The sequence below is a fragment of the Schistocerca gregaria genome, chromosome X, assembly GCF_023897955.1.
Source record: "Schistocerca gregaria isolate iqSchGreg1 chromosome X, iqSchGreg1.2, whole genome shotgun sequence".
NCBI lineage: Eukaryota > Metazoa > Arthropoda > Insecta > Orthoptera > Acrididae > Schistocerca > Schistocerca gregaria.
Window position 1 is genome coordinate 803,768,990 of NC_064931.1, and position 288,358 is coordinate 804,057,347.

Here is a 288,358-nt window from a genome sequence, read left to right on the forward strand (position 1 = left end):
TTTGTAATATCTGTCCTACCTGCATCTTTAAATAGGTGTCACTCGCATATTGGTTGGCAGCTGGCATTCGAAGGACACAATTACTATGTTACTTGTTAGTCAGTTTGTTCATTGAGTCAGTTGACACCCAGTATTCATTTTGTAAAGCTCCACATCAGCAGTGTATACTTCAAACTATGTCAATACAGACCTTTGTATGAAACAATCATTTTGTGGAAACAGAGTCCTATTGCCACTGGTATGTAGGCTTCCTGATTTGGTAAATGACTCAGGTCAACACTAATCTACAGCTGATCATCATAATGAGTGATAATATTAATGTGTGAATGTGAAATCTAAGATGAAGGAAAAAATAAAAAATGTTTGCACTTCATTTAAAATATACTTCAATATCTTTTTCAACACTCATACATAGAAAATTACTGAGGAACACAGAAAACAAGTTGGTAAGGTAAGTTCCATTCATTTCCCTTGGAAGGAAAAGAGGAAACAGCGTTGCTTTCGCTGACAGGCACACACTCAGTTCTTGATTAGACTGTATGTTGTCACAAGCAAAGTTTATCCTGAATTTTATGTGCAGTGTGTTACTGTGAAACAAACATGTGACGTCTGGAGGCACCCTTCTTTGTCAATATTCCACTGCTGCTGCTGATGTTCCATGTGTGTATATATATAATGTCAAGTGCATAACTGACGAGTATGCATGTATTGCTGCATTGCATTTGTGCTGTTATGGCCTTTATTAAAGGAAAGGAGACTGCAAATCCTGGTACTGACAAATTGCTGATTGTTCTTTTGATAACACTGAAGGGGTTGCTGAGATAAATGCCCTGATCTGACAGAGCTATCATCAACACTTCACATAACTTTACTCATGAAATGCTATCAAGTTTTGGTATTGAATTTGTGACGTACAGCAGCATAGTCTGTAATTATGAACTGCATGCTATCATGTCTTCTCCCAATGCGTGCCAAATAATGGCAATGAAAACTTTTTTTGCCAGCAGGATTTGAACTGACTACCTCTGGTTTGAGTACAAAATGTATTAATGATCTGTACACTGAAGGGTGTTTAGTATGGTTTATATTACAGCATTTCATATAACAACAACTTTTGTCCATTGGTCCAGAGACTTTTGTGCTACAGAATGATTTGAATCTATTAAAAATGGTAGGCACCATGACCAAGAGCAACCACATGAAGACATTTACCAGTACAACACAGATCCACATTTGATTTAATCAAGATGAGGTGCAACATGAGCACATCTAAGCTACTCTCCTTCTGTAGAGATAGGCAGCATTCAAAATGCTGATAGGGTACAAGCAATACATTAGTCAGCAGTTCGGTACATGCTAACTTTAAACCGCAACATTTTGCATTAGTGTGACAGTTATACCTGTTACAGTATGGTCCAAAATAATATTGCCACCTACAAATTTTACTTAATGTATGTCAAAACAGCAACACAGAGGCTGTTTCAATAGTTTATTGAATTTTTTGTTTAAGGTGAAATTAAGTTGTATAGAACAAATTATATAAAATTAAAATTTTGTCCGCCTACCCCATGCCTATTTAAGAGCTTTAACTCTATCTATCATTGAACTGACAAATTTTCCACATGTACCAATTTCATGGTACCAGATGTGAGCAATTTTCTTAATGAACTCTATTCTACAGGTACAACATTTACTTAGTTTTTTAGACATAATTGGCCACAATACTCAGTAGGTTTCATGTCTGAACAATTTGGTGGTCACCATAACTGTTCATTAGCCAGATCTGCACGACACTCCTGGACAACCCTGGCACAGTGACTGCATTGTCATTTTCAAAAATGAAGACCCAGTTTTCTCCACTGAAATGATCTCCTGCGGTATTTAATAACTTATTTTGAAAGATATCACAGTAGTTTAACCCAGTAACTGAAGCTAGGTGAATCTTAGATCTTCCCACTCCTTTAGACACATTGCTCCCCACAGCATTATTCTTTCACTGAACTACTTCATTTCCACAACACAATCTTCCTTCCTTATTACTCTCCTGGCTCCACTCGCAGTTTCAAACCACTGTCATTGCCATACACACTAAATTTCTTCTCTTTCCCAGTCCTTGGATGAACTCTGTTGGTACAGATCGAGAAACCTTTTTCTTTTTTCAACATGCTTTTTTGTTAGGTGGGCTTCCTTTGCAGGTTTTTTCTTCGTAAGGCTGAGATCAAAAAGGCATCCTAAGACCACTTGATGGGAAGCTGAGACCCAGAACTCGTGCTCAATCATAATGGCAATCGGCCTTGAACTCAGTTTTCTTTCTTGGTGTGCTATCATTTTCATTGTCCAGCACAGTCTGGGACTGCAGATTTTCTTTGGATCACTTTTGTACCTCAGCTTCTCTTTCCAGTTTCAGCTTGTTTCTTCAATACATCTGTCACAGTTCTGTAGTCGACTAATAATTTCCTATCAACATCCCTATTCGAGAGTTCTTCAGCTTTGAGTCCCAAAATAATCCCTTGCTTCCTTGGAGAAATGTGTTTTCTCTTTCACATAACCTGTAAAATCAAATATTTGTATAGTTAACTAGAAAATGCTAAAGTTATGGTTATTTATGTTATTATAGTGCAACAGATAAATATAAAACTTTCTTGGTACTTACTGAATGATTTTTTTTGAAACAATTCTTAATAAATGCACAGGATTCTGTGTAGCAAATAATACAAAAGTGGAGGGAAGACAAACTAGAGATATCTGGTGGAGTGTAATGAAACTTCGAAGTACATAAGCGTCATCAAGTGCCAATTACTGTACCTAACTGATATGTACACTCCTGGAAATAGAAAAAAGAACACATTGACACCGGTGTGTCAGACCCACCATACTTGCTCCGGACACTGCGAGAGGGCTGTACAAGCAATGATCACACGCACGGCACAGCGGACACACCAGGAACCGCGGTGTTGGCCGTCGAATGGCGCTAGCTGCGCAGCATTTGTGCACCGCCGCCGTCAGTGTCAGCCAGTTTGCCGTGGCATACGGAGCTCCATCGCAGTCTTTAACACTGGTAGCATGCCGCGACAGCGTGGACGTGAACCGTATGTGCAGTTGACGGACTTTGAGCAAGGGCGTATAGTGGGCATGCGGGAGGCCGGGTGGACATACCGCCGAATTGCTCAACACGTGGGGCGTGTGGTCTCCACAGTACATCGATGTTGTCGCCAGTGGTCGGCGGAAGGTGCATGTGCCCGTCGACCTGGGACCGGACCGCAGCGACGCACGGATGCACGCCAAGACCGTAGGATCCTACGCAGTGCCGTAGGGGACCGCACCGCCACTTCCCAGCAAATTAGGGACACTGTTGCTCCTGGGGTATCGGCGAGGACCATTCGAAACCGTCTCCATGAAGCTGGGCTACAGTCCCGCACACCGTTAGGCCGTCTTCCGCTCACGCCCCAACATCGTGCAGCCCGCCTCCAGTGGTGTCGCGACAGGCGTGAATGGAGGGAGGAATGGAGACGTGTCGTCTTCAGCGATGAGAGTCGCTTCTGCCTTGGTGCCAATGATGGTCGTATGCGTGTTTGGCGCCGTGCAGGTGAGCGCCACAATCAGGACTGCATACGACCGAGGCACACAGGGCCAACACCCGGCATCATGGTGTGGGGAGCGATCTCCTACACTGGCCGTACACCTCTGGTGATCGTCGAGGGGACACTGAATAGTGCACGGTACATCCAAACCGTCGTCGAACCCATCGTTCTACCATTCCTAGACCGGCAAGGGAACTTGCTGTTTCAACAGGACAATGCACGTCCGCATGTATCCCGTGCCACCCAACGTGCTCTAGAAGGTGTAAGTCAACTACCCTGGCCAGCAAGATCTCCGGATCTGTCCCCCATTGAGCATGTTTGGGACTGGATGAAGCGTCGTCTCACGCGGTCTGCACGTCCAGCACGAACGCTGGTCCAACTGAGGCGCCAGGTGGAAATGGCATGGCAAGCCGTTCCACAGGACTACATCCAGCATCTCTACGATCGTCTCCATGGGAGAATAGCAGCCTGCATTGCTGCGAAAGGTGGATATACACTGTACTAGTGGCGACATTGTGCATGCTCTGTTGCCTGTGTCTATGTGCATGTGGTTCTGTCAGTGTGATCATGTGATGTATCTGACCCCAGGAATGTGTCAATAAAGTTTCCCCTTCCTGGGACAGTGAATTCACGGTGTTCTTATTTCAATTTCCAGGAGTGTATTTTATTTCAAACTTTCTCATACCAAATAAAAATAAAAAAAAATCACCGTTCTTACGGATATGTACTGTACAACATATTTTAAGTAATCACTCAAAGCTGGCATGAATGGAGACAACTTCTTAAGTTCATAAATATGCTAATGTAAAACAGTTAGCATCAAAAGTTCAAATGCTGAAGCAAGAAAGGTCAATAATAGATTAATTTAATGCAAGCTAAAGTACAGTCAAAGCGCTTACTGGGGATATTATTTTGGACCATACTGTATATTCGTTTACAGCATTTACACTATTTCCTGTTGAAGTGTTGTGTCTAATAGAATACACAATTAATTATACAGATATAGATTACTTCCGTGCAGTTACAGCTTATGCATGATGGGTGATTGTTTACTCCTATTTTTATGTTATATTTGTGTACTTCTGATGCAAGTAACACTGACCCATTCAATTTAAAGTATACATAAAATGGATGGAATCATGTTGAGCAGACCAATTGCTATGGTTTACCACATCACTTTATTGTATTTTGCACATAAATAAAGGATAACAAAATAAATCCAGAAGTTTTTCAAGAAGTTGGCTGTTGTCAAACAGCTTTGTTAACTCTAAACAATTACTAAAAATCTATGCACAATGTCGATTTTTAAACTAAAACTTATTTTCTTTTAATAATACTTTTTTTGTGAACTCAAGACATTGCAAAAGTTTCCACCAGAAATAAGTTTGTAGCTGTGGACACAGTGTCAAATCATGTCTACAATTTCTTACAGACACACTAATTTATACATTGTAAAGGGCAGCATGATGGCTGGAATCTTACCTGTACTGATATTTGATTTGCATTTCACTCTGCTGTTTGCTGCAAAGGCAGAATATCTGACATGTCACGAAAAACTAAGGGAAGGATGTGTGTTAAGTGTTGGTGCTTGGAAAAAAAGTATTCATATTTAAATAAGAAGATAAAAAATATATGTTCCCAGTGCAAACCAGTGACTGGCATAATTCAACACTGACCATTTTGCCAATGTATGTGAGTAATTATAACCTTCATCTTGAAGTTTATCTGACATGTCAAACATTACTCCCAAATACGATAAATGAAATGCAGCAATTGCACCAAAGCCTATGTTAATCAATATAACTGAAAGTCTCTTTTCTTTGTAGCGATGTGCACAATCTTTCCTACAAGGACGCACTAAAATACAGGCACCAAACACCGTAGCCAATTTCTGTCGTAACACGTATTCAGCATATGTATATGCTCCCAATGACAGTAGAACAGCTGCCAACTGAAAATTCAAGCCATGTAGCAAGGAACTTACAGCATATGTTGACAGAATAGCAGCAAAGCTTCCCAAGGGTTTCGTGGTACGGAACACATCTGCAAAAAGAAAATGTCAGATGAAATTTTAACCTTATGTACAGCAAGAAATATATGACTCCTAATTTATATTGTGAATCCAACATTATTTCCAAGTATTTTTTCCATATTGTATGTTTTCACATACATCTATTAAACTGACAAGTAAAACTGAATACCAGGGTTTGCAATTTCCAGTTACTTTCTGGTGCAATTAATGAGTTATTTTATGACAATCTAAAATATAGTTATACAGAGTTACCTATGGGAACAAATGATTTACAAATGAAGTATGTTGACTTATACGGAAAATCTTTTATTTACACAAAATCAAAGGTTAACATCTGTTTAATTACACATGGTCATTTACTAACAATTACATCATCCAAGTGTCAGCCATTCTCTTTAATACTATTTTTAACTCTTTGCCAGAAGTTACTCCTAACTAGGGCCAACAGGTGTTGGTCAATCAAACCCATCTCCTCTTTAATGACAGCATTTGACCCCATTAATTTTTTTTTAAACACAGACACACTCTTTTAAACAACCTCCCCCTCCCCATAAAAGAAAGGCTGATCATCTTGCCAGCCATGGCATGTCACCAAAGTGAGAAACGAGGTGTCCCAGGAAAGTATTCCTCACAACTGACATGGATGCATTTGCAGTATGCAATGTTGCAGCATTCTATTCAAAATAAACATTCCTTGTGTTTATCTGCCATATCCAGAATTCTGATAGAAAGAACATTTTTAACACATGTAGTAACATTTAGAGCTCATTGTGACTTTTACGCCACTGGCACAACACACAATCACATGTTGTTGGGAGTAGAGAGGTCTTTCATGAACTATGTAAGACTGTTGAGGGGCCCAAAAACAACTTTTAAGTGAAAATGTGGCTCACTGCTCATAAAAAAATACTCCATTTGAGTCGCCTTCAAAGATCACTTACATACACACAGCAAAGAAGACTCCCTATTGTAAGTCTGCTTTCTTTGATCTGCTGAATGACCAGCATTCTATATAAATGGAATTATAAACCCAAATACAACATTTTTCTTGCAGACTCATGGCTCATCTGTAGACAGTGTGAATGTTGCCATGCAGATTGACTCAGGCACCTGATGATTGCCTCCCTCACACCTGCGATGTTTTTTTAGGTGCCCTTACTTTTTTATCAGAACCAGGTAGCTTATTCTTAAGAATGTTTCCCATTGTTCTGAAAGCTGTAAGCGACTGTAGGATTGTATTCCATCTTTCAGCTGTGTGAATAAAATGGTGATGAAATAGCCATTGTGTTGAATCAACAGCCCCTGCATTTAGGACAAAGGTAACATATGTGAACATGTCATTCCCTATCAACTACTGTTCAATTGCTACTAAAATGGCGACCAGGCCTGAAATGAATGATGCACGCTCCCCCTCCTTTCCACCACCTACTGCGGCGTGCTAGCCTGCTTAAGAATGTCCAATGTTACTTAAGATTCTTTGTACTTCTGTTGCTTCTTTCAGTAAAACCATTATAGAATGAGTAGATGAAATACTGACCATTTAGATCATCTTTGAAAGGCCTCTGTAGTTTGAAACAATGTAGAGTTTGCAGATGAGAAAAACTATAGGTGCAGGGGAGGACATTATTACAATAATGAAATATCACACGTAGAAATGAAACAAACAAAAAAGACAACATTGTTATGGTGTAATGGCTTATAAATATTAATGTCAGAAGAAACAGTGAGAGACAAGGTAGAATGAGGTTGGGGGAAAAATTGGTCCTGGCATTGTTTGAGGAACCATCCTAGCATTTATTTAAGTAATTTATAAAAAGTGGAAAACCTAAAGCAGGTTGGTATAATGGGGATTTGAGCCTGTATCATTCCCAAGTTCAGTCTCTTAATCACTCAGCATGAAAATGAAACAAAGATTAACACAGACCACCATTCACCTTTACAATAATATGTAAATGTGACTGGTAGTTGCTCAGCACAACACAATTAATCTCTGGTCCATGGGCTTCTGATAATCACCAGTTTCTATGAATCGCCAGCTAGCACTTCCTACAGCCCATCTAACTTAGCCCTCAAGCTTGCTTATTTTCTTTCCCTACTGTCTTTGTCCCCGCCTATTTGTTTTCTGTACCTATTCTCCTCCCTAACTTTTGCTACTGTTTTCTGCCCCTGTTATATCCCTATCTTTTGCTAGTTTCAGATTTATCCAAGTACTTGTTTTTATCATGTTTCACCCCTTTCCCTTAAATGCCCAATAGATTTTCTGCCATCTTTCTCTCACCTTCTCTACTCTCCCGTCCCCCTCCTCCAACTTTGTTCTATTTATTGTGTGCAGACTACCTGTGCCTCATGTGCTTCTGGCAGCTGTATTTCCACCAACTTAACTGATTTTCCCTTCACTTAGTTGGTCTATGCAATATTCCAGCATCTTCTCCACGTACACCATGTCATCTTTTCTCCGCCTGCATACCTGAGTGGTCAATGTGGCAGAATGCCATGCGAGCAGACTTGTTCCTGGCTGGGTTGGAGATTTTGTCTGCTTGGGGACTGGATGTTGTGTTGTCTTCATCATATCATCTTCATCGACATGAAAAGTGGTGTCAACTAAAAAGACTTGCACCAGGTGACCTGTCTACCATACGGGAGGCCCTCACCACATGACATTTGATGCACCATTTGACCTGCTAACTGCAGTTACACTGCAACAATCTTTCTGCTCGAAAGATGAGTTGGCGTCTGAGAGATTACTGAACAGCTGCTTCATCTTTGTGATCTGTCCTCTTAATAAAAATGGGTAAATGGTTATTTACAAGCCCAGATTGAGTGGAAGATAAAGGTGCACGGCAAAGTAGAATGTGATGTTCGAATGTGACACAACTTTGGAGAAAACTATTTTCTCCTATAAGAAACAGTGATTAATGCACTTCTTTTTATTTTACACACAATCACAGGATGTGATTACCGATTTGTACCACAATACAATACAAGAGTGTAATTTTTTGAGAAAATGACAGACAGAATGTACAGTTTTTCCTGCTTATATCAAGTAGCAGCCTGTGAAGACGACATAGAAAAGGAAATTTTGGTCGACCACTGAAGTGGTATAAATGTGACCAGTGAGGATGAAGAAAGTGAACTTTCCTGTGAAAAAATCCAAAGCAAAATGTATGACATCACAAGTCTAGAATGCGTAGAAGATGGACCACTGAGTCGATAGGAATGTACAGGATGGTTTTTGCAAAAAGACTGAGTAACACAGGGCCCAACATATTGAATAAAAATACACCCTCATAAACCAGATTTTAGGCAGCCTTATCTAATACCACAGGTCATGAAAGAAGCTGTAGAAAAGGACTCACAGAAAATGCTGGCAATATAAGTGATAAAAAGAGCTCGGGGAAGATCAGTTTGGATTCCGTAGAAATATTGGAACACGTGAGGCAATACTGACATTGCGACTTATCTTAGAGGAGAGATTAAGGAAAGGCAAACCTACATTTTTGGCGTTTGTGGACTTCGAGAAGGCTTTTGACAATATTGACTGGAATACTCTCTTCCAAATTCTAAAGGTGGCAGGGGTAAAATACAGGGAGCGAAAGGCTATTTACAATATGTACAGAAACCAGATGGTTGTTATAAGAGTTGAGGGACAGGAAAGGGAAGCAGTGGTTGGGAAGGGAGTGAGACAGGGGCATAGCCTATCCCCAATGTTATTCAATCTGTATATTGAGCAAGCAGTAAAGGAAACAAAAGAAAAATTCGGAGTAGGTATTAATATCCATGGAGAAGAAATAAAAACTTTGAGGTTCACCAATGACATTGTAATTCTGTCAGAGACAGCAAAGGACTTGGAAGAGCAGTTGAACGGAATGGACAGTGTCTTGAAAGGAGGATATAAGATTAACATCAACAAAAGCAAAACGAGGATAATGGAATGTAGTCGAATTACATCGGGTGATGCTGAGGGAATTAGATTAGGAGACGAGACACTTAAAGTAGTAAAGGAGTTTTGCTATTTGGGGCGCAAAATAACAGATTATGGTTGAAGTAGGGAAGATATAAAACGTAGACTGGCAATGGCAAGGAAAGTGTTTCTGAAGAAGAGAAATTTGTTAACATCAAGTATAGATTTAAGTGTCAGGTTTCTGAAAGTATTTGTATGGAGTGTAGCCATGTATGGAAGTGAAACATGGACGATAAATAGTTTGGACAAGAAGAGAATAGAAGCGTTCGAAATGTGGTGCTACAGAAGAATGCTGAAGGTTAGATGGGTAGATCACATAACTAATGAGGAGGTATTGAATAGAATTGGGGAGAAGAGGAGCTTGTGGCACAACTTGACAAGAAGAAGGGACCGGTTGGTAGGACATGTTCTGAGGCATCAAAGGATCACAAATTTTGCATTGGAGGGCAGCACGGAGGGTAAAAATTGTAGAGGGAGACCAAGAGATGAATACACTAAGCAGATTCAGAAGGATGTAGGTTGCAGTAAGTACTGGGAAATGAAGAAACTTGCACAGGATACGGTAGCATGGAGAGCTGCATCAAACCAGTCTCAGGACTGAAGACAAAAACAACAACAACAACAACGTGTTTATAATTTTCAGGTGAATAAGAGGGGAGAAAACACTACTGAATCTGCATTTCGAACAAGCTACAGGGTCGCTCACATCATTGCGACGAGTGGCAAGCCATTTTCGGTGGGACCACTCGTAAAATCGTGCATGGTAGCAGTTGCAGAATGTTTGTTTCCAAGGGGGGTGCAGGCAATTGAAGGGGTTTGCCTGTCTAAGCAAACAATGTCTCGTCGAATCCTGGACATGGCAGCGGATTTATAGACACAGCTCAGGAAAAAGGCGGAGAGCTTTGTTGCATTTTCACTAGCGCTTGACAAAAGCACTGACATATTGGACTGTGCTCAGCTAGCAGTCTTTGTGCATGGTGTCGACGTGGAGCTGCAAGTAACTGAAGAACTCTTGGATGTGGTACCACTTTATTAAACCACAACAGGAAGTGACATTTTTGAAGCTGTCTGTGAATCAGTGGACAATATGAATTTGCCCTGGGATATGCTCCATTCTGTAGTGACAGACGGTGCACCACAAATGATTGGGCATCACCAAGGTTTTGCTTTTCGTTTGAGAAATAAACTCAGGGACGAATTCTGGAAAGACATTTTGACTCTTCATTGTTTTATTAAAGAAAGGGTTCAAATGGCTCTGAGAACTATGGAACTTAACATCTGAGGTCATCACTCCCCTTAGAACTTAGAATTACTTAAGCTTAGCTAACCTAAGGACATCACATACATCCATGCCCGAGGCACGATTCGAACCTGTCACCGCAGCAGTTGCGCGGTTCCGAACTGAAGCGCCTAAAGCCGCTCGGCCACCACGGCCAGCTTGTTTTATTCACCAAGAGGCACTCTGTGCTGAAACAGTAGAGCTAGGTGGCGTAATGAAAGATGTCGTAAAGTTTGTGCATTTTTTGCGGCGTCACTGTATGAATCATCGCCAATTCAAAGGATTCCTGAAAGATATGGAAGTGGAGTATGGTGATATACTTTATCACAGTACAGTTTGTTGGCTGAGTCGGGGAAAAGTTCTTGATGTTTTCTTTGCCATTCGTGAGGAAATATCCCTTTTTCTTGAAATGAAAGAGGAAGAAATGCATTGTCTGAAAGATATAAAATGGATATCAGACCTGGCGTTCCTAGCTGACGTAACTATGCATCTGAATAATTTAAATCTGTCATTGCAGGGCAAAGGGCAGCTAATCATTGACATGCACGACCAGATCAAAGCGTTCATGGAAAAGTTACGTTTATTTGAGAGGCATATGAGCAATGGACATTTAATGCCCTTCAATTGTCTTGCTTCTTTAAAACTACATGAAGGTACTACTTTCGGTGATTACCATGCAAAGTTAAAGCAGCTCATCACGTCATTTGAAACACGATTCCTAGACCTCACTAGTTTGGAAATGGAATTTAAGGTGTTCAGCACTCTTTTTCAGTTTCCCCCGATGACTTGTCATTGTCACTTCAATTGGAGATTATTGATCTGCAAAATTCAACTTTTTTGAAAGAGAGGTACTACAATACATTGGATTTGTCATGATAGTATCGTTTATTACATCAAAAAACATTTCCCAGGCTTCAGAACAATGCCGCTCAGATCATGTGCATATCTGGATCTACGTATTATTGTGAGCAGCTTTTCTCAGCAATGAAAAGAGTAAAAAGTAAGGAATGATCATTTCTTCAGGATGCAACAATGAAGGCCATCCTCCGCATTAACCCTGCGAACACTTTGACGCCTGATATTTCTGATCTTGTAATGGGAAAAAAAATGTCAAGCTACAGAAGCCCAAAAAATTTAGTATGCAGTTTCTTTTAAAACAGTTGTTTCTTATTTATTTCCTGTATATCGTATTTCCTGGTGTAGCATGTCACCACGTCTTAGCAGCTAAGAGTATGAGGTTGTCGATCTTTTAAGACGCAGCTGGCACATCAAAACGCTTGCCTTGCTGCCTGCCTCAGCCAGCCGTGCCACTTGAATGGTCACTGTGAGCGACACGGCTCCCTGGAGCAGGAAGCGCTCGTGGCTCACAACGGAGCTGACGAGCTGGAACAGCCTGATATACAGCAGTTTTAAATGAAGGACGATGTTATCAGTGCAGAATGAAGCCAGACTTAGTACTAGGGGAAGAATTGTTAAAGAAAATTATGACGTAAGTGGACAATGTTTCGATAGCCAACAAAACATGGGAGGAACACATGAAGACATTAGAAGAGAGATTCGAAAGATGGGCACTTGCAAGTGCAAGAGTTAATTTTCAAAAATCTGAGTTTCTGGAAGCAGGAGATACCATTCCTATGATATATTGTGGGGCCATAGGGGATTAGATCTGACCCAGACAAGGTGACTGCAATAAGAGAATTCCTGATACCAAAAAACATGAAACAATTAAGGAGTGGTACCTGGGATTTCTGTCATCACTTCACTGATGAAAAACCTTTGAATAGTGAGGCACTACATAGACTGTTAAAGAAAAAGAACGAGTGGTGTTGGCGGCAGAATGTACAACAGATTTTGGAAAAGCAAAAAAAAAAAAATTTGGGTGACAAACAAACATTGTCTCATCCAGATATGATGAAAACTTTCTACCTAGGTTGAGTGTCTTAGGAGTGTAACTGTCCCAAATGAAAGAAGAAGCTGGAAAGGAGGAGACAGAGACAATGACTTTTGGCAGTCGTGTGTTACATGCCCACAAGCAAAAATACTCCTTAATTCAAAAGGACACACTGGTGGTAGTGTTTGGTTTCACTAAGTTTAGACATTACCTTTCTGGGAGAAAGTTGATTGAGGTGACAGATCGTAAGTGCCTGTCATTTATGCAACTTAAGAAGTTAAGGCATTGTAGATAGACAAGGTGGATGCTTGCTCTTCAAGAGTTTCATTTTGATCTACAATATCTACATCTACATGTACATCCATACTCCGCAAGCCACCTGACGGTGTGTGGCGGAGGGTACCCTGAGTACCTCTATCAGTTCTCCCTTCTATTCCAGTCTCGTATTGTACGTGGAAAGAAGGATTGTCGGTATGCTTCTGTGTGGGCTCTAATCTCTCTGATTTTATCCTCATGGTCTCTTCGCGAGATATACGTAGGAGGGAGCAATATACTGCTTGACTCTTCGGTGAAGGTATTTTCTCGAAACTTTAACAAAAGCCCGTACCGAGCTACTGAGCGTCTCTCCTGCAAAGTCTTCCACTGGAGTTTATCTCCGTAACGCTTTCGCAATTACTAAATGATCCTGTAACGAAGCGCGCTGCTCTCCGTTGGATCTTCTCTATCTCTTCTATCAACCCTACCTGGTGCGGATCCCACACTGCTGAGCTGTATTCAAGCATTGGGCGAACCAACGTACTGTAACCTACTTCCTTTGTTGTCGGATTGCATTTCCTTAGGATTCTTCCAATGAATCTCAGTCTGGCATCTGCTTTACCGACGATCAACTTTATATGATCATTCCATTTTAAATCACTCCTAATGCGTACTCCCAGATAATTTATGGAATTAACTGCTTCCAGTTGCTGACCTGCCATTTTGTAGCTAAATGATAAGGGACCTATCTCTCTATGTATTCGCATCACATTACACGTGTCTACATTGAGATTCAATTGCCATTCCGTGCACCATGCGTCAATTCGCTGCAGATCCTCCTGCATTTCAGTACAATTTTCCATTGTTGCAACCTCTCGATACACCACAGCATCATCTGCAAAAAGCCTCAGTGAACTTCCGATGTCATCCACCAGGTCATTTATGTATATTGTAAATAGCAACGGTCCTATGACACTCCCCTGTGGCACACCTGAAATCACTCTTACTTCGGAAGACTTCTCTCCATTGATAATGACATGCTGCGTTCTGTTATCTAGGAACTCCTCAATCCAATCACACAATTGATCTGATAGTCCGTATGCTCTTACTTTGTTCATTAAATGACTGTGGGGAACTGTGTCAAATGCCTTGCGGAAGTCAAGAAACACTGCATCTACCTGTGAACCCGTGTCTAAGGCCCTCTGAGTCTCGTGGACGAATAGTGCGAGCTGGGTTTCACATGACCGTCTTTTTCGAAACCCATGCTGATTCCTACAGAGTAGATTTCTAGTCTCCAGAAAAGACAAATGTACTCGAACATAATACGTGTTCCAAAATTCTACAACTGATCGACGTTAGAGATATAGGTCTATAGTTCTGCACATCTGTTCGACGTCCCTTCTTGAAAACGGGGATGACCTGTGCCCTTTTCCAATCCTTTGGAACGCTTCGCTCTTCTAGATACCTGTTGTACACCGCTGCAAGAAGGGGGCAAGTTCCTTCGCGTACTCAGTGTAAAATCAAACTGGTATCCCACCAGGACCAGCGGCCTTTCCTCTTTTGAGCGATTTTAATTGTTTCTCTATCCCTCTGTCGTCTACTTCGATATCTACCATTTTGTCAACTGTGCGACAATCTAGAGAAGGAAGCACAGTGCAGTCTTCCTCTGTGAGACAGCTTTGGAAGAAGACATTTACTATTTCGGCCTTTAGTCTGTCATCCTCTGTTTCAGTACCATTTTGGTCACAGAGTGTCTGGACATTTTGTTTTGATCCACCTACCGCTTTGACATAGGACCAAAATTTCTTAGGATTTTCTGCCAAGTCAGTACATAGAACTTTACTTTCGAATTCATTGAAAGCCTCTCGCACAGCCCTCCTCACACTACATTTCACTTCGCGTAATTTTTGTTTGTCTGCAAGGCTTTGGCTATGTTTATGTTTGCTGTGAAGTTCCCTTTGCTTCCGCAGCAGTTTTCTAACTCGGTTGTTGTACCACGGTGGCTCTTTCCCATCTCTTACGATCTTGCTTGGCACATACTCATCTAACACATATTGTACCATGGTTTTGAACTTTGTCCACTGATCCTCAACACTATCTGCACTTGAGACAAAACTTTTGTGTTGAACCGTCAGGTACACTGTAATCTGCTTTTTGTCACTTTTACTAAACAGAAAAATCTTCCTACCTTTTTTAATATTTCTATTTACGGCTGAAATCATCGATGCAGTAACCGCTTTATGATCGCTGATTCCCTGTTCTGCATTAACTGATTCAAATAGTTCGGGTCTGTTTGTCACCAGAAGGTCTAATATGTTATCGCCACGAGTTGGTTTTCTGTTTAACTGCTCAAGGTAGTTTTCAGATAAAGCACTTAAAAATATTTCACTGGATTCTTTGTCCCTGCCACCCATTATGAACGTTTGAGTCTCCCAGTCTATATCCGGCAAATTAAAATCTCCACCCAGAACTATAACATGGTGGGGAAATCTACTCGAAATATTTTCCAAATTATTCTTCAGATGCTGAGCCACAACAGCTGCTGAGCCACAACAGCTGCTGAGCCACAACAGCTGCTGAGCCCGGGGGCCTATAGAGACATCCAATTACCATGTCTGAGCCTGCTTTAACCGTGACCTTCACCCAAATCATGACAGAAGAGCAACAAATGGTGCCAGATGTATTGTCATGTTTGCCATTAGGCCTCAAAAGTCAACAGCCATAGCTTTAGGATCAGCTGAAATTAGAGAGCAGTACCAGGAAAGGATACTGTGGACACTCAAAAATGCTAGAGAATCTGATAACATTGAATACCAGTAGGAAATAATTAAAGACACAGTGGAGACATCTGTAAATTAAATGCTAGGAAATGAAGAACGGCATGTGAGATCTCCATGGTTTGATGCTGAATGCAAAATGGTTGCAGAAGGAAAGACCAAGGCAAATAAGAGGACACTACAATAACAGTGTTCAGGCAGGATGGTAGGACACTATAAAGAAAAATGGAGGATTGAAAAGAGAACCCGCCAAAGAAGATAGAGTGGATGAAAGCAAATACTGAATAAATGGAGCTTCTGAGGAATAAGGAAGAGATAAGGAAATTCTATGGAAAAGTAAATAGAGCACAGAAAGCCTTCAATGGCACAACAAGTCTGACAAAAGATGAAGCAGGAAAAATTTTAAGTGAGGAGAAAGGCATGTGTGAGAGGTAGTGTCAAACACTTTGAAAAACTCCTCACCCCAGAATAACAACATCAAGAGATGAAACAGAAGTACACACAGAAAATGACTGGCAGCATAAATCCAACAAACCTACAAGAAATAACAGCTGCCATGAAGAAACTGAAAAGAACAAGGTGACAAAGAACAAGGTGACAAAGAACAAGGTGACAAAGAACAAGGTGACAAAGAACAAGGTGACAAAGAACAAGGTGACAAAGAACAAGGTGACAAAGAACAAGGTGACAAAGAACAAGGTGACAAAGAACAAGGTGACAAAGAACAAGGTGACAAAGAACAAGGTGACAAAGAACAAGGTGACAAAGAACAAGGTGACAAAGAACAAGGTGACAAAGAACAAGGTGACAAAGAACAAGGTGACAAAGAACAAGGTAGCAGAAACAGACTGTATCCCAGAAGAACTGCTTAAGCAAGGAGGCAATGAACTGGAACGGATCTTTCTACAGATGACTACTTTAGTATGGTCAGAGGAGAAAATACCACAGCGATGGAGAGATGGGATAATATGCCCCATATAAAAGAAGGGAGATCAGTTTGAATGTGATAAATATAGGTGAATCACAGTATTTAACTTGGGGTATAAAGTATTCTCGAACATAACATTCAACAATCTCCTCCCACTCATTCAGGGAGACATGGGGTTAAATCAACATTAATTTCTTCCAGGAAAGTCAACTGCATATCAGATCTATACTCTAAGGTGAATCCTAGAGAAAATTATCAGATTTGGAATCGGCATGCCTCACTTCTTTATAGACTTTAAACCTTCCTATGACAGTACCGTACCGACCGAGCGGATGGCAGAAGGGGAGGCGGCACGGCAATCATCATACACAGAGACATATAACACACGAACATCAAGCTCCCAGCATTTGAAAGACTAGAGGCTACGGCCGTCAGGGTCAAGTTCAACGGAGCCAACACCACACTGGTATTGATATACAATCCTCCTAAAAACATAGTAACATGCGATATCAGCACAGTACTCAACACAGCACCACGGATAATTGCCGCTGGAGACCTCAACGCAAAACACCCTGATTGGAACTCACGAATACGAACCTCTAACGGCAAGCAACTGTACGAACACGCACTAGGCCGAAACTACGTTATACTTGGACCGGACGTTCACACGTTCGTGCCTACACAGGCTCGACATAGGCCAGATATGTTAGACATAGCCCTCATAAAGGGCATCACGTGCACACTCAACCTTACAGTTGAAAAAGATCTGGACTCAGACCACATGCCTGTAATACTGCACATGGAAGGGACACTGCAGGACATCGAACCACACAGGATGCTTAACTACAAGCGTGCGAATTGGACACTGTTCAAGGAAACGCTTGATAGTCGCATTCCTGACACCCACGAAATTAACAACACGCAGCAAATCGATGAGGCTGTGGAGGCTCTCACAACTGCCGTCCAAGACGCAATGACTGATGCCATTCCATATACAACACCAAGACAACACTCAACAGCCCTGGGCCTTATCTCAATGAGGAACCGCCTCAGGAGATATTGGCAGCGTACCAGGCGCCCGTTCTATAAACTGTACGTCAACAGACTACAGGGCATAATATGGAATAAAATACAAACATTCAGAAACGAGCAATGGGGACAAAAACTCCCTGGGCTGGATACCACACGTCCTGGCGTGTGGCAATTAGCCAGACACTTCACCAGGGAGAAACATTACATTCCCACCTTACAAGGACCAGACGGCCCAGCCTACTCTGAGACGGAGAAGGCAGAGCATATGGCCACAACACTTGCAGCGTCTTTCATGCCGAATCTGGTTCCTTCAGACCCAGCATTCACACTTGAAACGGACCAGGAGGTTACACAACTTGTAGCCCAGCCCTCGCGCAACGAAATAAGACGTACTAGCAGAAATGAAATTACATGGGCTATCGAGCACACCAACGCTAGAAAAGCCCCTGGCCCTGCTGGCATTCAAATCCGTGTCCTCCAGGAGTTCACGGATAAAGCCGTAGAATACCTCACACACTTAACGAATGCCATCCTGACACACCAACACTTCCCTGACTTTTGGAAGGCGGCCAAGGTCCTGATGTTCAGGAAGCCAGGGAAAGACCGCTCCCTCCCACAAAATTACCGACCCATCAGTCTGCTGTGCTCGCTCAGCAAGATTGTTGAGAAGGTAATACTAAAACGTATCACTAGGCATTGCATCGCCAATGACACCCTAAAGCCGGAGCAATTCGGCTTCAGGAATCACCACTCGACAACACAACTACTCCTCCGCGTATTCGAACATATAACACATGGCTACAACATGAACAAAGCCACAGGGGCCGTGTTCCTAGACATCGAAAAGGCTTTCGATCGTCTCTGGCACAATGGACTCATACGCAAATTAAGCGAAGCTGGTTTCTCGGACGGACTCTTACGTCTCATACACTCGTATCTCACAAACAGATGTTTCAACACTAACGTGCAGGACAAACAATCAACACAACACGGTATACAAGCTGGAGTACCCCAAGGAAGCATTCTAGGGCCCATCTTGTTTAACCTGTACATTAATGACTTCCCAGCGACACAAAACACGACGTTAGCCGTCTACGCGGATGACACAGGCATCCTTGCGCAAGACTGGAAACCGTCGAACATCAATTCACGAATACAGACAGCACTCAGAACAGCTGAGCCTTGGTTGGAGAGATGGCGTATTAAAGTAAACGTCGGCAAGTGCGAAGCAGTTCTGTTCACACGCAGACCAAAACTAATGCGCAAACACCAACACTGTAGACCAATAACACTACATACATGCCCAATATGCTTCCAAGAGAAAGTCAGGTCCCTTGGTGTCTGGCTGGACCGGAAACTTACATGGGGGACCACATTGAATACGTTGCCAACTGAGTGCACGCGAGGCTCAAACAGCTCTACCCAATGCTCAACAGGGAAAGCACACTGAATAGGAGGGTGTCGAGATCCATATACATAACACTGATTAGACCTCTGATGACGTACGCAGCTCCCGTCTGGGGATATGCAGCTCCTACACGACTGTGCCGCCTGCAGATCATACAGAACAAGGTGCTACGAATCATTAGCAACGCTCCACGCTACACACGCACCGTGGATCTTCACCGTGAATACCGCCTTGATACCCTCAAGGAAGTATTCAAAAAACACGCCACACGACTATACAGGAACTCGAACAATCCTTTCATCCTCACTCTGGGAAACTACAATCACAACCACAGGTAGAAACACAAGCGGCCAAAGACACTGCTAGCTAGGGCATGGCCACCTGTGGTAAACTAACATACGCAAACAGTGACAAACGTCGGTAAGCCCCTGCATATCAGCAACACTGACTGGCAACTACCAGCTGCTACTAGAGCCGACCAACAGGCCACAGCAGGGACACCGACGAGCTCGCCCACAGGCGCACAAACAAGCTGCCAACATTCCCTCACACTGTGTCTCCGGTATATGACCTATCGGACACAAGATCGATAACAAACCTAACTGTTGCAGGTTGCTGACTCTGAACGAGGACTCCGTACCAGCACTCAGCACCAGCCGCCGAGCAGCACAACACCAAGGTATCGACAACCATGATACCCACTACTAACAAAGCCTATCATTGCACAACCTATCGCGGGCAGCAAGACAACCACTACTGAACTTACCACCCGACCTAACTATTGCAGAGGTTTTTTCCCCTTGGCTCTTGCCCTGGCACTTTTTTTTCCTCTGCCCTTAAAACCGCTACCCTTTGTCAGATTTCGACCAATCTATCTCCAGATGAGCGCGTATTAATGGTTAATCCTAACCAGACGTACGCAAACATCGCAGTACCCACATCCTGCGACACCTCACTTTAGTGAATACTAACCCTTATGCAGAGATGGCAGTAGACCTTTTGTGTTGGCCATCATGCCGAGGTGGGCGTGGAGGGGCTCCACCTCTTATTAAAATCCTATGACAGTATAGATAGAGAGCAATTACACCATGCCCTGGCTGCAATTCAGAATCCCTAGAAAATTAGTAAGGTTAGTGATAACGACAATGAGTGAGACATGAAGTAGCATAAGAATGGGAAGTATGTTGTCTGATACATTAAACATAAAAAATGGGGTACAGCAAGCAGATGTACTGGCCTGCCTCCTTTTCAATGTTGCCCTGGAGAAGGTAGTGAGGGAAGCAAACCCCTTTTCAGAAAAGCAACAAAATTCTACAAATCAGAGCATATACTTGCTAATACGGATGACATAGATATAGTGGCAACAACCCAAAAGGCAATGGAAGAGACATTCATCACACTTGAACAGGCTAGCAGTAACATGGGACTGAACAGTAACCAGCAGAAATCAAAACAAATGGCTGCCAGAAAAGCATGAAAGGAGAACATGCCAGCCTAATTAACAGTGGGAAACTATACCTTTGAGAGAGCTGAGCTGGGTTCAACATTCACCTCCTCAAATTGCACGTCCCACGAAATCAGAGACTGGTCGTAGCCAATCGAGCTTATTTTACTCTAACAACACTCATCATCATCATCAAGGCTCCTGATCTGCACCACCAAGTTACTCATCTACTAGACACTTTTCAATACCTGCGCTCGCATGTGCCTCCGAAAGCTGGAACCTAATAGCAACAAGACATGGAAAACCTGAGGGCATTAAATTTAAAAAAAAAAATTATTTGAAGAATTATCAGTTGAATTTTTGAAAGAGGAATATGGAGGAAAAGCTACAATCATCAGTTGTACAACATTTATAAAGACCCACCTATCAGAAGAGCAGTGAAATCATCCAGATTCAAGTGGCCTGGGCATGTAGCACGTGTGTATGATGCAGAAGTAGCCAAAATGGTATTACAAGGAAATATAGGATGACAAAGAGGGCACGATCAAATAAAAGTCAGATGGGAGTTGGGAGTCATTGATAATCTTCGTAAAATGGGTTATAGAAATGAGAGCTCTAGCAATGGATCGAGATAAATAGTGGAAAATGGTTGAAAACACCAAGGCTCACAATGAGCTATAAAGCCAAAGAAGAAGAAGAAATAGATTAGCCTGTGGATTGTGTTTCGAAATATATACACATCCTTCCATTTGCATGAAAGTAACTGAGAGTTTAATAAATTTTTCTCTTCTAGAAAACTGAATAACTTTAAATGTATATTGTACTAGTCATTGTTGCCCTCAGAATGTAAATCATTTCCAGCATTGTAATACTAGATATGACAGCCTGTAATGCACAAGACTGAAGCCTTTGCTTTCATACTAGACACACTTTTTATTTAAGTGCTTGTCTAGCACGAAAACTTTAGGGAAAATTAATAATGGCAGATTTAGTGAAAATATTGATAAATGTGTTTGTTTCTATGTACTTTCCTTTCAGATTTAAATTTAATACGTCCATAATTATGTGAATGCACTCACGAAAAGATATAATTTTACTACTTTTAGCATTGCATCATTATACTTAACAAATCTTGCTATAGATAATATTTTTGTAAAATTTCACATAGTATGCATGGATGAATGTAATGTGTGTGCATTAAAAAACTGTTAACAAGATTTCTTTCTTTGGGGTTATGAGGGTGCTATTGCCATTTACTGTCTTTCATTTCATGGTAATTTGTTATTTAAATCTTTAGGAATAGGTTTTCTACTTTCTCTCTTGTGGGTCTTTTTCAGAAATGGAGGGTGATATTTCTTTATTTCCAAAAATTCTTGCTTCTCATGGATTTTGAAAACATCTAGTTGGGGGACATAAGGATACAGATATCAATCCCATCCCTGGTGAACCGCATCTATCCTTATGTACCTTTGCTTCTGCAAGGTAGCATCGCTGATGGGGAAGACCCATCATGCGGTCGGGGTGATTTTGGTACCTGTAGATCTTCAGGTGGTTTGAGAAGCCATGCAGAAGGGATCATGTACAAGAAGTCTTTTTAATGTCATGGGAAAATAATTTGCAGAAATGATTGTATTTCATTACCCAGGAAATGACATTTAATTCAATTGCAAACATTAAGTACCTACCAGCAATGGCCAACTTAGACCAAGTGGTGTTTAGTGAATGACTGTGGTTGTAGAACAAGTGAGAACCGACACATAGGGACATCTTACTTGTGACTAAAATATAATAAATTGAGTATTTATTAAACCTGTGTTAACATCATTTAACCCTAGTTTTTTAAGACTGCACCAGCAGCTTCACAGTACCTGTCTTCTTACATTTAAATTTAGAAAATGGCTTGTTGGAGGTGTCAAGTGAAAGCTTTATAACGGGACCTAGAAACTGAGTTTGGGGGGGGGGGGGGGGGCAGAATTGTGATCAGAACACAGAAGCAACAGTCAGTGACCCATGTGCCAAGTGGACCAACAGCTGTTACGCATCACAGCCTTCCGCCTGACGAAATGAGGCAGCAAGTCACCAGGAAGTACTACAGCTCGACTCACTGCCAGTTACAACAGCTGGTCACTGCCTCTATTTGAAGTAATTCAGCGTGAAACACAAATACTGCCACCACCACAAAGTCAGTGGGGAGCAACAGCATTTAAGCCTGTCCAAACCAGCCTGTCAGCACTCTAACATCAGGGCAGTTAAGCCACAGTGAACCTGTGCACTATGCTGATGATGCAGCCACATCTACTGCCTCTGGGATAGGAACAGCTACCTACCATCTACGCATCTGGACACCATGACAGCTCTGCACTTTTGACACCGTGGCAGGAGTACGACATGGGGATCCACCACTCCTCCCTGGCCTTATGGGACATCAACAGAAGACCTCTGCACTCTGCTACTTGGGCATGACGTGTCCAGAAGTTCGCGTAGCAACCCCTGCTGCTGGCCACACCTTTGCTGACTGGTGAATCCAACAATTTGGCAATGCAGCAGCAGCAGCAGCAGCAGCGTGTGCAATTAGCAGCTGGGAAATGCCGTGACATTTACCTTGCCCACCACTCTTACTCGCACTTCCAAGCCAATGTTTGTAAACAAGCTGCAATAAAGAAGTTCTTGTAACTTCGACCAGACCTTTTTTGGCTGCAAACCTCATTTCTTCAGCAGAGAATCTCAGCCCACAACTAGCTATGCTGGAAATTTCACTGTAATCTACAGTGCAAGAGTCAACCACAGTTATAGAGGGAAAGCAGCCTAAGTGATGAAACTGATGTCATTTAGACATTACATACCAAGATATATTAATCCTAAAAGTGGTTACTGATGCTGTATATATACCATGTTAAATATTGCAAAATAGGAGATTTATTTTCCAACAGGATGTACACACTCAAGTGGGGTATGTCTTCCACAATCAACAGATTTCTCTCAAAAATGTGTATATTTGAAAAGCCACTAACTTATTTGTTGCTACCACTATAAAAAATCTGCTGTTTGTGCCTTCAGCAAACAGAAAAATGATACAGGAAATGTAATGTTTTTACAAGAGGAGAGGCTCCAATACACGAAAAAAAAGTTTTATTTTTTTCACAACTTCAAAGTGTAAGGTATAATGTGAAGGAAATACAACCTTAAAATTAAAGGAAAATAGAAAACAATGTTTAATCTAATGTGTATGAATTCTTTTATTATTTACAATACGTGAAACATATGGTTATAATGTAGGGCCCAGTTACGGTATTTTGAACAGGAAAACCACAAAATAATATCAATCTTACAGAATGGAGATTGGTAATTTTGTAATTTTTTTGTGTATTACACAGCTATATAAATGTACAGAAGAATAAAATACTCACAATTTTTCAGCCAATTGTGCATAGGAATGTTCCAGTACACGACGACTTGAACTAACGACCGAGGTACTTCAATAAACTGCGGTCTAGCTACTGGGAGGCTAAACAGTGGATCAGTTCGTTGGCCAAATCCACATAGAATAGCTGATGCTTCTGACAAGAAAGAAACAAAGTAATGACTCGACCTGAATGAGAGAGCATCACGATAAGCTGTCCACCACCTGCAACAGACACAAAATTTAATCAGTATTTGGAATGTATTTTATATTACTCTAAATGTGTTTACTACTTTGAGGAAAATGTCATGGTTTCCAAAGCAGTGACTATTCAGAAACTTTTGTGTTTACATTTACACACCTGACAAATACAGTTATTTCTGACATTTAATGCACCCAACATAAATCTGAACTTGCTGTGGGAACCTATGCAAACACACAACATTCTCGAAGGCAGCACATCCATATACCGTGCTATGAGCAATCCCATTAGCTGCTGAGCAAGTTTTGAACTCTGACTTTAGTTTTATGAACATTATCCACTTTCATGCTCACTCCTGGGTTCTGTCAGGTTGCTTATGCAGCAAAAACAACTAAACACTACATTCATTCACTGTTCATGGTAAATGCAGGAATTTGGTAGTTCCTACTTCTGTGTATTCTTATCAGTTTGATGGTGATAATATATTGACCAACATACACAATTATTAACATGATATTTATTGAAAAGTGGACCATGTACGTCTTTGTCCATCTTAATAATATTAATACAGATGCTATCACTGGTGATCACTTACTTTAGAAGTAAATAAACATACAGTGATTCTTTAAGTATTCTAAATGACTATCACTACTGTTGTCCACCTGCTACACAAAAAATATTAGTCCTTAACAACTATAAAGCAATTCCCTCATTTCAGTGACCTAAAAACGTTCTTTGATGTATTATTAACAAGAGTGGAGGGTCAACTAAAATCCTGCATAGGAGAGTATTGAGATGGATTCTGGAAGACACAAACAAATACTGAATGTCAAAAATACTCTCACACATAAAAATTTAAGAACTGCACCTCATATAGCAACATTTGTATAGTTTCAGAACTGCTATGATTTGGTAGACAGTTATTTCCTCTCCCAGAAACTAACTGAACTGAGCCTAGAGAATGAGACCTTGAACCTTGTGAAAGGAAAACTTACCAGAATGATGCCCAAAGTAAAATTCGGATGAGAACTGACTTCTAAATCAGAGGATATGTTAGACAACAAGATAGCCTATTCCCAGTTTTCTTCAAAAGCATGCTGAAGGAAATTATTTGTGAATTACAGCACAATCTGAGCATCCAGTGCACAAGAAACTACCTACCAACCCTCCTCCATCAAGAAACTAGCAACTAAAGTTAGGATGAAATTCTCATCAACAAGACAGAATTCATCATGAACATCAGAGAGACATTCAACACAATCCTATTCAGACTATGTACGAAGGACATTCAGTAATTAAAGAGAAAAATTGATATAGAAATGAAATAGTTTGTAGTAGTAGTTTTCTACTTTCATAACTGTAGGTTAGCATCACTGGTATCAGTTGAAAACAGCTGACAGATAAAAATTGTTTTATTTATGACCTCAATATTTTAATAATGGCATGTTCGCTTCAAGTCTGTACATTAGTTGAGAAACATTCAGTGATCTGGTTTTTTGCTTCTCGTAGGTAAAAAACTGGCTAAAATCTTTTCTACATCTACATGACTACTCTGCAATTCACATTTAAGTGCTTGGCAGAGGGTTCATCGAACCACAATCATACTATCTCTCTACTATTCCACTCCCGAACAGCGAGCGGGAAAAACGAACACCTAAACCTTTCTGTTCGAGCTCTGATTTCTCTTATTTTATTTTGATGATCATTCCTATCTATGTAGGTTGGGCTCAACAAAATATTTTCGCATTCGGAAGAGAAAGTTGGTGACTGAAATTTCGTAAAAAGGTCTCGCCGCGACGAAAAACGTCTATGCTGTAATGACTTCCATCCCAACTCGTGTATCATATCTGCCACACTCTCTCCCCTATAACGCGATAATACAAAACGAGCTGCCCTTCTTTGCACCCTCTCGATGTCCTCCGTCAATCCCACCTGGTAAGGATCCCACACCGCGCAGCAATATTCTAACAGAGGACGAACGAGTGTAGTGTAAGCTGTCTCTTTAGTGGACTTGTTGCATCTTCTAAGTGTCCTGCCAATAAAACGCAACCTTTGGCTCGCCTTCCCGACAATATTATCTATGTGGTCCTTCCAACTGAAGTTGTTCGTAATTTTAACACCCAGGTACTTAGTTGAATTGACAGCCTTGAGAATTGTACTATTTATCAAGTAATCGAATTCCAACGGATTTCTTTTGGAACTCATGTGGATCATCTCACACTTTTCGTTATTTAGCGTCAACTGCCACCTGACACACAATACAGCAATCTTTTCTAAATCGCTTTGCAGCTGATACTGGTCTTCGGATGACCTTACTAGACGGTAAATTACAGCATCACTTGCGAACAACCTAAGAGAACTGCTCAGATTGTCACCCAGGTCATTTATATAAATCACGAACAGTAGAGGTCCCAGGACGCTTCCCTGGGGAACACCTGATATCACTTCAGTTTTACTCGATGATTTGCCGTCTATTACTACGAACTGCGACCTTACTGACAGGAAATCACGAATCCAGTCCCACAACTGAGACAATACCCCATAGCTCCGCAGCTTGATTAGAAGTCGCTTGTGAGGAACGGTGTCAAAAGCTTTCCGGAAATCTAGAAATACGGAATCAACTTGAGATCCCCTGTCGATAGCGGCCATTACTTCGTGCGAATAAAGAGCTAGCTGCGTTGCACAAGAGCGATGTTTTCTGAAGCCATACTGATTACGTGTCAATAGATCGTTCCCTTCGAGGTGATTCATAATGTTTGAATACAGTATATGCTCCAAAACCCTACTGCAAACCGACGTCAATGATATAGGTCTGTAGTTAAATGGATTACTCCTACTACCCTTCTTGAACACTGGTGCGACCTGCGCAATTTTCCAATCTGTAGGTACAGATCTATCGGTGAGCGAGCGGTTGTATATGAGTGCTATGTAGGGAGCTATAGTATCAGCGTAATCTGAAAGGAACCTAATCGGTATACAATCTGGACCTGAAGACTTGCCCGTATCAAGCGATTTGAGTTGCTTCGCAACCCCTAAGGTATCTACTTCTAAGAAACTCATGCTAGCAGATGTTCGTGTTTCAAATTCTGGAATATTCCATTCGTCTTCCGTGGTGAAGGAATTTCGGAAAACTGCGTTTCTCATATGATTTTAGAGTATGGCAAAAGTTGTATGAACGGTGGAAAATTTTATAAGTGAGTGGAAGAGTTGAAAAACGGTTCAACCTCAGTTACTGATGAACAGTGTCCTGGCTGGCCAGTTGAAGTGTCAACTCCTTTGTTTGAAATCCACACTGATGATATTATTCGTAAAGACTGATGTGTTACAGTTGAACACATAGCAAAAACAATTGCAGTAAGTGTTGGCACAGTTTATAATGTTATCAGTAACAAGCTCAATAACAGCAAAACAAGTGCAATGTAGGTGCCAAAAGAGTTAACACAACAACACAAGGAAACAAGACTCAGAGTGTGTACAGACTTGAAAGAATGCCATGAAACATGGATTTACCATTTTGGAACCAGATGCCAAAAGACAAAGCATGGAATGGAAGCATACAAGGTCGCCCTGCCAAAAGAAATTCAGAATGCAGGCATCAGTCCAAGTCCAAGGTGAACACGGGCTGCCAAGTCCAAGGTGAACACGGGCTGCCAAGTCCAAGGTGAACACGGGCTGCCAAGTCCAAGGTGAACACGGGCTGCCAAGTCCAAGGTGAACACGGGCTGCCAAGTCCAAGGTGAACACGGGCTGCCAAGTCCAAGGTGAACACGGGCTGCCAAGTCCAAGGTGAACACGGGCTGCCAAGTCCAAGGTGAACACGGGCTGCCAAGTCCAAGGTGAACACGGGCTGCCAAGTCCAAGGTGAACACGGGCTGCCAAGTCCAAGGTGAACACGGGCTGCCAAGTCCAAGGTGAACACGGGCTGCCAAGTCCAAGGTGAACACGGGCTGCCAATGTGGTGCAGGGCTCACACCTATTGGGAAAGTGGCAGGTAGCACGAAGTTAAGCTGCCAGAGTAGAGGGACACACACACCATTCTGGCAGTCAAATGAGTCATCAAAGAAAGATGAATAGGATGGGTAGATGGGCATGCCAGACAACTGGCACGTGTATCCGCTGGTATGACAGTGATAATTTGGCAGCTTCTGCATAGGGAATCTCAACTGGGCTAGTGTAAAAGGTGCGAGTGGCCACACGGATTCCATGATGGTGGATTGTATTTGTACAGTGTATGATGGACGGACACACTGATGCATAACTTAAACACCAATAGTCTAGTTTCCAATGGACAAGGAATCAGTACAAACAGAAGGAGGGTGGTCCGATCCACTCCCCAGGAAGCAATGGTTAGGACAATGAGGGACCAGGTGTAGCGAGCGGCCAGTTAAGACACATGGGAGGACCAAGAAAGTTTTCTATCATGCATGAGCCCCAGGAATTTCATAGTTTCAGTGAGCAGAAGAGCAACAGGCCCAAGATGTAAAGACGGTGGGAGAAACCAATTGCGCCACCTGAAATTCAAACAAACAGTTTTTTCAGTGAAAAGCGAAAACTGTTGTTGATGCTCCACAAGTAAAGATAACAGAGACATCGCTTAAGGCAAGTCTGTGGAGAACTGCAATAGATCACACAATTATCAACAGAAAGGGAGCTAGTGATGCCTGGTGGGAGACAGGCCTCAATAGGGTTAATGGCTATAGCAAAGAGGACAATGCCCAGGGCAGAACCCTAAGGTAAACCATTTTCCTATACAAAGCTGTCCCACACAGATTTAAAAATTCCTGAAGCAAACGTATCAGGCGACCTCGGAAGCACTACATGTATAAGGTACGGAGGATACCATTCCTCCAAAAGGTGGTGTTGGCTTTCTCCAAGCCAAAAGACACAGCCACAGTCTGGTATTTCTGCAGAAAACCGTTCATGACATGGATTAACACAGTGATGAGATGGTCAACTGCAGACCAGTGTGATCGGGATCCGCACTGTGCAGTGGTTAGTAAATTGTGAGACTTGAACCACCATACCATCTGAGCATGAATCGTATGTTCCATCATGCTACAAACACAGCTGGTAAGAGAAATGGGGTGGTAGCAATAAGGAAGGCGTTTGTCCTTATCGGGCTCAGGTATGGGTCTGACAGTGGCTTCATGTCAGCATCTGGAAAACGTGCCTTCTGTCCACATGCAACTGTATGAAGGAGAAAGTGCTTGCCCACAAGAGAAAGGTGCTGCAACATCTTCATGTGAACAACATCCGGCCCTTGGTTGGGAGATGGGGATGAAGTGAGAGTATGATCTAGCTCCCTCCAGTACAGGCGGCACTGTGGCATTCATGATTCTGAGAGGAGAAGGGTATCATATGAGCCTCCTCCACTCGTTTCCGATGGAAGGAGGAAGGGTGATAGTGGTTAGAGATCAAAATCTCCCAAAAATAGCACCCTAAGGTGTTGGAGATAGCAATGGGCCCCACAATGATCTCATTTGCTACAGTTAGATCAGAAATTGGCCCACACAATGGAAGGAGGAGTGGAACTGCTAAAAGAACAAGTAAATGAAATCCAGCTAGCTTTTTTGCTGTCCCAAACAATGCGATGACACTGTGCACCCAACTTTTTATAACGAATACAGTTCGTCATCACAGAATGATGGTTAAAAATGCAGAGAGCATGTCTCTGCATGTGAATGGCATTGCAGCATGCCTCAGTCCACCAAGGGAGAGGGAAATGGCGTGGTAAAGGTGAAGTGTGAGGAATGGAATGTTCTGTGGCAGTAAGGATAACGTTCATAAGGTGTTCTACCTGGTCATCACAACTGGGGAAATGTTGTTCAGTGTGGATCGTCAGGGAGGAGTAAAGCCTCCAGTCAGCCTTAGAAAGCTTCCAGGTGGGTTTACACATACGTGGGGTAGGCATCAGCAAACAGATAGTGTACGGGCAATGGTCACTTGAGAATCTGTCGGAGAGAATGGACCACTTGAGATGATGGGCAAGCTGGGCAGTGCAGAACGAGAGGTCAAAATGGCAACAGATGTGCATGGACTTTGAAAGGAATGCGGGTGCTACAGTGTTACGGCAGATGAGATTGTGTTGATTGAGAAGGTCAGCCAAGAGGGCACCTGAAACAGCTTGCAGGTGGGGGGAGGGGCAGGGGGCAGGAAGGTCTAAATGGACTGGAAAGAAATGTGAGAGGTTGAAGCAGTCATGAAGATACAATTTGGTTTCCTGGAGGCAGAAAACAAGTGAATGCTGCGATTACAAGAGTCTCCTTAATTCCTCCTTGTTGGATCTAATGCTGCAAATTTCCATTGGAGGAGAGTCATGACAGTGAAAGGGGAGGAGGAGTCATGACAGTGAAAGGGGAGGAGGGAAAAAATGAAGGCTTGTCACCTCAGCAGCTGCCGAGTGCTAGCGTTTGAAGACTCACTGCTACAGAGCGCAGTTAAGGGTATTATGTGGCGGCACCATTGAAGAGGATTGCCGAATCGGCAAAGGAGAAGACCATTTGGCTTTGATTTCTTAAAGCGTATCTGGTTGACAGTGGAAGACTCAGATGTTTGTAGGCTGGGGGGATGTAAAAAGTCTTTGTGGGAGTATTCCTTCTGTCCTTTCCAGCTGGCCGGTTGAGTATCAGGTGATTTCGCCACTGGAAGCGAAGGTGTGGTGGCTTACTGCACAGGTGGATGATGATGATGATTATGATTATGATGATGATGAGGAGGAGGAGGAGGAGACGGGGATGCTACTGTGACACTGAGTGATTTTACAACTGCGGTGCTGAATTTGAGGTAGCAAGTCTGTGTTGTTGTGTTCTTCATGGAGCAAGGTGTAGAAGTGCCAGATGCTAAAATGGAGGACTTTTGACTAACCAATAATTTGTGACCAACAGGGTAAGGCACCTTTTCCTTCACCCGGAGCTCCTGGATGACCTTCTCATCAAGATACACAGGGCAGTCTCGGGATGTTACAGCAAGGAGGAGGAGGGGACAATAGCCTTCGTGAGCATCCCTACCACAAGTGACACATTTGCTCATGTTTTGACAGAACATTCGAGTAGGGTTGTAACATTGACACAGGTAGCAGCGTATTGGGTTTGGAATGCATTGTCACATCATAATGACTTCATAGATTGCTTTGATCTTTGATGGAAGCACTATCCTATCAAACATGAGAAAAAGTGTGTGTGTGTGTATGTAGGCACTAAGGTTACATCAACCTTTTTTATTACCTTGATCAGAGAGGTAAGTTTGGATTTCTTCCGTGGCCGGACCATCGAGCAGCCTAGTGTAAATAACACCACATGAATAATTCAGCATTCAATGTGCCTCAACATGAACAGCGGTGAAGCTGCAAGCAGTTGTTGGGGTTGAGAATCACAATTCATCTCCAAAAGCAAGGTGCCGTTACGTAAACGAGATCAAGATTTCACAAGGCTGGCAATTGCATCAACACTTTTCTGAATTACAAACGGATTAACTGTAGCAAAGCACTGACCTCCCTCAGTACGCGATACCACGAGGAACTGGGGTGCAGCTGGGAGAGTCTTGGAATCTTTAGCCACATTCCCTTTACGTAGACATAGACTGAGATAGTGATTGGATTAATGCGAGAAAAACTCCCATGATTGCCAGTGTCTCCAATGGCATGCTCCTCCCAATTGGGGGCCCCCTCAGGGCAGGGCTCACCCGCTTTAGGTGATTACTCACACCTCAGGTGACACCTCCTGAATTCCTGCAAGAGGGAACAACTGGCAATTTGAGTAGGTAACAGCTCAGGCAATCACCCCTCCCTGGACCAGGGAGAACAGGTGAACCCTACCTGTTGACCCGGGTCTGGGAATTACGTATTACCCAGGGACCTTTTACATAGCAGGCACATGGGCCGGCCTTCAGGTGCACACAGGGAGGAAGAAGAAACAAAGACGAACCTTAAACATCAAAGCAGAGGAAGGATAGGAGATGGAGAATGAAGAAAGAAAGAAAGAAACAGTGTGGGGACTGTTCTGATTTCAGACTACTGAAAATGCAGGACACATTCCGAAAAATATCCTTGTTTCACAAGGGAGGGGAAAAAGAATAGCAGAAGGATATAATGTAGCATGGAAGGAGAAAGAGGATGCAAAGGCTGGGGTCCCATGGTAGTCAAGCATGCACTCACCACACAGTGTCTAGCCCCTTGGGGGAGGGGGGGGGCGAAGGGAAGGGGGGGGGGAGGTATTTAAGTGTCTCCTTTCCTAATCCGATTGCCTCAGCATCACCTGATTTAATTTGACTACATTCCATTATCCTTGTTTTGCTTTTGTTGATGGATGTTCACCTTATATCCTCTTTCAAAACACTATCCATTCTGTTCAACTGCTCTTTGAAGTCCTTTGCTGTCTGTGACAGAATTGCAATGTGATCAGCAAACTTAAAAGTTTTTATTTCTTCTCCCTGAATTTTATTTCCTACTCCAAATTTTTCTTTGATTTCCGTTATTGCTTGTTCAATGTACAGATTAAATAACATGGGGAAAAGTTACAATCCTTTCTCATACCCTGCTAAGCCACTAGTTCTCTTTCGTGCCCCTTGACTCTTAACTGCCATCTGGTTTCTGTATAAGATGTAAATAACCATTTACTAATTTGTATTTTACTTCTGCTACCTTCATAATTTTAAAGAATTTATTCTATTCAACACTGTCAAAGGCTTTCTCAAAGGCTACAAATGTAGGTTTGCTTTTCTTAACCTATCTTCTGAGATATGTTGTAGAGTCAGTATTGTCTCCCATGTTCCAACATTTCTCCGGAATCCACACTGATCTTCCCTGAGGTCTGTTTCTACCAGTTTTCCCATTCTTCTGTAACAAACTTGTGTTAGTATCTTGCAACCATGGTTGCAAGGTAAAGCCCTTTACAGATCTGAATTTCTTCCCATCAAGCTATAGCCCCAATGGTGATGACCAAAAAGCCTCAGTTATGTGAAATAACTGATATACATCTATGTAATAGCAATCATGAAAAACTGTTACATTATAATGAGCAATTGGTGTACATACAATGTTTTAAGCAAGAGTTAAAACAAAAAATTAGTGATATTTACTTTGTGGAGACAGAAACATTCTAGAAAGAAAGCACATCCCCTCCATTTCTTTAGCACACAAGTATCACCTAAGAAACCTGAAGGTTGCTGCCCAAAGCATGTCAAGCCTTTTTTTAAAGCTGTTTTAAAATACTTTATTGGTGAAACAAACTCCTCTGCAGCATTTTTGTCATTACCAGACTCTTCTTCAACCTGTGCTGTTTTAGCTTTTCTGTAACGTCTTCTTGTTCTTTTGCACAAATTACACAGTTCCTTACTGAATCCAAGCATGGGAGTCTATCTGAGAAACATCCTGAAGTTGCCAAATGTCAAAAAGAATTTTCTGCAGCAGTCATGTCCACAGTTCTATCACCACCTTCAGAGTTTAGCAAGTGATTCCATGATAATTTAATTAAAAAAGAAAAATATGTTAGGGATTGAAAACCCTCAAAGTCAAGATTGCACACGAAATAATCTTTATTTGGTTGGATTACTAATTTCAGCAATCATCACAGCCATCTTCAGATCGCAGATATAAAACAGAATTTTCCTCATGTTAACAACACACAACAGCTTGCACAACTGCACATAATATTGTACCAGGATTCAAGAATATATACACAAATTAATTACAGAATATATACCATAAAACATTCTTTATTTGTGTTGGCATCATTATGGCTTCATACATATCATTGGATTTTTTCTTAAAATGACAATATCCATACATGAAATAGTTAAAATGACAACATATCCACACATGAAATAGTTAAAAACAGCTTTACATCATTTGTGACCACTGTAATTGAATGATGGTCATAAAACTGAAAATATACATTAACATAGAGAAGAGGCAATGAAAATAAAAGAACAATATTTGCACAAGGAACTATTCACTAAAACAACTAAATGTAAAAGGTATTGTCTTACCAAAGATGTTATACTGTTCAAACTTAGTAGCTGACACACTTAGTATTTACTTCATCTCATAACAGAGATCATTACATATATGAAGAAAAGCAACCTTCGGCATATACATTAGTATACACATGTACGGCCAGTACTGTAGCAAAATGGGACCAATGGCCACTAGATTTTGAAATAATGCTTTAGTTGAAGACCTCTAGATGACTTTAGCATCTGGTTATAGAACTTACATAAAAATAAATAACAGTTGACATCAATACAGCTTGTCTTATAGTTAAACCAACAGGACTTTCATGAGGACAAGAACTAGCATCATAAGAATCTGCTGATGCTATATAAACCAAGTGATGTAGTTTTATTTAATTCTTTATCATATTGATACTTCACAATGGATTGATTGTGATGGTAACAGGTTATAACAACAGATTATAGAATTATTACACTGAAAAGTGCATTAAATGTGTGATGAAAGAACAGCATTTTTAACACAGTATGCTTCATGTTTTCATAATAAACCATGGTTTAAGAAGCCTCAGTCACAAACATCATTATGAATTATAATGGACGTTGAAACAATGTCAGGCAATTTTTATGTTTTAGTGATGGTTCTAGGTAATAACAATAAATTATTGGATTTATTAAAATGAAGAAGTACAAAATGTATCACAATATAGGTAATATAAAGAGAGATTGTAAAAGAAAAAATAACAACCCTTAGGATCGTAGGATTTATTGTAATCTTACCCATTTTATGTAACATTGCTCAACATCCACTAACAGAAATATATGTATCAGTAACTAAGTTTGTGTCATACTCTTATCACATGTTTGGCATACCCACTCTTGTGAGAAAAACCTTACATAATCACACTTTATACAATTTCCAGCTCACATTTGTGCAATTTTGTCATTTGCTTTGGAAACTTTTCTTATAATTTCTTTCATTGAGTACACATGTAATAAAATTAAAAATATTTTGATATACTGGACAAAGCTGACAATCCATTGTAAAATATCGGTATGATAAAGTATTACATACAATTACATAGCCTTGGTTTATATAACATCAGAAGATTCCTGTCATGCTAGTTATTATCATTAAAGTCCTGTTGGTTTCACTGACAGACAAGGCTGTACTGATGTCAACTGTTTAATCTATACCACTATACAGGATGGTCCATTGACAGTGACCAGGGCAAATATCTCACGAAATAAGCATCAAACGAAAAAACTACAAAGAATGAAAGTCGTCTAGCTTGAAGGGGGAAACCAGATGGCACTATGGTTGGCCCGCTAGATGTCGCTGCCGTAGGTCGAACAGATATCAACTGTGTTTTTTTAGAAATAGAAACCCCCATTTTTTATTACATATTCATGTAGTATGTAAAGAAATATGAATGTTTTAGTTGGACCACTTTTTTCGCTTTGTGATAGGTGGCGAGGTAATGGTCATCAACATGCAAGTGTGTGGTATCATGTAACATTCCCACCAGTGCAGACGGTATTTGCTTCGTCATACATTACCCGTGTTAAAATGGACCGTTTACCAATAGCGGAAAATGTCGATATCATGTTGATGTATGGCTACTGTGATCAAATTGACCAACGGGCGTGTGCTATGTATCCTGGACGACATCATCCAAGTGTCCCGACCGTTCGCCAGATAGTTACATTATTTAAGAAAACAGGAAGTGTTCAGCCACATGTGGAACATCAACCACGACCCGCAACAAATGATGATGCCCAAGTAGGTGTTTTAGCTGCTGTCGTGGCTAATCCGCACTTCAGTAGCAGACAAATTGCGTGAGAATTGGGAATCTCAAAAATGTCGCTGTTGACAATGCTACATTAACATCGATTGCACCCATACCATATTTCTATGCAGCAGGAATTGCATGGCAACGACTTTGAACGTCGTGTACAGTTCTGCCACTGGGTACAAGGGAAATTACGAGACAATGACAGATTTAACGTCGTTTACCAACAGCAGTAACATAAACCGGCATAATATGCACTATTGGGCAACGGAAAATCCATGATGGCTAGGACAAGTGGAACATCAGCGACCTTGGCAGGTTAATGTATGGTGCGACATTATGGGAGGAAGGATAATTGGCCTCCATTTTATCGATGGCAATCTAAATGGTGCAATGTATGCTGATTTCCTACATAATGTTCTACCGATGTTACTACAAGATGTTTCACTGCATGACAGAATGGCAATGTACTTCCAACATGATGGTTGTCCGGCACATAGCTCGCGTGCGGCTGAAGCGGTACTGAATAGCATATTTCATGAGAGGTGGATTGGTCGTCGAAGCACCATACCATGGCCTGCACGTTCACTGGATTTCTTTATGTGGGGAAAGTTGAAGGATATTTGCTATCGTGATCCACCAACAATGCCTGACAACATGCGTAAGCGCATAGTCAATGCATATGCGAACATTACGGAAGGAAAACTACTCGCTGTTGAGAGGAATTTCGATACACGTATTGCTAAATGCATTGAGGTTGACGGACATCATTTTGAACATTTATTGCATTAATGTGGTATTTACAGGTAATCACACTGTAACAGCATGCGTTCTCAGAAATGCTAAGTTCACAAAGGTACATGTATCACATTGGAAAAACCGAAATAAAATGTTAAAACGTACCTACATTCTGTATTTTAATTTAAAAAACCTACGTGTTACCAACTGCTCGTCTAAAATTGTGAGCCATATGTTTTTGACTATTACAGCGCCATGTATCACAAAGCGAAAAAAGTGGTCCAACTAAAACATTGATATTTCTTTACGTACTAAACGAATATGTAATAAAAATGGGGGTTCCTATTTAAAAAAACAAAACATTTGACCTATGGTAGCGCCATATTGTGGGCCAACCATAGCGCCATCTGGTTTCCCCCTTCAAGCTAGACAAGTTTCGTTCTTTGTAGTTTTTTTGTTTGACACTTATTTTGTGAGATATTTGGCCTGGTCACAATCAATGGACTACCCTGTATATAAAGAAAAGTTTTAGTTTAACACGGTTACCAAAAATCTCAAAACATGCTTCCAAATTTGTATAAGACACCCTCATAAACACTCAGATGGACATATGGTACATATTTAAAAAATACACCCTAGTCCATCCCTATGCCACTCGCACCCCGAACCCCTGGCACAGGGATCATGCCCTTGCGGAAGACCCAGGTGCAAGACCTACCCAGTCCACCCACTCAGCACCTCCTACTCCAGTTCTGTCACAGGCTTACCCTACCCCATCAGAGGGTGGGCCCACAGCATTTTACTTTGGTATGGCAACCAACTAGCTGTCACCCAGAAACCACAGCCACAAACAAGGTTGACTAACCAATGGCAGTAGACAACAACATGTGAGATTTCAATGGCTGTTTCACAACCCATGCCATCTGGATCCTCCCCACCACCACCAGCTTTGCTGAGCTGTGCAGATGGGAGCTATCATTACAGCACATCCTTCACTCCCATAACCTCTGTGGCCTAAACCTAAGGTAACTCACTGCCCCCCTACTCCCCACCCAATTCTGCATGTGCATGTATACTCTTATTTAAAAATAAATACAGACAGAAAAAAAGAAGAAATATTGTTAGAAAAAATCTCGAAAAGTGCTGGACCAATTAAGTTAAACTTTTTCCATGATACACTAACATACTTTCCAATGGACATGTGCTACATATTTCATTAATATATGTGGTACACAATGTGGTACATAAATTTATAGATAACACACAGGGGACATATTGTTAGCAAAAAGCTCAAAACATTCTTGCCCAATTTATTTCAAATTTTTAAATGATGCTCTAATAAACGTTCAGACAGACACTGGCAGTGAATATATATGGGAAATTTTGCTAGCAAATATATCAAAAATGTCTTGACCATTTTACGTCAAACTGTTTCATGATACTCTACTAATATACAGACTGTCATGGGCTATATATTTTTTTAAACGATATTGTACAAATTTTCTGTTAAATCTGACTGTGAGAAAGAAAATGCTGTGCTGTGAAAATGTGCGCTTTGATTTTATTTCTCGCAGTTACAGTTTTAACTTAAATATCAGGGCCTTCAAACCATTAGACAAATTTCTTCTACCATTTATATTCTTTCTCCTTATACATAATTTTAAACAAAAATTGTATACAGAACAATGTGCTGTTCATCACAGTCAGTTTTATGAGGAAAGAGGAATGTTGTATATGTATCTTGTTCACTTATGATTGGAACAGTACAATGGAATCTAAATAAACTGAAGCTTTGCATTCCTACCCATTCAAAGATTAAAACTATGAGAAACACTATCACTGAAGCTACTACCCTCACAGATGCAGCATCTGGAGATGTCTCTCCTGTACCATTCATATTAGCAAGCCAATCAATATTCCCATTCAGTTTAAGTGATTTCATTTCTCAATTGAGATTTCATTTGCTTTAACAATAAACAAAGCTCAAGGCCAGAGAGAGGGACAAGGAAGTGATTCACAAAGAGAGGGGTTAGGAGGCAGATGAGATGGAGAGAGATCTGGGGTGGAGCAAGAGGTGGATAGTGAGAGGGGGGACAGGGGGGAGATCAACAAGGAGCAGAGGAGTGAGGGAGAAGAGGCGGGGTGAGAGAGGAGGAGGCAGGGAAAAGAGGAGAGAGGCAGGGTGAGGGAGGAGGGGGCAGGGAAAAGAGGAGAGAGGAGGGGTGAGGGAGGAGGGGGGAGGAAAAAGAGGAGAGAGGAGGGGGGAGGGAGGACGGGGGAGGAAAAAGAGGAGAGAGGAGGGGGGAGGGAGGACGGGGGAGGGAAAAGAGGAGAGTTGAGGGAGGGAGGAGGGGGGAGGGAAAAGAGGAGAGAGGAGGGAGGGTGGAGGGGGAGGGTGGTGGGAGGCGGGGGAGTGATGAGGGAGGAGGAAGGTGGGGGAGTGATGAGGGAGGAGGGAGGAGGGGGAGGGAGGGGGACGAAGGGGGAGGCAGGGGAAAGAAAGGGAGAAGAGGAGGGGTGAGGGAGAGGGAGAAGAGGAGGAGGGGGGAGAACAGGAGGAGGAGGAGGAGGAGGAGGAGGAGGAGGAGGAGGAGGAGGAGGAGGAGGAGGAGGAGGAGGAGGAGGAGGGGGGAGGGGGAGGAGGGGGAGGAGGGAGGGAGGGAGGAGGAGGAGGAGGGGGGGAGGGAGGGAGGAGGGAAGGGGAGGAGGGAGGGGAGGAGGGAGGGGGAGGAGGGGAAGAGGAGGGGAGGAGGGGGAGGGATAAGAGGAGGGGAGAGGGATAAGAGGAGGGGGGAGGGATAAGAGGAGGGGGGAGGGATAAGAGGAGGGGGGAGGGATAAGAGGAGGGGGGAGGGATAAGAGGAGGGGGAGGGATAAGAGGAGGGGGGAGGGATAAGAGGAGGGGGAGGGATAAGAGGAGGGGGAGGGATAAGTGGAGGGGGAGGGAGAAGAGGAGGGGAGAGGGATAAGAGGAGGGGGGAGGGATAAGAGGAGGGGGGAGGGATAAGAGGAGGGGGGAGGGATAAGAGGAGGGGGGAGGGATAAGAGGAGGGGGGAGGGATAAGAGGAGGGGGAGGGATAAGAGGAGGGGGAGGGAGAAGAGGAGGGAGGCGAACGGGTAGAAGAAGGGGGAGGGAGGCGGACGGGGAGAAGAAGGGGGGGAGGGAGGCGGACGGGGAGAAGAAGGGGGGGAGGGAGGCGGACGGGGAGAAGAAGGGGGGGAGGGAGGCGGACGGGGAGAAGAAGGGGGGGGAGGGAGGCGGACGGGGAGAAGAAGGGGGGGAGGGAGGCGGACGGGGAGAAGAAGGGGGGGAGGGAGGCGGACGGGGAGAAGAAGGGGGGGAGACGGACGGGGAGAAGAAGGGTGGGGAGACGGACGGGGAGAAGAAGGGTGGGGAGACGGACGGGGAGAAGAAGGGTGGGGAGACGGACGGGGAGAAGAAGGGGGGAGACGGACGGGGAGAAGAAGGGTGGGGAGACGGACGGGGAGAAGAAGGGGGGGAGACGGACGGGGAGAAGAAGGGGGGGGAGACGAACGGGGAGAAGAAGGGGGGGGAGACGAACGGGGAGAAGAAGGGGGGGGAGACGAACGGGGAGAAGAAGGGGGGGGGGGGAGACGAACGGGGAGAAGAAGGGGGGGGGGGAGACGAACGGGGAGAAGAAGGGGGGGAGACGAACGGGGAGAAGAAGGGGGGGGGAGACGAACGTGGAGAAGAAGGGGGGGGAGACGAACGGGGAGAAGAAGGGGGGGGGAGACGAACGGGGAGAAGAAGGGGGGAGACGAACGGGGAGAAGAAGGGGGGAGACGAACGGGGAGAAGAAGGGGGGAGACGAACGGGGAGAAGAAGGGGGGAGACGAACGGGGAGAAGAAGGGGGGAGACGAACGGGGAGAAGAAGGGGGGAGACGAACGGGGAGAAGAAGGGGGGGAGACGAACGGGGAGAAGAAGGGGGGAGAAGAAGGGGGGGAGACGAACGGGGAGAAGAAGGGGGGAGAAGAAGGGGGGGAGACGAACGGGGAGAAGAAGGGGGGGAGACGAACGGGGAGAAGAAGGGGGGGAGACGAACGGGGAGAAGAAGGGGGGGGAGACGAACGGGGAGAAGAAGGGGGGGGAGACGAACGGGGAGAAGAAGGGGGGGGAGACGAACGGGGAGAAGAAGGGGGGAGACGAACGGGGAGAAGAAGGGGGGAGATGAACGGGGAGAAGAAGGGGGGAGATGAACAGGGAGAAGAAGGGGGGAGATGAGCAAAGGGGAAGAAGGGGGGAGATGAGCAGGGAGAAGAAGGGGGGAGATGAGCAGGGAGAAGAAGGGGGGAGATGAGCAGGGAGAAGAAGGGGGGAGATGAACAGGGAGAAGAAGGGGGGAGATGAACAGGGAGAAGAAGGGGGGAGATGAACAGGGAGAAGAAGGGGGGAGATGAACAGGGAGAAGAAGGGGGGAGATGAACAGGGAGAAGAAGGGGGGAGATGAACAGGGAGAAGAAGGGGGGAGATGAACAGGGAGAAGAAGGGGGGAGATGAACAGGGAGAAGAAGGGGGGAGATGAACAGGGAGAAGAAGGGGGGAGATGAACAGGGAGAAGAAGGGGGGAGATGAACAGGGAGAAGAAGGGGGGAGATGAACAGGGAGAAGAAGGAGGAAATGAACAGGGAGAAGAAGGAGGAAATGAACAGGGAGTAGGAGAGTAGGATGTGTACACAATTCCCAAACATATTCAACAATTGTGAAGTATTGCAGGGTTCGTTAGTTTTAAATACATTATGTCTTGTTCCTCACACTGCTGTTAGATCATGTAGATTTTAATTAAGTCATGCAGCCAGCTGCTAACTCAATCTAGTGTGCCTTTGCCTCAAGCAACGTTTCAAAACCTAGTGGCTCTTGGTCCCATTTCGCTACAATACCAGTATCCTGTGTTTAAGCTGAATGTGGCATTTGTTGAATGCTGTAACGACATCAGCTGCTATACTCACGCGCACGAGTGTGTGCGCTCGCTTGCACACGCACAACACACACACACACACACACACATACACACAGTGTCCCATTTATCTTCACCCACCACCCTAAATAACTCTTGTCCAAATGAAAATTACAAAATATTTCAAGCAAATGTTGTTTAGCTATCAGGGGGCATCAATCAGCATGATTGCCTTCGTCGTAGCTTTGTTAAATACAAAGATACGAACAGTAGAATGACTTTTTTAAATGGTAACATGAAATTTGTTTCCGAGTGACAATTCGCCCTAAGTAGGGACTGACTGAAGCATCAGCTCATTCCACTGCAGTCTGTCACTTTTTATTTCTTTTATCTTGCCATTTTGCAACACCAATGTTTTGGTTGGTAGCAACTGATATGAAGTTTCCATTATCCAATTTTATAAGCTGAAAGACAAATACTCATTCTCTTTGGCACTGGGCCTGCCTGCAGATAATGGTTATCTTGGTTAGCTTGAGTAGGTTAGTTGTAGGGACATGGGCAAGGTGTGATGCATTGGAATGGTAGAACAACTTGACAACAGTTGAAATCTGGAGCATATAGGTACAAGCAAAGGGAGCAGTTCGTCTGAACACAGAAAGGCATGTAGCAAGACTGGGTATCAGAAAGAGGTATACTGAGAAAATAATACATCAGGATTGTGGTGGATGTGAAGTCACACAAAGAGGCAGACAAGATATAGTTGAGGTAAAGTGGAGTACAAAAATATCAGGGTAAGCAGGTGATTTCATACAGATGAGACAATGCCTGTGGGTGTGGATAGTTGTGATTGTGGCTGTTAAAAAATTTAGAAAAATTAGTGTTCAGTAGCACAAGCCAGATGGTAAAAGTTTTGAAGTAGCCACTGAAGTCAACAACATTGTATCTAGCAGGATGTTCCACGATTAGGCAATCGAGTCAGCCCTCAACCACATTTAGGATGAGACCATGAGTGAGATGATAGTTAATCTACAGCTATACTCACATACAAGGTAGTGGAATGGTTGTGGCAAAGTTGGTATATAGTGTGGCTACTTTCACAAGTAGCCCTGCCTCTGATGGGACAGGAAATGCCAGTAACATGACTAGAAAAGATTGTGTCAATGGGTGGATTTATTGGGCAAGGCTCAGACGTGTGTTTGTGTGTGGATACAATCAGTGGGGCGAGTGGGAGACAAAAACACATTCAACACAAGCTTGTCGAGTATCCAGACATCACTTTGTAAGGAAAGGGACTGCTTGTGGTGGTACTACCCTCATTATTTCACAATATGAGAAGAAGTAGCAAAGAAGTAAGTTCCTCCACTGTTCCAATTATAAGTCATGTTTAGGTCCAAGGTGTACAACTTTGCTTCTGCCGTTTTTCCCCAACATTTGAGGCTTTAGTGAAACAAATTGGCTACACGTTTATCATTCACAGTATTTTCCATTGATGGCCACTACCTTTTCCCATCTTTCGGGCAGTGTACGAATTCCACATTGAAAAAATTGTTCATCTTTTAAAGCGATCCATGAATCGATCCAATTTGTGACTTCATGAGATCGGAAGTGTTGGCCAACCAGGCAATGAGCCATTGATCTAAACAGGTGATAGAGGGAGCAATGTCTGGAGAACACGGTGGGTGGGGTAGGACTTCCCATTTTGATGTTTAAAAGTACGTTTTGACCTCTTTTGCTACGCCGGGCCGAGTGTTGGCCTGCTGCAAAATAACTTTATTGTGCCTCTCGCTGTATTGTGGCCATTTGCCTTTTAATGCTCTGCTCAAACGCATTAATTGCATTCAATAACGAGCACCTGAGATTGTTTCACTTGGTTTTAACACCTCATAGTACATAACACTACGCTGGTCCCACCAAATGCAGAACATGATCCTGGAGCCGTAGCTATACGGTTTGGCTATTGGCGTGGAAGCATGGCTGGAATATCCCCATGATTTTTTGCATTTAGGGTTATCGTAATGAACCCATCCTTTGTCCCTGGTCACAATGCGATGCAGAAATCCCTTTTGTTTTTGCCTCTGAAGCAACTGTTCACAAACACAAAAACACAGTTCAATGTCTCTTGGTTTCAGCTCACACAGAACCCCAGTTCCTTCTTTCTGAATCATGCTCATTACATGCTCATGTTTTGAAATGGCTTGCTGTGTCACTCCTGTGGATCATGCCAATTCTTCTAGAGTCTGATGCGAGTCTTCACTCAGCAATGTCTCCAATTCTGCATCTTCGAAAACATTCTCTCTTCCACCACTATGCTGGTCTACGACATTAAAATCACCATACTTGAAGCATTGAAACCACTCACGACATGTTCTTTCACTAATAGCATCCTTACCATACATACTTAAGAGCATTCGATGAGGCTCAGTTGCTGTTTTCTACATATTGCAACAAAACGGTAACACCTCCCGCAAATGATGAGAATTAGGTTCGTAAACTGACATTTTCAGTCAACAACTACTTTATGATGCAGAAACAAATCGACTAATGTTTGAATGAGGTTATGTTGACCGAGGTCCAAGCTAACTGCCTGACATCTGCAATCTGTTTCTTTCAACCGCTACTTACAGTTTTCACCACCTATCGGCAAACGGCGGAAGCAAAGTTGTACACCTTGTATTTTGTGATCCTTAGTGTAGGGTGAGTTAACTTTGTAGTGTAGCTTCATACCACCATAAACATTAGAGCTGCTTTATTTACTTGCATGATGTAACCACTGCAAAAAGTAAACAGCCTGTAGAGCTCCAGTTGAAGAGCAGGGAGGAGCTCAGCAACAGCATTAGTTTACAGCCTGTATACATGATTTGATTAGTAGTTTCTTTACATGGTTCATGTAGAATTGAACAGTATCTGTTTATGTATTTGCTATTTATGTTGATTTAAAAGTCTGCATATTTTGCAGTCATTAGTGTATAGAGTACTAACTTTTCAGTACAGATTTGTGCTAGTTTATATTAATTTTGTGTGCATCACGATTTTAGTAGTGTCAATTTGTTTCAACTGCAGCACCACAATCAGATATTTTTATCTCTTGTTGCAGTATTTTTATTCTTTCTTAATTGCCACTGCCTGATCTGGTAAGTAAATATTTCATGATTTTCACATTGTAGGAACTGTGTGTCATGTGCCGAGAGAAGGTTAATTAGAAGTTGCACTGGCCATGGCTGACACACTTCAGGCTGCTGCCCTAATCTACAATGATGCTGAGGCAGCAGTGACAAAAGCTGTAACACCTCTAATGTCACTGTAATCCCCTGGAAAAACAAATGCCACTTTATCTAACAATATGCATATATTGAAAAATTTATCCTCATTTGAGGTTGAGTGGTGACGTGTATCTGGGCAGAAGGCGACTGTGGGTCCTATCCACTTGGCTGTCCACTTCTGCCTTAGCAATACATATGAAATGTTGGCTTGCATTAAAACGCAAAATGTGAGTTGGCACAGCATGCATTGTCTCTTGGGCTAGTGACCAATTTTTTTGCAGAGAAGTCTGAGCAAGCACAGAAGGTGGGTATGTTGGTTATTGGGCCCCCAAAATTAGGCAAATAAGGAGCCCCTCAGGGAAACAGCATGCATGTCAGGATAGGATAATGTGTAGTTGGGACATTTATTGGGAGGTCTTGTCCAAGATATGGAGGCGGCTCTACAAACTACTACTGAATGAGCACCCGCAGGCAAGAGTAGCCAGAAGGTTCTCACATGCACAGAACATGTCCAATAGGCCTGCCTGTTACCCATGGGGCAGCACTGGAATAGACTGCTTTAGGCAGCTTGTGGGATTGGTGAACATATCTAGCACTGTACACACAGTACAAATGCAGTTCACTATTTGCAACGCTGTATCCAGAACTGATGGAGTTCCTTTGGGTTGCCAGCTGCTGTGGCCGAGCGGTTCTAGGAGTTTCAGTCTGGAACCGCTTGACCAGCTACGCGTCGCAGGTTCGAATCCTGCCTTGGGCATGGATGTGTGTGGTGTCATTCGGTTAGTTAGGTCTAGGTAGTTCGAAGTTCTAGGGGACTGATGACCTCAGATGTTAAGTCCCATAGTGCTCAGAGCCATTTGAACCATTTTTCCCCTGGGTTGGAGCTGAGTGGAAAGTCTAAAACACAGGCCCAGACAGTTATGTGACAATCTCTGAAGCAATTTCCTGGTCTCCGCTAATGGGTGCAGAACTGTAGACACATCATGCTCAGAGGAGGACTTTCATCCTTGCAGAACAGAAGGAAAAAATGTTAATGTGTTTTTAATAAACTGCTGGAGCATTCTTGGTAAAGGCACAAAATTAGTATCACTTATGAGAGATAATAATGCCCATGCAGTATTAGAACCAGAAAGTTGGCTGAAACTGAAAAGGAACAGCACTGAAATCCTGAATTCAGATTGGAATATATATTGCAAGGCTAGGCTAGATGCCAGTACAGAACTCAATAACAATTAGTCAAGTTATTACAAAATCCAAATGTGAAATAAACTAGTTGAAGGTGATCACTGAATATCAGTGAAACATAGTAATCAGATGCTTTTATAGACCCTGCGCTTCACGATCTGTAGTGGTGCAGCAGTTCACAGAAAAGTTGAACAATATCTCGAGTAAATTTCCCGATCCTGGTACTGTAATAGTAGGAGACTTCAATCTGTCAGTTATAGAATTGGGGAGTCAGTCTATTAAAATGGGTGCCAAAGAAAGGCAATTGTGAGAGGCTGTTCTGAATGCATTGTACAAATATTACTTTGAGCACATACGCATTGTCCTAGCCCTCTTAGTAACTAACAGACCCAAATTTTCCGAAACAGTTTAACGTGGAGAAAGGCATCAGTGTCATAAGGCTGTGATAGCATCAGTGACTACAGATGTTACAAGGAATCTAAGACAGGCACAAATAATATCCTTTCTTTGCAAAAGTGACTTGATAGAAACTACGGAGTATATGAGTAATCAACATCAAATATGCAGCTCTGAGGATGATGATGTGGAGCTCAAATGGATTAAATTGAAAAGCACTGCACAATATGTTTTAGACATGTACATGCTGAGCAAGGTTGTGAGGTATGGGAAAGATGCTCTGTAGTTCAACTGATGTGTTAGGAACCTGCTGCAAATGCAAAGAGAGTCTCATCTTTGATTTAGGTGAAGTCAAAGCCTGGCAGACAGACAAAACTCATACGATGCCATAATGAGTGCAAGAGAGAAATGTGAGAAGCATTCAAAGATATTTAATGTTAAATTTTGACAATCAAACTAAAATCCCTGGGACATTTTTGTACTGTGCGAAGTCACTAAGGAGTTTGAAATCATTTATTCAGTCATTCAGTTACATCAGCATCAACAGAACTTGATATTAAAGCCATTTTATGAAAATATGGTCAATATTTATACATATCTGGCCAAAGATTTATTTAGTTAATGTGTAGATACTACGTGCGAATTGGTGTGGGTGGAGGTTATACTTAACAGCCGAATTAAGTTAATAATTGGCTCCTTCTACCGACCCCCAGACTCCGATGATACAGTTGCGGAACAGTTCAGAGAAAGTTTGAGTCTCGTAACAAATAAATACCCCACTCATACGGTTATAGTTGGTGGGGACTTCAACCTACCCTCGGTATGTTGGCAAAAATACTTGTTCAAAACCGGTGGTAGGCAGAAAACGTCTTCCGAGATTGTCCTAAATGCTTTCTCCGAAAATTATTTCGAGCAGTTTGTCCACGAACCAACGCAAATTGTAAATGGTTGCGAAAACACACTTGACCTCTTAGCCACAAACAATCCAGAGCTGATAGAGAGCATCATGGCTGATACAGGGATTAGTGATCACAAGGTCATTGTAGCTAGGCTCAATACCATTTCTTCCAAATCCATCAGAAACAAATGCAAAATAATTTTATTTAAAAAAGCGCATAAAGTGTCACTAGAAGCCTTCCTAAAAGACAATTTCCATTCCTTCCGAACTGACTATGCGAATGTAGACGAGATGTGGCTCAAATTCAAAGATATAGTAGCAACAGCAATTGAGATATTCATACCTCATAAATTGGTAAGAGATGGAACGGATCCCCCGTGGTACACAAAAAAGGTCCAAACGCTGTTGCAGAGGCAACGGAAAAAGCATGCGAAGTTCAGAAGAATGCGAAATCCCGAAGATGGGCTAAAATTTACAGACGCGCGAAATTTGGCACGTACTTTGATGCGAGACGCCTTTAATAGGTTCCACAACGAAACATTGTCTCGAAATTTGGTAGAAAATCCAAAGAAATTCTGATCATATGTAAAGTACACAAGCGGCAAGATGCAGTCAATACCTTCGCTGCGCAGTGCCGATGGTACTGTTACCGACGACTGTGCCGCTAAAGCGGAGTTATTCAAGGCAGTTTTCCGAAATTCCTTCACCAGGGAAGACGAATGGAATATTCCAGAATTTGAAACACGAACATCTGCTAGCATGAGTTTCTTAGAAGTAGATACCTTAGGGGTTGTGAAGCAACTCAAATCGCTTGATACGGGCAAGTCTTCAGGTCCAGATTGTATACCGATTAGGTTCCTTTCAGATTACGCTGATACTATAGCTCCCTACTTAGCACTCATATACAACCGCTCGCTCACCGATAGATCTGTACCTACAGGTTGGAAAATTGCGCAGGTCGCACCAGTGTTCAAGAAAGGTAGTAGGAGTAATCCATTTAACTACAGACCTATATCATTGACGTCGGTTTGCAGTAGGGTTTTGGAGCATATACTGTATTCAAACATTATGAATCACCTCGAAGGGAACGATCTATTGACACGTAATCAGCATGGCTTCAGAAAACATCGCTCTTGTGCAACGCAGCTAGCTCTTTATTCGTACGAAGTAATGGCCGCTATCGACAGGGGATCTCAAGTTGATTCCATATTTCTAGATTTCTGGAAAGCTTTTGACACCGTTCCTCACAAGAGACTTCTAATCAAGCAGCGGAGCTATTGGGTATCGTCTCAGTTGTGCGACTCGATTCGTGATTTCCTGTCAGGAAGGTCGCAGTTCGTAGTAATAGACGGCAAATCATCGAGTAAAACTGAAGTGATATCAGGTGTTCCCCAGGGAAGTGTCCTGGGACCTCTGCTGTTCCTGATGTATATAAATGACCTAGGTGACAATCTGAGCAGTTCTCTTAGGTTGTTCGCAAGTGATGCTGTAATTTACCGTCTAGTAAGGTCATCCGAAGACCAGTATCAGTTGCAAAGCGATTTAGAAAAGATTGCTGTATGGTGTGTCAGGTGGCAGTTGACGCTAAATAACGAAAAGTGTGAGGTGATCCACATGAGTTCCAAAAGAAATCCGTTGGAATTAGAGTACTCAATAAATAGTAGAATTCTCAAGGCTGTCAATTCAACTAAGTACCTGGGTGTTAAAATTACGAACAACTTCAGCTGGAAAGACCACATAGATAATGTTGTGGGGAAGGCGAGCCAAAGGTTGCGTTTCATTGGCAAGACACTTAGAAGATGCAACAAGTCCACTAAAGAGACAGCTTACATTACACTCGATCGTCCTCTGTTAGAATATTGCTGTGCGGTGTTGGATCCTTACCAGGTGGGATTGACGGAGGACATCGAAAGGGTGCAAAAAAGGGCAGCTCGTTTTGTATTATCGCGTAATAGGGGAGAGAGTGTGGCAGATATGATACGCGGATTGGGATGGAAGTCATTACAGCAAAGACGTTTTCGGTCGCGGCGAGATCTGTTTACGAAATTTCAGTCACCAACTTTCTCTTCCGAATGCGAAAATATTTTGTTGAGCCCAACCTACATAGGTAGGAATGATCATCAAAATAAAATAAGAGAAATCAGAGCTCGAACAGAAAGGTTTAGGTGTTCGTTTTTCCCGCTCGCTGTTCGGGAGTGGAATAGTAGAGAGATAGTATGATTGTGGTTCGATGAACCCTCTGCCAAGCACTTAAATGTGAATTGCAGAGTAGTCATGTAGATGTAGATGTAGAATGCATTGACTAAGGTCCCTACAATTGGACACCATTTGTATATTTAAGTTGTTATTCTTTAAGTTTTTGAACATTACAGACTTGTTTTGTCATAATAATGTAACTTTTTATTTGCAAGACCATCAAGAACTACTACTGTGACAATATATGTGCTTCAATGGAAAATTTATTGTAATGGTGTCGACTTGATTATTTAAAATTGTTTAAGCACTGAGCAGTCCATATACTAGAAATGACAACCGAGACAAGTAAGGTCATTAATTTTTCAATTGAGAGGGCAGGGAGTGGGGGTGGATTATGAACCACTTGGCTCCATGTAAATGCTTCATCTGCAGTGACATGTTATACGGCAGGGTAGGATGGGTACTACTTGTCAAAGTGCAATTGGTGGGTTTAAAGACAAAGAGTATCTTATGGATTCAACAGCAAGACAGAGGTCAATATCGAGGAAGGTAGTTCATGGAGCTGTGTAGGAGCTACGATGGACTACTGTAGTACACAGCCCCAGAAGAAGTTGAAACAGCACAGCTCTAGTGTGTGCCTGTAGCAGTGTTGTGTATTATGTTGTAGGTTCTACATTAAAAAGGGAGCCCAAGTGTGGTCGGAATAAGGTGAGAGACTAAGCAGTGAGGTTTAGCTGCTGGCTCGGGTACCTGGGACAAATTCACAGCAGTGAAGCCCATAAGTCGGTGTGCCTGGCAGCTCCTGAAGGACTTTCATTGAGTAATGAGTGTGATGAAACTTGTTCCTTCAGAGACGGTGAGTATGCCACCCGTTTAGAGATAGTGGATGATGTCTCTTTTCATTGTTGTGAAGACGGCCCTACTTGTTAGTGTTCTACAGATGGAATGTGGGTAAGCTGAGGCTACGATTCCATTATCTTCATCCTCAATAATAAACTGTGAGATGCTGGCAATGAAGGAAATTCACCTTACTCCTCACACACAACTTACAGCATTTAATGCCTCTTCAATTACGACGCAAGCCAGTACTCATTAGTTCAAATGGCTCTGAGCACTATGGGACTTAACATCTGAGGTCATCAGTCCCCTAGAACTTAGAACTACTTAAACCTAACTAACCTAAGGACATCACACATCCATGCCCGAGGCAGGATTCGAACCTGTGACCGTAGCAGTCGCGCAGTTCCCGACTGAAGCGCCTAGAGCCGCTCGACCACGGCGGCCGGCTACTCACTATTCAAGAGCACCTAAATCACTGCCCATTCTAAAAATTGTCAATTTTTGGGAGGATAATACAATAATTTGAAAATAAATCTTTCATTCTGCAGAATAATGTGCAGAATTATGAAACTTCCCTTTACTCATTCAATTATTTACAATTTACAGATACACAGTTCTAGGGAATGAATTTATTTTTTGTCAAAGGAGAGTGTGCCAATTTGAAACTTCCTATCAGATTAAAACTCTGGGTCAGATCAAGACTCGAACCTGGGACCTTTGCCTTTTGCAGGTAAGTGCTCTACTGCTTAGATAGCTCAGTCATTAGAGCACTTGCCAGTGAAAGGTATAGGTCCCAGGTTCAAGCCCTGGTCTGGCATACAGTTTTAATCTACCAAGTTTCACATAGTGTGACATGAATTTCCATCTAAATCAACAGTCCAATAAGGTAATACCTAAAAGCAATTCCAACAGTCACTTTTGTAAACAAATATTGAACCAGTTGGACAAGGTGCCTCAAAGTTCCAAACTTGAGAAAATTTTATTATTTACATTTTACAAAGGACCACCTTTATCGGCCAATGCCTTTCCACTGTGTGAACTACTATCCAGTTCACACTAGCAAAGCCCGAATCGTCACCTGCAACACACCCTGCCAACTGAATCACTACACAGGATCACCTGACTTGTGAGATGGACGGCTCTCTAAAACAAGGACACAAAAACAGAGCTCTGTTCTGAGATGCAGCCAGAGCAGACACTGAAACAGCCTAGTCTTCTTTACCTTTTCACTTACGTTCTCCTCCGAGATGGGTCTGTGGTTACCTTCTCTCACCCCCACCCTGGCAATCCTCACCATGTAATGCCCATAAGAAAATAAACTGACACATTTTCTTTTTTCTGAATAAGAGTATATTATTTACGAGCCCACACCACTTTCAAATCCTAAGTACACTGCTGCACATCAAGTGGGTGTATACAGTTTAATTAGTCTTTTTGACATATCAGTTTGGTCATCCACCTGTACAATAAACCAAGTCTGGTTCTTTTTATAGTGGTCACAAATGTTGTGCACATATCTATAATTACTATTTAACTACAGGGCTATAAAAAATATCTTTAGAGTATGAACTAACACTTTCAGGTACTTTCTTTCTTTCAGGTGCAAAATTACTAAAGCACATAATACACAATGAGGATTTTACATATATCATTATTTAAAAAACAGAGACTATTTGCAATACCTCCACGCATCATCTGGAATGAACCAATGTGTCCAACATGTAGAGACAGTAAGAAAGAACAATGCCATTAGGACACTCACAGCAATTTTCCACAACCACTTAGCATTCTGCAAAGAAAAATGAAACACACATTGAAAATAATCTTTAAGACATTTAATACACAAATTATTAGGTGTGGGAAGATAAAGACCTCTGTAGTGAAACTAAAATCTAGCATGGACTGGAAAAAATATCTTGTACCTACCAGGAAGAGGCAGAAAAACACAAGAAGAAAGAGTCTTATGGAAACGATTTTACACAGAATTTTCTTTATCTGTCATACTGTGTGTGTGTGTGTGTGTGTGTGTGTGTGTGTGTGTGTGTGTGTGTGTGTGTGTGTGTGTGTGGGTGGTGGGGGGTGGGGCAAGAGAGAGAGAGAGAGAGAGAGAGAGAGAGAGAGAGAGAGAGAGAGAGAGGGGGAGAGAGAGAGAGAGAGAGAGAGAGAGAGGTGGGGGTCAGTTGGGGGGAATGGAACTATTAAGAGAATAAGTGGGATACAATAAAAATAAATAATATGTTAAAATTTTATTTTCTTCTTGAGTGATTTTTATCTTCTTGTGTCCCCAGAGGTAACTTTTAATTCCTTGAATACTCACTTTATTTGCAAAGCTTTCCTTTTATGTCAGATGAGGAAAGTATGGTTGTAAAAGGTAATACATGCCTCACCTTTTATTAATGCCTACGACTGCCCTCACCTGGTACATAGAGAGTCTTTGTATTGATTTTTATTTCAATTATTATATTGCACCCCCCCCCCCCCCCCCCCCTGATCCCCCATGAACCATGGACCTCCCTGAGGTGGGATAGGGTGGCTTGCATGGCTCAATAATGCAGACAGCCATACCTTAGATACAGCCACAACCAAGAGGTACGAGATGTTAGACACATATGTGGTCCCCAAAGCTGGGCAGTAGCCTTGTCAGTACTTGCAGCAGCAACAGTCATAATGAGGGTGTGATTTGGTCTTGTAACATAAACCATCATGGCCTTGCTACACTGGTTCTGCAAATGGGTGAAAGCAAGGTGAAACTAAAGCTGTTACTTTTCCCAAGGATAAGCAGCTTTACTGTATGTTTATATGATGATGGCATCCTCTTGGATAAAATCTTTCAGAGATGAAATAGTCTTCCATTTGCGTCTCCAGCAGGTGACTACAACCACCACAGTAAGTTATACGCCAACTACGTCTGCAGAGGAAGCGATTGATGGAGTGTATGATGAGGAAAAAGAAATTATTCAGATAGTTAAGAGAGGAAAATATTTAATTGTGATGGGAGGTGTGAATTCCATAGTAGGAAAAGGAAGAGAAGGAAAAATAGTATAGAATATAGACTGAGGGAAAGGAATGGAAGAGGAAGTTGCTTGGGAGTATTTTGCACACAGCATAATTTAATCATTGCTAACATTTATTGGTTTAAGAATCATGAAAATATGTTGTATGCGTGGAAGAGACCTGGAGACAGTGGAAGGTTTGAAACTGATTATATAATAGTAAGACAGAGATTTTGGGAGCAGATTTTGCACTGTAAGACATTGCCACAGGCAGATGTGGACTCTGTCCACAATTTATTGGTTATGAACTATAGATTGAAAACAAAGAATTTGCAAAAAGATACAGAGTTAAAGGGATGGGACTTGGGTAAGTTAATACAACCAGAGGTTCCTGGGAGTTTCAATGTGAGCATTAGGTAACAACTGATTGAAATAAGGGAAAAGAATATAGTAGAAGACAAACGCATATCTTCCACACATGGACTAGTGAACACAGCACAGACTCAAATAGGTAAAAAGACAAGGCAAAGAAGAAATCCTTGGATATCACAAGAGATACTGAATTAAATTGACAAAAGAAGAAAATATAAAAATGCGGCAAATGAAACAGACAAAAGGAAACACAAATGTCTAAAAAATGAGACTGACAGGAAGTGCAAAATGGCTAAGCAGGAAAGGCTAGAGGACACAAGCTAGGCTGTAGAAGCATGCGTAACTAGGGGATGATAGATACTAATTACAGGAAAATTAAAAAGATCAATGGAGAAAAGAGAAGCATCTAGATGAATATCAAGAGTTCAGATGGCAAGCCCATGTTAAACAGAGAAAGAAAAGTTAAAAGGTGGAAGAAATATACAGGGGTCTACAAAAGGGACACAAACTTTAAGGCAACATTATAGAAAGGGAAGAGGATGACGCTGATGGGAGGGGAGGTATGACACTGCAAGAAGAATCTGACAAAGCACGGAATGACCTAAGCTGATAAGGCCCCTGAAGTAGGTGATATACCCCAAATACTACTGACAGCCTATGGAGAGCCAGCCATGACAAAACTGTTTCACATGGTATGCAAGGTGTATGAAATAGGGGAAATACCCCCAGACCTCAAGAAGAATATAATAACTCCAGTTCCACAGAAAGCAGGTGATGACAGATGTGAATATTACCGAACTATCAGAGTAATGAGTCATGGTTGCAAAATGCTGACAGGAATTATTGACAGACGAACAGAAAAACAGATAAAAGCTCTTCTAGGAGACGGTGATTTTCTTCTTTTTTTTTTTGTGGTTTTAGGGCGCACAACTACAATGGTCATTAGCACCCTGACTAATTTAGGAATGTACCACGAGGCACAAGGTTAAAACAGCAACTAAAAGGGACAACACTATAAAAGGCGTATTAACAGGCAAAGGATTAAAAAACTACAGCATAATCAAACGTCCTTAGACAGGTGTGTCAAGTTGATAAAACGAAGAACGCGAGCAGCAGCTCCTGGGTCATCCGCTAAAATGGTATCCAGAGTACATGGCAGGCCAAGATCAAGACGCAGCGTAGGAAAATCCGGACAGGACGTTAAAATGTGGCGGACCGTCAGCAACTGCCAACATGGACAGAACGGCGCCGGCGCTGCCGTCAGCAGATGGCGATGGCTGAACTGGCGGTGTCCAATTCGTAGCCGGGCCAAAACGACCTCCTCCCGCCGAGAAGGACGTGAGGAGGACGTCCAAGCTGCAGGAAGAGGTTTCAAGGCCCGAAGCTTGTTGTCCCTAAGTGCAGCCCAATCGGCATGCCACAGCGATAAAATGTGCCGACAAATGACCGTGCTACAATCTGATGAAGGGACACAACAAGAAGACATCCGAGGCTGGAGGACAGCAGCCTTGGCCGCGGCATCTGCAGCTTCGTTCCCAGGGATACCGACATGGCCAGGAACCCACATAAAGCTAACTGGAGACCCGTCGTCCACCAGCTGCTGAAGAGAGTGTTGGATCCGGTGCACGAAAGGGTGAACCGGATACAGGTCACTGAGGCTCTGGATGGCGCTCAGAGAATCGGAGCAGATGACATAAGCAGAATGTCGGTGGCGGCAGACGTAAAGAACAGCCTGCTAGAGAGCAAAGAGCTCAGCTGTGAAGACCGAACAATGGCCATGTAGCCGGTATTTGAAACTTTGTGCCCCGACAATAAAAGAACACCCGAACCCGTCATTGGTCTTAGAGCCATCTGTATAAATGAAGGTCATATTAATGAACTTCGAATGAAGTTCGACAAAACGGAAGTGGTATACTGAACCGGGGGTAACCTCCTTTAGGAGCGAGCGTAGGTCAAGGTGAACGCAAACCTGAGCCTAGAGCCAAGGTGGCGTGTGGCTCTCGCCCACTCTAAAGGTTGCAGGGAGTGAAAAATCAAGGTGTTGAAGGAGGCGACGAAAGCGAACTCCAGGGGGTAGCAGGGCAGAGACATACAACATGTATTGACGGTCGAGAGAGTCGTCAAAAAAGGAATGATACGATGGGTGGTCGGGCATTGACAGAAGCCGACAGGCGTAACGACAAAGCAGTATATCGCGCCGGTAGGTGAGTGGCAATTCACCGGCTTCAGCATGAAGACTCTCGACGGGACTAGTATAAAACACTCCGATCGGAAGCCGTAAACCCCGATGTTGTATGGAGTTGAGGCAGCGTAAGATGGACGGCCGTGCAGAGGAGTATACAAAGCACCCATAATCCAGCTTGGAGCGGACGATCGACCAATATAGGTGAAGTAGAACGGTTCAATTCGCTCCCCACGACGTGCCACTGAGAACACGGAGGACATTTAGAGAACAGGTACAACGGGCAGCCAAATAGGACACATGTGGAGACCAACTAAGTTTCCTGTCAAATGTAAGACCTAAAAATTTTGTCGTCTCCATGAATGGGAGAGCAACGGGGCCGAGTCGTAAGAACGGTGGGAGAAACTCTTTGTAGCGCCAGAAGTTAATACAGACCATTTTCTCGGCAGAAAAACGGAAGCCATTGGCGACACTCCAGGAGTAAAGACGGTCAAGAGAACGCTGAAGACAGCGCTCCAGGAAACATGTACGCTGCGCGCTGCAATAGATGGTAAAATCGTTCACGAAAAGGGAGCCTGATACATCATCTGGGAGACAATCCATTATTTGATTGATCGCTATGGCGAAGAGAGCGACGCTCAAAACAGAGCCCTGTGGCACCCCATTTTCCTGGCGAAAGGTGTCTGACAGGACAGAACCCACACGTACCCTGAACTGTCGATCCATTAAAAAGGAACGAATAAAAAGAGGGAGGCGACCGCGAAAGCCCCATGTATGCATGGAGGGTGGGCATTCTCCACACCAACAGGTGTCGTAAGCCTTCTCCAAATCAAAGAACACAGCCGCGGTCAGGCGCTTCCGCAAGAAGTTATTCATAATGAAGGTCGACAAGGTAACCAGATGGTCAACAGCAGAGCGGCGCCTACGAAATCCACATTGTACATTGATAAGTAGGCATCGAGATTCGAGCAGCCAAACCAAACGAGGGGCATTGTAGTTTTCACAATTCGAGGAGTGGAAATTAGGTGGCCGAGCCTCCTCTGCCTGTTTTCGGGGGAGGAAGGCAGGGGGGTAATGAGTGGAGCTCGAAACCTCTGCGAAAAAGCGGCCGAAGGCATTGGAGACATCCTCAGGGGCCACAAGGACGTCATTCGCGACTGTCAAGCCAGAAACTGGTGAGTGGACCTTAGTGCCAGATAGCCGGCTCAGGCTACCCCAGACAACAAAAGAAGGAGTAAAACTGTTGAAGGTGCTTGTGAAAGCAGCCCAGCTGGCTTTCTTGCTTTCTTTAAAAATACGACGACACTGCGCACGTAATCGTTTATAATTGATACAATTCGCCACTGTAGGATGGCGTTTAAAGGTGCGTAAAGCACGTCGACGAGCGCGTAAGGCGTCTCTACATGCTGCGGTCCACCAGGGGACCGGTACGCGGCGTGGAGAAGAAGTAGTGTGAGGGATGGAATATTCAGCAGCAGTGAGAATGACTTCCGTGAGGTGTGGGGCCTGACTATCGCAGCTTGTGAAGGTTTGATCCTGAAAGGTCGCCCTGGAAGTGAAGAGCCCCCAGTCTGCTTTGGAGATGTTCCAACTAGTTGAGCACGGAGAGGGGGTATGATGCAGGAGATGGATAACAAACGGGAAGTGGTCGCTCGAATATGTATCAGAAAGCGAATACCACTCAAACCGGCATGCAAGTTGGGTAGTACATACAGAGAGGTCTAAATGGGAATAGGTGTGAGAGGTGTCTGAAAGGAAAGTAGGGGCGCCAGTATTGAGGCAGACAAAATTGAGCTGGTTGAAAACGTCTGCTAACAGGGAGCCCCTCGGACAGGATGCTGGAGAGCCCCAAAGAGGATGGTGAGCATTGAAGTCCCCAGTTAACAAAAATGGTGCAGGGAGCTGAGCAATAATTTGCAGCATGTCTGCCCTGGTAACGGCAGACGACGATGGAGTGTAAATGGTACAGATGGAAAATGTAAAAGTGGGGAGAGTAATGTGGAAGGCAACTGCTTGCAGGCCAGTGTGCAATGTGATGGGATCATAGTAGATATCATCCCGGACCAGCAACATAACCCCTCCATGAGCCGGAATACCTGCCACAGGGGGTAAGTCAAAACGCTCAGAGGTGTAGTGTGCCAAGGCAATTTGATCGCATGGGCGTAGCTTCGTTTCCTGGAGGGCTACGACGAGCAGACGGTGCGAGCGGAGCAGCAATTTCAAGTCCTCTCGGTTGGAACAAATGCTGCGAATATTCCAGTGAATAAGTACCATCGTGAGAAGAAGAAGATGCAAGAAGGGGTCATCTCGAAGGCCGCTGAGGGCCCGGGTTCGAGCACTGCCACCGCTAGCAGGAGGCGGACAGTCATCGTCCATTTGTTCTATAGGTTCATCGGCCATCTTGTGAAGATGGCTGGGAGGGGAAGCTTCCTCCGCTGGTGAACGGCCAGATGTCCGGCTACCAGCGGTGCGGCCAGGCGATACGGATGACGGCCTGGGGCGGCAACCGCTGGAGAAATGCGCAGTGGCGGGGAAGGAGAACTGTGCTTCCTATGAGCCTTCTTGGAAGGTTGTTTTGTGGAAGGATTGGTCGATGGCTGAGGGTTCGAGGTACGTAGAAGGTCTGCATGAGACGGTTCCTTCTTGAAGGCCCGTGCTTCTGACTTCTGGGTCTTCGTCCTGGCAGAAGTTGATAAAGGTGCTTGTGTCGGAGGGGCGACGGGAGGAAGAGGAGACGTCGACCGGGCGATCTTAGCATTGGCCGAACGGACGACCGTAGTGCTGAAGGTCAGATCGCATGCCTGCGTCGCCACCTCCTTGGTAGTTCGAGGAGAGGCGAGGACAGTACTGTATGTCCCCGCTGGGAGCAACGTGGGCTTCCTACTAGCGAATAGCTTGCGAGCAGCCGAGGTGGAGACTTTCTCTTTGACCCGAATTTCTTGGATACAGCGTTCTTCCTTGTAGATGGGACAGTCGCGGGAGGACGCTGCATGGTCACCGTGACAGTTCACACAATGAGGAGCCGGAGGTGGACAGTCACCCTCATGGGCATCCCTGCCACAAGTCACACATGTAGCCGCATTGGAACAAGACTGGCGAGTGCGATTAAAACGCTGACACTGGTAGCAGCGCATAGGTGTCGGGACATAGGGGCGAACAGAAATAACCTCGTAGCCCGCTTTGATGCACGACAGCAGCAAAACACTTTCAAAGGTCAAGAAAAGTGTCCGGGTCGGTACATGGACAGCCGTCACGCCCTGCTCAGCGAGGAAAGACTGAATCTCCTCGTCAGTCAATCCGTCGAGTGATCTAGTACATACCACACCACGAGACGAATTCAAAGTGCGGTGAGCCTCCACCTGGACAGGGAACGTGTACAGGAGTGTGACCCGAAGCAGTTTTTGTGCCTGAAAGGTGCTCTCAGTTTCTAGTAAGAAGGTACCATTATGCAACCTGGTACAAGACTTGACAGATCCGGCTATGGCATCTACGCCCTTCTGGATAACGAAAGGGTTGACAGAGGAAAAATCCTTTCCGTCCTCAGATCGAGAAACTACGAGGAACTGTGGGGCAGGCGGTAGTACTTTTGTCACTGGTGGCTGGTCAAGTTTCCGTTTGTGGGCAGAAGTCGAGAGAGAAGGAGAAGAAGAAGAAGAAGAAGAAGAAGAAGAAGAAGAAGAGAAATCCATTGCGGAAGAATCCATGATTGCCAGGGTCTCCGATGGCGCGCTGCTTCCTTGTGGGGACCCTCTCAGGGGGCACTCCCGCCTTAGGTGATTGTTCACACCTCAGGTCACACCTCCCGAGAAACGGACGGAGGGACCAATCGGCATGGTCGGAAGGTGTCAGCTCAGGCAATCACCCCTCCCTGGGCCTGGCCTTTACCAGGGGGTATGTGCGTGCCTTACTTGTCTACCCAGGGTGGGGAATTACGCGTTACCCCCGTCACCAGCTACGCGTGCGAACGCGTGGGTCGGCCTTCAGGCACGCACAGGGAGGAAGGAAGAAGAGGAAAGAGAAAGGAGAGAGGGAAAGAAAGGACAGACTGTCTCAAACGCCGAAGCGGAGACCAGAGAAGGAGAAGAAGGCAAGGAGAAGAAGGCAAGGAGAAGAAGGCAAGGAGAAGAGTAAGTAAGTCAGTGAGATGGAGAAAAACAAAAAAAGGAACCAACCAAAGGAAGGAAGAAACCAGAAGAAGTGAAAAACCAAAATGAACGCAAATATAGGTCGTGAATCCGTCCGTCTCCAGACGCAGGCGCTAACTACCCCCTTGAGGGGGAGGGACTCCTTTTAGTCGCCTCTTACAACAGGCAGGAATACCGCGGGTCTATTCTAACCCCCGAACCTGCAGGGGGGATTTTCGTTTCTGGAAACTGTAGGAACATGCAAGGCAATTATAACCCTATGGCATATCTTAAAAGATAGGTTAAGGAAAGGCAAACACATATTTATAGCATTTGAAGGCTTTGAGAAAGCTTTTGACACTGTTGAGTGGAATACGTTCTTTGAAATTCTGAAGGCAGCAGGAGTAACATAAAAGTTAGTGGATGCTTATTTACATCTTGTACAGAAACCAGATGGAAGTTATAAGAGTCAATGGGCATGGGAACAGCAGCTGAATGGAATGGGCAGCGTCTTGAAAGCACGATATAATATGAACAGCAACAAAAGCAAGACAAGGGTAATGGAATGTAGTTGAATTAGATCATGCAATAATGAGGGAATTAAGGTGACACACTAAAAGTAGTAGATGAATTTTGGTATTTGGACACTACAATAACTTACGGTAGCTGAAGCAGATTTGTGTGTGAGGAAGTCTTTTCTGAATGTATCTGTCTGGAATGTAGCCTCGTATGGAAGTGAAACGTGGATGATAAACAGCTCAGGCACTGGAACAGAAGATTTTGAAATGTGGTGCAATAGAAGAATACTGAAGATGATTAATGAGTACTGAATAGAATTGTGCAAAAAAGAAATTTTTGGCACAACTTGACTAAAAGAAGGGACCAGCTGATAGGATACATTCTGAGACACTAAGGAATTTAGTATTGGGGGAAGTGTGTTGGGGGGAGGGGGTTCAAAAATGGCTCTGAGCACTATGGGACTTAACAGCTGTGGTCATCAGTCCCCTAGAACTTAGAACTACTAAAACCTAACTAACCTAAGGACATCACACACATCCATGCCCGAGGCAGGATTCGAACCTGCGACTGTAGCAGTCACACGGTTCCGGATTGCGCGCCTAGAACCGCGAGACCACCACGGCTGGCGGGGGGAGGGGGGGATTGCAGAGTTAGACCATAGCTTGAATATGGTAAACAGGTTCAAATAGATGTAGTTTGCAGTAGTTATCTGGAGATGAAGAAGCTCACACAGGATAGAGTAGTGTGGAGACCTACATCAAACCACTCTTGGACTGAATGCAACAACAATAACAATAACAACAACATAGTGTACCAGGAACATTATAACTGACAACAGAACACAAATGAAAAAAGAGTTCTGAACCTAAGACAAATAAGTGGGCAGGCTACTCAGCTAACAAGCAGAGATGGCCTGGAAGAGAGAGTGTGACAGACCAGTGACAGGCATAAAGTTGGTAGCTAAATCTGTGAGCTGAATGGCAGGCAACTACAAGGAGCCAGGATGTTTCTGCCTGCCACATGAAAAGATCTGCAGTCATGCTATTTCCAGAGCACTTGTTAAGATGAACTTATTGCAGCTTAGAAGCTGACTGTATGGTAAAAATCAATAAAATTTTAACGTTTTACAATAAATAAATAAAAGCTGCAGCAGATTTTAATTACAATGGATTACACAAATGTGCCAGAATGAATAATCAATCCTTCTCTCTCTCTCTCTCTCTCTCTCTCTCTCTCTCTCTCTCTCTCTCCCCCCCCCCCCCCCCCCCCCCACACACACACACACACACGTACACACGTATGAATGCAGCATTATGTAGCCCTATCCAATTGCATTATGTATCTCATGATATTTCACAGTATATTACTCAGTGAAAGCAGGTGTGTGTCGTCGGTATCTGCAGTGCGTATCCAAAGACACCCATGCCTCTTTAAGACCAAATTTTGGTACCGAGGATTAATTAGTCTCTGAACATCAGCCAGCCAGGGATTTGAATCATCATCCTCCTCAGTATGAATTTGAGTCCTGTCTCTTACCACTGTGCCACCTTGGAAAGATGGGATTTACACATTGTGGCCCACATCTTGACTAGAAATGGAAATGGACAGGGAAATGGGGAAATTGGCTCGGCTGATAGCAGAATCTGAAATGGGGAGGGGGGGGGGGAGGTCTCATGGGAGTACCCTCACAGTGAGGGCAGCGCCTTTGTTAGTGTAGATTCAAGAGTCAGGGAATCTGTTATATTATAAAATACTGTGTAAGTGTGTGATCTCCTCCCAGATCCCTGGGTCAATTTCAACCAAACCTGACACAGAAACAGCAGGCTTGACAAGTATCAGCACTGTGGAGTTTATAACCTCCTAGCCTCAACAGGAGCGGATATATGGGCAAAAACTTCTTTCTTTCTTTCTTTTTCCAGTCCCTGGTGTACTGGTTGCCCTGCACGACAGGCATGTTGTGTGGGAACAGTACTGGCCAGCCAAATTAACCTGCTTTGCAAGAAAGCCTACATGTCACGGGCAAAGAATGATTTTCCGTGTCCCAACAAGTATTAGTCTCTTTATCTGAACTGTACTGAAGGACTACACATGATAAGGTGCATCGCTGGGGACGGGTCGAGATGGATAGAGGAGATGATGGACAGAGTGAGGGGGAGGAAGAAACGGGCAGAGAAAGGGAAGATGCACAAGGAATGTGGAAGGTGTACAGGGGTTGCTGGTTGAAAAGGAAAAAGGGGGGAGGCAGAGTGGAAAGAGAGGGGTGAAGGAGGAAATGGTCAGAGAGAGAGAAGGTGGAAGAAATGGACAAAGAGAGAGGGAGGAGGAAATAGATAGAGGTGCGAGGATGAGGTGGATGGACATAGGGTGGAAGAGGTGGATAGAAAGAGACTGAGGAAGAAATGTGTTCACTATATGTGTCGAATGCGTAATCAAGCAAGGCCACAAGGAAGAGGCTAGTTAGCAGTAATAGAAGAAATTCTGAGAAGTGGAGGTTAATACTGCACCAAAACATTAGATATCATATAAAAGATAGTTCTGATAATTTTGCCACTTAAATTACTGTGATAGTCATAATATATCGACCTCTGGATGGTAATTTTCAACTGTTCATGAAACAAACTGATTTGTTATCAAGATTTTTTAGCTTTTAAACAAACAAGGCACTACAAGTGGATAATCAAATTTTATACCTCTTCTAGCACCATATTAGTGCCCTCTGACACTAAATACAGGAATAATCTAACACCAGTAATGGCTTTGGCAAGCAGGATTATGGCAACTAATAACACTGCTATTTGTTAAATGTTTGAAGAATAGTCCACATTACTAAGTAATCTTGTAAATCCTATGGTCAATTCTTTTACAAATCATTGTTCTTAACTGATGATGTTCATCACAATTATACTTGATATGAAAACTAAAAAATGGAAAATGATAACAGTAACAAAACAAAAAGAAACTGAGGAAATGAAGAAGTATTTCTGATTTACAGACTGGAAAATCACATATGTTGTATGTGCATGGTATAAAAGAAAAATATATTGTCTGTAACATAGTAAAGAACTTGCTTTGAAAACTGTTGCCCTAAACAAAATAACTTGTGTTGGTAGAAGAAATTCTCCTAAACTCTGGGTTACAAATGACATGAGAAAATCAAGGAATACTGGTGATAAAGATAAATTAAATTTCAAATTGGACAATTAACTTTTATGCAATGTCATTACAACACAAAGACGTATATCTTTCAAGAAAATGTATGTTTCTTTGGCAAAATGTTAAGAAATATGTAGAATATAGTAAAAATTAGACAATGAGGAAATTTCTCAGAAGGTAAATAATAACCATATGAAAAGTTGCTCATAAACTGGAAACAGTTTATTAAAAAATTTAAGTCAGTAGTTAATAATTTACATTTGAACAGTTGCTTAGTGAAGAATTCCAAAACAAGTCAGAGAGAGAGAGAGACAGAGAGAGAGAGAGAGAGAGAGAGAGAGAGAGAGAGAGAGAGAGGTGGGGGTCAGTTGGGGGGAATGGAAATATTAAGAGAATAAATGGGATACAAGAGGGGAGAGTGAGGGGGGAGGGAGGTGGGAGAGTGAGGGAAATTGCACGGCACTGCCGGGTTCACTAGGGTGTTTTAAACTTAGAAGTACATTTTTTAACTATGTTGATATTATATCATGACCAGCGAATTCTTTAATTTGTTAAGATGTTATGGTGTACATCACTTCTGTAAGTGTAATGAGGCTCACATACACTGAAGCACCAAAGAAACTGGTATAGACATGCATATTCAAATACAGAGAGATGTAAACAGGCAGAATACAGCACTGCTGTTGACAATAAGCATCTGGCACAGTTGTCCGATCAGTTACTGCTGCTACAATGGTAGGTTACCAAAATGGTGTTATAGTTGGCGCACGAGCAATGGGACACACAATCTCCGAGGTAGTGATGAAGTGGGGATTTTCCCAAACAGCCATTTCACAAGTGTATCGGGAATATCAGAAATCCAAATCCAATGAATGATCAAATCTCCAACATCCCTACAGCCGGAAAAAGATCTTGCAAGAACGTGACCAACGACAACTGAAGAGAATCATTCAACATGACACAAGTGCAATCCTTGTGCAAATTGCAGCAAATTTCAATGCTGGGCCATCAACAAGTGTCAGAATGCGAACCATTCAACAAAACATCATCATTGATATGGGCTTTCGGAGCCGAAGGTCCACTTGTGTACCGTGTACCATTGATGATTGCACGATAGAAAGCTTTATGCCTTGCCTGGGTGTCAACACCGCCATTGGACTGTTGATGACTAGAAATATGTTGCCTGGTTGGATGAGTCCCATTTCAAATTGTATCAAACAGATGGATGTGTATGGGTATGGTGACAACCTCATGAACCCATGGACCCTGTATGTCAGCAGGAGACTGTTCAAGCTGGTGGAGGCTCTGTAATGGTGTGGCGTGTGGGCAGTTGGAGTGATATGGGACCCCTGATACATCTAGATATGATTCTGACAGGTGAAATGTATGTAAGCATCCTGTCTGATCACCTGCATCCATTCATGTCCTTTGTACATTCCGACGAACTTGGGCAATTCCAGCAGGACAATGTGACACCTCACATGTCCAGAATTGCTACAGAGTGGCTCCATGAACACTCTCCTGATTTAGGTTGGTTGGGTGTGGGATTGAAAGGACCAGACTGCTAAGGTCATCGGTCCCTTGTTCCACGATAAAATCACACGAAATAAAAACTGTCAGTCGTTAAAAACGGAGAACTGAGAGAAGGGACGACACAATACAAGAAAGGCAGACAAAGACCAGACAAAGACCAGACAAACGGAACTAAAATCGCACCGAGTGTGAAGGTGGTTGGCCGACCATGAAAATAAGGAAAAGCCAACCACCAAATGACATTAAAACCCACAGTTTAAAACCACAGGCCAAAGGCCCAAGTCAATACAGGAAATAAAAGGACAAACACTCAAATCATACGATAAAAACCCCCTGCCCGAATAAAACTCAACACGAGGTCCGCCATAGCATCGTCATCACATAAAAGGGCAGAGAGGGTATCAGGCAGCGCAAACGTCTGCCTGAGTCCTGTTAAAAGCGGGCAGTCCACCAAAATGTGGACCACCGTCAGAGCTGCCCCGCAGCGACATAGCGGTGGGTCCTCCCGGCGCAACAAATGGCCGTGCGTCAGCCACGTGTGGCCAATGCGCAGCCGGCAGAGGACGACAGAGTCCTTCCGAGAGGCCCGCATGGAGGAGCGCCACACACGGGTCGTCTCCTTCACCGCCCGAAGTTTGTTGGGCGTGGGCAGGGTGCGCCACTCGTCACCCCAGGCACCAAGCACTTTCTGGCGCAAAAGCGACAGGAGATCACACTCCATAAGGCCGAGTTCCAGAGCCGGTGAACTCACTGCCTGTTTAGCCAGCGTGTCAACCCGCTCATTGCCCGGGATGCCGACATGACCTGGGGTCCAAACAAAGATCACGGAGCGGCCGCAACGGGCAAGAGCATGGAGCGACTCGTGGATGGCCATCACCAGACGGGAACGAGGAAAGCACTGGTCAAGAGCTCGTAAACCACTCAGGGAGTCACTACAGATGACAAAGGACTCACCTGAGCGGGAGCGGATATACTCTAGGGCGCGATAGATGGCAACCAACTCGGCAGTGTATACACTGTTCCCGGGTGCCAGCGACCGTTGCTCACAATGATCCTCTAGAGTAAGAGCGTAACCAGTGCGACCAGAGACCATCGAACCGTCGGTATAGGTCACGGCAGATCCGGGAAACTCGGCAAGGAGAGCAACAAAGCGGCGGCGGAGGGCCGGAGGAGGGACCGAGTCTTTCGGACCCTGTGCCAAATCCAGCCGAATGCATGGTCGGCGCACACACCAAGGGGGCAGACGGAGATTGGCCCGGAAAACAGGCGGGAGAGGATAAAACTCAATCCCACACAGTAGAGCCCGGATGCGAACCGCGATCGTACACCCTGACCGGGGCCGCCTGTCTGGAAGATGGACGATCGAGTGCGGGAACAGGAGACGGTAGTTGGGATGCCCTGGCAAGCTACAAACGTGGGCAGCATAAGCGGCCAGAAGTCGGTCGCGCCGGATCCGCAATGGAGGAACACCAGCCTCCACAAGTAAGCTGTCAACAGGGCTTGTCCGAAATGCTCCTGTGGCGAGTCGGATCCCGCAGTGATGGATGGGATCCAGCAATTGCAACGCTGATGGCGACGCCGAACCATAAGCCACACACCCATAATCAAGGCGGGACTGGATCAGCGCTTGATACAGCCGGAGAAGGGTGGACCGATCGGCACCCCATCCGGTGTGGCTAAGGCAACGGAGAGCATTTAAATGCCGCCAGCATGTTTGTTTAAGCTGCCTAATATGAGGCAGCCAAGTCAGCCGGGCATCAAATACCAGTCCCAAGAACCGATGCGTCTCTACCACAGCAAGAGGTTCACCGTCAAGGTAAAGGCGTGGCTCAGGGTGAACCGTGCGACGCCGGCAGAAATGCACAACGCAGGTCTTAGCGGCCGAAAACTGGAAGCCGTGCGCTACAGCCCACGACTGCGCCTTGCGGATAGCGCCCTGCAGCTGGCGCTCAGCAACTGCAATGCCAGCGGTGCTGTAGTAGAGGCAGAAATCGTCTGCATACAACGAAGCTGCGACGGACGATCCCACCGCCTCAGCGAGCCCATTGATCGCAATTAAAAACAGGGAGACACTGAGGACAGACCCCTGTGGGACCCCGTTCTCCTGGACCCGGGAGGAACTATGGGACGCAGCAACTTGCACGCGGAAGGAACGAGACGACAGACAATTCTGAATAAAAATCGGGAGCGGGCCCCTAAGACCCCACCCATGAAGTGTGGCCAGGATGTGATATCGCCAAGTCGTATCGTACGCCTTCCGCATGTCGAAGAAGACGGCAACCAGATGTTGGCGGCGTGCAAAGGCTGTACGGACGGCAGACTCTAGGGAGACCAGATTATCGACGGCAGAGCGGCCTTTGCGGAACCCACCCTGAGACGGAGCCAGAAGGCCTCGAGACTCGAGGAGCCAACTCAACCTCCGGCTCACCATACGTTCTAGCAACTTGCAAAGAACGTTGGTGAGGCTTATGGGGCGGTAGCTGTCCACCTCCAGCGGGTTCTTGCCAGGTTTCAACACTGGGAGGACGATGCTTTCTCGCCATTGAGACGGGAACACACCCTCAACCCAGATGCGGTTGAAAACATCTAGGAGGCGTCGCTTGCAATTCACAGAGAGGTGTTTCAGCATCTGGCTGTGGATGCGGTCTGGCCCAGGAGCCGTATCAGGGCAAGCAGATAGGGCACTCTGGAATTCCCAGTCGCTGAAAGGAGCATTGTACGACTCCGCGTGGCGCGTGTGAAAGGAAAGCCTCCAACTTTCCAACCGCTCTTTCCGGGAGCGGAAGGCCAGTGGGTAATTCGTAGATGCGGAACACTGAGCAAAATGCGCTGCTAACCGGTCCGCAATCGTGTCGGAGTCAGTACACACCACGCCATTCAGCGAAAGCCCAGGGACAGAGACAGGCGGCCGATAGCCATGGAGTCGCCTAATCTTAGTCCAAACCTGCGATGCAGAGGTACGGACGCCAATGGTGGAAACATACCGTTCCCAGCACTCCTGCTTCCGTTGGCGAATAAGGCGTCGGGCACGGGCACGGAGCTGTTTAAAAACGATGAGGTTCTCCAAGGACGGGTGCCGCTTATGGCGTTGAAGAGCCCGCCGGCGATCTCTAATCGCCTCTGCGATCTCGGGCGCCCACCAAGGCACAGTCCTCCTCCGAGGGGACCCGGATGAACAGGGAATCGCAGATGCCGCCGCAGAAACGATGCCGGTGGTGACCGACTGAACCACCGCATCAATGGTGTCAGGGGAAGGAGGTGCGATAGTGGCGAGAGAGGAGAACAAGCCCCAATCAGCCTTATTCAGAGCCCATCTGGAGGGGCGTTCAGAAGAGTGACGCTGTGGTAGTGACAGAAAGATGGGGAAATGGTCACTACCACATAAGTCGTCATGGACACTCCAGTGGATGGATGGTGAAAGTCCGGGGCTGCAGATAGAAAGGTCGATGGCCGAAAATGTGCCATGGACGACGCTGAAATGTGTCGGCTCTCCCGTGTTTAAGAGGCAGAGGTCAAGCTGCGAGAGAAGAGTCTCGACATCTCTACCCCGGCCAGTAATCGCGGCGCTACCCCACAGGGGGTTATGGGCGTTAAAGTCGCCCAGTAACACAAAAGGAGGAGGCAGTTGTGCTATCAATGCAGCCAACACATGACGCGAGACATCACCATCTGGCGGAAGATACAAACTGCAGACAGTAATAGGCTGAGGCGTCCACATCCTTACAGCGACAGCCTCTAAAGGTGTGTGAAGAGGTACACATTCGCTGTAGACAGAGTTAAGGATGTAGACGCAGACTCCACCAGATACCCTCTCATAAGCTGCCCGGTTCTTGTAATAACCCCGATACCCACCTAGGGCAGGGGTCCGCATTGCCGGAAACCAAGTTTCCTGTAGGGCAATGCAGAGGAAAGGGTGACTGCTGATGAGTTGGCGAAGCTCAGCAAGGTGGTGGAAAAAAGCGCTGCAGTTCCACTGGAGTATTGCTTTGTCCATGTCCGAAAAAGGCGTGAAGGGGCCGAGGAGGCAGATCACGCCACTGGGTCACCTGCTGCCACCGATGGAGGACCAGTACAATCTGCTTCCATGGCGTCTGAGGGTCCGGCGAGATCCAGGTCCTCAGCGGACGCCCGGATCTCCACCTTATCCCCGGACGCAGAGCCTGTAGGGAGCAGTGGGGTGGATGCCACCGCTTGTGCCTTGGCCTTAGAGGTCTTCTTCTTCGTCTTGTCTCTGTGGTCCTTGGGTTTCATTGGCTGGGAGGGCTCCAGCGAGTCAGTCTCCGGGACGGAGGAGGAGCGGGAAGCCCTGCGATCAGCCGCTGGTCTGTTTTTCTTCCATTGGCTGACGTCACCCTTCCCAGAGGCGGAAACCTGGGAAGGAAGGGACCCAAGGGACCCTTTCCGTGCTATTCGAGCAGGGGAAGTTTGAGGCTTCCCCAGCTTAGAAGTGGGGACTGATGTCCCCGATGGTTGGGGGGTTGCTGCTCCTGAGGCAGGTAGTGCAGGAGCAGCAGGGAGTGAAGTGCCCCCCACCATCAAGGGGGCAGGTGTAGCATTCCGGCTCTGAGAGGTGGCAGTCTGAGGGAGAGCTAATGGGGCCATAACAGCAGTAGCCGCGGCGTAAGAGGCAGGCATTCGAACAGGATGGAGGCGTTCGAACTTCTGCCTGGCCTCAGTGTATGTCAGGTGGTCCAGGGTCTTATACTCCATGATTTTGCGCTCTTTCTGGTAGATCCTGCAGTCCGGCGAGAAAGGTGAGTGGTGCTCTCCGCAGTTTACACAGATGGGAGGCGGAGCACATGGAGTATCGGGATGTGATGGGCGTCTACAATCTCGACATGTGAGGCCGGAAGTACAGCGGGAAGACATATGCCCGAACTTCCAGCACTTAAAGCACCGCATCGGGGGAGGGATATATGGCTTGACGTCACAACGATAGACCATCACCTTGACCTTCTCAGGTAAAGTATCACCCTCGAAGGCCAAGATGAAGGCACCGGTGGCAACCTGCTTATCCCTTGGACCACGATGTACGCGCCGGACGAAGTGAACACCTCGCCGCTCTAAATTGGCGCGAAGCTCGTCATCGGACTGCAATAGAAGGTCCCGATGGAATATTATGCCCTGGACCATATTAAGACTCTTATGGGGCGTGATTGTAACCGGAACATCCCCCAGCTTGTTACAATCGAGTAACCGGCGGGACTGGGCGGAGGACGCCGATTTGATCAAAACCGAGCCCGAGCGCATTTTGGACAAGCCCTCCACCTCCCCGAACTTGTCCTCTAAGTGCTCGACGAAGAACTGAGGCTTCATGGATGTAAAGGATTCACCATCAGCTCTCGTACACACCAGGTAGCGGGGCGAGTATGGTTCGCTGGCATCCTTAGTCTTTCGTTCCTCCCATGGTGTAGCCAGGGAGGGGAACGATTTGGGGTCATATGTAGTTGCGTTGTATTGAGCCCTGGAACGCTTAGAGACTGCTGGCGGCTGGCCACCAGCAAGAGATGATGTACCACGCTTCATTGCGGGTCATCCGCCCTGATGCCACCTACTCCGACCAAGGGCCCTCCCCACGGGCGCCACCCAGCCTCAGCAACGACCACCTGGCAGGATGGCCATTGCCGGGAGTCCCAATGCCCCAAGGAGATAGGCATCTACTCCTTGGCATACGTGGGGAGTTAACGGCGCTGGCATCAGCAGAGCGATCCCTGTGTAGTCAGGGGGCTACAACCAACAGGGTACATGGCGGCCCCACCACAACGGACTGGCTACCGTGCTGGATTTCAGGTGATGTAGTCCAATATCGTCATTGGCGCATAAAGCGGCACAGCATAGCAGACTGCAAGAAACCGCACCCAAGAACAAATCCACGCCCAAGAGATGGTAGGTGAGCGGGACTGCTAAGCGATGACGACAAACCTGGCTAGAGATGGTAATGCTTGATGGACACATCGCTTCTTGTAAGGCGCCCTTCCCCAATCGGCTCGCTCTTCGGAAAATTTAGAAGGATGGAGGTCAAACCCGTTAGGGGACCATCTCACAAGGCCAAAACGTTTGAGACTCCTTTTAGTCGCCTCTTACGACAGGCAGGAATACCGTGGGCCTATTCTTACCCCCGAACCCACAGGGGGGTCTCCTGATTTAAACACTTCCGCTGACCACCTAAGCCCCCAGACATGAAAATTATTGAGCTTATTTTATGTATTTTATTTACACATCAAGTTCCGTAGGACCAAATTAAGGATCAAATCTCCAAGGTCTTGGAACATGTCAGTAGATGAAATTATAATGCAAAAGTAATAACAAATAAAAATAAAATGTTTATAAACCCGAAAAATTCAAGCCATAAGTTTAAGTAAACACAGTCAACAATACAACAATAATCAGCTTAATTTTTCAAGGATTTCCTTGACAGAATAGGGGTGATCCATGAGGAAATTCTACAGTTTCGATTTGAAGGCCCGTGGATTTCTGATAAGATTTTTAAATTCTTGTGATAGCTTATTAAAAATGGATGCAGCAGTTAATACTGCCGGGTATTAAATGAGTGAAAGCTGCTTATTCTTGGAAATAAGCTAATATTGTTAACAAGAAACAACAGTAAAGAATATATATATTGAGATGCCAATGTCAAAATACCCACATTAGGGAACAGGGGTCGACGAGAGGTCCGTGAACTTGCACCACTTTTTGTCCAAACCCCTCATTTCTGAGCTAAAAGTATCCTTTTAGAATGGGAATCACTTACTTCGGGTACTGTTTGAATAGTAAAAAAGGCAGCATTAAGTTTTTGAACAAGATCCTGAACGTGGGCTTTCCACGACAGTTTACTATCTATCTAAACATCAAGAAATTTGAACTGCTCAGTTTCACTAATTATATGCCCACTCTGTGAAATTAAAATGTCGAATTTTTGTTGAATTGTGTGTTAGAAACTGTGAAAACTTAGTCATACTGTGATTTAGCATATCTGGGATGCCTTGCAATGTGCAGTTCAGAGGAGACCTCTATCCCCTCGTACTCTTACAGATTTATGGACAGCCCTGCAGGATTCATGGTGTTGATTCCCTCCAGCACTACTTTAGATATTAGTAGAGTCCATGCCACGTCGTGTTGCGGCATTCTGCATGCTCGCAGGAGTCCTACGTGATATTAGGCAGATGTACCAATTTCTTTGGCTCTTCAGTGTATTACTGAGTTATTTGTAATGACTGGTCTCGGATGTTCCATGGCAGCATCTACTGACTCTGAAGATCCCATATTTTCAAGTTATGAAGCAGTTGTTAAAGTGTTATGCAACACTACAAACATCAGTTATCAATGTATTGTTTATTATTAATGTTATTTGCTCCTCTTCATGCCAGATTCTACCAGTCCCTCTTTCACTATATCCCTACTGTCTTTATTTTGTCATCTGAAGGGATTATTTTATTCTTATAATACATTTGATTTGATGTGTGACACTATTTTTGATGTTTTGCAGTGTGCCTTGTAATGAGCTATAGCATTGACAACAAATAATGATTAATGTAGAGTAATGAAATTCTCGGAATACATTTGTCTGAGTAACAAATTTAAGTGATTAACTTTGCAAGATCACATCGTAATATAAGTTAGGTAAGCCATGGCGAATATGAAATGCTGGTACATTAATAACTGGAGTAACCACCACAATGTTGGATGCAAGCATGCAAATGTGCATGCATTGTGTTGTACAGGTGCCAGATGTCAGTTTGTGGGCTGCATTCAACACCTGTTGCAATTGGTTGGTCAATACAGGGATCGTTAATGCTGTTTGTGGACATAACTCCTAACTTGCATCAAAAAACACAACAGATCTCCACCCTGTCCTTCAATGAGCTCTTGCTTGACACAACTGATGTCACAAATGGCATTCATTTGGATTTCTAAAGAGTTCCGATATTGAGAAGACTATGTACACATACAGCAAGCGTCTAGTTAATTCATTAGACAATAAATTTCAAGCTTCTGGTATATTCTGTGAGCCACCACAGCTGTCTGACAGTGTAAATCACAATATCCTTTTACATAAATCAGAATCTCCGAGTGTAACAAGACTTGTTGGAGAATGGTTAAAAATAGTGTGTGTTTGACACAAAACAAAGGGTGTCAACAGGAAAGAGACACACATTAAGCTACCAGGCATCATACAACATGTGGTTTCCAACAAGGTTCCATCTTAGGTCCCCTACTTTCTGTTGTGCCTATGAATGATCTTCCATTAATAACATTACTGGATACCAAATTTCTTTTGTTTGCAAGTGATGCAAAAAACAGCAGTAAATAGCAAATCAAATACAGTCTTAAAAGATCAGCTATTGAAATTTTCATTAACGATAATACATGGTTCCTAGCCAATTCTTCATTGCTAAACTTTGAGACAACACATTATATGCAGTTCAGAAATTGTAAGAGGTTTTTTGCCAGTATATGTGGATTACAGCTTGATAATAAATTCAGCTGGGTATGGCATTTCACAGAACTGCTAAGTGTCTAAATAAATCTCTGTTTCCAATGTGGATGTTGTAAGACACAGGTGATGCAAAAATAAAAAAAAAAGCTAGCATATTTTGCTCACTTTCATTCCACAATATCCTACTGGGTTATTTTTTTGGAGTTAACTCATAATGCTAAGCTACAGTTTTCCAAGTCCAAAAACGTGTAATAAGCTACAGTTTTCCAAGTCCAAAAACGTGTAATAAGAATTATTTGTGGGGTGAACCCAAGAATATCCTACAGAGGTCTGTTTAAGTAAGGATACTAACTGCTGCTGTTTCTCAAAATATTTATTCCCTAACAAAATTTGTCATTAAAATGTATCACTTTTTCAAACCAATAGCTCAGTTCATGGAATCAGTACCAGAAATAAGAATATTCTTCACAAACCTTTAAAGTTACTTACTTAGGTCCAGAACAGTGTATTACTAATAAAGTACAGATTAAGAAGAGCCTGAATGATTTAGTTTTGGCCAATTGTTTCTACTCCACTGTTTTTAAAGCAGAACTGACTGATGTGTGTATGTTACTAATAATACAAAAGAATAATGTGACTATTACATACAATCTTACTTCCATACATATTTGAGGCAATAATGTGAACATTGTAAATAAGTGTAGTAAAATGATGGTGTATTGCTCCGGTGCATTGCACTGCATCGGTAGTAGCGATATGAGCACCACAGTAACATGTCAAACTCTTACAAATCGGTTACTTCAAAAATAACTCCAAGTCAGATGCCCTGTATTGTGCATTCCACTGACCCCACACCATTGCCACTTGTGACTTCAGTGATGTCAAATGTGAGCTCATTTGATGGCAGGGTGGAGGACTGTTGTGTTTTATGATGAAAGCTGGTTCTGCCTCAGTGCCAGTGATGGCTGGGTGTTGATTATAAAGAGGCCAGTTGAGGGCCAGCAATCAACCTGTCTGCATGCTACACACACTGGACTTACACCTAGAGTTACGGTCTGGAGAGCTATTTCGTATGCAACTCTCATTGCTATCCCACACCGCCTGACTCCAAATTTTTATGTAAATCTAGTGATTCAAACTGCTGTGCTGCCATTCATGAACAGTAATCCAGAGTGTGTGTTTTTCCAAGAGGATAGCGCTCGCCCACATACCACTGTTATAACCGAACATGCTCTACAGGGAGTTGACATGTTGCCTTGGCTTTTCTCGATTACCATATCTGTCTGTAGTTGAGCACATATGGTACATCATTGGACAACAACTGGAGTGTAATTCACAACCAGCATTAACTGTCCCTGTATTGACCAACAATGTGTCACGGGCATGGAACACCATCCCACAAACTGACACCTAATTCTTGTACAGCACAATACATGCACATCTGCATGCTTCTGTTGGACATTCTGGCATTTTTGCTGGTTATTAATGAACCAGAATTTTACATTTGCAGTGGCTTATCTTGCACTTATATTAACCTGTAATCTTGCGGTGTTATACACTTAAAAATGTTTCCTAGACAAATGCATTCCTGAAATTTCATTACTCTACATTAATTACTATTTTGGTGTTGCTTTTTTCCCCGTCAGGGTATAGTTACAATTTTACTTATTCCACATCCGTGAGGACCATTTCACTTTGGATCTGTGGAACGTACATTAGCATATCTGTTGTTCAGTGTAAATATTTATTGAGTATTCTTGTTTTCAGACATGTTCTACATCCTGGAAGATCTCCTCATTATGGATCTATTGGAAACATAAGTACATTTAATCTAATATAATAACCAATATTTCCCTTCTCCATAAAAGGAACATAAGATATATTTATAATACCAGGAACACAAACCATCTCTACCATGACAAAGATTTTAACAACATTATAGAAAGTTGTTGAATACATGGGTAGACTTTTCTCAAACACCCTGCCACATCATATTAACTGTTTTGGACATAAAATGGTGGAGTTGAAGACAACATTTAATAACTTACCATTGGGTACCATTAAAGGATATCTTTACATAACCTCTTAAAATTAATGCACTAGTTTACTATACTAGTAACATTAGCATTGTAACACTAACATATTTCATAAATTTAAATCACTCTTTTGTACAACACTGAAAATAAATTTTACACCTATGACTTCTTTCCATGTCCCAGAGATTTCTCTCTGTGGGATCCACAGAATGTGATTCAGGCTATATAATCAGTGATCAGCTGTTTTATTTAAGGCAATAAAATACCACTAACAGTTTAATAAAATTAAAACCAATTTACTTTCTTCAAGTAAAAATTAATATCTGAAGGAAGATTTCTGACTAAACAGATATCACACACGATTAGAGCCCGCGAAAAGCAAGGCTCATTATGAGATATTTTTCAAGTCCTCATATATTTCATTTGAACATAATCAAGCAATTTTGCCACAAACACACACAGTTTTTCTTATGTACACAAATGATTGCATCGTTTGGTGGCTAAGCTGATAAATGTCAGATTACAAATTCAAAGGTTTGAAGTTCGATCCCAAGTTTACTTGCTTTCACCTCAGGTAACGGGTTGTTATGTGAAAATATCAAGCTACCCCACGGTTTGGATTATTTATTTATTGTAGATCTTCTTGCAACTGACTGGTTATGTCATTTCATAAGTTGAAGGGAGGCAAGGGCATACCACCTTTAATATGACTATGCATGATCTTTCATGGAGGTATTTGACTGGAATGCTGCCTTGTATGAAAGTAAAACATGAATGATACACACATCAGAGAAAAGAGAATAAGAATGCTGAAGATTAGATGGGTACATCAGGTAACTAATGAGGAGGTACTGATCTGATTTGGAGAAAAAACCTTTTTGGTAGAACTTGACTAAAAGGAAGAATCAGCTGAGAGGACACACCCTGACACATCAAGGAATAGCCGAATGAATGAACCATTAATGACAGCCTTGTAAACTACCGAGTAAAAATGTCAGGCATAAAACTCGGCAAGTTTTCGTTTTGCACTGTACAGATGTTCTACGAGTCTCTCTCTGCATATTCCAATACACAATAACTCTTTTCTTGCTTTGTCACCATTTTGTCAAGGCACTACAGTCTTAATGCCAACTGAAGGGCACAATGCAAAACTACGAGTTTATGGTTCTATTCATACACTAATAACATCTGTACATGTAATACTTGGAAAAATACAGAAATTTGGAAACCAATGAATCATTTACAGTGGTCCTGTATAGTTATACTGGTTATTTCATAACTGAATAAATATTCATAAGGACACTACTTATACAACGGTTTTGTCATTCGTAATATATTACTGCATACACACATGAGTGAAGACTGAATGGTTTAAGTTGCTCTATTTTTTGAACCAATTAAGCTAAGTACATAGGGCCACTGGTCTACAGCTAAGTATAGAGATTTATCTTCCAAGACAGGGAGATGAGCCAAACTTCAGATCACATTTACATGTCACATCAACTATAGTCTGAATTGGTACATTAACCAGTCTTTATTTCTACTTCATATGCCCAATCTGCAAACAAAATATGAGGGGAAAAAACCATTTTATACAATTAAAATGATGCATATGAAATGAGGAAATCCCTTCCACTCTGATTCACTTACTATGACCACCATAGGTTAGTACAATATAGTGACAGAATGATCACTTAGAAACACAATTACAAGAAATGACTCCATGGAAGGACCCCCACAAAGAGTGAGAATGATGTGAAAGGAAACAAAATATAAATTGGTGGTGTATGAGGAGACTCATTTTGTTGTAAAGAAGGAAACTGGATGAGAGAGGTTAATTCAAAACACATACTGGTGGAATAGTCAGAATTCATCACTCAATGTTAAGAAGAGTGAATCACTCAGAAGCAGCACAATGAAGTTCCTCAACGAATCTTTCACTCTGCAACAGTGTGTGTGTGTTGCTTTTGATGAGAGATTAAGACTGTGTGCCAGTCCAGAAATTCAGAAAGTATTTACTGGGAAAAGTGAAGCTGTGAGGACGAGTCTTAAGTTGTGCCCAAGTAGCTCAATCGGTAGGAGTCCCAAAAGGCATGGTTCCCGGCCTGGCACAGTTTAAATCTGTGAGATAGTTTTAGCATAATCAACTGTCCCTCTGATGTTACTGTAGCAGCAAGAAGTTGTCACCAAACACATATTTCATAGTGGCTGCACTAGTGGATAGGTACATAAATAAGAACTGAGCTTTCAAACTCCCCCCCTTAGATCACCCTACACTCTCTCGAGTCTGAACCCATACTGCAGTACAGTCACAATCACAGAATAAGGACAGAGGAATTATAAAAGATAAACCCAAGTAAAGCCTAAACTGACAAGTGTATGCAGCACAGTACGGTGGAGTGAACACAGTTGGAAGAACATACTTTTACCCTGATAAAGAAAGGAAATTTAGAATGATGGGAAAATTATGTGCATGAAATTGTCCGCACAAAATGGCTGTAATATGAAACACATATCTGTGTGAATGAGTGGCTATAAGGGCCCTCATCACTGCTGAAGTTCCTGGAATATTAACATATATTGAGAATCCACTGATGCATCAAATTACCTTAATATCCTAGGATAAAGCATTCCACCAGGAGCCTAACACAATTTTTTTAGAGTACATGTGGCTTATATTATCTTCCATGATTATAAGGTGGGAACTGAACTATTTTTCATCTATGCATAACACACATTTAAAACCTTCTAACAAAGAATTCAGATGTGGATAACCTGGATAAAAGTGACATAAAACCTGTTTTATCATAATATTTTACTAATGTAACGTGAAAACAAACATAATAATATTACTTACCCATAAGGGCTTGTTATAAATTGCTAAGTAATCCCTGTACGGCACCCATGGTCCAAAGACACATGTGCCTACACAAAGTACATAACCTATATACTCAGCAGGTGATGGAAGGGATTGCAAAGCTCCAAAATCTGCATCGAATGCAACCGATATCACCTTCATCGCCACGAGCATCTGAGCTCCCCGAATTTTATGCCATTCAGTTCTACTAACAAACAGCAGTTCACTGAAATCAAGACAGAATGCATCATAACAATTTTTTCACACAAAATTTACACAATTATAGATTATTAAATGCTAATTTAGCTAAAGAATGCCACAAACCAATTACTGAATAGAGCAGTTCAGTACAATGAAGTATCACCTCCGGACACTAATTACAAAATTATTTATTCCCAGAGATTATTTTTGAATTAAAAACCTTATCTGCAGTCTATATGAGGTGGCTCTACTCAAAAATAATATTTCCTTATAAGGAAAAAAGATAAGTTTAATACACATTAGTATAATGGGATGTCAAATGAAAATGAGACAGATGTGACAAAGTAAGTAAACTGTTTATTATTTCAGAATTAATCATCATAACTATTAATACATTCACTGAACATCTTGTTCAGGTGATAGTCAACAGCAACGACAAATTTTAAAAAATGCGTAACACTGTACTGTCTGTAATAATGTTATTTTTTTATTTTGCTACTGGTATTGATTTTGAACCATCATAATCAGCAGCTGTACAACATACAAAAAGTGGAGAAAGCCCTGACAAAAGCAATTTTATTTTTTATTAACAGTATGGTGATTACTTTTGAGATATTAAACAGTTTACTAACTTTCTTCAATCTGTCTCATTTTCATTTCACTGCTCCTTATATATACCGAATTTAGAGATGTTACACTGTCCTGCACAATTACCATTCTTCCAAAACAGAATTAACAAGGTAATTAATCAAATTTAAATTGGAATTAGTAGCATGAAACATACTACGAAACTTTAGTCCCTCCTGTTAAAGTAATGAAATAAAATTAAATATTCATCCAAAGAAGTGACAAATATGACTTTCAATGACTTTAGTGATAGAGAAAAGGACCTACTCAAGAACAACTAAAATATGATTTGCAACATACTTCCCACAAGTAAATAGTAAAAAGATCTTATTTGCTCCAGAAAAACCCTAGCTAATTTCTCAAAGCCCATTAAATGATTATACTCCAAAAAAAAAAAAAAAAATGATTACTGCTAAAGCCTTGCATAAGCGACTGAAGAACTTCAACTGTGGTCTAATAACACCACCAAGGCCAAAATAAGAAACGTGGTGGTGGTAATCGACAAGGAACACCATACTGAAAATATGTTCCAGTTCTTTCACGAAAACTACACTGAGGAGGAAAATTCTACAGCTAAATTTCAAACTTTTTATTCAAATCAGTGAAATTAGTAATAGTAATAAATTCCTATCTGTTACAAAAAGGATACTGTTCTGTTTAGAAAAAAAGCCCTTTACCTCTCATAACTGATCCTGCTCATAAATAAGTGAGAAGTATTCTTTAATTAGCCCAATAGTGAAATCTCTCCTTGAAATAATAAAGAAGTATATTATACAGCTTCCAAGAATTAAACATTTGAAAGGTCTCACTTACCAAAAACTAGTTGTAACTTCACTGAAAGTATCAAACATATTCGTTTTCTAACAATGACCTAGTTCATTTCCACTGATGGGGTTAATACACCTGAGAAGACAACATAGATTTTGATCTGATGGTAGTATATGCCACCTGGGGGGATAACAGGTGTACTGATAATGATTTCAATGTCGTCCGCCAACAGATAGTAAAGTGGCATAACTACTAGAGGGCCATCTGTGTCTATCCTTTAATGGGGAATGTTCACAGCTAGAAGGATCAGTGTGATGCAAACGTGTGAAGCAACTGGGAAATCATGCCATGGAGATGTACACATGCTTTCTTCACTCAACTAAGTGAGTTTTAAATGGGTCAAACTGTGGCCTTCTGAGTGGTGGGATGGTCCTTTTGGAGAACTGTCACAAGATGGACATACTGTGCTAGTTGCACAATGATGCTGGTATCTGTGGTCCTGTGAACATTCTCACACCCATAGACGAAGATTCTGCACATCCTCGCAGCACAGACTCCCATCAAGACCGTCGTATTGTAAGTGCAGCAGTGGCAGATTGTACAGCTGCCACAGCGCAGATAAAAGGGCTTGTGAGTCCAGACGTGTTAACACAAATTGTTGTGAAGCAGCTATTAGCTGTGAAAATATGGGCACGCACACCCCTAGCCCATCTTCAACTTACACCACAGCATTGATATGCATGGCTCATCTGGTACTGTCAAAGGATCACTTGGAATATGGAATGACATGCTGTGGCCTTCAGCAATGAAAGTTGGTTCTACCTGCATGTATGTGATGGTCATTTACATGTACGAGGTAGACCCAGGGACCACTGTCTCATGGAGTGCATTCGTCCAAGAGATACTGGCCTCATCCCAGGCCTTATAGTCTGGGGTGTGACAAGCTACAACTTTCTTTCACCTTTGATGTTTATGGAGGGAACAGTAACCAGCACTTGGTATGTGCAGAATGTTGTTAGATCCATTCTTCTGCTGTTCTTGCAATTGAAAGGTGGTGTGTTGTTCCGACAAGATAATGCTCGCCCCCCACACAGTCTGTGAAACTCAATAGCTCTGAAACACATGCAGCAACTTCCCTAGCCACCACGATCTCTAACCTTGTCTCCAATAGAGCACGCGTGGGATATGATGAGATGAGAAGCAAATCGAGCAACTCATCAACCAACAACACTTACAAAAATGCGTGAACAGGTCAAGCAGGCGTGGTGTAATGTTTCCCAGGACAGTATTTACCATCTGTACGATTAACTGGCTGCCAGAGTCAGCACCTGCACTGCTGCCCACGGAGGATACACTACGTAGTAATTGAGTGTTTCAGCATGGGTCACTATCAGGCACCTCAGAACCATTTGTGCTAATGCTCTAATACTGTAATCAGCTCATGTACTCCATATGCACTGCAGCAACAATGAATCTTGAGTGAACTGGAAACCACTAAAATGGTGTACTATTTTTTTTTTCTGGCAGTGTATTTCTTGTACTGTCATAACCAACAAAACAATTACAAGCATCTCATGAAAAAAAAGTCCATAAATGTCGCAAAATAGATGTACTAATAAATTTCCTCCAGCTTGTCCTAAGCATAACTAAATTTCACTTCACAACAAATTCTATCAACAAGAACAAGGCTCTGGCATGGGTAGCCTTCTTACTATGGGTAGCCTTCTTACTGGATTGCTTGCTGACTTTTGCATGAACTTTGTATAAAATCAATCTACAAACTGTAATGAGAGCATTATTAAGAAGTTGGGCCATCACCACAGACACAATTCAATGCTCTCTACTCTACAATGGTTCTGCAGAATACATTAAAATACCTCACAAGTTTTGTGTGTTAAACTTTAGAGTTAATTACTTCAACTTTCATTAAACATTTTTTTCCAATAAATGTCATGAATATTCCCTCAAACTACAAGGAAAACCCAAAAGCACAGACAGCAATAGTAACGGTAGTTCATTTAATCCTCACAACCAGACCTTCACAGCATTTAGATTTATAAAATGCACTAGTTCCCACTAAATACAGAGGACGTTTACAATAAAATTAACATGATGAAGGAAATATGAGATAACAACAGAGATGGGAGAGAGAGGGAGAGGGGGGGGGGGGGGAGAGAGAGAGAGAGAGAGAGAGAGAGAGAGAGAGAGAGAGAGAGAGAGAGAGAGAGAGAGAGAGAGAACCTCTCTTGTAGAACTAAACAAAATTTAGATACTAAATGGACAATGTACAAAATGGGTAATGCTGAACAAAAAGAAATATAACTGAATAGTCTACCTCCCCTCTCCAACATACAACGCAGCTGACAGACTGTTTAGGAGATCTAAAGTTTGAGCAAAACTTAGCACTACTGGAGATAGAAGGAAAGGCTAGGGAAGCACACATAGTTCAGTACAACAACATGATCACTCTGTTGTTGACAAAATTTTATACAGCTCGTATCCTACACACTACTTTATAAAAATTGGAAGACTCCTTATTGCACAGCTAGTGTGAACACACAAATTATTTTGGAATGAACAGCTCGGTTAGCTCAGCCACAGTTATGAATATTGAACAGAGAGTACACAATTTTTATATTAATTGAGGGTTTAGGTATAAGACAGAAAGGTACACAATTTTTATGTTAATTGAGGGTTAAGGTATTAGACAGAAAGGTCATCAAGTCCGTTGATCAAGCTTAGTTCAACTGGAGCCAGTGACATCTGCCAGGAACTTGTTATGATGATGAAAGTATGAAGGAGTGGTAAAATCGAGACATAAAAGGCAATAATGATGCCAGAGCTGAGAAGTAATTTATGGATATGCAAAGAAGGGGGAAGGAAGACTGAGCTTAATGTCCCGCCGACATCAAAGTCAATAACAACTAGGGCACAAGCTCACATTGTATCAAGGATGGGGAAGGAAATTGGATGTGCCTTTTCAAAGTAACCATCCTGGCATTTGCCTGGAGAGATTTAGGGAAATCTTGGAAAACCTAAATCTGAATGCCCAGACGCAGGTTTGAAGTGTCATCCTCCTGAATGTGAGTCCAGTGTGCTAACCACTGCACCATCTCACTCTGTACAGAGACATATATGATTTCAGACAACATGTAGGTAAGAGCAGACAAGGCGTCTCCCAGGACTGACTCACGACAAGAGAAACCCCGCACCACACCCACACCAACCCAATGAGGGACAAAGACAGTTACAGAGCAAAGAATGCCTTCTAGTTGGCAAATTCAGAACAGTAAAAGTGAGAGGCCTAAAAATGTAATGGACGTCAGTCGGGCCGTCAATAATGAATACAAGATTAAAGACATAGTTAAGGCAGCAGGTAGGTGTCCCTGGGGCTCTTCATGCAAGATGAGGAGACCCACCTAAAGCTATCCCATTCCTCAACAATTATAATCAAGGAGTTAAAGAGCACCCACTACTCAACAGAGTGCTACCCCTAAATAGAACATGGCAGAAAATGAGGTAAGCCATGTCTAAAGGCCATTAAAACAGACTTCAAGAAGGATGAAGGAGTAAGTTGGTCAAGGATGTCCATAGACTCAGCATGCAGTGAGAGAGAGCCCAATAGCAACCACCTTGGCCCCACTGTGAACATAGCTTAAAACCTAATATCTGAGAATAAAACAGCACTTTCATGCAGGAAACAAAGAACCAGTTCAACTATTCTTGAATCATCCAACAATATTAGAGGCAAAGAATTTGGAAGAGCACGGTGATGATGATTATGATGATGATGAGGATGAGGATGAGGATGAGGATGAGGAGAGGGGACATTCCACCAGGATAAATCTACTGTCTGTAAGGTTACACAATCACAATTTAGGGGTGGCTTGTTACACAAAATGAAACTATGGGTTAGCCTGATATGACCAATGTGGAGGTGACACAGGATGGTGGATTCTTTCTGGGAGGAACGGAAGGAAGAGTGACACGCAGCAGTAGTCTCCTTGGTACTGCGGACTTTATTAGAGGGGTAGTAGTCCACCGGACAATGTTCCATCTCCGAGTGAGCAGAGTTCTTATTTGCACCAACAAATCTGCAGCTGGGATCATCAAAGTCACTGCGGATGAGTGATCACTACTCTAACCAAATAGCTGACCAGTTCACTCCCTGGGCCACCCACACGACTTGGGGCCCAGAGAAAAACAACCGAGCAGGCAATATAACTAACTACAGTGACAAGAGCATGAATAGCAGAGTCCACAGGGTGATAACAGTAACAATGGTTCAATGGCCTGGAGACAGCTCAACGCGTCACTACACATTAAAAGTGGCTAAGGGATGCTCATTTAATAAAACAGATGGCTCTGTTAATGGCTATCAGCTCTAATGTAAAAACACTACATGTTCCTGGCAACTAATGGTCTTCCTGACCAGCAGGCGATATAATCAGGATGGCTGGACATGGGTTTGAACTGTTGTCCTCCTGAATGTGAATCCAGTGTGCTAACCACAGCACCACCTCACTCAGTGAGAAAACATGGGGAGCATATGCTATGGAGGAGAGGCAGAGGACCTGGCAGAGGGCTGCGTGTATGTTCACAGAATATTGAATGCACAGGAACCAAGAATCAGTACTGCCAGAATTGAAGATGGTAGATCCCCACTTGGGCAATGAGGATGGCTATGGGACTAGTCTGGAAGGCACTTGTGGTCAGTTGCGCACCACACTGATGGAGTGGTCGAACACCTGCAAAGCTGGAGGTTCCACTGAGCATAAACCTGGCACCTTAGTCCAGTAAACACGAGAAAACGGTCCAGTATATACTGAGAAGAGTAGCATCATCTATATCCCAAGAGGTGCAGGCAAGGAAGCAGCGAGCATTTACTTTCCACATGCAGCTAGTCTTTAGTTGCTGAATATGAGTCAGTCACGTCAGCTTTTTATTGAAACATAGGTCCAAAACAAAGGGGCTGTGCAACAACATCCAAGTGCTGTGTACCCTAGAAGAGTCCTTGGTCAGGAGTCACCACAGTGTGATGACAAAAATGCATGACCTGCATTTTTGCAGGAGACAGTTGGGAAGTGTCAAGGCAGAGACCCTTCGGTTGGTGCCCTGGAGCTGGCATTCAGGTCAAGGCTACTGATTGGGAGACATACCAAATGCAAAAGCTGTTGGCATACAGTGCAGAGATGGCCAGCAGCACAATAGAGGTCACAAGCCCATTCATGGCGATGAGGAAGAGCGTGACACTCGGTACAAAGCCCTATGGGATGTCATTCTCTTTGATCCATGGAGAACCGAGTTATGTGCCAACTCTAACCCAGAACAGCCAATGGGATAAAAATTGACTAATAATGATCTGTGGGAAGCCTTGAAAGCTCCAACCCTGGATGGTAAGTAAAATGTAATGACACCACTTTGTGTCATATGCCTTATGTAGGTCAAAAAAAAAAAGACTGATGAGGTCCTGTTAGAACAAGCATGTCAGATTGCTGGTTCAAGCATAACCAGATGGTTGGTTGTGGATTGTCCCTCCAGGAAACCACACTGAAAGAGGAACAAAAGGACCCAAGATTCGAGAACCCAGCATAATCTATGGGCAACCATACTTTCAGTTTGTAGAGCATACTGGTGAGGCTAATCGGTTGGTAGCTGTCTAGATACATAGGGTTTTTCCATGGCTTAAGGATTAGGACGGTGATACAATCCCACCATTGTCAAGGAAAGATATGTCCAAGCCAAATATAGTTGAAGTAATGATCATGTGTTGGATCATCTGATTATAAACTGATTCAGTGCCTTGAGCCATACTGTGAGATAAGCCAAGAGCCTGAAGCAGTTCCCAGTCAAAGGAACATTATATGATTCAGATTGGCAGGGGGTGAAACATAGGAGGATGTCTTCAACTTGTCATTTCCACATCAAAAAGGTAGTCAGATAAGAAGAGGATGCCGATACTGTCACTATGTGGGTCACATGGTATTCAGCAAAAATTGACGTGTCGGTGCAAGGACCACCATGAAGGACAAGATCCGGAACAGTTGTTGACCTCTGGCGTCCCAGCGAGCAAGCTTGGCCCACACCTGGGAGGAAGAGGCTTACAGTCCCGGGGTGGAGACATAGTGCTCTGTGTACTCCTTCTTACTGCACTTAATTAGATAGTGGGCCTTAGCATGGAGTTGCTTGAAAGTGAAGAGGGCAGCCTTATGAAAGGTGCTGCTTGAGATGTTTCAGAACACGATGATGATCCTGAATAGCTGTTGTGGTGTCTTGGGTTCACCATGACACTGGCCGGCAACGGATGTGACCTGTAGAAAGGGAGAAAGCAGTTCTAATGGCACAGGTAGTCACATCTCAGATGTTTTGGACTACACTGTTGATGCAATTTGACAGAGAGGGGGCGAAGGTAACCACAGAGGCATACATCTGCCACTTGGATCTTTGAAGCATGCTACATGGAAGTTGGTAATCTGGTGGTGGCAAAATAGTGACAGGATCAGCACAAAGTTGTCACCGACACAACATGCTAGTTGCTAGTTATCAGGAGCTCCAACAGTAGGCGTGTTATGGAGTCCCTTAGGAAGTTAGCATTCAGGGCTGGAAAGAATACCATTGTGCACTTCCTATGTCTGTCGGGGGACGTCATCCGAGATGTGGAGGTGGCCTTACCTGTGGCTATTGAGTATGCAGGGTGCAGTCATCTGAAAGTTGTGGCTCATGTTTGCACCAACAGCGACCATCCCATGGATTCTGAGGCCATCCTTAGTTCGTACATGTAGCTGGTGGAGGTAATGAAGGCCGCTGGCCTCATGCACGGGGTGCAATCTGAGTTCGCAATTTGCAAAAGTGTTCCCGGAATTCACTGAGATCCTTTGGTTGGGAGTCGAGTGGAGGGTATCAACCAAAAAGCCTTTGGTAACTATCTGACAGTCCTGGCTGCAGATTTCTAGATCTGTGTTATGGGGTGGGGATTTGTAGAGCTCCACTTGATAGGTCAGGTGTGCACTACACAAAGGAAGTAGATACTTTGAGACCAGAGTACTTGTAGAGTACATATGGATTTTTTTAGGCTACGCAGTAGCTTGAGGTACTCTAATGAATACTTCCCAGTTCGTAAGCAGAAAGGGAAGTCAGACTGTATTAAGAGTAAAGAACTTTGACAACTTACTGATAAAATTTTGACAATCAAAGTATTCATACTGAAGTTCCTAAATTTACTGCCCTCCAAGAAAGTTCTCACAATATTTAGCGAGTCTTGGAACAAAGGCAGATTCAACCTCATAGGAGATGGACTGTTGACACAAGCACTGTCTCTACTGAGGTTGTAGTTGAGTGTAACAGTGAAGTTATGTGGTCCTGTATACAATGTCTAGAAGAAACCAAGTTAATTGTTGGAAGTTTTTACCAGTCGCCTGATTCTACTCAGATCATGCAACACTAATCGGAGGTGACTTTAACCCACAAGTATACATTACAACACAGACAGTCTTGCAAAGTACTTTTGAATACTTTTATGAAAACTGCCTTGAGCAGCTAGTTTGGCTCTCCAAACACAACGGAAACAGCTTAAACCTTGTAGCTACAAACAGGCCAGATCTTAGTTAATAAATCAGTCATGTCGGCTAGAAGAGTGTTTCTGGTAGAAAAAGCATACAAGCAGTTGATAGCATCTCACTTAGAAACTGAAAATTGTAGTCTGGAGATCAATGTGCTAGTCCAGTCACTTGAGGACCAGTCTGGTGTGGCAGTAAAAGATAGCAGAATGAAAGCCAAAGTTTTAAATTTCACATTTAAGAAATCTTTCATGCAGGAGAACCATGAAAACGTATCATCATTTGATCACTGAACAAACTCCTGTATGGAAGGCACAGTAACAAGCATTCCTGATGTAGAGAAACAACTGAAAAAGTGGAAACAAATAAGCCTGCAGATCTAGATGGAGACACAATTTGATTTTACAAAGAGTACTCTGTGGCATTGGCTCATTACTTAGCTTGCATTTATTGTGAATCTCTCACCCAGCACAAAGAATGAAGCACGTGGAAAAAAGTGCAGGTGACTCATGTGTACAAGAAGGGTAAAAGAACGGAGCCGCAGAATTAAAGACCAATATCCGTAACACCAGTTTGCTGCAGTATCCTTGAACATATTCTCAGTTCAAACGTAGTAAATTTTCTTGAGACCGAGAAACTTATGTCCATGAGTCAGCACAGTTTCAGAAAGCATTGCTCGTGTGAAACTCAACTTGCCCTTTTCTCACATGATATAGTGTAAACTATGAATGGAGGGAACCTGGCGATTCCATATTTCTAGATTTCCAGAAAGCATTTGACTGTGTGCTCCATTGCAGGCTGTTAATGAAGGTTCGCAGATATGCGAGTGGCTCGAAGACTTCTTAAGTTATGGAACACAGTATGTTATCCTCGACAGCGAGCGTTCATCAGAGACAAGGGTACCGTTTGGAGTGCCCCGGGAACACAATAATATGTTCTAAAATCCTGCTGCATATCAATGTTAATAATATGGGCCTGTATTTAGTGGATTACTCCTATTGGCTTCCTTGAATATCGGTGTGACCTGCACAACTTTCAAGTCTTTGGGTACGTATTTTTCACTGAGTGAGCAGTTGTATATGATTCTTAAGTATGGAGCTACTGCATCAGCATACTCTGAAAGCAACGTAATTGGTATACAATCTGGACCAGAAGACTTACTTTTATTAAGTGATTTAAGTTGCATCACCACTTCGAGGATATCTACTTCTAAGTTACTTATGTTACCACCCATTATTGAATCGAATTATGGAATATTTATTTCATCTTCTTTGGTGAAGGAATTTCAGAAGGCTATGTTTAGTAAGTCTGCTTTAGCAGCACTGTCATCGATAGTATTTCCATTGCCATCAAGCAGAGAAGGTATTGATTATGTCTTGCCCTAGCAAAATTTACTTACGACCAGAATCTCTTTGGGTTTTCTGCCAGGTTTTGAGACAAAGTTTCACTGTGGAAACTATTATAGGCATTTATCAACTGCTATTGATACTATTTCTTTGAATTCATGCTGCCTTGCAAGCTGCCAGATTTGTTACTGGTAGGTTCAAACACCATGCAAGTGTTGTGGAGATGCCTTGAGAAATCAAACGGGAATCCCTGGAGGGAAGGTGACATTATTTTTGTGGAACACTACTGAGGAAATTTAGGGAACCAACATTTGAATCTGACAGCAAAATGATTCTACTGTCGCCAACATACATTTCACGTTGAGACCACAAAGGTAAGATATGAGAAATTAGTACTCATATGGAGGCATACAGACAGTCTTTTTCCCTTGCTATATTTGCCAGTGGAACAGGAAAAGAAATGACTAGTAGTGATAGAGGATACTTTCCACCCTGCACCATACAGTGACTTGCGACATATGTACATAGATGGAGATGCAGAAGATGATCATGTAGTGACCAATGAAGTGAAGCTACGAGACTGGGGTGGAAGAGAGAGTTATGTCAATAGCCAAATAGGTGCCATGGGGGAGACTGAAGTGGGGAGGAGTACCATTCACTGTGGGGAGACAAATCATGGTCGGTAAGAAGCAGGTCAATTAGAAAGCCCCTACCAGATGAAGTGGTACGCACTGGGGATGGTGCACATGGAGATGCCCTAGTAGGAAAAAATGGGAGATGGGAAGGGGAATTTTTAAATTAAGGTGGTCAACTCAATATAAATAAGAGGCCTAACAGGACACAAACATTACAAACAGTTATTGCTAAGTTCATGTGGACCTGCACCACTATTGCTTCCAATGTGGTATGAAGGGAAATCTAGTCACTGACGACATTTGTGTGAATCAATGTACGGACCCATCCAGATGTGCTCTCTTGGGGCCATTACAGTTCTGACAGAGTGAGCAATAACCACAGAGCATTAGGGAATTGTCATCAGTATATATTGTTTCTTGAGAGAAATGCAAATAGGAGATGATGAGGAAATAAGATGATGTAGTTCAGGCAGGTGGCAGTAATATCAATTACAGTTCCAGTGAACGATCGCATTGTGAGTTTCTAGGTTATGAATAAAAGGGGCCAGGTGGACTGGTCAGACCTCATAATCACTGCTTGTTACTGGCGTGGATGGAACCACATCAGCGAACACTGGTTAACAATCCGGCTGCGTGGGGGTATCTGGTATCTCCAGGGTAGCTGAAATAGCCTTGTCCCGATTCTGTTTCTCCTCCTCCTCCTCCTCCTCCTCCCCCTTTCCCTCCTCCTGTCCACATTGAAATTTCTATACCTGTGTCACGAGATGGTTGATCAGAATGGTCATTGTTTTGGTTTATTTAGATATGCTGATATGCAAAATGTACGACCTGATGCCACCCACCCCAATCAAGGGCCCTTCCCACAGGAGCGACCCAGCCACATCAAAGGCCATTTGGAATGATGGCTATTGTCATGTGTCCTGATGCCTCTGGGAGACGAGCATATGCTCTTCAGCATGCATGGGGAGCTAGGAGCTCAGGCATTAGTGGTGTGATGCCTGTGGTCTCAAGGGGGGCTGTACCGAAAATATAGGTAACGCCCCCATAACCTGAGATTGACTACTGCACTTGCTTTCAAATGCATGTCAGAGACTAAGCAAGTATTGCACGCACGTCATATACAACATTGCATGCTGTAGGTGCTATTTAAGGCTTTCTTCCCCAGTCAGGCCACACTATAGAAATAGAATTTTGAGACAGAAGATCAAATCCAGAAGGCGAAACCAAAATGGTGATGTAAAGTAAATGAATGAATGTATTGAGAAAAGAAGGCAGAACCTACAGAGTTGCTAGGTCAACATCAAAGGCTGCCACCATGAGAAAGTAAGTACGTAAGTAAGAGAAGGAGGACAGTCTGAGATGAGAGACTGCAACACAAGAAAGGAAGCAGGCACTGCAATAGCTTTGGGTCCCATGCTCATCACACACGTACTCATGAAAGTGTCATGAGCCCATGAGGGGTTTTTATGTGAAGTTCACATGACAAGAAGCTCTCTCTCATCAACCAAATTAATGAGCAAATCATATATCAATGCCAAATGATTTTTTTTTAACATAGCCAACAAAGTGTTGAGAGTTCATCACCAATAGAGTAACACAGATGTACTACAACAAAATGTTTTTGGTAAAGGTGTATAAAAGTGCTACTTGTGTGTTTATCTTTGTATGAACTGAAAACAGTTATGCTATACATATTTAAAATTTTATTTGTTAGTGTCAATACTCTGTAGTACTGCCAATAAACAAACTACACACAAAATGTACACAACTTTCTCAAAGTCTCACATATGTTTGGCTACTCTGTACTGACTTTTTAAATTTTTTATAAAACATGTAAGTAAGAATGAAAATGTACAATGAACAGTGTCCTGTCAGTATGTTCATAACATTTGTTTTTATCTACTACTGTGTAATGCATTGTTCATGCTGAAATGTACTACACTAATGTGACCTTTAAGTTTGCAATTTATTAATTTTTTATTTAATTATATATGGAGAAATAGTTTTGTTTTCATTTCTATTATCCACGAGACAACTGTTTGCATTACCACATTTCTGTAAAATCATTATAGTTTTTGTCTTTTTGTTCCATCATACACCTGAAGATTATCTGCAGTGCAGAACGAAGCCAGTTGTTGGCAGATAAAATGTTGTTAACAAGATGGTGTTTGTTTATTACATATAAAGGGAACCCATTACCTAGTTTTCGAAACTACTCATTCCTTTGTCAGGAAGAAGAGAGGGAAATTCTGGGTAAGGTTAAAAAGGGACAGCAAGAAGCACACTTTCCAGGAAGAGAGAAAGAGGTCAAGGGTTTCTATCCAATTGAGCTATAAAATGCTAAAATGGCTATCCTATTCTTCCTTCAAATAATTTATGTTTGCAAACTTGAACCAACAGTTCGATGGGAGGACATTCACATTGACTGGAGAGACTATGGCAAAATAAAACTTTTATTACAACAAAATTCAAGAAATTGTAAGTTTTACAAGGCTTACACATGATAATAATAATAATGAAACATGTAAAGTGGGGGCAAAAGAAACTGGCACTAATAATTTAAAGAAATTTTTTCAATCACTCTATCATGAATTTATAGGTAAAACTTCACAGTAACTATTAAATCATCATGGTATTAATGTTTGACTCAATTTTGCATTATGAAATCTGAGTATCATGCAGAATATGAGGACAAACACCAACAGCATTAAAAGAATACTTTGCTACAGCATTAGTGGCAATTAGAGATTTAGGGAACATATCTGGTTTATAATCTCTGTTGTTAATATGTACTACGAAATATATTTAAGGACAACTACAACTAAATTATTCCACAGGGTCTATTCTGCAGCGACAGTCTAGCCTCCTGATCCCCACGAATTCTGACCCTAACCTTTCCTTTTGCTGCCATAGGGTGGCCATCCCACAACACTCGTAACTATCACTATGCTAAAGGTGGGCAGAGTGATACTCAACAGTTAAATAGAACATGTTTCCAGAAAAATGAAAAATAACAAAAACTATTTGACTCTGGGATGGATGAATAAACATTTTGTCCTTAGATGTCCGATGCTTCACTGTCAAAATCAAGATTGACCAACAAATAGGTAATGCTTTAGAATTACCCATGCTTTAGGTCATGGATCAACAAGGTATAGTAAATTGTTCAGTAGTTAAAACACTGCCACGCAGTAACCACAATCTAGTCCAAATCCGAAAGCAGGGTCGTCAGTGAAGTACAATACTTAGTACCGAAAACATGATGATTACAGTCATCAATGAACAAATAAAAAACAAATCCTGGGTACACAGTGTAACTATTTATACAAACATTAAATATTCCAGAATGTACAAATATTTCTTATTTTTGTAATTTTGAGAACCTAACTGATAAATATTTAATGACAAGTAATTGCAGGTGGTCAGGTTCGAACTAGCAACTAGCAGCATGCCAGCCTGTGACCCTAACTGCTATGCCGCACTGCTTGCACTACAGCTTCTGGCATTACTCTCTCCCTGGAGAAAAAGTTAGCCACTGTTTCAGTAGTTCTCATGGGAGCCGACCACAGTACTGTAGATCTAGATCTTGTAAAGGGTCCTCTGTATGGCAGAACTGGGAGATCCTCCTGTTCTCATTGTGTTGGCACATTCTCTTCACTATGACTAGCATTGAAGGTAGACCTTCCCATCAAAGCTTTGTGATCATCAAACGGGTCTTCAGTTTCCTTGAACAAAATGGCCTCACCTCTGATCTGCACCTCAGCACGGGTGGATGTACTGATGGAGTTAGAGAGACCAAACTACGAAGTCATTGGTCCCTTAATACTTTGTGCATCTAGCCAGGAATAGTAGAGTGAAAGGAAGGACCCAAAAGACACATTCTGATAGACTCGATTGTATCTGAGAATCAAGAAAACGAGGAGACAGAAGCAACCTGAAGCAAGAGTTGGGTAAAATAGTGAAGGTGGCATAGGTGCCCCACTCAGAGAGCAGCTAGAGGCCCAGGGGACATGTTATGCAATGGCAGATGCACCCTCTGCATCCAATCGGTGCTTCCACTTGCAAGAAAACTAACAACACAAACAAGTTGATAAAATATGAGAGAAGAAACAATGATGATGAGCCAGTAAACCAATCACAGATATGAAAGGATAAGAAGAATTAAAACGTAGGAAGGGCAGGAGCCAAGTCAGGCCACCACATCTGGGGAGCCATGGGCCCCTAGGTCAGATCAGGTAAAAAGGCACCCCTCCAATCCCTCACGTGGATGAAGAGGCTAATGTGCCATACATCAAAGAGATCAGTTGGTTTGGGGGAGGAGACCAAACAGGAAGGTCATTGATACCATTGGATTAGGGAAGGATGGGGAAGAAAGTCGGCTGTCCCCTTTCAAAGGAACCATCTGGCATTTGCCTGAAGGGATTTAGGGAAATGATGGGAAACCTAAATCAGGGTGGCCGGACACCGGTTTCAACCATCATCATCCTGAATGTGAGTCCAGTGTGCTACCCACTGTGCCACCTCACTTGGTATGTCAAAGAGAGAAGTAGAAACCACTTTCACAGTTAAAACATAAAACCAGATTAGTTACTTTGGTGTCATCCATTAGCAGCAGAGGTAGCTTGTCAGCAAATTTAACGTATCACAGTAAGGTGGCCAAATTAGGGCAGTGCAGTAGGATGTGTGCCATGGTCAGATAAGTAGCACACTGAGAGTGAGGTGGATCCTCGTGGAGGAAGATGTGGCCATGGTTCAGCTAAGTGTGGCCAATGCGAATGCGACACAGAACCGTAGATTCTGTGTGAGAAGCACAAAGGAAAGGCGGCCACATGGTCATGATCTCCTTTTTGGCTTGCACTTTATTTGGAGAAGCTAGGGCACAACAATCCTATTCTCCAAGCAGTGGTCAGACTTGAACTGACGACCCACAACACGCCAGCCAGTGGTGCTAAATGTTACACCACACTGCACGTAGCACAGCTTGTGGCAATATTCGTCTTGCAGTGTTGAAATGGGCAACTGTTAGTTTTATGATTAATGCACTATTCACTGTGTTATTAGAAGTTGTAAAAAAAGTAAGTTGCTAAAAAGAGAATAAACAGCACAGTAGGTTACTTACCAATTTACTAAAATAGAGAAATAATGCATGTGTCCATAGGCAAGCACACTCACACTTCAGTAAAACTAGAACAGACTCAGAATGAAGTTTTACAGGAAGCCTGAAGAGAGGAGAGATTTTGATGCATTTCTAATGTGAGATATTTTGCTTCAAAGTTCAATGTGAGACATTTTGAGTTTGGCCGGAAATACGATCAAGACTATGACCAACCATCAGTGTTTACTTCCATAACCACAGTAATTGCTCTTTAATGCCCAACCTAGACCGGCCCAACTGCAGCATGTGTGCTGCAACATTTGCCACCCATAGATGCTGTCAGGTGAAAACAGGAAGTTTATCAACACAGACGATTACAGCCCAGTAATACACAAATGCACCCCAGTGAAAGTCTGTCTAGTAAGTCAATGTCGTTAAGAAATAACGACTGAGAAATTGTCCATTTTTAAATATTGGTTTATAATGAAATCTGGTAGTTCTTTAGGTTTAAACATTTCACAGATATAATTTATTAAATTTTGGATAATTTATTAATTTTGTAAAGGGCAACCATCACCACTGTAGCTGTGACCTGAAATAAATAATTTTTATGGAAATAAGAGGAATTATAATGTACCTTCGTTACATTCCTGCAGCTGGAGCACCAAATCCTTTAATTTTATAGATTGCAAATGGCACATTTGAGTGCCTTTAATTAGTCTGTCTGCAATTTTCCACACTTAAGTGCAATACTTGTAATTAACAAATGTAATAAATGTAAATTATCTCCCCAACCTGGAAAGCATAACAAATCCCATCACCACATACACAAATTGCATACCAAAAGTACACTACAAAGATTTCACATAAGACACTACTTAATAAAACGAGGAATGGCAGAAAAAAGTACTAAAACCCTTTTCCAGATATAGGTGCAATTCACTGATAACTAATATAAAATATAACAGGGAATGAGCTAGGAACTCGTAGGACTTTAACCTCCACCTCCACCTCCTCCCCCTCCCCAAATAAATGGATGTGCCTAAAAAAACATGAAAATTTACAGCACATTCTAAAATTGTCTGACAACTGGATAAAATAGAAGTAAAATTCCTATATATCTTACGGTTGCCCTTGTGTCAGGAAACAAATTACGAGTGTTGCCCAGAAAGTACTGCACTACATTTTTTTCCCCAGTCAAAAACAATGCTATGAATGCAAAATGTTACCTATGTATTTTCTGTCTCCTGAGCGAGTGTGTCAAGTTTCCATCACTTCTGACACATGAAGCTGATCAACACAGACAACTACTGCATGGCAGTTTCAAAATAGTGTCTGCAGGTGATGTTCATTACAAGCAATGTGCCGACACTGAATTTCTTACTGCAGCGAAAGGAACTGTGGGGAATATTCACAAATGCTTGTGTAAAATCTATGGAGCATCTGCTGTCGACATTAGTGCAGTTAGTCGCTACGCATGGAGGGCACAAGGTCATCATCAGAAGACAATTCAGTGGAGCTCCACGATTTGCAGCAGTTGGGGAGACTATCCACAGCTGTCACACCTGACATGTTGCAGCAAGCTAATGTCGTCATTCATGAGAACAGATGCATTACATGGAAGATATTTTGAGGATGATGAGGAGGTGATCCACACAGTGAAGCACTGGCTCTACCACCAGGACAAGAATTGGTATCAACAGGGCAGGCACGCCCTTGTTTCACACTTGACGAAGGTCATAGAACGGAATGGAGATTACGTGGAAAAATAGTGTGTGTAGATAAAACAACATTCTCTCGTGTGTGTAATTCTCATTATGTTCAATAAAGAATTGTTGAAGAACAAAAATGCTGTGCATTACATTCTGAGCAACCCTCATACACCTGGTTAAAATACAGGGTGACCTAAAGGTCTGTTAACATTTTAAAATTCAATACTTTGTGGAATAATGTAAGAGAGGTAAAAACTGACACACACTCTTGAAATGACAAAGTTTTACTGAAAAAAAGTGCACACAATGACCAATTTATGGTACTTCACATGATACAAAAGCAATAATTAGCATGACAATTTAATTTTAGCAAAGATTATGTTCTTTGTAACAAATGCTTAACATGTTAGTCGTCACTAGTCAACAATACCTGTAGCTGAGAGACAATGTTGTGAACAGCGCAATCTACATCTACATCTGCATGGATACTCTGCAAACCACATTTAAGTGCCTGGCAGAGGGTTCATCAAACCACCTTCACAATTCTCTATTATTCCACTCTTGTATAGTGCGTGGAAAGAATGAACACCTATATCTTACTGTACGAGCTCTGATTTCCATTATTTTATTGTGGTGATCGTTCGTCTCTATATAGGTCAGGGTCAACAAAATATTTTCGCATTCGGAGGAGAAATTGGCGATTGGAATTTCGTGGGAAGATTCCATCGCAACGAAAAACGTCTTTCTTTTAATGATTTCCAGCCCAAATCCCATATCATTTCTGTGACACTCTCTCCCATATTTCGTGATAATACAAAACATGCTGGATTTCTTTGAACTTTTTCGATGTACCCCGTCAGTCCTATCTGGTAAGGATCCCACACCATGCAGCAGTATTCTAAAAGAGGACGGACAAGTGTAGTGTTGGCATTCTCCTTAGTAGGTCTCTTACATTTTCTAAGTGTCCTGCCAATCAAACGCAGCCTTTGGTTAGCCATCCCCACAACATTTTCTGTGTGTTCTTTCCAATTTAAGTTGTTTGTAATGGTAATACCTAAGTATTTAGTTGAATTTACAGCTTTTAGATTAGACTGATTTATTTGTAACCAAAATTTAATGAGTTCCTTTTAGCACTCATGTGGATGACCTCACACTTTTCGTTACTTAGGGTCAACTGCCACTTTTCGCACCATTCAGATATTTTTCTAAATTGTTTTGCAGTTTGTTTTAATCATCTGATGAATTTATTAGATGATAAACGATAGCGTCATCTGCAAACAACCTAAGACTGCTGCTCAGATTGTCTCCCAGATTGTTTATATAGATAAGGAACAGCAAAAGGCCTATAACACTACCTTGGGGAAAGCCTGAAATCACTTCTGTTTTACTCGATGACTTTCCGTCAATTACTACGAACTGTGAGCTCTGTGACCTCTCTGACAGGAAATTGCAAATCCAGTCACACAACTGAGACAATATTCCATAAGCATGCAATTTCACTAAGATTTGCTTGTGTGGTACACTGTCAAAAGCCTTCCGTAAATCCAAGAGTACAGAATCAATTTGAAGTCCCTTATCAATAGCACTCAGCATTTCATGTGAATAAAGAGCTAGTTGTGTTTCACAGAAACGATGTTTTCTAAACCCATGTTGACTGTGCGTCAATAGACCGTTTCCTTCGAGGTAATTCATAATGTTCAAACACAATATATGTTCTAAAATCCTGCTGCATATCGACGTTAACGACATGGGCCTACAATTTAGTGGATTACTCCTACTACCTTTCTTGAATATTGGTGTGACCTGCGCAACTTTCCAGTCTTTGGGTACAGATCTTTTGTCGAGCGAACGGCTGTATATGATTATTAAGTATGGAGCTAATGCATTAGCATACTCGGAAAGGAACCTAATTAGTATACAGTCTGGACCAGAAGACTTGCTTTTATTAAGTGATTTGAGTTGCTTCACTACTCTGAGGATATTTACTTCTACATTACTCATGTTGGCACCTGTTCTCGATTCGGATTTTGCAATATTTACTTCCAGAATGAGATTTTCACTCTGCAGCAGAGTGTGCGCTGATATGAAACTTCCTGGCAGATTAAAGCTGTGTGCCCGGCCGAGACTCTAACTTGGGACCTTTGCCTTTCGCGGGCAAGTGCTCTACCATCTGAGCTACCGAAGCACGACTCACGTCCGGTACTCACAGCTTTACTTCTGCCAGTAGCTCGTCTCCTACCTTCCAAAGCTGTGAGTACCGGGTGTGAGTCATGCTTCGGTAGCTCAGATGGTAGAGCACTTGCCCGCGAAAGGCAAAGGTCCCGAGTTCAAGTCTCGGTCGGGCACACAGTTTTAATCTGCCAGGAAGTTTAATATTTACTTCGTCTTCTTTTGTGAAGGCATTTCAGAAGGCTGTGTTTAGTAACTCTGCTTTGGCAGCACTGTCTTTGATAGTATCTCCATTGTTATTGCACAGAGAAGGCATTGATTGTTTCTTGCTGCTAACATACTTCATGCATTACCAGAATCTCTTTGAATTTTCTGCCAGGTTTCGAAACAAAGTTTTGTTGTGGAAACTGTTATAGGCATCTCACATTGAACTCTGCGCCACATTTTGAGCTTCTGTAAAGCATCGCCAATCTTGGGGATTTTGCGTCTGTTTAAATTTGGCATGTTTGTTTTGTTGTTTCTGCAACAGTGCTCTAACCTGCTTTGTGTACCGAGGAGGATCAGCTCTGTTGTTTGTTAGTTTATTTGGTATAAATATCTCAATTGCTACCAATACTATTTCTTTGAATTTAAGCCACATCTGGTCCACACATATATCGTTAATTTGGAATGAGTGGAGATTGTCTCTCAGGAAGGCGTCAAGTGAATTTTTATCTGCTTTTGGAATAGGTATATTTTTTGCTTATTTTTCCGAGGATTTGGGGATTACAATATTCAATCTCCCTACAACAACCCTGTGTTCACTTATCCCTGTATCAGTTTTGATGCTCGTTATTAAGTCAGGATTATTTGTTGTTAAGAGATCAAGTGCTTTTTCACAACTGTTTACTATTCACATGGGCTCATGAACTAACTGCTCAAAATAATTTTCAGAGACTGCGTTTAGCACAATTTCGAATGATATTTTATGTGTACCTTCGCAATTAAACATGTATTTTCGCCAACATATCAAGGGTAAATTAAAGTCACCACCAACTATTATTGTATGAGTCAGGTACATGTTTGAAATCAAACTCAAGTTTTCTTTGAACCTTTCTGCAACTGTATCATCTGAACTCTGAGGTCAATAAAAGGATCCAACTATTATTTTATTCCAGTTGCCAACAATGACCTCTGCCCATACTAACTCACAGGAAGTATCTACTTCAATTTCGTGACAAGTTAAACCACTTCTGACAGTAACAAACATGTCACCGCCAACTGTGTTTAGCCTATCTTTTCAGAAAACCTTTACGTTCTTCGCAAAAATTTCGGCTGAGCTTATATCTGGCTTTAGCCAGCTTTCAGTGCCTACAACGATTTGAGCATCAGTGCTTTCTATTAGTGCTTGGAGCTCTGGTACTTTCCCAACACAGCTACGACAATTTACAACTGTTATACCAATGGTTCCTGTATCTGCGTTCTTCCTGTGTTCAGCCTGCATCCTTTGTAACTGTGGCCCTTCTTGTGTTTTCCTGAGACCCTCTAACCTAAGAAACCAGCCAGTCCATGCCCCACAGCCCCTACTACCCTTGTAGCTGCCTCCTGTGTATAGTGGACACCTGACCTATTCAGCAGAACCCAAAACCCAACCACCCTTTAGCGCAAGTCGAGGAATCTGCAGCCTACACGGTCTCAGAACCATCTGAGCCTCTGATTCAGACCCTCCACTCTGCTCTGTACCAGAGGCCCGCAATCGGTCCTGTCAACTATGCTGCAAATGGTCATGGTGGAAGTGGCGGCTCAAAATGCTATTCTCACCGAACTATGTGCGCAAAAGATCTTTCACATGTGTAGCACTATGGGGTACAGCACCATCCTGCATAAAAGTTGTACCTTCCAGTAGATGTTTATCAGCCAGGCTAGGAATGATCTGAGTCCCTCTCTCACTACAGCTCATTTTATACAATTCTCCTGCAGCGTCACTGATGTGTTGCTGTCCAGTGTCACTGTTGGCCAGTTTTTGCTCTCTTTTCTTTATTTCAATAAAACCTCATGTCATTTCAGGGATGTGTGTCAGTTTTTACTCTTTGCCTCCATTATTTCACGAAATGGTGCATTTTTTCAAATGTTAATGGCATTTTGGGTCATGCTGTATGTTATACTGAAATTGATCTAACCAGAGATGGAATCTGTAAGTCAATGGGTAATGTTCTGTACTTTGCTTGGTAAGTGTTAATTACATCACTGTGGCTGACAATCAAGAGCTTATCAGACATGTTCTGCTATGATGGATTTTCACACACAACAATATTTTGCACAATGAACATACTTCTTCTAACAAATTTTTAGCTGTTCAACCTGATGAAATTGGAATACATTATCAACAGTAAAACAACTGAGTAGCTTCAGGTATTCTCCTGCTTAAACCTAACAGTATGTACAGAGTTTTTTTGCTAAATGGTGAAAAACTGCAGGAAATGTGCCCCGAGAGGCTAAGAAGCAATGAATGTCATATGGAGATATGGCCGGAAGTGCATTCAAAAGGAGGTACATCAACTAGAAGGTAGAGATGAAATATCTTTGACAGTGTAGGATTCAATGATTGAAAGCACACTTGGTAACACACTTGACAAGTGGGAATGTTCTATCTGTACTACACTGAGGTGACAAAAGTCATGGGATACCTCCAAATATAATGTCGGACCTCCTTTTGCCCGGTACAGTGCAGCAGCTCGACATGGCATGGACTCAACAAGTTGTTGGAAGCCCCTGCAGAAATATTGAGACATGCTGCCTCTACAGTCATCATAATTGCAAAAGTGTTGCCAGAGCAGAATTTTGTGTATGAACTGACCTTTCAATTATGTCCCATAAATGTTTGATAGGATTCATGTCAGGCAATCTGGGTGGTCAAATAATTCACTTGACCTGTCCAGAATGTTCTTCAAACTAATTATGAACAACTGTGGCTCATGTTTGAGAACATGAAGTTCATCAATGGCTATGAGTGGTCTCCAAGCACCTGAATATAACTATTTCCAGTCAATGATTTGTTCATTTGGACCAGAGGACCAAGTCCATGCCATCTAAATGCAGTCCATATCATTATGGAGCACACTACCAGTTGGACAGTGCCTAGTCGATGGCTTGTGTCCATGGCTCCAAGGGGTCTGTGCCACAATCTAACCCTACCACCAACTGAAATCGGGACTCTTCTGATCTGGCAATGGTTTTCCAATCTTACAGGTCCAACTGACATGGTCACGAACCCAGGAGAGGGACTGCAGGTGACGTGCTGTTAGCGAAAGCACTTGTCAGTCGTCTGCCACCAGAGCCCATTAACGCTATATCCTGCCCCTATGTCCTAACAGATACACTTGTCATACATCTCACATTGATTTCGGTGGTTATTTCACACAGTGTTGCTTGTCTGTTAGCACTGCCAACTCTGCGGAAACACCACTGCTCTCTATCACTACGTTAAAGCCATCGGCCACTGCACACTCTTGACACTGGATCTCAAAATACTGAACTACGTATTGATTTCTGAAATGAAATGTCCCATGCGTCTAGCTCCAATTACCATTCTGCGACCAAAGTCTTAATTCCCATCATGCACCCATAATCACGTTAGAAAACTTTTCACATGAATCACCTAAGTAAAAATGACAGCTCCGCCAATGCACTGCCCTTTTATACCTTGTGTACGCAATACTACCACTATCTGTATATGTGCTTATCACTATCCCATGACTTTTGCCACCTCAGTATAGTGTTTTATCTCCATACTCAAGAGTACAGTGAGTTGGAGCACCACCATGTAGTAGCCACATTACCCTTTGTACCAACAAAGGTGTATCTTCCAAGCAGGGGAGGCACGGTCACTCACAGGAAGCGCACATATGCCTTGCATGCAAGGCACTGTGGAAGGATGACTGGTCCCACACGGCAGTCGCCAATAATCCCAGCCCAAACATTGATGCCGAACTGGTGCCGACGGTTTCCAGCCACGAGACCACGGAGATTCCTCATGGCCCACAAGTGGTTGTGAAGGCTGACAATACCACCCCTTGTGAGGTAGCCTCACCTGTTAATATGATGGATGACATACATCCCAGCAGTATGTGTAACACATGAGCAATGAAACCATTGCCATGGAGGCAAGTCCATCAGTAATAAAGTCTGCACATGTTGTAAGTGATAACAGATAGTGGTACTTGTCATGGAGAATGTTCCATATTGTTGTCTAGCTTACCCCATGTCAGCAGGCTACTTGCCTGATTTGATACAAGGGTCACTGTCACAGATCTTTTATCTCCTCCTTCAAGTGTGTGTATCTACTCTGGAACAGATTTCCAGTCATATATCCATCAAAGCTTTTTTGTTCCTTATCCTATCAGGAATTGCATTCTGCAGTTTGATCTATTTAGCAAAATCACCCTGTATAATTGCATTGTTAATTGCAACCAGTAAAAGACTTGCTTTGTGGGCGCCCCACAATTTTCATGATTTTGACTGTAACAAACTGATGCCAGTGTTCACCTTTGACATGTTAGTGTAGAAGGTGTCACAAATTCAGCAAAGTAAAACATCCGAGCATTTCACACGTTTACAGTATTTGCCAAGAATTTTCCTTTGTGCCAGCCTGCACATTTCAGATATGTTTAATTCAAAGTTCTGTATTCGAAAATTTTACTGTCTTGGTTGTTATTGACTGTGTGAAGACTTGCATGCAACATGGTATGGTGACTTTTCGAACATCTATGTCATGCAAAATTCATACTATATTTTCATTTGTAACTTAATTTTTATAAACTTTTGGCAACATTACCGCCATTCAAAATCAATTATTCTCTAACTAAACTGGAATCTATTGGATACCAGTGAAGCACAACAAGCATTGAATATTCAGATGTAAAGTAGGACAGAACCCGTAATTTATTGTAGATCTAGATTTTGGCTATATGAGTCTCTGTCCATTATATAATTCTCGTAGCAGGTAAGAAAAAATCCTTCACCAAAAATTTATGTATTATTATGTGAATAAATGTATATTTTTGTCAATTTTGAAAGTTATGAATGTGTTTATAACTTATTTTGCAATAAATCAGAATCTGTGATTTACAGTTACTGTGGCACACACAGTAAAACCACGAATTAAAGAACTCGCTTTTAAGGAAATTCCACTTTTAATGAATATTTCAGTTAGTTCCGGTGGAACTCCCAGATGAACAATCTTATTTGTCACAGATTTTAACGAACCCTGATTAAGCAAAAGTGCGCTTTTACGGAACAAACATGAAACATTTTGCAAATTGAAATCCAGTTGTTACATAGTTCCTAATATACTCAACTGAGTTTCTGATTGCTTTAAATATCATTTCACACGATTCGAGTGTCACAATTTAATAAACAATCAATTGAAACAGTCGACACGTACGTAGATCATAACAACTCGACTTCCCTTACGGTATGTCCACCATAATTGCCAATTGCAAGGGCATGCCGCAGAAGTAGGGACTTTTGGTTCATTTTACCAAAATATAGGGACGGATTTCCGATCCCTCTGTAAAACGCCGGGATTTTTTTTTGTCCAAAAGAAAAATTACAAAATAAGAAATTAAGAAAGAAAAAGTTGCCAAACTGTACATCTGTCACCAATGCGTACGGCACGTTGGCCTATAAGGCCCACCTCAGGGACAAAACAAGACTCAGAAGGAAAGTAGTTTAGTCACAGTCTGGGGAGGATGGACGTGATTGTCGCTTGGCGCCCCTCGTGCCACTGAGCTGCGTCCTCCTAGGGTACAAATTCCGCACAGAAGTAACAGATTCGGGAATGCGCATTCAGAGACAATCGTTTTCAAATGCAGCACTTATTTGCAGCAAAGAACATAAATGAAAGTTGTTGGAAAACAACGCAATGATTGGAAGAAAAACAGACGCTACAAACAAACGTGAATAGAAGAAAATCAATGCCAAGTGCTCCGAATGTGTCCGACATGCGAAGACCGAAACCAGGTTCTATCACGCAACTTTTACCGCGCCTACTATACTGTTTTTTTGTTGTTGTTGTGCGTTCACATGTTGAAAATAAAGGATAGACAGTGCAAGTAGATCAGTTTAGTTCCTTTAGCCTTAACATAAGCTTCTAAAGTTTCTTTTTTGTGTACCTAGTATTACTATTTTTTTATTAAGGCTTCAGCACCGAAAAGGAAAAGAGAGTTACAAAACAGTAACAGTCAAAGCCGAAAACACAAAGTTAGGGAAGTGTGGCAAGAGAAGGAACGGTTTAAAGGGTGGTTAAGTGCAGATCCCAAGAACAGTTGTGCTCGTTGCAGGGCGTGTGTATTAGTTTGTGTGCTGGAAGAAGCGAACCTGTGAAACACGCAGATCGCGATTTGCTCAAAAATCGAGTGTCACAATTCAATAAACAATCAGTGCTTTCATCGTGGGTGCATCAACCTACTACAAGCACCGGAAGTCATGCTCGAAGACACCAAAGCTGCTGAAATTAGATTGGTGACAGCATTTGCTGAGTGCTCACTACTATCTTCATCAACAATAGATCATATAAGTGTGTTCATAAAAGACATTTTCGTTTATTCTAAAATTGTCCAAAACACTCGGCGGCCTAGAATCTTTTGGGTCCGTAGGGACTTTTCACGTGTCGTGTAGGGGCATGGTCGAAAATGAGTTGGCAGCACTGATGTCCACATGGTACCTCTTTCCTCGTGCGCAGTCACAGATGCACAGGAATAACAGGGCATGCACTGAAATTTGCAGAAAGAACACATGTACGCATGGGTGTGCACTGAACCACGCGTTGCCTCACTGCGCAAGCAGTCTGCGCGGTGCTTATTCCCGGAATTGGAAAATACTCAATGGATGTTCTTAGTAGTTATGTGAAGGTTAATTAATTTCCAATGTGTCATTTGCATTTTATTTTATAAAAAAGTTGTCCACACATCTTTATTCATGAAAGATTACAAGTTATATAGATTAACATCCTCGGACTTGGCTAATTTTGGAATTTCATAGACGCCACAATCCACTAGAACGAAGGTTGTCTCTTCCAATTTTGTATTTTTTGCATCAATGTTCTTCATTCTATTTCTTGTAGTTTGTTGAGGAGCTACATACACCTCATTTTTTTGTTCTGATGTCACAGTCCTCAGCTGTTACGGCACCACATATCAAATTACATTCAAATAATCTTTAGAAGCGGTGTTCCAGACGACTTTTCTTTCTTGTCATCTATAAAATTATGGGTGCTTCCTTTGGAGTCGACGGACATTATCGCACATAAATCGCTCACTCAACATACTATACAATGAAACACACTCATAGGCCCAGCTGCCTGTCGTCTTCTAAAAAGTGAAAATATTTTCACCGAAGGCGGGAAGCACAGAGCTTCAACGCACGGCCTGCATTCCCGGGAAATTACGCTTGCACGCGTAGCTGGGGTGTTGGAAATATATGGGCAAAGCTGAACAGAAGAAAGGCATCGATTGGACGTATCTTTGTAGCGTTACCGGCAGATGAGTTGAAAGAACTGGAAATCTATTTCCACACGTCTTAAGGCCGGTTCCCACTAGGGCGTCAAAACCGCGCGTCAGTGGCGTGGTTGCCATGGAAACGGCGTGAGCGGCACGGCGCGGCGGGCTCTGCGTCGCGGTTTGACCATGTTGAACCTCTTCCGCTGCCGCGTGCCTCACTACAGGTACGCGCCGCCAATCACAGAACGCGCTGAGCGTGACGTCAGGTACGGCCACACGAACTTTCGCCGAACCGCTGGCGCGGACGCGGCGGCAGCTACGATATACTTATCCGATTCTAAGGAAACTATTCGGTAAAAGGGCCGAATTTCTTTCCGTCATTCGTCGTGGTTACTTGCTGTATCACATTTACTTAAACCTTTACACGAAATTTTAATGAGTGTGCAGAGGTAAAAACGCATTGCGTGGACTTTGCGTACAGTTCATTTTAGGTAATACATTATTGCGTATGAAATTTAGTCAACGTATCGAAATTGTTTTTAAAGCTGAGAGCAGAACGAACAATAGCTATCACCGTTCTCGAGATATTGAATGTGTCGGCGGACGGGCTGCGCGGGCCGCTAGCGACGCGACCGATACTTTCGTCCTGCTTATCGTAAACCATGTGGTTGTATCAACTGGAAATTTCGTAATCGGTTCAACAAATCGAAACGTGTTTTTTTGCAAACGATAACTTGTAAAAAGTCATGTATTTCGTCGCATGATAAATATCCAAAATCTGTTTATCTATCGAGATATGAAAGAAATTACAGTTTTTCGGAAGGGATAGATGAATTTTTTTAAACGCCATTTAATAGCATGTGGAATGAGAAGTTAAACCGATACTAATTTGCTGGTATGTCATAAGATGTAATTTGCTAAGTATCTACAGCTATTGATTATTTCCTTTGGAAGTATCAAACGTTTTTTTTCTTTAACCAGTGTACTTTATATTGGTCCAAGACGCATTTCGCCTTTTACTTTAAGACATTTTCTTGTTTTGATATGTGATACTTGCAGATTATAAAACAGTTCACATCTTTTTTTACGTGAATAACTGTTTACTTACAGTGAATCGAGTTTTTGGCGGACATCTGCGTTTCACCTCATCTGGTCACATGCTGGAGGTTGAACTAAAACTTAGATTATGGAACATAAGCACATTTTCATGTTCGCTCTTTTTTCCTTCCGTCACTAGCAGTAGACATTTTACCAAAAACACTGATTTGAAGTCGTAACTACAGTGTGTTCACCTCATGTCCCTTCCTGTTTGGTTTGTTTATGTATATGTTGCCAACCTAAAGAATTACATGCTGAAAACTAATGTTTGTTTATTTCTGTTCTCCTTATATCTGTATGTGTGTGTGGGTAGCCAGTGATAGTTATAGAAAGTTGAAAGTGAATGCTGTAGTTGTCAGACAGTGGTCGAAATATTTGGTGCTCAGCTGATTTCAGTTTTGGTTTAAATGTTTTGTGGAGGAGTGCATGGAAGAGTAAATTCACTGCTTACCTTAATAGATAAAATAGTAGAATAGCATTTCAACAGATGATTATTATCAGAATACTATCACCCAATCCCTTTGTCCTCACTCTTTGGCGCCTCATAATATGTCCTGTCAACTTACCCCTCTTGAAGTCAAAGTTGTGCCGTAATTTCCTCTTCCTCCTCTATTTAATTCCGAACCTCTGGTTACACGATCCTCATATCTAATCTACAGCATTCTTATTGATCACCACGTTTTGAAAGCGCCCATTGTCTTCTTGACAGAACTGTTCATCGCCCACGTTTCACCTACATACAAGGCTGCACTCCACACAAATACCTTTTCAAAATAGTACCAAATCATTAGAATTTATATTTGATGTGGACAAATTTTCTTTTTCAGAACGCTTTTCTTGCTAGTCACAGTCTTCATTTTATATCCTCTCCGCTTCTGCCTTCTCAATTAGAGCTTCGCTTTCGAGTCATTGAAGTCTTAGAAATGCAGTTTGGTTTCTGTACAAGTTGTAGATAATCTTGTGGACCTGTGTTCTATCGATGACATCTCCAGAGCTTCAAAGAATGTTTTAATTAAGATTGTCAAAATCTTTCTCTAAACATGCAAATGCTATAAACACAGTTTCGCAGTTCTTCAGTGTGTCTACTTAGCTAAGTGGTAGGATCAGTACTGCCTTGCGTGTTCAGACATTTCACAGGAATCTAACATTGTGCTTATGTTTGTTTGTACAACCCCTCTCCTCTCTACATATTCCTTCCACTTTCTAGCCTTCTCTTATTTGCTTAGTTCTGGCTTGCCAAATGAGTTCTTGATGGCTGCTTCTCCTTTGAGCAAAGTTTTCTTTGTTCTTTCTCATTTTCATTCCCCTATGTTTTCCAAGTGCAAAATCGCGTTGCAATTTTGGACTTTCTGTTAACGTCATGTTTCGACATTTCTATTTCCCATGGCCTACTTTATTTGCTGCATTTTTATATTTTTCCTTCGTGTCAAATTTAATATATCACGTTTTATCTAACGATTTCTACTGTACCTTCTTCCCGTTCACATACTCTGCTGCATTCGCCACTTCTTTTCTCAAAGATATCCATTCGTATTCTAGCGGATTCCTTCCTCTGTTTCAATCAGTCGTTGCACTACAGTAACTTTAAGATTATTGAAAAACAGTGGGTCTTGACTTATTCAAGTTCCATTTCCTTAATTTGCTACCGTTTACTGTCTCTTTAGTTGTAAACCGCAGCTCGTAACCAATAAATTATTGTAGGTTTGCGTCTTTACCAGGAAATGTCTTATAATTTAAAATCTGGTTTCGAAAACTTTGTTCCAAATATGTATTATTCTTTCATGATTCTGAAGCAAGGTGCTGGCAATGATTACATTATGCTATGTCCGAAATTCTATCAGGTGGCTTTCACTTTCATCCCTTCCCCGAAGCCTTTGTGTTCTTAGTGTTTACCTGTACCTGCTACCGTATCACATTTTAAATTTTTATCTCACTTAACTATCTGAATAATCTCTCTTGTCGTACATTGTTTCAATGTGTTAGGAGATACTGAACAATCATGAACGGTAGTCATGAAATCTGTTTATGGTGAAATGCGAAAACATGAATAATGAAATATGTGAAGGAGTACATTGTACAGAAAATGAAAAATTGGTATGTCTTCACCCAATTTCGTCTTTTCTTCATGTAGGTGTAAGATATAGTTAATCAAACGCACCGGGCGTTTCAGTAGGTCCCGCCCCGTACCTCAGTGGCTGTTCGTCATTGGCTACCGCTAGCGTCTGCCGCTTCCCGATGGGAACGCCAATTCCGCGGGCCGCCGTTTCAAAGCGGAAAACGCTTGCCGCTGCCGTTGCCGCGCTCTGGTGGGAACCGGCCTTTAGGTCACGCCATCAAAGTCATTGAGTCTACAATGCGCGCAATGTGTAGCGGTTTGTTATGGTGTCGAACATATCAAACATTTGCAGAATTATGACCTGCGAACTTTGAAAGCTTACAGTTTAGCCGACGCTAGCGATTCCCATGGATCCAAAACGGAGGAACATTCGCATGACAATGATGTTACAGTTTAGCCGACGCTAGCGACTCACATGGATCCAAAACGGAGGAACATTCACATGACAATGATGTGGAAAATATTCTTGTAATGCAGTTTCAAGGACTTATAAGTGGAAACAGTCCTGTAAGCGGAAACACTGCAAGAGAAGGTTCGTGAAATCGCTCTGAAGGTCAACATTGAACATTTCGGTACATCTAAAGGCTGGTTGAATTGTTTTAAAAACATAATAATCTGTTCTTTCAAAATGTAAGTGGATTGTGAGACTCTGCTCATAGGAAGTGAAACCTACTCGAAGAACGTTATACTGCCACGGCTGATACAGGGCTATGAGATCAGATACACATTTTCAACACTGATGAAATGCTTGTCTTTTATAATTAACTTTCTGCAAAATCATATTCCTTTTAAGGGAGAAAAATGCCACGGAGGCCAAAGAATGTAAGAAAGAGCGACGATGCTATTCTGTGCAGCCGGCCGCGGTGGTCTCGCGGTTCTAGGCGCGCAGTCCGGAACCGTGCGACTGCTACGGTCGCAGGTTCGAATCCTGCCTCGGGCATGGATGTGTGTGATGTCCTTAGGATAGTTAGGTTTAAGTAGTTCTAAGTTCTAGGGGACTGATGACCACAGCAGTTGAGTCCCATAGTGCTCAGAGCCATTTGAACCATTTTTTTATTCTGTGCAAATAGTGATGAAGCGAAAAGTTGCCTCCACTATTAATTTCCATTGTTTACAAATCATAGAAACGCTACTTTGTACTTATAAGTATAACAGTGGACCCTGGAGAGGTCATAAATCTACTTCTTCAGGCCCTTAGATGCCACGATGGGGGCAGCTGGTAGGAACTCTTACTTATTATTGACCTACGTACTGTACAGCCCAAGGAAACAATTTCTAAGGAATGTAAATGTTGCGTTTCGTCCTCCGAACTGTACAAACTTGCAACCTTTGGACCTGGGTATAATACAGAGCAGCAGTTGCGCAGAGCTCAATTTCATTCACTGGGACGAAGGAAATGATGACTCTCAGTCTTGTACTGGCTATGCGTCTGTTTGTTGCGGCCTGGAATTCTGTAAAACAACAGACTTGTGGCAACTACAATGGCAATAACATCGAATTTTGAAAATAACGAAGTCGAGCGGGATCCATTTTTGGACATGCAAGACTTTCCTTAGGAAAGGGACTGAGATGTCGAACTTGTTTGTAATTTGTTTTCTCCGACGCTCTCTTAGCGTTAATGATGTTACTTGTGCAAATGTGCTTGTTCGGGTTTATTATTAATAAAGTAGTTACTGTGTGTTTGAATGGTGTTGATGGTACTTGTTCCAACCACCTGTGCGTTAATTACAGCGGTGACCCCACCTTCCCCGATTCTTCATAACTGAGTTTTTCGATGCTGGGCGAACGTGGCATATTTGCTCACAATGGCACGTCTATATCAACAGCAACAACATGAGTTTCTTCCACAGAAGGAAGAATCAAACGGAAAAAAAATGGTTCAAATAGCTCTGAGCACTATGGGACTTAATTTCCAAGGCCATCAGTCCCCTAGAGCTTAGAACTATCTAAACCTAACTAACCCAAGGACATCACACACATACATGCCCGACGCAGGATTCGAACCTGCGACCGTATGGGTCGCGCGGCTCCACACTGTAGCGTCTAGAACCGCTCGGCCACTCGGGTCGGCAATCAAACAGAAAACTTCACACCATCATTATTTCAACAATACAAGAAGACTCAATCAGAGAGGAAATGAAGTGGTGACTATTAATTTCATTGAGCGTAGTGCTAATGGCAGACCAATTTGTGAACAAATCAAAACACAGTACCTGTATTATAGTGTGGATGCAACCATGTATCAGGGTGCCATGTATAGTAAACACTGCAGATATACACATGTGGGACAATTTTACAACTGGCCAGTGTTATTGCAGGAGACAACTGCGATGGATTCTACCGCGCCAGTTCATAACTTGACGTGGCGTGATGTATACCCCAATGACTCAACCGCGCCGTTATTAATTGCACAGTCGCGTGAAATGTGCATCGGGTGTCGAACCTCGCCTGGAGCTTGTCAGGAATTTTCGTCGCACGAATCTGACAATGCAATACCTCTCCCGTGTGTGATTAGTGCCCGGCAATGTCGAGTGGGAATCACTTCAAAGTCACCAGCATTCAAATCTACCCACCCAAAGACTCCGTTTCAAATACGTGAATTCATTTTACAAAGTTATGGTGTGGTGGGCGATACGCACAAAGTTGTAGCAGTGCTAAACAATTTAGCCAAACGTTCTCATATCATTACTGCCGCTCCACCTGCATCAAACAAGTTTGAGACGATAAAAAAGGCATTATTCCCACGACTTTCGCTGACACATCAACAACAAATATACAACGCCTTGTATGAAGAAGATCCCGAAAGCAGGACGCCTTCGCAACTGTGGCAGCACGTGAGGCACACAGTGCAATCCATATACTTTCAGAAGGCACTTTATGGTGAATATGGCTGCTGAAGTTTCCACCGTTACTGCAATCTATGGTTATTTCAAGTGTGCATGAGACTACAGATATCAGATTACACTTTGCTAACAAACTGCGTGCAGTATCGCAATTACACAAGGAAGTGGGTTCGTGACTAAGAAATATTACTAATACTACACAGGGAGCCATGTTGCCACAGCAGGAGTAGTGGTTTCGGAGAAGTACGAACACTCACGAACTCAAACCGGGCTGGCAGTGTGAGAATCATGGGATCCACGGAGACGATATAGAATGCCGATGAAGCTTTAACGGACGCAGCTGACTCCTCCCGACTGAAAACTGTTGACCCAACGTTCTTGGTCTTGCATGGAAAGCCTATCAACACATGGGTAACTGCGGTTCATCGCCGAAGGACATATGTTAGTTTTACGAGAATGCGGAGCCATAGCACGCAAATGAATTTCTCTTTGGAATTTCAGATATCAGCAACAACATGGCCACAGCTTGTGGTCTCGCGGTAGCGTTTTCGCTTCACGAGCGCGGGGTCCCGGGTTCGATTCCCGGAGAGGTCACGGATTTTCACCTGCCCCGAGATGACTGGGTGGTGTAGTGTCATCTTGATCATCGTCATTCATCCCCATTACGGTCGGAGGAAGGTAACTGCAAACCACCTCCAGTGGGACCTTGCCTAGTCCGGCGTTGCGGGTCTACACTCTGTCACGAGTGCGATGGACACCAAGACTCGAGAGGGGTGCAGTCTGCAACGTGTAAAACATCAGGATAATATTTCGTTTTTCAGCTTAGGCACACATGAGAGTCGCTAATAGTGTAATGCTTTCTGGTAAAAACTCTATGTGATTTGGAATCAAGCCTTTCCATTTAACCACATACTTGCGTTGGATCCTATATTGATATCTTTTAATGATAACAGTCACTGGTGAATAATATTTATCCCACTGTCACTCTCGTGTCTTGAAATGAGTCACGATTTTTGAACCTATCTACAGTAAAACTCCAACGTGGTTTTAGACTGTCCCTATGCATATTTTAACTGCTTCTCAGTGGATGGAGTGATTGGTTGCGATGAAGTTGTAGCAAGGTATGATTTAATGATAGACTGATGAAGCATTTTATAGAGAGGTCATTTGAGCATTTTTTTCCGTTGTTCTATCGGGATGCATCAGCTGCGTGACATTACCTGCATTTTACTTACATACATCTGCGTGTTCTGTGTATGACTTAGAGCACTGTCTAATTGTGATCGTTAACAGTAAACCTCTCAGTCAGAGGATTGTGACAGAGCGGTTCTAGGCGCTACAGTCTGGGACCGCGCGACCGTTACGGTCGCAGGTTCGAATCCTGCCTTGGGCATGGACGTGTATGATGTCCTTAGGTTAGTTAGGTTTAAGTAATTCTAAGTTCTAGGGGACTGATGACCTCAGATGTTAAGTTCCATAGTGCTCAGAGCCATTTGAACCATACTATGCTAGAAACCGGTGTTTGTGAGGTACTGCAATACCCATGTATACCTCTGCTTGACAGATATCCTGTTGACGGAGTTAGTGGCGGCATGAGCTGCAATTTCACATGTCAAACACTGCTGCTATTCTTTTGTCTCTTTCTTTGTAAGAGGCATTCGCCGTTACTAACAATTATTTTATATAGGACTGATGCGAGCATAGTACAATTTCTGAACCATGATCGGATGTGAACTGTGGGTGCTATACACCTATGAAAAGCTATATTGTGCATGTATCACAAAGAATCGATGTTTTAAGGCAGTAGATTTTTCATTTTACAGTTTGTCATCATAGTTTATCACAACAAAACCTGCAAGGAGAATGTACGTCATACGATGGAAATATAATTCTTACATTGGGACGATAAAAGCATCGCGTTCCACACGATGAATAGGTCGGAAATCACAACAATCTAACATTATAGTGTGTTTTAAGTGCAGAACCGTGTAGCCTTATGACTGCATGTGCTTATGTTCTCTTCTACCAATATCTTCTTGGTACTGACCCCAGACACTAGAACAATACTTAAGAATTGATAGTGCAGTTGATTTACATAAAATGCTTCAAACTCCATCTGTCTGGAGCTCCATAATGCACAAAAACCACCCATTTCTTGGTCTTAACCATCTATTATATCATCCCAACACTCATCTCTACTATACACCAACAAGGAGTGCTAACCTCATCAACATTCACATATCTGGAAAATCTTGTACTGTTACTTCATGAAACACCGAATGTAGCGGTCTACTTCTGGTCATCTGCAGATTCAGTAAGTGACAGTGTTGCATGAAGTGTTGGTCAAAGACAGTCTAAGGATCTCTTTGAGTATCTAACATTATCCCAAGAATGCGAGAACTCTCTGTGACTCTCACATGCATAGGGAAAGATTGTAAATCACGCACTATGATGAAAGTGCAACAAATATGTAGCTTACTGTCTGGTATACTTTGGTGTATATGTTTGAGAATTATCAATTTACATACTGCACAGTCATCTATCTACATTCACAATGGCACTCACAAAGTAGAGGAGGGGCTGTTTAGCAATGATACTGAAATTGGGCAGCATGCTGCTGTGTCACTGGTCGGCATTGTAAAAAACTGATGAAACTGCTAACACTGATCACACTATCATCTGTGATGCTAATTACAGTACATTGGTGGAGTCTTTTTCCATCCCATCCATCCACTTGGACGCTGTTGATTAGCACATAATGACTGACTTACATCACTTGTGTGAGATGGAGAACGAGTCTTGGCAGAGAGGCATCACCTTCCGGGGATGGCCAGCACCGAAACCGTGATCATGTACACAAGTGCAGTATGAGGAATCAAATTGAAATGGAACACCGAGCCATCAGCTGTCCTGTCAGTGTGAAAGATGAGTTTAAATGTAGAGGTTGTCAATCACCTTCAGACAGTAGTTTGGAAATGCTCCACAATGCCACAAAACTCTACTAGTTCCCTTATGTTGCGACTGTCTTCTTTCAATCACCCAGTGTGTGTGTTGTGGGCGAAGCAACAACATGATTTACACCATGTTATGTCCAGGTTTCTGTGAGAGCCAATGGATTGAAAAGTGTTAATTTCAGTTTAGAATCTGACACAGACCTCGAAGTCATGTCAGAAAAAACAGAATGTATGGTGTCCTACAAGGTGTGTTACAGCAGAGAAAAACAATGTATTAAACAACAAAACAAGGTCCCTCTCTTGCGACTGGTAGTTTGTGGGGTACGGTCCTCCTTCAGTATAGGCGATGAAACTTTATATTGGTCTGTGCAAGCACCTCTGATCGCTGGTGACCTGCTACAATGGATCAATACACATGTATTTAATAGTATCACCACTTATGCTTGTTGTCAACATGCAGACGGTATTTGTTTTCGATATTTTGAGAGAGTTGTGGTAAAAACCTTATCGAGTTCTCTGTCGGATGAAGTTAGCAGAGCTCTTATAGTTCATAGTTTTTCTTTGCTGGATGGTACAAAATAACAATGACAGAGTATTTGGGAGACAGACGAGAATGCACCCTGAGGGACACAGTTCTCCTACGGACTTTAGTACCTGTATATAATTTGGAAATGGATCGCACTGCAGTAGCAAAATCCTAGCCCTCATTGCAGTTGCTGTATGATGCGGAGTCTTCCCAATTTTCCCAATAAGAAACACCAGCGCAACTGTTCGTACTGTCGTTTATACTACCTCATGTTGCTGGAGAAAGCTTCATTTTGGCGCTGACCTTACACATTGTACACCGTTGGCGGAGCTACGACATGTTCCCCTTTACTCTGAATCGTCAAAACATGGTCCTGTTGTATTAACTCAGCTTACCCTGTTTCTACATGGGTTGCAGAAGGTGATAGATGTAACACTCATCAACTTCTACTCACTTCAGACTTGAATTGGAATGATCACATGCGCAAAGCTGCAGGGGTAGTGGGGAGAGACAGAGGGGCAGTTACAAGATGCATAGGGACTGTCTAAAGACACGGTGGAGTTTTACTGTGACAGATAGGTTCGAAAAAGGTGACTCATTTCAAGATATGAGAGTGGCACAAATATTATTCACCAGTAGCTGCAATTATTAAAAGACATCACCATAGGATCCAATGTAAGTATGTGATTAAACGGAAAGACTTAATTCCAAATTGCATACACTGTTTCTACCAGAAAAAAATTACACTATCAGCGACTCTTGTGTGTGTCTGTAGAACCAGGACTGCTTTTTATGCAAGATAATGGTAACATAGTCATTGTGTTAGTGTTTTTAATAGTGCAGTCCTTACGCGTAATGTATCTTGCCAGTGGTAGATCCTACTGTGGTCAGCTTAAAATGTCTATGTTCAATAGGTTTCCTCGAAAAGAACATTGCCTTCTCTCCAGGAATTCCCATTTGAACTACCTGGTGAGTGTTATGACTATTGAAGTCTGTCCCTGGTAGCTGAGTGGTCAGCATGACAGACTGTCAATCCAAAGGGCCCAGGTTCGATTCCCGGCTGGGTCGGAGATTTTCTCCACTCAGGGACTGGGTGTTGTGTTGACCTAATCATCATAATTTCATCCCCATCGACACGCAGGTCGCCAACGTGGCGTCAAATCTAAAGACCTGCACCAGGCGAACGATCTACCCGACGGGAGGCCCTAGCCAGACGACATTTCATTTCATCAGACTATTGAAACAGAAAAATTACTCTCCATGCTGAGTGACTCTAATGATCAATTGAATTAATTAGCCTATGAATTTGAAATCAGTGACATGCTGACTGTGCAGGTGTGGCCGATGACTGTGGCACTACGGATACGATGCTTCACTTGCTGTTTATTTTTTTTGCTTTTTTCTTTGTTGCAGCGATATCTTTTAACGATAATTGAATGGTCCAACTATACAGGGAGTGACAACCATCATAATAAAATCAGAATTTATAAAGTCATATGTAGTATAAAACTTATATTTTCAAGGTCTCTGTGCTGTTACCTTAAGTGACTTCGTAGGTGGCGAGACATGCAGTTACCTTAAGAGAGAGTTCGAAAGTCAGAACGAGTTTTGTGACAATGATAGATCTTAGCGCTCCATCATGAGCCAAAAATGAGATTAATATTCTAGACCTGTGATGCAGGATGCGACAGATAAGGACAGATATCTCTCTATCTGATGAAGGAATACTTAAAGGGAATATATAGCCTATGCCATAGTCCTGTACAGGATTTTCACAAGTAACGATAATTTAGCGATGTGAAAATCTGTATGTTGTCCGATTTCTTCTATCTTTGAAAATAACTCATATAAATGGGAGGAATATACATTTCGTGTGAGAAATTCGAGGTGTATGGTCAACATCGTTGCCTTGGATTGGGTAAAGTAGATTTTTTAAAACTGGGTGGTGTATGTAGGGGTGGAACTATTTAGAATAACTATGTTTGTCCAAGCTGCTTGTTTCGCAGTGCACTGTGGTCACGAGGAGTCAGCAACCATGGGTAAAGGATTATCTCAGCCTGTTACATGTTCAAAGAATGCACCTGTCTGATCTCGGTCACGACAGCGAGGACTGGCGAAGTGACCAGTGTACTGGATGTGCATGACAGAAGCGGATGCAAGTGTGTTGCATGAGAGAAGATTCAAACTGATTGACATCTGTGCTGGAGGTATTGATAACATCTGAATTCCTACCACTCCAATCATCCCAGGACGCCCTCCATGGCCGGAGGTGCACACATGCGCGTCCACAACTGTGGATGCAGACACGGGTGTAGTTTCTCTGGTCCATGAACCTTGGTGACGGCGGCAATTAGTGGGTTTGGCATGCTGTGTGTAGACCTCGGAACAGAAGTGCACAGGGTGTGCGTGTGTATGGTCCTGTATTCCGCTAACTGATAAAATAATGAATACATATCAATATATTATTGACTTTGATTTGAAGTTCGTGTTGTGAGATCCTCTCCTCTCCGACATCTAGGTATGACAACTACTGCCACGGACTGAATCGTGGTTTAAGTCTGTCGTGTTTGGCACTTCTCAATACATTACAGTGAGCTTTGTCTTGCAGTGGTATATGCTGTTGTCACTATTGTATCAAGCACCTTGCTCCCTCCTCCTGAATGTAGCGGAGAGAATCAATTTAGAAAATCTGTAGTACTTTTAAAAACCCAATCGCGATATTAAATTCCGGACTAAGCAATTTATTGTTTTCAACATTTGTACTGTGTGCACGCATGCGTTGGGATGTGGATCCTTCTCTTCCAGCTGCTGTGGACGCAATGCTCACTTCATGACCTCAAGTTTGTGTAATTGTCAGAATTTTTTTTTGCACCAGATATGTTTAGTGGAAATGTTTTGGTGGAGGAGGTTGCGTACAAGACCATGGATATATTTAGCGTTACAATATATTTGTGACGGAAATTTCATTAATTGACATAATGGTTTGCATGTGATACTGAAACATTGAAAATATGTTATATTATGAAGAAGACTCATTGTAAGGTTGAAGTTAGTGTTTTAAGCGAGCTATTTGACTCCTGTAAAATGCTAGACAATTAATTTGACAGGGTAGTGCAAATGGATTATTTCATTCTATTTCTTATATAGAAATTGCACCAGCTTTGACTTTCTCCAGCATTAGCCTATAGGAATACAGTATTCTGATGAGAGATGAAAATGTCCATCTTCATGTTTGGGGGCAGTTCACACAGAGAGCAGGCAGTAGCTACTTGAGAGTGACAGAGATAGGAAGAGAGTCTGGAATTTGCAGATCAATAGAATACTGTCACTTGATGCTTTGTTTGGGGGCCGTGAGATCAACGGAGGCCGATAACCGGTCTGTGGTCGGATGTATTTAGTAACATGATCTGTAATTAGGACATAGGGTTGTTTTGACCTTCGTGGTGGTGCCCTGACGATAGACACACATTCGGTAGACCACAAACGGTGGCTACTGTATCACAATTCGTTTCAATCCCTTGTGATTACAGTTATTATGTCATGGGAGCAAGGGTGGGGGTGCAGTCATGATGTCCACCTAAGCGGGCTAACCCTGCTGCCTGCAAGCCGATTGAATAAAGAATATGTATCAATATATTATTGACTTTGATTCGAAGTTTGTGTTGCGAGATCCTCCCTCTCCAGCAGAGAGAGTCTTTTTCCTAACAATTTTTTTCCGAGAGGTATGGGGTGGGCTGGGGGGAGGGGCAAGGGGTAGGGTGTGGGATGTCCTCTGGTGGTGGCACTGTGCACTAACTCAGCCGATCCTTGTACGTGAAGGTGAGCACACAGAGGAAAATTTTCCAACAAAATGACACCTTCAACCTGGTGCACTTAATTACATAATTAGGACGTGTAGTTGCTGGATGTGAGCTTTTCCCACAAAACAAAAGTGGGATCCAACCCCTCCAAATTGAATTTTATAAATGAACATCATATCCTGAGATACTTTCTCCCCAGTGCATACGGCTGCTTGGAGCCCAGGCATTTGCCTTGGGAGGAAGGCACCTCACGTCCATCGGTATTGTGCAGGCATTTTATGAGTAAACGGTGTTTAGTTTGCGGTTCGGTCTGACCGCGATGGACAGCATGTTCAGGACTGGCAGGACATGAGGAGGAACAGAGAAAGAGCACGTGTTTTGATGGGGGGTTTCTCGGATGCTTTTGTTTGGGGATCAGCGTCACTCCAACTGTCAGTCACAGGGTGCTTGTGGACACCTGCGCATGGTGCGGCCGTTTCTCAGGCTCTCACTGGTGCACCCGACTCCGGGTAACTGCCGTGGGCTATTGAGACGAGTGGCTGAGGCAGCTTCCGTGGGTGTCGAGACACGAGAAATTTTTTCAGGTATGTTTAAGTAATCTGTAAAGGTGTAATTACGTGTTTCCTTACGTGATCATAATGCATACATTGCCAAGTGTTTAAATATTCCACATATTGCCTTCCATCCCATAAATTGTTTAAACAATATTCCATACAGAGTCCCGTAACTCATAATTTATTTAAATAAACAATATTCCACATATTGTCTAAATTGTTTAAACAGTAGTCCATGCACTGAAATCAATTACCCATCAAATTCTTTAAATTAAAAAATAAAATATTCCATACACTGCAATCGATTTGTCTCCAAATGACCTATCAACGGAGTGTTTTTGCTGCCAATTTTTGGGTGGGGGTGCGAGGGCAGGGTTGACTGATTTACCAGAGGTGGAGGAGTTAATTAATTGATCGATTTAATTACTTAGTCAATCAAACTGATATCAAGAGTGTGCTTGTATCCACGAGATGAATTCCTTGATGGATGTAGGCGGAGCTAGTGGTGAGGAGTGGGAGGGGGAGGGAGGGAGAGGAGGGGGAGGAGGAGGAGGAGGAGGAGGCAACCAATAGTTTAAGGACCTGTCAATCGAAACGAAGGCTTATCGCCAGGGGGTCTTAATCCTCTTAGCAGAACAATTGGTTAAGGACCTGTGAATCAAAAGAGAGTAATAGGTTTGCCCATGAATGTATACTTGCCTCTGATGTAGGCAATCTGCAATGTGTGCTGATAACCGCTTTGTCCCACTATTGCTGCCTCCTGGCAAACTGGTTCTGGAGTGAGCACCATGCCATGGGAACATTCCCACTAAGCCCAAACCAATAAGAACCTCACTACATGCCATTAACAACACACCAGTGCATCATTGCGGAATACGTCACCTCACACTAGAGTTTGGATTGCGGCTCACTTTGAAGTGGAATTTTGTGATAGAAGATTTATCTGTGTCAATTATGAGTGTGGATTTTCCACTCCACCAAAAGCTTTCAGTATACAGCAAAAGGAACGATTAGTTGTCCTATTACTGGACATTCAGTGCAGAGGCCCATGTACAATTTAGGTGCAATTGCATGGGGTGATCAAAGAAAATGATTGACGAAAATTATACTCAACACAGAAGAGATCACCAGGACTCACCCCAGATTGCAGGTGGTGGCACAGCACAATGTGTTACTATGACAAGAAAATTTAGAATTACATGAAGCAACAAAGAATCGTCAAGACAGTTGGACAGTATACACAAGAGGCTAGCAGCCTTGCTGTATCAGGGGCAGCAGCCTCAATCTCAGCCGCAACAGCATATTGATATACTAGGTTGGAAGAGACCAAGTATACAGGTCGGTGGAGTTCAAGCCACAAGATTTTACCTCTTTATGTCACCAGAAGGAAACAAGCAGTCAATGCAAAACAGAGACAAAAAGAATTTGGAGGTTGTGTTCAATGGACAAGCATTACATTCATATATCACAAGGCCCCCCAGTCTATGCCAAGGCAAGGAGACTTGCATAGATGTCGAACAGTTAAATTGTAAATGAACTTTTGCACTTATAGTTCAGCCCTCTGCTTGTAACTGGGCACCACTGATCCATTTAGTGCTTAAGGACGACTTATAGATTATAAGTCACTTAACTCCCTTACCATACCACATAGATACTCTATTCCCAACATATAGGATTTTTTACATGCTCTGGCAGGTACATATATGTTTAGTGTAATAGATTGCAAAAAGGCCTGACATCAAATTCAAACATCACCAAAAGACAGTCCAAGAACGGTAATTATCATACCCTTTGACCTTTACGAATTTGTAAAAGATGCAGCGTTGTATTGCCTCAATATTAAGAGAGTTTCTGGTCTGTTTTTGTTACTTGCATGATACAGTGGTTTTCTTGAAATCAGCAGGAAAAAGATGAAATACATTAAAAATTAGTTTTGATACTCTGAAGATACAAAGTGTTGTGGTCAATTAACAGATGTGTAACTTCAGAGAAATGAGTTAACCTTTTTGGGTCACTCTGTAACTACATCTGGTATGAGACCCAAAGCTGATAGAATTGAAACTATGAACTCCATGCCTAGACCTACAAACTTCAAAGAGCTGCAATGATTTTTTGGCACCATCATCTTTTGCAGGAAACATCCGCCTCAAGCAGTGCAGTTGCAGGCACTTTGACAGACATCCTGGTGAAAGCGTGTGCTGTAGTGGACAGATGATATGGAACAGGCTTTTGAGATCAAATGCAGCTTAGAACAAGCAGTTACACTAGCACATTTGGTAGAGGTTGCTGCCCTTTAACTATGATAATGGATGCAAGTGATGTGATCATCGAGAGGTTTTGCACCAGATGATCAACGGAAAATCTTATCCACTGAGATTCGTTTAAAAAAAAACTAAGTTCAGCTCAACCCAAGTGGGGGGTATCTGACAGGGAAATTCTCACAGTTTATGAGGCAGTCGGGTACCTTAAGGCAGACATCTAAGGATGACGAATCACTATATTGGTGGAGCACTATTTCCCACTAGACATGATACGGAATCCTAGTAGAGATTGTTCTCCTTTTTGTTTTCACCACCTGGATTTGATCTGTCAATTCTTGATGGACATGGTACACATTAGAGGGGTGAATAATATTGCGGCGGACTGCCTTTCGAGAATAAATTCACTGCCAATATGCCTCGACCTCGACAACATTGCAGCAGTCCAAGAAACAATGAGGAACTCCATAAATTGTAACAAAACAACATAATGAGTTAGAAATTTGAATGTTGGCAAATGATTGATACATGAGACAGGTTACGGTGTCACACATCACAAGGACACACCAGACCATTCGTGCCTAAAAAGTATAGACAAATCATCTTTCAGAAATTGCACCAATTATCGCATTCAGGAATACGACTGTCTACCGGCTAAGTGGCAGAAGGTTTTCTGTAGCCAAACATGAAAAAAGTTTGTGAACTTTTAGACTTGAGCTTGAGTAGAATGTTAAAAGAGTGAAATAGGAAGACACATGAGCCCTGCTTTAGGTACATTCGATGTTCCAGCTGGCCATTTGCCGCATATTCATCTGGATTTGACACAGTGGCAAGATGAGTGGAAGCCACTTTGTTATCTGACATCACGGCTGTGTCAGCAGTGAAAGTATTCACTGAAATGTGGATGGCTTATTTTGGATGTCCAGTAGCCCTCACAAATGATCAAGGCCAACAATTTGAGTTGACACTGTCCACGAACCTTTGCAAAATGTGTGGAGTGACATGTTTTAGAACCACCGCTTACCATCCCAAAAGCAACAGGCTGCTAGAATGCTGGTACCACACATTAAAGGTGGCATTAATGTGTCATGGGTGCGAGTGGCATGAATCTCTCCCTTGGATGTTATTAGCAGCCAGATCAGCATTTAAAGACTTAAAAGCATTGTTGGCAGACATTCTGTATGGACAAGCTTTAAACTTTCTGGCCGAGTTCATTGAACCAGCAGCCTTACCAGATTCAGGGGAGCTGCCAGAAGTCTGCAAGTTTTTGTACACAAAGAACTGCAGAACTGTGACTTCATGATGCTGAAGGATGATACAATGAGGTCAGTGTTCCAACTGCCATATTCGGTTCCATATAGAATGATATGCTGAGGTGACAACACTTTTGACATCACACTCAACAGAAAACTGCTGCACCGGTGATCTCCACAAAAGCTATTGGCAACCTTTTGGCCAAGCCTGCAGCCTATGTGGCCCCTGCACACCTAAGCATCGCGGAATTGCCCTGTCGCAGTAATGGATGGACACCAGGAGGCTGTACCAGCACTAGTAGAAGCCATCACTTCCAAGGGACCTATTCACATCCACCACACACGTGACCAGAAAACACTGCCACGCGTATTGCACCACCGGTCACTATAAAAGTCAGTGCTAGAGCTACACAAGTCAGTTCTTCCTGTTGCAAGAGCCTCTCCTAGCCTTTGGGGGGGGGGGGGGGGGGGGGGGCGCGGCACTATTCACCCCATCGTCTTATGACACTCACGAAGCTCACCAATGCCACTGTATTCAGCCTTCACCGTCATTCCCTTGGCGCAATCAGACTGTACCCAGGACAGACTTTTCTGCTCAATCACTGGTGTTTTTCTGGATAGCTTTGGACTTAGAACATTTTCCATAAAAGAAGATCCTAATGGTGTTACTTTGTCAGACTCTGGAACCATCATACTGTCAAGTCTTCATACCTGTGAGACACTGTAATTGTGATTTTGTTGTTATCGTCTAAACGGACATTTCTTTCTTTTGTCAGTAACCATTCCTAAACTTTGATCTCTGTTATTCCTGTATTGGTGTGAAAGACACATTAAAAAAAAGTCTACAGTTTCAGTACACAGGCTGAAAGCAGCATGCATACTGCAAGACAGGCACACAATACGACATTCACAGGCTACTTCCAATATTCAGGATGACTCCACAGATTCACATGTGTGCAGCAGCAACTGCCAGCTCCAGACGACGTCTATGCTGCAGAGACTGCTGATGCAACCTAGTCATGCTATGGCTGCTGGCACAGACCAGCGGCCCATTTGCTAGACAATGTGCTGGAATAGCTCTAAGTGTTTTATTATGCCATACAGCAACCAGCGGATGTGTTCACAAACAATTTTTGTTCTTCCTATCTTTTTATTATATTATTGCAATCATATTGTGTGGATGTCAAACTTAAATTACTCATGCTGTGGTATTGTGAGTGTATCATTAAATGATCTATAGTGTTTTTTTGTGAGAGAGATTAACTGCAGTTTAACATTGTTGAATGGGTATTTAGATATTTAATTTTTACTTTCCTATGCCTTGTTATTGATACTGCATCTGTATACACTTGTTATTTTTTTCTTATGTGCATCTGGATTTATAACACACTACATGTTTAGTACTTCACACCTGATTTCCACAATGCTCCGCACTGCAAGAGGGTGGGTACTATGTGGCAATTTCAATGGCAATAACACTGAATTTTGGAAATGACACTGTCAAGTGGGATCAATTTTTGCACAGGCAAGACTTTCCCACAGAAATGGAACGATGTGTGGAACTCCTTTGTGAGCTAGTTTCTCTGACACACTCTTAACTTTAATGTTGATGTTACTTGTGCTAATGTGCTTGTTCAGATTTACGAATAATAAAGTAGTTACTGTGTCTTTAAATAATCTTGACCGTACTTGCTTCTGAAGATGACATTGTTCCACAAGTAAGATTGAGTAGCAAAACTGATATTTCTGAAAATGTAACATTCCAGGACATTGTTGTGGTGATGTCTTGACTTCCACACCTAAGATTTATGCAAGCAAAATGCTTATGAAGTGATAGAGGTAGAAGCTGGCAATGATAATGAGGAAGAGGAGGAGGAGGAGGAGGAGGAGGAGGAGGAGGGTGTTGGGCCAAGTTTTTGCTGCTGCAGCTGCACAAGGAACTGATACTATCAGGCATTTCTTTTCCTCCCTTAATGTAGATGAATAAATTCTAACCAGCTATTGGGGCAACTTCTTTCACAACAATATGCAGGATGGAAAAAAAAGTTCTTGATTTAAAAAAAATAAAGAATGTGTTCTGTGAAAAGTGTAGTAATTGTATATTTACTGCATTTAAATTTTTAGCACAGGATATTGGTAATTTTGTACTGAAATAGCACTTATATCTCCAAAATATGCTTCAATTATGATTCTGTGTCACACTTTCCATGTAATCTGGCAAAACCCCCTTTTAAGGAAAAGTTATTTGGGTCCCCAAAGATTTGGTGAAAAGAAGTTTTACTGTATTAGAAATAAAGTATAATTTTACATTTAGTTCCCTCTTTAAACAGGGATGTAAAAGGGCTTTCCAGAAAGTAACAAATATTTTTAAATAAAAAATCAACAATATGGAAAAACCAAATTACATTACACACATTTTAAAGGTACACTCTTAAGCTATTTTTCTACATAATTGCAATCCAAACTGAGGCACATGGCATAAGTTTTTCAGTACTGTATCTGTATAAATCTGCCACCTGTGATTGCAACCACTGGTTTGCACCAGCGTACAGTTCAGCTTCAGTACCAAAGCATTTTGTAACGAACCATGTCTTGAAGAACTGGTAGTCGCTCGGCACCAAAACCAGGCTTTATGGTGAATGGTCAAACACATCCCATCCAAAACGCCATAGGAGCTTACGAGTACAATTGGTCGTGTGTGGACAGGCATGGTCATGAAAAAACAAAACTTTTGCACTAAGTTTTCTCCCAACAGTTATTTTATATTGTCAGCTTTGGCAATACCTCTGTGAGTCTATTGTTGTGCCATATTCACACTAATCAACAAGAATTACTACCTTAGTCCAAAAGCACTATAACAATCATCTTTCTTGCCGACAGCATTTGCAAACACTTCCTCGTTTTCTTAGGAGAATTTGTACCCCCATCCCATTGACTGCCTTTTTATTTCACTGACATGCTCCACCCAAATCTCAACCTCAGTTACAATACGTTTGATAGCTTTATTACCATTTTTCTTTTAATATTCAAGCAAGGTCAGTACTGCAGCAAGTCTCTGTTTTTTATGGTGTTCCTTCAGGATTTTGGGAAACCACTTAATGAAAAATTTGTAGTAACCAAGCTTCTCCACCATAATTTCATGCACCAAACTCTGTAAAATTTGGGGAACATGTTGCGAAAGTTCCATAATCAAGCAAGAACATTTTTCTCGAGTTTTGTTCTAGATTTTCATCATCAGTTTGTCCGTCACAAGGCTAAGCCTACCACTGCAGTCCTCATCGTAAACATTGGTACACCCACTTTTAAAATCAATGCACCATTGCTTCACTCAGCTTTTACTCATTATTCCTTTTCGGTAAACACTATTGCAGCTCACATTTTAACATGTCACAGAAAGCAAAGTAGCAGTGACACAGACCACACGTTACCACCGCTGGACGCATACTGAGTGTAGAAACGTTACGGCACCAAGATGACAGCTGCGGACCCATACATTGCCGTGATAGACCAAAACGTGTTACTTTCTGGATAGCCATCATGTATTGTCCACATTCATCATAAATTAATGGTATTTCTACGCATTTTAGAGACTAACCTCAAAACTGTTTCAAGGAATCAATACATTTTACCCAACCTTTTTTGTTGTTATAACAGAAATCTCATTTTGGATGTTAATTGCTTCAGTTCTTAAAGGCAACTGATAATAGGTTTAACATAACAGACACAGAAATGAAAAGGGAATAAGCAAGCTTAGTTTAAAGGTATTTGTTTACTGCTCTGTAAAATAGTGCAGAAGAAACAATGCAGCCCATTGTGAATGCTATTCTTAAGTGCAGGCTAAGTTACTTGATGTTTGTAAGCAGCTGGGAATATATATCAGCACTATAGCATTCTTTCATCCTTCTGGTAACTTTTTTTTGTCCTTTAAACCTCGTAGATAAACATGCTGTCTACTGCCTATCACCTCCTCACTTTATCATCTTTGCTGCTATCCCATCTTGTCCAGTTGCCTTATTATTCTTTAGACCACTTATGGTCAGTGCAACCTCATCCCTTGTTGGAAGGCATGACTCACTCTGTTGTGTCCATCCCCAATTCCATCTTGTCTTCACTTGGTTCCCAGTTCAGCAGATTGTGGAAGTGCTCTGCAAGTATCATTCAGTTCTCCTTCACACTTATGGCCTGTTCTCTTTTCTTATCTCTTACAAACAGTTCTCTGCTCCTGTTTCCAGTCAGACTCTCTTTGAATTTCTTAAAAAAAATCTCTACTGTTGTTTTTCTCAAAGCTGTTCCCTCAATCTTATCCATTTTCTGCTTCATCCTGTGTCTATTGGTCCATTTTATTGTTATAGTTATTTCCTTCCTTGTTCCCATGAAAACCTCCAACTTTTCTCAGCTCTTCTTGCAACTCCAGCCTCTCCAGGCTTCTTTGCAGTTCTCTACTGCTTTGTCATTTTTAAACCACCAGTGCTTGTTTTTCTTTCCTTCCTTTTCCCATAGTTCAGCCTGTGTACCCATGTTCAGCTTCACATCTTCTGGTTCAGAGTAAGTTGCAATTCTTTCCTTGTATTTGGCCTGATTGTATCTTCATTTGTACCTGTCTATCTTTATGTTTCCAATATCTCTAGACATCTGTCACCGTTTACCCCTGTTTGGAATCCCATGACACTTGACTTCAGCGAAATAGTGATCTCATTCTATTCTTGAGTTCTTCCCGACCTTGGTGTTCACTATCTCTTTGGCGTTTGTCCAACTGATTGTGAAGTGGTCATACGGAATTCCCCAAGATGGGTGCACGAGTTTGTCCTTGTCTTCTTCTTACTCAGTTGGGCCTTATGTGAGTTGTTCTCAGTCTCATTTTGTGTTCTTGACACAGTTCAGTTAATCTTTCCTCATTGTTGTTTGTCCTCTGATGAGCTTGGTACTTGCCCACTTTTCCGTATGTTGGGTCTCCCTTCCAATCTGTGTACTGTAACTGCCAACAAGTTCTTTACTTCTCAGTGTATCTAATCTGGCATCTCCTGAAAACTGTCTACTACTTTCTCGCCTTTCCTATTCTTGTCAGTAGTAGGTGCTTGTCAATCTACATTTGTATACTTTTTGTCTCCTGCTTGGATTGTGGCATTGATGTCTTTTCTGACCTACTATTCGCTTCAGTCACGCAATCCTGGTACCTCTTGTGTATTATGAACCCAACACCAAAGCTGTAGGTGAGTGTCTTTCCTTTTCCACTCTTCCTTTTCAGAACTTTAATGTACTTAGTCATTTTTGAAGTGAACACCCATTATATTTCAAATTATTAGCAGAGTGCAAAAGTCGGGACATATGGTATCCGGTGTAAGCCTTACGTATGGTGGGTCATGGCACTCCTACAGATCTGAACATCCCACAAAAAAAATCGGTTTGTCTCGCAAAACTACATCTGATAATCATCCGTACGTGGTATGATGCTCTCATGGAGGAATGTCTAGCATACAATGGCATGAGGTCTTAGCAGATTTATAAACAGCACTGTCGTAGTCAATTTAGATCTCGTGAATGGTTTACAGAACTGCAGGAGACAAGGCCTCTCGTCACCCCTAACAATTTGTTGTGGAGGAATTTCAAAACATTCAGTGGTTTAATGCACTTTAATATTAGGTCTTTCAGAGATTAATTTATTAAGAAAGAGCAGACCCCGAAATAAAACAGTTTCATGAACATTTAAAATATGGTCCTCAGTGCTGAGTTCTGGCTGATTAAAAACACTTAACAGTTAAAGGTTGCACAAATCATGTCCTCAGATGAAAACTTAAAACTAGTCTGTTCTGTTCATTCTTGCAACATTCTGATAATCAGCTATATTGGCATTCTAAGGCTAGGTGAAGAATAGAATATCACAAAATCTTTCACAAACAGCAAACATTTAACAGGAAATCCATCTGTTGATTAGTATTGCAAATTATAATACACTTTAAAATATGTCTTTAGGGAAACAATCCTGTTAAATAGAACAGTCTGATGGGACACTGTAGACATGACAGTAAAATTAATGCTTTGGCATTAAGAGTCAAATATGAACTGACATGTATCCCCATAAGCCACATTCAGCAAGTTGGTAAACAATGTTACACCTCTGAATGGTGTTCTACATCTTTCCGAGGTAAAAAAAATAAAAATAAAAAACACTGATTAAATGAGTTTGACAGAAGAAGGTTTCTTGCATATCTATTTCCAATAGGCTTAATAATGTACGGTATGTTCTGGCTGAGAATAACGAATTATTTAGTAATAAAGGAGACAACTCACAGAAGGATACAAGTGCTGCGTCGTCAACAGGTATGTAAACTAAAGGTACAGAGATTAGCTTTGCTAGTTTTCAGAATGAAATTTCTCTCTAGTTTGTAGGAGAAACATAGCTCTTTCCTGGCCCATGGTGAGTGTACTGGGTCGAGGTGGAAGTGCAGGATGGGGTGGGGAGTGCAGGATGGGGTGGGGAGTGCAGGAAGGGGGTTGGAGAGAAGTGTCTAGTGGCTCAAGGGTGTGTGGGGAGCCATCTGTGGGCTAACTGGGGGTGCAGGTAGAGGGGGACAACGAGTTACCTTAGGTCTAAGGTCTAGGCAGGGAGGTTGAAGGAGAGAAGGATGTGCTGTATGGATAGCTCCCATCTGGGCAGCTCAGAAAAGCTGCTGGTGGTGGGAAGAATCCAGATGGCATGGGTTGTGAAGCAGACATTGAAATCTTGCATTTTGTCCTCTGCTGCAAGTTGTCCCACTGGGTAGTCAACCTTATTCTCCTCATTGACACAATCGTACCACTTGCCATATCCAAAGGCATTGTGTTTTGCCATCCTGCCTGTCTCAGTAAAGCGACATGAATGTTTGGTGAATGACCAATGGTATTACCATAACCCAGAACATTACAGCATGTGGTGTATGTGACAGTTGGTGTGTCCACTTGCCAACAAGCTAACCTAGGTGCATATAAATACTGGCTGCCAGGGTTTCGAACTGTCACTGAGTTGCCATCTGCTGTAGTGTGGGCTTCCACCATGAGGTTACCATCATAACAGTACCACTCGTCCAGGGGTCCAGTCACAGCACCTATGGGTCATGGGTTAAACTGAGGTCTTCTGAGCTGCTGGTCCACCAGGCTTGCACCATACACCGCAGCAATCCATCACCATGCCTTACCTCTGGCCGAGCCACCCCAGCAGCAGCTGACCCGGCACAACATTGCAAGCCAGGAATACTAGCCTCAGAAAGTCATCCCACCACTGAGTCAAGCTGGGCTTAGTGACTGCAGGCGATGTCTCACCCACACACCATGCCCCATGGACCAGGGGTTCAACAACCACTACCCATTGCCCGCCTGATGTGACAAGTCTTCTGTAATAAACCACTGGGAAACAAATAAGAGAGTCAATAGCCTTTGCGCTGTCACTGATGTGTAATGCCCACCTATCTCCACCAGTGAACCTCTGTGCCACTACAGTATAGATGTGATATGTAATTTTAATGACTACATGTTAATGTTGTTAGGAAGGAAATAATTGCTACTTTGTAATTTTGCAGGCTTCCACAGAAAGAGTCTGTTAACATAAAAGTTTTCTAGGAATAGTTCCATGCCATATTGCAAAACACCTATCATTATATAAAACCAATGTTTTGGCCACAGTTACAGTGGCCTCCTTCAGAGTCCACTCGTGTACTTTATGGTCCACAGTCCATCATATTTTGATGTGGTTCCTCTCCTGACCACGATATTAAGACACAATTAAAATTTCTGATATTATTAGTCTCACATGGAAAACTTTATTATGATTGATCTCCTATTGTGGAGAGAGTGGTTTCTGCTGTTTTCTGTTGCCCCGTACAGTGTATGTTGGATTGATAGTCGTCATGGAATGGGGTGTGGACTGTAATTTTCATCATATTAGTGTGGGTTGTGGAGTATAGGGGAGGGCATTGGATGATACACTAGTGTACAGAGTATATTGGAAGCTAACATATATGGACAGGTATTTACATGCTGAATTACACCACCACCCAGCACAGAAAAAATCAGTCATCAATTTGTGAACAATTTGCATGTGGCACCGAATGATGCTTACAATATAAGCTTAAAAAGTCTGAACAACGTTCTTGGCCTATGGTTACAACCCAAAACTGATCCACACAGCCACGGCAATGAAAAAAAGAATACACAACAGAACATCAACAAACCATAGCTAGCAGTACTCTTACATTACTTTAAATTTCTCACTGACCAATTACATGAACGCCTTAGCCAGTTTGATGCCTAGTGCACCTTTTACAGTGCTCCCAAGCTGCAGGATTTGTTAGGCTCCACCAAGGATAAGACAGATGCTCTGCACACTGCACATCATGTACAAGGTAGATTGTGAGTGTGGACAAGTCTACAGAAGCAAAACCAGCAGGCAAGTAGTAACATTCATCCTGGAGCAAGAGAGCTACATTTGACCTGGGCAGCACAACAAATTTTAATGGTCGAATATCAGAAAAGCAGCAGGAAAAAAAAAAAAACACTTTTGCAGTTGAAGTCGGTAGGGATAGTGGAATGCAAGATCAGAGATTCTACTGAAACGCTAAAACATTATAACAACACAAAAGAGAGGATGGCCTTAGTCTTGAAACATCCTTGCTGCAAACCTTCAGAACCCAACAGTCTATAGAAACAACTTCAAATTGAGTGCTACTGACAAGTAACTGCTACTGTGTGATGTCTGTACCGTTTGAGGAAATAAGAGTCCAGATCCCATTTGCTGATGGCTACCAATCATGGCACATACTGTAAGGAGCAGCAGACAACAGCAGATCCTCTCTCCTCCTACCAGAGGAAACCAATCACAATAAATTTTCCTGCACAAAACCAACAACAGTGTGCAACAGTGAATTTGCTAATGGGTGAAAACAACACAAGTTATGTAATAGGGTGCACTGATTCCAATTTCGCCATCAGAAATGTTGTAGGATGTCTACATTTAAAGTTATAGCTGGAGATCGTATGATACTAAAAGCCTGTGCATGGGTTAATATCTAGCTGCATCAACACACCATGTTTGATCTACGATTGTGTGTGTATTCTCAAGGTTACCCTGGTTCATGCTTCTGTGGAATGATAAGTGTGCAGTAGTAAAAAGAAACAGGCAGACTTGGACAAGTTCTAACTTGTCCACAAGCAACAGCATGCAGGCAGGTTCCAGTGTGTTCTTTAAAATTAGTTCCCATGCAATTTCCCCCGTTTGTCCATAACTCCGATTCGAATGTGACTAGAGAATAGTTTCTGCTATTCTGCGTTTTATTAATCAACAATCACAGTAACAGGCATTTAAGTGATTTTCTATAAGACAATTCAGTAATTCGGTATATGGTGATTCAATAAACGAAAGACGAATAGGCCAGTTGTGCAATTTGAACAGACTACTTTTGCTATATTTGTGGCAAGTATATGACATCCGACCAGTGCAAGAACATGACCAGAAAGTGGCATATAGCTTACAAACATTACTTCGATTGTGAAATCGGAGATCAAGCAAAATCCTGGGCTCCTCATCTCTTTTGCACCGTCTGCTACTTCAGCCTAACCCAGTCATTAAACAGTAAGTGAAATCTAATGACTTTTGCTGTTCCCATTATCTGATGGGAGCAGAATGATCACCACTCAAATTGTTATTTCTGCTTGGCCAACATTTCCAAGTACAGCAAGAACAAGAAGTCAAAAATTATGTATCCAGATTGTGTCTGCTCTATGCTCCAAGGCCTGTGACAAATGGCACAGATCACCCAGTACCAATTGCTCCTCCATCCGATGCAATGAGCAATGATGAAAGTGATACTGAAGGTAATGACAGTGATGCTGGAGCTATGGAATACATGCATGATCCCAACAATGGTATCGAAAAGTCACATATAATCAGCCAAGCTGAACTGGATGACCAGGTTCATGTTTTTTCCCTGTCAAAAGATAAGTCAGAACTACTGGTTTCCAGACTGAAGGAGTGGAACTTACTTGAGAGACGTGCAACAGTTGTACATTTTCGGCATCGCCACATGAAGTTTGTAGCATATTATGCTATTGAACATGGTGTTTGCTTCTATCATAATGTGACAGGACTCACAAAGGAACTAGATAACAAATACACTGCAGAAGAGTGGAAAATTTAATAACTCTAGCTCAAGTAGTCTCAAAGCTGCACTACTACACAATGGCAACCAGAAACCATCAATTCATATTGCTTATGCCATGGGAACGAAGGAAACTTATGAAACAATGAACACTCTCTTGATGATGAACAAGTACTCTGAGCATAACTGAAATATCTATGTTGATTTGAAGGTTGGAGTCGCCCAATTAGGATTGTAGACTGGGTATACAATGCACATGTGCTTTCTTTGCCTGTGGAAAAGTCAAGATGACAAGAATCATTACACAGTGAAAAGCTGGCCACCCAGAAATTTACCCGTAGTCAGACAGCACAACATTCAACATGTACTTCTCATAGATCATAATAAGATTTACCTACCTCCACTCCATATCAATCTGGGCCTCATGAAATAGTTTTTTGCAGTGATGGATAAAACAAAGTGTGGTTTTCAGTACCTAAAAGGCTAGTTTGGAAAGATGAAAACCGACACAAAATTGAAAGCAGGAATCTTCATTGGACCAGAAATACGAAAGTTGATTTGAGGTCCACAATTAAGGTTAGAGCTCACGGAATGAGAACTAGCAGCTTGGGATGTATTTGTGCTTGTAGTGCACAACTTTCTTGGGAACCACAGAGCAGACAACTATGCAGAAATTGTGGAAAACTTGCTGACAGCCTTCCAGCACCTCGGTTGCCAAATGCCATTAAAGATTCATTTCTTGCATTTGCATCTCACCTCTTTTTGTCAAACATGGGAGCTGTGAGTGACGAGCACAGTGAAAGATTCCACCAGAAGATGTCCACCACGGAAACAAGATATCAAGGCTGCTTCAATCTGAACATGACAAGGGATTACTGTGGTTTTTGCAGAGAGCAATGAAAGACGTTCACAGTTGGAAAGAAGCTCTACACACTTTCGAACCAAGCCATTGTCAATCTTAAAGCAACTATGTGTCCCTGACTCATTTCAGAGGGAAATAAACATTCATAATTCAATTTTTAATTATAATATTTAGTGTTTTCATCCCAAAGTATGCACATTAATTTCCCTAAAATTTCTCACATTCGCAATTCAACATAGTTAATAGCATTTTCCTTGATAACCATCACGTGTACATAACTTTTTTCCCTGGCGTGCCAGAGCTAATCTGACTGCAGTTCTGTATTCAGCATATATGAATTACTATAAGAAATGGATTATGTTTCATTGTGTTAAACTATTTTAAAATTGTAACATATGTCAACACTCAATAGAATATTAAGATGAAATAAAATCAACCCTGGACAACAAAATGCATCAGTAGTGCCAGAAGGAGGCCACTGTAACTGTGGCCAAAACTCCGGTTTGATTGGGGAACAGTCATTTTACAATATGATGAGGTACATAACCAGAAAACTTTTCTGTTAATCATTAATTTAGTTGTATACTTGGTATCACTCATTCAAGTTATGGGGATGGCACTCATTAAGTTCATCCATTACATACAATGATAGAAAGAAAATCCCAAAAACCAAGAAAGAGTTGTGCGACACAAACAGAAGTTGGAAGGTATGTGTCTACATCTGAAAGATGACTCCTATTCAAATAACTTGCCAGTCACATAAGAGTGGTAAGAGCAGCAGCTCTATGATGATGCAGTCCGCCCCCGGTAGCTGAGTGGTCAGCGTGACAGACTGTCAATCCTAAGGGCCCGGGTTTGATTCCCGGCTGGGTCGCAGATTTTCTCCACTCAGGGACTGGGTGTTGTGTTGTCCTAATCATCATCATTTCATCCCCATCGACGCGCAGGTCGCCGAAGTGGTGTCAAATCGAAAGACCTGCACCAGGCGAACAGTCTACCTGACGGGAGGCCCTAGCCACACGACATTTCATTTCATGATGATGCAAATCAAGTTGGCTTTACATATGCACTGTAACGGTCATTAATGTTAGTTACCTTTGAGATTGGACATAGTAAACTGATGTTAGTCAAGAATGCCTTTAAGATAACAAAGACACCATTATCAACAGCTCACTCACTTTGAACGAGATCATGTAATAGAGCTATGAGAAGCTGGATATTCCTTCTGTGATATTGCAGAAAGACTTAGCAGGAATGTAGCCACTGTACACGACTGCTGGCAGCAATGGTCACAGGAAGGTGTGGTTGCAAGAGGACTGGGCTCTAGATGGCATGTGGCACTACCAAGAGGGAAGGCCATCGGGTTCGACATATGGCAGTGGCACATTGCACTCCATCTGCAACAGCAGCAATTCAAGAGGTAGTTGGTACCACAGTGACTCAGTGAACTGTTATCTATTGGCTACTTCAAGAACAGCTCAGAGACAGATGTCTTGTAGTGTGCATTCCACTGACCCCAAGTCACCAGCATTTGCGACTTCAATGGTGCCACGCGAGACCTCATGGGTGGGGTGGGGGGGGGGTGGGGGGGGAGTGGAGGACTGTTGTGTTTTCTAATGAAAACCGGTTCTGTCCTGGTGCCAGTGACTGCTACAAGTAGCTTCAAAGGCGGCCGACGAGTGCCTGCAGAAAACCTGTTTGTGACCTAAACACACTGGACCTACATCTGAAGTTATGGTCTGGGGTGCAGTTTCGTATGACAGCAGCAGCAGCAGGATGTGGTTATCCCACACCTCCTGACTGCAAATCTGTACATTAGTCTGGTGATTTGACCTATTATGCTGCCATTCATGAACAGCACTGAAGGGGTGTTTACAAACACGATAACTCTCACACACGTACCACTGATGTAACACAACATGCTCTACAAAGTTTTGACATGTTTCCTTGGCCTGCTTGACCATCAGACCTGTCTCCATTTGAGCATGTATGGGACATCATTGGACGACAGCTTCAGTGTCATCCACAACCAGCATTAACTGTCACTGTACTGACTGACCAAGCGCAACAGGTATGGAACTTCATCCCACAAACTGACATTGGCACCAGTATGACACAATGCATGCACATTTGCATGCTTGCGTTCAACAATCTGTGGTTATACTGGTTATTAGTACCAGCATTCCTCATTTGCAATAGCTTTCTCACACCCACATTAACTTGTGAACTTCTTGAGCTACATAAACTTGTAAACTTGCAACATTAATCGTTTAAATATTGTATCTAGACCAATGTATTCCCTACATTACATTACTCAACATTAATCATTTCTTGGTGTTGGGACTTTTTTCCCCACCAGTGTAAATGAAAAGAGTAGTACAACTATAGTAGAACATTGCTTCTTAAGTCGATGGGAGGGGGTCTGGGGTGGGGGTACAGTGCTGTCGCCACTGAAGGAACACAATATTAGCAGTAAGATAACCTTGTGTAATGAGATGAAATAGTAGTTAATAGGATGTTTTGTTTTGTACATTCAGCAGTGGTTTTTTTCTATGACAGTTTTGAAGCGAATTCTGAACCTGCTGTTTGAGTCTGTTAAATGGACTTAGGTACAATTTCTTTTCACTTTATCTATTTGTTGTGCAGTTGTTCTTCCGGAAGGTAGTAGCTTGTTTTCCAGTTTATAGCTCATTCATTTCACAATTCATTCTAAATGAACACACTGACTATTAATTATTTACTCATTGGTCCTATGAAGACTTTTGTGATAAATCATAACATAGAGAGAGCAATGAATAGTCTGATAGTGGCACAACAGTGGCAGTCAAAACTGAACTCTTCAGCATCCTCTAGCAAAACTTCAGAAGAATATGATAAAGTCAGTGCAGTCAAACAAAAAAAAGTCACCAAGTAAAAATAAAATTACTTTTACGAGACGAAGTTTTAACTACTGAAATGTTAGATTATTCACTCTTTTCTTAGTTTTTGCAATTAAATTTAATGAGAATTTGGGAGCATAAAGCTGATTGTGTTAATAATAGGTTAATTTTGGCTTATGCACCATTATTAGTAAATAAGAAATTAGAGCTGGAATATTAGATTTTTAAACTTTTTCAGTGGTTTTGATATTTAAATTTAGGAAATTGTAAGTTTTATAACCAGTTTGATAGATTGGTTAAAACTTAAAAATCATCTGACGGCAGATCCACTGTGTTAAAAATTTTGTGTACAGTGTTACTCAGATCAAACTTTTGGTGGTACAGTAGAGTACCATTGCATGGTTTATATTGGTACCAGGCCAGCATTATGAGGGTCGTTGAAAGTAGCGACTATGAATTTTTCCACGTGAAAACTTCTAAGGCTTTTTAAATAAAACAAATGTTATTAACATTCTACATCTTTATTTTTTTGTAGCCTACATGATTTATTTCTCAACACAGTCACCCTGGCAATGACAACATTCCTTCCAACAAAAGACCAGGGTGTTGACACCATCACTGTAGAACCTCTGACTCTGTTGACGGGACCACAACCTCACCTCTGCTTGCACCACGTCATCACTATCAAACTGAAGGTGTCCTTTAAAATTCTGGAAACAGATGAAAATTGGATGGGGCCCAGTCAGGACTGTATGGAGAATGATCAGTGACAGTGAACCCAAGGCATTGGATTGTTGCATATGTTGCAGTGCTTGTGTGTGGTCTGGCATTGTCATGCTAAAGGAGAGGGTGCTCCATTTATGGATGAACTCTACTTAGCCTGTTAGTAGTAGCTGATGTAAGTTGCCGAATACTGCAGACTGGGTTGTTCGTGGCCCATAAATACAGTTGTTGAGTTGCCCAAAAGAAGACTACGACGTTGGCACGTATCTGATGGAGTGATGTTAGTTTAAAGTACTGAACCAGCTGAACATCTTTCTGACTAGTATTTGACATGGATCTGAACTGTTCTTTGAGGACTCCCATAAAAATGCATTTCAGTTGCCACAGTTTTGGGTTATTTACGCAAGCCAGTTCTTAAACTTTATACCTGAATCAGCTGAGCTGAAGCTGCAAATAATGTCGCCATACACACTGATGTCACAGCTGCTCATGACTCTGCAGTGTCTGCCTATGCCCAGGAACCACTGATGTACAGACTCATAGTGTGCACCTAATACATTGCTTAGTGGGGCATACTGACAACCCTCTGCTGCCTGCTTCATGTCCATTACAGTACTGCATTATGGATATTAGGAGATAACTTACACAATATGCTCTTCATTTATCAGCGTCTGCAGAGTTAGTAGCTTCCTAAAAGAAGTGTCGAATGACAAAAAAGCTGGTAGTGTAGCCTGATCACCTGACTTTTATTATAACCGTAAAGAACTGTGCTGTGAAATACTGTACTGTACATAAATCTTAATATAATTATGACACTTTGGATGTCAATCATCATTTGACTGCACCTAGATTTAGGCGCACTATGTGAGAGTGAAATAGTATATGAGAGAGAGAGCGCACAAGCAGGGCCAAAACAGATAAATGAATGAGCGAGCATTTGAAACAATTATTTTAAAAATCTTTCTTTTACTATTATGTTTCAGAAACTTCTACTTACCAGATAATGAGAAAACCAACTGAAACAACTCCCATGATTGGACCTCTATGCCTTTTCAAAAAACATGAGACAAGAAACAGCAGGAAATAGGCACCAGTAGCAAATCCTATTATGTAATACATGGTACTGTGGAAAAAGTGATGTAATATCACCAGACCAGTTCCAGCAGAAACAGAATGGCATACCAGTGCTGGAACCTTCACTGAAAATGTGATATATATTAGAATCAAATAAATGTACATAGTGAGGATTGTCAAGTGAAACATTTTCTTATAAACATACCCCACTGGGTCGAGGCACGGAAAAGAAAACACCAAAGTAATAATTTGCCTATGTGGTTCAGGCCATCTCTTAATGTAGGTTCAATACAGAGTTCTAGAAGTTCTGTAACTCTCACACTGTCTGTTCCATCATCTTCCTCATACCAAAGATGTGTGGATGGTACATACAAATCCTCATAAACTGGTGACATATCATCCATTTCGTCAACAAAATCATAGTCAAAATCATTCATGGTTTACTGTCCACTTCAATTAACCTGTTAAAACAAAAGAAAATCACTGCAGAAAACAGCAAGGAAAAAGTTAAAGCAACCTAATTATTTGAAGAAATTTTATTTGAATATTTTCATTAGCTTGGAGGTAACATTATTTCACTAGTGTCATCGCTCAAGATAGACTACACTACATATTCTGATTTAACTTCCCAACAAGGCCATTAGGTCCTAACAGAAAATTCTACCACTTCATCCCTTGCCACAATAAGAAAGTACTGCTAAATATTCCTGCTGTGTAAATTACCATAGGACAAGTTGGAATAAGAGCACCAACAGTGTAACATACACAATCATAAGTTACAGGATCATGTAACATATGATGGCATGAGAACTGCATAAGAAACATTTTACATAAAGAATTAGCTTCGGGAAAGATAAATAATGGAAATGCGTCACCATATAGTTGAGGCATTGAATGATTGATAGGAACAAAACTAAACAAGACTGAAACAACATACACATACAAAGACTGACTCTCTCTCTCTCTCTCTCTCTCTCTCTCTCTCTCTCTCTCTCTGCACAGCTACACTGTCACAGTGGACTAGTTGCACCAGTACTGCAGCTGGATTGGGTGAGAGGCTAAATCAGATAGAGTGGGTGAAGGGAGACAGTGTGAGTTGGGTATTGAGGGGAGAGATGGGGAGACAGGTAGTACATTTAGACAGAAAGATAACTGATTGCCGAGACAGGGAGTCAGGATGGTTACTGAATGGGAATGTGACACTGATGAGCTTTGTCTGATGCACAGTGAAGTGTGTTGTGTGTGGTGCACATTGACATGGAGGAGTGGAAAGGGAGAGGGAAATAGAACAAAGGACGAGAGAGACTGGAAAGGAGAGTGGCGGGACAGAATTGTGGGGAGCTGGGGACATGGTTGGAGATGGCTGGGGGACAGGATGTAGTGAGGATTGAAGATGAGGATATAATTGTGTGCCACAAACAAATCACCCTACCTAAACTAGACCGAGTTCACTGGTACCATGTCACTATCCCGTGCACTTGCTGATTCCTCTCAGCTACCAACCATACTCCTCTCTAACCCCCTTACCCGCACACGGCACCAATCTCCCATCATTCCCTCCACCTGGTATAACCCCTCATCCTAGTTGTGCTTCAGTGTCAGTAAAATTTAACTGGCTGGACAACACAGCTGTGGAGATGTATATGTATGTGTATGCATGTTGTACAAATAAACTTAAGAGTCTCATTATGCACCTATAGATCACTCAACACATCACATCAACAATATGGCAAGTTGCTACATGTACTACTCCCATTTTCAGCATGAATTTTCACTCTGCAGGGGAGTGTGTGCTGATTTGAAACTCCCTGCCTTATTAAAACTGTGAGTTGGACATGAGAAGATGATGTAATGGTGGAAGTAAAGCTGTGAGGGTGGATCCTGACCTGTGTTGGGATAGCTCAGTTGGTACAGCACTTGCCCACAAAAGGCAAATTCCCAGGTTTGATCCCCAGTCCAGCACACAATTTTAATCTGCCACGAAGTTTCACTGCTTCCATTATTTATATTCCATGGACATCCATTACTATAATAATGAGAAACATTTGTACAACATAGGTGTCACATTTTCTGAACACTTACCAAAAATAAACTTTAAGAAAAAATTCCCAGCAGTGTTTAGGACACGTTAAACACAATATAACTGATCTTGTGTGTCGATTTGTTTGTATGTACGTATGAGATGTGGATATATCAACTCACATAAAAAATGAAACTGTAAAGCACTGGCTGAAAGCTGAAGGCCAGTGTTCTTGGGATGCAAAAACAAAAACTGTCCAATACTATGGCAGTCTTCTAGACAAACTGAACGAAAAAATATGAAAGATGAGACCAGGCTTAAAAAGAAAAAAAACTGACTGTTTTGAAATACAAATTGTTGGAATATACACCACCCTCTTAATTCCATCTATTCACACATCGGAAGTAATTTGTGGCCTGAAAATTTTTCTAGCCAAATGCAGATGCTATGGCAGCTGTAGTGCATTTTCCAGAATTTCCTAAATCACACTTTGAAGACAGAACCTACTATTCAGAAAAATGATGGACTACATTTGTTGATCCACAAGAGCACTATATTGAAAAGTTGGAGTTTTTTAATGTAAAAACCAGAGTCCTTGACTGCCAGGCCAAAAACTCGGCATCTTGTCCCTGCATTTCCTCATTGAGCTAAAATATTCTCAAACTGTTGGCTATCTAAACACCTTACTGTGCATTAACCGACTGTATTTCTGTTTGTCATAAAGAGACTGTGGAGATATGAAAGAGTTTATGTCTCAGGACTGTAACTACATACTTCTGCAGGGTGGCCCTAACATTTCTTCTTACAAAAATGAGAGAGGAGGACACATTTCCCATATTGTCACAGGTACCATGGAATAGCTACCATTAAAATTCTGTAGAAATTTCATTGCAAAACAAAGTTAATGTGCAAAAACTTTACATGCTAGATAATGGTCACATTTCAGAGTATAACAACTTACTGATTCTGATGTCATGTACATTAGTAATTGTTACAGCGAAAGTTGCTGAGCCCACTCTTAAAGAGATCACTTTTCCCAATATAAATTATCAGTGACTACATCCTACAGCCCCCCCCCCTCCCCCCCACCCAAACAAATGACTCAAAATGCATACTCCTACACATTTAATGGTTGCGTTTCTTTCCAGTGACTGAGTGCCAATTGTGTAATCAAACAATAATTATTTTTTCCATCTATTTAGTCACATCTGTTTACGGTGCGAGTCAATTGTTAGTCCTTGAAGCAAGCACTTATGAAACTGGTCATCATTTGTCATCATAGTGATTATGGTCACGAAAGTTAATAAATCAGTCAAGAGGGATAAGAGAGGGTTTTGCTAGAAAGGGCAGATAAGCAGTTGTTAGCATCTGACTTAGACAATTAATTGCAGTCATTTAGTTCCAGAATGATGGACATAGAGGAATTATGCTTCAAGTTTAAACAGATTGTAATTCGTGATCTGGACAAGTATGCACCTAATAACTGTATTATGGATGGGAAAGAACCACTATGCTTTTACAACATAATTCGGAAAATGCTGTGGAAGCAAAGGCTGTTGCCTTCTCTATTCAAAAGGGGACATGCAAATGACAACAGGCAAAGACTGGTAGAGATTCATGCATCTGTGAAAAGATCTATGCACAAAGCACAGAACTACCACCATCATCATGCCTTTGCTAACCATCTGGCGCAGAACCCAAAAAAATTCTTGCCCTATGTAAAATCACTAAGTGGTTCTAAGGTTTTCATTCAGTCAGTCATTGATCAGTCTGGTTTGGCAGTAGAAGACAGCAAATGCAAGGCTGAAGTTTGAAATTACATATTTAAGAAATTGTTCATGCAGGAATATTGTACAAACGTACTGTTGTTTGACCATCGCACAGAGTCCCATACGGATAGCACAGTTATGAGCATCCATGGCGTAGAGAAACAGCTGAAAGAGTAAGTTGCCAGGTACGGATGGAATCCCCACACTCTTTTACAAAGAGTACCCTATGTCATTGGCTCCTTTCTTAGTTTGCAATTACTGCGAATCCCTCTACCAGTGCAAAAAGCCAAGTGATTTGAAAAAAGTGCAGGTGACTTCTACATATAAGAAGGGTAAAAGAACAGACCTGCAAAATTACAGACCAATATCCCAAACTTCGGTTTGCTGCAGAATTTTATAGCATATTCCGAGTTCAAATATAACGAATTTCCTACAGACTGGAAAGCTCATGTCCACAAAACAGCATGGCTTTAGAAAGTATCACTAGTGCGAAACTCAGGTTGCTCTTTTTTTTTTTTACACTATATACTGTGAACAATGGATGAAGGACATCAGGCAGATTCCACATTTCTACATTTCCAAAAAGCATTCAGCACGGTACACCAGTGCAGACTGTTAAAGATACGAGCATACAGAACAGGCTCCCAGATACGTGACTGGCTCGAAGACTCCTCAAGTAATAGAACCCAGTAGGTTGTCCTCAACAGTAAGTGTTCATTGGAGACAGCAGTAACATCAGGGGTGTCCGAGAGAAGTGTGATAGACCATTCCATTTACTATACACACAAACGATCTGGCAGGCAGTGTGGGCAGCAGTCTGTGATTATTCACTGATCATGCTTTAGTGTACACGGAGGTGTCAGAGATCAGTACTGTAGCATGAAACAAGATGAACTAGACAAAATTTCTAGTTGGTGTGATGAATGGCAGCTGGTTCTAAATGTAGAAAAATATAAGTTAATATGGACGAGAAGTGAAAACAACCAAAAATGTTCGAATACAGCATTAGTAGTGTCCCGATTGACACAGCCATGTTAATTTAAATACCTGAGTGTAACATTGTGAACCAATATGAAATGGAACGAGCATGTGAGAATTGTGGTAGGGAAGGCAAATTTTAGGGAACTGTGGTTCATTTGTAAAGGAGACCACATACAGGACACTGTACGATCTGTTCTTGAGTACTGCTCGAGCGTGTGGGATTCGCACCAGGTCGGATTGAAAGAAGACAAGAAACAAGTTCAGAGGTGAGCTGCTAGATCTGTTACTGGTAGATTCAATCAGCATGAAGTGTTACGGATACACTTTAGGAACTCAAGTGGGAATCCCTGGATGGAAGAAGATATTCATTTTGAAGAACACAACTGAGAAAGTTTAGGGAACCAGCATTTCAAGCTGGCTGTAGAACGATCCTACTGCTGCCAACATCCACTTCATGCAGCAACCATGAAATTAAGATATGAGAAATTAGAGCTCATACGGAGGCATATAAAGTCATTTTTCTCTCATCCTATCAGCAAGTGGAACAGGAAAGGAAATGACTAGTAGTGGTACACCATACCCTCCTGCATGCACCACGCAGTGGCTTTTGGAGTATGTAGGTTGGTAGGCGTAGTTGTACATGGCTCCCTTACAGATCATCCCGCATTAAGCTACAATTTTCTGGTGTTGCTAATTCTTGAAATACAACGATGTCAGCTGATAACACACCCTCATATAGCTTCCAGGGTTATCTACCTGATTATTGATAGAATCAGCCTTATTACACTATTGGCTTATTTGAAACTGGTCCCCCTCCAAAGCTGGGAGGTCAGCATAGGTGGCTGCCAAGCGGAGGACCCAGGTTAAATTCTCAGTGCTGCCAAGGATTTTTCCTTAGTGGGAGGAATGGTATGTGATGCACTCAGCCCTGTCGAGGCAACTGAAGCTAAATGACCAACAGCAGTGGCTCCATGATCTGGAAAGTTTGCAAAATGGGGATAGGTGTGTGTTGACTACATGTATCTCCCTACTGCATCCGTGCAACGCCATATGGCTGAGGCTGACGTAGCAGACAGTAGACGTCCCTTGGGCCTTCATGGCCTGGCAAGAAGCTTGGGCAAGGGCCGCCTGGCACAACAGCCACTGCCGGGCATTCTGATGCTCCAGGATGACAAGCAACCACTCCTAGGCTTACATGAAGAGGTCACAGCTCAGGTATCAGAAGTGTGAGCCCTGTATTTTCAGGGGGCTCAACCAAAAGGGTACATAGCGAACCCACCACATGGGCTGGCTACTGTGCTGGCTCTGTACCCTAGCATCAGATGACGATGTGAAGGAAAAGACAGAAGTAGGAGGGCACACGCCGGAGACACTAGGTAAGGTGCTCTTCACAAATGCCTCACGGTATGGAATAGAAATTTAGTAATAGATGTCAAACCCCAGAGGGGGACCAGAGAATGCCAAAAGGATGAGATAATTACTCAACAAAACCAAATTGCAAAGCTAACATAACCAGGAGGATAGTGGGGCCAACATAAACAAGGGCACCAGGAGAGGTAGAGGAGAGGGAACAGGGGAAGGAGCAAAGACAAGAAAGGAGGGGAAGGGAAAGGAGGGGAAGGGAAAGGAAATGCAGCCTTGGAAAGAAGAAAGGCTGCAATAGCTAGGGGCCCTGTGCTCACCACGCACATACTCACGAAAGGACTGTGAGCCCCCTGGGGGCAAGTGCCGTTCTGTTTGAACTACCTTGATGATACTGCCATCTCAGGTTGCACGACAGAGGAACACACTGCCAATTTGCGTACTCTTTTTTCGAGTGCTACCAGATGCAGGAGTCAAGCGTTGTCTCAAAAAGTGTGGCCTTTTTCAGACAGAAGTACAATACTTGGGTCATGTGATAAACAGTCAGTGTGTGTGCAACCCCCCCCCCCCCCTCTCCCAACCTCATTTGCTTGTAATCTGACCTGACCTGCCTGTTCTTTGCAATGTATCTGCACTGCAGTCCGTCCCAATAAAGCAAGCAAAGCATTATTTTAAAATAAATTTTGAAAATTAGAGACAATGTTGATAATATCATAATCAAGGAAGAACCAAATGCAATTGAAGTCATTTTCATCTTTTCCTCCTTTCAAGATACTGTCCATTCTGTTCAACTGCCCTAAATCTAGATCTGCATAGCTACTCCCCATGCTGCCATACAGGATGTGGCGCAGGGTTTAGTCATTGCCTTCCCTGTTCCACTCATAGATAGAGCATGGGAGAAACAACTGTCTATATAGCTCTGTATGAGCCCGTAATTTCTCATATCTTAGTTTAATGATCCTTACAAGCAGTGTATGTTGGCGGCAGTAAAATAGTTTGGCAGTCAGCTTCAAATGCCAGTTCTCTAAATGTTCTCAATAGTGTTTCTTGAAAAGAACATTGCATTCCCTCCAGAGATGTCCATTTGAGTTTGCACAGCATCTCTCTAACACTTATATGTTGTTGAAACCTATTGGTAACAAATCTAGCAGCCTGCCTCTGAATTGTTTCAATTTCTTCCTTCAATCTGACCTGGTATGAATCCCAAAAATTCAAGCAGTACTTAAGAATAAGTCACACAGTGTTCTATATGTGGTCACCTCTAAAGGTGAACCACTCTTTCATAAAACTCGCCCAATTAACCAAAGTCTACCATCTGCCTTCCCTACTACAGTTCTCACGTGCTCATTCCATCTCATATCTCTTTCCAATGTTACACCCAGATATTTAAATAACTTGACTGTGTCCAGCAGCATGTTCGTAACATTATATTCGAACATTACAGGTTTGTTCTTCCTATTCATCTGCATTAACTTACATTTTTCCACATTCAGAATTAGCTGCCATTTGTCAAAGTCCCATGGTGTTTCTGACAGAATTACAATGTAATAGGCAAACTTCGAAGTTTTTACTACTTCTCTCTAAACTTATTCCTTCTCCATATTTCTCTTTGGTTTTCTTTATTGCTTACTCAATATAAAGACTGACTAATGTATTGAGTGTAGGCTACAACCCCCTACCTTACTTCCTTGTCAACTGATGCTTCCCATTCATGCCCAATGACTCTCGTAACTGCAGTCTGGTTTCTGTACTAGATATAAATAATAACCATTCACTAACTTGTATTTCACACCTGCTACCTTCAGAATTTAAAAGATTGTATTCCAACCAACGCTGTCAAAAGCTTTCTCAAAACCTAGAAATGCTATAAATGTAGGTTTGCCTTTCCTTAACCTATCTTCTAAGATCAGAATTGTCTCACATGTTCTTACATTCCTCCACAACCCAGACTGACTGTCCCTGAGATCAGCTTCTAGCAGTTTTTCCATTCTTCTGTAAATGATTCGTGTCAGTATTCTGCCACTGTAATTTACTGATCTGATAGTTTAGTAATATTCACAGATGCAAGCACCTGCTTTCTTTGAAATTGGAATTATTACATTCTTTTTTCAACTGTCCCATAATTCTTCCACACCATGTGAAACAGTTTTCTCATTGCTGGCTCTTCCAAGAATATCAAAAATTCTTAAGGAATGTTGTCTACTCCAGCGGCCTTGTTTTGACTTAAGGTCTTTCACTGTTCTATCAAATTCTTCTCACAGTATCATTACTCCCTCTTCCATTGCTATAATATTGCCTTCACATTGATTTCCATTGTTTACAACCCCTATACATTCCTTCCAACTTTCCCTTCTTTGCTTGATACTGGCTTGCCATCAGAATTCTTGATAATAATACAGTTGCTTCTCTTTTCTCTGAAAGTTGCTCTAATTTTTCTGTAGGCAGTATCCCCTTTTTGCCAAGTTAGGTGTGTTTCTGTAGCTTATTTTTGTCCTTTAGTCATTCCTGCTTAGCCATTTTGCACTCACTGTCAATCTTATTTTTAGACGCCTGTACTCCCTTTTGCCCACTTCATTTGCTGCATATTTATATTTTCTCCCTTCACAAATTAAATTCAGTATCAACCTTCTTTCGTTATTCTTAAGCCAAGTTTTAGCAATGATTAAATTATGCTCTGTACAAAATTCTACCACACTGGTTCCTCTTTCATTCCTTTCCCCCATACTATATTTGTGAACTATTTATTATCTTTTTCTACTAAATTCCAGTCAACTGTAACAATCTCCTTTCACTACATGAATAATTTCCTTTATCTCATCATACATGCTCTTCAAATCTCTTCTTTATCAGCAGACCTAAGTGGTATATGCACTTTCACTACTGTGGTGGGTGGTGAACAGAAGGTAAAAGACAGGGAAATCATCCACACACAATGGACACTACATAAGACTTCTTGTTGTTGACATTACACTGTTAATATCTATATGAAACACAGTAACACTTAATTGCAATACTTTCTCTCTGTGAGCCGAGAAATAGTTCTGACATCCATATAAAGTTAAAAGGGGGTGAGGAGGATTCCTTTGCTATGCACTACGAGATGCTGCAGCCTGCTGTAATTGACTACATCATAGCCAAATGATGTGCCATGAGCCACGAATAATGCAAAATTCAGTTCCCACATAGAAAAGGACAGTTGCATTCTTAATGAACTGAATACCCAATTGCCAATCTCGGTGGCCACTTTGTGGCATCAAAAAGCTGGATCTTGAGTAGGGGTGGTGATAATTAGTAGCAAGTTTTGCCATTGTTTGGGCAATGTCTCACAGATTGTTCTGGAAACTTATAATCCACAGCAACCATCGGGCACCTCTCACCTCTCCCAGAAATCGTCCTACTGGTCTCCCCACTAACTCTATTTTTAGTGGAATGTTTTATGGTGTTTAGATACTGTTGCTACAATCTCTTCTTGCTCTCTTTAATAATTCCATGACTTCTGCCCTTGTTACCCAAATGGCTCCGAGGTGCTCTGCAACCGACCAGCACTCAACCCAATGCAGAACTGTCTGCATGCCACAGATTGCAGAATGAAAATTGTGACTACCGGGTGAAATGTTGCCATTCCCGCCGATTCCTGAGCAGTCACAGTGATCGAACACAGCAAATTGGCTGTACAGTGCCCATTTCACCTTCCTGAGCACTTACTATAGTGGCTTCCTTTTGTTCACTGTTTTGCCTGTCCAGTGAATCCAGATCAAGTGCAAGCTGTCAATCACTTGCCATTGAGCAAAGGGTGCAAGGGATGGTGAGCATATTGAGGCTGATACCACAAGGAATCCTATTGAAGTGCTTAAATTGTGTGCTCTAGCTCCAGTTACATTACTTTACATTAGTTAAGTTCCATGGAAGCGATGGAGAGTGATGTCTGGGATGTGGAAAGAAGTCATAGATGTCCGAAAGATATGTGCAATGGAATTATGAGGCTCTCGCGAGGCTACCCCTCAAGCGGGTAGTTGCAGAGTCCCGTACCAAATTGTGGGTGTTAAAATTGCCACATATGAGGATGGGTTCAGGAAGCTGCATAGTGAGTTCAGTAAGAACCTCTCTGAGAGCCTTTCATCTACAATCTCATTTGGAGGCAAGTAGGGGGAACAAATTACACACAACCACTGATAAAGCAACTGCTTGGAAACTGATGGTATGCATTCTTTACATAAACAGCCACTCCTTTAGCACTTTCTCCACTATGGTTTTGCTTTTTGTAGAGAATGTAGCCATGAAGCTAGTAGTTTAGTTTCTCCTCATGTGTCCTGAAGCCATTCCTGTTCCACTGCAGCATGGAAGCCATCTTAGCTATGAGATTTTTCTCTTTCCTTCCTCTGCCATTCCTCCATGATGGAAGCAGAGAAGCGATTAGGGAGGACAGGTTACTTTAAGGATACTTGTCTGTTGCCTCAGGCACACATTGATATCAATACCTCTATAAGAATGGGTGTCAGATGATTTGTCAGACAGGAGCAAGGTCACAGTGATTGACTAATTCTGTACCAGATATTTCCACCTCAACAGACTTTTGTATCTACAGGTCCACAGCCACAGTGAATTTCTTGAGGGAAGCCTTTTCACTGGGTACGCTGTTTCATTCTGAGACTATCACTATTTCATTATTTAGTGATTAGCTAAGTTCGCCCCCTTGGGCGTTACTGAGCTACATCACAACTGCAAATTGTAATGTATACAGCACGATATATTCCACACATTTGTGTGGAGGAAGCAAGCTGCAATAGCATCACTAATCATGATTTCCCCACAAACATTGTAGTTACATGGTCAACCATTTCAGACGTGAAATCCATACATAAAAAGAAAAAAAATGCTACCCTTACACAGGTTTTGTGACTGTGCCAGCATACAACACATTAAAACACAATGGTGTAATTATTTAAAATGAATACAATGGCCTGGTCAGCTTCTAAAAATAAAAACTGATGACTGATGGGTAAGGCCTTAGCTCCTGCTTTGTGTGTTACATTAAATGTTATATCTATATGCTACAGATATTGATTTATTTTGAATTACAGCAAACCAGACAACCTGTGAAACAATTCAGCAGCATGGTGTTGCTGCTGAGACACAATTAGCATCGACATGTTTTGATTCTACCAACACTGTAGCAGATTATCCATAGGAGATATCTCCATTTTAAAACTTTTGTAATGTTGTCGTGTGAGAAGTCTTGGCATGAGCTCCTGGTCACTTATTACCTATTTCCATAGACATGTCATTTTAGATATGGAATTACTCATGACTCCACTGCACTGCACACTGGGTGGGTAAACTAGCTCAAGTCATATAAATAAAAGAAAGAATTATGGGGAACACAAAAAATACAAGTAAAACAGCTGCCAACTGTTATGCTCTTATTTTCTTGAAATGCAACGGTATTAACACTCTCAGTTAGTGCCCCCACTGAAAATTTAGTCTGCCACACTATGCTGACCTGATCCACAGTTTTCAGAACCATAAATGTCACTTGGAACGGTAAGTACTCTGTCCTACAGACATTTGTAAATTTAAATATTGATGAAATGCGCATAATGTCAGTTTATGGGTGTATGTAAACACTCTCTCTGATCAGATCTACGTTCTATATTATTCCACTACTTAGAAGATTTGAAATATAAACATGTCCACAAACTAACGAAAATTATAAATACAAAACAGTTAAGTGTTACACTTAGACTGCACTCACTATATGAGAAACTGCTCCTTACCCCTTGATTATACTTGAGAAAGCTCTAGAAATTAACCAGTATTAAAAATCTTATAGTGAACCACCACAATTCTAGAAAAGCAACTGGTCTGTAATTGAACTTACCGCAGACAGAAAGTTTTCATTTCTGAAACTTCATCTCCAACAATTGTTTCACAGCTGCTTTGTAATAAAATAGAGTTTTACAGTAGTACTCATTCGTAAATTTTCGAACGACTTCCGTGAGTTTCGTTGCTATTCATTGCCGTAGGTTCTGTAATATCGTAGTGCATGTAACGTTTCTTCTGCTGGTAACATACATCGCTCCATCCTTACAACTTGTGGCTACGTTTCACAAACACGCATGTGGAAAGCGCTGCAAATTTCAGTTTAATTCATGGCAAGGCACTAAGAGATTCGAGCAACCATTATACTGTTAACCACGAATTAAAATATAATAACTGCTATACAGTTTACACGCAAGCTAACTGCTAGGACCCTTTATAACTCCTTTGTTCATACATCTACGCTAATGTTTATTTTATTTCTGGCGGGATTACTGCGTACACTGTAACACTTGTAAGTGTAGTGCATCTCACTGTGATTTTGCTACATAATTCACTGTAAAATGCAAATAGTGTTTCGCTTTACAGCCACATTATGTCTTATACATTCATGTACTTTCCATTTGGTATTTAAATGTTGTTTGTTTGAAAATCATAAACACCCCTGCTATCAAAGATATTATGTTTTGACATAACAAACTACGGCCGCCTGTATTCAGGCGGCAGTGACCAAACACCGCTGGTATATGAGCGTAAAGAAAGGTTCTCCACAGGCACCTATAGGTTTGCGTGGATAAAGCACACCATTTCTGCGCAGACAAATCATAACGTGTGGATTGTAAATTGCAGCCGTAAATTTGATCGCCATTCCTCAAATCTGTGGGTGCAAATCACAGTTGCGCAGATTAACCGTAGGAGTGAAAATCGCCGCCAATCTGGCGTGTAAGTTGGGTCTGAGTCAGTATCAAACCAGGCTGGCCATGTAATTTTTGGGATGATGCTGCTTGTTTACATTTTGTGATAAAAGTGAAACTTTACTTACGTTTACATACATTTGAGTACCAGCAACAACTATGGCCCAGTGTTGTTGTTGTTGTTACAGGTGCAAACTAGGACCTGTCAATTTTCATGGCTATGTAAACAAAGTCTAATTACAATTTTCATATTGATATGAGTCACTTCATATACTGGAAAACATCAAGACACAGTGTTATAAAGTCTTATATTGCAGAGCTAATTTCTTTTCTTTTTTTAGCTACATGTTTATGAGACAAGTGCTAGATTTGTAATTTGTAATTTATTTACGTGAAACATGTAATTACATGCATAGCAATTGGTAGTACAAAACAACAGTATACAATCAAATTTTACTTTATATCTACATCTACATCCATACTCCGCAAGCCACCTGATGGTGTGTGGCGGAGGGTACCCTGAGTACCTCTATTGGTTCTCCCTTTTATTCCAGCCTCGTATTGTTCGTGGAAAGAAGGATTGTCGGTACGATTCTGTGTGGGCTCTAATCTCTCTGATTTTATCCTCATGGTCTCTTCGCGAGATATACGTAGGAGGGAGCAATATACTGCTTGACTCTTCGGTGAAGGTATGTTCTCGAAACTTTAACAAAAGCCCGTACCGAGCTACTGAGCGTCTCTCCTGCAAAGTCTTCCACTGGAGTTTATCTATCATCTCCGTAACGCTTTCGCAATTACTAAATGATCCTGTAACGAAGCGCGCTGCTCTCCGTTGGATCTTCTCTATCTCTTCTATCAACCCTACCTGGTGCGGATCCCACACTGCTGAGCTGTATTCAAGCATTGGGCGAACAAACGTACTGTAACCTACTTCCTTTGTTGTCGGATTGCATTTCCTTAGGATTCTTCCAATGAATCTCAGTCTGGCATCTGCTTTTCCGACGATCAACTTTATGTGATCATTCTATTTTAAATCACTCCTAATGGGTACTCCCAGATAATTTATGGAATTAACTGCTTCCAGTTGCTGACCTCCTATATTGTAGCTAAATGATAAGGGATCTATCTTTCTATGTATTCGCAGCACATTACACTTGTCTACATTGAGATTCAATTGCCATTCCCTGCACCATGCGTCAATTCGCTGCAGATCCTCCTGCATTTCAGTACAATTTTCCATTGTTACAACCTCTCGATACACCACAGCATCATCTGCAAAAAGCCTCAGTGAACTTTCGATGTCATCCACCAGGTCATTTATGTATATTGTGAATAACAACGGTCCTATGACACTCCCCTGCGGCACACCTGAAATCACTCTTACTTCGGAACTTAAGAATGTAGTCCATATTATTTGACATAATAATACTTTAGATTTTAGTATCAACAGTAGGCTATAGCAGCACTGCTCAGTGAGCCACAATTTTAGATGTTTTTTGAATGTCTCTCCAGTGACTACCTTTAGTTCATTTGGCAGTGCATTGAAGTGTTTTGCTCCATTAATATATGCACTGTTTGCAGTTTTTTTCAGTTTTCTGTGTATCATTTGTTAATTTTGTACTTGTCTAGTATTGTGATCATGGATTCCTGCATTGGAACAGGGATATTTCTTATCTTCTACAGTTAATACTATTGTATCAAACATATACATTGAATAGATAGTCAGAATTTTAAATTCTATAAACAATCCCTTACATGATGTTCTAGCATCTTTTTTGCCTGATATTCTCAAGGCTCTTTTAAATACTTGGTCTACATGAGTTTTGGAAGCCACACCCCACAATGCAAGACCATATGCTGGAAATGGATGTATTACCCCAAAATACATCATCCTCATTGTTTGGGTATTGACATATGGCGCTATTCTTCTTAAAACATATAGGCCAGATGATAGCCTTGCACATACATAGTCAATCTGTTGTGTCCATAGTAGTTTGCTATTTATGCATATACCAAGGAATTTACACTCACTGCAGATTTTCCGTACAATATCACTATCTTAAGAATCAACACAAGCTTGCAAATCACTAATATTGAAGGGGATTATATTCTTTTTTTTTTGTAAGTTGACCTTTAGATTGTCATTGTCAAACATTTCCTTTTGCAATATCTATAAATTTTTTTACCTCTATGCCGAGATTAAGTATATAATTTCTTCAACAAAGGCCTGAAGTGTCATCTGCATACATTGTAATGAAGGTATCATTTTGTACCATCTTTGGGAAGTCATTGATGTAACATATAAAAAGGAAGGGACCAATTATCGATCTCTGAGGCACACCATATTTAATATTCCTGACTCTTGATGTATAACTTTTTAATGTCTCTCCATTCTTGTGTGAGATTGAGATACACTGTCTTCTGTTTTTTAAAATTCAAAAATGGTTCAAATGGCTCTTAGCACGATGGGACTTAACATCTTAGGTCATCAGTCCCCTAGAACTTAGAACTACTTAAACCTAACTAACCTAAGGACATCACACAGTTCCATGCCCGAGGCAGGATTCGAACCTGCGGATGTAGCAGTCCCGCGGTTCTGGACTGCAGCGCCTAGAACCGCATGGCCACCTCGGCCGGCTCTGTTTTTTTTTTTTAAATATGATGTGATGAGGTGCAATAGTTTTCCACTTATGCCATTTATTTATTTATTTAGTCCTTCAAATCCTACATGTGTATAATATATACAAGGACATTGGACATGGTTAGGTATCTGCAAGATAAAATACATTTTGCATTGCAATCCTAAGGACTAGATAGTGAATTAATTTAGCAAAGAATCATACATACCACAAACATTAGAGGCAACACACAAAGTAGAATATTCATAATGCATCTTTATTTTTGTTGTTTGGCTTCTATGTACTCTGTCAGACTGTAAAAGCAATGATTTAATATGGTTAGGTGGATTATTGTACATCTTTATCCCAGTATGTAGTGTGCCTTTTTGGCATAATGAAAATCTCACCTGTTTCATATGAAGGTCAGATTTTTGCCTTGTATTGCATGCATGTATATCTTCATTTTGTAATAAGATATCTGGATGTCTGTCAATATATCGTTTGATGAAAACTGATGCTTCGTAGATAAAAATGCAAGGAAGAGCAAGAACTGACAGTCTTTTGAATATGGATCTGCATGATTTCTCATTGTTTACACCTTCAATAATTCTTAATATTTTCTTTTGCATCCTGAAAAGTTTAATATTTGTTGTTGCTTTGCCCTAGAAGATTATGCCATATTTAATTACAGAATGTGTATAGAAGTAGTATACATTTAACAGGCTGCCTTCGCTGCAACACGTTTTTAAGATCCTTACCATGTAGCAGGTTTTGCTTAGTTTTCTTTGCAAATATTCAATGTGTACCTCCCATTTTTTGTTGTTCTGGGGCCAGAGTCCCAGAAATTTTGTGCTGTCAACACTTTCAAGAACTCTGTCCCTAAGTTCTATTTATATGTTTGGGTGGTGCCTTCCTTTTACCTTATAGAAGTTCAGTGCTACTGTCTTTTCTATGTTTATAATTAGCTTGTTATAGCTGAACCACTGTTCTACACTGTTCATTGTTTGGATAGCGGAGTCTTTTAGTTTTGCTTCTGTTTTACCACTAATAAGGAAGCTTGTATCATCTGCAAACTGGAGGGTAGTTTGGCAATATTTGTTGTACGTAAGATCATTGACATAGAGGAGAAACAGAGTGGGTCCTAATACTGATCCTTGAGGGACGCCATATTTCACATTTTCATATCCTGAATAGTAGTAGATGATTTTTTTTATGGTCAGTACATTGCACTTCAACCACCTGTTTGCGACCACATAGGTACGTACTGAGCCACTTATTGGATATACCTTTAATTCCTAATTGGCCAAGCTTCTGCAGTAGGGCATTATGGTCAATGACGTCAAAAGCTTTAGATAAATCAAGACATATGCCCGTCACAAACTCACTTGCATCCAGTTTAGTATAAATTTCATTAAGAAATTCAAATATTGCAATTTCAGTTGAATAGCCTTTCCTGAAACCATGGTGTGGGGGAGAGAGAATTTTGTTTTTATTTATGAAACCAGATAATCCCTTATAAAAAAATTCTAAAATTTTTGAAAATACTATAATGAGGGCTATTGGTCTATATTTTGATACACATTTTGTGTTTCTGGATTTTAAGTATGAAGGGAAGGTTCCTGATGCCAGTGAGCTGTTGCACAAGTGCGTGAAGTGTTCAGCTAAGGCAAGACAGCATTTTTTAATAATTGCATCTGGTATTCCACCAATTACACATGAGTACCCTGTTTTCAAGGTTTTTATAACTGATAAAATTTTTTCAGTATTTGTGAGTGAAAGGAACGATGATTAGATTAGATCAGTTTTTCGTTCCATTGATCCGTGCTGAGGAGATCCTCGTGGATGTGGAACATGTCAATTTTTTTAAAGCTGGAATAACAATACTAGTAGTATGAATAGATACAATACATCATTTGTTTCTATTACAAAATTCGTCACTGGAGTAGGAGTTGGCCACTAGTAAGTCTTTTAGGCTCCTTTTAAACTGATCTTTATTTGTAACTAATTTTTTTATGTTTGCTGGCAAATTATTGAAGACAATTGTTCCTTAGATTAGATTAGTACTTGTTCCATAGATCATGAATACGACACTTCGTAATGATGTGGAACATGTCAGGTTAATAAAAGGTGTCTATACAAGATATTACATTAGACAAAATATTACATGACAATCAATTTTTTTTTGAAGTTGGGAAATTACCCACTTACTATATCCAAAAATTCATCTAATCAGTAGAAGGAGTTGCCATTAAGAAATTCTTTTAATTTCCTTTTAAATGCTATATGGCTATCTGTCAGACTTTTGATGCTATTAGGTAAGTGACCAAAGACTTTTGTGGCAGCATAATTTACCACCTTCTGAGCCAAAGTTAGATTTAACGTTGACTAGTGAAGATCATCCTTTCTCCTAGTGTTGTAGCCAAGTACACTGCTATTACTTTTGAATTCGTTCAGATTGTCAATAACAAATTTCATAAGTGAATATACATGTTTTGAGGCTGCAGTGAAGATTTGTAGCTCTTTAAATAAGTGTCTGCAGGATGATCTTGGAGGAGCTCCAGCAATTATTCTGATTACACGCTTTTGTGCAATGAACACTCTTTTACTCAATGATGAGTTACCCCAGAATATGATGCCATAGGAAAGCAGAGAATGAAAACTGGCGTGGTAAGCTAATTTACTCAGATGTAGATCACAAATCTGCAATGACCCTATTAGCATAAGTAGCTGAACTCAAACGTTTCAGCAGATCCTCATTGTGGTTTTTCCAGTTCAACCCCTCACCAATGCATACACCTAGAAATTTTGAATATTCTACCTTAGCTACCGATTTCTGATCGAAGTCTATATTTATAATTGGGGTCATTCCATTTACTGTGTGGAACTGTATGTACTGTGTTTTGTCAAAGTTTAATGAGAGCCCATTTGCAAAGAACCACTTATTGATTTTCTGAAAAACATCATTTACAATTTCACCAGTTAATTCTTGTCTGTCGGGTATGATGGCTATACTTGCATCATCGGCAAAAAGTACCAGCTTTGCATCAGCGTGAATATAGAATGGCAAGTCAGTAATATATATTAAGAACAGCACAGGACCCAAGACCAATACTTGCGGCACCCCATTCTTGATTTTTTTCCCCAGTTTGAGAAATCATGTTTTTTTGCATATTATATGAACTGTTTATTTCAACTTTCTGCTCTCTTCCAGTCAGGTATGATTTAAACCATTTGAGCACAGTCCCATTCATGCCACAGTACTTGAGCTTATCTAGAAGTATTCCATGATTTACACAGTCAAAAGCCTTTGATATATCACAAAAAATCCCAATGGGTGACTTCCTGTTACTCAGAGCTTTTAATATTTCATTAGTGAAAGTATATATAGCATTTTCCGTTGAAAAACCTTTCTGGAAACCTAACTGACATTTTGTTAAAACTTTATTTTTACAAAGGTGTGAAGCTACTCTACAATACACTACTTTTTCAAGAATTTTGGATAAGGCAGTCAGAAGAGAGATGGGACGGTAGTTGTTGACATCAGACGTATCCCCCTTTTTATGTAGTGGTATAACAATGGCCTACTTCAGTCTATCTCGGAAAATACCCTGCTTCAGAGAGCTATTACATATGTGGCTAAGAATCCCACTTATTTCTTGGGAACAAGCTTTTATTATCCTGCTGAAAATGCCATCAATTCAATGTGAGCTTGTATTCTTGATAGAGTTTATTATCTTCCTAATTTCAGATGGAGAGGTGGGTGGAATTTCAATTATATCAAATGGTGTAGGGTAAGGCCTCTTCCATTAACTGCCTTGCTTCTTCCAATGAACATTTAGATCCTATTTTCTCTACAGCATTTAAAAAATGATTATTCAAAATGTTTTCGACTTCCAGCTTGTTGTTTATCCAGTTTCCATTCGCTTTGATGGTGATGCCATCATCCTGTACTCTTGGTTGTCCTGTCTCCCTTGTAACAATATTACAAATTGTTTTGATTTTTTCATCAGTGGGATTAATCTTAGACATGATGCACATGCTTCTGTTCTTTTTAATAACCTTTCTTAATGTAGCACAGTAGTTTTTTTAATATTTTGCTGTTTCTGGGTCACTACTCTTTCTTGTTGTTAGTTACAGTTCCCTTTTGTGGTTACAAGATATTTTTATTCCTTTAGTCAGCCAAGGTTTTTGCATTGTTTCTTATAACTAGATTTAACTACTTTCTTGGGGAAACAGTTTTCAAATTCTCTTACAAGTGTATCATGAAATAAGTTATATTTTAAATTAGCGTCAGGTTCCTTGTACACCTCATCCCAGTCTAACTGCTGAAGATTTTCTCTGAAATTTCTAATTGTTGAGTCATTAATTGAATGCACAACTTTGGAGGGTATTTTTGAATTACTGAATGGAGCTATGTCATATACTAAGAAGGTCCATTCTCAACAGAACAAGACTTTATGTTGTAAACCTATCTTGGTCTATAAAAGTGTTATCTATCAATGTGCTGCTGTCGTTTACTGCTGTCGTAGGAAAATTAATGACAGATGTCAAATTGAAAGAACCGAGCAAGACTTCTAGGTCATTCTTCCTATTATACTCTTTCAGTGAGTCAATATTGAAGTCCCCACAAATAATAATTTGCTTTCCCCATCTGACAGATAGCACAACAAGGCATCCAAGTTTTCCAGGAATAAATGATAGTTTCCTGAAGGGGACCTATATACTGTTACAATTATAAAATAGTCCACCTTCATTTTAAGTTGAGAGGCACATGCTTCTATATGTTGCTCAGGACAAATCTTTTTTGTATCTAAGCTTTCTACACATAACTTTTTACATATATGGCAACTCCTCCTTTCACCATATTCTCTCTACTCATATGTGCAGCTAGTTTATAGCCACTGATATTTACCTCTTCCATATCAGACACAATGTGCTGCTCCTGAGTAGTGGACCTATTTTTGAACTAAAGTAAGTGCTTTTAAGTCCTTGTGCAGATCATTTTTGTTCCTGGTATTGAATGTATGAACTGAACTGTTTGTTGGAAAAAGAGATATAGTATTTAGGACAAATTTCATTAAGGAGTAAATACACTGAGAGGCAGTAGTTAGTATATTCAGTTCTTTGAAGAGATTTCTACAGGATGTCTATGAATTTACTCCACAAATAATATGTATTACACGCTTTTGGACTCTGAAAACTTTAGTTTGACTTGAAGAGTTACCCCAAAATATGGGCGTTTCTGCAGTTCTATGTTGAGCTTCTCCCAACTGAATTTATTATCAAGTTGTAATCCCAGGAATTTAAGACTGTCAACCTCTTGTATCTGCTCTTGTTTATACATGATGCATATGCTGGGTGGAATTGCATATAGTGAGTCTTTTCGAAGTTAAATGTCAGTGAGTTGGCTTTAAACCATTTATTAATATCCATGAAAATACCACGGTATTGGATGATGTAGGTGATACTTTGTTGTGTTCTTCCAGGCCACTCACCAACTGTTCACTTACGGTTGCAAAATATTTGTTGAAGTTCCCTGCAATTTTTGTTGGGCAAGAAATCATTTGTCCTTCATAACTTATTTTATATTTTATATTGTTTAGTTTCACTTGTTGTTTGATTTTTATAACTTCCCATATAGCTTTAGATTTGTTTTTTTGAATTTTCAATGTATTTGTCATTTGCCATTGTTTTAGCTTTCCTTACAACATTTTTGAGTATTGTGGTGTGCGTACTGTAAGACCTTCAGTACACACACCATCAGACTATTTGACTTGTCGCTCTAACGAAGTAGGCAAGTGTCAGCAATATGTATCGTGGTCTTATCGTGGCGTCTTTATCTTCTGCCGTTAGGTCAGACGATAGAAATGCCACTTGCACGCTTAGAGTAGCAAATTGACGGTGACCAAAATTGACAATCTGAAGTTCCTTTGGTATTGGTACGTTAATCTTATTCTCACATATATCTCTGATACTTGACAAAAGTCTCTTTACATTTGTCTTCATGGCTATGTACAGGAATATGGTAATCTCATTAAGCGCAGACTCAAACTTTACTATGGACTGGTGCAGACAAATGTAGAACTCGTACAGACTGGTGCAGGCTAATGCAGACTCACTAATCCAGGGCTTAACAACTGGCCGGTTTTGAGCGCGAGTACTCGCGTCTGCTCAGGCACGTGCTCGCGAGCAGGTTCAATGTCGCGGAGTACGGTGGGAGGGGAGGGAGCGGAAATGCGCGCGCACGTTTGAATAGGGCCGCAGCGTGCCTATTGAATTCGCGCCGACTGTATAACGTTTAAAGTACTACGATCAGCTCTAACAGTCACTTCGCTGGTTAAGAATCATCTCAAGTCGCCGTTGTGTAACCCCAACCATGCTTTCGCAGTTCAACCCCCACTGGGAGGAATTGTATCAGTGTACAGAAAAAGATGGTGTTGCAAAATGTTTAGTATGTCGCAAAACGCTGAATTCTTTTAGGAAATTTAATTTGCAGTGACATTATATGTCGTGCCACGCGAAAGACTACGGAACTGGAAAATGTGATGGACCAGATCGTGCACAGGAAGTTATTAAACTTAAAAGGAAGCTATCCAAAGAAGATCTGGACGACGAAGAAAAATTAACTGAGGCAGCTCTCAGAGTGGGTTACAAAATTGCTTTGCTTTTAGCAAAATCCCTGCGCCCCTTCACTGATGGCGATTTAATAAAAGAATGTTGCAGCGGAAAATTTGTGTCCATCTCAAGTTGAACAGTTTCGGATTGTGCCATTATCTAACATGACCATTATGCGTCGCGTACAGGACATGGCAGACGACGTCTAGAGCCAGCTTGCAAATATCTGTAAAGATTTTATGGCGTATTCTCTAGCTCTGGACGAAAGTGTTGATATCACTGGAACAGCGCAGCTTGCCATATTTATTAGAGGTGTTAATAGAGATCTTCAGGTGAGGGAGGAGCTCCTCGATGTAGTAGCCATGAAGAAAACTACACCCGGAGGTGATATTTTAAGTAATGTTGAAGAAAGTGTTGAAAATATAGGATTGTCGTGGAATTATTTAGTTTCAGTGTCTACAGACGGTGCCCCAGCGATGACAGGGGAAAAAATCAGGTTTCGTTGCGCTGTTGAAGGAAAAAATGCAAAAACTGACCGTGCCAAATGAAATAAGGGGCGTTACAGTGTGATCCACCAGGAAAACTTATGTGCAAAGCGTATCACTCAAAAAATGTGATGAGTGCTGTTGTTCGTACAACCAATTATATAAGGAAGCATGGGCTACAACACAGGCAATTTAAAAGCTTTCTTGAGGATGTAGAAAGCCAGTATGGTAGCCTGCCTTATTACAGCAAGGTCTGCTGGCTTAGTCGTGGCGAATCATTAAATCGATTTTTTTGCCTATTAGTAGAGATAAATATGTTCATGGAAATAAATAACATGTGTGTCCCTGATCTGAAAGAGCCTTCATGGAAATGTGATCTCGCATTCTTAGCAGATTTAACTAGCCATCTGAATGCTTTGAACATTTCACTATGTGGTAAAGATCTGCTAATTACTCATTTCATAGATCGAATAAGAACTTTTAAAATGAAATTGACACTTTGGGAGAGTCAGCTGGAAACAGGAAATCTAGCTCATTTTCCTAAATTATCATCCATGCAAGTTGTTCACAAAGACTATGAACGTTATTCACATAGTTTAGTTGCCCTTAAGTAAGAATTTAATCAACGCTTTCAAGATCTGACAGCACTAGACGGTGATTTTGATCTATTCTCCTCTCCATATTCAGCGAATATTGAAGAGATTTGTCCTGAGCTCCAACTAGAAATTATTGACCTGCAGTGTGACAGAGAATACAGAGACAAATTTCAGAACAAGAAAAAAATTTTGGAATTCTATAGACACTTCCCTCAGGATAGATTTCCTCGTTTGCACAAACTGGTGGCTTCAATAATATCAATGTTCTGTTGCACGTACGTTTGTGAACAACTGTTCTCTGTAATGAAATGTAACAAAACGCACCTGAGAAACGCATTGTCTGATCGAAATTTAAACTGCACACTGCGCCAACAATGCACAAGAACAATTACTCCGAACATAGACGCAATTGTAAGGGGCAAAAAGTACAAGATAACCGATACTCCCACACTTCAGTGACACATTTTATTGTGTAACAGTTCACAAATTAATACGAATGTAGAGGCATACACTGAGCTAATAAAATTATGTGGCACATGTATATTCTCCTTTATTTGTTTCATTTTTCGCAGTAATAATTCGTGAGTGATATCCCTGCAGGTGGCCGCAGATTTACATTGACTGGCGGCAGCTGTTGTGTGCCCCACATGACGCTCCCCACTCTCCGTTCTGGCCCAGTAGTAGGGGTAGCGTGCTCACACTGCCCCATGCTCGCGCCTTGCTGCTCAAAGCTCCGTGTGCATGTATCTTGTGAAGCCCTGCACTAATCGCAGGTCTGTACGCTTGTTATAATACCTCGCGCGCTCATGTATCACTGCGCGAGTGTGATCTGCGAGGAGAAAAGGTACTAAGTTAGCAGCTATCTCATTGGCTGCGTTACATATTAATAAGCGGATCAGCGGAAGCAGAATTTGGTCCGTCTCTATGGCAGCGCCATCTCGAAGTGCGGATATGAACGAGCGCTGTGCCTGCGCTGTTGTGCTTAGCGGGGCGCGATCTAGTGGGTAAGTTGTGTATGCACTGACTACGCGGAACTATGTACAAAACAAGGATCCTCTTGTAATTCTACAGGTACAAATGAAATTCATGAGGCATGTTCTGAGTCTTTGCCATATTGTATAATCTTCTTTTCTCTGCATGAGATATTCTAATACCTGTTGTAATACATTTGATCTTTCTGAAGTTAGGTTGACATTTTTGTTTTTTTAATGTATATGCAGCTTCAAAGTATGACATGAAGACTTCCATGAATGTTTCAAACTTTTTGTTAGCATTTTCACAAGTGTACAATTCTTACCATGTTTCATCTCTGTATAAAAAAGTTTATTTGTTTGTTAGTGAATTTTCTTATTTCTTTTGCAAGTTCCTCTTCTTAGTTGTATCACTTGGGGTGTGTAAAGCAATAAACTGTGCATAGTGATCACTGAAGCCAGTATTAAGATTTCCGGCACAGAAATTGTGATTTACATTTGTGTTTATTAATATCTCATCAGTTGTTGAGCTAGTTGTTGGTGTAACTCTTGTAGGAGAATCTATGGTGGCTTTCATGTTATGTTTCCAGCACTGCCATTAAGATTTTCTGGTCTTTTGAGATTTCTTGAAAATCAATATTAAAATCTCCACATATGATCACTGTTTTGTTGAAGTTTTTTATAGCATTTAAAGCTGCTTGTAACTGATGACAGAAATCATTTAAGTTCCCATCAGGGCTCCTATACACACAGATGATTATTAATTTTAATATACAGAGTTCAACTGTGGATACTTTAAAAAATTTCTCTTCAGCTAACAGTTCAATGGGTTTTATGTTACAATAATCAATGCCACTTTTAACAAATATACATGACTGGATGGAATTCTAGAGAATGATGATGGAAGATTGAAGTCTGAAAGTTTTGTGACTGACATTGCATCTTTAGGCAGCCAGTGTTCAGTTATACACATTACAGAAGCGTTTTTTAGTTCATCAGTACATAAAATTTCAACTTCACTTAATTTGTTTAGCAATGATTGGACATTCTGATGAATCAGCATGAAATTAAAGGATCTGTTAAGCTTTGGCATATTGTTTGAGTTTAGCATATTTAATTAATCACTTACCTGTACATTAGCCGTGGTCTAGAAGTAGCGTCTTTGATCCATAATCAAAACGTCTTCGGTCCCGGGTTCGATCCCCGCCACTGCCTAAATTTTGATAAATAATCAGCACTGGCGGCCAAAGACTTCCGGCATAAGAAGTCAGCCTCATTCTGCAACAGCCTTGTCAAAGAGGGCGGAGGAGCGGATAGAGGTTCAGGGCACTCTCTTGTCCTAGGGGTGGGAAATTGCCCCTAAAGGCGGAAGAATCAGCAATGATCAACGACATGAGGATGCAGAAGGCAATGGAAACCACTGCATTAAAGACACGTAACGTGTATCCACAGGACATGTGGCCTGTAGTTGAAGAAGTGTCATGATGATCTCTCCATTGGCAAAAGATTCCGGAATAGTCCCCCATTCGGATCTCCGGGAGGGGACTGCCAAGGGGGAGGTTACCATGAGAAAAAGATTAAATAATCAACGAAAGGATAATGTTCTATGAGTCGGGGTGTGGAATGTCAGAAGCTTGAACGTGGTAGGGAAACTAGAAAATCTGAAAAGGGAAATGCAAAGGCTCAACCTAGATATAGTAGGGGTCAGTGAAGTGAAGTGGAAGGAAGACAAGGATTTCTGGTCAGATGAGTATCGGGTAATATCAAAAGCAGCACAAAATGGTATAACAGGTGTAGGATTCGTTATGAATAGGAAGGTAGGGCAGAGGGTGTGTTACTGTGAACAGTTCAGTGACCGGGTTGTTCTAATCAGAATCGACAGCAGACCAACACTGACAACGATAGTTCAGGTATACATGCCGACATCGCTAGCTTAAGATGAACAGGTAGAGAAAGTGTATGAGGATGTTGAAAGGGTAATGCAGTATGTAAAGGGGGACGAAAATCTAATAGTCATGGGCGACTGGAATGCAGTTGTAGGGGAAGGAGTAGACGAAAAGGTTACAGGAGAATATGGGCTTGGGACAAGGAATGAAAGAGGAGAAAGACTAATTGAGTTCTCTAACAAGTTTCAGCTAGTAATAGGGAATACCCTGTTAAAGAATCACAAGAGGAGGAGGTATACTTGGAAAAGGCCGGGAGATACGAGAAGATTTCAATTAGATTGCATCATGGTCAGACAGAGATTCCGAAATCAGATACTGGATTGTAAGGCTTCCCCAGGAGCAGATATAGACTCAGATCACAATATAGTAGTGATAAAGAGTAGGCTGAAGTTCAAGACATTAGTCAGGAAGAATCAATATGCAAAGAAGTGGGATACGGAAGTTCTAAGGAATGACGAGATACGTTTGAAGTTCTCTAACGCTATAGATACAGCAATAAGGAATAGCGCCGTAGGCAGCACAGTTGAAGAGGAATGGACATATCTAAAATGGGCCATCACAGAAGTTGGGAAGGCAAACATAGGTACAAAGAAGGTAGCTGCAAAGAAACCATGGGTAACAGAAGAAATATTTCAGTTGATTGATGAAAGGAGGAAGTACAAACATGTTCAGGGAAAATCAGGAATGCATAAATACAAGTCACTGAGGAATGAAATAAATAGGAAGTGCAGGGAAGCTAAGACGAAATGGCTAGAGGAAAAATGTGAAGACATCGAGAAAGATATGATTGTCGGAAGGACAGACTCAGCATACAGGAAAGTCAAAAGAACCTTTGGTGACATTAAAAGCAATGGTGGTAACATTAAGAGTGCAACGGGAATTCCACTGTTAAATGCGGAGGAGAGAGCAGATAGGTGGAAAGAATACATTGAAAGCCTCTATGAGGGTCAAGATTTGTCTGATGTGATAGAAGAAGAAACAGGAGTCGATTTAGAAGAAATAGGGGATCCAGTATTTTTGCTTTGGAGCACTTACGGTTAAATAAGCCAGAAGGGATAGATAACATTCCATCAGAATTTCTAAAATCACTAGGGGTAGTGCCAACAAAACGACTATTCACGTTGGTGTGCAGAATATATGAGTCTGGCGACATACCATCTGACTTTCGGAAAAGCATCATCCACACAATTCCGAAGACGGCGAGAGCTGACAAGTGCGAGAATTATCGCACTATCAGCTTAACAGCTCATGCATCGAAGCTGCTTACAAGAATAAGATACAGAAGAATGGAAAAGAAAATTGAGAATGCGCTAGGTGACGATCAGTTTGGCTTTAGGAAAAGTAAAGGCACGAGAGAGGCAATTCTGACGTTACGGCTAATAATGGAAGCAAGGCTAAAGAAAAATCAAGACACGTTCATAGGATTTGTCGACCTGGAAAAAGCGTTCGACAATATAAAATGGTGCAAGCTGTTCGAGATTCTGAAAAAAGTAGGGGTAAGCTATAGGGAGATACGGGTCATATACAATATGTACAACAACCAAGAGGGAATAATAAGAGTGGACGATCAAGAAGGAAGTGCTCATATTAAGAAGGGTGTAAGACAAGGCTATAGCCTTTCACCCCTACTCTTCAATCTGTACATCGAGGAAGCAATGATGGAAATAAAATAAAGGTTCAAGAGTGGAATTAAAATATAAGGTGAAAGGATATCAATGATACGATTCGCTGATGACATTGCTATCCTGAGTGAAAGTGAAGAAGAATTAAATGATCTGCTGAACGGAATGAACAGTCTAATGAGTACACAGTATGGTTTGAGAGTAAATTGCAGAAAGACGAAGGTAATGAGAAATAGTAGAAATGAGAACAGCGAGAAACTTAACATCGGGATTGATGGTCACGAAGTCAATGAAGTTAAGGAATTCTGCTACCTAGGCAGTAAAATAACCAATGACGGACGGAGCAAGGAGGACATCAAAAGCAGACTCGCTATGGCAAAAAAGGCATTTCTGGCCAAGAGAAGTCTACTAATATCAAATACTGGGCTTAATTTGAGGAAGAAATTTCTGAGGATGTACGTCTGGAGTACAGCATTGTATGGTAGTGAAACATGGAGTGTGGGAAAACCGGAACAGAAGAGAATCGAAGCATTTGAGATGTGGTGCTATAGACGAATGTTGAAAATTAGGTGGACTGATAAGATAAGGAATGAGGAGATTCTACGCAGAATCGGAGAGGAAAGGAATATGTGGAAAACACTGATAAGGAGAAGGGACAGGATGATAGGACATCTGTTAAGACATGAGGGAATGACTTCCATGGTACTAAAGGGAGCTGTAGAGGGCAAAAACTGTAGAGGAAGACAGAGATTGGAATACGTCAAGCAAATAATTGAGGACGTAGGTTGCAAGTGCTACTCTGAGATGAAGAGGTTAGCACAGGAAAGGAATTCGTGGCGGGCCACATCAAACCAGTCAGTAGACTGATGACCAAAAAAAAAAACACCTTTACCTTATCAATAAAAAATCATTCAGGTGTGCTGGAAGTACAGCTTTTCTTTTCCTTACTGCACCTATTCTTCTGTTATCATCTGCAGCAGAATTTTCTTGTGTGTCTATTTCCCCTGGTAGTTGTTCAGCTGCTGATCCTACTGTTGATAATCTTGCTGCTGGTGTTAGAGCTAGGTCTGCAATTGGTGGAGCTGCTACTGCATTCATTGTTGTGCTGTGCCTGAATATTGGAGACACCTTGTTCCTTCTTTTGTTGTTGATGTTGGTGAGTGAGGTCTTGCTGGCGTTGTTTCCTTCGAATATTTGGGGGAGCCAATCCAGGATGATTTTGCTTTTGAGTGTTTGATGCCTCTTGCAGATAATTTCTTCAATTTTTCCGACGAGCAGTTTTTTCTCCATGTTGTTAACGTGCAATCCATGTAATGTATGGAATCTGCGCCCAATATTGTTAACATTTACGAGTTGTACATTTCTGAAATGTTTGCAAAGTAATGAAATTTGTTGGTTGGCACTGATTATTTCTTTATTTACACATGACCAAGACGGTAAGTCATGCCAATGTGGGATGTTCAGCACTAAAACTTTTGTGTGGATCAACTGTCCTAAGCACCTTCTTAGTTCTTGTTTTGCTTTGTGAGTTTTGTTTTTATACACGTCATTTGACCGACCAAATAGCACAACAAAGTCTTCAGAGGATATGTCAGCAACGTCTTGGATCATACATGCTTGCAAACTTCCGACATAGAAGCACCAGGCTTTATGTAAGCGATTGTTTGTACACTGGACTGACCGTTCAGAAGGCGAGCAAATTCACGACCATGACTGTCTGCTATCACAACTACTTTTCTTCGTTTAGGTTTCTCTGCGTGTTTAGAAGGTCCAACAGCGTTATAGCCAAACAATTTAGTATCAGCGCTGGACAAACACTTGATATTTAGGTCACACAAGTCTTCAGGTCTTTCAGTTTCACTTCCTTTCATAACAATAATTGAGTGTTGCAGTCATGGTGCTACAACCACTTCTGAAACCATGCTGAAAATCTCCCAGAATGTTGTGCTTATTATAATGCTCCAACATATATTTCAAAATTATTTTTTCACTTAACTTGCTAAAAACGGAAGTTAAGGGGAGTGGTCTGTAATTTTCTACTAGTTGTTTGTCACATTTTTGGTGGAGAAGTTTAACAATGGCTAATTTTAGTATGTAAGAGAACACTCCATCTTTTAAGACACTATTTATTAGATGCACTAAAGGATACGTTAGAATATTTTCGCCCTGAGTAAGTAAAAATGGAGAAATTTCATCCCAGCCAGCGGATTTTTTTGTTTTTTACATTCTCTGATGAGCTGCAAAATATCCTTGATTTCAAGATCATGGAGTTGATTAGCTTTAGAATTGTCCTCTTCAAGACTTCCAACAGGTACTTTATCTGTGGTACAGAAGTCAGATTCTGTGATATCTATAGTCATTAAAATGTTACTGATGTCTTGAGGACTGGTGACATCAATATTGTTATAAGATATCTGTATGTTGATATTACCTTTTAGTTTTGTTTTACTGTTTATTATTTCATTTACTATTGACCAGCAGGTCTTGGAGATAGAATCTGAATTTTGTATTTTCGAGTTAATTTTTCAGCCTTCAATCTTTTGACTTGCTTGCAAAACTAGTACTTGTATTGTTTGTATTTATCCTCGTGCTCATTGTTTTTGGTCTCTCTTTGTATCATATACATTTCTTCCATTTTTTCAGTTCTTTGGTACAATTATCAAATTCCATGAGCCTTGACTCTCTTACCTTATTCTTATTAATATTTATCTTTCTGATGGGAATAGTATTATATAGATGATAAGATAATACAGTAAAATTCATTTAATGAATAATGCTGGATTTTAAACAGGTGTATGTTATCTGCAGATTTTTGGTGTTCACTGGCAACTAGTATGTGGGGTGTAATATCTGATAGATAGTGGTCGAAAACATCAATCTTATTACCCAATCCCTCTACATTATAATGAAGGAAAGAAATATTGCATTCTTCAGTCGCATTTTGTGCACAATCATCCCCTCTTCTGCTTTTTAGCTTCTCTTATTATTTATAATGTTGCAAATATCAATAACCATCTTAGTGAAAGCCTTGGAGCCTAACCTGTTTAAGTGCGTACCATATTTCCCCAGACATCAATTGTTTATAAACTTATTTGGAAATGTGTTTGAGTAAGCTGCCCATCAGTGTACACTCATTCGTGCTATATTCATCAGCAGATAACATTCAAACATGAAAATCTGATTAAATTCCTTGAGTTAGCATTCCAAGATGGCCACCGAGTGAGATCGCAGGTATTTTTTTCGTTCGCTAAGAGAACTTATTTAAGAGGAGCACACCACAGAACTGCAGAAACGCCTTAACAAATCTGTATTCGCAATTCGAGTGTTAGCAGACATAGGCGACATAAAAGTGAAAAAGCTTGCATACTTTGCCATACTTTAATTCCATTATGTCATATGGTATAATATTTTGGGGTAACTCTTCAAGTCAAACAAAAGTTTTCAGAGTACAAAAACGTGTAATACGTATTATTTGTGGAGTAAACTCACGGACGTCTCGTAGAAACCTCTTCAAAGAATTGGGTATACTAATTAATGCCTCTCAGTATATTTACTCCTTAATGAAATTTGTCCTAAATAATATCTCTCTTTTTCCAACAAACAGCTCAGTTCATACATACAATACCAGGAACAAAAATGATCTGCACAAGGACTTAAAAGCACTTACTTTAGTTCAAAAAGGAGTCCACTACTCAGGAACACTCATCTTCAATAATTTGCCAGCAAACATAAAAAAATTAGTTACAAATAGAGATCAGTTTAAAAGAAGCCTGAAAGACTTACTAGTGGCCAACTCCTTCTACTCCATTGACGAATTTTTTTAATAGAAATAAATGATGTATTGTATATATTTATACTATTAGTATTGTTATTTCAGCTTAAAAAAATAAATAAATAAAAAAAGGTGACATGTTCCACATCCACGAGGATCTCCTCAACACGAATCTATGGAACGAAAACTAATCTAATCTAATCTAGGAAATAGTGTCAAATCTAAAGTTTCTTTGTTTCGTATAAATACTGTGCTGTCCATTCTTGTCACACAACTGAATGTTAGTGTCCCATCAGAGCTTGTTCTTGACAAAAATTCGTGTTATCTGAAGTTCCGATAATCGCGACGTAACCGGAAATTTTGCATGAGATAAACACAAAAAATTCTTCTCAAGTTTTCTTGATACAGCAAAATTCGCTTAAAAAAGACAGCTAATAGTTTCATCAGTGTCTACTGTCGTTGCAAAAGTGTAATTAAACTTTTGTAAGTCATATTAACTAACACTTTTCGTATTGTTTGCTAGTTAGATAAACGCGATCTAGGCCTAAATTTTCCGAGTTATAAACATTTAAAACCTTGTAATTCTTCATGCTTTCACGGCGATCTGTTGACATCTTGGATATTCGGGAATCCAGCCGGATGTTCGTGTCGTTCTCGCACGATATTTCAACAGCGTGCCTCGCTGTCTTCTTCAGGTGCTACCTGAGACTGGTCCTTGGTTCTATTGAGTCCAGTATTTATGCCTGGGAGGAACTGGGCGTTCCCTAATCGGTCCGCGCCGAGTCGAGTGTTCCATCTGTGGTCCGCGCCCGCCAGACTCGGCTTCAACGGACCCCTCCAGTTGCGGATGTTCCGACTGCCGTCGGCGCCGGTTTTGGTCGTCCTCAACGGTTCTGGTTGTCATTTGAGGTGTGTCAGACCCGATCTGAGATGTTGGGTACTCTATCTCATTACTGTTACTACGGTTTCCACTTCTGTTGCGTGCTGGGCGCTCCCAAATCGGTCCGCGCCGCGTCGTGTGTCCCATCTGAGGTCCGCGCCCGCCAGACGCGGCTACATTGTCCCTCTCTGGTCGCCGGTGTTCCATCCGCCGTCCGCGCCTGGCCTGGCCGTCTTCTGAAGTCGAGTTCATGATCTGGGGTATGTCAGATCTGATCTCTAATGTCCAACACCTTGTCTCATGGCTGTTCCCTCGGTCTCCACTTATATTTCTTGCAGAATCCCGGAGTGTCCTGCGTTGAGTTTTCATAAGCTCAAGCGCAGGATTCCAGGCAGTGCTGATTTGGTATCCCGAGTCACGGTTGATTAGATTGTCTGTGTCCTTAATCTCAATTGCTTCTTTAATGACACTGCCCCAAAATCCGAGGTCTGTGTCACAATCTTGGTGTCATTGTAATCCATTAAATGACCAAGTTCCTGACAATGCTCTGCTATGGCTGATTTAGTTGTCTGCCTGAGTCTGGTATGTCTCTGGTGTTCTTTACACCTGATGTCCACAGTTCTGGTGGTCTGGCCAATGTATGACATCCCACACTGACATGGTATGTTGTAAATACCTGGTTTGCGTAGCCCCAGGTCATCTTTTACATTCCCCAGCATAGCCCCAATTTTTGTGGGTGGGCAAAATATGCTCTTGATATCATATTTCTGGAGAATCCTGCTGATCTTGGTAGAGATAGATCCGGCATATGGCAAGTATGCCATCTTCTTTGCCTCTTCTGGTTCTTCTTCTGGATCCTTTGGCCGGTTGGCAGGTTGAAGTGCCTTCTGGATATCTCTATAGGAGTACCCATTCCTGCTGAACACTGATTGTAAGTGTTCTATTTCTGTGGCCAGACTATCAGGATCTGACAGAGTTTGTGCTCTGTGGACCAGTGTTTTGAGCACTCCATTCTTCTGTGCCATGTGTGAGAAATGTGGGAGCCGTTACAGGGTGGTGAGCAGGGGGATTTGTTGCCAATCTTGTAGGAATTGTTTTCACTGGGGTGGGAGATGCAATGGGGAGAATGTTGGAAGAAAAGAACAAGCTCTCTCCTGGAACTGCAGAGTATGCAATAGTAACATTTTGATTGGGGAACGGGAAAGGAAAATCTGTGCCCTTCAGGCACAGTTGGAGGAAGCAAGGAAGGAGCTGATAAGGATCCAGGGAGATAGGGGTGAGAAGGGTGGTTGGGAACTGGCAACTGGTAGGAGGATAGGAAGGAAGACAACACGATCTGACAGTTTATCGTCAACACCAAAAACTAGTATCTAACAGTGCCAGAGTTAAGTGGAGAAGAGCCTCAGGTAGAACAAGGAGCAGGAAATGTGCAGCACACTTCAACTGAGGCCAAGAAGCCTAGGAATGGACAAAGTGTTAGGAAAAAGAAAGTGCTGCTGCTAGATACTAGCCATGGGCGAGGTGTAGGTCCCCAGTTACAGGAAAGTTTAGGGGCAGCGTACCAGGCAACCAGTATCTTCAAGCTAGATGCAGGATTAAGTCATGTCATAGGGGACTTAGGGACTTTATGTAAGGACTTTATAAAGGAAGACCATGTAGTGATAGTGGGTGGGGCGGGAAACAGTTTGGACAGGGATGGGGCATATGACTTATGTGGTGACCTGGACAAGATAGCTTCCCTGACTCATGGCACCGATGTATACTTTGTTGAGCTGTTCCAGTGTCATGATCGACCACATCTTGATGGAGCAGTAAGGTGACTCAATGTGGGGTTAGGGATGGCTCTGAGGACAGCCAACTTTGCTCATGTTTCTCTGGTGCCCATTGGGACTATCAACAAATGGGGTTTCACTAGGCATGGCCTACACCTAAACAGGGGAAGGGAAGATTGGTACAGCTGATTCATGAAAGTATAGAGGGTGGATCTTGGGCCACACATGGTCCAAAACCTGTTGCCATAGGTAGGAAAAGTAGATCTTTTTTAGGATAAATCCAGACAACAGGGTCCTCTGCCGAAAGAGTATCTCCAGCAGTTTAATACTACTGAAACAATCAGTCACAAGACAGATTTTAACACTTCTAATACGACAAATACCAGATGTCACAAAGAAAAACAAACTATTGGACAGAGTAACATGGGGCATTTCACAGACTTCACAATCCTCAATCAAAACATGCAATCAATAAACAATAAAATACAATATTAGAAGTTGAGCTCTAATCTTTGAACTGCACAGTAGTTTCTGTTACTGAGCACTGGTGTATAGACACGGAAATCCAACATGCGCTATTATCATTGTATGAAAGGGCAAATTCTTACTGCAGAATTGCATCAAGGAATGGAGGATCACGCATTTATATCAGAAAAGAAACACAGTTCAAATTAAGACATGACCTCAGTACAGTAAGTGAAGACAAACACTGTGAAATATCAGCCATTGAATTAACAGGGCTTGGTATTACCAAGATAAGAATCATTTTGTGTGTGTATGGATCTCCAAGTGGTAGTGTGGACATTTTTTCAATAAATTAACAGAAATTCTAGATAAAATCGCAAGTACAAAGGTCAACATAATTCTGTGTGGGGACATTAACACCAACACTAATATCATAAATGAATCCAGCAGCGCCCTCATAAATATGCTTCAAAGTCTTGGCATGTACCTATTGGTCAATAGTGCAACAAGGGTTACTACAATCACTGCATCAGTAATTGACCATATGGCCACGAATATGGACAAGAAAAATGTGTTGTAGCTGTAAACGCTCTCAGACTATGAGACCATGTCTGCCAAATAACAATAGTAAAATCAGGCATCGAATCATTCTCTAAACTACAACCCTACAAACGACAGTTATCAGAAATCAAAATAAAAGATTTTTCAAAGGAACTAGCGAAACAAAGGTGGGATGAAGTGTATAAGGAAACCAACATGAATAAGAAATGCTATAAATTCTCCACACTATTTACACTGAACTTGGAAAAGGCATTTCCAAAAATATGAATGTCTATATCAAAATCTCACAGAAACAGATGTATAACAGAAGGTATTAAGAAGTCCTCCTAAACACTTAAATACTTCAGTTCCATGTGAAAGTGTCGCAATGATCCAGAATTCTTAAATTTCTATCATAGATACAAAGGATCTATAGGAAGATGTTGATTGCTGCAAAAATGTCATTTAATGACAAAATAATATATAATGCAGAGAATAAAAGCAAAGCAGACTGGGATGTTATAAGAAAGGAAACAGGGAGAGGCAAACAAATGCAGAATAATGTACTTTTAAGGGATGGGGATAAAGTAATAAATGATCCACAACAGTTACCAAACTATGTAAACGAGCATTTTTCGAGTATTGCAGAGAAGTTGCAGCAAAAATTTCCCAAAACAAATATAACTCCTGTAAATAATGTTACTCTAAATACAATGATGTTACTTCTAACCATAGAGAATGAAGTAACAAAACTGTTCAAAAACTAAAAAATAAAAAGTCAGTAGGTTTAGATGAAGTTCCAATACGTGTACTGAAGCAATGTATGGGGATTATACAAGGCTCCTTAACAAATATAGTAAATGAATCCTTCACATCAGGGACGTTTCCAGAGCAGTTAAAACAGGCAAGAGTTGTACCTTTGCTTAAGAAATGTAATGCAGAAGGCACAGAATATTATTGGCCCATTTCCATGTTGTCACCATTCTAAAAACTAATAGAAGCAATTATGAAAGACAGAGTAATGAATTACCTGAATAAATATAATCTTTTAAGCGAATCACAGTTTGGTTTCCAAAGTGGCAAAAATATGGAGTCAGCCATAGTAGAATTCCGAAACGTTGTACTTGATGCTCTTGATAAACATGAGTGTGTCACAGTCATATTTTTGGATCTTTCTGAGGCGTTTGATACACAAGATACACAAACTTCTATTAAATAAACTAGAAGCACCAGGAATAAGATGGGTAGCTAATGGCTGGTTTCGATCATAACTAGCAGATAGGTTACAAAGAGTAGGGATAACACATACTTCAAATAAATCTAAACATTTACTAAAACACCTATCAGAACCCAAATACATTAATATAGGAGTTCTGCAATTTAGCATATTATGACCAATACTATTCCTGATATACATCAATGGTTTTCCCAGTAGTGTTACTCATGGTGAAAAAATTCTCTTCACTGTCTAACATTCTGCGTGGTGTCTGTTTGTTCTAAGTCGTGTCTCCCTACCACTCTTGCACAACGATTCTCTGAGCGTGTTTTTTAGGGAATTGACTAGTTTGAACCTGGGACCTGTTGCTGGTAAGGAGACGCCAGACAACACATGACATGTAGAGTTCAGAAGAGTTCAGTGAGACTGATTTGATCAAATACTTAATGATTTCAGTGTCAGCTCCACTGCACTCCCTGTAAAAGAATCTTAATACTAACTAAATTTAGTGGAAGGGGTTCAAGGCTTTCCTATTTTTAGTTAGCTGGTAAGATAACGTAGAAAAAGCAGTTAAGTTTACCATTGGAAATTTTATTCTACTCACAAAGCATTGTTTATAAATTGTGGTATTGATAAAACGAAATATTTTAATACAGGATTATAAAAAACGAACTGCGTTAAACAAAAATGAGAACGAATATTCCCTGAATGGGTTTCCAAGTCCTACAATGGATAGAAGGATGACCTGTGCCATATCACATCTATAATCTAGATTTAACTTAAGTTTCATAAAAGAGAAAACTATCAAAATGGTCTACAGTGACCCTCAATTATCTTTAATTACTTATCTAGCTTGTCATAAATAACAGTGACTTCTCAATAATTATATAACAGAAAAATCATCGCGTTTCAGATTTTTACTTCAAGTAGCAAATGTGAACAGCATGAGATTTAATTGACGATCAACACTAGTATTACATAAGAAGGAGATGTAACAAATGAGACTTCTGCAGTTCTGAGTGAAGCCTTATGCGCTCAAAAATGCGGCATCATGTGCGTTCATTACCTTGTCGATGTAGAGGCAGCGTCAGGGGCCGGCGGGCGACAAAGTTCCATGCACCTCGCTGTCTTGGAAGCAACTTCTCCTTACTACAATTTACCGAAGTTGGTTTTAGAAAATCTATCTGACTGTGTTTTCAACTGACCAATCAGGGTCTCAATGTTAACCTTAAGCTCCACCTACAAAACTTCTGTCCATCCAATGAGAAACGTTATGCTTTCCGTGGTGGGGCAATGTTTTTAATGTTTTCTACGTCACAGAGATGTGAAAAAGTCTCACGTTAAAACTTACAGCTGTTGTGGCCCTTTTAGTGTTATCGTAAGGTCTATACTGTTCCTCTGGAGGGCTCTATCTTTTAACATAGGCTGGGGGGTGGTTTTGGTGGTCGGCTGGCGACGTGGGTGTCGATCCCTTATCATAGGGCCTCCTAGCCTACACGATTCTGCTCTCGTTTCTCCCCTCAGAACTGCGCCTGTTTCGCGGTGGGAAGGTATGACATGCATTTAGGTGTTCTTGTGTTAGTCTGTGGTATTCCATTTGCTCACTCGTTGATCGTGTTACTTTAGTTAATTTAATGTCAGGATTTATTCGGAGCTATGTGACATACTACTGGATTTGCTATCATGGAAGGTGTTGGATTTGCCTTACAGCTTACAACTTATGAGAGCAATATTATAGTCACTGAGAAAACAAGAGATCTCCTTGCAGAGAAAGCAAATGAAACTCTCAAGGAAGTTTATGATAAATCAATAAGCAATAAAGTAACATTGAACATAAATAACACTAATGCTATCAATTTCAGTTTAAAGAGGGAAAACAACAATGTTAAATTAAATGTAGATGGCACCTCTATAGACTGTGTAACAAATGCAAAATTTCTAGGAATGAATATTGATTCTTAGTTAAAATTATGTGAACACACAAAGGTACTTGCAAACAGAATGTCATCAGCATATTATGCGCTTAGAATCCTGTCATCAGTGTGTAACATGCAGTGTCTTTTAGTTACATACTATTCATATGTACACTCAGTTCTTAGCTATGGTATACTTTTTTGGGAACAAATACACAAAATATGAACACAATTTTCAAACTCCAGGAAAGAGCCACAAGAATAATAACCAAAAATAGTAGTCGAGCTCATCGTGAAGATCTGTTTAAAACTCTGGGGATTTTAACTGCTCCAGTCAGTTGTACATATCAAAAATAGCGTTGGTAATTATTGCACAAACAGCTTTGTTCATGACCATGAGTCAACTTACATTCACCAAGAAAAAAGAAATATAAAACTCAAAACGGCATTTTCTACCAAGGAATAAAACTCTAGAATAAATTACCAAAAGACATAAAAAATTGCAAAAATAAAATTAATTAAGAAGGCAGCTAAAAAGTACCTGTTATGCAATACATTTTATACATTGAAGGATTACTGAGATAAAACAAAGTTGGGGTTTGGTAAAATAAGTTATACAAATAAATGACAATAATGATTATAAAACATCTAACATTCCATATAACACCTTCACACAACGTTTTTTCCTTCTTTTTTTCTTTTTCTATAAATACTTACCCCAAAGGTATGCATAGCACAGTACTAACACCTCCTCCTCTTTCTGAGCTCAACATTTCACTCATTATAGAGGGATGGTGACTCAGTTTCTCAGGACTGCAAATGGGAAGTTGCGGTACAGAAAATGGCCCCAAGATAACCATTGTGTGTGTGTTTGTGTATGTAGTGAGTGAAGTGTTATTAAACAATGTGTGTATAATGTGTGCAGTGATTGATAGTGAGATATGGGTGAACAATGTGCATTGGATTATTTAATAAGTTTTTTTAAGTATTGTATACCAGGAGTAAACAAATAATTCTCTCTAACAAGAAGTCTGTAACTGTATGTGCATAGGAATTAGCTTATTTTAAACTGGTCTTAACTTGTAAATAGCTTGACATGTCCTATATCAAAGAGATCTAAGGATGCATAAAGTTACTACTACTACATTTTATGTATATTCTCATACCCTTGTCTATATCTCTGTACTTCTGCAGCAGACAATGTCCTACATTATGTAATTTTTGTATTTTTCTTTCGAAGAAGATGAAGAAACACTCAAAATATGGCTCCACAAAATAAAAATGAAAAATTTCATTCCCACAAAATATTGAAAATTATGCTCTAAACATTTCGATGAACAGTATTTTGTTAAGGTGAACTTTTTAAATGTGTGGTTGAAGGCTGATGCTGTGCCAACAATTTTCGATATCCCACAGCACTTATTACTGAAAATGACACATGACAATCGCAAATATAAAGAAATTATTGAGATCTGTGTTATATTATCATATTTACGATATTATTTTCGATTTTTTCTGAGTACACATGTTGCAAATATAAAATTTTCTACTGGAGTAATTAAGGAAAAAGATGTGTAGCTTTCAGCAGTTGAAATAGTCGACACTAACTAGCCATTATTTGTTTATACAGAGCTCCAACTGTTGACATAAATACTTTCCTAAAAAGTCTAGAGCATTCACTTATCAGACTAACACAATGAAAGCGAAGAGTTATTCTGTGTGGTGATTTTAATATTGACTTTGCAAAGGACACCAAAGAAAAGAATGGATTACTGAATCCCTTGCAAACTTGTAGCATGAAATACATCATAGAAACAGCAACTCATATCACAAAGACTCAATCTACCACTGCTGATCCGATATTTGTAAATGTGGAAGTGAACTATAAAATAGGAATGCTAAACATGGGCTTTGGGGATCACACAACTCAAAAACTCCCTCTGAGTATGGAAACTGAGTTGCAGTTTAAATGCTGTCTTACAACCACCAGTAGAAACTACAGTAATGAAAATATAAATCACTTTATCCATTACTTGAGCAAAGAGAACTGGTAAGAGATCTATAATTGCAAACACAGAGATGGAAAATTTAATAACTTTACTAGCAATTTTTCCTACTATTTTGTATTGTGCTTTCCTCCAACACAGGAGGAGAACAAAAAATAAATGGATCACTTCTGGGATTTTGGTATGCTCAGATATAAAAGATAATTATACAGATTGGCCAACCAACTCACATCACCAGAATTTGATTCCTTTTAGAAAACCTACAAAAAGATCTTCAAAAGTGTTGTCAAACAAGCAGAGCTGATGGCAAATGACACATGCTTAACAAGTTCCACCAATAAGATAAAAGCCATATGGAATTTTGTGAGGAAGGAAACGGCAACAGAGCAGATAGATTTGCATAACATTAACTGCATCATGGAGAAGTCAACTGTGAAAACTGAATCTACAAAAATTCCAAATAATTTCTATTCCTACTTTACACAGATAGTTGAACATCTTATAAATCAAAATTTGCAATGTACTCCCAGAAATAAATCTACATCCACTATAAATAATAAATCTATTTTTGTATACCCCCACCAATGAAAAGGAAATACCTGCTATAATGAAAGAAATGAAGCCCAAATACTCTATTGGTACTGACAATATCTCTGACTACACCTTGAAGAAACGTACTCTTCTCATAGCCAGGCCACTTATCGACATCTGTAACTGCTGCCTCTCAGAAGGAGTGTTCTCAGAAAAACTGAAGATAGCAAAAGCAAAACCACTGTTCATGAAAGGTACAAAAACAGCAGTATCAAATTACAGGCCTATTTCATTACTATCTGGTTTCAACCAAAATAACTGAAAAAATCTATTATAAAAGGCTGATCAATATCAAGGAAAAAATCATTACTTATCAAATACACAACACAGATTCTGAAGATCTAAATCAACTGAGACTGCTAGTTTAACATTCCTAAATGAAATGCAATAAACAACAAAGAGCATATCTCAGCCATATTTCTAGACCTCTCTAAAGAATTTCATGTAATCAGTTACAACATCTTACTTAAGGAACATGAATCTATAGGTATTAGGGGCCCAGTCTATGAATGGATAAAATCATATCTCAAAAACAGAGAGCAATTATTTGAGATTGCTCTCAAAGGAGGGAACAAGATAAAAGTCCTACTGCTCAGAATAGCATAGGGTTAAATTTCGTGTACTACAGGCCTCCATTCTAGGACCAAATCTTTTTCTACTGTTTGTAAATGACTTGGAACTGATTAGCTCACGCCCTATTTACATAAAATTCGCAGATGACACAAATTTGATAATAAAAGGAAGGACCAGAGAAGAACTACTGCATGAGATAAAAAAGTGTGCCACCCACATTACAGAGTGGTTTTCTGGAAACACTTTAGTAGTAAACACAGAAAAGCAGTCACAAAGCACTTACACACAGCGCAAAATAAATGTCCACCAACACCAGACATAAAATTGTTTACGAGAACCCTTGAAAATGTAAGCTATACAAAATTTCTTCATACATGGATCCATGATGGTTGAACATGCAAAATACATTACAAGTAAAGTGAATACCATTTGTTACACTGTCAAAATTCCTTCTCGTTGCACATCAAAATAGATACTAAAAATGTCTAGTTTGCCCATTCAGAATCCTTACTGCAATATGACATAATCTTTTGGGGAAACGCAACTGCAACCAAAAGTTTTTTCATATGCCAAAAGAGAATTGCATGAGCCATAGAAAATGCTGCCTCAAGAAGGTTATGCAAGCCCTTATTTAAGAAATTTTACCTCATTCTGCTATCATGTCCATACATTTTACAACTAATAAAATTTGTTAGGAAAATCTTAGAAAATATCAACAATCTTGTGTCAACAAATCAGAGTATCCATCTACATAACACAAGGAGAAAACAGGATGTACATGAAACTTTGCCTTTCGCGGGCAAGTGCTCTACCTACTGAGCTACCCAAGCACGACTCACGCCCCGTCCTCACAGCTTTACTTCTGCCAATACCTCTCCTCCTACCTTCCAAACTTTACAGAAACTGTCCTGTGAAACTTGCGATTTCGGGTGTCAGTCCGGCACACAGTTTTAATCTGCCAGGAAGTTTCATATCAGTGCACACTCCACTGCAGTGTGAAAAAGATGAAACCATTCTTAATGGAAAGGAATACAGTCACGAAAGGAGACGGAAGCTGTGAGAAAAATGCTGTTAGCTACACTACAGTTTCTGGAAGAAGTTACAATTATCTCAATTTCAATACTATTGTATCTGCACAGTTATTATCGAAAATGATGACTGAAACCTGAAACATGATTTATAGTTGCATGAGGAAATATGTCAAAGTAATACAATACAAATAAAAACTAAACAAATGATATTCACGTAAACCTAGTTACCATATGTTTGTAGCATAGATGGTCGTGATAAATAATAGTAATGTACGAAACAGAGTATCTCTCACTATTGAAAAATCAGAAACTCTGTCCTCACACCTCTATCTCTCTCACCATCTGGCACATTAGCCATTTTAAATAGTGTGTATTTTCATGTGCAGAGGTAGCAGACGATTTTAAAATGGTCACACCCAACAGACAGCCCAGCTACAACAATTGTTAAGGAGGAGCCTACACTTGTCTAGTTTATTGGACAGCTTATAAATTGTTACATGGGTGTGGCCCTTTAGTAATAATGTGGCTACAGCTCCTGAGTACTTGGAGGAGGACAGATGTGATCATAAATTTTCTGAAGCAGGAGCCACAGTGAAGTTATCAAGAGAATTTGGTGACTCATTCGATATTCTGAACACTCACACTCTTTTGAGCAAATGCCTTAAATCATCACTCACACCAGAAAATTTTCCTGAAAGCTCTAAACTTTTTAGAGAGGCTGAAGTTTATATTAAATATTTATAGCAGCCTAATGGAGTTACATTATTGGACTCAAACAGGAAATCTGGTGTCCTAGGGTTTATTGTAACAGTAAGAACTGTGACTGATTTGAGGTGCTGAGAACTATAAGGGCCTAAAGCACACCATCATCAATTTTGAGACTGTAGCATTTGGCATGCTCCTGACACCTGTTGATCTTATGGATAACCAGATTTATCTACATTGTAGGCCCACATCGAATGTATGAAGGTTCACAAAAAGCTGTCTCACTGATTTATCTGATACTTATTTCCAGAAGGTCCAAAAAGCACAAAGCATAATTTTATTGCTATTCCCTGCCCAGTTGTTGTCTAGGGTTACTAGTACAATTTAGTGTCAACAGCCCAAATGTAATAGTAGTAATACCTCATAATTGGAGGCAGACTGGCAGTTTCATTTGAAACTCAAGCCACAGAACGTGCTTAATGAAAATGATGATAACAAGGGCCATGAATTGCTGGAATAGGTCATAAGTGTGTGTATTTAGTGTCTATCCTTTGTGTTCTGATTCTAGTTTCAGTTTAATTAGAAACTTCATGAATATCAATAAGACACTTGTCACTAGTGAATATCTGAAAATTTTGTGAATTAACATTAGTAATAATAATAATCCTAAATGCTAGTTAAAATTTGGTAATGTAAAGTGGATAGATAAATTTTTCATAGAAATATAAGATGCAGACATTTGCTTAAAAAAATTCAAGCCTATGAGACTGTTGGTTTGCCTACAAATATGATTTTCACAAACATTTGTTTCTCTCTTGCGTCTGTGCTTTGGGCCCTTAAGCCAGTTTCACATACACAACATACTGTCATCACAGGTAGTGTCATTCTGCAGTTGTATGTGTGAACTCACAGCTTTCTGTGGCGCAGCTTAAGAGACGCAAGTTTTGTTGTGCCAGAAAAAATTCAACTTGATTGTCCTTTGTTACACCACCCACATTCCAGCACTGCTCCCTGGTGGCTGCATTTCGAAACAGCAGCATACTGTCACAGTTATTGTGAAGTAATTGCTACTGTATTCCATTGTATTTCACAATATTCTCTTTTTATTACTGAAAAAGTCAAAATGGAGGTCGGAATTTTCTTTAGCAATGTGTGTGTGTGTGTGTGTGTGTGTGTGTGTGTGTGTGTGTGTGCGCACGCAGTATTTGCAAACCAATGATGTAGGACCTATCCCACTACCCTATAACATTTTTGGATGAATAAATAAATAAACATATTTATTTATTTTACAGCATAGATTAGTCCACTTTCGTCAGTATTATGAACTAGATTCTTTTGTTTTTTGTTGACCCAACACTTTTTCATTCATTCAGATCATGCCATTCTCTCCTCATCCGAACTCATCCTTCCCATTCTCTGCTTGTTAATTTTTATTGGTAGTGTGATATGTCTGACGTGAAGTATCTTGAGTATGTCTGTCTTGCCTTTCAAATCCTCAATCATAACCTGTAATTTGATGATGTCCTCCCTGATCTCTGCAATCCAGCTAATTCCACTCTTACTATTCCATAACATATCAGTTATTGACCTGCTAATTCTATTTTCTGTTGTCCTCATAAGTTGTCCTAGGAAAAAGATCCGTTTCTTTTTCATTGATCTTGTCACTGGTTCTATTTCTTTATGAACTGTTTCACTTGGAGCGATTTTTCAAACTCCATCTTTTTGGTATTTTTTATTTATATGTGTTCTGAGGATCCTCCTTTCTGTTTTGAGTAATCTGTTTACTGCTATAGTGTTGCTTGTTTAAAACATAGTTCCGCCAGCATATGTTACTTGCGGCTGTGTGACTGTTTTGTAGTGTTTCAGTTTTTTGGCTATTGAGAAGCATTTTTTGTTATATGTGTTCGTGGTTATATGATGTGTTTCAATCAATTTGTTTATTCTACTCTGACTTCATGGTTTGTCATTCGGGTTGTATGCTATTATTTCTCCCAATTATTTAATCTTTTCAGCACTTTTTATGTCATGTTCTCCAGTTCTGTCTTGTTCGCCAGTAGCGGTTCCATTAACATTACTTTTGTTTTTTTAAAAGTCGGTTTGCAGTAGGGTTTTGGAGCATATACTGTATTCAGACATTATGAATCACCTCGAAGGGAACGATCTATTGATACGTAATCAGCATGGTTTCATAAAACATTGTTCTTGTGCTACGCAGCTAGCTCTTTATTCGCACGAAGTAATGGCCACTGTCGACAGGGGATCTCAAGTTGATTCCGTATTTCTAGATTTCCAGAAAGCTTTTGACACCGTTCCTCACAAGAGACTTCTAATCAAGCTGGAGGCCTATGGGGTATCGTCTCAGTTGTGCGACTGGATTCGTGATTTCCTGTCAGAAAGGTCACAGTTCGTACTAATAGACGGCAAATCATTGAGTAAAACTGAAGTGATATCAGGTGTTCCCCAGGGAAGCTTCCTGGGACCTCTGCTGTTCCTAATTTATGTTAATGACCTGGGTGACAATCTGAGCAGTTCTCTTAGATTGTTCGCAGATGATGGTGTAATTTACCGCCTAGTAAGGTCATCCGAAGACCAGTATCAGTTGCAAAGCGATTTAGAAAAGATTGCTGTATGGTGTGGCAAGTTTCAGTTGACGCTAAATAACGAAAAGTGTGAGGTGATCCACACGAGTTCCAAAAGAAATCCGTTGGAATTCGATTACTCGATAAATAGTACACTTCTGAAGGCTGTCAATTCAACTAAGTACCTGGGTGTAAAAATTACGAACAACTTCAGTTGGAAAGACCACATAGATAATATTGTGGGGAAGGCGAACCAAAGGTTGCGTTTCATTGGCAGGACACTTAGAACATGCAACAAGTCCACTAAAGAGACAGCTTACACTACACTCGTTCGTCCTCTGTTAGAATATTGCTGCGCAGTGTGGGATCCTTACCAGATGGGATTGACAGAGGACATCGAAAGGGTGCAAAAGAGGCCAGCTTGTTTTGTATTATCACGTAATAGGGGAGAGAGTGTGGCAGATATGATACGCGAGTTGGGATGGAAGTCATTAAAGCAAAGACGTTTTTCGTCACGGCGAGATCCATTTACGAAATTTCAGTCACCAACTTTCTCTTCCAAATGCGAAAATATTTTGTTGAGCCCAACCAACATTGTTAGGAATGATAATCAAAATAAAATAAGAGAAATCAGAGCTCGAACATTAAGGTTTAGGTGTTCGATTTTCCCGCTCGCTGTTCGGGAGTGGAATGGTAGAGAGATAATATGATTGTGGTTCGATGAACCCTCTGCCAAGCACTTAAATGTAAATTGCAGAGTAATCATGTAGATGTAGATGTAGATATTTTAAGATTAATACTCTGGGCTATTTCCTGTAGTTATGGTATTTGTTGTTTGGTTTCTTGATGTTGTTGGCGAGGAGAGCGAGATCATCAGAAAATCCTAAACAGTTGGACTTTATGTCATCTTTTTGTGTTCCAGTATTAATGTTCTTTGGATTGTACTTGTATCACTCCCTCATTATATATTCAAGGGCGCAATTAAAAAGAAGTGGCGACAGGCCATCTCTCAACCTTAAACCAGTTATTACCAAAAATGGTTCAGAAAGTTCCCCTCTTAACCTAAGTTTCGAATTTGTATTTATTAAGGTAAGCTTTACCATTTTAATTAATTTTGGGTGAGATCAAAAATGTCTCAAAATTTTTAACAGTGAGGGTTGTAGACAGAATCATATGCTTCCTTAAAATCTATAAATGTAATTGAGAGAGGCCTGTTTTGTTTGTAGTAATAAGCCTTGATTAATTTCAGAGTAATTATTTGTTTGTCACAGATTCTCCAAGGTCTGAAGCCTCCTTGGTATTCCCCCATTCCTTATCCAATTGCTCTTTGAGACTATTGTGTAAAATCTTGGAAAAATCTTGTAGGTACAATCCAAGGGCGAGGTTCCATTCTTCTGGGAATTTTTCTGATGCTCAAATTTTTTGTAAAATAATATTTAATGATGTCTGATTTATTTTACCACATACTTCCACATTTCCGCAAACACTTGATTTTCCCCACATGCTTTGTAGGTTCTCATTTTTAAGTGCAATTTCTATTTTTTGTACTGTAGTGGGTTTATATTTTCTGGTTTGGTTTTTACAGGGGTGCTTGTGTCTATTGTTAAAAGCTTTTAAGATTCATTAGAGTTCAAGAGCTTGTTGAATGCTTGTGCTATGATTTCTCCGTTTTCCTTGATATTATGGCTTATTCGTCCATCTTTATTTCTCAGCAATAGTGTGGGAGGCTTGTAATTACCTAATTGTTTATCAAAGGCTTTAGAATACTCTCTGGAATTGGTTTTGTGGAAGTTTTCTTCAGTGGAACTCAGTAGATCCTTTTGATATTGCAGTTTTGTTTTTCTGATCATTTTATAGAGTTTTTCTGATGATTTTGAAGTTAGGTGCATTTCATTCTGTTTTTTGAGCCTGAAAGTTTTTAATCGTGAATTTTCGTCACATTCTATAGTCCACCATGCATGTTTTTTATGCTGATTTACTGGCGCCAATTCTTCAGCATGCTGTTTTAAAATAGGTATTAGTTCCTCAAGATTATCGGAGATTTGTCGTTTTTGATTAATTTACTTGGGTCATACTTTCTTTTATTTTCAATTATTCTCTGTGTTTTTTCCTTAATGAGGTGAAGGTCATTTTGAATTTGACCAAATAATGACCTGAACCTATGTCTGTTCCTGTCATTACTTTAACATTTCGAAATTCTTTAAGAATTTGTCCATGCAGACTCCTCTTGTCCAATCAGGGTGTTTTCCTGATTTTTAAAAAAATATGAGTTTTAGAGACAAGCCCATGCGATCTGCAAATTTCAATGAGTCTTTTCCTTTCCTAGTTGGGCATTAAAATCTCCCATTAAGATTTTTATATTGTTTTTATTGACTTGATTTTTTGTCTGATCCAGAAGCTCCCAGAAATTTTCTACTTATACCACAGTTATTGTTAGAAAATATTTCTCATTGGTAGGGACTTGGACAGTTATGACAGTATAAGCCTTGTTTGTGGCATGCAGAGTTAAAGTTGCGATTCGTAGAGATAGCTTTAAAATCAGTTATTGGATTCACCACTTTCAAATTTACTGTAAATCCAGTTCCAAATTGTGGACACTGTTTAATAACTCTTTGTCCCAATTTTCCATTGTCAATTCTGTAACCTTGAGATTCAAATGGATCTTCTGCTGTATTTCTCATTTCTAGATACCCTGCTATTATGACGTTTCGTTTGTCCAATTCGTTTGTGATATTTTTGAGCTTTCCAGTTTTCAATACAAGATTTATGTTATGTGTTTTAATATAGTTAACAGGTTTATGCTTTATTTTGGTGTTATGTGCTTGATGAGAGTTGGGTAATTTCAAATGCTCTGCTTCATTTGAGTCTTCAAGTTGGCTACCCCACGAATCCGATGGAGCCTTCTGCTTCCTTACTTGGTTGTATGGTGGAAATTTTTCTCTAAAAGACCTTTTCCTGTTTGACTGTCAGGGACTATCAATCTCGAGTGGAGCAAACTCCGTGTTACAACTGTGGATGTTAGCCACAGACAATATTAATCAGCTCACACTAACATATGGAACAGACGCTGTTGGAGTACTGCCACTGACATATGGAACTGTCATGCCCTTGGTACTACTTTTGGTCCACTTAGGTTTTTATTTCTGCAGTAAACACCATATCTGGTGAACATCCACCTCTCCACCACCTCGGGAGGCGCGTAGTAGGAGACTAGAAACTCCCCTAATATGTAACCAAAAACTCAAGTCATATGAACTTCGTGATTTGTGTATAAATGTAGGTTATTAGCCCTTAGTGTGATGTGGAAGCTGTTTAACTAAACATCAGTTACCAGTATTCAAAATGCCTGCATCAACAAATACAATAAGATTCTAAAATTTTGAAAGAGTGGTGTGACTGTAGATGCTATTTAACTTACGTGGCAGCTGTTTGTTAGTTTTCCATAGCAGAGAGCATTTTCATCTTTGAGTGTCGATTCCTTATAAATATGTTTGCGGCTCCTGATTTAACCCTCTGCAAAATCTACTTTCAGATCAAACATTTGGGTTTCGTTTTCCTTGTATTTAACTTCTTTCACAGCTCCAATGCCATAACTTGCACTATAACGTTCATACCGGCTCATTTGATTTCAGTTGATGCTATTCTGGAAGCTGTGCAACTATGTAGAATTTGTGGCAGCCTGTGCGAATGGTAGCTCATGGTGAAACTACAGGAAGTGACAAGCTGTGACGTCATATTACATAGGTGCTTAAACCTGATTTGATTATTCTTGGTGCCTCATTGTATAATGGCGGCATGTATAGACGTTCTAGTGAACGGCTCTGTGCAAAACGATTATTCGTCGAATGTGAATTATGTAGTAAGAGCTTTATAAACAGTACTGTAAAGCGAGGTGACTTTGAACTGCGAGGTAACTTTGAACAGCAACTTTGAATAGCCGCACTCTAATGTGTAAATGTGGAACTAAGGTCAGAGCTGTTAGATATCGCCAATAATCGATACTTTCAGATGATATGAGAGTCAATATGAAATAACATTCAATACCAATGCCAGAAAATAAAATAATCTTCTGGAGATGTAAGTTCCTTCACAACGGCAAAAACATTTTCCTATTATTAGAAGTATTTTTAAGTTTAGAATTTGAAATAAGTTTATATGGGCAAGGTTAACACTTGAATGAACATTTACAGAAAGCATAAAATGTTATATTTATTCTTTGGTGACGTAAAAGAATAAAATATAAGGCTGTCTTTCAAGGGGTGACTTTGAACAGCGCCTTCCGTATTCTTTGACACACCAGCTCCATGGAAAATATGTTTTAGTGTAGTTTCCTTCAGAGAAAAGTGTAAAATATTATGTTGAACATGCTATGACTGATGATGAAAATACATTTCTCAGGAAATGGAATTCCAAGGTGGAATCAGATAAAGTTTTTATTGTGTGGCCTAATGTTCTCGATGTGCCAGGTTTTGAGAAAGATGACATTTGTAAGATTCGGATCCTAAGGCAGATGGAAGGGGAAGGCTTCATTTTGAGTTTAAATTTAATGTCTATGCTAGAGTGATGGCTTTGTCCTGGCAACTTCCTTTCCTGTAGAATGTTTACATTTCTGTAAAATGTGATAACTTTTTAAACTGCTTTTATTAAAGTCATACAGACTGTTTTGAAAAGATCTATTTTTAAATAATTTTCTTATATCATAAGGAGCTCAACACCCATTTCCATTATTAGCAAATTTAAGCTGTAATCATACGAAAAGTTTCAGGTGATGAAAGAAAACTAAAAAAAAAAAAATACTCAAATTTTTCTAAATAATTTACTTTCAAAACTACATTTATATACAAAAAACCACGCTGTTTCATATGGTTGGGGTTGTGTTTCATATGATAGGGGTGTCATTTAATAGTAACTGACATGATTCCCACAGACTAGGAAAATTTGTGCATGTTCAAAGTGACCCCAATTCATGGAGTGAAACTGAACAGTGAAAAATAAACTGAGCGTTGGGGATAAAAATGTATAATGTGCTTTATCATATTCAGCAACACATATTGCTACTTTCCAAAAAGTTTCATGTCACTATCTTGAGAAGTTTCTGTTTAATTTACAAAAATGAATTTTAAATGTTCAAAGTCACCGTGTTTTACAGTACCAGGCTGTGTTCAGTGGTTCAAAAGTTGATACATACGAAGTATGTCGCACATTCTGACACAATAAATACAAAATCCGCCTGTGGTGTAATTCACTGTGATTTGCAATCGAAAGCTCTAGCAAAACATGATGTTGTGCAAGACGAAAGCGTAGTGTATACTTAGGGAAAAGGACATAGTGAATGATAAAATGTACTTGACTATTTGGAAACAATGGTAAGAAATCTGAAAGAAAACCAAAACATGGAAATCACCCATTTCTGAGTGTTGGCTTGCAAAACAAAAGGCGAAAAATTAAAACTCGAAATAATAAGTAAATCTCAGCTGCAAGCAGCAGATGAAGTTGCACCCAAACAAATAAAAATAAGTAAATGAACATTTTTACTAAAAAAATATTATGAGGAGTCAAGAAATGACTAAATGCTTTACAAAATGAGTCATTAAATACAAAAATAAGAAAGAGAGAAATCTTCATTATTCGGATATCTATGGGAGAAGCTTAACAGGTTTTATAGCAAACGAAGTAACAGGCATTACCAAGCCTGCCACCTCTCTAAGTGGTGAAAGATTGTGAAACATCGCTAAAAATGTTCGAATTGTGTTATTATTGGAGGAGGCAATAACGTCCACAGGAACGAAAACAGCAATTCAACCAGTGAACTCAAAAAAACTTGTGTTTTCGTTGTAAGTATTCCACAGAGAAATGATCTAACTGAACCTTCATGTGTAAACAAAGAAATTACTGGCACTGACAGAAAATTCAAAAAGATACATAGCTATTTTCAAAAGTAACATAAATTGAAGCTACAAGTTCAGTGGAGGAACATTTCACAAAACGCAACCTGCACAGAAACAATTTTGGCAAAACAGTTATGTACAAAGAAGTGCTGGAAATTATTAACCTCTTAATGTTGAGAGTTGCGAAATTCCGTCGTATCAGTGTTGTGCTAATAAACAGAAGGTTAACTGTTTCTGAGCGCCATTACCGGTAGGCGCTGATGCTGGACGAAGCTACCAACATTTGTGACATGTGACGCATTTTCCTTAGTGTTTTGGGTACCTCTAAAGCGCCACGATTTTTTATTTTTGTCTTTCATCTAGAAATTTATTCAAGCGTTATGGCCAAGGCAAGAAACACACTGGCCACAAATCTTGTCAAAAATTAAAGAAAATGAAGTGGAATGGCTATCTTCAGGAAATGAAGGACCATCAGAATGAATAACAGGAAGAAGAAACATCGCTGTGCCATGGAGACAAGGAATGAACATCAGTGTCTACTCAAAGGGAAGGAGCATCATCTGTTTCGCCTGAAAAAGAAGGACCATGACAATCTCATAATGAAGAAATGTTGCTCTGCCTTGCAGAAGAAGATGAATTACTGATCACACCAGAATAAAAAGCATTACCAGCAGCAGAGAAGCCACCAGCAAAATTGGAGAGAGGAGAAAGAATCAAGAAACACAAACACCTGAAGGCTGATGATTTTTTGTACCATCAGTTGAGAAAAGGAGTGACATAAAAAAATTAGAGAATAAAAATACATGTTTCTGCTATATGAATTTTACACCAGAATGTACAGTATGTATCAAATAAATTAAATGAGACAGAAGTACTACTGGTAGAAAAACTACCACATATTTTCGTTATGACATAACATTGGTTAAAAGAAAATGAAACTGGTGTTTGAAAGGTACAGGTCTACCATATAAAAAGTGACTTCCTTCTGCAAATGTGAATATAAAGGTGTAAGAGCTGCAGTATAGGTACACAATGAAATGAAGGATCACATTCAATGGATAGTGGACAACTATACAGAAATGCTATTTGAATCAGCAGCAGCAAAATAATATAAATGGAAAGATGTTTGATATTTGGACTATACATATCACCAAAGAGTTAGGTAAATGGTTTTCTAAAGTAGCTAGAAGTACTATTAGACCAGGCTATCAGGGAATACCCCTACACAATAATAGCAGGTGATGTAAATATTAAGACACTAAAGGACAACTTTTATACAAGGAGATTCATTGATCTAATCAAAACTTATAATTGCAATCTAGTCTCACAAGGTGCAGTAAAGATACAGAGATCAGTGTGAGGAAAATCTTTAAATACTTGTTACAAACAAAGCCAGCAAAAGTATGCTGGCAACGAAGATTACTGCAGACTGAAGCTGGGTGTGAGATTTGCTTAACAGGAAACGTAAATAAGGGGTGGGAATCATTTTGTAAAACATTATCCTATTACATAAATCTTGCATGTCCAGTAGTATGTAGGAATACAAATGATAAGTGTAATAAATACAGTGTCAGAATAGATGTAATAATGAAGGGCTAAAAATTATGTATGAAGATTTTGGGATAAATTAGCACAAGCAAACTGTGATATTTATGGGGACAAGAAGAGATCATATAACAAACTAATAAATGAAAACAAACCCAGTTATTTGAAAAACAAAATTACAGCTTTTACTCATATCTTGAAGACCACAACATCCCACATAAAGAAAGAGAGGGTACTGTAGACATGAAAACAGTGGAAACATAACTATCGTGAAGAATGTGAAAAAATCATTGACACTCAAAAAGTCAGTAATATTAGCAGCCAACATTTATGTTTTTAATAAAGTAAAACCCACCTATCACAAAATACATATGCAGAACGCCTCATGAGATAAAATGGTTTTTCCTTTTCCCAGAAAATGAATCTGGATTATTAAAAATTTTATGCATATTATAAACAAAAAATACTGAGTGCCTAGATGGTATATCTACTGGACTAATTAAATGCTGCCTGCAGTGGGTGGTGAAGCCTCTGATGTTTCTTGTAAAGTTAGTCATGGAAGAAAAAATATTTCCAAAATGTTTTTAAAAAAGAGTAAAGTGATCACTGTTCACAAAGTAGGCAGCAAATAAGATCCAGGAAATTACAGATCAGTAACTATTACAGCTGTCTTTTCTAAAGTAATAGAAAGTGTAATTAAAGACAGAATAGTAAATTTTACAGAAAAATGCAATTGCTTGAATGGTGAACAGCATGGGTTTAGGGAGGGTAGATCTACCAAAACAGCAGTAGCTAAGTTTTTAGCATTTGTAACTAAGGCACTAGATGAACATAAGAAAGTCTGTTGTGTGTTTTTTGACCTTTCAAAAGTCATTGATTGTATGTGCCCCAACATATTATTAGAAATGCTTCAATGTTATGGTATTAGGGGGAAAGCAGCTAATATTGGAAAATTATTCATGCAAAATAGCGAACAGTGTGTAGAGATAATACATACAGTAAACAATACTAGTAAAAACATCTATTTTAATTTTTAAATATGGTGTGTCTCAAGCATCAGTGCTTGGCACACTACTTTTTATTTTATACATAAATGATATGATCGCAGTAATAGATGGAAATGCTGTCATGTATGCAAGCGACACTTCATTTGTTATAAGTAGTGTTTAAACAGATGTCTTACAAAGTAGAGCTGCTCTGAACATGAATATGGAAACATTTATTTTAGTGAAAATAATCTTTTTAGAAATGTCAACAAAACCACATATGTACAAATTCATACAAACAAATGACATTATTTGAACAATATTACTGTCAAACATCGAGACTTGGATGTAAAAGAGAGAGAAAGTTACAAATTCCTCATTGTGGATAGGTACTTGACAGGGAGTCTCATACAGTGACAAGCCAAAACATTATGACCACCTGCTTAATAGCTTGTTGGACCATCTTTGTAACGCAGTATATCACCAGTTATGCATACTTTCGATTCTACAGTTCATTGGTAGATTTGTGGGACTATGTGGCAACAGATGTCTACATTCAAGTAATGTAATTACTGTAAATAACTGGACACTGATTGTGTATGTGGTGATGGCGTTCGATAATGACACAGATGCAAAACATGGAATTCACATCAGGCGAATTCGGTGCCTAAGACGATAACGTAATGTCACTCTCCTGCTCCTTGCTACTGTAGCACGATTCTGGCTCAGAGACATGGAGAATTATACAGCTGAAAGATGACATCGTCGGGAGGGAAGACATCAAGCATGAATGCTTGTAGGAAGTCCGCAGCTGACACAGTATCCTCGACTACTACCACAGGTTGCATGCAAGCACAGGAGAATGTCTGTCATAGCATAATACTGCTCCCACCAATGTGCATCCTTAGTGCGGTGCACATTTCGAGCAGCCATTTGTCTGGATGACGGTGTTTGTGGATACGACCATCGACTTGGTGTAACAAGAACTTGATTCACTCGAAGAGCTAACTCATTTCCAGTGATACACAGTCCAGTCTCGATGATTCTGAGTCCACTAAAATCGTAACTGACGATGTTGTTGGGCCAACATGTGAACATGCAGGGGTTGTCTGCTGTCCAAAATTGTTCAACTATGTGTACTCTGAAACACATGTGCATCCACCGGCATTGTGCTCTTTCGCCGTGAGTGTCACTGATCCCCATCTATGTATAAAACATTCTCGGTATTCTTGCCGCGTCAGTTCTAGATAAAATCTCGAGCTTTCGACGATTGCCTCCATTGTCATCGTCAGAAGCTGACTGTCTCCACTGATGCTATGGTGGCCTCTATATAACCCGAAGACGGCTTCTAATTGGTCGGCTTATGAAATGGCCGGCAGTTACGTGCTGCTGTCTCAGACGGTGTCACTGTGTGAACCGGTGGCGCCACCGCTTCCGTTTGAACGTAAACCTTGGAAGGAATGTCTCTGCTGCTTCTCTGCATCAAGCGCTCGTTTCCAGACACAGCTCAGATGGTATCCGATAACGCAGTTAAAGTTCTTATGGCTCATCCTTATTTCTTCAGCCTCCTTAATAACAGAATCCCAGTACGTGGAGGCATGGGACAGAATTTTAGTTTCATCGAACAATATTTAATGTTTGTTCGTGAGACTGTGCTCCGCAATTGCCGATTTCTCCAATTCTCTATTTTTAATATGGCGTTGGTGTTCTGCACAGCGGCCGGAAACGGTATGAATCGTCTGACCTATATAATTTCTTCCACACTCACAGGGTATATTATAAACTCCAGGGACCCTGAAGCCGAGATTGTCCTTAATAGGGCGCATCATGTCCTTAATTTTCTTAGGAGAACGAAAAATCGGTCTATACCACGTCTACGCAGGACTCTTCCTTTTTTGCTGGAAATCACGCCACAAAAAGGAAGAACCGCAATCGTTGTTTCATCCTGTGAGGTTGCAGCATTTTCTCGTTTCCTTCTTTTGGAGAACGCTGCCTTTATATTGCGTGCACCATAGCCATTCTTTCGGAACACGTTCTTCAGGTGGTTAATCTCGGACCTTAACTGGTCCTCGTCAGAAACAGTTTTGGCTCTATATACCAACGTGTTCAAAACGGCTCTCTTCTGAGCAGGATGGTGGAAACTGTGCATTCAGGTATAAATCGGTATGTGTCGGCTTACGGTATACAGAGTGGCCAAGACGCCCGTCCGCCTGTCGTTGTACTAAAACGTCTAAGAAAGACAGTCTCCCTTCCTGCTCCATCTCAACAGTGAACTGGATGTTCGAATGGATGTCGTTCATGTGTTCCATGAATTGTTCGATAGATTCTGCGCCGTGTGGCCAGATCATAAATGTATCGTCAACGTAACGATTCGTACCGTTTCCGACCGCTGTGCAGAACACCGGCGCCATATTAAAAATAGAGAATTGGAGAAATCGGCAATTGCGGAGCACAGTCTCACGAACAAACATAAAATATTGTTCGATGAAACTAAAATTCTGTCCCATGCCTCCACGTACTGGGATTCTGTTATTAAGGAGGCTGAAGAAATAAGGATGAGCCATAAGAACTTTAACCGCGATAGCGGATACCATCTGAGCTGTGCATGGAAACGAGCGCTTGGTGCAGAGAAGCAGCAGAGACATTCCTTCCAAGGTTTACGTACAAACGGGAGCGGTGGGGCCACCGGCGCACACAGTGACACCGTCTGACACAGCAGCACGTAATCGCCGACCAATCATAATCCGACCAATTAGAAGCCGTCTTCGGGTTATATAGAGGCCACCATAGCATCAGTGGAGACAGTCAGGTCCTGACGACGACGATGGAGGTAATCGTCGAAAGCTCGAGATTTTATCTAGAACGGATGCGGCAAGAATACCGAGAATGTTTGATACATAAGTGGCGCCGGGAAGAACTTCGTTCCCTGATCCCCATCTATCCTACTTTACTGTGCTGATAAGCCACCAAACCCGTGGTTCTGAATGAGACATGCACATCCAACAACTTAGCGTCTAGTGGTAGTTTCACTGCCCTTCTACCACTTTCTGTAGATGCTCAAGACAGTAGCACATGAACATTCGACCAGCTTCGCCGTTTTCGAGATACTCGCTCACAGAATCTGCACAATAATAATCTACCTTTTGGCGAAGTCGCTCCATTTGCAGCACATATCTTCAGTAGTGTAATCCACCACCCGCCTCTGCTCAGCTTACATATTTTTATTGCTGAGTCATGTACCTGCAGCGCCAGCAGGGGGCCTTCAGCCTACAGTGAGCAGTGGTCATAACGTTTTGGCTGACCAGTGTATAAATAATATGCCATAAAGCGAGTTCAAACATATTTCTTATGAGAAAAATGTCAAGTGCAGTAAACATAAAAACACTACTAATGATGTACTATGAACTAGTCCATTCAGAACTTTCATAAGGTACTCTGCTCTGGGAGAATGCTGCAAATGTGCATGTGCAAAGAGTACTGTAGCTAAAAAAATCTGTAAAATGTACAGCAAGATTATCTCCAAGCGACTCCTGCAGAAATAAATTAATGAAACTGAACATATTAACAGTATATATATATATATATATATATATATATATATATATATATATATACATATATATATATATATATATATATATATATATATATATATATATCTGTGTGTGTGTGTGTGTGTGAAATAATTATTCGCATAAAAAACCATATTGCATTGTTAGACAGAGATATCCATAATTTTAACACAAGAAATAGAAATTATTATCACACTAAAAGGAATTGCCTCAAATTAACTGATAAAGAGCATATTAAAGTACAATGCTTTTTACATGACATTTTACCATGTTATACAAAGATGATAGAAAATATGCCTGTTTTCAAAACTAAATTAAAATGTTGCTTGTTTAAAATTCGTTCATATAGTGTTAAAAATAACTTCAAGTTAAATATCAAAGTAATGTGTTCCCATATAACTATGCAAATACGGAATTTTTTCAGATAGTATAAAGTGACTTTAATCTATGATAATTATACTGAGATGTATTCACTGTTTACAGTTAGTTATTTTAAAATAATTAAGTGTTTCATCTGTGTGATGTGTACTTGTCTGTAGAAAGTAGAATAATTTAAGAAAATTTCAAATTAATAATTTCTACACTAATGGGGTCCTGTTCAAGCAAGGTTACCTTTTGTCTCTATTTATCCTTGTCCTTCACATTACCAAGTGAATTCATTTCATGCTAAACAATGCTCCAAAATTTGAGCTTTGATCTTGTATCTTTTTGTGTGCATAGTGTATGGTTTTATTTTTCTGATGAGACAGTGAGAAATGTTACAGGTAATTGTTTACTTGCATGTATAGAAGAACACAAAAACAAAACTGAAAATAATAATCGACAAACAGGTGGTGTAAATAGCTTATTTACTGAAACAATTTCATCTCTCCACATGCAATGCTTTTCCATGACTTTTTGCACCCTGTAAAATGTCATCACAATGTAATTAATTTGAACAGATATTTGGTAATACGAATAAGTGCACAAAAATCTAGATAGTTGCTTATTGTGTAACTCGATGAAACTAACTAAAAAATCTGTGTTTGTATTAGTATTTATAGATATGTACATTAAGATAATGTTCAGTCTTGTTTATATATTCATGTAATGTTATAACTTTGGAACTTGTAATTGTCTAATTTTCAAATTCCCTGTGAACATTATGTATTCAATTCTATTGTAAGAATGGTCCATGAACAAATGAAACTATTACTATAACTATAATTCTTTGATCAAAATGGAGGACTTGAAGTTTTTAGTGCTGTACAAACTTTTTTCAGGCCCATTTGGAAATGTTTTTAGTTGTATTAGGAGTAAAGGTGGGTTCAGTATAATAATATCCCACAGCCTTCTCTGTTTATATTTGTGCCTACATGGTAAATTAGTAATGTAGAAGTTTTGATTACTAACTGTGATGTGCCAAAGCTGTCAAGCAGCCTCTCATCTGTGAGAGGCTGCTACGAGTTTCACTTGGTGTAAGTAAGGAAGGAAGGAAGATTGTGTTTAATTTCCCATTGACATCAAGGCCATTAGACACAGAGCACAAGCTCGGAATGTTTCAGGGATGAGGAACGAAATCGGCCATGCCATTTGAAAGGAACCATCACGGCATTTACCTAGAGCGATTTAGGGAAACCACAAAAAACCTAAATCTGGTTGGTTAGATGCGAGTTTGAACCGTCTTTCCCTGAATGTGAGTCCATCATGCAAACCACTGTGCCATTTCACTCGGTACTTTGTTTATACATATGTATATATATACAACAGTGTTTTCTTTTTAGGGTTTGAGATTTTATGGAAAACTCCAGTTAATTTATTGAAAAGAGTCTTCATACTGTTACTACGAGTAGGTGATGGGCACTGGCAAAGCATAACTAATTTTTCACAATTGTCAACCTCTGTTAGTTTCTCACCTGATATTTCAAAGTTTTTACTAACACCAGCTGTTGTAAGGTAACACCGAACATTAACTCCGCGCTGCTTGATCCTACACCACTTAGGGTAGTATTGAAAGAACAGTTTGTTATTTCATAAGAGGGTAATACAACACGTTAGATTTCTGTCTGTTTGTACAAGCGTTTAGTGACACATACCACTGTGCTGTTTAAATATATTTACTACACTTTGTTTTTTAATGACTACACGATCTGATTAGTGATTGTGAGATCTGTATAATTTCCAACATTGTTGCCTTAAATGTTCTTCATTTCCTTCTAGTATTTAGTAATCACGCTTATTGGTGTTGGAGAGACTATTTTATGTGCACTTACTTGAGTTTGACACTAATGGGGATTTCCTTTAAGCAAGGTTACCTGTGTTTACGAAGCTTTTTGCTGAGGAGTCCTTGCATAAAAATTTCTCAGTTCACTTGCCAAGTCAAATTCGGATAAAATTCTAACCTGTCAATGATATCCGCTGTCATCTTCGTCGGGAACTAAAACTGTTATAAGCTGGCAAGGTTCCCTCTTTTATACCCACAGAACGGCCATTCTATGTCCTGAACACTCACACACACATATCTGTATCTCAAGAGGCGTAGCTTTCACTACCCAGCTCAGAAAAGAGCAATGCTGAACACTTCATTGCACAGAGCCAGAATTATTTCGGACATAGATCACGTCGGTTCAGAGATTAAGCATCTGAAGACAGTGCTCAGAACGAACAGGTATTCTGTCCGTGACATTAGATCAAAGCCATTGAGAAAACCAAGATGCTACTCCATTCAAACAAGCCAAAAGAACCAACACATAGTGCAGCTTCCATTCTGCAGTGCAACAACTAGCAAGGTAGGTATAGTCCTAAACGGGCAATGAGTCAGACCACTCTTATTCTCACCCAGAAAAATTAAAGAATTGTTGCATCTCGTTTAGGATAATCTCGGCCTGAGAGTGCTGCGAATGTATGATTTCTGAGTGTGGCAAGAGTTACTTGCACCAGTCTATATGGACAGTTGCCAATCGGTGTACAAGCATCAACGTCACCTTAACTACAGGCATTTGACTAAATCAGCGGTGGCTTTTTTTTCTTTATTGAATTTCAATTCCCCATCAGGGAGGGCTTCAGCCAAACGACAATAATGATATGACAGAAGACATTTAAAAATTCCAAAGGAGAAAATATGGCGGACAAAAATATAAAAACAGGGGAATATAATGGACTAGAACAGACAAAAAGGGGGCGACTGTAAAATGGAGACAAAAATCTTAAAAAAGTACTGAGCACAAAAAACCACACACTGGGACAATTAGAAGAACACAAGGGGAAGTATGGCTTCAGCATATAAGTATCGATGGATGGCGTAGCACATAACGATCACTGACAGTAGCACAATGTACAAGTCCAGCAAACAACTAAAATCACAGCTCTTGACGCATGGGAGAACAGCACCAAACACAACACTGACATAGCACACTGATGACAATGAGAAAAACACAGGTTCTGCAAGGAGCTTGGAGATGAGGGAGAAGGGAAGAAGGGAGGGAGGGAGCGCGACAAAGAGAGCTGGGGAGGGAAGGACGTGGGAGGGACACAGTTGCGGAGGGGGGTGCAGAGATTCGGGGGGGGGGGGGGGAGGAAGGAGGAAAATCCAGTCTGAGAGAAGGACGGGAGAGGAAAAGGGGGCCCTGGGGAGGGGGGGAAAAGGCCAGGTTACAGTTGGAAGGAATGGTGCATGTCACGGTGAAGTTCAACATCCAGGAGGGGGAGGTGCTGGAAATTGTCCTGATGAAGGAGATGGAGGGTGTGGAGGTGGAGAGAGGGAGGGATACAGCGATACAGGCGCGGCAATGGGCGGGGGTGGAGAGGAAGGAGGAAATCAGGGGGTGGGGGGATCAAGCCTGTGGACAGTGTAAAGGATGAAGAGATGTTAGAGGAAAAGGAGGAGGTGTGGGAAAGGGATAAGGTCGTACACGAGCCATGTGGGGGAAGGAAGGTGGATACGGAAGATAAGACACAGCGTACGACATTCGAGGATTTGGAGGGCTTTGTAAAAGTGGGTGGGTGCGGAGATCAAGGCAACGCTGGCATAACAGAGAACAGGACGGATGAGGGATTTGTAGGTGTGGAGGATGGTGGAGGGATGCAGTCCCCATGTCTGGCCAGACAGGAGTTTCAGGAGGTGGAGGTGGGAATGGGCATTCTGCTGGATGGCTAGGACATGAGGGGTCCAGGTGAGGTGATGGTCGAGGGTGATACCAAAGTATCTCAGGGTGGGGGTGAACTGGATGGGACAACAATAAAGGATGAGGTAGAACTAATGGAGACGGAAGGAGCGGGTGGTGCGGCCTATTATGATTGCCTGGGTTTTGGAGGGGTTGAGACGAAGGAACCACAGCTTACACCAAATGGTGAACCAGTCAAGGTGGGTTTGTAGGGTGCATTGGGACAGTTGAAGGTTAGGATAGAGAGCCAGGAAGGCGGTGTCATTAGCATATTGGAGAAGGTGGACAGGTGGAGGTGGTTTAGGCATATCAGCCGTGTACAAGAGATAGAGGAGAGGAGTGAGGACAGAGCCCTGGGGGAAGCCAGGAGTGGGATAAAAGATATGGCAGTTGATGTTGTGGAGGGTGACATAGGAAGAACGGTGCAAGAGGAAGGAAGCGACCAGATGGACAAAATTAATAGGCAGGGCGTAGGTTTGGAGTTTACAGAGGAGACCAGGATGCCATACACGGTCATAGACATTTTGGAGGTCGCGGGAAACAAAAATGGCGAAGCGACGGGAGTTAAGCTGGAGTGAGAGAAGGTGAATGAGGTTAAGGAGTTCGTCTTTGGCAGAGAAGGAGGGTCGGAAGCCACACTGGGTAAGGCGGAGGAGCTGATGTCGATTAAGGTACTGATGGATACGACAGGAGAGGACGGATTCGAAGTCCTTACTGAAGACGGAGGTGAGGCAGATGGACGATAGGAAGAAGGGACGGAAAGGGGTTTGTTGGGTTTGAGGGATAAGATGATGCAGGAAGTCTTCCACAGGCCGGGGTAGAAGCTGGTAGAGAGGATGACTTATAGAGATGGGCAAGGACAGTCAGGAAAGAGAAGGGACTTTCTCTAAGGTGGTGGTAGGTGACACAGTCGCGACCAGGGTCCGTGTTGCGTTTGGAACGGAGGATAAGTTTAATGTCTTGTGCTATGATCGGAGTTTTGATTGCGGAGGAGGGCAACTGACCCAAGTACTGGAGAGTAGGAGCAAGTGGAGCGACCGAGGTATCGGCACGTTCCATGATGGTGGGGAAAAGAGAATAATCAAAGTGGGGATCATCAGGGATGAAGAAGACGTGGGAAAGGTGGGAAGCGAAATGGTTCGCCTTACTGAGGTTGTCAGGAAAGGGGCGGACGTTATGGAGAAGAGGGTAATGGGGTGCGGATTGGGAACCAGTAAAGCGATGGAAGGTGGACCAGTACATGAAGGAGTTGATAGGGAAGGTGGCGTTGAGTCGTGTGCAGGTCTGGCACCAGTCCCGGCTGTAATAAGGTTCTGTACGTGTCGCTGTATTTCCCAGTGGCGATGGAGTGTATCCCTGTCACGAGTGCACAGGAAGGAGCGATAGAGGGGGAGGAGGACAGCGTGCAGAGGGAGATCAGCGGTGGCAGAGCACAATCGATTAAATAAGCACATGATCTTATTTGAAGAAGCGAGAATACTGGCTCACACTACTAACTAATGGGACTGTGATCAGAGTCTAAAATCAGACTTTGCGAAAACAACTTCAGTAGAGATACCAGCTATGCATTTTGCAGTGCACGGAAGCATGCACTTTACAAGGAACGAACACAGAGGAATTCTTCCTGCAGTTCACTGCCTGAAGCAATGGATGGCACTGCAACGAGTGCTAGATAGAGAGTGCAAGCAAAATCCATGAATGTAGAGTGCGACACCTCTGTATGCGCCTTCGTAACGTAATTGTTAGATTATCCATGGAGTGAAACGAGGCGACAGGACGACAGTAGTTTGGTCAGTTAACTTCTTTATTCCAGCCCTCGGCCGTTGAACCCGGTGATCAAAAAGTCAGTATAAATTTTAAAACTGAATAAATAACGGAATAATATAGATAGAGAGGTACAAATTGACACACATGCTTGGAATGACATAGGGTTTTTTTAGAACAAAAAAAAATACAAAAGTTCCAAAAATGTCCGACGGATGGCACTTCATCTGACCAGAATAGCAATAATTAGCATAACAAAGTAAGACAAAGCAAAGATGATGTTCTTTACAGGAAATGCTCAATATGTCCACCATCATTCCTCAACAATAGCTGTAGTCGAGGAATAATGCTGTGAACAGCACTGTAAAGCATGTGCAGAGTTATTGGTGAGGCACTAGCGTCGGATGTTGTCTTTCAGCATCCCTAGAGATATCGGTCGACCACGATACACTTGTGACTTCAGGTAAACCAAAGCCAATAATCGCACGGACTGAGGTCTGAGGACCTGGGAGGCCAATAATGACGAAAGTGGCGGCTGAGCACACGATCATCACCAAACAACGCGCGCAAGAGATCTTTCACGCATCTAGCAATATGGGGTGGAGCGCCATCCTGCATAAACATCGTACGTTCCAGCAGGTGTTTATCAGCCAGGCTGGGGATGATGCGATTCTGTAACATATCGGCGTACCTCTCACCCGTCATGGTAGCAGTTACAAAACCAGAATCACGGCATTTCCTCGAAGAAAAAAGGCCCGGTAACGGTAGATGTGGTAAATCCAAACCATACCGTGACTTTCTTCTCGTGCAATGAAGTTTCCACGACAGTTCTAGGATTTTCGGTATCCCAAATTCTGCAGTTGTGGGCGTTGACAGACCCTCGGAGCATGAAATGAGCTTCGTCGGTCCACAACACGTTACTCAACCAATCGTCATCTTCCGCCATCTTTTGAAACGCCCACACCGCAAAGGCCCCCCGCTTCACTAAATCGCCAGGTAACAGTTTATGATGCCGACGAATTTTGTACGGATAGCATCGGAGGGTACGCCTAAGTGCCAACCAAACAGTAGTGTATGGAATGCCGGTGTGACGTGCGACTGCACGAGCGCTGACTTCCCCGTGCATAGACGAACCCGCTACAGCCTCCATTTCTTCCTGAACTGTCTCAGCAGCATTACGCCTTGTGCTCGGTCGGTCACTACGGGGTCTATCGTCTAAACAACCTGTGGCTTCGAAGTTCGAAATCATTCTCGCCACAGCTGCATTTGTCAACGGACCTTTACCCGTTCGAATCCCCTTCCTATGGCGATAGGATCGTAACGCTGAACTAGCACATTCCCCATTCTGATAATACAGCTTCACTAAAACCGTCTTTTCCGGTAACGCCAACATGCTGCGACTGCTGGCGCATCTGATTCTCTCTCTCATTACAGCTCCTTTTATACACGATTGTCATGCGCAGTCACTGACGTTTTGCTGTCCAGCGCCATCTGTCGGACATTTTGTGAACTTTGTTTTTTTTTCTTTTAATAAAAACCCATGTCATTCCAAGCATGTGTGTCAATTTGTACCTCTCTGTCTACATTATTCCGTGATTTATTCAGTTTTCAAATTTATACTGACTTTTTGATCACCTGGTACATCAGGAACAGCTTCGTGGAGGCGTGCAGTTGCCTCTCATGCGAAAGAACAAATGTCCACATTACTGACAGGACCAAGAACGGGGCCGAGCGTGGCGTCACTCGAATGCTGCTTTCAATGACGTCTCCAGCTGCGACTGTGATGTCAGCAACTGATGATGGCCGTTACCTCCGTACAGTGAATGGGCAGCTCCCTGCTCTGGCGGCGGCTCTCTCGTGACTGCCCCATCCTGTGGTTGAACAGCGGACCCCATACTACATTCCTGGATGTAGCTGTTTTTGTCACAGGCTCGTGGTGTGGGCTACGATAGTGAGACGAAAATAATTTAGTACACGAATGGCTGAGAACCTATATGCTCAATACTATGTTCGTTTAGAGCTTAAAGCATGTACACCAAACGCTTCTGTTGTGGGATGTGAGGAAAGGCTTCCGTCTTTCCACTAGCGTATTGCAGTATCGATTGTTGATATATCGCTCCTAGTTGGCCCTGCTTCGCAACATCTCTTGGCAGTGTTTTGCTTCCCAATGCATAACACTCTTACCTGCCCGCAGCAGAATCCATTGCAACTCACTTCCGCTTTGGCGTATTTTTTGACTGAATACACGCTATGTTACCCTCCTTTTTATCGAGACCTGGTCCCTGTTATTGACCAAACCAGATTATCCTTTACTCTAAAGTTCCTGGCGATTAGCCCTTCTGGCCCCAGCTCATTTCTCACGAATAATTGTAACAATTGGTTTCCTTAACCCTATCTTACATATTTTTACAGGTTCCCTCCCTATTCCCAACTTACAAGCTGAAATAAATCAATTATTCTTAATACTAATTCCCTGTGTATTCATCTTCCTTCTACTACTTTTATGCTCGGCGTATCACATCCATTGGAAACTGAATGACTGCTGGCTTCGAACTCAGTCTCGTGCTCCGTTTTCTACGTATCAGTACAAGGATTACGTTTATCAGGACAAGTTCTGCTGCGCTTATTGGTGTGACAATAGTCAATGTTCTCTCTTTATGGTACAGATTTTCCCGATATAAATTTATATGCTGCAATAAGTTTTCCAGGGAACTTTGTCCCTCCTGCTGATCCAGAAGTGCGTTTAAAAGCTGCATCAATTACAGCCCTATAGTTTGATGTAGGCTGGTTAGATTTGCGGCAGGTGGCACTTCTATGGGCCAATACAAATGAGGCTGCGAAATATTCAAGTGAGTTGTCCCTGAAATCGTGGCGGGTAGATGGAAAGTAGGTCCCATTATCCCGCTCGCTGTTCCATTTAATAACAGACCACTCCCGTTTAATTCTACAATCCTTGCTGACGTAAGCTTGCCCTGCTCGAAACAACTACCCACTACTACCATCCTGTTAAAGGTAGAGAACAACCAATGCGCCTCGACCTGCTGAAAGTGCAATTCCGGCTCGATAACTTCATTATTGCATTCTCTTACCTCCTTTTGTGCCTTTAGCAACTTCACTGAGCGGGAATACTGCCCCTCTCTTATTACGGTATTCGGACAGACTTTGATTTCCCCTCGGTAGCATTTTTGTAACTTTGCTTCCTTCATTTCTACATATCTTCCCCTTTTTTGCAATTAATCCATCTCTTCTCACTGATGCTGTTGCTACCTTGAAATAAAAAGATACGTTTTTGTGCTCGGGTTTTAAAACCAACCCCAACTCCGGTGGTAGTTCCTTCTGTACTTTCCTTAGACCATCTAAATACTGCTCTGCCGACAAGTTTACCCCTAGCTGACCTCTTCAGCCTGCATGCGTAACCTCCTGTTTTTCTGTTACTTTCCATCGTGCTTCCCAAACACTATCTTCTATCGACTGCAACGTTACTACTTACCTATCTAAGACTTCTGCTTCGGTTTCTAGTTCTGATTAACTACCTCTTCTGCATCTGTGGCATACCGCATTCAGTGACGGATATATAAAAACCTCAAGGAGGGGGCGCTAAAGATATCATGAGCTACCTTTACTTTTACTGTAATAACAATAATCAAGTCACATGTAAAGTTTAATTCTCGAATAAACACTTCATAAGCACTGAAAAATGCAACACAAGTACACGTAGCACTAAAACACACACGGTCACATTCCGCATATTTCTATATCACTAAGCACAACGCTGACTGAAGTCTGTGGTAATAGCCAATAATCGTAGTTGTTCACTTTTTATCACTTGCAAGTTATCGCGACGATTGTAGTTTTCAAAACTGACTTTCGGGCAGCGACTCTGCTTCCCTTATATATGTGGCTCGGTTGTTTCCAGAACATTCGCTGCCAGAATGTTCCCTTAAAGGCTTTTATGGAATGTGAAGAAATACCTACTGTGAAACTGACAAGCCAATATGTACCTTACGACATATAATATACGGGCGAGTTTCCAATGATGGCGTCATCCGGCAATTTATGTGTGTGGAACTTTTACTGACGATTCCGTTCCATTCTAGTTCGTTCGATAGGGGGCCTATATAGTAAAATAGTAAAATGTCTTTTTAAGAATCTTCTCGAAAGTCACTATTACCGGAGATATACACATCAATAGTTTCGCATACCTGACTCGTATTACGAGTTACGTATGGGAAACTATTATTATGGTATTAGTAAAAATATTGTTACGAGTCTCGTATTACTATGAGCTACTATTATTAATACTTCATAATCAACTGATCACTCTCACTCTTGACTAGTCTTCACATTTGCACTTGCTACAACTAAGACTTTTTACTTATTCATTCTTCAGTCTTAATATTTCTATTTCTGAATGTAATCTCGCTTCCTATTCGGCGAATAGTCCGTATTTATAAAGCTACGTGTCGAAGGTTCTTTGTACAAGAAAACAGTATAATATTCGTGACTTTTTTCAAACAAATGTCAGACAGAATAACGTATGGAGATCACTAGAATGGCTGCGACTGCGACTTTTCTCGTAGGTGTGTGTTAACTATCTATGCGCCAGACAGAAACGAATAAAATACGATGACGCGTACACTCGCGCTACATAGAAATGTACACCTACTCGATTACTCGATTCAGTCGAGTCGACTGGCGAAAGAAGCGAGCGAATAGCATGCGGGCTGACTAGCGTGGGCGGCACGGGTGGCAATCCGGGTGGCCACGCAGGATAGGGGGGGGGGGGGGGGGGGGAGAGAGCTCCGCGCCCCTTCCATATGTAACCGCCTCTGACCGCATTACTTCTCCAGTCAGTTGTCGTAGTAGTCGCCTGTTATTCAATATGTCCTTGTCTACACTTGCAGTCTGCATAGTGTGACAATCACTCACAGCTTTGTTCTCTGTTGCGAACTGCTTAATCTTTTCCAAGGTGTCGTTCACCCCTCCAATGTTTTCCTCATCAGCAGTGCCAAATACCGTTTTCATAAGCCGACCTCCAGCTTCGATCCAACCACTCTTCCTTTGCGTATGTGGAATAACTCACAGTACCTGGATCATCTCACTGCTTAATTCCTTGCTCAACCCATGTACTCTCTGACATACCCCAGCAGTTTCTTTGAGTAACCTGTGCCATTCCGTCCCCTGACGGAATTTGTCTTCCAATCCTCTCACCTCGCTATCCATCTCCCATGCACTAAATACCATCTGTATCACCTATCGATGACAGGTGATCACTACGTCTTACTGCTTGGCGAACAGCACTCTCCCTTCCCCCCTTCCAAGTGCTGGTTCCGTAATGCTTCCACCACGACGAAGGTCAGTAATCCCGCTATGAACAGCATCATCCCACCTTCTCTGCACCTCACATACGGGCAGGAATACCTATTACGTTCCTCCCCCTTAAATTCATTGCTGCTCTGCAGTTGCTTATACTGATTACGCTAAATCTATACCTAACCTAAAAATAATATTAAATGACTATCTCCTAGGCCTGAATCCGTGCAGTTTCCTCGTTCCCGTTTCATTCACAAACTCTTGTTTATCTTCGTGATAACTTCCTCCTCACTTTCTGGACCGCATATCCTATCCCTGGAATAACTTCCGTACTTCCATGGAAAGGTTTCAACTGCCCTACATGCGCAACTGACGTCCTGTCCTCTCATTTCAATCTCCACGGGTGACAATCTGTGGGTCGTCTAACACTTATTATGCTCATTCCCCCTCAATATGTAATACTGCTACTTTTATACTTCAGCCATCCGCATTTCCGTGCTTCTTTCCAGATTTATGCACGACTTCGAAATCAAATTCACTTGGTCTTACTACTCGTCATGTCAACCAACTAGAAAGATCCTTTAACTTTAACAACCATTTTAATGCCACATGATCAGTTATTATTCTAATTTTTTATCTTACAGATAACATTGGAAATATGCGGTTCCGTTAATAAGGTTTGACATCTATTTCCCCGTTGTGAAATAATTCCTTTCCACAGAACTTTTTTGTCTTGATGCACAAGCTGCTGGATGTTCTACACCTACCACCTCTTGCGACAACACACAGCCAAGTGCATGGTTTGAGCATCACACGATAAAAAATTCTCTGTTAAAATCTAGAAATACCGATATTAGACTCAATGTTGAAGCGTATTGCAGCTCCTCAAAAGCTGGCTGGCACTCTTCTGACCACACAAATTTAATACCTTTTTTTTTTAACAATTGTGTCATTGATTTGGCAAATCCTTTTACGAATGGGCGCTAATAGTTCGCAAGTCCCAAGAATGATCGCAACTCCTTTACAGATTCTGATACAGGAAATTAATGTACAGCTCTAATTAATCTTGGGTCTGTATTAACCCCATCTTTCTTATAATATGACCTAGGTATGCTACCTCTTCCATCACAAAATTGCACTTTCCCTTACTCAGTGTTAAGTTCATTGCTTTTAACTTTAGGAATACTCCCCTTAATCGCTGTATACGCTGTTCCACATCACTCCCATAGACTATTATGTCATCCATATAAGCTGAACGTTACTGTGGAGGAGGAGGACATTAGTGTTTAACGTCCCGTCGACAACGAGGTCATTAGAGACGGAGCGCCAGCTCGGGTGAGGGAAGTATGGAGAAGGAAATCGGCCGTGCCCTTCAAAGGAACCATCCCGACATTTGCCTGAAGCGATTTAGGGAAATCACGGAAAACCTAAATCTGGACGGCCGGAGACGGGATTGAACCGTCGTCCTCCCGAATGCGAGTCCAGTGTGCTAACCACTGCGCCACCTCGCTCGGTGAACGTTACTGTGGTTTTGACCCTTCGAGTACTCTGTACAACAATCTCTCAAACATTGCATGTGCATTTTTTAATCCGAATAGCAGTCTTCTGAAATGGCAGTGTCCCCAGGGTGAGGAAAATGTTGTTCTGTGTCGATTCTGTAGAGCAGTCTCTATCTGATGATAACCAGTCTTTAAATCCATTGTTGCAAAGTATTTAGCCGCGCCGGATTAGCCGAGCGGTCTTAGGCGCTGCAGTCTTGGACTGTGCGGCTGATCCCGGCGGAGGTTCGAGTCCTCCCTCGGGCATGGGTGTGTGTGTTTGTCCTTAGGATAATTTAGGTTAAGTAGTGTGTAAGCTTAGGGACTGATGACCTTAGCAATTAAATCCCATAAGATTTCACACACATTTGAACATTTTTTTGCAAAATATTTACATTGCCCTAAATGATCCAAGGTTTCAGCGATATTTGGCAAAGGGTAGGGGTCTATTATGGTTTCCGCTTGAGGTGTCTGTAATCACAACAAAACCTATATTTTTGTGTTCCTTCCACTGATATTTCTGCTACAACGACTATTCATGCCCTCCATGAACTATTACTTTTTTCAGTTATTCCATCCTTCAGCTGTTGATCTATAAATTCCTCCAACATTGACTGCAAGAACTGTACCTAGGTATTCCGTAAGGTTTGAGGGGTTTGCGGTAGACTGGTGATTCATTTCCTACTGGTATCAGGTGTTTTGTAATATGTGTAGTTAGTAATCGCCATTTTGGAAAAAATGAATCTTTAAATTCCAGTAGTGTTGTGTAATATGTGTTATTAGTAATCGTCATTTTAGAAAAAATAAATCTTTAAATTCCTTAAGTAATATTTCCATCTGTTCCCTATTGTGTCCCTCTTGGTGCTTTACTTTTCCTCCTAATGCAGTTTCAATAGCGTCTGGCAATTGTCTGCGGATGAAACGCCTTGCGTCCCATTCTTCTTCCTCCAAGATACCCATATTAGCGATTAACAACCCCTGCACTAAAATTATCTATAAGAACAGGTACCTTCTTTTCATCATTTATTTGTCGTACATATACAATATCTTTTTTAACTAAGCAACACACCTGACCTATGTCTCTTCTAACGGTTCCACCACACACAGGTAATGGCTTCACCTAACTGAAAAATTTTCCGCCAACTTCCACCCTATGTTGCTGAAGATCGATTATGGCACAATGTTAATATAAGAAATCTAATCCTAGAAGCATGCCGTAGCTCTCATTCACGTGTAGCATAATCTGTACAAATTGCTTAGACTGAATTGGATCCAGGCAAAAATTTATGCCCACTGAACCTAATGGTGTGACATCTTTATCCCCTACTACACCCAATCTGTACCATGGTGGATCCCATTGCTTATGTTTCACCAGATCGCTACTGACGACCGACACGTGCGCCCCTGTGTCCAGTAATATTCCCCTTATCACACACTCTACCTGGGCATACCATTTTATAGCATCCAATCTTAATGGAACTGATCAGAGGTGGACCTACAGTTCTCGTTGGAGCTTAACACCTTATTCTTCCTCGGTCCTCTATTTCTAAAATTATTGCTTCCTCTTACTTGATTCACATCAATCTGAGGCTGGCGACACTGCCTCCTTACATGCCCCATTCGTCCGCACCTAAAAAATTTTATACTAGCTGTAAACACCGTCTGTTTACCCTGCATTCCAGTCACAAATCGATCTCCTCACACTCTACAGCTATCCACACTTCTGGGTGCAAATCCGTCAGACCCACTGCTGTCCATACACATCTTGACTTGACATTTCCGCATGCAACTCTCTTAAAGAAGCATCGAGCGTCCTCTGCTGAGCTTCTTGAAAAATAATTTCATTGACTGCAGCATCCTGTCCTAATTCATGGGCTGTTGTTGTGGTCTTCAGTCCAGAGACTTATTTGATGCAGCTCTCCATGCTACTCTATCCTGTGCAAGATTCTTCATCTCCCAGTACCTACTGCAACCTACATCCTTCTGAATCTGCTTAGTGTATTCATCTCTTGCCCTCCCTCTACAGTTTCTATCCTCCACGGAGCCCTCCGCCTCAGAACACGTCCTACCAACCGATCCCTTCTTCTAGTCACGTTGTGCCACAGATTTCTCTTCTCCCCAATTCTATTCAATACCTTCTCATTAGTTATGTGATCTACCCATCTAATCTTCAGCAGTCTTCTGTAGCACGACATTTCGAAAGCTTCTCTTCTCTTCTTGTCTAAACTATTTATCGTCCACGTTTCACTTCCATACATGGCTACACTCCATACAAATACTTTCAGAAACGACTTCCTGACACTTAAATCTATATTCGATGTTAACAAATTTCTCTTCTTCAGATACGCTTTCCTTGCCATTGACAGTCTACATTTTACATCCTCTCTACTTCGACCGTCATCAGTTATTTTGCTCCCCAAATAGCAAAACTCTTTTACTACTCTAAGTGTCTCATTCTCTAATCTAATTCCCTCAGCATCACCCGTTTTAATTCGACTACATTCCGTTATTCTCGTTTTGCTTTTGTTGATGTTCATATTTTATCCTCCTTTCAAGACACTGTCCATTCCGTTCAACTGCTCTTCCAGGTCTTGTGCTATCTCTGACAGAATTACAATGTCACCGGCCAACCTCAAAGTTTTTATTTCTTCTCCATGGATTTTAATACCTACCAAAATTTTTCTTGTTTCCTTTACTGCTTGCTCAATATACAGACTGAAGAACATTGGGGATAGGCTTACAACCCTGTCTCACTCCTTTCCCAACCACTGCTTCCCTTTCATGCCCCTCGTCTCTTATAACCGCCATCTGGTTTCTGTACAAATTGTAAATAGCCTTTCGCTCCCTGTATTTTACCCCTGCCACCTTCAGAATTTGAAAGAGAGTATTCCAGACAACATTGTCAAAGGCTTTCTCTAAGTCTACAAATGCTAGAAACGTAGGTTTGCTTTTCCTTAATCTATCTTCTAAGATAAGTCGTAGGGTCAGTATTGCCTCACGTGTTCCAAAATTTCTACTGAATCCAAACTGATCTTCCCCGAGTTCGGCTTCTACCAGTTTTTCCATTCGTCTATAAAGAATTCGTGTTAGTAATTTCCTTATCCTGTACATAAATTGTTCCACAGTTTCCGTATTTCTCTTAGTTTCTACTCCTGGTCTGATTCTACTTGCCTGTTTTAATTAATATTTTACTATATACATATATACCTTGAACAGTGATGTGCATGGTAAATACGCCACTTATCTAAAAATGTCATGCTAGTTTTGATGAAGTCGTTCTGCTATATCTTTTGTGACCAATGTAAATCTTTTACAGGTAGAAGGCGCTGCTTGTCAAAAGGGGCCCTTTTTATTCTTGATGTGAGATTGTTGTATATAGGTTTCCAATGATGTATTTTTAAGCACCTACTGAGTATAATACTTTTGTATCAATATTTTTGATGATACTTCTGGAACTCGTTTCACTGTGTTTGCCCACTGTTTAAGTATATAAAAAAGGAACATGAGGGGTAAAGCAATCCCACAGAACCCATGATAGTCCACACATGGCTGTGTACATGTAAACCCCCTGCCCCAAAGGATGTGAAGATTTTCTAGATCCTCTTTTTTTATAGGAGTCCTACAGAAAATTTGTCATAGGCCAGCGTGATGCAAGACATGCGCTACATTCCCAGTCACTATGCACGTAGTTTCATATTTTATTCTTTTTCTATCGAAGGTGTTTTGCATCAGTGTCTTATAATTCCACTTGAATGCCGCATGGCTGCATAAGTTTTTATGTTAATATCACACCGATTAGCGAGAGAAGATGGGAGTAAGATATTTTTCTTTACATGTGCAGTCAGTTCAGCAACTTCTCTGTAACCATGATGGCTTCATCTTTCTCGCCTTGATCGTTGTTTTAGGGGGAGCACGTGAGACCAGTCTGAATGCTAGGTGATGGCCAAGTTGACCCTCTTCTTAGCCCCTCAAACTGTCTTACCAACTAAGAAATTTCACTTCTCCAGTGCCGCAAAATAGCCTCCCTGGGAACTGGTCCTCTGGCTGGCCGGTGTAGGAGCGCTCCAATGTTCGCTACCTAACGCCCCCAACTCCCTTCTGGAGACAAGGTGCTGCCTGTTGCTGCTCATGGCTGGAGGTGAGACGTCGAGGTCCCGTATCGGTAAGTATGAGTGTTCTTTGTGAACTCCAGCTTCGTTGGTTATAACATTATGAGTGAGGAAATCATTCGCTAAGATCTCATTTGTACTCTTCGTTTTATTGTTTTCCGACGTCTATCTCATAAAGCTAAGAATTTGTTTCTCTTGCTGTGTTTAGTATCCGACCTCTGTCCGTTAGACGCTAGAGGTATGTTGAAATTTACATTAGGCTAAAGATTCTCACTCTGAAGGTTACAGCTACACCTCCTGCATTCTTACTCAATTTATTTATTTATTTTTGCAGTATGCGTGTGGAATTAAGAATCTTTAAATTGCGGCGTTTGTGAAATGGGCTTGGTCCTTTGTGCTAGACTACGTCACCAGAAGGTGATGGGCTGGCCTTACGTTACAAGGATTGCATAGCAAGGGTTCATGTCCACGGTAATGTAATCCTCTTTGCTCAGACGAAAGTAATTAACATCGACCTTGATAAATGTTACTTGATTCCTGGGCGGCCGGCCTCTTTGGCGTCTTATTATCATAATACTAAGCACTTGATCGTTTTAGTTTACAGTAAAGGCGGTTGCACCCTGGCAACTTAATTCTGTCACTTTTAGTCACGACGATCAGATTCCTCATTTCCTTGCCCACCATCCCTTCGTTTCTTCATCATTTTGGGAAAGGCAGGCTTCAGGACCATTTCCCTCCTTTCACACCGCTCCCCGCCCCTTCCCCCCTCAGGAAGGTCATATTTAACGCTATTAGAGCGAGTAAGAATAACGAGTTTCACTTTTTGTGCCTGTAAATGATTCACTTTCTCATCTTTTGTTAATAAAGAAGCAATATTAATGTCACTTTAGCTTTTCTTCATCATGTAGAAATTAACACCCTCACATGACAATGGTTTGCAAGTCCCTTATGAAATCTGTGGTATCAACGTCCGATACCACAGTTGTTAGGGGCTGCAGTTATCGACCGCTGTCCGTTCTAGTATCGCTGGACCCGTAAGTCGAGACTAGGGCCGCTCTGCGGCTTGCAGCAAGTGTCTAGCGTGCGCTCCGCCACTCTTGCTCCGGGCGGAGGGTAAATGTGGAGGCTGGCCGTGTGGCATCGCCCGCTCTGCCTGTGAGTGGACATGTGGCTGCTCCTTCAGCAAGGTCCGAGCAGGCACGTGGGGGGAGGGGTTTATTAGTTATTGGGAGCTCCAACGTTAGGCGGGTGATGGAGCCCCTTAGGGAAATAGCGGAGAGGTCGGGGAAGAAGGCCAGTGTTCACTCTGTCTGCTTGCCGGGGGGTCTCATCCGAGATGTGGAGGAGGCCCTACCGGCGGCGATAGAGAGCACTGGGTGCACCCGACTGCAAATTGTTGCTCATGTCGACACCAATGACTCCTGCCGTCTGGGTTCAGAGGTCATCCTCAGTTCGTACAGGCAGTTGGAGGAATTGGTGAAGGCGTAAAGCCTCGCTCGCGGGGTGGAATCAGAGCTAACTATTTGTAGTATCGTTCCCAGAACCGATCGCGGTCCTCTGGTTTGGAGCCGAGTGGAAGGCTTAAACCAGAGGCTCAGACGATTCTGCAGAGAGCTGGGGTGCAAATTTCTCGACCTCCGCTATCGGGTGGAGAAATGTAGGGTCCCCCTGAATGGGTCAGGCGTACACTACACGAAGGAAGCGGCTACAACGGTAGCTGAGTACGTGTGGAGTGCACTTGGTTTTTTTTTAGGTTAGAGAATTCCCTCCCTAGGGCCGACAAGACGCCTCCTGAGACGCGGCAAGGTAGGAGTAGGCAAAATGCAACAGGGAATAACAATATTAATGTGCTAATAGTAAACTGCAGGAGCGTCTATAGAAAGGTCCCAGAACTGCCCTCATTAATAAACGGTCACAACGCCCATATAGTACTAGGGACAGAAAGTTGGCTGAAACCAGACGTAAACAGTAATGAAATCCTAAACTCTGATTGGAATGTATACCGCACAGACAGGCTGGACGGTGAAGGGGGAGGCGTGTTTATAGCGATAAGAAGTGCAATAGCATCGAAGGAAATTGACGGAGATCCGAAATGTGAAATGATTTGGGTGAAGGTCACGGTTAAAGCAGGCTCAGACATGGTAATTGGATGTCTCTATAGGCCCCCGGGCTCAGCAGCTGTTGTGGCTGAGCACCTGAAGAATAATTTGGAAAATATTTCGAGTAGATTTCCCCACAATGTTATAGTTATGGGTGGAGATTTTAATTTGCCGGATATAGACTGGGAGACTCAAACGTTCATAACGGGTGGCAGGGACAAAGAATCCAGTGAAATTTTTTTAAGTGCTTTATCTGAAAACTACCTTGAGCAGTTAAACAGAGAACCGACTCGTGGCGATAACATATTACACCTTCTGGTGACAAACAGACCCGAACCATTTGAAACAGTTAATGCAGAACAGGGAATCAGCGATCATAAAGCGGTTACTGCATCGATGATTTCAGCCGTAAATAGAAATATTAAAAAAGGTAGGAATATTTTTCTGTTTAGCAAAAGTGACAATAAGCAGATTACAGAGTACCTGACGGCTCAACACAAAAGTTTTGTCTCAAGGACAGATAGTGTTGAGGATAAGTGGACAATGTTCAAAACCATCGTACAATATGCGTTAGATGAGTATGTGCCAAGCAAGATCGTAAGAGATGGAAAAGAGCCACCGTGGTACAACAACCGAGTTAGAAAACTGCTGCGGAAGCAAAGGGAACTTCACAGCAAACATAAACATAGCCAAAGCCTTGCAGACAAACAAAAATTACGCGAAGCGAAATGTAGTGTGAGGAGGGCTATGCGAGAGGCGTTCAATGAATTCGAAAGTAAAGTTCTATGCACTGACTTGGCTGAAAATCCTAAGAAATTTTGGTCTTATGTCAAAGCGGTAGGTGGATCAAAACAAAATGTCCAGACACTCTGTGACCAAAATGGTAGTGTAACAGAGGATGACAGACTAAAGGCTGAAATACTAAATGTCTTCTTCCAAAGCTGTTTCACAGAGGAAGACTGCACTGTGGTTCCTTCTCTAGATTGTCGCACAGATGACAAAATGGTAGATATCGAAATAGACGACAGAGGGATAGAGAAACAATTAAAATCGCTCAAAAGAGGAAAGGCCGCTGGACCAGATGGGATACCAGTTCGATTTTACACAGAGTACGCGAAGGAACTTGCCCCCCTTCTTGCAGCGGTGTACCGTAGGTCTCTAGAAGAGCGTAGCGTTCCAAAGGATTGGAAAAGGGCACAGGTCAGCCCCGTTTTCAAGAAGGGGCGTCGAACAGATGTGCAGAACTATAGACCTATATCTCTAACGTCGATCAGTTGCAGAATTTTGGAACACGTATTACGTTCGAGTATAATGACTTTTCTGGAGATTAGAAATCTAGTCTGTAGGAATCAGCATGGGTTTCGAAAAAGACGGTCGTGTGAAACCCAGCTCGCGCTATTCGTCCACGAGACTCAGAGGACCATAGACACGGGTTCACAGGTAGATGCCGTGTTTCTTGAATTCCGCAAGGCGTTCGATACAGTCCCCCACAGTCGTTTAATGAACAAAGCAAGAGCATATGGACTATCAGACCAATTGTGTGATTGGATTGAGGAGTTCCTAGATAACAGAATGCAGCATGTCATTCTCAATGGAGAGAAGTCTTCCGAATTAAGAGTGATTTCAGGTGTGCCGCAAGGGAGTGTCATAGGACCGTTGCTATTCACAATATACATAAATGACCTTGTGGATGACATCGGAAGTTCACTGAGACTTTTTGCATATGATGCTGTGGTGTATCGAGAGGTTGTAACAATGGAAAATTGTACTGAAATGCAGGAGGATCTGCAGCTAATTGACGCATGGTGCAGCGAATGGCAATTGAATCTTAATGTAGACAAGTGTAATGTGCTGCGAATACATAGAAAGATAGATCCCTTATCATTTAGCTACAAAATAGCTGGTCAGCAACTGGAAGCAGTTAATTCCACAAATTATCTGGGAGTAGGCATTAGGAGTGATTTAAAATGGAATGATCATATAAAGTTGATCGTCGGTAAAGCTGATGCCAGACTGAGATTCATTGGAAGAATCCTAAGGAAATGCAATCCGAAAACAAAGGAAGTAGGTTACAGTACGCTTGTTCGCCCACTGCTTGAATACTGCTCAGCAGTGTGGGATCCGTACCAGATAGGGTTGATAGAAGAGATAGAGAAGATCCAACGGAGAGCAGCGCTCTTCGTTACAGGATCATTTAGTAATCGCGAAAGCGTTACGGAGATGATAGATAAACTCCAGTGGAAGACTCTGCAGGAGAGACGTTTAGTAGCTCTGTACGGGCTTTTGTGAAAGTTTCGAGAACATACCTTCGCCGAAGAGTCAAGCAGTATATTGCTCCCTCCTACGTATATCTCGCGAAGAGACCATGAGGATAAAATCAGAGAGATTAGAGCCCACACAGAATCATACCGACAATCCTACTTTCCACGAACAATACGAGACTGGAATAGAAGAGAGAACCGATAGAGGTACTCAGGGTACCCTCCGCCACACACCGTCAGCTGGCTTGCGGAGTATGGATGTAGATGTAGATGTAGATATAGACGTCAAGTAGGAAAGTAGTATAGCCTTCAGCTGGTAGGAAGCAACCTCTAACAAGGCGCTTAGATAAATTATGGCCTGTGTGATGCCTCTATCGCTCTCTGTTTGTAACTATATTCCTCCGACGCCGCAGCCGTCCCCGCCGCCCCCGCCGCCGCAGCTACCCCCGGATCCGACCCCAAACCGGCCGCGGTCGCCACAGCATCGCTATGGCGTCCACGGGTCGCCCTCCCTCAGGCTAGCGCGTCATGGATGCAGTAACCAGGCTGCTCGCAGAGGCCCGTTTCCGCAGCGTCTCCTCCTCCGCCGTCACGTCCTCGTCGATCACGTGAGGTACAGCACACACCTCTATCCACCTCGTCACAGAACTCCAAGGCGCGCTCACACCGATCCCATACAAGAAACGCCTCCGGGTGGCACCTGTGTTTACCGTTGCTGCCGCTCTACCTATGGATACTGACGTCACAGACTATAGAAATCTGTTCTAGAATAGCGCAGGCTGCTTTCTCCCTAGCGATCCTAATGGAACGTGTGAGCTGCGTCCAGCCGTGCGTACCTGCCCCAGCGTGACTGACATCTCGCCGCGAAACGTCCGCGTGACGACACATCATCTAAAAGATTCTCAATGTTATTCTGACATCACATGGTTATGTAAAATAAGAGCCAAGTCCACCTCTCGGAAATTGTATAGAGTCCCAGAAATAGTTGGCCTAAATAAACCTGTTTACGACAATAGCGCAGAATAACGTTGAATGCAGTCTTCCTCGCGTCCGTAAAGTGGTACCCCGTCCATCACGCGTTATCCTTCCTGCGTTCAACACACACAAATGTTCCCTCCGCCATGTAGAGACTCCTATATCCGAGCACAAAAGGATGTCTTGTGAATGGATCGACCTTGATTGGCTCTTATCGAATTTACCCGCCGAAGTACTGATGCCGCCGGTATCGAAGCACTGTCCGCCTTTTTTTTTCTTTTTACAGACGAGACTTTCAGTAGGAAAAAAAAAACTATTTTATACAGATAAGCATATTGCATCGACAATTAAACCCTGCAAAGTGCTCCTACATATCGTCAAATACAGAAAGACTCTTACTCAATTACTCTGCTCTCCCATTAAGGACAAGAGCTTGAATATTAGTGCGTGAAACCGATGTCCAACGCAGCAATATATCACAGCATACCGTGACAATGTAGTAAACATACATTTCCTATCATGCACCATACAAAATCATCCCTTTTAAATCATTCGCACATACACCTCGAAGACAGACAGGACTGTATATACTCCTCGCAGCTCTAGATATTTTACCGCAGCTGACGGTCACAAGTCATCCATCACCAACGCGCGACCAGAGCACCCTCAGCGGAAGGAAGTCGCTCTCAGAACTGTTCTATAAATTCGGGCTCATTTCCCCTCGGCAAAAACGCGTTACTGTTTCTGGTCCGAACCTGCTTCCTTGCTTGCTCACTTTTCTACAATCGTCTCCAGACTCGGGGATTACAAGAACACATACATTTTTGCATAGTTTGCCATAATATTATACCATTTTCACGATTCTTCCCGATATCAAGCACTCGACAGTATCCTACCAATCGCTCACGCAACATAATTCCCATGATATAGACTGGAAATTATTTCTCTAGAAACTCGAAACTTTAGCTAGGTGGGGTGTGCTGTGAACCATTGGCTAACTAGAAACTTGTCACGTCTACAAAGACATTTACTTGGCAACTCAAAAAAAAAAGGAAAACTAATATTTCCATTCACTAATGCCGATGTCAGTGATGTAGTAATTCCAAATCATCCCTATAGTTTACAAGGTCAACTTAAGTGTTTCTCATGTCTAGAGAACCAGCAAATATGCCTTCTGCACGCTAGATGCAGACACCACAATCGATCTTCTCTCAACTAAATAAAGGCGCGAAATGTGCTGTCAACCGAACAATTTACATGGGGCGGGGCGAATAACTGTCCAGCACAAACACAAGTCAATATTGAAACTTCTCAAATTTCCATACAATCACGAAAGCTATCCAACACATAAAAAGCATTAATTCGCTATTCGGTCACCTAGAGGACAACATGGTTAATTCATCTACAGTCCTAAACTCCAAAAGGCCTCTCCAGCCTGACAGCTCCTACTGTTAATGGGAAATGTGAATCACCCCCCCCCCCCCGCACAAGTCACCAGCACTGCAGGCCGAACACGCACAAGGAGAATGTTTATCCTAAGAAATCGGTCACATACATATTTTATCCCTGTACTTACAAGTAAATGTTATGATCATAGTCTCAGCTGGACGACATTCAACAGTCAGCGAAGTATTGGAAATACACTCTGTTTTTGGCTGTGGCTCTGGAAATAGAAATATCTGCACCATTCTTATGACTTGACATACTTTTCCCTCTGCTATCACGGTAGTCGACCTCAAATCCATACTCTCCTTTGCACATGTCTGAACACAAACACATACTTTATAAGCTTGATGCTCAAGACGAACCAATCTTGCACCCCGTACTACTAAGTATAATACTTCACCAATAACTGATCGCTTGCGATACGAAATAACTTTTGACCAATACTGTGACATTTTTAGTCGAGCTGCATGTGCTTTTTTTTGCTGAGAAATGTTATAAATTGCAGACCTAGTTTCATAACTATTCGCAAGTCAGTGGTAACAATGTTATTTAATTATGACATGAAGGGTACACAGCTGTGCTATAGCAACATAATAATACTAAAATTACTATTGACAGACTTCTTCAAGTGTAGCTCTTATTTAAACATTTTGAGTTGCTAAGTACAGAGTTCTTCAACTGATCTTCAACAGCTGAAAGAGAAGGTCAGGGTTTATATGAATTTAACTGTTGATATTAAGAAAATTCATAGATTAAATATATCTTCTTCATAATATTTCATATTCTACATGTGTAGGGATGGTGTATAAAATATTCTTCTCTCTCCACAGATAAAGACTGTGACAGATAAGAAAGTTTCTGTGGAGAGGAATCTGAACATGTTTCAGCATCCAGATCAGATAAAGGTTTTGAACAGATGCATAGGTTTTGTAAATGAAGATTTCATTAGTTCTGGAGCTTGCTAGCTATTCTGTAGTTTTATAATGTAACGTTTGACAGGACATTGAAAACAGATCGTGGCATATTTTTTACTGAGGAACACTACAGAGCCTGATAAAATGTACCAGTACCTCAACAATGTAATACAATATTTATTTAGTTAAGGCTCTATAATTAGGTGTTTTTCAAGTGGTATGAGTGCTAGCAGTGTTGGAATGTTGGGAATTCTTGGAACAATTCTATTTAGTTAGATGAATTGTAAAATTAATCACCCTTGTTCACCTAGAAAGAAGTTAAATTCTGTTGTAGATGTGTTCACACTTTAAGGAATAGAATACATTTTTGTTGTCACAAAACATAATATGCTCTGAGTTCATAGTGAAATAAAATGCTTTGAGTTGTGGAAAAGTTTTTTTATGTACATTGATTATTTTTCAAGATGTCAATGGAGATTGGAGCTGTGCTGGTTCCCAGTTTGTCAGCAAGATTTGTTAACCCAAGTCTGTTTGAAAAAAAAATCGGTTTTCACTTGGTAGAGACTTGTGGAGTAATACTGTGACTTCCACTTTACAGCTTTCTGCATTAGTGGGACTTATTGAATATGATGTCTTTCTGTCCTGATCATATGATTGTGGAACATTTTTTAGGGCTTTGTTCCTCTGAGGCCGCACAGTTTATCTAAGGGCTTAAATATTCGTTTCTTTAATTCGTTTCTATCATCAGTCAATAATCTGTGGCAGTAAAAGTTCATGTATGACTACTAATGCTGCTGCTCACAAATAAGTAATGTACTTTCTTCAAGGAAACTGTTACTACCACACTGGAGGAATTTGCCACAGTGTAGTTAAGGGATTCTGCTTTTATTTTATGTCCTTTTGTTGCCAGTGTATATCAGTAGAGAATGTTCCCATTTTTGTATAATAAAAATGTACAATTTTTCATGTAAAAATGTACAGTTTTTCATGAAAAAATTATGCAGTGGAATAAAAATTTATACCATTATTTGAAAATTTTACTGTCAACCTTTTTGTATCCTAATTTTATTTCAAATATTGACTTGAATTGAAATAGTTAAAAGCAATGTTAGGACTGAATGGAGTATACTAACTTTTGAGAACAGTAGACCTGTCAGTTTTATTCTCATTTTATTTATTTATTTATTTATGCATTTATTTTACCTGACAAGATTAGGGCCTTCAGGCCTTCTCTTACACCTAACCAGGCATACTCAGATTGAACGAGTTACAGTTTCTACACAACATTAAGGAAATATAGCCTATTATGCAGAATTGATCTTAAAGAAAAAAATAGATATTATAACAGTAGTACAATGATAATTATACCAATAAAAATAATTATAACAATCAAGAATAATATTATTATTATTAATAATAATAATAATGACTATGTATATGAAAGTAAACATACTTTTCTTTTCTGAATGTCAGTCCCATTGTTAGTTGGGAATTTTCTCGTTATGTTCTTGCAGCTTGTGAGTTATTCTCATCGAGCAGAGACATAAGACGATAGAATGGGGTGAAAGAGATATATAAGAGGTAGATAGGTTAGAGGAAGAGAAATAGAATGGTAAAATTCGAAGCTGTGATGGAGAGGAGAAAGAAAGAGATGGAAGGGGCACAACAATGGTGGCTATACCGTCCCTAATATGTAAGTCTTGAGTTCCCTCTTGAATGTTGAGTAGTTCTGGATAAGACGAAGATCACATGGGAGCGCTTTCAGTAGTCGTATGGCTGAGATGGAGAATGACACGGAGAAAGATTTTGTGTCAAGTAAAGGTACAGCCAAGATGATAGACGTATCCGATCTGGTGTTGCGATTGTGGAATGATGATAGGTTTTTAATGTGAGAAGATAAGTATTGGGGGCACCAGTGGCTAAGAAATCAATGAAGTAAGCACATCGTGTGGAGATCGCGTGCCTTATGTGGGCGTATCCAACCTAGCTGGGAGTATGAAGGACTGATATGATCATACAACCGAATATTGCACACGTATCTAACGCAAGCATTCATCACTAGCTCGAGGCATCTAGAATTTTCACTGTTTGTGCCGTGTTGAACTACATCGCAGTAGTAAAGATTAGGCAAGACTAGTGTTTAGACTAATTTTTGTTTAACATGGGTTGGAAATATTTTTCTAAATTTTTGAATTGCATGTAGGGGGAGGAGAGCGATTTCCGGCAAGCTGTGATTGTTTGTTCTTCCCAGTTTAGGTGTTCATCCAAGATTATTCCAAGGTCTTTTACTGTTTTTTGGTATGGTAGTTGGGTACCATTGAGGAGTATTTTAGGGACTGTTTCGCGAAAGTACCGGCTGATTAACTTTGGATGAGATATAAGTATGACCTGGGATTTCTTGGGGTTTAGTTTCAGACCTAGGTTCTGTGCCCATCGTGAAACAGAGCAAAGATCTGCGTTCATACTCGCTACTGCGCCAGCAATGTTTTTGGGGTTTGCACTAATGTACAGTTGGATGTCGTCGGCATAAAGATGGTAGTTGCAGGAGTGAATCACTGATGAAATATCATTAATGTACAGTGAGAAGAGTAGTGGACCAAGGACAGAGCCTTGGGGAACTCCAGAGCGCACGCTTTTCCACAATGACTTTTCCGACCCACAAATGACTTGTTGACTTCTGTTTTTGAGGTAGTTGTCGAACCAGTGTATTGCGCTGTTTGAGAAATTCAGCTGTTTCATTTTAGTTAGTAATATATCGAAGTCAACTGTGTCAAAAGCCTTGCTAAAGTCAAGCAGTGTTAGGATAGTAGCTTCACGTCTGTCCATAGCATGTTTAATGTCATCAGTTACTTTGATTAATGCGGTTGCTGTACCATGGTGCTTTCGAAAGCCTGACTGATATTCGTCATGGATATTATGAGTTTTGAGGTAATCCGTCAGCTGTTCATGGACGATGTACTCTAGGGCTTTAGAAATTGCAGGTAGTATGCTGATCGGCCTGTAGTCACCTGGCCACTTAGGGTTGTCAGTCTTGGGTATAGGCTGAATTAAACTTTGCTTCCACTCAGTAGGATATGTACTACTGACAAGAGACAGGTTGAAGATGTCTGTGATAACTGGAATAATAGTGTCTACGACGTTCTTAATCATGCCAATGCTCACTTCATCATTTCCTACTGCCTCGGAAGAGATTCTCATAATTGCCTTGGGTACTGTGACTGTAGCGACATGTTTTAGGAAAAACTTCTCTCTCGAGAGATTGATATCTTGGGGCTGGTAATTTGTCGCTGCGTGGCAGTTTACAGCTGTTGAGAAGAAATCGTTTAATTCTTCTGCAGACGCTTGATAAACAGCGTCAGATCTTCGCTTCCCTATACCGAAACCGCTCAGCTTTTTCCACAGTGCAGCAGGTTTTGATATGCCGCATACGACAGAGCGGGCATGTCTGATTTTGGCATTCCTCACACTTTGCTTGGTTCTGTTTCGGAGTTTTCTATAAGCTTCGTACGCCTCGGGAGTTGGGTTACGCTTGAAGGCCCTATGCGCAGCATCACGTTTATTCATTAACTGGCGTAATGAAGTGGTGAGCCACGGAGCGGGAGCTCTCTTTACCTTGACAGTGCGTTGAGGAGCATGTTTATCATACAGTGCAATAATTTTGCGACATAATTGCCGAATTTTTCCGTCTAGAGTCGGTTCATTGCTTATATCATGCCAAGGGACGTCTGAGCACTCCTTTTGAAGAGCGTCATGGTTAACATTTTTTAAGTTTCTGTAGGTTACCAGGTGAGATTTTTCTTTGGTAGTATGCATTGAGTAATTTAAGAATATCACGTCATGAGCAGAGAGTCCCGGAGCGGATATCTGATTGGCGCGGATTATTTTATCTGGTCGCTTTGTTGCTATTATATCTATGATTGTGTGGCTGTGTGGCGTGTGATGAGTTGGGTCCAGCGGTGTTAAACTGATATCATGGGAGTGGAACAGTCGCCTTAGTTTTTCGGAGATTTTAACTGTAAGTCGATGTTTGTGTCGCCCATAATGATTATGTGTTCATACTGTGTCACGAGTGAGGACAGGGCAGACTGAAAGGAGGACATGGCACCGACGTTTGGAGGTTTATAGATTACTCCAATTAGCAGTTTCTGATTTGATGTATTTATTTCGAAAAACAAGAACTCTGCTTCTCCTTCGCCCTTTGCATCCGATGTGCATAGTACAGTAGGTGTCAGATCAGAGCGAACATAGGCACCCACACCACCTCCGCGTCGTGTTTCACGATCTGCCCTTAGGAGAGAGTAACCAGCGATTCGGATAGCGTCGGAAGAAATGTTTGGTTTCAACCAAGTTTCAGAGACGAGGATAATGTGGAACAGCGATTGGCAGAACAGGTCACAGAACTCGTCGAAGTGAGCCGTTAGCGACTGCTCGTTCGCGTGGGCCACAAAGAGCCCGCCGCCGGAACCGGTCCGTCCCATTGTGGCCGCCTGTAGGACCGAGCGCGCTCCGTTTACCTGCTGGCCGGAAGAGGGACAAAAGCTGGACTTCGCGGGGCAAGACATATTTACAGGTGTGTCCAAGGTCGTGACTGACTCAAGCGTCTGTGGACTAAAGGTGAAAAACACGCTGGAAGTATCGAAGAAGGGAGCGAAAAGAAAGATGGAAAGTGGCAGTAGTGGTTACGAAAAAGATAGTAGTAGTAGTAGTGGTAGTGGCGAAGATGAAAATAACAGATATAGAAAGGCGGTTGTAAGGAGATTCCTGTTAATGGAGAATGTTAATTCCCATTTGACTGACAATATGAATATACATGAGCACTTATGATAGACAAATAAAGAAACAATATTTTTGTGAAACAATTGACTGATTTTAAATAGAGTACTTATGGTACTTATAGAAATAACGGAGCTATATTGAAGCTAAAAAAATGAAAAGAAAGAATAAAAATTAACTTATATTCGACAGATTACAATATGAGACTTTGTGTCTCGCGAGATTTCGCTCAGTCTTTCAGTTCGAACATGTTTGTCACCGTTTTCCTCCCTCTTTCCGTCTTGATTACGATCCTGCCATCCTGGGTCCATACATTTTGAAGGCCAAACTGTGTGATCGCAGCGTTCAAAACTTTTAGTCTTTCGCGCGTCAGATCTTCCCTCAGGGTAACCCCACTCTTGGCGAGTTTTCTTTTCTGAGCAAACACTTCAGCTCATTTCCGATAAGACACAAATTTAATTATTATGGGCCTGGGTTTCATGGCACCTGGTATCCTGCGCCCAACACGGTGGCTTCTGTCAATATCGGCCACGTCGATCTGCACGCCAAGTTTCTCACGCACGAGGCTAATGGCCAGGTCGTCGGTGTTTTCGCGATTCTTTTTCAGCTATCCCGAACAAGCGCAAGCTGTTCCTTCGCTGATACTGCTCAATTTCATCGGTGGCAGCAGACAGTTTAGCTTCTAGGTCGGCGGCTTTTTTCTCTTGTGCGGCCAGGGACTTCCTAAGAGACTGGATTTCGGTGCTCATTAGGATATACTTAAAGAAAAAAAAAACTTGTGATGACGGCATCCACATTGTTCAGTCTGTCCTGCTTTCGCAAAAAGCGTGTAAAGAATAAGGCTGTACATTCGCTTTAAAATTCGTGTCTTATCCTTTCAGTTATTCAGTTGCAAAGAAATGAATTTAAGAAGTCAGCAATGGTGGATATCATGTCTAGGAAACTATTGAGGCCAATATTGATCCACTGTTGGCTCCAGATGTTTGTGTATGAGTAAGAAAGGATCACTTTGGAGGTATTGAGTGGCTGCTGAATCTGTTGATTTTTACATGACATAGATTCTACATTAATGTGAGTTGTATATTGTTTGTCATTGACGATGCCTAAGATCCAGATGTCATAAAATGGGTAATTCACACTCAATTATTCAAATGGATCAGATGTCTCACCCATGGATTTAATTTTTGAAAACCTATTCATAATACTGCTTTTTACAACATTTTTTGTTTTCTTACCCAAACTCAGTTCTCCTAATACTGATGTTAGGAATTCTCTATCAATTGAATTATATTCCTACTTAAAAATCAGTGAAGGAAATAATGTAAGTCTTTGTCCTTCAGATTTGGTATGCCATAATGTTTTTGAGGTGCAGTATTTGTTCAGAGCATGATCTACCCTTTCTGGACCCTTCCTGTTGTGGGTCTAATTGTGTCTCTGCTCTGTTTAAAATGACTTTTCAAAGAATCTTATGAGTTATATCCAGCAATGATACACCCCAGCAAGTGATTAGGTCCGTTCTGAAGCCTTTGCTGTGAAGAGGGTGGATGAGATCTGTTCCCCACTCTACTGGTACTTCTTCTTCTTCTTCTCAAATGTAATTGAAGCCATTGAAGTGGTTTAATGGCATTTTTATTATTTTTTTCATAGTTGGCCACTATTTGATTTTGAGCTGATGCTTTATTTTGTTTCAATTTTGAATTTTTTTGTAATTATTCAATTGTCAGTGGTTCTTAAACTGGTTTATCAGAATTATTTGGAGTGAATACAAATTTTTCGAAAATAGGTTCATAGTGCAAGAGTTTTTCAAAGCATTCTGCTAATATTTTACAATTTTCTCTATTGATGGTGGCAATGTTCTCGTTAGCATCTCAAAAATGAAGACTTGGTGCTTTATATTTTGATAATTTTTGCTTGAAAATTCTGTGGAAGCTTTATGTGTTGGTTTTGGTAAAGTCTTCATCAGTTTGGTCGAGAGTTTTGTTTTCACATGCCTTTTTAACCTTTTTTATAATATTATCTGCCTTTTCGTAACTGTAATGCAGTTTAATCTGTGTTCCTCTGTTTTTTGTGATTCCATTGTTGCCAAGCCTGGTTTCTTCTTGCAATGTATGCATCACATTGCATTGACCACTATTTATGTGTTCTGATTTTATTCTGGGGGGGCTATTTGTTCAGGTTTGTTAACTAAGATATCCTTGATATTTTCCTAGCTTTGAGTCTGGATGTTGTCTGTCGCCTATGTAAAGTCACCTGAACATAATATGTTTTTCGTGCTGTGTTTCTGACCTTCAATTTGTTTTATTTTGTATTTTCTGTTTAGGGTGAGTTTAAACTTGCTTTTTGACAGATAATGGTCCACGTTTCCACCCATAAGCACTCTAATATTCAAAATTTATTTGCGTAATGTAAACTTATGACTAGTTGCTTCGTAGTTAAGTGGGAATTACCCTAAATCGGGATATGGGGATGCACATGTTTTTTGTTCTGTAGATTTAAGAATTAGGTTATGTGGTTGTCAAAGTTCTATTAGCCTGATGCAATTACTTTTTGTTTTATAATGGGTGGGTTTTTTCTTTTCTAATCTGTGCATTAATATCTCCAAGGAAGATCATGTTGTTTTTATAATTTTCTTAATAAGTTCATCTAGTTGGTTCCAAAAGATCTCCACTTTTTCCTTATTTTTCGTATTACCTTCACTCAGTTTATTTTCAACAAATATGTCGAAAACTAAACACCACCCTTTCCTAAACACCCTCACAAATTTCTATACATAAAAATTGCACAAATAATATGTATCACATTTGTAATGTTTTGTCTCAGTACTGTACCAATAAATATGACAGCAACATCATGTTGATGTTATCGCTGCATCAGATTTTGTTAGTAAGCTCTTACATGTAACAGGTATGGTGCAATTTGCTCTTACGTATAATCCCCTTATCTACAATGTAGGTATGTTGTGCTGTGAAATGGCGTTAGTAATGTGGAATCAGTAACACTTCATAGTATACAATCACACTTAACGACTTTGCTAATGTTTGGAAGGTACATTTGAACCAAGAAGAACACACATTGCGAGATCCTTATTGTTGTACATTTACTACTACTGTGATAACATCTGCAGACATGTCTGATCTGTGAGCATCAATATTACGCTAAGATTAATTTACAGGGGATCCTTTGACTAAGCCTAGCAGTACACTATATTTTACACCCTGCCCTGAAAGTAGTTAATTGATTACTTTACTGCCTTTGTACTTCACGTTGCATATTTGTTTATGATTACAATGAACTGAATTGATTCATTTGACTGACAGGCCCCACCTAGTCTGTCTCCTTGTCATTTTAGTTTTCTTAGTTGACTGTTCTTATAATGAAATTAATATGACGATTGTCAATGCTAGGTGACTGTTACCTGCTTAATTTCCTCGTACCATTTTATAAATTCACCAATGAACCAGAAAGATAGTTCTTCACATTTGGGGTTTCTAAATGGTTAAGCAAACCGTTTTTCTCAGTTCTTCGTGAGTACATAAGCTGCACATTTGTTTTTCGTTTTAAGCCACAATTGCTCAACATCACATCTGAAATCATTGTAATGTGTATTCTACTGCAATAGGTATACGACTGCTGCATTTCTGTTAACACATGTTGTAAGATACAGTTTTTGTCTTCTGTGGCTTCTCAACTGTAATACTGCAGTTTCTTTATTCTGGAATACAGCATACACAATTGTGCCTTCCAGAATAATGAGATCACTCAGGGAATGTCGTCCAGCTTATACCATTCCGGCGATTGTTGCACGGCGTTTGCTTTCAGACGTTTCACACAGTACACGCCAACAAAACGTCAGTGGTCATCTATCCGACGGAGAATAAAACGTGATTCATCTGCATTTAAATTCCAGCCTTCATTGCTGATGAACTACAGTCAGAATGGGTGCAGGTACCGGTTGCCTGCTGCGGAGGCCCATACTCAGCAACATTTACTGAATGGTCGCTGAGGAGACACTGTTGGTAGCCCCACAGCATATCTAGATGGTCAATTGCTCTTCCATCGCACGTCTGTTCGCCCGTCCACATCTCCATGGCCATTGTTCACACCTGTCATCCATGGCCCGTTTCTTCAATACTTTTCGAGCATTCAGATTGGTGGCGTCGTCCAAAACGCGTGATATTTCGGCAAAACGACTTCTTACCCTCTTCAGGCGTTTCTGCTGACTGAGCTATGTCTGCTGTGCGCCACCTTTATATCCTCTGCCCTCTCTCGCCTTTTCTAGCCGGCTGTCTCCTTTCACATACCTGGTACAGTGCTGGGAGGAACGCAATGTCGGGAATCAGTCCTGGGTTCTCAGTAGCGCTGTAGCTGGCGCCAGACGCAGATTTCTGCTTGTGTGACGACAATGCTTATCATGATGGGAGCAGATGTCCAAGTTGACTGCCACTGGACTTTGGCTGTGCTGAAGGCTGCATCCCAGGCCTTACTTAACTGAAAACCACTATCTTCATATATTAGTCCATCATACAGTAGTATCTCTACAGCTTCTCTGAAAATACAGTCCCAGGTGGTGTCAGACTGTTGCAACATCTGGGTGTCGTTATAATTCATGGAATGTCCCTAGGAGATGCAGTGCTCTGCTACAGTGAACTTTGTTGGGTGAACGTTGTCAGCGTGATGTTTATGTTCAGAGCATCGCTTCTGTATTGTGCAGATAGGTTGGCCTACATATCTTTTTCCACGCTGACAAGGGATGCAATAAAGTCCCGTTTTCCAGAGTTCTTGGATATTCTTGACAAATCCGAATACGTTTTCGTCTTGGCTGGTGGGCTGAACATGCAACTGACGTCGTGTTTCCAGAGTATTCTTACGATTTTTGCTGATATGTTCCTGACGTGTGGAATAATTCTCCCTGCAGCTGCTCTATTTTGATCTTCAGCAGGCTGTGGTCTCGGATTCATACATAAGGCGCACTGTATCTGGTGGCTGCTGAACTGTTTGTACGGAACACTGACTGTAAATCATGCAGTTCATCTGATAGACTGTCGTGGTAGAAGATTACCCGTGCTCTATGCACTAGAGTGCTTAGGACATCTTCTCGTTGTGCTGCAGTATTAAAGCTGGAGGCATCAAATACAAATCTTTATGTGTCGATTTATGGTAGACACTGTGTCCTCGTGTGCCATCTGATCTTCGCTTAACGATCACATCCATAAATTGGAGTTGGTCGTTTTCTACTATCTCTATGGTGAATTTGATGTTCTGATGCATCGAATTCATGTGCTCTTGGAAGTCTTGTAGATGACTTCGACCACGTGGCCAGACTACGGATGTATCGTTTACACATCGAAAAAAGCACGAGGGCTTGCAAACTGTTGACTTCAGGGCTTCCTCTTGAGAAGCCTTCACGTATTGGCCATCACTGGTGATAATGGGCAGCCAATCGCTACTCCATCTGTTTGTTCGTAATAATTTACATCGAATACATAGTACGTTGATGAACGCATGGATCCAAACTGTTTCGTTAGTTGTGGCCCAAGCTTTCTCCTATGAGGCTTACGGAATCTTTTAGAGGTATCGTTGTAAAGGGAGATACAGCATCAAAGCTCGCCATGAGATCTTATTGGCCCAGTCGGATTGCTATTAGGTGTTTCGCTAATTCATATGTCGGTTCATCAATGTTACTAACAGCTTGATGAAGAGGTAATTCTCGCTTGATGTCTCTAGATAGTCCATAAAGTCTAGGTGGTGTAGCTGCTCATGGACGAAGTTTCTTTACTGTCATCTTGTCTCGGAATATATGTTGGACAAGGTTGATTGTTTTCCTCTTCACTCTGTTGGTAAGATATTCTTCGTATGTGTTGATCCCTAATAGGTCATACAATTTTTACTGTAAACATGACGTGGTAGTAGGACCATACAATTCCCTCTGTCTGCTGGGAGGATGACTGTCTCAGTATCTTCTTGGAGCCACTTATGTGCTTTTCTCTCTTCCTTGTAGATGTTTGGCTCTGGTGCAACGGCCCTGGTAAGTGTATGGCATGTTCTACACTGTATTTCTTCTGCTGCATCCTGTGGAAGTCCCATGATGGACTAATAAATAAGGACAGTCGTTTTCAATTAAGGAAGGCATGGGTCCAAGCTTTGAGCATGGCCAAAGCACAGTGGCAATCTACGTGCAGGTCCGTTCCTGTCATGACAACTGAAGAGGATACACAAGCATTGTCGACAGGCTAGCAGAGATCCATGTCTGGCGCTGCCTGTGGCTCTACTGGGGACCCTTGATTGATGCCCAATGTCGCACTTCCGGCATCACCGCACCAGGCCAGCGCCCAGATGTGGCCAGCTGGAGGATATAAAGGCGGTACCCAGCAGGTATCATTCATGTTTCACTCCTGGCCCAAAAACCGATGATTATGTCCGTTTGGACGTCATATAAATTGCTCCATTGCGTCAACAACTGCACTGTTTCCCATGTCCCATTGACACCTTTTATACAGGGTGTTACAAAAAGGTACGGCCAAACTTTCAGGAAACATTACTCACACACAAATAAAGAAAAGATGTTATGTAGACATGTGTCCGGAAACGCTTAATTTCCATGTTAGGCCTCATTTTAGTTTTGTCAGTATGTACTGTACTTCCTCGATTCACCACCAGTTGGCCCAATTGAAGGAAGGTAATGTTGACTTCGGTGCTTGTGTTGACATGCGACTCATTGCTCTACAGTACTAGCATCAAGAATATCAGTAAGTAGCATCAACAGGTTAGTGTCAGTGCAATGTTTACAAAATGCGGAGTTGGCAGATGCCCATTTGATATATGGATTTGCACGGGGCAATAGCCGTGGCGCGGTACGTTTGTATCGAGACAGATTTCCAGAACGAAGGTGTCCCGACAGGAAGACGTTCGCAGCAATTTATCGGCGTCTTAGGGAGCATGGAACATTCCAGCCTATGACTCGCGACTGGGGAAGACCTAGAACGACGAGGACACTTGCAATGGACGAGGCAATTCTTCGTGCAGTTGACGATAACCCTAATGTCAGTGTCAGAGAAGTTGCTGCTGTACGAGGTAACGTTGAACACGTCACTGTATGGAGAGTGCTACGGGAGAACCAGTTGTTTCCATACAATGTACAGCGTGTGCAGGCACTATCAGCAGCTGATTGGCCTCCACGGGTACACTTCTGCGAATGGTTCATCCAACAATGTCAATCCTAATTTCAGTGCAAATGTTCTCTTTACGGATGAGGCTTCATTCCAACGTGATCAAATTGTAAATTTTCACAATCAACATGTGTGGGCTGACGAGAATCCGCACGCAGTTGTGCAATCACTTCATCAACACAGATTTTCTGTGAACGTTTGGGCATGCATTGTTGGTGATGACTTGATTGGGTCCCATGTTCTTCCACCTACGCTCAATAGAGCACGTTATCATGATTTCATACGGGATACTCTACCTGTGCTGCTAGAACATGTGCCTGTACAAGTACGACACAGCAAGTGGTTCATGCGCGATGGAGCTCCTGCACATTTTAGTCGAAGTGTTCGTACACTTCTCAACAACAGATTCGGTGACCGATGGATTGGTAGAGGTGGACCAATTCCATGGCCTCCACGCTCTCTTGACCTCAACCCTCTTGACTTTCATTTATAGGGGCATTTGACAGCTCTTGTCTACGCAACCCCGGTACCAAATATAGAGACTCTTCGTGCTCATATTATGGACGGCTGTGATACAATACGCCATTCTCCAGGGTTGCATCAGCGCATCAGGGATTCCATGCGATTGAGGGTGGATGCATGTATCCTCGCTAACGGAGGACATTTTGAACATTTCCTGTAACAAAGTGTTTGAAGTCAAGTTGGTATGTTCTGTTGCTGTGTGTTTCCATTCCATGATTAATGTGATTTGAAGAGAAGTAATAAAATGAGCTCTAACATGGAAAGTAAGCGTTTCTGGACACATGTCCACATAACATATTTTCTTTCTTTGTGTGTGAGGAATGTTTCCTGAAAGTTTGGCCGTACCTTTTTGTAACACCCTGTATATCCTCCACTGCTAATGCTGCTATCTGCCGTCTGAGTGGGGTTATTACACCCTCGCATCGAACATAAGTGGTCACATTAATGTGATTGGACTGTCTATATACGGATAAGTCTCCACAACAACAACAACTGATCAGTTTTCACAACATTAACTCGAACACTTGAGGGGTACAAGTGCAATACACATAAATATATAATATATGACAGTGATTATACTCAGTGGAGTGTAAATCGTATAATTTTCTTAAAGTGTACTACTTAAAGGTACTGCTATTGATAGTTACCAGACACATTAATTTGTACCAGAAAGCAAATTAAAAAAATAATAGTCTTGGGTATCGGCCATGACCTATCCTTAGTAGTCATCCCAACATAGTACAAGGAGGTGGTGCAGACAGTTTCGTTGTGCAGTCTTGTAGAGTTTCTGGTATGGTCCTGGATTTGTGATGTCTTTATGAAGATAAAGCGAAGTTATACTGAATGAATTACTGAATATTTTCTCATCAGACCTGGGAATAGTGGAAAGAGCAGAGATAAGCAGAATAATGTTATTGTACGTCCGATTAGAAAAGATTTAAATAGGCATTGATTTATAACATGAATTATGTATTTAGTGTACTCCACTATGTCGCCAATGAGGTGCAAATTACTCAGAAGTAAAGTATGAGCAAAAGCTTGCACTTTTCAGGAAATATTAAACTGTGAAATGGTCAAGTATGTAACCAGCTTATCTGGTGAGATAATCTTATTGAGGTTGAAGCTCTTCTGTCCATGTTTGCTTGAAAATAGTTTTGTTTTTGAAGACTAAGACACAATTTTTTGTTTTGTTTAACACTTGCATCAACAGGGACATAGAAGAAGATGAAACATTACTTCTCTATAAGTTGCATAATTTTCTACCAAACGATAAAGATGGGACTATAAAGAAGTTGGTGAGCCATCGTGACAGGACCTATATACTTGAAGATTATGCAATAATGAACCAAAAGGCATCAAGTTAATTCTCTGTAGGAACTGCTGACCATATTGCTATATTAGCACTTGAAAACTGGTGGCCTCTCTCTTACCTCTCTGAATCAAGCACAGGAAAATTTCCCCTTCTAAATGGATGGGTTTTGAGTATTATGCACGTTATCGTGGGCAAGTGAAAACAGAGCAGTTCACTGATGGTGCTGTCCCAGAGATATTTCTACATCTAGATCTACATACCTACTCCGCAATCCACCATACGGTGCGTGGCGGTGGGTACCTCATACAACAACTAGCAGCTTATCTCCCTGTTCCACACCCAAACAGATCGAGGGAAGAATGACTGCCCATAAACCTCTGTACGAGTCCTAATCTCTCTTATATTATCTTTGTGGTCTATCCGCGTAATATAAGTAGGCGGCAGTTAAATTGTACTGCAGTCAGCCTCAAATGCTGGTTCTCTAAATTTCCTCAGTAGCGATTCACGGAAAGAACACCTCCTTTCCTTCAGAGACTCCCACCCGAGTTCCTGATGCATTTCCGTAACATTCGCATGATGATCAAACCTACCAGTAACAAATCTAGCAGCCCGCCTCTGAATTGCTTGTATGTCCTCCCTCAATCCAACCTGATTGGAAGACCAAACGCTAGAGCAGTACTCAAGAATAGGACGTATTAGTGTTTTAATAGCGGTCTCCTTTACAGATGAACCACATCTTCCCAAAATTCTACCAATGAACCAAAGACGACTATCCGCCTTCCCCACAACTGCCATTACATGCTTGTCCCACTTAATATCTCTCTGCAATGTTACGCCCAAATATTTAATCGACGTGACTGTGTCAAGCGCTACACTACTAATGGAGTATTCAAACATTACGGAACTCTTTTTCCTGTTCATCTGCATTAATTTATATTTATCTATATTTAGAGTTAGCTGCCATTCTTTACACCAATCACAAGTCCTGTCCAAGTCATCTTGTATCCTGCTACAGTCACTCAACGACGACACCTTCCCGTACACCACAGCATCATCATCAAACAGCCGCACATTGCTATCCACCCTATCCAAAAGATCATTTATGTAGATAGAGAACAACAGCAGACCTAGCACACTTCCCGGGGGCACAGCAGATGATACCCTCATCTCCAATGAACAATCACCAACGAGGACAACATACTGGGTTCTATTACTTAATAAGTCTTTGAGCCACTCACATATTTGGGAACCAATACCATATGCTAGTACCTTAGCTAGGATTCTGCAGTGGGGCACCGAGTCAAACGCTTTCCGGAAGTCAAGGAATATGGCATCCGTCTGATAGCCCTCATCCATGGTTCGCAAGATATCATGTGAAAATAGGGCGCGTTGCGTTTTGCAGGAGCGATGCTTTCTAAAGCCGTGCTGATGCATGGACAGCAACGTCTCTGTCTCAAGGAAATTCATTATATTCGGACTGAGAATATGTTCGAGAATCCTGCAACAAACCAATGTTAAGGATATTGGTCTGTAATTTTGAGGATTCGTCCTTCTACCCTTCTTATATACAGGCGTCACCTGCGCTTTTTTCCAGTCGCTCGGGATTTTACGTTGGGCAAGAGATTCGCGATAAATGCAAGCTAAGTAAGGAGCCAATGCAGTAGAGTACTTTCTGTAATACCGAATTGGAATCCCATCAGGACCTGGCGATTTATTTATTTCCAACCCATTCAGCTGCTTCACAACCCCAGGGATGTCTGTCACTATGTCCTCCATACGGGAATCTGTACAAGACTCAAACGGCAGTATGTTTGTACGATCATCCCGCGTGAAAGATTTCTCAAATGCTAAATTTAAAATTTCAGCTTTCGTGTTGCTGTCTTCCGTTGCCAGGCCAGACTGATCAGTGAGTGACTGGATGGAAGCCTTCGACCCGTTTACCGATTTTACGTAAGACCAGAATTTCCTTGGGGTTTCTGCAAGATCTTTTGCTAAGGTATGATGGTGGTAGTGGTTGTATGCTTCGCGCATCGCTCTTTTTACAGCAGCACGAATCTCTACTAACTTTTGCCTGCCCTCATTCTCCCGGTCTTTCTTGTACCGCGAGTGCAACTGTATTTGCTTCCTGAGCATTCTCCGAATTGCGCTGTAATGAATCCATAGACATCCCAGTCTATACTAGGTAGGTTGAAGTTGCCGCCGACTAATATAGCATGATCCGGGTACTTCTGCTATACAGAGTGTATACTCCCTTTGAATGATTCTAGAACTGTCACGGTTGGCCCTGGTGGCCGGTAATAACACCCAAAAATAAACTTTATTTCTCCTAGCCCTGTTAAACGTCTCCAGATAACTTCACAATCTCACTCTACTTCGACCTCAGTAGACACAATATTTTTGTCAACTGCAATGAAGACATCACTTCCTACGGTGTCTAATCCGTCTTTCCGATACACGTTCCAACCCTTACTAAATATTTCAGAACTTCCTATTCACGTTTCAGTCAGGTCTCAGTCCTGAGAAAAATTTGCGCACCACGCGCTTCCTGGGGGGCAGTAAATTCAGGAACTTTATTCCGAACTGAAAATTTACTGCTAATATCTTGATAGCTGAAGTGTCTTTACACTGAGCGCGTCCTGATTTCCCTGCCTGCACGTCGACTGGTGAGTGTTCATCAAAAAAATGGTTCAAATGGCTCTGAGCAATTTGCGACTTAACTTCTGAGGTCAACAGTCGCCTAGAACTTAGAACTAATTAAACCTAAATAACCTAAGGACATCACACACATCCATGCCCAAGGCAGGATTCGAACCTGCGGCCGTAGCGGTCGCTCGGCTCCAGACTGTAACGCCTAGAACCGCACGGCTACTGCGGCCGGCAGTGTTCATCAGGACACCTCGCACTACTGCCTAGCCTAAAAAACCCCCTTGTGCGCTCCACAAGTACTCTGCTACCCGAGGATCCACTTCCTTTGTGTAGTGCACTCCTGACCAATCTAGGGCTGTCTAACAATTACCAACCCAGTAGCGCAAGTCTAGAAATCTGCAGCCAAGACCATCACAGAGTCGACGAAGCCTCTGGTTGAGACCCTCCACTCGGCTCCAAACCAAAGGACCCCGATCCACTCTGGAAACGATGCTGCAAACAGAGAGCTCTGCCTGCACCCCGCGTGCGAGGCCAGCGGTCTTCACCAAATCCGCCAGCCGCCTGTACCAACTGAGGATCGCCTCAGAACCCAGGCGACAGGCATCATTGGTGCCGACGTGAGCAACTACTTGCAGACGATTGCACCCTGTACGCTCGATAGCTGCAGGCAAGGCCGCCTCCACATCTCGGATGAGGCCACCTGGCAGATAAACCGAGTGGAAGTTGGAATTCTTTCCAGCCCTGTTCGCTACTTCCCTAAGGGGCTCCATCACCTGCTTAACATTGGAGCTCCCAGTAACCAGCAAGCCTTTGCCCCCGTGTGCCTGCTCAGGCCCTGCTGAAGGAGCGGCCACCTGCCCCCTGACAGCATGAACGGGCGAGGTCAGCCGGCCAGCCTCCACATTGACCCTCCGCCTCGAGCGGCGCAAACGCGTTGCAGCCCGCCACTCACCATGTGGTGGGGGCGGCCCCAACGTGCCGGGTACACTAGAAGGTGCCTCGGCGGCAGAGTCAGCGGTCGCAGCAATGACACCTGTAGTGTCTCAAGCGACGTGCCAGATCCTCCGCCGTCGCTGCACCTCGAGACAGCAGCCTGAAGGCAGCTGACCGTGCAACAGCACGCTCAGCTGCTCGCGAACCACGGCCAGTTCCTCCTGCGCCCGCACACAGCACGCACACATCCTATCCATCCTACTGCTAATATCTGGACGTATAGAGCTGCGACAAATAAAACAGCAATATGCGACTGCACAGTTGCGTCACCAGCGCCAGACTGAGCTGCGATATATGAACAATTACTTACGAAGAAATCAAATGACCACGACTACGCCACTATACAGATATTACAATGCGATCCTACACCTGTCTTCGTACAAATGACAACCGCCTAAGCGATGTTACACTCTACCGTTATTAAAATTTGGTGCTACCCCTTTCTAATTCGAAAATACGCAAAGGTCCGAAAAATTTCACCACGCATGCACACAAACACGTAAAGTAATTTGAATTAAACCTGCGGAACTAATACGAAAAACTGAATATACGACTAGTTTCTGCTACTACTGCCCGCACACGTCACTCTGCAAGCACAGATGAAACTGCGCTGGCCTCTGTCTGCTGCTAACTGACTCTACGGAATAAACAGAATGCACTGGCTGTCCAAAACCAACAACTGACTAACGACTCAGCGAATTTATACTTTACAGCTATCAATAAGCAACATAACTCCTCTCAAATACGAGAATACGCAAAGATTTTATGTAATTAAATATGCAAGCGCACAAACACCCGGAAAGAAATTAAGAATCAAACTACAAAACAAATATGAAAGCTAAATATGCGACTCCCTACTGCACTGCTGCTGCACTGATACTTCACCAACAGCTGCTCAAGGCTTCATCTCCTTTACAGCTTCACTAAGGATCCTGTTCTTGCCAATGAGTTACCATATCCTTAAAAATGGGTGCCCATAATTGCGAAAAATATGCAATATATGTTGAAAGTAAAAAGTATATTGCACCTAAGTATATGGAATTTTATGAGCAACTGCAAGAATGACCGATAGCAGGGGAACACACAGTGATGATATGATCAAGAAGATTAACTTGTTTTTTGTGTTTTGCTGCAGCATTGTTATAGGAAGTGCAGCTTGTGCTCAAAAGGCGAATAAAACAAAAGGAGTCACCTTCGAGTTTGCAGTTCACCATATTTATTGATTTTGTAATAAAATCCACATGCTTTCCAAATGTAACAGCCGTTTATCATAACGAATAATTTTTCATTGGAGAAACGTCATGAGTCTGTAAATTTTAAATTTACTTTTATGCTGAACTGTAAACTACAAAATAAAAATACACAGTGCTTCACAATCCTTCAAGAGATTCAAATACGAATAAATACATAAATGGTTTATGCTGTTGAAGTTTTGCCCTCTCCTGTAAAATTTCACTTTTGTGTATCATGACGTTTTTAAACAATCAATCCAATTACTTTTTAGGTTGGGAGATGATAAGTTGGTTGTGAGTTGCCGAAGCCAGCGATGTGAATGCTTAATAATAGCTATGGTAAAAAACTGACATGTTGCGTTACCTAATGTTTATGTTAGCCCTACACATAATGCATTTTGCCACATTTGACGAACCTTTCATCATAAAAACTAAACTTGGAAGGTAAATTCAGAGAATCTATATTAGATCGTGGACATGCTTCCGTCGAGTAGTTTGATGCATATCACATGGCCTATGAAAAATGAAAGAGCGTGGAGGGCTCTACAACGTGACTTTTAACTTAAAAGGAAATGTTGAATGGTAAGAACATAGTGTAGATGGAAATATTCATGTATTTTGCAGTTTTTAATAGGGGTATGTTTTGGGAAGGTAGCTTGTATTTGTTTCAGGATCTGTGTGTGAGGATCTGTAAATGAATTTCTGCCTGAAAGTAATTCAGATAGTCCAAACGCCTCTATGAAGTTATCTATGCCTACACTTACTCTAAAATCATAGGTAACTGGTAGTGGTATACTGCAGTGTTGAATATTCTTCCTCCCGAGAATTTTTTTTTCGATTACTGTGTTGAATTCAGTATTGATGCCTTGCGCATGCAGTTTGAATAGTTTCGCCACGGTAATTTTCACAGATTAAATGCTCATCGTTTTGCGAGACTAACTAAAGCATTTGATACTACCATCATGAAAACAGCAGACATAAATGGCCCTTCGAATGCAATGTGTGTAATCACAACAATAATTATAGTTGTTCTCATGACAACACGTTCATTGACTTTGCGAACTTAGACTATCACCTTTAAGCATAGGCTGGACTACGAGCTATTCTACATATCTGCCAAATCCAATAACCAAAAACTAATTCTGACAAAAAACTAGTGTTTGTATTCTATTTGCGCACATATGCCACATGCCACTGCTTAATTACGTCAGGGTAAGTTTTGTTACAACCCCCTCTCTCCCGAGCTCAGGGGTGTAGAATTTCAGAACGACCGAGAGGTATGGTTTGGAAGAAAGGGATGACTCAAGCCGAAGCTTCCATAGAAACACAGACAAGTGTGTCACTGACTTTGTTACATCCAAGATACACAGCGGACCTTCTGCTGAACTCGGCGATGACGGCGCACACTGTGCCAATCTCGGAATCTGCGCGTTGGCGCCCGGCCGCCCAGCCTAGCGGGCGGATCGTTCCTCCCTATTCACGCCACGTCTATGTGGCCGCCGCCAACGTTACTTGCGTCCGATAGCCCGGACCATGGCTGACTACTACCGTAAGTGTGAGTCGGGGACGGCATGTAGAGCGCCGAAAGGAAGCAGGCGACCGCCGTCGTTGTAGTGAGCTTTAAGGCCGTGTTCAGACATGGGGATAATCGCGCTGTTACAGAATCTCGCGGTGCCCGGTCGGGTTCTATTTACCTGAGTATCGTCGTAACGGTTCACACGTAACCGCGCGGCTAGTCCAATCGAGCTGTAGCCGCATTTCAACCGCCGGAAAATAGAATCCTATGAGATCGTTTAGCTTTGTTGCGGGCACCGTGCGGTTCGGACGTCTCAGTGCCACAAGGTTGCAATGGATCGCTTCGACACTAAATTATTTATTGATGAAGTTGAGACACGACCTGCATTATGGGATCTTCAGAGAGATGAATATTCTCATAAAACTGCCAAAAATCAAGCTTGGTAAGAGTTGGTGGATATATTTGGAAATTATGAAGATACATTGGGAAAAAATATTTTTGGTAAACAGGTGTTTATTGAACAAAAATGAACTTACAAAGAACGTACATAGAATCATAATTTTGTATCTAGCCACACAACAAGCCCGTCATTCACAAAGGAATCAGTGAATCTATCTCTAACATTTAAAGCTGAAGTGTCATTCTTCCTGCATGCTACGTATTTAGATTACACATTGATGCAGTATACCCATACTTTTTACCATCTCTAGTCCTCACAAAGTTGTGCAGTACACAACAGACTTTTGTTAGTAGGGGAAACTAGACCGGCGTCGCCCCGAAGTACCGCTATACAAGATGGCGGCGATGACGTCATCCAAGATGGCGGCTTTTGGCGGGAAGTTTGAATTTTGGAGGGAAAATAGGTCAATTGGGCTACCTCCACTAACCCAACCCTCTCCACTCCCCTCCCACAGAAAATGGCAGGAAGCTCAAATTTCATCAGGACAATGCAATACACCACGGCCGCCTCTACTAATCTAAGAAAATGGTGGGAAATAAAAGGCACTTGGGCTACCTCCACTAACCTAAGTCATCCGACCGCCACCTCTTCCTAGGGATTGGCGGGGAAGGGACTCAGACTGTGCTGGAGGTAAGTATTTTGCATGCAGTCTTTACTTAAATAATTGGAGGCACTACCATCATCTAGAGCAGGCTGTTCCAACCGAGCTCCAGGGAAATGGAGCGCTCACTGCGGCAGCTCAGAGCCCGCGTGGAGGGGGAAAGCGAACTCACTGCCCCCTGGCCGCATGCAGCCGCAACTGACGCAATAATCCGTTTTCAGTGACAACTGCGACTAGCCGTGGGAGCCCTGTACCTCTATTGGAGGATGCCTTTCCATTCATTGAGAGGGATGGTCGTCCGCAGTGTCTTGTATGTCATGAAGTATTTAATTCTGCGAGGAGGTAAAATATACGCCGACATTATACACGTCTTCACGCAGCGCATTACGATCAGGTAGAAGGCGTTGCACGCAGAGAATTGGTAGCCAGGCTTAAGAACGACATACCAGGAGACGTAATACAGAGGGTATCGAAACATGCAACGTAGTTCGTGTTCTGTAATGCGTTTCTAATTTTCAGGTGAATGAGTGCGGAGAAAACACTACTGAATCTGCAATTCGAGAAAGCTACAGGGTCGCTCATGTCACTGCGACGAGTGGCAAGCCGTTTTCGGTGAGACCGCTCGTAAAATCGCGCATGGTAGCAGTTGCAGAATGTTTGTTTCCAAAGGTGGTGCAGGCAACTGAAGGGGTTCGCCTGTCGAAGCAGACAATGTCTCGTCGATACCTGGACATGGCAGCGGATTTAGAGACACAGCTCAGGAAGCAGGCGGAGAGCTTTGTTGCATTTTCGCTGGCGCTTGACGAAAGCACCGACATATCGGACTGTGCTCTGCTTGCAGTCTTTGTGCGTGGTGTCGACATGGAGCTGCAAGTAACTGAAGAACTCTTGGATGTGTTACCACTCGATTACACCGCAACAGGACGTGTCATTTTTGAAGCTGTTTGTGAATCAGTGGACAATGTGAGTTTGCTGTGGGATAAGCTCCATTCTGTAGCGACAGACGGTGCACCACAAATGATTGGGCGTCACCAAGGTTTTGCGTCTCGTTTGAAAAATAAACTCAGGGACTAATTCAGGAAAGACATTTTGACTCTTCATTGTATTATTCACCAAGAGGCACTGTGTGCTGAAACAGTAGAGTAAGTGGCGTAATGAAACATGTCGTGAAGTATGTGCATTTTGCGCGGCATCACGGTATGAATCATCGCCAATTGAAAGGATTCCTGAAAGATACGGAAGCTGAGTATGGGGATATACCTTACCACAGTACAGTTCATTGGCTGAGTTGGGGGAAAGTTCTTGGTGTTTTCTTTGCCATTCGTGAGGAAATATCCCCTTTTCTCGAAATGAAAGGGGAAGAAATGTGTTATCTGAAAGATATAAAATGGATTATCAGACCTGGCGTTCCTAGCCGACATAACTATGCATTTGAATAATTTAAATCTTTCATTGCAGCCCAAAGGGCAGCTAATCGTTGACATGCACGATCAGATCAAAGCGTTCATGGAAAAGTTACGTTTATTTGAGAGGCAGTTGAGTAATGGACATTTAACGTTCTTCAGTCGTCTTGCTTCTTTAGAACTACCTGAAGGTACTACTTTCGGAAATTACCAAGCAGAGTTAAAGCAGCTCATCACATCGTTCGAAACACGATTCCAAGACCTTACTAGTTTGGAAATGGAATTTAAGGTGTTAAGCACTCTTTTTTCAGTTTCCCCTGATGACTTGCCATCGTCACTTCAATTGGAGATTATTGATTTGGAAAATTCAACTTTGTTGAAAGAGAGGTACTACAACACTTTGGATTTGTCACGATGGTATTGTTCATTACAGCAAAAATTGTTTCCGACGCTTCGCAACAATGCTGCTCAGATCATGTGCATGTTTAGGTCTACATATTGTTGTGAGCAGCTTTTCTCAGCAATGAAAAGAGTAAAAAGTAAGGAACGATCATTTCTTCAGGATGCAACAACGAAGGCCATCCTGCGCATTAACGCTGCGAACACTTTGACGCCTGATATTTCCGATCTTGTAATGAGAAGAAAATGTCAAGCTACAGAGGCCAAATAAATTTAGTATGCAATTTCTTGTAAAACAGTTGTTTCTTATTCATTTCCTGAACATCGTATTTCCTTATGTAGCATGTCACCACGTCTTAGCAGCTAAGAGTATGAGGTTGTCGATCTTGTAAAACGCAGCTGGCACATCAAAGTGCTTGCCTTGTCGCCTGCCTCAGCCAGCCATGCCATGTGCCGGCGTGCCGGCCCACTTGAATGGTCACAGCGAGCGACATGGCTCCCTGGAGCAGGGAGTGCTCTGCAGCTCACAACGGAGCCAAGGTGCTGGAACAGCGTGATCTAGAGTGTTTGTCATGTGGTCCGCAGACCAACTGACCTAGTACGCAGTACTGTCACCAGCGAGCACTGTCATTGGTTCCCTGACGTAATCCAAGATGGCTGTCTGGCCTGAGGGAAAATGGCGGGAAACAGTGTATTCGCCACAAGGTCCTGGCCTAGTACACAGTACCGCCACCAGAGGGTGCTGTCATCCCTTATGTGATGTAATCCAAGTTGGCGGTCTGGTGGTGGAGAGGAAGGATCTCTTAACAGGAAATTCAAGGGTATATTGTTTGTTTATAGAAAACATCAGTTTGTGGGGATTGGATTTCTCTTGCTCATCATTCTCTGCTTTTGGAAACATGTAGATCTTGATAGAAGTAATTCATGGAGCAAACATGTTGCATAACCTAATGTTCGACCCGTGCCCGAGTTCCCGGGTTCGATTCCCGTCGGGGTCAGGGATTTTCTCTGCCTCGTGATGACTGGGCGTTGTGTGATGTCCTTAGGTTAGTTAGGTTTAAGTAGTTCTAAGTTCTAGGGGACTGATGACCAAAGATGTTAAGTCCAATAGTGCTCAGAACCATTTGAACCTAATGTTCGACACTGTACTCTGGCTGTCATAACCTAATGTTTTGCCGGTTGTCGTCACTTAACCTGTTGTTCTGTTAAGCGGTTTTCCATGTCAACCCCATTTCCTTAAACTATTTTACCACCTTTGATACCAAATTAAGTAATTTGTTATGTCCTCCCACCATTTTCTGGTACACTTTTCGAATTTCACATGCTTTTGAACGCCATTTCTGGCGCATTGCTCTTTTCTACCCACCCCCTTAAACTATTGTAAAGCGTCTTGCATAAAAATTATGCAAATTAACCTATTCTTCTGCACTTAACCTGCTATTCTGCTCCATGTCACCCACTCACGCACCTCCCCCCCCCCTTAACTATTGTTCCGCTATCATGACATTGATATAAAAAAATTCTGCAAATTAATTAAATCAGGATTCTTCACATGTATGGTGTTGTTTTTCTTAATTAGAAGCACCCTGTTGGTCAGTGATTTCGATGGAATATAGTTTAAACAAAAGATCGCTCATAAAAAACATATCCAGCCACCCTACACCCAGCGCCGGTGCCCGAGTGCATCGGTGGGCCCCGTGAAGTGGCAACACTGCCATCAGCTGCCAAGTGACGAACAAGTATTGTTTCAGGTGCCACAAGCATGAGGCGGTGGCATCCCTTTCATACTTGACACCATGGAAATCCCTCTCGAAATACGTGTTCACCTAGACACCATTGCTGGCATGCTGATGCATAGCTGCGGTGCTAGTCCAGCACTGAGAGATGTTCCATTGCTTCCCAGAATATCACATGGTGCGTTGTTCATAGTGATCCTATCAGGGCAGCCCATTTGTCACTGAATTTACCTGTCAAACTGCTCCTGCTGCTGGTATGGGGGCACCGCCTGGCATAGATTTCTGCAGACGAGACGTTCAGCACCAAACTTATTTTGTACAGATCGTTACGTTGCACTGACAATTAAGCCCCACAAAAGTTGTCTACAGATTATCAAGTACATACCAGACTCACAAGAATACTGGACTTCAGGAACATATTTACCAGTGCAACTGCAATTAAATATTACGATTGCTGCTACAGTCTGACACCGATCAATATATTGGTAATATCTCCTCTTGATGCCTGTGATTCTGGAATGAATCTCAGTATTTATAGCGCACATAATTTTCCATGTAAAAATCTCTCTTATACATTTACAGTTATCAATGTGCTGAATCTTTACACCCCTCACCATAAGGACACCCACTCATATTCTCTGATAATGCCACAACATAAGCCACAGTAATTTCACACTGCAACATATACGCATTTTAGACAAACAGTGCAGTTATCTTTTATATCTGTACAGTTCCCTAAAATATTATGGTAATCCTACACTCACACTGGCTATATGTCCCGATTCTCCTCATTCCTAGGAAATTATGTAACGAAGTCTTCGAATTAGCGCTTCTGGAATGTGCTGCATCTTACCAAATTCTCTCAAACAAGTGTTATGAAGGACAGGCGTCCGACACTATGTGTGATAATGAATGCTGCACCTGCGGATGTAAAGCTTGGAGAGACCTCACCAATGTGTGTTGGTATACTGTAATCAACATCACTATTGATAGAACAACAAGGAAGATGCGAGGGTACCCTTAGGGGTGCCGATGAGGGGACATCCTGCAAAGTGGCCTACAGATCTTCAAATACGGAAGGACTCTTACTCAATTACAGTACTCTGCCACTGAGGGCGGGAGGTTGAACACTAGAGCGTGAAACCAATCTCCAACCTGGCAATATACCACCATGTACCATGTCAATGTAGTAAACATATAATTTGTATCCTACACCATACAAAATCGCCCCTTTTACATTATTCATATAGCTACCGGCTGCCAGACACTTGTACATATACAGCGAAGACAGACAGCATAAGTACATGAACCATAGGTATACTCCTCACTGCACTATATATTTCCTGTGAGGTCATCCACTCCCAACGCACGACAAGAGCCCTCTCAGTGGACCGAAGTCACTCTCTGAACTGTTCCACAAATTTGGGGTTGGCACAAACACGTTACTGTTTCTGGTCCAGACCTGCTTGCTTGATTGCTTGGTTTTCTACACCCATCTCCAGACTCGGGAATTACAAGAACACATGTATTTTCTCATGGTTTGCCATAATATTATACCATTTACGCGATACAATTCGATATCAAGCACATAGCAGTATCCTACTGATCGCTCGCACAACTTAACTCTGAAGATATAGACTGAAAATTATTTCTCAACAAACCCGAGACTTTAGCGAGGTGGAGCGTGCTGTATACCACTAAATAACTAGAAACGTATCCCATCTGCGAAGACCTTCACGTGAGAACTCGAAAAAATAGAGGAATCTGATATTTCCACTCGTGAATACTGATGTCGGTGATGTAGCAGATTCCAAATCACCCATGTCATTTACATAGTCAAATAAGGTCTTTCTCATATCGAGAGAACCAGCAAACATGTCTTTCACCTGTCAGATGCACACACCATACCCGATGTTCCCTAAACTAAGTAAAAGTGCCACATGCACAGAAGCAGTCAACCAGTACTTTTCACGCCAATCCCTAGGAAGAGGTAGCAGTCGGATGACAGATTAGTGGAGGTAGCCCAACTGACCTATCTTCCAGCCATTTTCTTAGGTTAGTAGAGGTATGTTGCATTGTCCTAATGGAAATTGCACTTCCTGCAATTTTCTGGGGGTGGGGGGGGGGGGGGGTGGGAGTTATGTTAGTTGAGGTAGCCTAATTGACCTATCTTCCCGCCAAAACTCAAACATCCCGCCCAAAGCCGCCATATCGGATGATGTCATCAGATCACATCACGGCAGCCATCTTGGATAACGATACTTTGGGGTTACTTCGGAACCCCCTACTTTTATTATTTCTTCAGCTAAGTCTGTGTTTAGATTTATAGACCTATGAAATATTCGACACTTGTTTGACAATATACTGAAAGTGCACTCTCTGTAATGTTTGGCTCTCCATTTTTCATATGCTAAACGTTTCTCTGCAGAGGGTCCCATTAAATTTCCTGTTAAGCCAAAAGCTTCATCTCCAACTATAATGTAGTGCAGTGTTTGGATCTACATAAGATATTGGTTTGGGTTTTGGTATACTCAATGATTATTCTCCAAGTCGTTTGTAAAATACGGAATTATTAAATATAGTGGAATCACTGCCCTTACCATAAGCTATGTCATAATAAATAAAACATTAGTTTGAGTCACAGAGTGCTAAAAGCGCTATAGAAAAGAAATGTTTGTAGCTACGATACAACGATCCAGAATCCATAGGTTTCTTAACGCAGATATGCTTGCCATCTATGGCGCCTATACAATTTGAAAAATCTGCATATCTTTCAAAGTCTTCCACTATTTTCTTCCACATATCTGGAGTCAGTTCAGGCATTACTTTTTGCACCGACTTTTCCCACAATATCCTACATACTTCACAGACAATTCCTGGTACTGTAGTTTTTCCAAAGCTGTAGTGGTACCTAATATCTAAAAATGAACAACCCGTCCCAAGATATCTGAAATAGTGATATTAATAATGTATTATTTTCAGGTTTATTGCTACAAAAGAAATGGAAAAACATACGCGATTGCTATAATGAGAAAGTCAAAACAGCTCCTTCAGGTTCAGATGCTCGTAAACGATCACAATCTATGTATTTTTCAAAACTTTCTTTTCTTCAGAAAAATGTAGACACCAAAGAAAATACTGCTAGTATAAAAGAGCATCAAGATGAAACACAAGAAAGGCACTATGAAGTTAATAATGAGGCAAGTGAAGTCAATAATAGCGCCAGTGAAATCAGTAAAGAGACCATTGAAGTCAACAGTGAGATAAGTAAAGTCAACAGCCGGCTGCTGTGGCAGAGCGGTTCTAGGAGCTTCAGTCTGGAACCGCACTGCTGCTACGGTCGCAGGTTCGAATCCAGCCTTGGGTATGGATGTGTGGTGTCCTTAGGTTAGTTACGTTTAAATAGTTCTAAGTCTAGGGGACTGATGACCTCAGATGACCTCAGTCCCACAGTGCTTAGAGCTATTTGAATCATTTTGCAGTTAACACTACAAAATCCGCTGAAATGTGTGTAACCAAGTGAAAGAAAACGCAAATTACGACAGAAAACCGAATCAGTGAATTAATACAAAAAATATCCAGCCAAGAAAAAATTTGGAGAAAGGACTACAAGAAAACAGTTTTCGAAACAATATGATGATAAACTTCTTTCGTTGTCATTATGCAATGAACTTAAGAAGGTACCAGAAAATAGGCATTTAGCAGACAAAATTGAATTGCTCCAGGTGATACAAAGAGGTCAAGTTTCACCACCCTCTCTTCTCAAGAATTCTCAGCAGATTATACCTACCACAGCATACTGGCATAATCAACAATATTGAAACAGACAGGGATATTTTACTATACCTGAATCAGCCTCTACAGTCATAGTACCAGCATCACCATCTCCTGCGTCCCAATATAGCTCTAGTTCGCATTCTTCTACTTTTGTTAACAATGTATATGCTGGTATTGATGAACAGCAGTAAATACATATCTTACCTCAAAGTTATTACGAGTTTTCCTTTCGATGACATGCTTCATCTTATGTATGTTTCAGAACTTGAAATATGTTCCCTGACTAATTGATGTAGCTTGTCAAAATAATTTATTGACATTCTCAAATAGTCAAAGAATTTTTCTCCATAGATTCTTAATGCAGGATACAACGTTACGAATTGGCCATGTACGAGCCGATCACTTACTATAGAATGCACCCAATACTGCCTTTTTCTCACTCTAGCCCTCTTTTTTTTATGAGCAACCAGAGTAAGCACAGTGAACGACTGTACCTGCTTAGTTGTTTGTGGTATCAGGTAATTCTGAACTACGTCTGTAAGACGAGGATCGTTCTGTTCGCCACTCGCGCTAATCACGTGCCCCTGGTAATTTACTTGAGATGTGCAAAATGGCACTCGCTCACACTTAACATCAAACGTGCCGATCTGAGTCTGCTAAAGACATTCTCCAAACGTCTCAAATGTTCTGGTAAATCCTCTGAATAGACAGTTACGAAGGTAATCCCGAAAGTAAGATCTCCTATTTTTTATAAATACATATACCTGTTTATTTCTACAATGGTTTACATCAATTTGCTGCTTGGACATTTAGCAATTTTTCGTCATAATCACCATTTCTGTCGATGCACTTTTGTAGGCGCTGTGGCAGTTTTTGTATGCCGATGTGATTCCAACTCACTGTCATGCTGTTCAGAAAGTTATGAACCTCTTCTTTTACCTCGTCGTTGCAGCTGAATCGCTTTCCGGCCAAATGTTCTTTTTACCTAGGGAACAGGTGATAGTCACTGGGGGCCAAGTCAGGACTATAGGGTGGTTGGGTGATTCTGTTCCACGAAACTGTTGCAGGAGAGCAACGGTTTGCCGAGCGCTGTGTGGAAGAGCGTTGTCATGGAGAATGTGTACATTCCTCTTCTCTGGTTCTGAAATGGTCGTTTGAGTTTTTTCAGAGTCTCACAGTACCTGTCGGCGTCAATTGCGGTTCCAGCGATTCAGCTCTGACGAAGAGGTGAAAGAATAATTTCATAACTTTCTGAACAGCATGGCGGCGGACTGGTATTGTAAGTAGGCTATTTAGGTTTTTATGTTGGTAACGCCACATAGTGCTCTGTATGAAAATCGCTGACTGCACTGTGGACAATATGTGGCTGGTTGGATTCATTGTTGGAATATTCGATTGTTTAGTGTTGGGCAGCTGGATGTGAACAGCGTGTAGTGTTGGGTAGTTGGAGGTGAGCCTCCAGGAGTGGTGGATGTGGGGACAGAGACTGCAGAATTTTGAGAGTGGACGATCTGGACTGGACGTGTGTCCGTCAGAAAAAGGAAATTTGTAAGATGGCTGTCATGAATTTATATATATGATGACTTTTGAACACTATTAAGGTAAATACATTGCTTGATATGATTAATAAAATTCTTTTCCGGGCTATTATGCCGTGGTCTGATGGATTTCGCATTGTAAACCAACGTTTCGTCCCCATCTGCGGAGGACATCTTCAAGGGGGTTCGTGGCTTCTGTTAACTTCCGAAACACACACTGTCTCACTACTGACTGTAGCAAATTTTTGTTTTCGCGTGCTCCCGCGCATAGGCGTGACGTCACATGTTTTGAATACGCGAGTGCAATTGGCCGTTGTCGGTTGCCGCCGTCCGCTGTTGCTATCATCCCATGGCGGAAGACTGGTACACATCTTCTTCAGCACCGGCATCCAGATGTCAATCAATTTCACGCCCTCCTCCTTCCTATTAAAATTCCTGGGGTGTTTCATAATCTCTATAGCCTCTCTGTAAAGCCTTTCATGATATCCGCTTGTGGCTGCCAGTACTTGAGTTCTATCAAAATAAATGTGGTGGTCTCCTGACTGCAAAGCGTGTTCCGCAACAGCTGATCTATCAATTTCTCCCCTTCTACAATTGCCCTTGTGCTCTTCTAGTCGTTTTTTGACCGTTCTTTTTGTGGTACCCACATATACCTCCCCACAACTACACGGGATCCTGTAAATTCCTGCTTTTTCCAGCGGTTTACGAGCATCCTTAGCCAATCTCAGGTGTTCTTGTATCTTCCGGGTAGGTTTGTAAATCACCGCGATATTCCGTTTTTTCAATATTTTCCCTATGCGGTCAGTGACGTCCTTAATAAAAGGCAGGAAAACTTTCGATTTTGCAAGCGCTTGTGCATTGCTATGATTTTCACGCGGCGGTCTTAACGCTCTTTTTATCTCAGCAGCCGAGTAACCATTCCTGAGTAATGCATCAGTGAGGTGTTCCAGTTCCGTATCCAGTAGCCCAGATTCACAGATGTTCCTCGCTCTATCCGCCAACGTTTTTATTATGCCTCGCTTTTTGTTGTGGGTGGTGGTTCGAATCCCGGTGTAGATAACGATCCGTGTGCGTGGGTTTCCGGTAAACTGTATGGCCTAAGCTACCATCCTGTTTCTTGTAAACTAGCACATCCAGAAAATTTAGTCTCCCTTCTGCCTCCTCCTCCATGGTAAACTGAATCTTCGGATTAATACCGTTTAGATGTTTGTGAAAACGGCCTAGTTCCTCTCTGCCATGCCTCCACAACACAAACGTATCATCTACGTAGCGGAACCAGATATTCGGTTTTTTGTTGGCAGTTTCTAGAGCCTGCGCCTCGAATTTTTCCATGAAAAAGTTAGCTAAGGGGCTTAAGGGGCTCCCCATTGCCACGCCATCAGTCTGTTCGTAGAACTCATCGTTCCATTTGAAATATGTGGTCGTAAGGATGTCCTCCGCAGATGGGGACGAAACGTTGGGTTACAATGCGAAATCCATCAGACCACGGCATAATAGCCCGGAAAAGAATTTTATTAATCATGACAGTTCTGGCGGTGAAAGTTTACATTTTACAAATACATTGCTTGTTCTCCATCAAACTCTTTATTTGCTAACTATGCCTATCAGTCGTTAGTGCTTTCAATAGTTAGAACCTTTTATGTAGCTGGCAGTACTGGCGCTCACTGTATTGCAGTGGTTCGAGTAACGAAGATTTTTGTGAGGTAAGTGATTCATGAAACGTATAGGGTATTGTTAGTCAGGGCCATTCTTTCGTAGGGATTTTTGAAAGTCAGATTGCGTTGCTCTAAAACGTATTGTGTGTCAGTTTAGTGTTGATCAGAATAAGTAAAGAGAGAAATGTCTGAGTACATTCAATTTTGCTCAGCTGTTTGAAAATCAAATAACGTAGAGGTTTTCCAGCACTGTCATTTATAAATTTTTCTAAGGGGATGTTTCAGTATGACATGGGCATACAAAAACTGCCACAGCATCTATAAAAATACATCAACAGAAATGGTGATTATGTCGTAAAATAGCTAAATGTTCAAGCTGTAAACTGATGTAAGCCATTGTAGAACTAAACAGTCCTATGTACTTATAAAAAATAGGATACCTAACTTTTGGGATTACCCTCGTATGTCATCGAGATAGACTAAACAAGCTTTTGGCATTAACCTTCTCATACCCCATCTAACAACCCTGAAAAGTTGCCGGTGTATTCTTTAGTCAAAATGGCTTGTGTCTGTAATGAATATGTCCTTTTGGGACGGTAAACGCTGTTTTTTGGCCTATCTTCAGGCGCCACCTCCAATTGATGATATCGATTCCTGAGGTCCATAGTTGTAAAAAACCGACACTAACCCAAATTATCAAAGATTACCATGATCACCGCAAAATCTGTGTTTCCGTGTCCCGTACGCCCACTTTTTTGGCACTATGGCAACATTTCCATGCCAGGGACTATCACTACATCTACATCTACATCAACATCTACATGACTACTCTGCAATTCACATTTTAGTGCTTGGCAGAGGGTTCATCGAACCACAATCATACTATCTCTCTACTATTCCACTCCCGAACAGCGAGAGGGAAAAACGAACACCTAAACCTTTCTGTTCGAGCTCTGATTTCTCTTATTTTATTTTGATGATCATTCCTACCTATGTAGGTTGGGCTCAACAAAATATTTTCGCATTCGGAAGAGAAAGTTGGTGACTGAAATTTCGTAAAAAGGTCTCGCCGCGACGAAAAACGTCTATGCTGTAATGACTTCCATCCCAACTCGTGTATCATATCTGCCACACTCTCTCCCCTATAACGCGATAATACAAAACGAGCTGCCCTTTTTTGCACCCTTTCGATGTCCTCCGTCAATCCCACCTGGTAAGGATCCCACACCGCGCAGCAATATTCTAACAGAGGACGAACGAGTGTAGTGTAAGCTGTCTCTTTAGTGGACTTGTTGCATCTTCTAAGTGTCCTGCCAATGAAACGCAACCTTTGGCTCGCCTTCCCGACAATATTATCTATGTGGTCCTTCCAACTGAAGTTGTTTGTAATTTTAACACCCAGGTACTTAGTTGAATTGACAGCCTTGAGAATTGTACTATTTATCGAGTAATCGAATTCCAACGGATTTCTTTTGGAACTCATGTGGATCATCTCACACTTTTCGTTATTTAGCGTCAACTGCCACCTGACACACCATACAGCAATCTTTTCTAAATCGCTTTGCAGCTGATACTGGTCTTCGGATGACCTTACTAGACGGTAAATTACAGCATCATCTGCGAACAACCTAAGAGAACTGCTCAGATTGTCACCCAGGTCATTTATATAGATCAGGAACAGTAGAGGTCCCAGTACGCTTCCCTGGGGAACACCTGATATCACTTCAGTTTTACTCGATGATTTGCCATCTATTACTACGAACTGCGACCTTCCTGACAGGAAATCACGAATCCAGTCGCACAACTGAGACGATACCCCATAGCTCCGCAGCTTGATTAGAAGTCGCTTGTGAGGAACGGTGTCAAAAGCTTTCCGGAAATCTAGAAATACGGAATCAACTTGAGATCCCCTGTCGATAGCGGCCATTACTTCGTGCAAATAAAGAGCTAGCTGCGTTGCACAAGAGCGATGTTTTCTGAAGCCATGCTGATTACGTGTCAATAGATCGTTCCCTTCGAGGTGATTCATAATGTTTGAATACAGTATATGCTCCAAAACCCTACTGCAAACCGACCTCAATGATATAGGTTCTGTGATTCTATCCTGTAGTTGTTTTTTAGTAAAATCTTCTACCAATGGTTACAGTGGCTTTGCTATACGATGTGGCTCCCTATAAATTGGTGCACTATTTCCTGTCAGTATTTAACATCAGCGGGATTGCTGGTAACTTTCTGTTCACACAAAATAATTCACTGAACCTCAACAACAAATTCTCCATAGCCATTCGATTACTGCCCCTCAAATGATCTACTTTCCCTTGCAACACTTCTTTGTCGACAGTTTGCTTGTGTCTTACCGTTTTAATCGGTTATAGTAACTTCTAAATCTTGAACTGTATTAAAAAAAGGAACATTTATAGGATAATTTGGTTCATAAATTAGTGGTCCACCAAACTCTGAATTATAATTTAAATCAAGCAATAATATTAGTTTCTTTATGAATAAGATCATTATGTTTTACATACATTATCAGCAAGATTAAAATTTATATTGATTAATTCAAAAGGAATTATTTTAGTAACATCTTAAGCTATAACGTTTTCATTAGCTTGAACAGCTTCATTACAAAACCCAAGAAAACTTCCAATACTATCTGTTATAGCCATATACAATTTTACATCACTTTCAATAACAATTCTGTTTAAAATTTCATCTGCTTTAATGTATATATTGGGTTTTTTCAAATGTATAATTTTTTTAAAAAAATTTGAAACTATATTGACCTACATCATCGTCATCATCATCATCATCATTTAAGACTGATTATGCCTTTCAGGGTTCAGTCTGGAGCATAGCCCCCTTATAAAATTCCTCCATGTTCCCCTATTCAGTGCTAACATTGGTGCCTCTTCTGATGTTAAACCTATTACTTCAAAATCATTCTTAACCGAATCCAGGTACCTTCTCCTTGGTCTGCCCCGACTCCTCCTACCCTCTACTGCTGAACCCATGAGTCTCTTGGGTAACCTTGCTTCTCCCATGCATGTAACATGACCCCACCATCTAAGCCTGTTCGCCCTGACTGCTACATCTATAGAGTTCATTCCCAGTTTTTCTTTGATTTCCTCATTGTGGACACCCTCCTGCCATTGTTCCCATCTACTAGTACCTGCAATCATCCTAGCTACTTTCATATCCGTAACCTCAACCTTGTTGATAAGGTAACCTGAATCCACCCAGCTTTCTCTCCCATACAACAAGGTTGGTCGAAAGATTGAACGGTGCACAGATAACTTAGTCTTGGTACTGACTTCCTTCTTGCAGAAGAGAGTAGATCGTAGCTGAACGCTCACTGCATTGGCTTTGCTACACCTTGCTTCCAGTTCTATCACTATCTTGCCATCCTGTGAGAATATGCATCGTAAGTACTTGAAACCGTCCACCTGTTCTAACTTTGTTCCTCCTATTTGGCACTCAATCCGTTTATATTTCTTTCCCACTGACATTACTTTCGGTTTGGAGATGCTAATCTTCATACCATAGTCCTTACATTTCTGATCTAGCTCTGAAATATTACTTTGCAAACTTTCAATCGAATCTGCCATCACAACTAAGTCATCCGCATATACAAGACTGCTTATTTTGTGTTCTCACCCAGCCAGTCTATTGTTTTCGAAATATGATCCATAAATAATATGAACAATAGTGGAGACAGGTTGGAGCCTTATCTTACCCCTGAAACGACTCTGAACCATGAACTCAATTTACCGTCAACTCTAACTGCTGCCTGACTATCGATGTAAAGACCTTTAATTGCTTCCAAAAGTTTGCCTCCTATACCATAACCTCGTATAACAGACAATAACTTCCTTCTAGGAACCCGGTCATATGTCTTTTCTAGATCTATAAAGCATAGATACAATTCCCTGTTCCACTCATAACACTTCTCCATTATTTGCCGTAAGCTAAAGATCGGGTCTTGACAACCTTTAAGAGGCCTAAACCCACACTGATTTTCATCCAATTGGTCCTCAACTAATACTTGAACTTTCCTTTCAACAATACCTGAGAAGATTTTACCCACAACGCTGATTAAAGAGATACCTCTGTAGCTGTTACAATCTTTTCTGTTTCCATGTTTAAAGATTGGTGTGATTTCTGCTTTTGTCCACTCTGATGGAACCTGTCCCGACTCTCAGGCCATTTCAGTTATCCTGTGTAGCCATTTAAGACCTGCCATTCCACTGTATTTGATGAGTTCCGACTTAATTTCATCCACCCCAGCTGCTGTATTGCCCTCCAAGCTATTGACCATTTTCTCCACTTCTTCAAATGTGATCCTATTTCCATCATCATTCCTATCCAATTCTACCTCAAAATCTGAAACATTGCTGATCGTATTTTCACCTACATTGAGCAACTCTTCAAAACATTTCCTCCATCTGCCCAAGGCATCCACAGGATTCACCAGCAGTTTTCCTGACCTGTCCAAAATACTTGTCATTTCCTTCTTACCTCCATTTCGAAGACTGCTAATTACACTTCAGAATGGTTTTCCAGCAGCTTGACCCGTAGTCTCCAACCTGTTTCCAAAGTCTTCCCAAGATTTCTTCTTGGATGCTGCAATTATCTGTTTGGCTTTGTTTCTTTCTTCAACATAACTTTCTCTGTCTACCTGAGCTCTAGTATGTAGCCATTTTTGATACGCCTTCTTTTTCCTTTTACAGGCTTCCTTGACTGTATCATTCCACCAAGCTGTTTGCTTCATCCTACTTTTACACACTATTGTTCCAAGACATTCTTTAGCCACTTCTAGTACTGTGTCCCTGTACGTTGTCCATTCCTTTTCCAATGACTGTAATTGACTACATTCAACTGACTGGTACCTTTCTGAGATCGCTGTCATGTACTTGTGCCTAATTTCCTTATCCTGAAGTTTCTCCACTCTTATCCTCCTACATATGGACCTGACCTCCTGCACTTTTGGCCTCACAATCTCAATTTCACTGCACATTAAATAATGATCAGTGTCATCAAAGAATACCCTGAATACACGTGTGTCCCTCACAGCCTTCCTGAATTCCTGATCTGTTATTATATAGTCAATGACAGATCTGGTTCCCCTGCCTTCCCAAGTACACCGATGAATGTTCTTATGTTTAAAAAAAAGGAGTTTTTGATTACTAAGCCCATACTGGCACAGAAATCTAGGAGTTGTTTCCCATTCCTGTTGGCCTCCATTTCCTCTCCAAATTTACCCATAACCTTTTCATACCCTTCTGTTCGATTTCCAATCCTGGCATTAAAATCCCCCATTAGCAGAACACTGTCCTTGTCCTTTTCTCTAACAACTACATCACTGAGTGCCTCATAAAAACTATCCATCTTATCTTGATATGTCCCTTCACAATGGGAATATACTGACACAATCCTAATTTTCTTGCTAGACACTGTAAAATCTATCCACATCAGTCGTTCGTTTACATACCTTATTGCAACTACGCTAGGTTCCAATTCTTTCCTGATGTAAAGCCCTACACCCCATTGTGCTATTCCTGCTTTGACTCCTGACAGGTAGACCTTGTATTCTCCCACTTCCTCTTCTTTCTCATCCCTTAACCGAATGTCACTAACAGCTAAAACGTCCAGCCCCATCTTACTTGCAGCCTCTGCCAGCTCTATCTTCTTCCCTGAGTAACCCCAATTGATATTAATAGCTCCCCATCTCATTACCATTGACCTACAGGAATTTCTAATGTTTCTCCATAACAATGAAGTTTACTAATTTTTGTTATAATATTTGTTGTTAAAAACTTGAATAAACATCAACTAATGAAACATTATTATAATTATCCTGTATTGGAACAGTTAATCGTTATCTAAGTTTAGAAGATTTATCACTAAGTTAAAATAATCTACTCATTTACCACTGAAAAAATTATTAATAAATCAACAAAACAGATTGGTAACCTAAAGTAAGAATTCCAGAAAATAAGTTAAAAAACAAACATGATAAACTTCTACCAAATTCTACAAGATGTGCAATAATTGAAACAAGTGGTTGAGCTAAAACTACATTAATGGTTGATAATTATATTTTAGCTACAGGGTGGTTAAATTGGACTAAAATTAAATAATGACATATCTAGTCAGAAAGTTTATAAAAACCAAAATATCAACAATTTATAAAACAATGTAAAAAATTGAAGATAAAATTGATAAACAAACTGTTAGTATTATCGAAAATAATGAAGAAATTATTCCATTAGATGAATGTGAAGATAATTCAGTTGTTGTATTTGGTGACTTTATTCAAGAAAATCAAGATATTGTCAGAAATTATTTTGCTAAAGGTAGACACAAAGGTATAGATTGCTTTCACTTAGATCAATCTCATTGAAAAATACCGAAATACTTAGTTAAGACAATTTAAATTTTTTAAATATTTTTAGATAAGATGATAGAAATTTAATTCATATTTACCATGAGTTTGAAGGTGGAGATTTAAAGTTTTGCAATTTTAAAGAATTGTGTAGTAATTGTTGAAATGATGAATTTAGTTTTTTTACAATAGATATGTCTAGAAAGCAAAATGAAGGTAAGTTTAGAAATAAAATTTAACATTTCTTAACAACAAAAACATTAAACAACACCATTAAACATTAAGTTAAACATTAACATTAATAGTTACACTAACTTTAACATTAAACAAAAACATTAAATATTAATATTAAATTCAACGTTAAAGAAATACATCCACTTTAAAATTAACTTTAACACTAAGCAAAAACATTAACTTTAACATTAACTTTAACTTTAACATTAACATTAACTTTAATGTAACATTATCTATAACATTAAACATAAATATAATCATAACTATTGAACACAAACATAAACATAACAATTAAACATAAACATAAACAAATAAATGGAAACATTAAATATAAAGATAAACATAATCAATGTTTCATCTTCCTTAATAAATGTTTGCAAAGTATGGTGAAAAAGTTGATAAACAAACTAAACTCAATCTAAAGAAATTTGAAGAATTAAAAGAACAGTTAAAGCTTTAGAAGAAGCAACCAAGAACAGAATATGAGAAATATAAAAATGAAGATCAACCTGTTATTGATCCTAATGAAAAAGTAAAAGAAAGTATTGAAGAGCTAGGTGATAATAATTTAAAATCAATTGAAGAAAATGGGGCAGTTCAAAAACAAATGATTCCATATAATCATCGTATAGAAGATTTTGGAGATAGAATGCCAATTACACCATTAAAAGATTCGTCTGATCGTTTTCCTGGAAGATATGATTATATTAAGTGGAACATAAATTAAAGATATAGTAAATAAGTACCAAGATGAAAAAGAAACTAAAAACATAAATTAAACTATAAAGATGAATGTTAGTGAAGGAATGTTAAACTATATTACTCATTTAAAGATAAAGTATTTGGTTTAAGGCCAGTTGGTATGTTTCAATATGTTGGTAATTTACCTGTAGAATTCAATTGTGTTAATTAACTATTCGTAAAAGAAAACATATCAAGGTATAGATCGATAAATAACACTTTCAACTCAAAAACAAATTGCTATAGACGATTTAAATGAAAAGTTTGTTTGTGAAGATTTATCAAATTATGCAGATATATTATTTAATTGAGGAGCATTATATTCTGATAATAATCCAATCAAAATAATATAAAGTAGCGGTAATAAATATAAATAATTAATAAAATCAATTGTTGCTGATTATTATCCAAAAGAAGACAAACTATAGATGATTTTCCCAATATAACTTCAGCTGAAAAATAAAATTAGGTGAAGGTTCAATTTAAAAATAACAGATAAATAAATTGTATATGTTTGGTTGAATGATGTTAGACAGTTAACTGATAGATTAGCAGCAATTCCTAGTTAAGAACTAGCTTGAAATAAGAATTATCATAATGACAAAGTTAGTATTGCACAAATGTTAACAAACAAATTTATGGATTTTATAATTGATAATCCAAAAGGAATTGCATATTTATTTAGATTTATGAATAATCTTCCACATTCATTTTGAAAAGTGATAAATATCGATAGGGATTAGTAGATACTTTAATTAACAAATTACCATTTCACATGCATTTCAAAGTTATAAATTTTTTGGTCCAGTTACAAAATTAGGAGAATGATTAGCTGAAGATGATAAAGTTATAAATCCATTAGATGAAACTTGTAAACAACATGATATTGCTTACAGAGATAGTAAAAATTTAGAAAAAAGACATACATTTGATAACGATCTTCACTTAACTGCGAAAGAAAGAATGTATGTTAATGATGCATCTTGAAAAAGTTGCACCAACAGCTGTTAAAGGAATAACGTATGGCAAAATAAAATTAGATATGGGAATTATTATTGACACAAATGGTTGGGAATTATAAAAATTTTATACATTTTTAAACTAAATAAAAATATTTATACATTTTTAAACTATATGATAAACTTTTTACATTTTAACTATACAAAAAATCTTTATAAAATTTTTCACTATATAAAAATCTTCATTCATTTTAACTGTATGAAAATCTTTAATCATCTTTATGTAAATAAATTTTTCACTATACAAATTTTTTTACATTATTAACTATATAAGAATCCATTATTAAAATTTAAACTATATATAAAAATCTTTATACATAAGACTTAACTTAGAAATGGAAAAAAATTGGTAATGGAGTAAAGAAAAAAATTCAAAAAGGAATTGATAAATATCCTAATTCATTAAGTAATTTTGATGTAGAAAAAAAAACAATTAAAAATTAAATACTTTCATGGTGTATACATGACTGATGAATTAGTAAATAACCCATTAAAAACTGAATGTGGTATATTAAATTTATGTTCATCCTATAATCCTGATACTCACTGGATATTTTATATTAAAAAATGTTAAAAAATTTGTTTTTGATACATTTGGTAGTAAAATACCAAAACAATAAGGTTACTATTTAGGAAAAACTGAACGATACTACAATACAGAAAGAATACGAATTTTTGATGTATTAATATATGGTCATTTATGTTTACATGGTTTAAAATGTGATAATTATAATTTTAATGATATTTTAGATTTAACATTTTTGGAAAAAAGACACATGTAACTAAACAATCTGAACAAGTACTTAATACACCTACATTAAATTTATAGGAAATTGAAATAATTGAAAAATTTTGAAATATCATTAAACAACTACAGTCAACAATATTTCCATAGATAACAACTGCAATCAAAGAATTTAAAAGAATTGAATAATCTTTTTTAAATAACCAATGGTTTTATTTGTTTTAAAAGTAGAAGACTTGCTAATGTAAATGATACAATTGATGCAAAAGGTGTAGTTACTAAACAATACTTAGAAAAGAATTATGTTACAAATCCTGAATACACAAGCACTTTAACACTGTTCAATAATTATTTCACCAAAAAGGAAGTAGAAAAAGCTTTTTCAGATTATTTCTCAGAAACAGATTTAGCTCCATACTTAAATAAGTTACTTAATCTTAAAGATAAAGTATATGATAAACAAATAATAGAATTTATTTTTATAATTGGTGGTGAACAAAAAATGTAGAACTTTGAATACGATCTCATAGTTAAGAGGATTATTGTTGTTGGTAAAAATTTAAATAGAGTTTTAAACTTTGATGATTTTTGTATAACAGTATATGAGGGTGATAAATTATAATAATCAATTACTAATGATACACATATCAAATTTTATAACTATAACATGGAAAGATTTATTAAAATGTATCGTGTAAATGTAAATATAATTGATCTTCGTGAAATAATTTAAAATTTGATAAATTTTTGTCTATATAAATGAATAATTATAATTCACATTTAGTTCTTAAAGATGATCACATTAACTGTTTGAAATGTAAAAAATTTACATGAACACATAAACCACATAGAATCACAACTACAAATAGAAGACAAATCATTGAATTTGTAAACTTAAAAAAGCAAATTCATTAAAAAATGGTAAATGGTGAAGGTTTAAATAATATTCGTGGAAATATAATTAATGAATTACATAAGCCAATTCTAAACCATTTTAAAAGAAGAAATGACGTTTCATTCGGTACATATGATGTATGGTAAATTTAGGCAATTTAATAGGAATTTCAAAAATAAACAAAGGTTATAAATATTTATTAACACTAACTGATGATATTTTTGAATATAATTTTTATTTTGCTATTAAATATAAATCTGCTAAAACATAGTTTAAAACATTCCAAAAATTTTAATAGTTAGAAATCAAATAATTCACAAATTAGTTTATGGCTAATAATTTTAAAATAAAGATTTGCAAGAATTAAAGAAAAAAGAAATCATTAAGAATGAGTCAATTTTCAGAATTCAAAGCATCTGTTAGTGAACGATTTAACAGAACACTTAAAGAAAAAATGTGGAAGAGATTTGCTTTACAAGGAAATTATAAATGGTTAAATTCAGTTAAAAACCTAATTGATGAAAACAATGACAAAAATATTCTTCAATAAAAATAAAACAAAGATATATTAGTGAAAGAAATTACAAATAAGTAACATTTTATCAAATGAAAGTGCTACATTTAACAAAGGTGATTAATTTAGCATTAGTTACCTTAAAGGTTTTTTTGACAAAGAATATACAGCTAATTGGTGAACAGAAAAATATGAAATTAAAGATGTAATTTATTCTAACCCAATAACATATAAATTAAATAATATAAAAGGAAATTTTTTTGAACAAGTACTACAAAAAACGTAATATCCAGATGTGTACTTAGTTGAAAAAGTTTTGAGAAAGAATTGTCGAGAAGTTTATGTTAAATCGTTAGGTCTTGATAATTCACACAACAGTTGGATAAATATAGATAAAGTAATTTCATAAAGAACAAGTTAATTGTTTAGTTTAACAACATTAAATTTTTAAACAACTAGTTTTAGAAGAATACGTACAGTATTTAGTTTAACAATCATTTACTTTATAACAAGTATTTTTTAAAAAATTAAATTACTTAGTAGTTTATCAATGAATTATTTTTTAAAAAATTAATTTAAAAAAATAGTATTCAAAAGAATTAGTTTACTACTTAGTTTACAATTTAGTATAACAATCAATTCGTTTTTAAACAATAACATTTTAGATTAATTAGTTTACTGTTTAGTTTAACAATCCATTAGTTTTTAAATAAGTATCAAATATTTTCATCAAATTTTGAATTCTAACATCTTCTGGTTAATGTTTTTCATCTTTGACTTAATTCTTAAGTCTATTACTGTAATGCTTTCATCTTTCCTCTTACTTCTTTATACTTACACTTTTTTTGTTGTTTATCTAATTAAAAGTTTATACAAAAACCTTGTGTTTTATTTGATCTTAGTAAAAAGTTTCGAATTATATAGAAAAACAATACACAAATTTTTTTTATTAGTTTTATATAGAAGTAAATTTATTAATTTTAAATATAATAAATTTTATTACATTTTTAAAATTTTATCATTACCACTTGGTGATTTACGTGTTTTATTTTTGAATACATATATCTTATTATAATGAGGTACTAATCCTTTTTTCGTTTACTTGAATTCTATGAATTTCATGTTATCACTTTTATTGAAATTAATTTTTCTGTGTTGTTCTATATTCTTAAACGAACAATGGTATTGAAATTCAAAACTTATTCTATTTTTGCAATTCATTTCTTAGATATTTTTTCTATAATATCACCTAATTTATAAGCATACATTTTTGCTATAAACACAAAATTCTTTTCTATAAAATTAATTTATCATTTTACCAACAACATCTTTGTTTACTTTTTGAATATTATATATATTAACATTTTTATAATCACTTTTATCAAAATAATCAATCACTGATTTTATATCTTCATAGAAATCTTCAGTTTTAATATTGTATATATATCTATCTGAATCTTGATAACACAATTCAATAAAATCTTCATATTTATGTTTCAGAACACAATAGTGAAAATCGTACACTGATTTTTCCGATATACAAGTATACTTAATCCAATAAAATAGGTTTATAAAAAGTATTTTAGTTTTAAACACATGAATAGAAACAACATTTTCATTAAATAGAGTTCTATATTCAAATTTCGGTTAAGCTAAATACTATACTATTTGAAACTAATTTAATATCTTGTCTATTCCTAAATTCTCCATTGTTTTACCAAGTACAGAAGTATTCATTAATTTATAGAAATCTTTATCAAAGTAATTTGTAGTTTTAGTTCTTTACTATGTGTTTGAATCTATATATATATTAACGAATTAGTTTGTTTAAATTTTAAAATTTTATATTTTTTTAAGTTGCATTGCTTTAAACATATATTGCTTAAGATTTTTATAATGTACTACCTAATTATATTTTCATTTTAAAGAAGTTATTTATTTACTTTCATATCTAACTGGAACAAGTTTTGATTCAGCAGCTAATGGTAAATCTGTATGTAAACCATGTAATTGTTTTTGGTATTCTAAATCTATTTCAAATGTATAACCATGTTCTTAATTGTTTGAAATTTCATTTATTTTTGTACAATTAAAATTATGTCATTTCAATCCTTCATATGATTTGACATAGCATTACCATAAAAGTTTTTGCATATAGAAATTTTGTATAATTTGATATTTCTTTATATACAAAATGTTTAAAATATTTATTATTTTGATTTACATATCCTTTACAACATTGTGAAATTCATCCCCTTGTTCCTCTTTCAACCATTAAAATCATATTATTATCATATTACAATTCAAGTTCTGGTTCAGTAATTTTTAACATTGCATACCAAGAACAACCTAGTGCTCTAAAATGCCAAGAAGGATCTAGATTAGATGTTTGTAACATGTTTTTCTAAAATTTTCAAAAACATCATTAACAACAGTACATCAGTCTTAAGATTCAAATATTGATGTTCATCATTATTTTTATATTGAATTTTTCCCAAGGAATTTTACATGTTCACAATGTTCATCAGATATATTACAATTCTTCAATTTATTGTAAATTTTTTTGTTGGTAACTGTGTTTTCCATGAAGTCATTTGATCATAAAATAAACAACTTTTCTAATTACTAAATTAAATATTCTGGGGAAAAATACTTTTCAATATTTTAATTGATTTTTATTTAAATTTGTTGAAAGTTTATCAAGTGAAGTAGCCATAAATATAAGTGAATCAACAAATCTCGTTTAATATTTTTTTGTATGTTTCCCAAAACTAATGTATTTAATTTCATTCTTTGGTATTAGTTCTGTTTCTATATTATAAAAATATGAGAATCTAAAACAAGTAAATTATGTAAACAAATAGGTTGAGAATGGGGTTGCTGTAGTTTTAAATTTCAATTATTGTATAATGGAGCAATGTATTTTCTAATTATGACAAACGTTTATATATGTTATAGTATAATGGTACTTACACTATGTCAAATATTTAAAAATTATTATATACTTAGCTTTCTTCAGTTGTAAGTTCTTTCTTTTTTCAAGTTCAGAATAAATATTTCCAATTTTTTTCAAATTCATGTATTATACATTCAATTAATTTTTTATGACAATTTGGTCCTCTAATCAACAGGATCTTATTAACTTCCATATAAATATAAAGTATTAACAAAATCTACTTTTTACAGGTTTTTGATATTTTATTGTGTATGGTGTTTCTGGAGTTAGTTCACAATTATCAATATTGAAAAGTAACTTCCGAAATCAGCATAAACAACAAATGGAACTTTTTGTGTATTTTGATAATTTTTAAATACACACATTTTCTTCACTTGGGGTTTCAACTTGTAATGGATGTTTAGTTAAATGATTTGGTGTATGAATATCTAATGTTTCTTTAATATTGAAATGTAATTAATATAAATCACAAACAAGATTTACTTCTTCATGTTTATTGTTTTTTCTTTTGATGCAAGTATAGTTACATTTTTTTAACAATAGGGTGAATTATTATCTTTCTTGAAATAAAGTAGATATACATGTTTTTCCGTTTAACATTTTGTATTTTTAATGGATACCATTGATATTCATCATCAAATCAATAAATATTAATTTTATTTTCTAATTTTGGATAATAATTAACTACAACAGGAAATTCAATATTGTTGAATTTTTTAATTAAGATCAAGAACAACATTTTATTATTTTCTTATTCTTTCAGAATGTTCATCTATAGGAAACAAAGCTGGTTTTATAGACAATAGAAACAAATTTTCATCATTATGTTTTACATTAAAACAATGGTTTTTGTTTCTTATTATTTTAGGTAAATCAATGTAAAATGATCCTTTTACTTATTGCAAAACCATAATTGTTTAATGGAAATCCTAATGCTTATGCTTGAAAATTACTGGATTTTTTCTAAAATATTTCTTTTCCCTAGTTTAAATTTTTTTCTAATATCTTTTTCCCTCATAATAGTATAGTTTGGTGTTTGTGGTCCGTATTCTTGAACTTTTTCATTTATTTTTTTGTTTGTAGTTGATATTCACAATATAAATTAAAATTTATTTTTAAACCATGATGTCCTTTCAAATAGTCTTTAACAATTTTACAAGCTTTTGTTTTTACTGAAGTTCAGAAATGATTAAAATCACGTATATCAATACAATTTTCAAAATTTAAAGTTTGTAATTTCTGTTGAATTGTTTTTCATCTAAGTAATCTTTAATTCTATTTCTATCTCTTGCTTTCCGTTTTACAAATATATTTGTAGAAAATGGAAATATTCTTTTTATTGGTTATTTTCTTTAGTTAGAAAAAAATCATCAATATTATAATACGGTAACATTTTCTAAACATTAACACTTACTTCAGGTGTATAATTTTTAACAATATTTGTATGATTATCACTTAATTTAGGTTTATAATTCTTAAGAATTTTTTATTTTTTCACTTACTTCAGGTTTATTATTTCTAACAGTGATTGATCAAAATTAAATAATAAATCTAATTTAATGAGCTTTATGTAAATTTCAATATTCTCGTAAATTATTTATTCTACAAAATTAATGAATTGTAGAAATTTTAAACAGTTGTAATTGTAGTTCAGTTTGTGCTTTTATGTATTACATAAATAATTTTTTGATTTGTGCAAAATATTTTGTATTAAAATGATAATTATTTAATAGATGGATAAGGAACATTATTTAATAGATAATTAATCAAATAGAGAATTAGAATACTATTTTGTTTAAAATCAATTAGTTTTTAAACAATTAGTTTTTTAAAACAATTAGTTCGTTATTTAGTTTAACAATCAATACGTTTACTATTTCAATTAACAATCAATTTGTTTTCAAAATGTATTTATTTAATCAAAATGGATTATAATTTAATAAGTAATAAATCATAAATTTAAAGCTTTAATTTTTTAAATATATTCTGATGTACACTTCTTACATTTATTATTATCTCAATCTTTATGTGAAGGATTTATGTAAAAATAATTAAAATCTTTATAATCTTGACAACATTTACTTTTCTTTGTAGATGTTGATGTTTCTTCAGTTACAATGTATTACTTAATCATTCTAAATGTAAATTTTTTTAATTATTTATTCTTAATAATATTTTTGAATGTTCTTCACATGGATTTCATCGTAAATGGTCCTTAAAATAATATTTAGCAACACTATTCCCACTTACACAAAGAATCCGATTTTTATTATAGTTTTTAGATGATATTTTTATATAAATGGTCTACATATACTTCTATAATCATCTTTTGTGTATTTCTGTAAAGTAATATTATCAATTGATTTCTCTGTATTGCAATATTTACAAAATTTAGATTTCACAGAAGACTGTCATTGAACTTGCTCCATTTGTATATAAAAAATTATAAGATTTGTGAAAAAAATAAATTTTTAGAATTATTATAATTTTTACAATTTAAATATTTAATTATTCAGCAGTATAAAATACTACTTAACATAATATGCTGCAACTCCATAATATGCTGCTTCATCTTGAGCATCAAACAAATCAAAAATATTAATTATTTTAACTGTTTCTGGTAATTTATGTATTTTTAATAATAGTTCTTGAAACTGGACAATTTTCTTTTCCTTTAACCACTCGTCAATACATTCTGTATGACAAATATGTTTGCAGCTTGTTTTGACAAATTGGTTATTATTCTCACTACTTAAACAAATACGACAATCAATATCTTTTTCAGATTACTATATTAGTTCTTAAATTTCTTTTCGTTTAGTTTGCATTGCATTTATGTTCTCCATTAATAAGAAATAATTTTTATTAGATTTATAAAAAAAGAAAAGTTTTTCACGAATCCCTTAGCTCTAAGTTCAAAATTACAATTTTTTAAAAATATGTTGAATAAACACTACAAATTTATTTTTGTAAAAGAAAAAATTTTTATGTAAATGGAAACTACTTTATCAAGAAGCTCAACAATGAAAGTATTTCTAAAGAAATTAAGGAAGTGCACTAGAGATAAATATTTTATATATTATTATGAACTGTGAATATTTAAATACTAGATATGCCGAACATCTTTGACTAGAACTCAATAACGTTTTATAAGTTATTTTACCAATAAAGATTTTCTAAATTAATTGATGATTTTATTTTGAAGTAATTAAAAAAGGTTTTGAAATATAAAGGAATGAAGAAACTTAAAAACATAAATAATGAATTTCATGATATAGAATTCACTATGTAAAATTTTTAAAATAATTTACTTTTGTTAACTAACTCATTTCAATTTATTTAATTTGGTTATTAATACATGTTAATTACCTACTTACATTCACAATATGATTTTTAAAATAATGTACTTTGTTAACAAATACATTTTAATTAATTTACTTAACTTCCAAAATGCAATTTTTAAAATAATATTCTTTTATTAACCAATACATTTTATTTATTTACTTATGTTCACAATGAAAAAATTTTAATATAATTTACGTTTGTTAAGTAATACATTTTATTTATTTACTTACATTCACAATGTAAAATTTTAAATAATATCATACTTTTGTTGTCTAATACTTTTTTGTGTTACAATGACGTTGTAAATGAAATAATAAAGTTAAAAATCAGTTGATAATTGTAATTAGTTGTGTTATTGTAAAACTAGGTATTTAGTTAAAGCCTTATAATCGGCTTAGCTAATTAAATATATTGATTTTCTAAATCACTTGTTTTAATTATAAAATACAGAATTTAGTTTTATGATTTCCAATTGGCCCAGAACCAACAAAATGGATCTACTTGCATTTGAAAATTTTCAAGTGATTGTTGGTGTTTCTTAGGCTGTTACTTTTTATTGCTTTTCTATGTTCTGTGTATTTGGTAACAAAGTTTCTGCTTGTCTGTCCTATATAAACTGATTTGCTGCCTTGCCATGTCAGTTGGCAAATGCCAGATTTGTTATGTTTGCCTGTGCTTGTGTTGGTTGCTCTTAGTTTTCTATGTACTGAGTTGTCTGTTCTAGGCTATTTTTAGCCTTTGTTGTTTGAATATGTTGGGCTGCTTTGTTGTAAGTGAGAGTAAACAATTTGCTTGCTGTTATTGGCGGTTCTTGTTCATCTGTGGCTGTGTGAGTATTCTGTGTGTTTGTGTTCTGTGTGTCTGTGTCTGCAAGTTGGTAACAGGTCTTTTATTTTTGTGTCTCCTTTATTTTTGTTTTAATTTTATGTTTCAGTTTCTCTACAATGTTTGTATTATATCCATTCTCTATAACCATTTGTTTGATTTTCTGTAATTAATTTTTGTTTTTATCTTCACTGAGTGGAATTTTGTACAGTCTGTGTAGCATACATTGGAAACTGGCTAGTCTGTGCAGAATCTGATGATTAGAGTGCGTATGGCTCTGCTAGTGGTGATGCCTTTCATGAATATGGAGAGCTGGTATTGGTTGTTGTCTCTGTGTATTGTAAAATCGAAGAAATTTAACATTTCGCTATTTTCTGTTTCTCTGGTGAATTTATTTTAGGGTGATCTGTGTTTATATCATTGTGGATTTCTTGTATGCAACTGGGAGTTTTATTTAGAAGAAATATGATGTCATCTAGATAGACATATCAGTATACTATTATATATTGTTAGGACCTTACTATTGTTTCAAATATTTTTCTTTCAGCATGACTGAGGGGAACGCTGTCTTGGAGTCTACTCACTGGTGACCCCATGGAAGATCTATCCTCATGTGACTGGAACTGGTTGTCAAATGGGAAATAATTTTGCTCTGTTATACACAGATACAATATGTTGCAGTCAGCCAAAGTGACTTGACACACAATCCTGAGGTGCGTCTTGCTATGGCAGGGCGCATATCAGCCTCTAATTGGCTCACATTCACGACATCATAGAAAGGCACACAAGTCCAAAGCTAAAGCCATCTGTTGATGTTAAGCTGGAACTTATCTTTTGATGAAAGTGAGGTCAGTCACTTCTGCCCACAGCCACTGCCCTGGAGGCCATCTAATTCCTTGTGAGTTGATCAGTTCATTTGTACACATGGTTGAGAACAATATCTGCACTGACTGGTGCGTTATTTGATATTATCACTTTCAGCTACTAATGTGAAGTTTATATAGTTAAAATCATGTGGTAAGTATTTCTTAACTGCCAGTATAAGTAACAATCGAAATTTATTAATGATCAATGAGTATTTTCAAGGATCTCTCAGATTATTCTTCAAGATTATGTCATAAGTTATTGTATAAAATACGTAAATATATACAAATACTTTTACAAATTGTGTATATTTACATTGTAACAGTAATACTGAACGTCCTTTTCCAGACACTAAATGTTTCGAACTGCTGTAAAAATCACTAAATGAAACCACCAGCACATTTTCTGTACTCAGTGATGAAGATCAATCCTGGAAGGCTACACATCAATATCTGTGGCTGAAAGTATGCCGACTGGCTATTGGTCAAGACATCTTAAGGAAGACATTCGCCATTCAGACAAAAGCGTTGTCACCTACCTGTTGGCCAAAGCTTTGTAATCCATGTTGTAATCTTGACTTTGAAATACTCTAGAGAGTGCTGCATGGAACTTCGGCTATGTATAACTGGAATGTGTTGAGATACAACGCTGGAATTTGATAAATCTTGAATGTAGTGACAGACTGATCTGTAATGCCATTACAGGCTTGACTGAAAGGTAACTGTCTGAAGTCACTGAATGTGGCTACGAATTATTAAGTGCTGTCAGGCTGATTTGTAGCATGTATTATGCAGTTTATCAGCTTAATCTGAAAACTGATAGGTATGCTGTCATTGCATTCATTTCCTCGCAGCTCAGAGACACTTAGGGATAGTTCATTTACGGAAAATATGTATCGTAATTCTGATCAATTGCCCATATGCTGTGACATACTCATAAAAATTACCTCTCTGTTAATATGCTTTAATTATATATGGTCATCATTTTTATCAAATATAAATACAGGTCAATAGTGCTTCCCAAACTCGCAACTGAACTGTCACCTTTCAGGCTAACATAGGCACTGGGGTATGCTGCAGATCAGAATGCCACCATGATTAAGATATAGTATTCACATTTGCTGGCTTGACTGACTCAAACAAATTGTCAGCGTGGGACCGAAAATATACCTTGGGCTGTGTTACAGATTAGTCTGTCATCACAGACTAAATTCTAAAAGTAAGAAAAAATTGTCAGTATTTTGTTCTTTTCCTGTTTCCACATGAAGTACAACTCATGCCACAGCATTATGTCATGGATCAAAGCCAACATTCGATATCGATAGATTCTGTTGAGCATTACTTCATGTCCTTACACCCATACATGAAAAAATAAACATACAGAGTATTCATTTTAACTGAAGACGATGAAATATTTCTAAAACTACAAAACCGATCAAAAAAAGTTATAGTTCCAATTTGTTTGTCTCAGAGGGGAACATTCAGCTATAGCACACTCGACCCGGCACCCCACGACGTGAAACTTTGAAATCTTAAATAGGACCCACTGTTTTTTTTATTACAGATTAATTTTGTACAGAAAAATCTACATACGTTTTGTATGAAGCACTTTCTTCGTTTCGCCATAGATGGTGCTGTAATCAGAGCAATAGAAATGGGTGCACAATCGTAATTTATGACAAGTGACTCAGTGACCCTTGAATATCAAATGGCACATGGATCTCACCTCCATTCTGCTAGCATAGAACAGATCAGTATTTCATAACTTCTAATTGGAAACCCCATTTGTAACATTGTATTCATCCAACATTTTGAACAGAGGACAACTTGACACACCATCATGGCCATGTAGCCAACTATAACATATCATAACAGGCAGATCAGTCAGTGTACATTGTGACCATGGCTCACGATCCTGCAAACGTAGAGCAGGTAGTGGCTTTAAACATTACAATACTTGTGCAGTGTTTATGGCCCTCACACTTACCTATAATTTGGAGAACAAGCGTGCAAGTGGAAGATAAATGGTGAAGCCACAGAAGAAAAACTGAATTGATCCAGATTCACAGAGAATGTAGCAGAAATGATTAGGCTGCTTTTGTCTTGCATTTACCAGAGAAAGGTCGTTCTTGTTTACTCTTTTACCAGGTAGTGAACATCTTTGTATCTGATGGCAGCATACAGACTGCCAAACAGAAAAAAAGCAAACATGTAGCAAGAAAAGTTATGAAACAGCTGTACTAGCGGCAGTGCAACACAACCGATGGCTAAGCGCCAATCAATTACACTGTGATACAGGTATGTCCATCACAACACTGCATCGTTGTAAGTATCATCCACACTATGTATCACTGAAGCAAGAACTACATGGTACCAATTTCCATAATTTGGTAGTATTTTGGGAATGGGCATGTAAACAAATGCAAAAGGCCACCAAATTCTTTGCAGAGGTACTATTTTCTGATGAGTCTACATTCTCAAACTGTAGTAATGTTACCTGGCATACGATGCATTACTGGACTGTAGACAACCCTCACTGATTACTGAAAGTTGACAATCAACATCCTTGGCTGGTGAACATATGGAGTGGCATCATGGGGAACAAACTCATTGGTCCACATCTTATCGATGGCGTGTTGAAGGTACGCAAATATCTAACGTTTTTGGAACAGGAACTACTGGTACTACTGAATGATTTTGGCCTGGACATTTAACAACATATGTGGTTTCAGCATGAGAGTTGCCCAGTGGATTAGCAATTGACCCATTAGGTCGCCAGATTTGACTCGCCGTTTTCTTTCGGTGAGGATATTTCAAGATGGCCTCAAGCCTCAGTGACAGTGCATACTGAGTAGTCCCGTGTTCGATATTTTGCAAATGGGATTTGCAATTGGAAGTTATCAAATACTGGTCTCACCTACTTTCACACCATGGAGATGGGATCACACATCCTGTTACATATTCAAGGGGCATTGAGTAGCATGTCAGAAACTATGATTGTGACCCATTTCTATTCCTCTGGTTACAGCACCATCTGTGGCGAAACAAAGCAAATGCTTCATATAAAATGTATGTAAATTTTGCTGTAGAATCTTAGTCTGTAATAAAAAACGAGGGTTCCTTTTGAAGATTTCAAAGTTATCCCCAGCCACCGACGCATGGAGGGCGACGGGTCGAGTGTGATATATTAAAAAACTAGAAACCCGCCTCGACTGCGAAAAAAGCACCTAGTGGTTACCTAGGTTTCAGCGTAGGTAATGACACCTTCTTCATAACAATAAAACCAACAAGTGCTTAAGAAGACCTTTGTCAATGATTAAAAGAACACCATGGCTATACATTTATAAACGAAAAAAGGGAAACACAAACAGTACATATGTACAAAGTCTAAAACGTTACTTATCTTAGTGGTGTAACCTCCACCTCACACCACTAAGTTAAGTAACGTTTTAGACTTTGTACATATGTACTGCTTGTGTTTCCCTTTTTTCGTTTATAAATGTATAGCCATGGTGTTCTTTTAATAATTGACAAAGGACTTCTTAGGCACTTGTGGGTTTTATTGTTCTGAAGAAGGTGTAGTTATCTACGCCGAAACCTAGGTAAACACTAGGTGCTGTTTTTGCAGTCGAGGCGGGTTTCTAGTTTTTTAATATATTAACCAACGATTGCTGATGCGCTGCAATGTTGAAGGTTCGAGTGTGAGATCACTGATGTCCCTCTCTGAGACAAACAAATTGGAATTATAACTTGTATTGATCCGATGTTTAGCTTTCGAGATATTTCAGTGTCTTCAATTAAAATGAACACCATGCATGCATTATGAAGAATATATAGTTAGACACAAAGTTCACAGCCTAGAAATTACCAGCAGACTAGTGGTGCATTGCAAAACTACATTTTAAATTATAACATATTTGGTGTAAATTGTGTTTGATAAAAAGAACATTGTATAACAGGGTACCAACCGAAAGAGTCTGTGCTATTGCTAAGGCACTGACTTCATATTTTGGAGGATGGAGTTCACTCAGAGTGGCCATCCTGGTTTTTTCCTAAATGATTTGAGACAGAATGCTTGCTTCAGCAAGGTCACCGCCAACCACCTGTCCAGTCTTCATATGTCTACTGGAACTACTTTTCTTCTTTGCATTATAATGAAAACTCCTATATCATTGTGAGATGGTCCCTGGATGAATAAATAAACAAATTACTACCAAAATATAACATGTTTGTGAAACAATACACAACAAACATACTTACAAAATATAAATGAAACAATATTATATATATTCAATATCGTTTTGGAGACACATTTTAAATTCTTTTACTGATTAAAATCTCCTTTGTATAAGATTGTTTCTAGTGGTGTTTCTGAACACACTAAGTATCTCACCTAGTGCCTGTGTTCACAATTTATAAAATACCTGTAACTGTAAACTCAAGTGTTTGTAACTGGCTTGGATTTTTTTTAAGTCTGGCAGCTGAGATGTCAGTCTGCTGTTGTAGGTGCATCATGTTGATGAACAGACTGTCAAAATTTATGGTTCTTCTCGTTTCCATTTGTGTGTTGAATGATTTAGATAGTCTACAAGAAACTTTACTTTTGGCACCAGAAATTCATCTGAATGCCTTTCTCTGCCATTAGTTTTTTCCTTACCAAGAGGAATTGCCCTATAATAGAACTCCATGTGTGAGCTGGTTGTAGAAAAAGGCGTAGTGGACATTAAACATTACCACTAACGTTATTACTAACACAAGATGGGAGTTTACTTAACCCTCTCGCTGCTGCAGATGTGCCCTTTGCGTTCCATGCTGAGAAGGCTTCTGTTATAGCTGTGCTGCTCGCCGAAAGCTCTTGTCTGCGCTGGAAGACGTTGCCTGCTCAATATGAAATACTTATCATCCAATTTTTCGAAAACTGTCATCCGAAAAACTTTGATTTTTTGCACATTTTACAGAACTGAATTTATTTTCGTTATCCGTCATACTTAATGCGTTGCCTCAAATTAAGTAAAACAATGCAGGAAATTTAAACGGTTCACCGAGGCAAAAACGCAATTCATCAATAATTTTGCGTATGGTTGACGTTAGCTCATACACTGAAGTGAATTAAATATAGATAAGATACCGAAATTTTATTTAAAATTGAGAGAAGGCGATATCTCATTTCGTTAAGTTCCGCCTGTGAGTATTTGTCAGCTGCTGTGAAATACTTATCATCCATTTTTAAGAAATTTATCAAGCGAAAAAATTTGATTTATGCACATCTTATAGCCTAATATATTTACTTGCTAAAGGACTGCCGTATAGTTAGTGTACTGTATCAAATGAAGTAAAACATTGCCGTTCTCGAATTCTTGGGTCTCATATCCAAAGGACAGTCACACACGACCTGACCAGTCACGTCCTTGCACATCGCGAACATATGGTCGCAAAAATAGCCATATGTCATAAAAGAGTCAAGATACTGAAACGAGGTTTCATGCAAGTGATAGCACAATATAAGGCATTTATGTTCTTTGATAAATAGTCGAAACTTTTTTATTCACCAAGATATGGAAGGAACTCTTCCGCAACAGTGAGAAGTCGGAGGCTCAGGGAACATTCAGACTTCCATAGGAATGTAGAAAATTCTAAGTGGCGCACATATACACACATCTGGGCAGTGGTGTAGCAGGACGTGTATACAAGCCCCCACCAGCCAAAGGGTTAAGAAATACATAATCCATACTAACTTTGTACACTGATATTCCACAAGACTTTTTAAAGCTCACTTTAAGTCAAGATGAACCATGAGAAACTCAGCAGAAGCACAGTCATTGTCATACTTTCTATATAAATTGAAGACAATATTTACAGTTTTTCATGATTAACATATAGTTGATTGATTCCAAACCATGTGGTGATTGCTCTAGTCTGATTTTTACTTTGATACTTTAAAGCTGCTAACTCTTCTTCAGGTGTACAAATGTGATGTGGTGATATCAACATACAGTGTGGACTTATGCAACATAATACTTGACATGTCATGTACATAGATTACAAATAATAAAGACCCAAACACAGAACTTCATGGCATGCCCCACTTGATATGCAGAACATTAGGTCTATCACTAAACTGTAGTATTTGTTGTCTCTCACTCAGTTATGAGCTGAGCAAAGAGAATTTTTTTGCCTATTTTAATCAGAATCATGTGGCTGACCCATTCAGATGCGTTCCTGAAATATGTAGTACCTACAGTTCTTCGTTCACACCAGCAGTCCACAAGAAACACAACAACAATGAGGAGAGTACCAGAATTAAACAAACATGTGAGAACATTAACAAAAGAATAGTAATCCAGGTAGAACCTGATAACATGCTATGTTCATCAAACAAAATTACAGAACTGTCCTAGTCTGAAAGTGGAACCTTCACCACCATGGTGGCCGCTTGCTGCCTGGACAATTCTGCTGCCAGTGAGCGAACCTGCACTCTTTATTTTGCCTTCTCTCTGGCAGTGCCGAACATGAATTATGTGGTCGTGATAGCGGCATGTATGAGTGCGCCGACACGACATCCACTAGCACAACGTTAACAGATAACTGTGATTTAAATGAGTGTAGCACAAATAAAACAATATCTTCAACTGCTTTCTCCACTGACACACCAACCCTGAAATCATCCTGCGAGCCCCTGAAGATGGTATTTGTTGATAAATGTTCACAGACTTGGAGCTGTTCAGTACTCTAGCAGTTTTGAAACGATGGATACAACAGAGATTTGACAACAATTATTTGGATATGAGTTGTCATGGTTCTTTATTAGAGATTTAAGAACTATAATGTTTAAGGATGGAACACAATGGACACTTCTAAATATCCAGTGAACCATTCAACATAAATGGTGTGCTATAATGTAGCTTTTTTTCAAATTCGAAGAGACCATAAATGCCCTGTGATTTTTGAGTTTCTTAACTTTTGTACTTTTGTGGCCATTTACTTTAATCTCTTTGCATTGTTTCAATAAGTTGTCAACACTATTTCAGTTCTGAATATTATCAACTTTAGTTTTTCATTTGCAACATTATTAATGAAATCACAAGCATTGCCCAAAAACTATTGAAATCATATGGAATGATAAAATCTTAAGATAAAGTATTGTTTGTAGTCTTACTTCCGCCCAGTTCCATCTTGACAACATATCAGACAGCTTTACTTCGCTTTGATGTATTCATCATTCACTTTCCATTTGATCAATCTGATTTCCACCCTGTATTTAATTGTAACCTTATGTTGTTGACTTTCTCTGAATCGCTATTTTTAGATTGTTCATGAGAAGTTACGAACAGAATTCGAAGCCTGTGGAGGTTAGGTTCAAATGGTTGAAATGGCTCTGAGCACTATGGGACTAACGTCTGAGGTCATCAGTCCCCTAGAACTACTTAAACCTATCTAACCTAAGGACATCACACACATCCATGTCTGAGGCAGGATTCGAACCTGCGACCATAGCGTTCGCGCGGTTCCAGACTGTAGCGCCTAGAACCGCTCGGCCACACCAGCCGGCGAACGTTAGGTGTGAACCTTTTATGCACAGGTGTAAGATCGGCTTTCCTACGAGTAGTTTTATTTCTTTTTTACTACCTTACGGTAATACATTTTTAACATACCTGCATGCATTGATAAATAATGGAGATACATCCTGAAGATAAGGATTGTCAAGGATATTATTGTATTTTGTGATCCTTAACTGTATCCTGTAATTTTCTGTGTTTTCGTCATTCAGAAATATAACATAGATCTCGATGTAATGTTATAGGCGTTTTAGTGTTCATTTTTAGCTTTAAGCCTTTATGGGCAAGAGTAACATAAGAGACCCCACTTACACCCACAATCAGACTGTTGTCTTGCAACCAAACATAGACTTTGGGATGATCTAAAGACCAGTCGGTCAAATGATCACATTATCAAGAAAGGAAAATTATCTGTTTGAATTATTAATGCAATACTGGTCATGCGATCTTAGCATATTAAGAAAATAAAATTGTTGGCTATCTTTAGATTTCAACAACATTTATGTTTTCAGAAATAAAAATCCTGTATTTAGACCATTTAAAAAAATCAGATCATCTTCTCCAAAAAACGTGTGAATGCTTCAACACTACTGTTTACTGTACACTATGGAAGAAGTAGGAAAAGAGTGGCATCACCCCACATTGCAGGTTGCCAAAAACAGGGATAAGTATAGATTCAGGGGTAAACCTATTGTTCTCTTTTGACTGACAGGTCCTTAACCTATTGTTCTGCTAACTGGATTGTAGCAGTTGAAGCCATAGTGAAGGAAAACCCTTGGGGATAATCCTTCCCTTTGATTGACAGGTCCTTAACCAATTATTACCATCCCCCTCCCCACCTCCTCACAACCCCACAGGAAACCTCCAACCCTCCTTCCTCTCCCCCTCTCACTCTACCAATCTGACTGCTTACTTGCTTAAATTCATACCTTAGTTCGTGTAATTTTGCCATGGCGACGGCACATGTGTGCCGCTCTTTTGTTGCAATTGGTCCAGGAGGCTAGCATAGCATTCTCCAGTAATTTCTTGCCCAGTTGGGAGATAATCTACAATCAGAATCCGCTTCACATCCCATGCCATGCCTTTCCCGCCGAAGGAACTGCCTTTGCTCTTTTTGGTGGCGGAAAATCAGCATGTTTCCATTGATTTGACTGTTGTTTTGTCTCTGGGGTGTAGTAGTGCACCCAAGTTTCACCTGTGGACATAAACTGGTGCATAAAATCTTGTTCATTTCTCCTAAAACGGGCCAAACATTGTTCCGATATATCCATTCTCTTGCGTTTTTGATCCAGAGTCAAGAGTCACTGTACCCATCTTGGAGATAATTTTTTCATTTCTACTTCTTCAGTTAAAATGTGATACACCCTTTTAGGTGACATCTGGCAAGCATGGCAATTTCACGCACTTTCAACGGGCGGTCCTCCATGAATATTTTGTGCACTTTTGCAATGATTTCCGGAGTAGTGACACGTCTTGGCCCTGCACTGCGTGTATCATCATCTCAACTCTCCCGATCAAATTTAAATTCATTTGTCCACTTGGCAACAATTGAATATGAAGGAGCAGAGTCCCACAGTGTATTCTGGAAATCTGCATGAATGTCCTTTGCTTTCATGCCCTCCTCGACCAAGTACTTAATCACTGCTCGAATCTCGATTTTTTTCATCTTCGCAAATCACTACGTGGGAACAACAGAAACAGGTCACCGCCACAGCTCTCTTCGAAGAGCACTGACGTCGTACGTGATTACAGGCAACAGTCCAATGAACAGCACGTGAACAACTCGTACCGCCGGCCGCGGTGGCCGTGCGGTTCTGGCGCTGCAGTCTGGTACCGCGGGACTGCTACGGTCGCAGGTTCGAATCCTGCCTCGGGCATGGGTGTGTGTGATGTCCTTAGGTTAGTTAGGTTTAAGTAGTTCTAAGTTCTAGGGGACTTATGACCTAAGATGTTGAGTCCCATAGTGCTCAGAGCCATTTGAACCATTTTTTTTTTTTTTGAACTCGTACCGCTAACACTGACCTCTCGTGGTGATTCCGAGAACTTTTCAAGCAACTCTCGTATAATTAATTTCCGGTCACGTGATCGTGATACAGTGCATATAAGTCGGACGCAGTAGCTATCTCACACACACAAATTGAGGATGCTGCAAACACTGGTAGACGGTTGACTCGAAATACACTTTTTTTAAAAAAAGATCGTTGCACACAAAGAGAGAGAGAGAGAGTAAGAGAGAGAGAGAGAGAGAGAGAGAGAGAGAGAGAGAGAGAGAGAGATCTGTAGTTTGCTTTGCAGGTGACATAGAAACTGGCATGAGATATTTCAATCCGCCATGGACTTTAGACTGTCCCAGACTTCCTGTGCACTTTTCTTGAGGTACACTTCACGAACTGCTTCAGGAGTTATTTAATCTGGTGTGGAATATCACGTCTTGAAGATGTCACAAATGCTGCTTCAGAAGACGTGCCACGGGAAATATTAATTAAATCGTTAATGTGGTGTTTGAGTAGTTTTCGTCACAGAGTTTAAAACTACCCAGAATAAAAAGTATCGACACTGCATAGTAGTTTGCATGCGTAAACAACAGGGTTATGCTTTTGAGAAGAAATATCATTAAATAATCTAAACCTACTATTATTGGACGTCACGATTGGAACTGGTGATGTGTGAAAAGATAGTTGGAATTTCAAATTTCGACGTGAATTTATACCGTCATTGTTACAGAGTCCGCAAGCACTACAGGTCTGCCAAGTGTATTTTCTTTTTTAAAAGTACTACAGAATCCCTAAGTTGACTGGTTCTCTCAGCTGCGCCAGGACGAAGAAGAAGGAAGGAAAGGGTCTACCGCGCGATTGGATAGTAACAGCAACAACAAATACCACCGCGATGTATTGAGAAACACGATCAATTCACAGCAACAGTGCGTTTAAAATAAGTTGCGACTTTTGACGTTTGGCTGACCGGAGAGGGACTTCACGCTGTTGCCCAGGTAACACCAATAGCGAGCTGGCTTTTCCTACCACGCCGCCAGCAGTTCGCCAGGTACAGCAACCCTATCGCCAGACCAAAACACTGCCACGTGGTGTGAGGCGTTAGATGCGTCAACGTTCGTCAGCTGTCGTTCTAAAGTTGTATTCTGTAGTCGTCAGCTATTGTGGACAAGTGTTTTGTGTTGGCGTTGCATTAATAACAACAGTGCAGTACATCTATACACAAGATTTGCAATAAAAGTGCCGTCCAAGAACACGTTCACGGGCTGGTGAGATAACGTTCTGCTGCCAAACATTCCTCGGAATTTCGGAATAGCAATGGAAAAAAAAGTGCGAAATCTTATGGGACTTAACAGCGAAGATCATCAGCTTAATCTAAATTATCCTAAGGACAAACACACACACATCCATGCCCGAGGGAGGACTCGAACCTCCGCCGGGACCAGCCGCACAGTCCATGACTGCAGAGCCTAAGACCGCCTTTTTTTGTTTTTTTGCTTTTTTTGTTTTGCTCAGTTAATCCCACGCGGCAGTAGCAGTGGACAAAACGCCTTATCACTCTGTTGTGATACATAACTCACCAACAATGCAGTGGAGGAAAGCGGTATTTTGCTCTGTGTACAAAGAAATGTTCCATGAGATAAAACGTTACGCTACCAGGTCGACTAAATGACTGACTAGAGGGCATAGTTTAATCGTGCTGCCTCCGTATGGAGCGCATTTAAATGCGACTGAAAATATATGCACCTAGGTTAAAAGTATGTGGCAAAAAAAAAAAAAGAAGTCTACGCTGAGGGATTCTGAAATGCTGACAAAAGAAGCCACTGTGTATGTTACACGAGGGGACCGGTCTTGCGTTGTGAGCCACTCTAAGAAGGTGGTTGCGGAGACATTGATTCATGAAGGACTATGGCGAGTTTTGATGAATACTGAACTTTTCTTGTTGCCATGTTAGCAGAATTTAGAAATATTCATCTCACTACCATTCTAATGGAGCTGAAATTGCGACAGAATGCTGAAATAGTGTGTTATTAAACTAGCAACCGAGTGCAAGTCAGGTCAATAGCTTATTAAAACAGCCCATTCTCAGTATAAAAATTAATTTTTAACTTCTTCACTCATATTGTTACACAAGCCACAGCAATTCTCGTTTCACCAGCTATCAAAGGACCGCAATAATTACATTATTTCACTGAAAAAAATGTGTAGTCACTTGAATATCGCAGTAGATATGGAAGTTGCGCATATTTATCATATGGATAAACACTCTCGTCTTTGAGTGCTATCATTTGCCAAAATGTTGTTTCAATATCTACATCTACATCTACATCCATACTCCGCAAGTCACCTGATGGTGTCTGGCGGAGGGTACTTTGAGTACCTCTATCGGTTCTCCCTTCTATTCCAGTCTCGTATTGTTCGTGGAAAGAAGGATTGTCGGTATGCTTCTGTGTGGGCTCTAATCTCTCTGATTTAATCCTCATGGTCTCTTCGTGAGATATACGTAGGAGGGAGCAATATACAGCTTGACTCCTCGGTGAAGGTATGTTCTCGAAACTTCAACAAAAGCCCTTACCGAGCTACTGAGCGTCTCTCTTGCAGAGTCTTCCACTGGAGTTTATCTATCATCTCCGTAACGCTTTCGCGATTACTAAATGATCCTGTAACGAAGCGCGCTGCTCTCCGTTGGATCTTCTCTATCTCTTCTATCAACCCTATCTGGTACGGATCCCACACTGCTGAGCAGTATTCAAGCAGTGGGCGAACAAGCGTACTGTAACCTACTTCCTTTGTTTTCGGATTGCATTTCCTTAGGATTCTTCCAATGAATATCAGCCTGGCATCTGCTTTACCGACGATTAATTTCCTCAGTGAACTTCCGATGTTATCCACAAGGTCATTTATTTATCTTGTGAATAGCACCGGTCCTACGACATTCCTCTGTGGCACACCTGAAATCACTCTTACTTCGGAACCATTTACAAGATATGAGGAATTGATGAATATTTCATTTTAGTTTTTTCACTGACGCATGATGTGCTTTACACACTGTGGCGACGCAACTAGTGTGCGATCACCCATTGGTCTATTAAAAGCTTAACTTCAAAATGTATGTGGGCTGCAATGTAATTATTCTTATACATAAACATACATACTTGGACATCCGACATTCACTAGTAGGGGAACCACTAGTGGATTCGTTCCCATGTTACAGAGTTGGAACACTTGCCAGTTCCTGTAGAGAATTACATGAATGATTTTTAATAATGCCGATCTTCCCACATACTCTCACGCACGCATTCTCATTCACACGCACCCTAACACACAATACACATATGTACTTAGATTTCTTGAAATTATTATTATAGAAAAGTTACAGAGGTTTTCTGAAACTAAAAAGTTTGCAAATTTATATATGAACACTGAAAGTCTTATCAGATCATCGTACATGGTCACTGAAGGTGAACTATTACATCACTGTATTTATTTAAATTCTTGACTGTCGGAAAATTACGTTTTTTATGGAATTTTACTAACTTCCAAAATACAACTGTTTTTGATCTCAGACTTTGACATATTGTTTGTTTTCACAACAGAAGGATGTACATCAAATATGACGTTCCTCAGGTTATTCCTTTATTAGTTATTATTATTTTTAGTTTCGTATAATGTAAGTGGCCTGCCAGCGCTACTCCACTGTTTTCACAGGCGCAGCTGCAACAGATGGTCGTGACGTCAGTCTGCAGGACATAACTCGTCCGTTACTGACGAAAATCGCGAGTGAACTTTGAATTATATAGCGTGGCGCTACTGAGTATATTCTCACTGAGTATGTTATGGCGAGCATAAACTTTAGCTAAAGACAACCAGTGAATATCGTGTGCAGAAGTAATTGGCCGATCATTGACTGTGTTACAAGTAATTGGTTTCGGAATTTGGGAAGGTAAAAGTTCCGGCTGTTTTAGGTATGGTGATAACTGTGAGCAGAAACTTCAGTAATTTTCGTAAATGTGGGCTGTTGATCTTACTTAACGGCTGTAAAGATCTATTGAAGGTTTAAATTTGAACTTCATGTTTAAAGTACGAGTGACATCCCCTTTCCGAATCATTTATTTAAAGAACATAGACAATTTTCAGCAAATTTTACTTATAGGGGCCTCCGGCGTGTAGCTATGAGGTTACAGTTTCCTCAACACTGCTTTTCTGTGATCTCGTAAGTAGCTGCAGTCAGGAGTTTACGTGCGAAGATCTACCGCTGTAAAGAGGTAGGTGAACAAAAACTATAAAAGAAATTGCTTGCAGCAGCGGCAACGTATAATCCGTCACAATTGGTGCATCGCACGCACGCACTTAAAAATCCGTCGCAACACATTTCATTTTCCCGAGATTGGAAACAGACAGCGATACACTTCGAAGTTTAAAGAATAATTCAGTATGTTACCTACATTCAATAAGCGGCAAAATGCAAGCGAATAGCCACAAAATACAAATTCACAGCGACCTCTACTTTTCACTACACCCTAAGAATTTCTTGCAGTAGTTTACCCAATATTGACGTATCACAAAAATCAGTCCGGAACCGCGCGACTGCTACGGTCGCAGGTTCGAATCCTGCCTCGGGCATGGATGTGTGTGATGTCCTTAGGTTAGTTAGGTTTAAGTAGTTCTAAGTTCTAGGGGACTGATGACCACAGATGTTAAGTCCCATTGTGCTCAGAGCCATTTCTATCACAAAAATCATTTTGACTAAATGATAGGCGGTTCAGCATGAATCTGACGATTTAAACTGTAAGATGTGTGAGAATGAGAGTTTGTTACCGAATACTTCCCTTAAAATCGTTTGATAAAGATCGCTGATCGGTTTGTTGTTCACGTAGTGAAGCGCGCACGGCAGGTTCCACGCCGAATAGGCCTGGCGTTATCGTCACCTGCGGACGGCTCCGCACACGCTGGCAACTGAGCTTCCCTCTGCTCGTTCCCTACTGAAGTGTAAAAGTTGCAACATATTTTAAATGCACTATAGATGACTGAGATCGTCGGAAACACTCTCACGTCCCACATACCTTCTGTACGCCCACATGCACCGTGCTGCAGTACAGCGCCAACGGAGGAAACTGCGGCCGGAAACGCATCCCATGACCGCAGCCGCGGAAGCACGTGTCAGCCAGAGAGATCCCGCCGGCTGTAGAGGCCCCCACCCCACGGGGACTGAGCTGCGGGAGTTGGAACGCTATCAATACTCCCAGCGGAGACACTCGTCATATTCGATCTTCCCAAATTTCCACTGAGTATACATGCGACAGACGCGGTCCCGAACACGACTCAACGCAAACGGGGCATTAGTTCACTATTCACCGTCCAGGGAGAGCCGCGAGCCAAATCGTCCCAAACCGGAAGCTTTCTCGGACTCTCTGAACATAGATATCCGCCGAGATACTGTTTCCGGCCCCGACCTGTTTGCCTGCTGCTATGCTTTCTACGGTCATCTCGAGATTCACAAGAATATAGGGAACCAGGCATATATTTATCAGTGTAAATACAATTAAATGTTACGACTGGCGCTGCAGTCTGACGCCGACCGATGTACTGGAAATGTCTCCTCTTTACGGCTGTGTTTCTACAACGAATCTCAATATCTACAGCGCACATAACATTCCAAATAAAATCTAAAAAAAAAAAGGTTCAAATGGCTCTGAGCGCTATGGGACTTGACATCTGAGGTCATCAGTACCCTAGACTTAGGTCTACACTACTGGGCATTAAAATTGCTACACCAAGAGCATATGTAGATGATAAACGGGTATTCATTGAACAAAAAATGGTTCAAATGACTCTGTGCGCTATGGGACTTAACATTTAGGTCATCAGTCTCCTAGAACTTAGAACTACTTAAACCTAACTAAGCTAAGGACATCACACAACACCCAGCCATCACAAGGCAGACAAAATCCCTGACACCGCCAGGAATCGAACCCGGGCGTGGGAAGCGAGAACGCTACCGCACGACCACGAGATGCGGGCTATTCATTGAACATATATATTATACTAGAACTCACATGTGATTACATTTTCACGCAACTGGGGTGCATAGATCCTGAGAAATCAGTACCCAGAACAACCACCTCTGGCCGTAATAATGGCCTTGATACGCGTGGCATTGAGTCAAACAGAGCCTGGATGGCGTGTACAGGTATAGCTGCCCATGCAGCTTCAACACAATACCACAGTTCATCAAGAATAGTGACTGGCGTATTGTGATGAGCCAGTTGCTCAGCCACCATTGACCAGACATTTTCAATTGGTGAGGAATCTGGAGAATGTGCTGGCCAGGGCAGCAGTCGAATATTTTCTGTATCCAGAAATGCCCGTACAGAACCTGCAACATGTGGTCGTACATTATCCTGCTGAAATGTAGGGTTCCGCAGGGATCGAATGAAGGGTAGGGCCACGGGTAGTTACACATCTGAAATGTAACGTCCACTGTTCAAAGCGCCGTCAATGCGAACAAGAGGTGACCGAGCCGTGTAACCAATGGCACCCCATACCATCACGCCGGGTGATACGCCAGTATGGCGATGACGAATACACGCTTCCAATGTGCGTTCACCGCGATGTCGCCATACACGGATGCGACCATCACAATCCTGTAAATAGAACCTGGATTCATCCGAAAAAATACGTTTTGCCATTCGTGCACCCAAGTTCGTCGTTGAGTACACCATGGCAGGCGCTCCTGTCTGTGATGCAGCGTCAACGGTAACCGCAGCCATGGTCTCCGAGCTGATAGTCCATGCTGCTGCAAACGTCGTCGAACTGTTCGTGCAGACGGCTGTTGTCTTGCAAACGTCCCCACCTGTTGACTCAGGGATCGAGACGTGGCTGCACGATCCGTTACAGCCATACGGATAAGATGCCTGTCATCTCGACTGCTAGTGATACGAGGCCGTTGGGATCCAGCACGACGTTCCGTATTACTCTCCTGAACCCACCGATTCCATACTCTGCCAACAGTCATTGGATCTCGACCAACGC

At 40.7% G+C, this 288,358-nt stretch overlaps 1 protein-coding gene across 3 annotated transcripts; it reads right to left on the reverse strand.

The window, feature by feature from the left end:
- Nucleotides 1-1,440: 1,440 nt before the first annotated feature.
- Nucleotides 1,441-151,863, reverse strand: LOC126298607 (protein-serine O-palmitoleoyltransferase porcupine). 3 transcript variants are annotated; one of them, XM_049990008.1, is made up of 8 exons: nt 151,231-151,857; nt 139,426-139,681; nt 139,144-139,345; nt 78,567-78,792; nt 52,043-52,149; nt 23,996-24,213; nt 5,566-5,624; nt 1,441-2,549 (listed from the first exon to the last, which is right to left on the reverse strand). In XM_049990008.1, the coding sequence occupies exons 2-8, from the start codon at nt 139,655-139,657 to the stop codon at nt 2,541-2,543; spliced, it is 1,053 nt and encodes a 350-aa protein (XP_049845965.1). In that variant the 5' UTR covers nt 139,658-139,681; nt 151,231-151,857; the 3' UTR covers nt 1,441-2,540. The 3 variants fall into 3 exon arrangements, with proteins under 3 accessions (XP_049845965.1, XP_049845964.1, XP_049845966.1); XM_049990007.1 differs by lacking the exon at nt 1,441-2,549 and having other exon boundaries at nt 4,741-5,624; nt 151,231-151,863; XM_049990009.1 differs by lacking the exons at nt 1,441-2,549; nt 139,426-139,681; nt 151,231-151,857 and adding an exon at nt 95,432-95,589 and having other exon boundaries at nt 4,741-5,624; nt 139,144-139,231.
- Nucleotides 151,864-288,358: the final 136,495 nt, after the last annotated feature.

What these genes read in the sequence shown, in the direction of transcription:
- LOC126298607 (XM_049990007.1), bottom strand. Translation starts at nt 139,657, where the DNA reads ATGAATGATTTTGACTATGATTTTGTTGACGAAATGGATGATATGTCA. An exon ending in TTTATAACAAGCCCTTATGG is followed by an intron (nt 52,150 to 78,566) that starts GTAAGTAATATT and finishes TTTTCTTTGCAG; the next exon opens with AATGCTAAGTGGTTGTGGAA. An exon ending in ATTCCAGATGATGCGTGGAG is followed by an intron (nt 24,214 to 52,042) that starts GTATTGCAAATA and finishes TGTCTGTTGCAG; the next exon opens with GTGGTGGACAGCTTATCGTG.